This window comes from Hypanus sabinus, chromosome 17 (genome assembly GCF_030144855.1).
Source record: "Hypanus sabinus isolate sHypSab1 chromosome 17, sHypSab1.hap1, whole genome shotgun sequence".
NCBI lineage: Eukaryota > Metazoa > Chordata > Chondrichthyes > Myliobatiformes > Dasyatidae > Hypanus > Hypanus sabinus.
Window position 1 is genome coordinate 77410474 of NC_082722.1, and position 288358 is coordinate 77698831.

A 288358-nucleotide genomic window follows, 5' to 3' on the forward strand; every position below is an offset into this window, starting at 1 on the left:
AGCCAGCGCAGTCTGCGTTGTCTAAAAGCATGAACACTGTGGGAAGTCCAGCACGGGAGAGGGCCTCAGAGTTTGGGACTTTGTCTCTCCAGATGATGCCAAGGATGCAGTGAAGGCTGCGCAGGTGAAAACCATTGAGTTTCCTCTCCTATTTGGAGTAGATGGTCCAAGTCTCGCTACCCTACAGGAGGGTGCTGATAATGCATGCATTGTACACAGCAGTCTTGGTCTTTGTAGCGAGTTTCAGATTCTCCCAGACCCGCGAGGAGAGTCGAGCAAGGATCGATGCTTTGCCGATGCTTTGCCGATACCCCTATTGATTTCAGTATCAAGGGAGAGACTGTCGCTAATTGTCGGCCCCATGAATGTGAACTCGTGGACCACTTCTAGGATGTATTTGTTGATGGTAATATCTGGTGTCTCCACTACGTTCTGGGCAAGGACATTTGTTTTCTTTAGGCTGATGGTAAGCCCAAAGTCCTTGCATGCCTTAAAGAAGCAGTCCATGAGAGTTTGTAGTTGCTGTTTAGTGTGCGAGGTTATAGCAGCATCAACGGCGAAGAGCATGTCACGTATTAAGATCTTTCACACCTTTGTTCTTGCTCCCAGGCACGCAGGGTTGAACAGCCGTCCATCAGACCTGGTACTGCTCCCGATTAGGCTAGGGATAAATCAAGGGCTGCGTGGATCAAAGGGCGGAGGGGCTTAATCTGCACTGTATCTCCATAAAATAAATAAACACGGGAGATTCTGCAGATATTGGAAGTCCAGAGGAAAACACACAAAATAATTCTTATTCAGCAGGTCAGTCAGCATCTGTGGAGAGAAATGAGTAGTCAACGTTTCTGGAGGATTGGTGAAGGGTTTCATCCTAAAGTGTCAACTGGGATTAATGAAGGATTGGAGTAAAATGGTGGCTGTTGGTTGGTGCAGCACAGGGTCAGTGGCTGAAAACCACGTTACCCTGCTAAATGATTGTATTCCACTCCGACAACAAATGACACCACACCTACTCCTCCTGAATGAAGGTAATTTCTTCTTCTCTATCCGTGCAGGACAGAATCATCTCATTCAACTGATGCCCACCCTGAAGACTGAAGTTAGCGAGTGCAGAAGTCAAGGCCAAATGGTTGAAGCCCAGTGTCGATGTGTCCGAAAGTCAGATGTCTGTGAGTGCACTGGAGGCTGGAGACCCAGAAGAGTCTGCTCTGGGCTTGGAGACCTGTCTGTGTGTGTGTGTGAGTGTGTGAGTGGGATGCAAGGCTGCTGTCTTGTTTGGTGTTCTGTTGTTAGCTGAACACTGTGGAAATGCTACGTTGGCACCCGTACATCTGATGACATTTGTGGGCTGCCCCCAGCACATCCCTGGGTTGTGATGATTGTTAATGCATTTCACTCTATGTTTCAATGTACATGCGATAAAAATCATGGATTATTACTACCCCTCAACTATCAGGCACTTGAACCAAAGGGGATAACATCACTGAATTTCACTTCATCATTGAAATGTTCCACAAATCTATGGCCTCACCTTCAAGGACTTTTCATCTTATGTTCTCAATATCTACTGCTTATTTATTATTATTATTATAATTATTATTATTATTATTATTATTATTATTATTATTATTCCTTTCTTTTTGTATTTGCACAGTTTGTTGTCTTTTGCACATTGGTTGATTGCCCAAGTTGGTGCAGACTTTCATTGATTCTGTGCTGGTTGCTATTATTTTATGGATTTATTGAGTATGCCTGCAAGAAAATGAATCTCAGGGTTGTACATGGTGACATATCTGTAGTTTAAGAATAAATTTACATAGGGCTTTAAATGAATCTGAATCTGCTCATTCCTTCATTCCCTGCACATTCACATGCCTCTTCCTCAGTTTCTGAAACCCTTCTATTGTAACTGTTTCCACCCCACCCCGGCAGCACATTCCAGACACTCACCACTCTCTGTAAATGTCTTGCCCGGCATATCCTTAATCATTCCCCTTCTCAATTTAAATGTGCGTCCTCCATCAGCATTTCTCTCATCTCTCCTTCAGACTACACAACAATCTCACGGATCAAGAAGCAAGGATTAACTTCATTTGCCATATTCAGTATATAAACATGTACTAGGAATTTACTGTGGTGTGTTGGTCAGGGCACAACATGCAACAAAAAAACAACAGCATTCAACAATTATAAAGCATAAAGAATTATATACAAAAAAAACTTTGGAGCTTTCTGCAATTTTATGCTCTTCATTATATTTATTGTCTCCATCACTGTGTACTCTGCTTACTCAAACAAGGAATTTCATTGCACTCTGGTGTATATGACAACAAGATCATCTCGTCAATTTAACAATTGAAAAGTGCTTGTACCAGTGGAAACATGGCAACATTTTCAAAACTTAGAGATCAGTTTTATTTGTCAAGTACATGGATGGGACAGTAGTGTAGTGGTTAGCATAATGTTTTACAGTACAGGCGACCAGGGTTCAGTTCCCTTCATTGCCTGTAAGGAGTTTGTACGTTCTCCCTGTAATTGTGTGGGTTTCCTCCAAGTGCTCTGGTTTCCTCCCACAGTCCATTGACCCAAATTTGTAATTAGTCATTTCATGATTAGGTGAGCATTAAATTGGGGCTTCTACTCTGCACTGAATCTCAATAAATAAATAACACACAAAATGCTGGAGGAACTCTGCTAGAAATGAATAAACGGTCAATGTTTCGGGCCAAGTTCCTTCTTCATGACTGGAAAGGTAGGGGAAAAGATGCCAGATGGAGGGAGGGAATGGAAGACAAGCTAAAAGGTGATAGGTGAATCGAGGTGGGGGGGGGAGGTAAAGGGCTGGAGAGGAAGGAATCTGATAGGAGAGGAGAGTAGAGAATGGCAGCTGGGTATGGAGGAGAATGTGCCGTTTGCTTCAATGACCAGCACAGCATGATGGTGAGCTGGGAGCAGTTCACAAGTGTCACCACATTTCCAGTGCCAACATAGTATACCCACAGCTCACTAACTAAAACGTAGTTTTTTCTATTAAACAAAATATACTTTATTCAAAAATAAAATTATGTACAATAAATCATTCAATGACTCTCAATCCTTTACAAATGTTTCCATTACAGTCTTTACATTTCCACACTGTTTGCCACCCAGGTGGCACTCTGTTACTTCATATTTACATTCCTTTTTTCAGGGGTATACACCCCGCCCCCCCCCCCCCCACCCCTCAACTCCCGCGGGAGAAGAGCCCTAGACTGTGGTTCTTCCCCACCGGGCCCTTGTGGTGGCTGCACCAAGTTTGAGTGCGTCCCTCAGCACGTACTCCTGCAGCCGAGAATGTGCCAGTCGGCAGCATTCCCCCACGGACATCTCCATGTGCTGGTAGACCATCAAGTTTCGGGCCGACCAAAGAGCGTCTTTCACTGAGTTGATGATCTGCCAGCTGCACCAGATGTTGGTCTCTGTGTGCATCCCTGGGAACAGCCCGTACATCAGAGAGTCCTCTGTTACGCAGCTGCTGGGGATGAACCTCGACACTGCCCCTTCCATCCTCCTCCACACCTTCTCGGCGAACCCACAGTGTGCAAAGAGGTGGGTCACCGACTCCTCCTGACTGCAGTCCTCCCGAGGGCAGAGGGGTGTGGAGACGACGTACCGGGCATACAGGAGGGATCGGACTGGGAGGGCCCCTCTCACCGCCAGCCAGACGAGGTCTTGGTGCCTGTTGGTGAGGTCTGGCGATGAGGCATTTTGCCAGATGAACAAGATGGTCTGCTCAGGGAACCACCCCACTGTGTCCATCACGTCCTTCTCCTGCAGTGCCTGCAGGACCTTACGTGCTGACCACTGCCTGATGGCCCTGTGGTCAAAGGTGTTGACCTGAAAGAACTTCTCGACGAAGGACAGGTATGGCGGCAACAACCAGCTGACAGGGATGTTGCGCGGGAAAGGGGCCAGACCCATCCTTCGTAGCCAGGGCGACAGGTAGAACCTGGGCACATACTGGTACTTGGTGCCCATGGACCTGGGATCCACACACGAAGCTGGCCATAGTTAACTAACCAAATCTTTTTCGGATGTGGGAGGTAACTGGAGCAGCCAAGAAAATACACACAGGCACGAGGAGAATGTACATGATCCTTAAAATAACGGCCGGGAAGTCAAAGTTCAAAGCAAATTTATCATGAAAGTACATATACAGTATGGTGCAAAAGTCTTAGGACACGAGTGCCTCAGACTTTTGCACAATACTGTATACCACCATAAACAACCCTAAGATTCATTTTCTTGTAAGCATTGCAGACTAGAATCGAATCCTACTGGTGCTGTAAAGTGTTATGCTAAACACAATGCCACTCTAACACTCCCAGAATATCTGATTCCAGTTGTTAGAATTTTGAAAACTGAGCTGGAGTGTGGTGATTTGAATTTAAATTCTCTGTATTAGTAGTCTAGTGACTTGGTTTTACCCCTGCCTAACTCTGTGACAACATGACAGGCATGAGAGGGCATCAGGTATTCCAGGAGTGAAGGGATGTCTTCTGGAGCCATTGTCACAGCAGGGGGAAGCTTGTATGATCAGTATCTGATCACAGGATCTCTAACAAAAGTGATTAATAGGAGCCTGAAGCCAAAGTATGTGTTAATTTGCCTGGCGGCCGCTCCGTACATTAGCATATCTATACCCCTCATAAGGGTGGGGGATGGGAAAATCACTTGACATTAGTGACATTTGCATGTCAGCAGGTTTTAGCCAGCCAAGACAATTGTAAAGCCAAGGCAGTGACTGGGTGAATTGTTTCTCCATTGGGCAGTGACTACACCCGTCGGCCTACAGATCTGACACGGCTGACAGGCCGGCCAAGCCGACTGTGGTGATGTGTCAAGGGAGGAGGCATAGGATAGTCACAGACACAAGGAAGATGAGCTGTATTTGTCACACGTACATCGAAACATACAGTGAAATACATTGTTTGTGTCAATGACCCACACAGTTCGAGGACATGCTGGGGGACAGCCAATGTCGTCAAGCTTCCAGCGCCAACGCAGCATGCCCACAACTTACTGACCCTAACCCGTACTGCAGACTGTTGCAATGTGGGAGGAAACTGAAGCACCTGGAGGTCCTGGGAAGAATGTACAAAATCCTTACGGACAGGAGTGGGAATTGAACCCGAGTCTCTGGGGCTGTAAAGTGTGGCTGCACAGGTTATTCGGGTGGTTAAAGGGCACATGACATGCTTGCCTTTATTAATCAAAGTGTTGAGTTCAAGAGTCAGGAAGTTACGTTTTAAAGTTGACACTTTATAAAAGTCTAGCTGGGCCAGATCTGGTTGCCTCATTATTAGAAGAATGTGGAAGCTTTGGAAACAGTGTAGAAAAGGTTCTCCAGGATATTAGAAGCATAGAGTTATAGAGCACTGCAGTGCAGAAAGAGGCCTTTCTGTACCAAACCCTTATTCTACCTTGGAAATGAACAGTCAACGTTTCGGGCCGAGACCCTTCATCAGCATGTCCAGATGAAGGGTCTCGGCCCGAAATATTGACTGTTCATTTCCACAGATGCTGCCCGGCCTGCTGAGTTCCTCCAGTGTATTGTGCATGTTGCTTTGATCCCAGCATCTGCAGAGCGTTTTGTGTTCCTTATTCTACCTTGTCCCATCAACCCACACTTAGACCTTGGCCCTCCATATTCAATGGAGTTACCCAAACTTCTCTGAAAGGTTGATATCAGGCTCACATCCACCACCTCCTCTGGAAGCTCATTCCACATTCGGACCATCCTCTGAGTGAATCCAGATCCCCCTCAGGTTCTCAGCTTCCCCTTCATGCAGGATGCTGCCTGGATTAGAGTGCATGTGCTGGAAGGAGCTGTGGGACATTCTGAGCTTGTTTTCTCCGGTGGCGGGAGAGGAGCACTTGGAGGAAACCCACATGGCCGGTCGCTGGGTGAGCACAAATATTTATTACAGGTGGAAACAAGCACCTATCGCTGATGCTGTAAAGCTTCTCACTAATCCCTCTGCCTTTGTACAGCCCCCATTACCATGCCAGTACTATTCATGCAGGGCTGATAAAGTCAAGTCAAGTCAAGTCACTTTTATTGTCATTTCGACCATAACTGCTGGTACAGTACATAGCAAAAATGAGACAACGTTTTTAAGGACTATGGTGTTACATGACACAGTACAAAAACTGGACTGAACTATGTAAAAAACAACACAGAGAAAGCTACACTAGACTACAGACCTACACTGGACTGCATAAAGTGCACAGAACAGTGCAGGCATTACAATAAATAATAAACAGGACTGTAGGGCAAGGTGTCAGTCCAGGCTTCGGGTATTGAGGAGTCTGATAGCTTGGGGGAAGAAACTTATATAGTCTGATCGTGAGAGCCCGAATGCTTCGGAGCCTTTTTCCCAGACGGCAGGAGGGAGAAGAGATTGTATGAGGGGTGCATGGGGTCCTTCATAATGCTGCTTCCTTTTTGGATGCAGCTTGTAGTGTAAATGTCCGTGATGGCGGGAAGAGAGACCCCGATGATCTTCTCAGCTGACCTCACTATCCGCTGTAGGGTCTTGCGATCCGAGATGGTGCAATTTTCGAACCAGGCAGTGATGCAGCTGTTCAGGATGCTCTCAATACAACCCCTGTAGAATGTGAAGAGGATGAGGGTGTGGGATATGGCAGGCTGAGAAGGTTGGGATGGTGTGGCAAGAGAGAAGGCAGCTGAGATTGGTGGGTGTATAATGTTGGGACACAGGACATAAGAAAGATGGGGAGGTGGGGTGAAAAGCAGTAGACATAATTTTACGCAGACAAGTGTGAGGTGTTGCACTTTGATAGGGCACTGACAAGTGCGGTAGAATACAAATCCATAATTGTGTCACGGATAGACAGGCTCATAAAGAAAGTTTCTGTCACATTGGCCTTCCTAGATCAAAGTACAGGAGATCGTATGTTATGTTGAAGTTGTATAAGACATTGGTGAGGCCTAATTTGTAGTACTGTGCAGTTTTGTTTACCTACCTACAGGAAAAATGTAAACAGTTTGAAAGAGTACAGAGAAAATTTACAAGTTTGATGCCGAGGCTGGAGGACCTGAGTTATAAAGAAATATTGAATAGGTTAGGACTTCCTTCCCTAGAACATTGAAGGTTGACGGGAGATTTGATAGTGGCATACAAAATTATGAAGGGTATTGATAGGGTTGATGCAAGCAGGCTTTTTCCACTGAAGTTGGATGGGACTATAACCAGAGGTCATGGGTTAAGGGTGAAAGGTGAAATGTTTAAGGGGAATGGGAGGGGAAAATTCTTCACTCAGATCAGAGGGTAGAGGGAGTGTGGAATGAGCTGTCAGCACAAGTGGTGGATGCAATTTCAATTTCAATGTTTAAGAGAAGTGTGGATAGGTACATGGATGGGAGGGGAATGGATGGCTGTGGTCAGGGTGCAGGTAGATGGGGCTAGGCAAGTTAAATGGTTCAGCACGGACTAGATGGGCTGAAGGGCCTGTTTCTGTACTGTCCTTCTCAATGACTCTATGACTTTGAAGATTAGTTTTACTTTTAACGTCTACTTCAAAACATCAAAACACAGTGAAATGCATAATTTATATCAACAAACAACACAGTCCGAGGATGTGCTGGGGGCAGCCCGCAAGTGTCGCTGTGCTTCTGCCGCCTGCGTAGTGTGCCTGTACCTTCCTAACCCTGACCTGTACATCTTTGCAACGTGGAAGGAGCCCACATAGTCGTGGGGAGAATGTACAAACTCCTTCCAGACATCCACAGGAATTGAACCCAGGCTACTGGCCTTGTAAAGTTACAGCAGCCACTTCACAACTATCGTGCCTGAGAGGCTCTGCAGCACACAAAATGCTGGGGGACCTCAGCAGGTCAGGCAGCAGCTATGGAAGAGAATAAACATACAGACACCCCAGCATTTGAATTAGAGGGTGTCGAAGGCTACAGCCTCCATCTCCCAGGACATGCCCTCTGCTCGGTGCTATCGTCAAGGAGGCGGTACAGAAACCTAAAGACAAACATTCAATGATTCTTCCCCTCCGCCATCCAATTTCTGAATAGATAACGAACCCATGAACATTACCTCACTACCTTCTTTTTCCTTTTTGCACTGCATATTTAATTTAATTTTTATATCAATATCTCTTATTGTAATTTTTTTGCTATGTGTTGCATTGTATTGCTGGCGCAAAACAAATTTCCTGACATACGCCAGTGATATTAAAGCACAGTGGATATAAATATAAAAGCAATCCTATAATAGAAAATGTACAAGATCTCTTTGAATGTGACCATAGATTGGTTTACATAGATAGATACCTTATACACATCTATAAACAAAGATGGCTTCTTCTTGCCTGTCCCACAAGAGGAAACATCGTCTCCACACTCACATTGCCAAGACTGCTCCTGACCTTGCATGCTTTCAGTTGGGTTTGACCTGGGGATTGAGGTATGTAAAGTTCTGGCGCTCACACTCAATAGCTTTCAACACCACCACTTCACATGTGCTGACTCAGTATGTGTGTGTGTGGGAGAACTATGCTGAGTCCAGAACCCTCCCCTGAACGGGGCCATATGGTTCAGAGTCTGTTAACCATCAGGGGATGGAAGTTGGTGTGGGGGTGGTGGGAGCCTGTCTTTGCACTTCCTGCAGCTGCACCTTCCTTGGAGTTGCATTTTCTCAGGGAAGTGAAATACAAAATATTTCCGTAGCTCCGGCAATCCGATAGCAGCTTGCAATTCAGTTCTGCGTCGATGTAAGAGGTTGTGGGAAGCACATGTCATGCCGGTTGCAAAGCCCAGACGTGGCACCAGGTTTCAGAAACTCCTCAGAAGTTGCTATTGTCGCCGCTGCTTGTGTTGCTCTGTCGAGCATTCTGGGCATGCTATGTTGGTGCCAGAACGTGTGTCCCCAGCTATTTAACAAAAAATAGCACAACTGATAAATTAATCTAAATCTGAAGAAATTGCCAATAAATTTGTCATTGACAGAACCTCAGATGGCGACAAGGAGGTGTACACAAGTGAGATAGATCAGCTGGTTGAGTGGTGTTGCAACAACAACCTTGCACTCAGCATCAGTAAGATCAAGAAGTTGATTCTGGACTTCAGGAAAGGGAAGTCAGGGGAAGACACACCAGTCCTCATCAGGGGTGGGGGGAGTGCTACCATTGAAAGGATGATTCTGGATGTCAACTACTCTGAAGATCTATCCTAGCTAATATATATCTCTTGATACAATTACAAAGAAGGCACAACAGTGGCTATATTTCATTAGAAGCTTGAGGAGATTTGGTATGCCATCAGCAACCCTCACAAAGTTTTGCAAATGTACTGTGGAGGAGGGTTTTCCAATTGGCTGCATCACATCTGGTAAGGGTGGGCCAACACCTAGGATCGGAGAAAACTCTGCAGAGGGTGTAAATTCACGGGCGCTAATATCCCCACCATCAAGTTGGATCTTGGTGGCTGTGGAGGCCAGGTCACTGGTGCATTTAAAGGAGTGGTTGATAGGTTCTGGATTAGTCAAGGCATGAAAAGCCATGGAGAGAAGGCAGGAGAATGGAGTTGAGAGGGAAATGGATCAGCATGATGAAATGGCGGAGTAGACTCAATGGTCTAATCATGTTTTATGGTCTTATGGACACAGGAAGTATCTGGTTAGGAAACCTTTAGAGTGATATGGGTCAAGTATGGCTTGTTTAGACATCTTGATTGACATGGACAGGTTGGGCTGAGAGATTGTTTCTGTGTTGTGTGAATCTATGACTCTAAATCTCCCTCCAGACTCTACCACTTACCCACACACTCAGAGCCATTTTTAACCTCCCACCCACCCACCGTAGGGACACAGAAGGAAAGCAGAGTGCCTGGGGAAAAGCCCACACAGTCACAGAGAGAGCATGCAAACTCCACATAGACAGCAGCGGCAGCTGGGATCGAACCTGGGTCTCTGGAGCTGTGATACAGTGGCCCTACCAGCTGCACCACCAATCTTCACTCTTCATATTGTGGCATTATGGGCAAGGGCAGAATTTAATTGCCACCCCCCTGAGAAGATGGTAGTGAGTCACCTGCTTATGATTCCTTACCCCTCATCTGCACCAAACACAGATAATCTGAATATCAAGGTCTCTGGGATCTTGCTGAGTGCAATAAAGAAGCAGGGCATTCAGGCAGGCATTACTTGATTGACCTGATTTGCAGCAAGTCAAGTCAAGTCACTTTTATTGTCATTTTGACCATAACTGCTGGTACAGTACATAGTAAAAATGAGACAATGTTTTTTCAGACCCATGGTGTTACATGACACAGTACAAAAACTAGACTGAACTACGTAAAAAACAACACAGAAGAAAACTACCCAGGACTGCATAAAGTGCACAAAACAGTACCGGCATTACAATAAATAATAAACAGGACAATAGGGCGAGGTGTCAGTCCAGGCTTCGGGTATTGAGGAGTCTGATAGCTTGGGGGAAGAAACTGTTACATAGTCTGTTTGTGAGAGCCGGAATACTTCGGAGCCTTTTCCCAGACGGCAGGAGGGAGAAGAGTTTGTATGAGGGGTGTGTGGGGTCCTTCATAATGCTGTTTGCTTTGTGGATGCAGCGTGTAGTGTAAATGTCCATGATGGCGGGAAGAGAGACCCCGATGATCTTCTCGGCTGACCTCACTATCCGTTGCAGGGTCTTGCGATCTGAGATGGTACAATTTCCAAACCAGGCAGTGATGCAGCTGCTCAGGATGCTCTCAATACAACCCCTGTAAAATGTGATGAGGTTGGGGGGTGGGAGATGGACTTTCCCCAACCTTCGCAGAAAGTAGAGACGCTGCTGGGCTTTCTTTGCTATGGAGCTGGTGTTGAGGGACCAGGTGAGATTCTCCGCCAGGTGGACACCAAGAAATTTGATGCTCTTAACGATCTCTACCGAGGAGCCATTGATGTTCAGCGGGGAGTGGTTGCTCCGTGCCCTCCTGAAGTCAACAAACCATCTCTTTTGTTTTGTTCATATCACTTTCTGCAAAACGCTTACTAAAACAGTGAAGTCTTGTAGGCATATGAGAGTTATGCAACATAGAAATTGGCCCTTCGGCCCATCTGGCCTTAAGCTGCCCTCTAGGCTAGTCCCATTTGCCCGCATTTAGCCCATATCCATTTAACCCTTTCCTACCCATCTATCTGTCTAAGTGTCTTTTAAATGTTGTAATTGTACCCACCTCAATCACATCCTCTAGCACAGGGGATTTATGCCACAGATGCCTCCTGGAAACTCAGTTTGCAAACCCCTGCCTGGCAGCTTGTTCCATATACCGACCACTCTCTGGGGGAAGAGGTTACCCTTCAGGTCACTTCTAAATCTTCCCCCTTTCACCTTAAAGCCGTGCCCTCTAGTTTTTGATTCTTTTTCCCTGGGAAAACGACTGTGTGCATTCATCCTGTAAAGTCATAGAGCACTACAGTACAGAAACAGACACTTTGGCCTCTCTAGTCCATGCCAAACTGTTATTCTGGCTTGTTCCACTGACCACCCCCTCCTCCTCCCACCCACGTACTTACGCAAACTTCTCTTTGTGCTGAAATCAAATCCACATCCCCTACTGGCAGTCCATTCCACACTCTCAGGTTTATAATTACTGACATATGTCATTGATGCACCATCAATAACTTACTCTGAGACGTAAGGCGAGATATCGGCTTTTATTGACTGGAAGAAGGAACCAGAAGTGAGTGACCATCATACTACATCCTGGAGACTGAGAGGCCGAGCATCAGGCCTCAGATCGCCTTTATACAGGGGTCTGTGGGAGGAGCCACAGGAGCAGTCAGCGGGGAGCGTGTCCAGACAGGCACACGTAGTTCACCACAGTCATGAAATTTGTTGTTTTGCGGCACGTAAGATATGCATACAAATAAGATATTCAATAAATTACTATAGCAAATGTGTAAAAATTTTAAATAGGTAGTGCAAAAAGAGATTTAAGAAAATAGTGGGGTAGTGTTCATGGGTTCATCGTCCATTCAGAAATGTGATGGCAGAGGGGAAGAAGCTGTCCTTCAGATTCTCCTTAAATATTTTCCCTTTCGCCCTTAGCCAAGGGGTGGTGAATCTGTGGAATTCATTGCCACAATCGGCTGTGTAGGCCTAGTCATTGGGTATATTCAAAGTAGAGGCTGATAGGTTCTTGATTAGCCAGGATGTCAAAGGTTACGGGAGGAAGGCAGAAGAATGGGGTTGAGGGGGATTATAAATCAACCACAACGGAACAGCATTATGGTTGATTTGATGGGCTGAATGGCATAATTATGCTCCTATGTCTAATGCTCTTAACCTATCTCACCCCTCATGAATGTATACACCTCTAAAGGCCACCCCCCCCCTCCCCCCCAATCATCCTACACTGCAAAAAGTAAAGCCCTAACCAGTCTGTGTAACTCAGGCCAATGAGTCCTGGTAATTTTCTCATAAATCTATTTTGCACTCTTTCTGGTTTAGAGTTTGCTGTTTGCTGATTTGGAGATGGAAGAGATTCCAGAAGGTGAAAAATTACCTTTAAGCGCTGTTTACTGTAGCAGGCAATAAAGTGCATCTGGAATTACATCCGCAGAAGCCGAGGATGAACAGACAGTTACTTTGGAGCCGAGCCGAGCCGATCACGCTTCAAAATTGCTCTAGAGCACATTCTCACAGGCAGCTAGCCTCAATTTATGGCAATTATTGAAGCTAAAAATGTTTCTCATGTCTCTAAGCTACATGCGAGTGAATACTATTAATCATAAAACTTCCCTAACTGCCTGTCTGCCTTGCGAGGAAGGAGAAAAATGTCAGAGAAAACCGTCACTAGACTCGTCAATACCTCAGCTTCAAGGCCCAACTACAGGGCGTACACTGAAGGGTGTAGCAGTTAGCATAACGCAGTAAGCGTTGGGTTCAATTGCCACCGCTTTCTGTAAAGAGTTTGTACTTTTGTCCTGTAACTACGTGGATTTCCTCTGGGTGAGTCGGTTTCCCCCACATTCCAAGGGGGTAGGGTTAGGGTTAGTGAATTTTGGGCATGCTACGTTGGCATCAGAAGCGTGGAGACACTTGAGAGCTGCCCAGCACAATCCTCGCTGATTTGACAGAAACAACACATTTCACTGTATGTTATGATGTACATGTGACAACCCCTCAACCATCAGGCTCTTGAACCAGACGGGGTTAACTTCACTCACCCCAACACTGAACTGATCCCGCAATCTATGGACTCTCTTTCAAGGACTCTTCATCTCATGTTCTCAATATTTATTGCTTATTTATTAATTATTATTATTATTATCTGTTTTCTCTTTTTGAATTTTCACAGTTTGTTGCCTTTTGCACATTGATTGATTGTCCATCTTGTTGGGTGTGGTCTTTCATTGCTTCTGTTGTGGTTCTTTGCATTTATTGTGTATGCCTGCAAGAAAATGAATCTCTGGCTAGTATATGGTGACATATATATACTTTGATAATAAATTCACTTTGAACTTTGAAATTAACCTAACCTTTTCTGGTCCATTATGTTTTTTGGAGACACTTTGGTTCACAGATTTAGATTCAGGTTAACTTGTCATCAAACACACCAGAATGCAATGAAAGTCCTTGCTTTTGTGAAATGTACATGGTAACTACAGGTATAACAATAACACACACAGAATGCTGGAGGAACTCCCCTGGTTGGGCAGCATCTATGGAAATGAATAAACAGTTGGCGTTTTGAGCCAAAACCCTTCTTCAGGATCAGAAAGGAAGAGGAAAGATGCCAGAACAAAAAGATGGGAGGATGGGAAGGAGGATAGCAGGAAGGTGAAAGGTGAAGCCAAGTGAATGGGAAAGGTAAAGGGCTAGAGAAGAGGAATCTGATGATAGGGGAGAGTGGACCTCAGCAGAAAGGGAAGAGAAGGGGCACCAGGGGAAGGTGATAACAGGTGAGGAGAAGAGGTAAGAGGGCCAGGGTGGGGAACAGAAGAAGAGGGGAGGGAGAGGGAAAAAATACTGGAAGTGGCAATCAATGTTCATGCCATTAGGTTGGAGGCTACCAAGACAGAAGATGAGATAGTTCTCCTCCACCCTGAGAGACACCTCATCATGGTCAATAAACTTGATAATCTGGTTTGCTATTGTCAAATTTGCATGAACAACCTGTTTTGTGTGCAGTACATTGAGGTCATTCATGGTTTGAAAGGGCCTTTACAAGTTTTCAACATAATTGAAAGAGATGCCATGGTTGTGTAGCGGTTAGCACAACACTATTACAGTTCATGTCATCGGAGTTCAGAGTTCAATTCTAGCTCCGTCTGTAAAAAGATTGTATGCCCTACCCTGGAGAGCGTGGGTTTCCTCCATGTAGGTTGGTTTCCGCCCATAGTCCAAAGACCTACTGGACAGTAGGTTAATCAATCATTGTAAATTGTAAAGGTTAAATAGGTGCATTGCTGGGCAGTGCAGCTCATTGGAACAGAAGGGTCCCATCAGGGAGGAGTAAGCAGCATCCACACCAGGAGCACCAGACTAAAACAGTTACAATCCCCCCCAGCAGTAAGGCTAATCAAAATCCCCACCCACTAACCCACCCGTCCACACCCCCAAAAAAAAATCCAAACTCAGGTTGGAGGAACAACACCTTATATACCGGCTGGGTGGCCTCCAACCCAATGGCATGAACATTGACTTCTCTAACTTCTGTTAATGCCCCTCCTCCCCTTTCTACCCCATCCCTGGCATATTTAGTTGTTTTTTTCTCTCTCTCTACCCATCACTCTGCCTGTTCTCCATCTCCCTCTAGTGCTCCCCCCCACCTTTCTTTCTCCAGAGGCCTCCCATCCCATGATCCTTTCCCTTCTCCAGCTCTGTATCACTTTCGCCAATCACCTTTCCAGCTCTTAGCTTCATCCCATCCCCTCCGGTCTTCTGCTATCATTTCGCATTTCCCCCTCCCCCCATAAATGCCTTAATTCATGGCAGCAGTACAGTGCAATACATAAAATATACTATACATTCCAATAAGAATATATATATATATAAATATATTTACAGTATATTTTATACAGTATACATACTGCATGATACATTCGAAGAGCTTGAGAGACTGTTAGACAGGGCACAGCCCCTCAGTGTACGGCGCAGCAGACCCCGAGGGTGTGCTCCTTCTCCACAGAAACAATGCAGTGGTTGCACTGAGCCTCAGTAGTATAGATGTGCCTAGTTCAGCTCTCTTCAGCCTCCTCAGAAAGTAAAGGCATTGGAGAGCTTTCCCGATTGTGATCTGATAGAAAATATATGAAATTATCAGATGCATAGATTTTCCTGGTTACAAAATGCCTAACAGTAGAGGGCATGCACTTAAAGTGAAATGGTGGAAGTTCAAAGGAGGTGTGCGAGGCCGTCCTTTCACAGAAAAGCAGCGGGTGCCTGGAATGTGCTGCCTGCAGTGGTGATGGAGGCAGATATGATAAAGGCATTTAAGAGGCTCCTAGAGAGGCCCATGAACATGCAGAGATTGGAAAGATATGTACCACGTGCAGGCAGAAGTCATTAGGCAGCATAAACATAAGAGGTTCTGCAGATGCTGGAAATCCAGAGCAACACACGCAAAATGCTGGAGAAACTCAGCAGGTCAGGTAGCACCGACGGAGGGGAATAAACAGTCGATGTTTCAAGCTGAGGACTGGAAAGAAGGGGGCAGAAGCCACAATAAGAAGGTGGGTGGGAGAGGAGGGGAAGGAATACTATAGGTTTAATTAATCTTGCACAATACTGGAAGTCGGTAGGCCTGTCCTCGTCCTATGTTCTGACTAGAATGTATTATGATTGCATATAATGTTTATAAGCAAACATAGAACAATATGGACAGTGCAGGCCCTTTGGCTCACAATGTTATGCCAACCTTTTACCCTGCTCCAACATCAACTTCAAGTTCAAATTCAGAATATTATTTTTCAACCAAAAACAAAGGAGCTAGTTGTGGATTACAGGAGGAATGGAGATGGGCTAACACCTATTGACATCAACGGATCTGGGGTTGAGAGGGTAAACAGCTTCAAGTTCCTTGGCATCCACATCACCGAGGACCTCAGGTGGGGTCTGTGCACAACAGCTGTGTGGTGAAAAAGGAACAATAGCGCCTCTTTCACCTCAGATGGTAGAGGAAATTTGGTATGGGCTCCCAAACCCTAAGAACTTTCTACAGGGACACAATTGAGAGCATCCTGACTGGCTGCATCACTGCCTGGTATGGGAACTGTACCTCACTTAATCGCAGGATTCTGCAGAGAGTGGTGCAGACAGCCCAGCGCATCTGGAGTTGTGAACTTCCCATGATTCAGGACGTTTACAAGGATAGGTGTGTAAAAAGGGCCCGTAGGATCATGGGGGACCCGAGTCACCCTGATCACAATCTATTCCAGCTGCTACCATCCGGGAAACGCAGCATAAGAGCCAGGACCAACAGGCTCCGGGACAGCTTCTTCCATCAGACCATCAGACTGATGAACTCACGCTGATTTGAGTGTACTCTATATTACATTGACTGTTCTATTTATTATAAATTATTATAAATTACTGTGATTGCACATTGCACATTTAGATGGAAACATAATGTAAACATTTTTACTCCTAATGTATGTGAAGGATGTAAGAAATAAAATCAATTCATTTTAATGTATACTACCCAAGGAAACAATGTTCCTCCAGACCAAGGTGCACAACACAGTACATATAACTCAAACACATAACACATGAAGTAATATTACCACAAACAAATTAACAATAAGGTGCATTTAGAACACAAATTACTAAGTAAACAGTATAATGCTACTGCTGCTTAATACATGATGAGACCTGGATGGTGGCAGGGAGTTCAGTAGTCTTCTGGTCTGGGGGAAGAAGCTGTTTCCCATCCAAACACTCCTTGTCCTAATGCTCTGGCACCTCCTGCCTGATGGTAGGGGGTCAAAGATTGTTGGACGGATGGGAGAGATCATTGACAATGCCAAGAGCCCTGCATACACAACACTCTGGATAAGAATCTCTGATGGGTGGAAGGGAGATTCTGATGGTCCTCTCAGCAATCCTCACAAACCTTTGTAGGGACTTGCGATCAACACTTCCCTCCCCATAGCCCTCCATTTTTCTTTCAGCCATGTGCTTATCTAAGTCTTTTAAATGTTCCTAATCTATCTGCCTCTATCCCCACCCTTGGCAGTGTGTTCCACACATCCACCACTCTAAAATAAAAACTGCCTCAGACACCTCCAGCACGTTCCTCCCTCACCTTAATCACGTGCTTTCTTGTGTTAGGTGCTGGGTCCACCTTTGTTTGTCATCTAGATTAACAAACTGGATGATAAATGTGGTAAAATGGATCAAACAAATTTGAAGATGGCATCAAGATGACACAAATATTGGGGGTGTAATGGACAGCGAAAAAGACTTTCAAAGTTTGCAACAAGATCTGGACCAGCTGGAAAAATGCGCTGAAAAATGGCAGAAGGAATTTAACACAGACGGGTGCAAGATTTTGCACTTTGGGAGGACCAACTCAGGTAGGTCTTGCACAGTGAACAGTACAGCATGGAAAAATGTGGTAGAACAGTGGAATATGGAAATACAGATTCCTAATTCCTTGAAAGTAGCGTCTCATGGAGACAGATCTGCAAAGAGGGCTTTTGGTATGCTGGCCTTCATAAATATGTTATGTTGAAGTTGATTAAGATAATGAGACCTTACTTAGAGTATTGTGTGCAGTTCTGGGTGCCTGTCTACAGGAAAGATAGCAATAAGGTTGAAAGAATACAGGAAAAAATTAAAAGGATGGTGCCAGGTCTCAAGAATCTGAGTTATAGGGAAAGGTTAGGAATTTATTCCCCAGAAGAGGAGAATAAAGATATTTGATAGATGTATACAAAATTATGGGGGGTTATAGATAGGTAAATGCAATCAGGCTTTTTCCATTGAAGTTTGGTGGGACTGGGCCTAGAGGTCATAGGTTAAGGCAAAAGGTAAAATGTGAAGGGGAACACAAAGAGAAACCTCTTCACTCAGTGGGTAGTGAGAGTGTGCAATGAGGTGAGAGTGCAAGAGGTCCATGCAGCCTCGATTTCACCATTCAGAAGTTAAGTACATGGATAGTGGGTATGGAGTGCTATGGTCCAGGTGCAGGTCGATGAGACTAGTAGAATATGGTTCAGCATGGACTACATGGGCCAAAGAGCCTGTTTCTGCTCTGTAGTTTTCTATGAATCTATTATCCACCACTCCCTGTATTAAAAAAAAACTACACCTGACATCCCCACTATACTTTCCTCCCACCATCTTCAAAATTATGCCCCGTCACATCAGTTATTTCAACCCTGGGAAAAATTCTCTGACTGTCCACGCTATCTAAGCTTTTTATCATCTTATTCGCCTTTGATCCACTCATTTTGAGGCAAAATAAATGTTTTGTGTAAGGAAATCTACTTTGGTGTTCCTTAAACTTGGTCATACGGTATATAGAGATGACTTTGCAGTCAAATGCTGCCAATTGGCATGTTCAAAGATGCAGGGGGCAGTGAACATCTCCCCAGAGTTCGAAGTAAAGTTATTATCGAAGAACCTATTCAGTATGTCACCATCATATACTATCCTGAGACAGATTTTCTTCCAGTCATTCTCAGAACAAAGAAGTCCGATTGAATCAATGAAAAACTGCACACAGAGACAACCGATGTGCAAAAGAAGATAAACTGATAAGCAAAGGAGCAAATAAATAATGATGAGAACATGAGTTAAAGAATCCTTGAAAGTCTGCTGTTGTGCCTTTTTCACCACACAGCTGATGTGTGTCCACAGTTTGTAGAATCAGTTCAGAGTTGAGGTGAGTGAAGTTATCCATGCTGGTTCAGGAGCCTGATTTTTCCTGAACCTCGTGTAGTGGGACCTAGGGCTCCTGGACCCCTTTCCTGATGGTAGCAGTGAGGCTAGAGCATGGCCTGGGTGGTGGGGGTCTTTGATGATAGATCTTGCTCCCAACCTTGATGATGTAGTTCAAGCCCGGCTGCCACGACGTGAAGTTGTGTCCTGGCTTCTCCTGCCCCTCTGCTCTCTTTGTCACCTCAGAGAGAACTGCAAAGTGAAGCAGGGAACATCAGGATCTCTCCAGAATTCATGCTCAGCCGACTGAGCATGCGAGCAAAATAGCTGTTCCTCTCACGTCTGCAGTGTTTTGCTATAGATAATTGTACTAATGTCAGAATTGGTCCCAGTGGAAATGCAGTCGCATTCCTGCATTAGCATCGCATGTGCTGCAGAGATTTAATGTAGCCGCTGTTTATACTCAGCCTCCTGTCACCAGTGATGTAGAAAGACCTTCCATTTCCTTCTGTAAGTACCTTCCACAGGAGACCCGTCCCCAATTTCAAACATTTGCCGACTGTCAAGGCTTAAAGTAAAACACAGCATGTACACACTATCGCTGGAAAACAATTATAAATCATAATTACTTCAGTGCTTTGACAGAACGCACATGTCTCCTTTGCATTCAGTGGCCACTTTATTAGGTACCCTGTACACCTACTCACTAATGCAAGTATCTAATCAGCCAATCATGTGGTGGCAACTCAATGCAAAAAGCATGCAGACATGGTCAAGAGCAGGGGTTCCCAACCGTTTTTTATGCCAGGGACCAAGAGCATTAAGCAAGGGGCCTGTGGACCCCAGGATGGGAACCCTTGGTCAAGAGGTTCAGTTGTTGTTCAGACGAAATATCAGAGTGGGGAAGAAACGTGACCTATGTGACTTTGACTGTGGAATGATTGTCGGTACCAGACAGGGTTGTTTGAGTGTCTCGGAAACTACTCATCTGTTGGGATTTTTCACACACAATAGCCTGTAGAGTTTACAGAGAATGGTGCAATAAACAAACAAAACATCCAGTGGGTAGCATCTTGTTAATGAGAAAGGTCAGAGGAGAATGGCCAGACTGGTTCCAGGTGACAGTAACTCAAATAACCACACGTTACAAAGGTGGTGTACAGAAGAGCATCTCTGAACACAAAATTTGTAACCTTGAAGTGGAATGGATACAGCAACAGAAGAGCATAATCATACACTCAGTGACCACTGTATTAGACACAGGAGCCCAGTACTGCAGGACTAATATTAGCATGGATGGAAGATTGGCTGATTGACAGGGCAAAGTGTGGGAATAGAGGGGCCCTCTGTGCACGGCTGCCAGTGACTAGTGGCATTCTAGAGGGGTCCGTGTTGGGACCACTTCTTTTCATGTTATTTGTCAATGATCTGGAAGATAAAATTAAAGGCTTTGTTTGTGGATGGTACAAAGATAGGTGGAGGGGCAGGTAATGTTGAGGAAGCAGGAAATCTGCAGAACAACTTGGACAGACCAGGAGAATGTGCAAAGCACTGGCCGATTGAATATGATTCAGGGTAGTGTATGGTAATGCTCTTTGCTAGAAGGAATAAAGGTGTAGACTATTTTCTAAATGGAGAGTATTCAGCAATCAGAGGTGCAAAGGGACCTGGGAGACCTCATGCAGGATTCCCTAAAGGTTCATTTGCAGGTTCAGTAAGTGGTTAATTGGCAAGTGCAATGTCAGCATTCATTTTGAGAGGACTAGAATATAAAAGCAAAGATGTAATGCTGAGGCTTTATAAAGCATTGGTCAGACCTCACCTGGAGTATGGTGAGCAGCTTTGGGCTTCTTATCTCAAAAAGATGTAGGAGAGGGTGCAGAGAAGGTTCACAAGATTGATCCCAGGAATGAAAGGGTTAACCTATGAGAACCATTGATGGCTGGGAGCCTGTGCTTGCTGGAATTTAGAAGAATGAGGGAGGATCTGATTGAAAACGATTGAATATTGAAAGACCTAGATGGAATGGAGCTGGGGGTGGATAGGATGCTTCCATCTGGGAGAGAGTCTACGAACAGAGGGCATAGGCACAAAATACAAGGATGTCCTTTTAACACAGAGATAAGGAGAAATTTTTTAGCCAAAGGGTGCTGAGTCTGTAGAAATTATTACCATATGCAGCTGCAGAGACAAGTCATTGAGTACATTTAACACAGAGGTTGATAGCTTCTTGATTAGTAAGGATGTCAAAGATTATGAGAAGAAGGCAGGAGAATGTGCTTCAGAAGGATAATAAATCAGCCATGATGGAATGGCAGAGCAGACTTAATGGGCCAAATTGCCCAATACTGCTCTTATGTCTTCATGATCTTATGGACTGTTTACAAGCCAGAGAAACATGCACCATGTCCTAAAGCTAGTCTTTAGACTTGTAGTAATGGGGCTTAGATAAGGTGAATGGCCGTCATGTTTTCTCTGGGGCAGGGGACTCTAAATCTAAAGAACATAGATTTAAGATACAACAGGAAAGATTAAAAGGGACACAAGGGCAAGATATTTCCGCAGAGGGTGGTGGGTATATGGAATAAGCTGAGAGCGGAAGTGGTAAAAGCGTGTGCATAGAAGTAGAATTAGGCGTTCGGCCCATTGCATCTGCTACAACATTTCATCATGGCTGATTTGTTATCTCTTTCAGCCACCTTCTCCCCATAACCTTTGATACCATGACTAATCAAGAACCTATCACCCTCAGCTTTAAACAACGACTTGATCTCCACAGCTACCTGTGGCAATGAATTCTGCAGATTCACCACCTTCAGGATAAAAGAGATTCCGCCTCATCTCCAAAGTATTTAAAAGACATTTGGACAGGTACATGGATAGGAAATGCTTAAAGTTCAAAGTTCAAAGTAATATTTATTATCAAAATATATATCCTATATACAACTTTGAGGTTTGTCTGCTTACAGGCAGTCACAAAACAAGGAAACCCAAAAGATCCCAACAATAAAGACTGTCAAACAGCCAATGTGCAAAACAATGAACAAATCATCCAAACTATAAAAAGTACCCGGTAAACAAAGAACGTTCAGAAGCTCTCGAAAGTGAGGTCATAGCCATGAAGTCAGTCATCACTGCAGCTGATCCAGGAGCCTGTCAGAGTAAACCTCACCAAGCAACAAGCTGAATACTGGCCCATCCTTCGCCTCTGGCCCCGACACCCTGACCTTAGCAATCTGGCCCTCAGACGAATGATTGCTTTTGTAACATTAATGGCCAGAAGGTCTATATTACAAAATTGGAAAGAAGTAAATCCTCCTACCACGTCTCAGTGGCTTTTTCAAACTATTTCTTATCTGAGTTTGGAAAAAATTAGAAGCACTATTTTTGACTCGTCAATTAAATTTGAAGAAACTTGGGGACCGTTCATTCGACATTTTCATATAAATTAATTTGGCCTTTCCCAGACCTTCTCTCTGTTTATTCTTGTTCAGGTATGGAGTTCCGGAGTTCTTTGACACTATCATATACTTATAAACTGTTATTATTGCCCATGTTAGTTTTAGTTTAGTGTTTGTTTCATATATATATTTTCTTTCACACATTTTTAATTTTTTTTTCTTTTTCTTTTGATGATTATTTTTGTTTTTTTTCATATATAATTATATAGACTCGATTGATTAATGTACTTTTTTTTGTTGATGTTTAATAGGATATTATTATCCTATTATCAATGTAATCTCAAGTCTATTGTATTCATAACCTATTCATTATTATGTTATGGTTTTTTTTATATTTATATGAAACTCAATAAAAAGATTGAAAAAGAAAAGAAAAGCAATCTGGCCCAGCACGTATATCAGCCAAACCTTGGCTCACTCCTCACCCTCAAGCCGGGGCCCCACCTCCCCGACTCTACCTCACCTCAGATCTGCCGCTTCAAATTGGCTCCAAGTCTATTCTAGCAAAGGCCAAACATTGGCTTGTTCCTCTCTCTCGGACCTGGACCACGCCGCCTCGACTCGGCGCATACACGCTATGCAGTAAGTGTCCTACATCTTCAAGAATTCAGTTCACACTACAAAGAAACCAAGTCGTACAAGGGGTTCAAAAGCTCAACTCTGAAGGAGAAGTTACAGGCAGTGATTGTTTTCCAAAAAATGTGTGATTAATAAAATGGTTGGTAGTTTTGTTTGCTGCCAGTAAGGCGCCACTTTCTCTCACCAGCACCATCTTAAACAGGCCCTTTAGAGGTATAGGGGCAGAAAGCAAGCAAATGGGACTGGCCCAGGTAGGCACCCAGGTCAGCATGGATGGGTTGGGCCAAAGGGCCTGCTTCTGTGCTGTTTAATTCTATGACTGGCAGAGGCGGAGCAAAGTTAAGATGGCGACTCCTGCGTTTGCATCTTCGGAAACAACTCTATTTCCATCCTTAATATTTTTATTTTTCCCTTTCAGGGTTACTTTGAAGTCCCTGACCTGGAGTTATACGCTGACCGGTTCCCTGCGGGGATGGGACCCATTCTCGGAGTTTCAGGACTGGCCGTTGCTCGGCACACCAAGTGTTCTGCCTGAGAACCCGGCTCAGATTTGGAAGCTTAAGATCTTGGGGCTCTGGAGACAGGCAAATCGAGGGTCGGTGTCACGGCAGGAGACCCGTGTGTTGTCAGGGGAGTTGGAAAATCTACTGCTGTGTGCCCAAGGACCTGGGATCTTCGCGATCTTTGAGAACAGAGCTTAAAAAACCGACATAATGGACTTCTAACATTGTAAACTAGTGAGTTGTTTGTTATGTCTCCCCACTCCTGGGAAAAATGGAGGCACCTCACTGTCCCTTATTAGGGAGAGACAGGCCTGTGGTGGGTCGAATGCCGGGTGAAACGCGAAGTCTTTGGGGTAACTGCAATTCTGTGTCTTTGCTATTGTTTTGCTCACACTTCAGTGCTTGGTGGCGGTGCCGATACTTTTTTTGCCGGTGGGGAGGGGGGTTTGTTATTTGCTGCCGCTTACGTGCAGGAGGGAGGGGAGCTGGGGGGGACTTTGGGGTTCAAATATTTAACTGCTGTTCATTCTTTGGGGCACTCCTCTGTTTTTGTAGATGGTTGCGAAGAAAAAGCATTTCAGGATGTATATTGTATACATTTCTCTGACATGAAATGTACCTTTGGACCTTTGACTCTATTTTTTCTGAACAATTGTGGTGTGACATTTGGGGGAGATGTATGCATCATATTAAAACAAGTGGATTAAATTTCTCCAAAGCTTTCATTATTTCCCATGGGAGAAGGACTTAATAACAAAAGTAAATCATTAAGAATGCCTGCAACAATAACATAAGTTACTAAGTGAAGCAGAATTTTTTTTAAATACACTACCTACCACTGGTTCCTAAGGTTTGCAGAGCCAGGAACGGCAGAGGGGTTAAGCTCCCACTACCTATTAAATGCTCCTAATAGCGTGTGCCTCAAGTTCTGGACAACCAAATCCAGCTCCTGGCTTTTACACGTTGCTTAGCTTCTAAGCCCAGACGGAACCGTTTCTGCCCACAGGAGAAGGGGCAGAGGCGAGTTACTGGTGCCCTAAAACCAGTCACTTTGAGCAGTTGGGGCTCATAGCTGTGGCTGGCATCTCATCAAGGAGAGGAAAAGCTCTGATCTCAACCCTCCGCTGAATTGTGGCTATAACCACTCATGGGAAAGGCTTCGGGAGTAAGCAGTCCGATGTTGATTTCAGTGCTGACTGGCAACTCCAACAACGCCACTGGTGCCAAATTGTATCAGTCTCTGCCGTTCCTTTGGATTCATCAGCTGCATGGAGTGGGGAAGCCTGCTGCAGGGGCAACAGCTTGCTCTCCATATTCTACTGCCCTGTCTTGCATATTGGTTTGTATATCACGTAGACTGCTAGGATGGAGAGCAAGAAGGAGTATAGATGCTCGGGGCAATTCCTCCATCTCCACCACATCTGTTTTCAGGGTGAGGCTTTTCATTCCTAAACAAAAGAGATGTCCTCCTTCTGCAAAGAAAGTGGCTTTCCTTCCTCCACCATCAATGCTGCCCTCAACCGCATCTCTTCCATTTCATGCACCATTCTCCTGCCACCCTACCAGGGATAGGGTTCCTCTTGTCCTCACCTACCACTCCACCAGCTTCTGCATCCAGCACATAATTCTCCATAAATTCCACCATCTCCAACAAGGATCCCACCACCGTACATCTTTCCCTCACCCCCCCCCCCCCCACTTTCTGCTTTCCATAGGGGTCGCTCCCTATGCAACTCCCTTATTCATCCTTTCCCCCTTATCTCCCTCCTGGCACTTATCCTTGCAAGCAGAACAAGTGGTACACCTCCCCCCCCCCCACACCTCCTTCCTCATTACCATTCAGGGCCCTAAACAGTCCTTCCAGGTGAGGCGATACTTCACCTATGAGTCTAATATGCCCTGTGCTCCCAGTGTGCCCTCCTGTATATCGATGAGACCCGACAAAGATTGGGAGACCACTTCCACCAGAATAAGTGTAATCTCCCAGTGGCCACCCATTTTAATTCCACTTCCCAGCTCCATTCCAATGTGTCTATCCATGGCCTCCTCTACCGTCACGATGAGGCCACACTCAGGTTGGAGGAACAACATCTTATATTCTGTCTGGGTAGCTTCCAACCTAATGGCATGAACATTGATTTCTCAAACTTCTGGTAATGCCCCACCCTCCTTCACCATTCCCCATGCCCTGTTCTCTCTCTCACCACCTGCCGATCACCTCCCTCTGCTGTTCCTTCACCATTCCCCATGCCCTGTTCCCTCTCTCACCACCTGCCGATCACCTCCCTCTGCTGTTCCTTCACCATTCCCCATGCCCTGTTCCCTCTCTCACCACCTGCCGATCACCTCCCTCTGCTGTTCCTTCTCCATTCTCCTTCACCATTCCCCATGCCCTGTTCCCTCTCACACCACCTGCCGATCACCTCCCTCTGCTGTTCCTCCCTGCTTTCCTTTCTTCCACAGCCTTCTGAACTCTTCCATTAGATTCCCCCTCTCCAGCCCTGTATCTCCTTCACCAATCAACTTTCCAGCTCTTCTCTTCACTTCACCCCACCCCCTCCCAGTTTCACCGACCACCTTGTGTTTCTCCCTCCCCTCCGCCACTTAACTCTGACTCCCCTTGGGGAAGTCATGTCCTTCCTTCCATTTCACAAGAGCATTATCAAAAGAAGTTGGTGCCACATCAGGTCAGGTAGGTGGTCAGAAGTTCAGTCAATGATGTGCTGACACTGGAAAGGTTCAAAGGTGGTTCAAGAAAATGATTCCAGGATTGAACAACTTGTCATATGAAGAGTGTTTGATGGCTCGGGGCCTGTAAGCACTAGAATGACAGATGACCTAATTGAAACCTATTGAATGTTGAAAGGACTGGATAAAGTGGATGTGGAGAGAATGTTTCCTATGGTGGGAGAGTCTAAGACCAGAGGACAGCGCCTCAGAATAGAGGAGCATCCTTTTAGAATAAAGAAGAGCAGGAATTTCTTTAGACAAAGAATGGTGAATCTGTGGAATTTGTTGCCACAAGCGGCTGTGGAGGTCAAGTCTTTACATGTATTTAAGACAGAGGTTGAAAGATTCTTGTTTGGTCAGGACAGGAAGGATATGAAGAGAAGGCAGGAGACTGAGGCTGAGAGGAAAATTGGATCAACCACAATGAATGAAATGGTGGAACAGACTTGATGGGTTAAATGGCCCAATTCTGCTCCTATATCTTATGGTCAAGAGGGATTAGCTGGACAACATATGAGAAGTCAAAATCCAAGGAATGCAGTTCCAGGGTTCGGTTCTGATGCTACCTGTAAGGAGTTTGTCCATTTACCCCATGACCAGACTTCTTCTAGCTGTTCTGGTTTCCTCCCACATTCCAAAGGCATGTGGTTTGGTTTATTGAGTTGCAGGCATGCTACATTGGCACTGGAAGCATAGCTCACAAGCACAATCCTGGCTGATTTGATGTAGACCATAAGACCTAGGAGGGGAATTGGGCTATTTGGCCCATTGAATCTGCTCTGTCGTTCCATCATGGCTGATTTATTATCCCTCATTCTCTTGTCTGCTCCCCATAACCTCAACACCATTACTAATCAAAAATCTCTGCTTGAAATATACCCTATGACTTGGCCCGCATAGTGGAAGTGAATTTCACAGATTCACCAACTTCTGTTTAAGGTACCTTTGGTGGTACGCCTCATTATGTTAACCCTTTAATTCCCAGGATCATTCCCATGAACCTCCTCAGGATGCTCTCCATTGGAGAGTCTTCCTTTACTTTACTCTGGCTGCTTCACATGGAGCTTTCTCCTTGTGACTTGCACAGCTACTGAGAGAGGAATGGATGGAGATGTTTCGCAATATGAACAGTGTAGACAGAATGAAGCATATCACGTGCACTCTTCGATTTCAAGGACCATCTGACACATGCAAAGACTGGGCAGATAGATATTAATCAAGAAACCCTCTTCTTGGTAAAATGACCACATGGCCTTTGAGCCACAAACCTCAGGATCAGAACGAGAATCAGTTTTTTGTCACTGTCCTACATGTTGTGAAATTTAATAAAAACACGAAATGCTGGCAAAACTCAGCAGGCCAGACAGCATCTATGGGAGGAGGTAGTGACGACGATTCGGGCCGAAACCCTTCGTCAGGAGCAGATTCACTCACATTGTGAAATTTGTTGTTTTGTGGCAGCCATACAATGGAAAGGTGTCACATTACTGACGCCCTCCATTGGTCAGGGTCCATCGTGGATGTTGTGTGCTAGCTGTTATATGCAAGCCAGTACAAAGGCCAGGGCAGTACAATGTGGAGAGAAAGCTATTGCCCATGTAGCAGGCTCCCCCTCTCCACATTCTGTCCATTCCAATATCTCACTACTGCCACCTTCCACCCAGTCCTTTGAAATTGACCAGAATAGCTAAATTTCCAGACCAAACAAACAATGTGAACGTTCTATTATTCTGGCCCAGGTTTGAATGTGGACTCCTGTTAAACTTTGATGATACATTAATGAATCACGTCATGACACTCGTGGCCTCATTAAAAGATTTTGAAGCAAATACAGGCTATGTGAAAATTTTTCAGGGTACTGTGGTCTGCATGGAATTTAAAATCAGAATGAAAGGCACAGGAACAACTCAAACTGCTGCACAAAACATAAAAAGCTGCAAGGAATAGTGGACTCTGCTCAATGCACCACAAGCACATCCCTCCCCAGTATCGATACAATCCACAGGAGGTACAGTACTACCTCAAGAAGGCACCATCAGCAAAGATGTCCACCACCCAGACTACACCATCTTCTCACAGATCCCACCGGGCAGGAGGTACAGACACCTGAAGTCCCACACCACCAGGTTCAGGAACAGCTACTTCCTTTTAACACCTCCCACCATCCATCAATCTCTTCGACCCTCCTCCATCAGGCAGGAGGTACATTAGTTATAACGTTCTCCTTCGGGTGTACTAATAACGCCGAATTCAACGTCGAGATAAACCACAGTCAATGAAACCAGATCGCAGTAAGATTAACCATTTACTGTTCACTCTTCACATTAACATATGGTGAAAAAGCATTGCTCTCACTGTGATTTCTAATGCCTGCAAAACAACTTCGGCTCAGGTGTGCCTCGTGGTGAGCTCCCCCCACCCTCGCGTTGATCTCAAACCGGTATTTTCCCACAAGATGCGGCGAAACCGGATGTTACGTCATTGCATGCCAATATATTTTACATGCAATGAATATACTTTAAACACTTCTAATTCTAACTAGAAAATACTAACAAATGAATTACTAAGCGAAAATATTATAAACTAAATAACTGTCATAAAGACAGCACACTCCCCGCTTGACCTTCGTAAGGTCATAATGAACAGAGTACAAAACTTAGTCTCTTAATCAGTCATTAGGTAGAAGTAGAATAACTTCTGTAACTGGCCTTTGGTAAATTTTCACATCGCCTTGGTCGGTAGTCTTCAATTCGATCTTCTTGACATGTCCATCCCCACTAGGGAATGTAGCAGTGATTCTGGCCGTTGGCCAGCTGTTGCGGGCGATTTGCTTGTCCCTGAGCAGGACTAAGTCTCCAACTTGAAGATTCCTGCGGGGTTCTGTCCACTTTTGTCTCTGTTGCAACAAAGGTAGATATTTTTGTCTCCAGTGAGACCAGAACTGATTTGCCAGAGCCTGGACTTGTCTCCATTGCTTTGTGTACAAATCCTTGTCTGAGAAGTCTCCTGGTGGAGGAGGTGTTCCTGCCTTCTGTGTAGGGAGCATTGATGGCGAAAGGATGAAGGGGTTTTCTGGGTCAGAGGACACAGGTAGGAGTGATTGTGCGTTTATAATGGCTGTGACCTCTGCCATTAGGTTGCACAGTACCTCGTGGATCAATCGGGTGCGTTGCTGCATCTCAGGTTTCCTTTTCCGGGTTTTCCGTAAGGACGTGAACCGTTTGACTGCCTGCTCTTTGTTATCTGGTGAGCGCTGGCGTGGTTCTCTGAAAGGCAATGGGGCAACCCCATTATTTGCTTCATCTCTGAAGACCTTGGTGTCCTTTGTTTTTAAAGAAATGGCATCTTGAGCTGATTGTGCAAGTTTATTTCCGTGCTCAGTTTGAATGAAAACTGACTGACCTAGCGTCTCGTCGGTTACTTTACGCTTGTTAACGTCTTGTTGTGCTTCCTTAATGCACGGGACACTGGGGCAGGGTTGAAAGATTGAATGGCGGCCACTCTCTAGCACATTGGTCTTGAGTGAGCTAACCGTTGGTTTGTGTTCATTGCCAGGGCACACCTCTTCTATCACCACCCAGCCTAGATCCAGGCGTTGCACAAAGGGGGCGTCGTGTGGTCCATTGACCTGCTGTCTAACCTTGTGCACCCGGATAACATCTCTTCCTAATAGCAGGACTATTTCCGCTTTTGGATCCAGTTCTGGGATGTGTTTTGCAATGTGGTGGAGATGTGGCTGGTGTAGCGCCGCACTTGGTGTCGGGATCTCAGTGCGGTTATTCATGATTCCATCGCACTCTAAGAGCGGAGGGAGACAGATGACAACTTTACCATCCATGGACTCGATCTGGATGCCTTCTGCCTTCCTTCCTTGGGTTTCCATGTTGCCTGAGCAAGTTCTAAGGTAGTATGGGAACCGCTCACTCTCAATGTTGAACAATTCAAAGAACTCTGGACTGACTAGTGAACGATTGCTCTGATCGTCCAGAATCACATAGGCTTTGATGGCCTTGTCTTTGGCTCCTTTAGGGTACACCTTAGTGAGGCAGATCTTGGAACAAGAACGGCTTGACAGAGCTTGACCGCAAACTTCTGTACAGTTCGAGCTGACAATTGTTGTCCTGGAGTGAGCCTCTCCCTCCCCGCCGTCCTGTTGTGGGGGTGAAGGAGCGTTGTCGGTTTGCGGTGGACAATCCTTGCTAGGGTCGTTGTTAGTTGTAAGGGCTTCAGTCTTGAGCACTGAGGCGGGTTTATCAATGTTGAAAACATTCGAAGAGGATCTACCTGGCTTGGTTTAATCGTACTGCTTCCTGGACCCGCGAGGCTAGGGTCGTTTCGCTTCTTCGCCTCCCTGCACACAAACCTAGTGAGGAGCTCAAAGGGAGGAAATCGATCATTGTGGTCTTCCTTGTATTCTAAAGCAACGGACAGCCACCTGTCCTGCAGCCCAAAAGGAAGTTTGTCCACGACTTGTCTAATCCCAGATGGAGTATCTAGGTATACTAGACCAGCTGAGTAGCCATCTTCTTTGGCGCCTTGGATCTCCATGAGTAAATCTCCGAATTCTCTTAACTTAATGTGATCTTTGGCTGACACCTTAGGAAAGTTTTCCAGACGTCGATATTGCGCCGCCTCAATAATTTCGGGGGCCCCATAGCCCTCCCGAAGTCTCTCCCACGCTTTGCTTAAGGCTAGTTCGGGTTTGTTGATGTACACTGAACGTATGCGTCTCACCTGGTCGCGTGATTCTTTCCCCAGCCATTTCGCCATAAGGTCCAACTTTTGGGTTGCACTGAGCTGGACTCCGTCGATCGCGTTGGTGAATGTGGAGTACCATGCACGGTAATTTTCAGGTTTATCGTCAAACTGGTACAGTCCCAAAGTGGCGAGATCCCGTCGTGCTAAATACTGCATCGTGGGATCGGCTGTAAGCGGCATGCGGGCTGGAGAAGTACGTTGGCGCCTATATGACTGAGGAGCGTACGTTTCTCATGGAATTTGCCGTCCTGGATTCGACCTCTGCATCTCTTCGCATCAAACTTTGTAAGTTTGGTGTCGAGAAGTAACGGTTGTCAGCTCTTTCATTCTTGACTTCATCACGGAGTCGCGAGGGTAAATTTTCTTCCTCGTATGGATGTGATGCAATCGTGCCTCTCTGAGGTTCCTCATAGCTGGGGAAGTTATCGAATACATATGGAGAGGAGAGACGAGCCTGCCTGTCTATTTGAGATGGTACATAGTCGCTTGTGCGTTCCAGTCTGGTCCTTTCTAAAGTAGATCTTACTTCGGTCAGATCGCGCGTCCCTTCAGCTTCTTCTATGTATTCTGCTTCCACCTTGGCAGCTTCTTCTTCTCTTTCTAGCTGCAGCACTTGCAACTCTGTCGATATTTTTGCCATTTCCAACTGGGTTTCGGCTTCTCTGGCGGCCGCTTCACTTTGTCTGGCGGCCGCTTCACTTTGTCTGGCGGCCTCTTCACTTTGTCTGGCGACCTCTTCTCTTTGTCTGGCGGCCCTTTCCTTCTGGATTTTGGCTTCTCTGGTGGCCTGTTCCATTTTCAAAACTGCTTCTTGTCTGGTGTAACGCAGTCGCACCTTGGCGGCTTCTGCCTTGGCTCTTGCCTGGGTGGACTTACTTGATGTCGCTCTACTGCCCTTGTCACTGGGCGCCATCGACTTGATCCTGGATCGAGCTGACATTGCAGCACTTGAAACACCTGATAACGCCTGGGTGGGCTTACTTGATGTCGGTTTACCGCCCTTGTCGCTGGGCGGCGTCGACTTGATGCTGGATCGAGCTGACATTGCAGCACTTGAAACACCTGATAATGCTGCTTTTTCACTGTAACGTTCTCCTTCGGGTGTACTAATAACGTCGAATTCAACGTTGAGATAAACCGCAGTCAATGAAACCAGATCGCAGTAAGATTAACCATTTACTGTTCACTCTTCACATTAACATATGGTGAAAAAGCGTTGCTCTCACTGTGATTTCTAATGCCTGCAAAACAACTTCTGCTCAGGAGTGCCTCGTGGTGAGCTCCCCCCACCCTCGCGTTGATCTCAAACCGGTATTTTCCCACAAGACGCGGCGAAACCAGATGTTACGTCATCGCATGCCGATATATTTTACATGCAATGAATATACTTTAAACACTTCTAATTCTAACTAGAAAATACTAACAAATGAATTACTAAGCGAAAATATTATAAACTAAATAACTGTCGTAAAGACAGCACATTAGTATTGGGACAAAGATGGTTAAGATGGGGAAGAGCCATGAGTCTACTGAACTTGCAACGGCCCTGGACTCATCACGTATGAACCACCAGTAGAGTTATACTGTTAACCATGACGTGTCATGAATGCATTTTATTACTTTATTTGTGGCAATGTTACTCTGTATGTTGTGCAGTTTGGTCCAGAGGAATGTTGTTTTGTTTGGTGGTACGGATGTGTATGGTTAAATAATAATAAACTGAAGTTGAACCGTTCAGTTAACCAACCTACACAATCCTAATCACTTCCTCAGTACAGCAGCATGGCGGCCACTCCCCACTACTTTGTTTTCTTTAGCTTAGTTCTAAAAATGTTCTTTCTTGTATCATTTTACATAACTTATGCCTCTCTCGTGAAAGCTAATGATATGAGCCTTTAATGGTACCTCAGGTAAGATTTTCATTGCTCCAGTTTCTTTTACTTCCTACTTCAAAGTAAATATATTATCAACATATGCATATGTCATCGTATGCTATACTACACCAAGGTTAATTTTCTCGTGGGCATTTCAAACACTCAAAGTATATTTCTTATCAAGGTATGTATACAGAATACAACTCTGAGATTCATCCTCCAGCAGGCAGCCAGGAAACAAAGAAACACCGTGGAACCCATTCAAGAAAACATCAAACACCCAACATGCAGAATATAAAGAACAAATTGCTCAATGCAAAAAGCAAGCAGACAAAACATAGAATATCAAACATCAAACAGCAATGCTCAGTTTAGTTCAGTTCAGCGTCGTGCAGCTGACCTAATGCAGGGTATCCCACACAGCATCGATCGCCCGATCAAACAACTCAAAACCTGCAAAAACACAGAGTAACCAGAATCCAGAAATACTGTACATGCAACGTGAGCTCCGAAATTGCTCTTTCTTAGTACTCAGCATGTCATCTTAAACTTTGAAAAACTTTTATAAAAGCAACTGCGCCTTTATTTCCTGCGGAGCATCAAGAAAGCTCACCTCTGTCCCAGGATACTGATGGACTTTTACCGCTGTACCACGGAGAGCATACTCACCAACTGCATCTCAGTGTGGGATGGCAATTGTCCCGTATCAGACCGCGAAGCACTCCAGCGGGTGGTGAAAACTGCCCAGCGGATTATCAGCACCCAATTACCCACCATTGAGAAGATCTACCATAATCGCTGCCTGGGCAGGGCGAAAAGCATTTTCAAGGATGCATCTCACCCTAACCATGGACTTTTTACTCTCCTCCTATCCGGTAGGCGCTACAGGAGCCTCCACTCCTGCACCAGCAGGCACAGGAAGAGCTTCTTCCCTGTGACTGTGACCCTGCTGAACCTCACATCACAGCGCTAAAGGCTGATTTATACCTCTGCGTAGTAGCCGACACTGCAGCCTTCGAAAGTGGCCTGCGCCATTGTGAGCATTTATACCTGTGCGTTGGTGTGCCTGCATTGCTCTGCAATTCACCACCAAAACGCTAGTTGGCAGTGGGGTTTCTGTGCCACTGTGTAGAGTTTCTTTGTGTACTTCACACAATGGCAACTGAGCGCATCATGTTGGAGTTGGAGCTAGTAAATGTTGAACCAAGGGTTACTTTTATTGAATTTACTGCAACGCAGAGAAGAGAGAAGACATCAGAGGAGATGCTATGTATGACCATTGAACAGATTGAGGCAGAAGGAGGGAGAATTTTCTGTGCTTGTCCGGACACTGAGAGACCTGGAAGAGGAAATGTATTTCAAATATTTTTGGATGTTGGCAGGTAGATTTGACGATTTGGTTCATCGTCCCCAACCATTTATTTTGCATCAGTGTGTGCACAGTAGGCCCTATAGACAGGAGGAAATGCGATGCTGCCAATCACAGTTGTTGTGATCTGCATCGCTGCAACGTGCAGTTACATTTTTGGAGAGGCGTGCGTCAGGCTATGGCGTAGGGTAGGGTACAGTGTAGGTTACGTGGCTACAGTATTCATTTGACACAGAAGTATAAATCGGCCTTAAGCAGTATTGCACCCATATTGTACTGCCTCAGTACTTTTATATTTGTGTGCTGTAGCACTTACATTTTATTCAGTTATTTTGTAAATAACACTATTCTTTGCATTTCTGGTTAGATGCTAACTGCATTTCATTTGGCTTTGTATCTGTACTCGACGTAATGACAGTAAAGTTGAATCTAATCTAATCTAAATAGATGCACAGTGGAGAGCATCCTAACCCATTGCCTCAAGGACTGATATAAAAACATCAATGCCTTGAAATGACACTTATGCACTGGTTGTAGGACAAATCCTCTGATATGATATGTGACAAGCAATTTAAAGTTGCTGACTCTCTTCACCTCCAATCCCCTGATGAGGACTGGATCATGGACCACCGGGTTTCTTTCGCCTGTAGTCAATAATTGGCTCTTTAGTTTTGCTGGTGTTGAGGAAGAGATTGTTGTGGTAGCACTCAACCAGGGTTTGGATAACCAGACAGAGAGCAGATTGCCGTGCATACCCTATATACCCCACTAGATTTTATTCCTCCTCCATGGAGCTGTGAACACCACCATGCATGGTCCGTAGCCCAACTGCAAAAGGAAGAGGGTTGGTCATGGGGCTAGCAGACATACCCCGTAAAAACCGAGCTACAGAAACACCAACAAAAAGTCTAAAGACCTCATCCCTGGGAGAGGAAGAATACACCAAGAAGACAGACTCCACCTGGAGACTGGCACAGGACAGAGGACTCTGGTGAGCTACTGTCAGTACCTATGTCCCAACAGGGGTGATCGGGCTTAAGAAGATATTGTTTGTAAAGTTCATGGATATGTCTGATGATAATTTTACACCACTCAGTTCCTCTTATTGACAGATACTCTTGGCATAAATGCACAGAGTACTCTCCTGGAGGTGAACAGGAAACCTTCACAGCATCCAATCCATATCTTCAGACGCCAGGTCTCCGAGAGCTTTGCCGGTGATACGAGAGCTGGCAATGCATCACTCACTGTCGGTGTCAGGCAGCCTAACCTGACTGCAGTCAAGTTGATCCCATCACTCAATAACCTGCCACCATTAAAAAGCAAAGTATTAAAAGTGCACTTTGTGATCTATATATTGAAAGGAAGGCTTGCATCTCTTGAGTACCTTTACAGACTCAGGATGTCCCAAAGTGCTTCAGAAACGATTTGTCTGACAGCTTCACTAACGTGAGTTTGATCCTCTCGTGCAGTTTGTCCAGGGTTTGTTCATTTTCCCAGTAAATCTGTGAATTTCGAGATTCAAATGTACTTATCCCGTCCTCAAGGTTATCTTCCACCCTGGCCAATCCCTTTTCTCATTTCTACGTTCTGGGAGAAGATACAGGAGATTGAAAGCCTGGATGGTCGGATTCAAGAACAGTTTCTAGCCCACTACTATCAGACACCTGAACCAATCACTTCTCTCGCATCCCATTCTTGGTGGTACTGATATGTTTTCAGACTCTTAATTCCGCCTCTTCTCTTATCGTCACTTCAACATTTCCTTTCGTGTCACCTCACTTACTGCCCATTACACTGGTGGCATTTCAGGCAGCAATAAAGTTCCTCCAACTCTGATGGTGTTCTGGGCTTCCTTCATCATGTCTGTAGTTTCCTCTTGGTTTCCACTACCATCAGTCACATGAATCCCAGGTGGAGACTCAGGGATACCATCACACTCTGATGTAAAAGGAATCTTCATTGTTGCTTCCGTAAGTATTTTGTTTGACCAGTCAGGGTTGTTAGCCCTGAGCTGAACCCTCAAATCTGGAGGACCAGAGGACCACTCTTAGTCTGGCATCTCCCCTTTGACCTGTTCAGCATGGGTGACCCTACCAAAAGCCAAAGCATAAAGCCCTGACTCCAGCCAACATAGCTCTCCGGGTCATTGAGGCACCAAGCCTCAAAACCCTCCAACAGGATTGTGGTCCTCTTGGAGGCTGTGTTACCTCAGTTACAGACAATATAGACAATGGACAGCTAACTAATGCTGCCGCAAAGTTAACAAATTTCACAACATATGCTGGTAATACTAAACCTGGTTCTGAGGACCACCAGACTCTTTCTGATTACTTTCTGCAAGCAATAAGGCTAATCAAAATCCATCAATTAATCCACCTCTTCATATCCCCGACCACCACTACTTCATCATTTCCCGTCAGTTACCTCCTGTACCTCGTGTCACTTTATGGACAGACAAATCAATTATGTAGTTATACGGTACCGTGCAAAAGTCTTGGGCACGTATAAGTGTATATATAACCCAGCCAACACACTTTGTGTCCCACTTCCCTCTGGGAGAAAGTCCAGGAGCATGAAGATTCATTCGGCCAGATTTGGGAACAGCTTCTTTCCAACTGTGATAAGCTACCTTACTTTCCCTTTTCTATTTTCTAATTATGATTTATAATTTAAATTTTTATTATATTTACTTTGATTTGTACTTCAGGGAGCGCGAAGCGCAGAAACAAATATCGCTGTGATGATTGTACGCTCTAGTATCAATTGTTTGGTGACAATAAAGTATATATAGAGCTAAGGTGCCAAAGACTTTTGCACAAATTGTAAGTAATAATCAGAATGCAGTAGTAATTGTATGCATTGCACTTTACTGCTGTTGCATCAAAATAAACAAATTTTATGACCTACGTTAGTGATGAGAAACCTGATTCTAATATGTAAACATAAAGTACTCTGCAGATGCTGTGGTCAAATCAAGAGGTACAAATAAGTTGGATGAACTCAGCAGGTCAGACGAAGGGTCCTGACGAAGGGTCTCAACCCGAAATGTTGACTGCTTTTTTCAACGGATGCTGCCCGACCTGCTGAGTTCATCCAGCCTCTTTGTACCTCTTGATTCTAATATGGGTGCCTATTGTGGACTGAGAGTGGGAAGGGGGCAAGAAGAGGGAAATTGTGGTTGGGAAAGGGAGATGGGAGGGAGTGGAAAGCACCAAAGTGATCAATAAACCAATTGTTTGGAATCAAATGACCGTGCCTGGTGTCTGAGGACTCCTTCTCTGCCACCTGTCCCACACCCCTCCCACAGCACTCCACCCTCATCATTCCCAACACCCTTTGCTTCTGCCAGATATACAAACAGGCCCTCTGCTCTAAGTTGACAAATACATTACTGTGTAAACATCTCAGGTACTTTGTGTATATATCACTAAGGCCATAAGATGTAGGAATATAGGAGCAGAATTAGACCCATTTGGCTGATTGAGTCTATTCTGCCATTTTATCATGGCTGATCCAATTTTCCTCGGCCCCAATCTCCTGCCTTTTCACTTCATGCCCTGGCCAATCAAGAATCTATCAACCTTTGTCTTCAATATATATAAACACTTGGCCTCCACAGCTGTCTGTGGCAAAGATTCACCACTCTCTAGCTAAACAAATCCCTCCTCACCTCTGTTCCAAATGGACACACCTCTATTCTGAGGCTGTGTCCACTGGTCTTTGACTCTCCAACCACAGAAAGCATCCTTTCCACTTCCACTCTATCAAGGCCTTTCACCATTTGATAGGTTTCAATGAGGTCACCCCCCCCCCCCATTCTTCTGAACTCTAGTGAATACAGGCCCAGAGGCATCAGATGCTCTTCGTATGACAAGCCATTCAATCCTGGAATCATTTTGTAAACCTCCTTTGAACCCTCTCCAGTTTCAGCACATCCTTTCTAAGATATGGAGCCAAAAACTGCTCACATACTCGAAGTGAAGCCTCAGCAGTGCTTTATAAAGTCTCAACATTTCATCCTGGCTTTTGTATTCCAGTCCTCTTGAAATGAATGCTAACATTGTATTTGCCCTCCTCACCACAGGCTCAACCTGCAAGTTAACCTTTAGGGAATCCTGCACAAGGACTCCCAAATCCCTTTGCACTTCAGTTTTTTGTATATATTCTCCATTTAGAAAATAGTCATGCCTTTCATTTCTTTTTCCAAAGTGCATGACCATACACTTCCTAATACCTTATTTCATCTGCCATTTCTTTGTTCATTCTCCCAATCTGTCTAGCCTGTGGAACACCACTAGACACTGACAGCCAACCAGACAAGACTCCCTTTATTCCCACTCTTTGTCTCCTGCCAATCAGCCATTGCTTTATCCACACTGATACCTTTCTTGTAATATCATGGGCTCATAACTTGTTAAGCAGCTTCATGTGTGTCACCTTGTTAAAGGCCTTCTAAAAGCCTAAGTACATAACATCAACCGATTCTCCATTGTCTATCCTGCTTGTTACCTCTTCAAAGAATTCCAACAGATTGGTCAGGCATGAGTAAGCTGTGCTGACTACAGCCTATTTCATCACATGCCTCCAAGCACCCTGAAACCTCATCTTTTATAATCAACATCTTCCCAACCACTGAGGTCAGACTAACTGACCTATGGTTTCCTTTCTTCTATCTCGCTCCCTTCTTGAAGAGCGGAGTAAGATTTGCAATTTTCCATTCTTCCAGACCCACTCTAGAACCTAGTGATTCCTGAAAGACCATGCCTAAGATTCTTGCACAGTACTGTATTTATTCTGTTTTTTATTATTATTGTGTTCTTATTTTTCTGTGCTGCAGCAGATCCGGAGCAAAAATTATTTTGTTCTCCTTTACACTTGTACACTGGAAATGACATTAAATAATCTCGAATCTTGAACCTCGAGCTCTGCTGTTTTTGTAGCTGTATCGATTGCTCCCACATACTCTGGTGTCTATGACGCTAAACTAAACTAATGAAGCCGTTGCTTGGGATTGTGCATTCCTTACTGTGCATTAATGTGGAAATAGGGCATGTGAAGGAGGAGCGATGTGGGTAGATGTAGGTCTCTTCCTCCACCCCTGGACTCGGCTCTGAGCCCAGTGGCAGCTTCATAACAAACATGCGGCTGGCCAGACACTGCTCGGTGTTGGACCAGTCACAGCTACACACCAAGGCCAAACAACAAATCTCTGGTTAGTATATGTGACATATACATACTTTGATGATAAATTCACTTTCAACCTTGGATGTGTTCCCAGCCTGAATAAAAAAAGGAAGTTAAAATAGCGTATGTTTCTTTAATTTAGTGATTCATTCTTTTAACAATTTCTATAAGTGAAATATGGTTTCAAACACATTTATTATTTTTATTTAATGAAATATCTCTGATTAGAAACACTACATAAGGTCTCCTTCGCTGATGAAGTAGCAGCTCATGAAGACGAGGGCTGGTGACCCCCCCCCCCCCCAGGTAAATGAGTCCCCAGGGGGAGGTTGAGGCCCAAGGGTCAAAGTCGCATGACAGAAAAATCCTGAGGTAATTGGAGGTCCAAAGTCTGTGATTCTGGAGGTTGGAAGTCCAGTGTGTGTGAGTTTGGGGCCAAGGACTGGAGGCCTGTCCGTGTATGTGAGGCTGGGAAAGGGTTTTGTTTTATTATTATTTTTGTTGTTCTTGCTTGTGTTGCTCTGCTGAAATTATTATGTTGATGATCGATTGTATGACAAAACCAGTACATACAGTCATAGAGACATCGAAAAGCACAGCACAAAACAGGCCCTTCGGCCCATCGTAGTCGTGCTAAGACATTTAAACTGCCTACTCCTACCAACGTGTTCTGGAGTCATAGTCCTCCATGTACCTATCTAAAAATTAAAATCGAGCTTGCATGCACCAAATGTGCTGGCCGCTCATTCCACAATCTCACAACCCTCTGAGTGAAGAATGTTCCCCTCTTATTCCCCTTAAACTTTTCACCTTTCACTATTAACCCATAACCTTTATCTGTAATCCCTATCTATACCCCTCATAACTTTGAAACCCCTCTATCAATCTCCTATATTGGAATCAAGGAATGAAGCCCTAACCTACTGATATTCACTCTTTCTATATAACTCGGGTCCTCCAGACCTGGCAACATCCTTGTAAATTGTCCCTCTACTCTTTCAAGCTTGTTAACATCATCTCCGTAGGTAGGTGACCAAAACTGCACACAACACTCCAAGCTGGGCTTCACTAATGTCTTATACAACTTCAACATAACATAACATCCCATCTCCTGTACTCGATACTTTGATTTATGAAGGCCAATGTGCTAAAAGATTCTTTATGACCCTATCAACATCCTTAAATTGTTTTGGTTGTTAACACAAACAATGCTCTCCACTGTGTGCTTCGACGTACGTGTGATGAATAAATCTGAAACTGAATCATTGAAGGGTGGGAGAGTATTGCATCTCCAGATTCACCTCCTTGGGCTTCGGTGGTCCACGAGAGCTCTCGTGGTCTGTTCTGCAAGATGATCGTGAGATATTGGAACGTTGGAGATGACACAGCACGACTGAAGCCATGATAGAGTATAATCTGATGCAATGAATCAGAATCAGATTTATTATCACTGGTTTATAAGACATTAAGTGTGGCGTGTTGTGTTGTCATAGCAGTACAATGGAAAGGCATAAAATTGCTATAAATCACTAAAGTAAATAGTGTTTAAAAAAGGAATAGTGAGGTAGTGTTCATGGGTTGTGTGTGTATTTAATATTTCAATGATATTTGAGTGATCTGGTATACACATTGGTTGATTAAAGATTCTTGTCTACTTAAATAACTAACTACGAGTTATTTATAAAAATACATTAAAATATGTCCTCATGCTACCATGTGATATGTGCACACCTCTCTAAACGCAAAGACAAAGTTACACCCGCATTTCAGATTCTCACGTCTTCCTTTGAATTAATATTATGCTTTGAAGTTGCAAAACATAACCGGTCCATTCAGAAACCTGATGGCAGAGGGGAAGAAGCTTTTCCTGAATTGCGGACTGTATGTCCTCAGGCTCCTGTACCCTCGTCCTGATGGCAGTAATGAGAAGAGGGAATGTCCCAGATGGGGAGAGTCCTTGCTGATGGATACCACAACCCTACTTATGGCATCCTATCTCACTACATTAAGCGGGCTCAACACCAGTTATGATTTGTCTAACAACAGTGGAGCCATCGGCAATCTTCAGGTTCAGGTGCAAGTTTAATTATCAATCAGACGAGTGTCCTCCAAAAGGACCCCAACCATGTTGTGGTTTGGAGGCTTGAGTGCTTCAATGACCCGGAGAGCTATGCTGGCTGGAGTCAATGCTTTATGCTTTACCTCTTGATAAGGTCAACCATGCCAAAAAGATCAAAGGATAGAGGCCAGGCTAAGAGCGGTCCACTGGTCCTGTAGGTTTGGGCGTTCAGCTCAGGGCTTGCAACACTGACTGGCAAAGCAAAATTGTTACAGAAACAGCAATGAAGAATCCTTCCACATCTGTGTGTGATGGTATTCCTGAGTCTCCACCTGGAACTTGCATGACTGACAGTGGTGGAAACAAGTTACTATAACGATGAAGGATGCCCTGAATGCTGTCAGGGAGGGAGGACAAGCATTGCTTCCCTGTGAGTATGGCCAAACGGAACAGTGTTTCTCTGGGTCCAAGGTGCAAAATACAGTAACAACAGCACACAACATAAAGCACACATAAAACTATGATTATGATAGTAGGAAAACATACATTCACAAAAAGTTTAGAAAAATGGGAAAAACTTGCATTTGGCATTGACACAAGAGATGCTGCAGATGCTGGAAATCCGGAGCAACACACACAATGTTTGAGGAACTCACCAGTCGGCCAAGATCCTTCAGCAAGTATCTGGTGAATGGTTACACTTCATTGCTTTCCATTGATGCTGCCTGGCCTGCTGAGTTTCTCCAGCATTTTGTGTGTGTTGCTTGGGAGTGGTATTGATCTGTGATTCGTCTGTTACAAGGTCTCAATTGCATGAACCTGCGCAGTGAGCAATAATGAAGACAGGCACTCTGCTTTGTTGTTCTGTCAAACACGTCAGGCTGAAGTGAGCTGACAATCAACATTCATCTCCATCCTTATAAATAAATCCCAAATTATATCCCAGCCTGTATTCACTGGAGTTCAGAAAAAAGAACAGGGATTCCTTGAACCCCATTGAAAGGCCTAATAGTGTGATTTGGGGTGGAGATACATCTCTACCAAAGGAGACATAAGGAGTTCCTTCCCTCTGCTAGCCTGTAGGTCACCCTTGGGTAGCACCTGTAGCACCTGCTTAGCCACTGATCAGGGTCACATGAAGCCATGGGAGCAGGTGGTGGACGGTCGTACGAGCGGTTGGTGCGTATCACAAGTCCTGGTTATGTGACCACTGACGCCAGGCAGACAATCTCTGGAGAGTGTTAATCATGGCTGGGATCACCCATCCAGTACCCAAAAGAAGACAATGGCAATCCACTTCTGGAGAAAAATTTGCCAAGAACAATCACGATCATGAAAAGACCCTGCTTTCCCACGTCTTATGAAACAAGTAGTGGATCTATGGAATTCATTGCCACAGGTGGCTGTGGAAGCCAAGTCATTGGGTATACTTAAAGGCAGAGGTTAATTCTTGATTAGTCAGGGCATCAAAGGTTATGGGGAGAAGGCAGGAGAATGGGGTTGAGAGGGAAAGTACTTGAATGGAATGGTAGAGCAGACTCAATGGACCAGATGGTTTAATTCTGCTCCTGTGTCTATGGTCTTATGATCTTATTATCAACCATCTGCATGTCCGGTCTATGCTGACACATCTGTCACTCCCCTCCATGGCAGGTTGCCATGTAGAGACCAACACAGCTGTAGCTATACTGAGTGTTATCCTCCACATCTGCCTTCTTAACCCTCACAAACCAGACCAGCATAGGATCAGAACCACCACTCCATTTCATGAATATTTCCAACTTGAAAATTAGGAAAGGGAAAATCTAAGTTTGTTGAATTATTTTATTTTACTTCATTATTTTAATGTTTTTAAATTAAATTTGTTTTTGTTCTGCGCTAATGTGTTTCTGATTCATTTTACTTTTTAGAATATTTCTCTTTTGTAATTGTTTGAATCAATCTTAATGGATTTTAAGTTTCACTGAATATCAAATTGCTGATCTGCCATGGACGCCCCAAGGCCTAGCTGTGAAAGTAGGAGTGTTGAGCATGGGTTAGAGACCCATCACCTAAAATCCCAGTGCTACAGAAGTGCTGACGGAAGCTCTAGACCTCATCCCTGTAAGAGGAAGGATCTTCACCTAGATAAATGAAGTTGTGCGGTGAAAGCAGAAGGCACAGGGGCATTGTCCTTCAGCCCAGTACAAAGGACTCTGGTCAGCTGCTGTTGACCTATGCCCCAGTCAGGCTGATGGGCTTAAGAAGATATAGAATCTAATACTTAAAAGCTGTTAAGAAACCTTAGGAGAGATGACAGGGGTTAAAGATCTGACTCAGCAACGTCCTTCCTATCTGCTGCCACCTACGGTAACACCCATGTCACTGGACAAGATGGCAGACCCTGGCCCAAAATGTCAACTGCCCATCTCCATCCATAGATACTGCCCGACCCAGCCAGTTCCTCCAGAGACTTTGTGTGATTCTCCAGATTCCAGCATCTGTAGTCTTCCGATACGAGGGCAACAGTTGGGAGTTAGGATGATGGATGAACTGTCCTGGTGCATGTTCTCTGAGAACATGGAAGATAGAACACTACAACACAGAACAAGCCCTTCAACCATGACCTCATGCTGACCTTTTAACCTGGAGCTGGAGGAACTCAGCAGATTAGGGATCATCTGTGGAGGGAAATTGACACTCCATATTTTGGGTCGAACGCCTTCATCAGGTGGAGGTGAAGAGTCTTGAGTTAAGGATTTCCACTCATTTGTGTAATTACAAATTTTCCATTAACTCCAGCAATCAGGCAACATTTTTGGCAGTAATTTTTTTTTGTTTTCCACATGTAAAGGGGGTTTCTTCTTTTTCTTTGTTATTGTGTTCCTTTGTAAACCAATTGGGATTAATGTTGTTCTTTCTTCTGAGTCTGTAAACTATCGTTGGCAAGCTTTTGGGGAGATTGGCACAAGGGAGTGAGAGAGAGAGGACGTGATGCTGTAAACTGGGCCAGGAACGGACCCCAAGCGGGGGTCCAAGGTCAGGAGGTACCCCGAGGAGAGGAGACGAAGATAGATGTGCTGGGTTGACCACTTTGGGAGGTCCTGAGCTGCGAGTCGAGGAGCTCGGAGGAGATCGAATGGTGGCCAGAAGACTTCAGTAATTGAGTTCCAACGGCTGTGCACAAAGTGGTTTGGACTTTGATAAGTTGGTGCCTTTTCTTTATTTTATTTTCCTTCATATATACTGTATTGTTATTAATCACTTAGTTATAGTAACCTTTATAAATTCTACTCATTTAATCGCATATGGTGTACTGTCTGTTTTTGGGCGAGGCGGGGACATCACACAGCATCCACACCAGCTGATTACCCAGTTTGGCGGGGCCGAAGGCTGCTCCCCCTAGACGAGAATGAGCTGAGCGAGCCTGAGGCGACCCAGGGGGTTACACACAGTATTAAGGATAAAGGGGAAGCCTTTTAGGACCGAGATGAGGAAAAACTTCTTCACACAGAGAGTGGTGAGTCTGTGGAATTCACTGCTACAGGAAACAGTTGAGGCCGGTTCATTGGCTATATTTGAGAGGAAGTTAGATATGGTCCTTGTGGCTAAAGGGATCAGGGGGTATGGAGAGAAATCAGGTACAGGGTTCTGAGTTGGATGATCAGCCATGATCATACTGAATGGCGGTGCAGGCTTGAAGGGCCAAATAGCCTACTCCTGCACCTATTTTCTATGTTTCTAATCACAAGAGATTCTGTAGTTGCCAGAAATTTTGAAAACAGCACAGACAAAATGCTGGAGGAAGTCTGCAGGTCAGGCAGCATCTGTCGAGGGGAATAATCAGTCAACATTTCAGGCTACGACCCTTACTCCTCACCTGATCAGAACCATTCCCACTGCTACAAGGTGCTACCCCTGTATATGTGAATCCAGATCTACCAATTGTGTTGACTCTAGGTTAACTCAGTAAGCAAGCTGATACAATGATTTTTAGGGATGGTCGATAAATACTAGCCTTCCCATAGTGGTGTTGGTATTGGTACTGGGGCTGGTGGGTGATAAGGTACATCTCTACCAAAGGAGGTGTAAGGCGCTCGTTCCTTCTGTGAAAAATAAATTATTAAATTAATTGTTTAATTTAATAAAAATCTTAGTGTTTGGAAGAATAATAGTTGTGGTCGGTAGGTTAATTGGCTATTGTAAATTGTCCTGTGAGTAGGCTAGGGCTAAATAGATGGGTTGCTGGGTGGTGTGGATCGAAGGGCCAGAAGGGCCTGTTCCACACTGTATCACTAAATAAATAAGTTAATTTCCATCCAAATTATGAAGAGGAATTGAGCTGAAGCAAGCACCAACCACACCTCAGTGCAAGGGTGAAAACAAAAAAAAAATTACTGTCAAAAATGTTGCCTGATTGCTCGAGTTAATGGAAAATTTGTAATTACACAAATGAGTAGAAATCTGATCTCTTAATTATCTTGAGAAAGTGAACCTGATTTGCCACCAGGTTTCTGATTGTGTTCCAAGTGGAAAACTCTGGTACAAGGGATTCAGTGTAGGAACTGTTCTTGTCCCCAGTAATGAAGCGACCGCCTTGTAGCAACCAGTGTGGGAGATACTTCAAACAATTCACCAAGCAACGTGTACAGAGCTAATGAGATCTGATTCTGCATGAACTACCTACAGTTGTATACATCGAGGGAAGGAAAAATTATCCCTCAGGGTCCTGGCAAATAGCAGATTAAATGGCAAAATGGTTAAAGTGAGAGGAGAAAGATTTAATAGGTATTTAAGGAGCAGCATAGTTTTTTTTTCAGAGGGAGCGGTACCTGTATGAAACAAGCTTCCAGCAAAAAGTGGTTGAGGCAAGTCAATACCAACTTTGAAAAGACAGTTGGACAGGTGCATGGATAGGGTAATGCACAAAACTACCATAAGTTAGCAAGGGTTAAATTTTGGTCGCCTCATTAGAGAAGGATGTGGAAGCTTTAGAACGGGTGCAGAGGAGGTTTACCAGGATGCTGCCTGGTCAAGAGAACATGTCTTTTGAGGAAAGGTTGAGTGAGCCAGGGCTTTTCTCTTTGGAGCGAAGGCCAATGAGAGGTGACTTGATAAAGAGGATAAGAAGCATAGATCAGTTGCATAGCCAGAGAGTTAATCCCTGGACAGAAATGGAATATACGAGGGGCATCATTTTAAGGTGATTGTGGGAAACCATCGGATGGTTGTCAGAGGTAAATTTTTTTACACAGAGAATGGTGGGTGCATGGGACACAGTGCTGGGTGTGTGGTAGAGGCAGATACATTGGGGCATTTAAGAAATTACTAGATAGGCACATGAAGGAAAGAAAAATGGAGGGTTATGTAGGAGGGAAAAGTTAGACCGATCTTGGAGTACAGTAGGTTAAAAAGTCATGGGCAAAAGGGCCTGCACTGTGATGTAGTATTCTATGAGCTATATTCTATGATTTAGCTCAATCAAAATGCAATGTCTTCTGTGCCTATGGATGAAATATTTGCCCATCATTTCGTCAGTTGTTGGATATCGATGGAAATGAAAATAGGAGCTGGTTTATGTTATATTTGTACACACATCCTTCCAAAGCAGGGGCTGTCTCTGTCTCGTAAACACTTCAAGACAGTAATGTCTGGTATTCATTTCCCAGCACAGCCGCTTTCAGGGCTTTGTTACAGATACATGAACATTGTCTCCCTTCCTTTGTCCCCTCACACCAGGGCACAGCACTGATGAATACACTTGAAGCCCCAGAGGGAAGAGGATCTATTAACTTAACCAAGGAGGGAGTGTTTGACAGAATGAAACTGTCAATTAATGAGCAATTCAGTCACCCCTCCCCATTGGGTTTATGACCAATGGAGTAGCTTTGAAGCCTAGTCACAATAATCCACAAAACCCAGAGTCTAAACCAGCCACAGCAGTGGATTGAATGGTACTGGTTTGCATAACACTTGATCAGGGTTCAATTCCTGCTGCTGTCTGGACATTCTCACCGTGACCGGGTACATTTTCTCTGCTCTTTCCAGTTTCCTTCGACATTCCATAGATGTACGGATTAAGGTTAGTAAACCGGGCGTGCTGTTTTGGCCTTAGAAGCATGTGACACTTGCAGGCTGCCCCCCCACCACCACCACCACCACCACACCCTCAGACAATGTTGGCCGTTGACACAAACGATGTACTTCGCTGTATGTTTCAATGCACAAGTGACAAACAAAACTAACCTTCAGTAAACTCTCACAACCACAGCACCACGGTGATCAGATCTTCTGTCTTCTGGTGAGGTGAGTGAGGAATAGGTCACTAGGGTACTCCCCCAGTCAGATAATGTGACAGAAAAAATCATATCCATCTGGAAGAGTGATCAGGCGCAAAGTCCAGAAGGCTGAAGTCCAACACCACCAAGTTCAGGGACAGACAGTCCAACAGATATCAAGTTTTTGAACCAGTTTGCACCAACCCCACCTCAGCAACGGAACACTAGAGTCACAGAATCATAGAAAAGTACAGCACAGAAACAGGCCCTTTGGCCCATCTAGTGCATGCAAAGCCATTTCAACTGCCTATTCCCATCAACCTGCACTTGGACCATGGATCTCCGTGCCCCTACTATCCACATACCTATCCAAACTTCCCCTAAAAATTGAAATGAAGCTCACATACACCACCTGTGCTGGCAGCTCATTCCACACTCGCACAACCCAGAGAGTGAAGAAGTTGCTCCTCATGTTCCCCTTAAACTTCTCACCTATCACCTTTAACCCATGACCTCTAGTTGTAGTCCCACCCAACCTCAGTGGAAAAAGCCTGCTTGCTTTCACCCTAAGTATACCCCTCATAATTTTGAATACTTCTATCAAATCTCCTCTCAATTTTTTACATTCCAAGGAATAAAGACCTAATCTATTCGATCTTCCCATGGGCCATGTTTTACACTGTCAAGGAGCTAGATTAGATTAGCTTCGATTTTATTGGATTTATTGGTCATGTGCTCAGTACATCGAAACATGCAGAGCAACGTGTAACTTGTTTTAACTGTCAACACAGCCCAAGGATGAGTTGGGGGCATCCCATAAGAGTTACCGTGCTTCCGTGCCAACATAGCATGTCCATTTGATTCTGATTGTGGCGTTCTTGCACCAATGCCCTGTTTTGAATTCTTGTTCTTCTCTGCTTTGTATAAGTTATGTATAACATGGCCTGTTGTTTAAACCTGTTACAGCAATGACGCTGTAACTAAGCTTTTCATCGCACTGTACCACACCATACATGGTTTTAGACATTATTAATCATGGAAGTATATAAAGGAAGAAACGGTCAACTCCACCCTGGATGGTCCCAATTCCGGCTGTGAAAGTCGGAGGGTTGGGCATGAGGCTAGGAACCCCATCACACACAAACTCAGAACTAGAGAAATGCAAAGAGAAGCTCCAAAGACCTCATCCCTGGGAGAGGAAAGATCTTCAAGCAAGGGCTACGCTTGGAGACAACTTGAAAGACTGGCCCAGGACAGAGGGCCCTGCAGAGCTGCTGGCTTTGCCCCTGAGGGGGGTGATGGTCTAAGAAAAAGGAACAGTGAAAACTCTTACCTTCATGGTCATTATATTCAGTGATGTAAACATTATTGTTGAAGAACTATAAAATATCTTGTTGGGTTAGTGAGATTCTCTAGGATTCTCCCAGTCTTGCTCTCACCGAGAGGTTTGTTCAACAAAGACTTTAATATTTCCCAATGACGTCTTCCGTGTGGCTGCGTTTTATGCGATCATAACAGAGTAAAGAGGTTTGGTAGTGTACTTAATGTTTCAGTAATATTGCAAATATATTGTTTGATACAGCATTCTTTCTTTGTTTATAAAATTCATTATGGGTTTTATGCAAGAACGATGTGACTGGCCTGTGTCATTATGCCACCACATTAGAAGTGAGCACTTCACTAAAAGAAAAGCTAAGTAGACCCTTTTCCCAGCTCCCATGTTGTCCTTCCGATTATTTTCCAGAGTTACAGTTTAAGATGGTGCTGGTGAAATGCGGCGAAGCCTTGCAAACGCCAAAAAAAAACTTCTCTATTAATCACACAGTTTCTGGAAACTGATCACTACAATCAATAGCCTGGAACTCTCTTTCAGAGCTGAGCTTTTGAACTGCCTGCACGACCTGGTATTTTTGTGCTGTGAACTGAAGTCGTAAAGGCACAGAACAGTCTCAATGCGGCACTTACGGGCTGAATCAAGACGGTGGGGCTTGGGCCCGAGAACAGGAAATAAGCCGATGGTTGGCCATTGCTGGAGCTGATTTGAAGCAGCAGATCTGAGGCGAGGCAAGCCGAGGCAGCAAGGCTCGGACTCCAGAACGCATTAAGGAGTTTGGACCCGGGTTCGGGAGCAAGGAACGAGCTGATGTTTGGCCAATTTAAGTGCTAAACCAGATTGAGAAGGTCAGGCTGTCAGGGATGGAGGCAAGGGACTGGCCAGAGTTGAGGTTTACTTGTCTCTGTGCAGAATTGAGGCTGTTGCCTACAACTACAGGCTACTGGGCTGGCTATAGTGATGACTGGCTTTGTAGCTGTGAACTCACTTTTGTGAACTTTAATTCCGAATGTTGCATACTTTTTCATACTTTTATTGTTTGCTCAATTTGTTCTTTTCTTTGCACATTGGGTGTTTGATGATCTTCTTTATTCAAAGGTACATTTATCTATCAGAGCATGAATCAGAATCAGGTTTATTATCGCCAGCATGTGTTGTGAAATTTGTTAACTTAGCAGCATCAGTTCAATACAATACATGATAATCGTAGCTATCCCTTGAAGCTGAGAATGATGGTCTTCATTTAGTTTCCACAGAGCGAAGACAACTGTATGTGTATTTGTTTAACGTGTACTTGATGCTGCACTCCAAGAAGCACACAATACTTCACAAATCAACCAACTGATTCCATTGGCATGGAAACCACGACGATTGGAGCTGATGGATTTGTTGCAGCCTTCATCCAACTTCACAGCCGTTGAGTTCGAAGTAACTTCATCTGCATTTTCTGCCGTTGAGGTCTTGGTTGGATTGTTCTTTATCAGGGACCTCACCCTCGACCTTACCGCCAAGGGTGACCCTACCAGGAGCATAGCTCCAGGCGGCATCGCTCTCGGGATCTCAGGACCTCACAAGCTTCTCCACCACGACAAGCTGTCAAACCACGGAGAAGACATGATAATATAGAAAAAAAAATTGTAAATCAATTTCAGTAAGTATATATAAAGATGGAATAAATTTTAAATAGTGCAAAAACAGAAATAATATATACATTAAAAAGTGAGGTAGTGTTCATGGGTTCAATGTCCAGTTATGAATTGTACAGCAGAGGGGAAGATGTTCCTAAATCGCTGAGTGTGTGCCTTCAGGCTTCTGTAGCTCCTACCTGATGGTAACAGTGAGAAGAGAGCATATCCTGAGTGATGGGGTTCCTTAATAATACACATTGCCTTTCTGAGGCACCGCTCCTTGAAGATGTCTTGGATCCATATACAACACCGAGATTCATCTTTTCCACAGACAAAAAAAGAACATGAAAGTCAATCAGAACGAAGCATCAAACCCTCTCCCACATAAAAATGAATGGCATCGTGATCTCAAACCCCCAAAAAACCCCTCCCCCACACAAAACAGAACAGGTACATCAACCCCTCCAAAAAAAAACCCTCCCAGTGCGAAAAAGCTAACAGAACACAATAGAACATCAACCCTCAGGCACTCCCCCCTCACACAACAAAACAAAAAGAACAGGCGATAAAACTAACACAGAAAACAAAAATAAAGTCAGAAAATGCCCACAGTCCATAAGCACAAAACCATGATACTGCGGCGACCCACTTTCTGCGCAGGCGAACGGGCTCACAAATAGCCCGCGCGTGGGGGCAGACTTTGGTAATGCACCCCTGACGTTATTTCTGCCCGGAGAGGGCGGGCGCTAGGGATTAAATGCCAGCGCCGCGAAGTTTGAATCAACTAGTCTCGAAATGACTTACCGACTGCGTGTCGTTATTTCAGCGCTGTGTGTAGCGCATTGCTACAATACCATCGTATGATATCACGGACTTTTATTGAAAGAGAGGCAAAGCTCCCCAAACGGTACTCGGCTGTGGCAGTGGGTCTGGGTGAGCACATGTTCAAAGAGTTGGAAGGCAGCAGAGATCACGGGGGTGGGGGGGGGGGGGGGGAGGAGCAGTGAAAGAATGTTTTACTGAAAGGAAAATCTGACCTTCTCCAATGTAGCCATTCCTCGAAGTGACTTTACAGTGGAGCAGTAAGTCATAAATATGAGAAGGATGCTGGAAATGGAAAACAACACACACTAAATGTTGGAGGAACTCAGCAGGTCAGGCAGTATATATGGAAAAGAGCAAATATTCAGTGTTTCGGGCCACTACACCTTGCCCACGTGTGACCTGTAGGCTAGCAGAGGGAAGGAACTCCTTACACATCCTTTACATATCTCCACCCCACTACCCGACAACCCCAGTACCAAAACCAATACCACTATGTTTGCACCTCTGGAAAGGCTTGATTAACCATGCCTAAATGTCTTTGTACCAGGCTGTTACTGTGTTAATCTGACATCAACACGATTAGTGGATCCAGATTCACATATAGAGAGAGTAGCACCTTGTAGAGATGGGAATGGTTCTGACCAGCTGAGGAGGCTGAAAAGCTAACTGCTTATTCCCTTCATAGATGGTGCCTGACCTGCTGAGTTCCTCCAGCTCCAGGTTAATTGGTCAGTCCAACATCATGGGCTGAAGGGCCTGTACTGTTCTAGTGGAGCGAAGGAGTGTTGTACACCTCCTTTGTTAAAAACTTATTGTCGCCCATTCATATTCCTATCCAAAAGTCTCTTAAATATTGAAATTGAACCCACAGCTACTGGCAGCACGTTCCACACTTGCATCACCCTCTGAGTGAAGAAGTCCCCCTCATGCTCCCCTTAAATATGGTCAATCAATTGTCAATTTGAGGTGGGGCAATTTCCTGACACTGGCATTACATTACCTTATGAATCACAATATACTGCTCTAATATACCCAACATCTGGCCGGTGTTCAGAACCAGGTGTATTATCTCTGATTTACATGATGTGACATTTGTTGTTTTCAGCAGCAGCAAATTGCAAATGCACAAAACTACCATAACTTACAAAATAAATTAGCAGTTCGGTAAAGAGGAATAATGAGGTAGTGTTCATGGGTTCGTGAAATCTGATGGCTGGGGGTGGGGGGGGGGGTGGTAGAAGCCGTTCCTGAGTTGTTGAGTGAGAATAGGACATGTCCGGTGAGGGTTCTCAGAGCTGTTTTCCACATTCTTGACTCACTCTTGAAGATGTGCTGGATTGTGGGGAGGGTTGTGCCCATGATGAAGCTGGCTAAGTCTACAACGGTGTGCAATCTTTTGTGATCTTGTGCATTGGAGCCTCCATATGTAGTGGTGATGCAGCCAATCAGAATGCTCTCCACCGTGGATCTGCAGAAATTTATAAGTCTTTGGTGATGTACTGAACCTTGTCAAACTCCTGACATAGTAGAGCCATTAGCATTTCTTCTTCATGCCGGGCCCAGGATAGACCCTCTGAGACATTGACTGCCAGGAACACGAAGATGCTCGCACTTCCCGTGGCTGACACATTGTCGTTTTGGGGATCTTGCTATCCCATGTTTAACAGTGACTACACTTCAAAAGTGCCACAGAGGACAATGGAAACAGAGTAAATTATCTTTCAAACATCTGTTGTATGCTCAACCAAGGCTGGTATAAACTGATTTCAGCCTTTGATTAATTATATAGACTCTATGCTGAGTGCAACATAAATAGTGGCTGCATTATTTCTTACCTCACCTGCGGACTCACAGACTGTTCAAATTCATTATCAAATTACATCATAAACAACCGAGATTAGCTTATGTGGGGGCATTCTCAGTAGATACACGAAACACAATAGAATCAATGAAAGTCCACACCTAATATGACAAACAACCAATGTCAAAAGACAACAATCTGTGCAAATACAAAAGAACAAGAAATAATAATAATAAATAACCAATAAATAGAGCATGAGATGATGAGTCCTTGAAAGTGAGTCCACAGGTAGTTGTAACAATTTCGTGATGGTGTGGTGAAGTGAAGGCAAATCTGAAAACGTAACTCAGCGATATCTGACCTCTCTCCACTTCCATTTTCTGCTGTGTTATTGCTTGGAGAAAGAAAGACTTCCATTACGTTGTGTCTATCAGTTCTTTGTGGCAACCCAGGGCGTTTTGTAACCAATGATGTTCTTCTGAAGTTATAAGACGGAGGAGCAGAATTAGTCTACTTAGCTCATTGAGTCTACTTGGCCGTTCTATCACGGCTGATTGGTTATTCCCTCTCAGCCTCATTCAGCTGCCAAACCCCCAAAAAACTCTTAACTCACACTAATCAAGAACCTTGTCAAGTTTGTAACCTTGTGGCAATAGCACAGTGTAAGATATAGAAATAACTATAAATAGCAACATAAATCCTCTTTTTTTTGTTGCTATTTTGGGTGATTTTGTTTGTGACATCCTGCAGATAATGAACAACTCAGCACTAAATTGAACTCGAACCGAGCTGCAATGAATACACCTGGATTCTTTCCATCGTGTGTTTGATATTCTGTCTCTTTTGTTCTTTTTTGCTGTTTGCACAATTTGTTTTCTTTTTTATATGTGATGGGGGGGTTGATGTTTTTTTTGAACGGGTTCTATGGCTTTTTTTTGCTTCACTGCTGTCTGTGGGAAGATGAATATCAGGGTTGTATATTGCATACTGTTGTGATGGAAATAACTGGTTCTTTGAGTCTCAACAGTAGAGGCCTAGACACACACAGTTTTAATAATAAGGAATTTATTTACATGGGGAAGTCGGGTCAACGCAAGCAACTACAATATTCTAACAAAAACGTTTAGGGTTAACACGTGTGGGGAAGGTCGGGTCGGCTGTACAGAAAGCGGTGTGGGGACAGGGTACAGTTACACAAACAAAGAACAATGGAAAAGCACTACAACACCTATCCCCCTTGACCTTGGATAGCCGCGGCTCCCTTACCAGGACAAACGATAGACCTTCCCAAACATAAATCAATGCACTTACCTTCAATGAGGTGGTCTGTAAGAGAGACCGAGCCAGGGACATGTCTCACCTTTTATAGCATGGGGCTGGGCAAGATAATCCAATTAAGGTGACCAATAATTTAGGAGTGCATTGATTCGTTGGGAGGGACCAAATGTTGATTGGCATGTGGTGTGTCATCCGACCAGCCAGGTGGCAGTGCGTCTGTCATGTGGCCGGTATCTCTGGATACACATACATATTTTGACAATAAATGGACTTTGAACTTGATTCTTTGAATATATAAAATATATATAAATAATTCAAAAAGAGAGTGGAACAGTGAGACAGTGTTCATGGCTTCTTGGGCTGCTCAGAAATCTGATAGCAGAGGGGAAGAAGCTCTTCCTAAAACATTGAGTATGCATCTTCGGTTTCCTGTACCTCCTCCTTGATGGTAGTAATGAGAAGAGGACATGTCCTGGATGGTGATGGCCCTTCATGAAGCATGCTGCCTTCTTGAGACGTTGCCTCTTGAAGATGCCTTTGAAGGTGCCCATGATGGAACTGGCTGAGCTTATAACTTTCTGCAGCTTTATCTGATCCTGTACAGAGGCCCCTCAAAACCAGGCAGTGATGCAGCCCATTAGAATGCTCTCCACACTGCATGTGTAAAAAGGAATAAGAGCTCGTGTCCATGGATTCACGGACCATTCAGAAATTGGGGGATGGTGGTGCCAGAAGCTGTTCCTGAGTCATCGTGTGGATTTTAGACTCTAGTACCTCTTCTGCGATGGTAGTAGTGAAAAGAGGACACATGCCCGGATGCTGAGAGTCCTTAGTGATGGATGCCACCTTCCTGAGGCATTGTCTCGTGAAGTTAAACACACAAAATGCCGGAGCAACTCAGCAGGTCGGACAGCATCTACGGAAATGATAGATAGTTGACACTTTGGGCCAAGACCCTTCCTCAGGACTGAGTTGGAAGGGGAAAGATGCCAGAATAAAAGGTTGGAGAGGAGTGGAAGGAGGATAGCTGGAAAGTGATTGGTGAAGCTAGGTGAGTGGGAAAGGTCAAGGGCTGGAGACGAAGGGATCTGATAGGAATTGAAGATGACCTCGATAGTGAGGAGGTTGTGTCTACATGTTAGAGGGCTTCTGGAACTGACATAAATAAATAAAAATAACCAATTTCCTCACTTGTCACTTCTAACCCTGCAGGTCCCTTCAGTGATTGAGAATGACATGTCAGCCACCGGCTGAATTCTGCACTGCTCTGACTGTATTGATGCTGATATACATTCAGCTCCCTTCAAGGTACTTAATCAACAGGGCAATAACTACCTTTGATGGGAGTCTATTCAGCATATTCAGTAATCTGCAAATTGCTCAAACACCTCGTTTAGCCCAAGGCTTACCAATGTTATACTGCTGTTCTCTGGACTGGCAGTCTCGTGTTAACTTAAGTAATCTGCTTATATTTGCATTATCCATCCATTCCAGCATTTTAAACATTTTGGATTATGTTTCCACTCAATCAACCTGCCATCAAACGTAATAGTGAGCGTTGGACTTAACTTATCACTTCCCTCCTGATTCAGTCAAGCATTTGAACTGACAGACAGAAGTGGGCCATTCAGTTCCTTAGGCATGTTCTGTCGTTCGATAGTAGGACAGTCCTACACAATACAGGCCCTTCGGCCCATGACATGGTGCTGACCTTTTAACCTACACTCAGTGGCCACTTTATTAGGCACCTCCGATACTTATTAAAGTGGCCTCTGGGTATACGTTTGTGGTCTTCCTCTGCTGTATCTTGTCCACTTCAAGTTTCAACATGCTGTGTGTTCAGAGATGTTCTTCTGCACACCAGAACCAGTCTGGCCATTTTCCTCCAACTTGTCTCATTAACAAGGCATCTTTGCCCACAACTACCACGCAGTGGATTTTTTTGTTGTTTGTTTTTTTCACAACACTTGCTGTAACCTCGAGAGAACTGTGTGTTGTGTGTGAAGATCCCAGGAGATCAGCGGTTTCTGAAATAAGCCACTCCGTCTGGCTTCAGAGGTCAGTCCACCGTCAAAATAGACCACTCTCCTTCCGCATTCTGATGGTTGGTCTGAACAACATGTTGACCATGTCTGCATACTCTTATGCATTAAGTTGCTGCCACATGATTGGTGAATGGGCATCTGCATTAATGAGCAGGTACACAGGTTTACCTAATGAAGTGGAGACTGAGGGTTCTCCAAGCTAAGTACAGTCCTTCTGTAACGTTCTCCTTCGCGTGTAACGATAACGTCGAATTTAACGTCGATGAAACCACAGTCAATGAAACCAGATCGCAGTAAGATTAACCATTTACTGTTCACTCTTCACATTAACATATGGTGAAAACTGTTGATAAAACGATACAAGATTGATACAGTATTTGTTCCTTCCTTAATATCACATTTCAAGTGTAAATACTTGCAAAGGTGACTATAACTACATTACACTAAGGTGCAGTATACAGGGAGAGTTTACCTGCTCCATTGACTACTTTAAATACACTTCCATGCAAACTATCCGCGACTCTTTAACTAACGAAAGCATAAACATTATCTACCGTCGTTACTTCTAACAGGATCGGCATTAACATCGATTATCTATTAACTTACAGCGTTGCTCTCACTGTGATTTCTCATGCCTGCAAAACTACTTCTGCTCAGGTGAGCCTCGTGGAGAGCCCCCACCCTCGCGCTAATTTCAAACTGGTGTTTTCCCACAAGACGCGGCGAAACCGGATGTGACGTCATCGCATGCCGATATATTTTACATGCAATGAATATACTTTAAACACTTCTAATTCTAACTAGAAAATACTATTGAATGAATTACTAAGCAAAAATATTATAAACTAAATAACTGTCGTAAAGACAGCACACTCCCCGCTTGACCTTCGTAAGGTCACAATGAGCAGAGTACAAAACTTAGTCTCTTAATCAGTCATTGGGTAGAAGTAGAATAACTTCTGTAACTGGCCCTTGGTAAATTTTCACATCGCCTTGGTCGGTAGTCTTCAATTCGATCTTCCTGACATGTCCATCCTCATTAGGGAATGTAACAGTGGCTCTGGCCATTGGCCAGCTGTTGCGGGTGATCTGCTTGTCCCTGAGCAGGACTAAGTCTCCAACTTGAAGATTCCTGCGGGGTTCTGTCCACTTTCGTCTCTGTTGCAACGAGGGTAGATATTTTTGTCTCCAGCGAGGCCAGAACTGATTTGCCAGAGCCTGGACTTGTCTCCATTGCTTTGTGTACAAATCCTTGTCTGAAAAGTCTCCTGGTGGAGGAGGTGCTCCTGCCTTCTGCGTAAGGAGCGTTGATGGCGAAAGTATTAAGGGGTTTTCTGGGTCAGAAGACACAGGTAGGAATGATTGTGCGTTTATAATGGCTGTGACCTCTGCCATTAGGGTGCACAGTACCTCGTGGGCCAATCGGGTGCGTTGCTGCATCTCAGGTTTCCTTTTCTGGGTTTTCCGTAAGGACGTGAACCGTTTGACTGCCTGCTCTTTGTTATCTGGTGAGCGCTGGCGTGGTTCTCTGAAAGGCAACGGGGCAACCCCATTATTTGCTTCATCTCTGACGACCTTGGTGTCTTTGGGTTTTAAAGAAATGGTATCCTGAGCTGATTGTGCAAGTTTGTTTCCGTGCTCGGTTTGAACGAAAACTGACTGACCTAGCATCTCGTCGGTTACTTTACGCTTGGTAATGTCTTGTTGTGCTTCTTTAGGGTACACCTCAGTGAGGCAGATCTCGGAACAAGAACGGCTTGACTGAGTTTGACCGCAAACTTCTGTACAGTTCGAGCTGACAATTGTTGTCCTGGAGTGAACCTCTCCCTCCCCGCCGTCCTGTTGTGGGGGTGAAGGAGCGTTGTCGGTTCTTTCATTCTTGACTTCATCACGGAGCTGTGAGGGTAAATTTCCTTCCTCGTATGGATGTGATGCAATCGTGACTCTCTGAGGTTCCTCGTAGCTGGGGAAGTTATCGAATACGTATGGAGAGGGGAGACGAGCCTGCCTGTCTATTTGAGATTGTACATAGTCGCTTGTGCGCTCCAGTCTGGTCCTTTCTAAAGTAGATCTTGCTTCGGTCAGATCACGCGACCCTTCAGCTTCTTTTATGTACTTTGCTTCCGCCATGGCAGCTTCTTCTTCTCTTTCTAGCTGCAGCATTTGCAACTCTGTCGATATTTTTGCCATTTCCAACTGGGTTTCGGCTTCTCTGGCGGCCTCTTCTCTTTGTCTGGCAGCCTCTTCGGCTTCTCTGGCGCCCCTTTCTTTCTGGATTTCGGCTTCTCTGGCGGCCCTTTCTTTCTGGATTTCGGCTTCTCTGGCAGCCTCTTCTCTCTGGATTTCGGCTTCTCTGGCAGCCTCTTCTCTTTGTCTGGCGGCCCTTTCTTTCTGGATTTCGGCTTCTCTGGCGGCCCTTTCTTTCTGGATTTCGGCTTCTCTGGCAGCCTCTTCTCTTTGTCTGGCGGCCCTTTCGGCTTCTCTGGCGGCCTTTTCTTTCTGGATTTCGACTTCTCTGGTGGCCTGTTTTATTTTCAAAACTGCTTCTTGTTTGGCGTAATGCAGTCGCACCTTGGCGGCTTCTGCCTTGGCTCTTGCCTGGGTGGACTTACTTGATGTCGTTCTACTGCCCTTGTCGCTGGGCGCCATCGACTTGGTCCCGGATCGAGCTGACATTGCGGCACTTGGAACACCTGATAACGCCCAGGTGGGCTTACTTGATGTCGGTTTACTGCCCCTGTCGCTGGGCGGCGTCGACTTGATGCTGGATCGAGCTGACATTGCAGCACTTGAAACACCTGATAATGCCGCTTTTTCACTGTAACGTTCTCCTTCGGGTGTAACGATAACGTCGAATTTAACGTTGAGATAAACCACAGTCAATGAAACCAGATCGCAGTAAGATTAACCATTTACTGTTCACTCTTCACATTAACATATGGTGAAAACTGTTGATAAAACGATACAAGATTGATACAGTATTTGTTCCTTCCTTAATATCACATTTCAAGTGTAAATACTTGCAAAGGTGACTATAACTACATTACACTAAGGTGCAGTATACAGGGAGAGTTTACCTGCTCCATTGACTACTTTAAATACACTTCCATGCAAACTATCCGCGACTCTTTAACTAACGAAAGCATAAACATTATCTACCGTCGTTACTTCTAACAGGATCGGCATTAACATCGATTATCTATTAACTTACAGCGTTGCTCTCACTGTGATTTCTCATGCCTGCAAAACTACTTCTGCTCAGGTGAGCCTCGTGGAGAGCCCCCACCCTCGTGCTAATTTCAAACCGGTATTTTCCCACAAGATGCGGCGAAACCGGATGTGACGTCATCACATGCCGATATATTTTACATGCAATGAATATACTTTAAACACTTCTAATTCTAACTAGAAAATACTATTGAATGAATTACTAAGCGAAAATATTATAAACTAAATAACTGTCGTAAAGACAGCACACCTTCCATCCTACAGTGCTTTTCAATGTATTTCAGTGCATGTGACAATAATAAACCCAGTAGTATTATCATTGATTGGTAGAAAGATTACAAAAGAGTTTACCTGTCAGTAAGGAGTAAAGCTTCCTGCCTGAGGGGTGGTAGATCAAGAAGGCCTCCCCACACTTAAAGAGGATGAGCCATAGTTCCTGAGCGTCAGCCTATCTCAGAAACTGTCTTGGGTCCGACACATACAGTAGTTGTAATCACACAGAAGGCACACCAGTGTTCTACTTCATTAGGAGATTGTGGAGGCTTGGTAGGTCACCAATTGTCACAACTTTCCATAGGTGTGCAGTGGCGACGAGCCTGACGGGTTGCATCACCGCCTGGTATGGAGCCTTTAATGCACAGGATTGAAAGTGGCTGCAAATAGTTGTAGACCCAGCCCCCTCTGTCACAGAACACACCCTCCCCACCAGCAAAGTCATCTTCAGGAGGATCTGCCGTGGAAAATGCAGCATCCGTCACTGAAGCAACACACACAAAACACAAGAGGAACTCAGCAGGTCAGGCAGCATCCATGGAAAAGAGTAAACAGCCAACTTCTGAACTTGTGGCATTCTATAAATCACTTTTTAAGAAGATTAGGGAAGATGTGCCTAGTTGGTGGAGTTGTGGATAGTATAGAATAGGGTTCTATGCATGTTGGTACCAACGACATAGGTAGGAAAAAAGAGGAGGTCCTGAAAGCAGAATACAGGGAGTTCGGAGGGCAGCTGAGAAGAAGGACCTCGAGGGTAGTAAACTCAGGATTGCTGCCTGTTCCACGCAACAGTGAGGATAGGGATAGAATGAAGTGGATGATAAATGTGTGGGTGAAGGATTGGAGCAGGGGCAAGGATTCAGTTGTTAAATCATTGGGACCTCTTCTGGGGCAGGTGTGACCTGTACAAAAAGGATGGGTTGCACTTGAATCTGAGGGGGACCAATATCCTGGCAGGCGGATTGCTAATGCTATTGGGGAGGGTTTAAACAAGATTTGCAGGGGGATGGGAACCAAAGTGAAGAGGCAGAGGATGGGGAGGTTGGAGCACAAGTCGAGACAGTTTGTAGGGAGTTTGTGAGGAAGGATAGGCAGACATTAGAAAAAAGAAGCACTCAGCCAGATGGTTTGAGAGGTGTTTATTTTAATGCAAGGAGTAAACAATGTGGATGAGCTTAGAGCGTGGATCAATACGTGGAGCTATGACGTTGTGACCATTACAGAGACTTGGATGTCTCGGGAGCAGGAGTGGCTGCTGAGTGTGCCAGGCTTTAGATATTTCAAAAAGAACAGAGAGGGAGGCAAAAGAGGTGGGAGCATGGCGTTGCTAATTAGGGATAGTGTCACGATTGCAGAAAAGGAGGAAGTCATGGAGGGATGGTCTACTAAGTCAGTGTGGGTGGAAATCAAAAACAGGAAAGGGGCACTCTACTGGGTGTTTTTTATAGACCCCCCCCCCCCCCCAGTACTAACAGGGATATCAAGGAGCAGATAGGGAGGCAGATTCTGGAACAGTACAATAATAATATGGTGTTGTGATGGGAGATTTTAACTTTCCTAATATTGATTGGCATCTCCTTAGAGCAAGGGGTTTAGATGGGGAGGAGTTTGTTAGATGTGTTCAGTAGGGTTTCCTGATATGCAAACAAGAAGAGAGGCTGTACTTGATCTGATATTGGGAAATGAACCTGGTCAAGTGTCAGATCTCTCAGTGGCAGAGCATTTTGGAAGTAGTGACCACAATTCTATCACCTTTACCATAGCGCTGGAGAGGGATAGGAACAGACAATTTGGGAAAACTTGGGAGCATAAGTTGGGAGCAGATGTTCTCAGGGAAATGCATGGCAGAAATGTGGCAAATGGTCAGAGAACATTTGCATAGAGATCTGCATTGAGGAGGGGAAAGGATAGTAGGGTTGAAGAACAATGGTGTACAAAAGATGTAGAAAATCTAGTTAAGAAGAAAAATAGGCTTCAAGAAACCAAGTACTGTTAGAGCTCTAGAAAATTACAAGGTTGCTAGGAAGGACCTTAAGAATGAAATTAGGAGAGCTAGAAGGGGCCATGAGAAGGCCTTGGTGAGCAGAATTAAGGAAAACCCCAAGGCGTTCTACAAGTACATGAAGAGCAAGAGAATGAACTGTGTGAGAATAGGACCAATCAGGTGCGATGGTGAAAACATGTGCATGGAGTCAGAGGAGGTAGTGGAGGTACTTAATGAATACTTTGCTTCAGTATTCACCAGGGAAAAAGACCTTGGCAATTGTGGGGATGACTTACAGTACACTGAAATGCTTGAGCATATAGACATTAAGAGAAAGGACGTGCTGGAGCTTTTGAAGAGCATTAAGTTCACTAAGTCACCGGAATCAGATAAGATATACTCCAGGCTACTGTGGGAAGCAAGAAAGGAGATTACTGAGTGTCTTGCGATTATCTTTGTGTCATCAGTAGGGATGGGAGAAGTACCAGAGGAATGTTGTTCCCTTATTCAAGAAAGGGAGTAGAGATAACCCTGGAAATTATAGACCAGTGAGTCTGACTTCAATGGTGGGCAAGTTGTTGGAGACGATCCTAAGAGGCAGGATTTATAAACATTTGGAGAGACATAATATGATCAGGGATAGTCAGCATGGCTTTGTCAAGGGAAGGTCATGCCTTACAAGCCTGAATGAATTCTATGAGGACGTAACAAAACACATTGATGAAGTTAGAGCAGTGGATGTCGTGTATATAGATTTCAGTAAGACATTTGATAAGGTTCCCCATGCAACGCTCCTTCAGAAAGTAAGGAGGCATGGGATCCAAGGAGACTTTGCTTTGTGGATCTAGAATTGACCTGCCCACAGAAGGCAAAGAAAGGTTGTAGATGGTTTGTATACTGCATGGAGCTTGGTGACCAGTGGTGTTCTGCAGGGATCTGTTTTGGATCCCCTACTCTTTGTGATTTTTATAAATGACCTGGATGAAGAAGTAGAAGAGTGAGTTAGCAAGTTTGCTGATGACACATCAGATAGTTGTGGATAGTCTGGAGGGTTGTCAGAGGTTATAGCAGGATAACCTGCTATGGTCAGCTATGTGTGGAGCCGAGGGAGATGGGAGAGATTTTGAACGATTTCTTCTCTTCGGTATTCACTAAGGAGAAGGATATTGAATTGTGTAAGGTGTGGGAAACAAGTAAGGAAGTTATGGAACCTATGACAATTAAAGAGGTGGAAGTACTGGCGCTTTTAAGAAATTTAAAAGTGGATAAATCTCCGGGTCCTGACAGGATATTCCCCAGGACCTTGAGGGAAGTTTGTGTAGAAATAGCAGGAGCTCTGACGGAGATCTTTAAGATGTCATTAGAAACGGGGATTGTGCCGGAGGATTGGCGTATTGCTCATGTGGTTCCATTGTTTAAAAAGGGTTCTAGAAGTAAGCCTAGCAATTATAGACCTGTCAGTTTGACATCAGTGGTGGGTAAATTAATGGAAAGTATTCTTAGAGATAGTATTTATAATTATCTGGATAGACAGGATCTGATTAGGAGTAGCCAGCATGGATTTGTGCGTGGAAGGTCATGTTTGACAAGCCTTATTGAATTTTTTTGAAGAAGTTACGAGGAATGTTGACGAGGGTAAGGCAGTGGATGTAGTCTATATGGACTTCAGCAAAGCCTTTGACAAAGTTCCACATGGAAGGTTAGTTAAGAAGGTTCAGTCGTTAGGTATTAATGCTGGAGTAATAAAATGGATTCAACAGTGGCTAGATGGGAGATGCCAGAGAGTAGTGGTGGATAATTGTTTATCGGGATGGAGGCCGGTGACTAGCGGGGTGCCTCAGGGATCTGTTTTGGGCCCAATGTTGTTTGTAATATACATAAATGATATGGATGATGGGGTGGTAAATTGGATTAGTAAGTATGCCGATGATACTAAGGTAGGAGGTGTTGTGGATAATGAGGTGGGTTTTCAAAGCTTGCAGGGAGATTTATGCCAGTTAGAAGAATGGGCTGAACGTTGGCAGATGTAGTTTAATGCTGAGAAGTGTGAGGTTCTACATTTTGGCAGGAATAATCCAAATAGAACATACAGGGTAAATGGTAGGGCATTGAGGAATGCAGAGGAACAGAGAGATCTAGGAATAACAGTGCATAGTTCCCTGAAGGTGGAGTCTCATGTAGATAGGGTGGTGAAGAAGGCTTTTGGAACACTGGCCTTTATAAATCAAAGCATTGAGTACAGAAGTTGGGATGTAATGTTAAAATTGTACAAGGCATTGGTAAGGCCAAATTTGGAATATTGTGTACAGTTCTGGTCACCGAATTATAGGAAAGATATCAATAAATTAGAGAGAGTGCAGAGACGATTTACTAGGATGTTACCTGGGTTTCAGCACTTAAGTTACAGAGAAAGGTTGAACAAGTTAGGTCTCTATTCATTGGAGCGTAGAAGGTTGAGGGGGGATTTGATCGAGGTATTTAAAATTTTGAGAGGGATAGATAGAATTGACGTGAATAGGCTGTTTCCATTGAGAGTAGGGGAGATTCAAACGAGAGGGCATGATTTGAGAGTGAGGGGGCAGAAGTTTAAGGGAAACACGAGGGGGTATTTCTTTACTCAGAGAGTGATAGCTGTGTGGAATGAGCTTCCAGTAGAAGTAGTAGAGGCCAGTTCAGTTGTGTCATTTAAGGTAAAATTGGATAGGTATATGGACAGGAAAGAAGTGGAGGGTTATGGGCTGAGTGCGGGTAGGTGGGACTAGGTGAGATTAAGAGTTCGGCACGGACTAGGAGGGCCGAGATGGCCTGTTTCCGTGCTGTGATTGTTATATGGTTATATGATATTGATAGGATGCAGAACTGGGCTGTGAAGTGGCAGATGGACTTCAAGCCAGGTAAGTGTGAAGTGGTTCATTTTGGTAGGTCAAATTTGAAGACAGAATATAATATTAATGGTAAGACTCTTGGCAGTGTGGAGGATCAGGGAGATCTTGTGGTCCGTGTCCATAAGACTCTCAAAGCTGCTGCGCAGGTTGACAGTGTGTTAAGAAGGCGTATGGTATGTTGACATTCATCAACTGTGGGATTGAGTTCAAGATCTGTGAGGTAATGTTACAGCCATATAAGACCTTGGTCAGACCACACTTGGAGTATTGTGTTCAATTCTGGTCACCTCACTACAGAAAAGGAGGTGGATACTATACAGAGAGTGCAGATGAGATTTACAAGGATGTTGCCTGGATTGGAGGGCATACCTTATGAGAATTGGTTGAGTAAATATGGCCTTTTGTCCTTGGAGTGATGGAGGATGAGAGGTGACCTGATAGAGGTGTATAAGATTTTGAGGGGCATTGATTGTGTGGATAGTCAGAGGCTTTTTCCAAGGGCTGAAATGGCTAACATGATAAGGGTATAGTTTTAAGGTGCTTGGAAATAGGTACCAAGGGGATGTCAGGGGTAAGTTTTTCACACAGGGAGTGGTGGGTATGTGGAATGTACTGCTGACAGTGGTGGTGGATACTGATCCAATAGGGTCTTCTAAGAGCCTCTTAGATAGGAACATGGAGCTTAGAAAAATAGAGGGCTATGCACTTTGGAAATTCTAGGCAGTTTCTAAAGTAGATTACATGGTTGGCACAATATTGTGAGCCAAAGGGCCTGTAATGTGTTGTGAAGTTCTATTTTTATGTTCTGTTATCATGTTTTATGAGGAAAACTACAGCTTTTGTCTTTGGAGCGAAGGAGGATGAGAGATGGTATACAAGATGATAAGAGGATAGGTTGAGCAGATAGACAGGTACATTTTCCTCAGGCTGAAATAGCTAATATAAGAGGGCATAAATTTAAGGTAATTGGAGGAAATTATGGGGGGGAGCGGAATGTTACATGTAAATATTTTACACAGAGAGTGGCAGGTGCATGGAATGTGCTGTAGATGTGCGGTGGTAGACGCAGATACATTAGGGGCATTTAAAGGAGCCTGAAATAGACACATGGGTGATAGAAAAATGGAGGGTTATGTGGGAGGAATTGATTTTTGAGTAGATTAAAAGGTCCAGAACAGAAAGGCCTGTTCTATACTGTTCCATTCCATGTTCTATTCCTATGTCCCTCTTGTCCTTAGCTGCTAATAACTCAGCACATCTGAAACAGATTATCTGATCAACTGTTATGTTGCTTCTGGTAGGAACTCTTTCAGAATCAAAGTGCACATTGCAAAAGGAGCAAAAATGTTCTTCAGTTGAAAGTGATTGAGAGGCTCTTCACTGGTCGGTGTTGGCCACGGATGTGTGTCCTGGCCAAGTCAATACACAAGCCAGTACACAAGTGAGGACATTAAGATAAGGAGAGCAAGCTGTTGCCCATGCAGCAGGTTCCCCCTCTCCATACAGATGATGAATCCAAACGAACAGCAGAGACCGATACAGTTTGGTGCCAGCAGCGTTGCAGGAGTTGCCAGCGGATGTTTGAGAATGGAGTTTTCCTTCACCTAGATGACCTGCCAACCACAGTTGATGATCCACATCTGCCTGGAGCATCTGGTTTTAAGGTGCCAGTACACTGTCTTTGCCCCTTCTCCTCCCAGTAGAAATGGTTCCACTGGGGTTAGTAGCTGAGCTACATGTGAAGGCCAATAGCTGGACTTGGTTGTCAAGGCCATTTGAGATGCACACCATTGGGAGTATTTAATAGGTAGCGGGAGCTTATCCCCAATAACACTCCCAGCTGTACTGACCTTAAGGCATCTTAATATCATTAAAGATGCCATATAGATGTCAGTTTGTCATTGATTTGAGTTGAGTTTGGGAAATGGAAGTTTCTTGTGCTGTCCTCTTCCAAATATAGAGGACAGATCCTAGACACCTGCACTTTTCTAGTATTCAGGTTCAGAACGATTGATGATTCCATCTACCTCACATATCATTCAGACAGGAGAATCTCAGTCTATTAGCGTGAGTGTTAGTGGAGTTTGGGTCTCGGGGGTGAGTGGACAACACTCGAACTAACCTTTGCACCTAGCTATTATCTTTTGTTTTATTTCTGTGCTGCAGAGTTAGCTAATTTATCAAACTGTGCTCTATATTTTGTCTGTGCGTGTGCGTGTTCGTGTGTGTGTGTGTGTGTGTGTGTGTGTGTGTGTGTCTCCTCGCTTTCTTATCTTCTTTCTCTTTCTGTCTCTCTTTCTCTTCTCTCTATCTGTCTGTCTCTCTCACTCACTCACTCTTTATCTGTCTGTCTCTATCTGTCAATCTGCCTCAGTGTGTGTGTGTGTGTGTGTGTGTGTGTGTGCACGCATGTATATGTGTCTCTGCCTGTGTCTCTCTTTGTGTAAGTGTATGTGTGTGTGGGTGTGCGTGAGCTTTGAATGTGACAGACCTGAGACCATACCGAGATAATTTGCTCATTTCGGAAATAAAACCTACAATTGGAGCAGACTACAGCTGCAGGGTGCTCAAGGAAGTTCTCAGGTTTGGCTGAGTCAAGTAAGCAGAGTGGAAAAATGAACATTTTATTTTCAGAATCTGAGGTTACAGCAGGTCCTAATTAAAGGATCAGAATTAATCCGCATGGTTTTCAAATGAAAAAGGTTGGCTAATTAGTTGGCTGGGGATGACTCCAGATCACAGGCCCCTCTCTCTACATAGACAGCCTGATCAGAGGAATGCAGGTTACTTACTGCTGAAGATGAATGTTGTTGCTAGATCAATGCTTTCCCATTTTCTTTGAAGTGGTTTTGAGCATCTCCATGGACCTGATGCTCTAGTTAAAGGGACAATGCATTTTTTGGCCTATTGTCTTTCAAATGTCAGGCCTGGATTTAAATCCACTTCCATCTCCACTGTCAGATGCGTGGGTCTGACCGGTAAATCCAAATCCAATTCATTAGGCAGTGCTAAACTAATTCAAGATCAAACCAGGATTCAAGATTCAAGACTGTTTAATGCCACAAGCGCAAAGGAGGACAAAACAATTGTTATCCTGGATCTGATGCAGCACAGAATACACACAATCCGATAAAGAACACAATAATAAAAGGCTCAATAAATATAAATACATTAGGGAGCTTATATACATAGATTGATTGTATGTATGTCCATAAAGTGACACTAGGCACAGGAGTGTCTGTACGTAAGGTGACTAACAGGAAATGATAAAGTAGTGGTGGTTAGGGGTGTGGAGGGGTGGGTTAGTTGGTAGAGGTGTTGATCAGCCTTACTGCTTGGGGTAAATAGCTGTTTGAGTCTGGCCGCCCTGGTGTGAACTCTACGTATCTTCCTCCCTGATGGGAGTGGGAAGTTCATGTTGCATGGGTTCCTGGATTCTGCCTACTCTTTTTTGATGAAGGGTTTCAACCCCAAACACTGACTGTGCATTCCCATCCAGAGGCGCTGCCTGACCTGCTGAGCTCCTCCAGCACTTTCTGTGTACTGCTCTAGATTTCCAGCATCTGCTGTACCTTTTTGCTGTTTCTGAGCGGTTTGATCGGAGCAATCGATGTGGACTGGGACACTTTGGAAAAGAATGGCCCTGGGGCCCGCTGTAGCTCTAATGGCACAGTGCCTGACTGAACTAACTGAACACCCCTGGACTCCTGCTTTGAGTTATGATATCCTATGTGTTCTTTCCATGCTTTTTGCTGTTTGCTCAATGATGCACATCAATAACTCTCGGAGACTGGAAGTGAACGATAGGCTTTTATTAGCAGCAAAACGGAGCACAGCGTCTTGGAGACTGAGGGGGGGAGCAGTGCCTCCAATCGCTTTTATACAGGGGTCTATGGGAGGGGCCACAGGAGCAGTCAGCAGAGGGGCGTGTCCAGACAGGTATACATAGTTTACCACACGCAATTTATTCTTCTATTTGCGTGTTGGGTGTTTGATGTTTTATTGAATGAGTTCCATGGTGTTTCTTTGTTTTATGGCGGCCCGCTGGAAGACAAATATCAGACACAAAATGGTGGAACAGAGCAGGCCAAGCAGCATCTATAGGGAGAAGCGCTGTCGACATTTTGGGCCGAGACCCTTCGTCAGGACTAACCGAAAGGAAAGATAGTAAGATTACTAGATGCTGCCTGGCCGGCTGTGTTCCACCAGCATTTTGTGTGTGTTGTTGTTTGAATTTCCAGCATCTGCGGATTTCCTCATGTTTGCTCGACTAATATCAGAGTTGTATTCTCGATACATACTTTGAATCTTTGAATGAGCAGTATGTGTGGGCCCTTTCATGACGTTACCAGCCCTTTTCAGGCACCTTCCTGTATATATGTCTTCGATGTCGGTAGGCAGGTGCCAGTACTGTGTTGGACAGTTTTGGTTACCTGTTGTAAAGCTTTCCTGTTCGCCCCAGTGTAATTTCTGTACCATGCAGTGATGCAGCTTATTAGAATGCTCTCTGCTGTTATCAAACATTAATCTACTATTACGCATTGTTAAAGGAAATGCTGACTCTGTGTCTAAACCAGGGGTCGGCAACCCGCGGCGCTGGAGCCGCATGCGACTCTTTCATCTCTGTGCTGCGGCTCCCTGTGGCTTTGGAAAATAAATGATGAGTATTTAATTAAAATGTATTTTATGTTAGTTTGTTAGTTTTTGAAATGTACTTATAAATTTGAAGATTATGGTGATCTTGTACAATCTAAATAAAACACGTTTTTTGTCGCTATTAATATACGTCACCACTGCCAATGCCTGACACCCGCCAGTGCACTAATTTTTCGATCCAAGATAGGCTAACTATGGAGAATTCTAAAAAGAGAAAAGTGACTGAAGAAAACAGAACGTTTAATGATACGTGGGCAGATTCATTTGCTTTCACTGATGACGAGACTGGTTTACCGGTATGCTTAATATGCAATGGGAAACTAGCAAACAACAAAAAGTCAAAAGTCGCAAGACATTTCCAGAATAAACACGCAGCCTTTGCTCAAAAATATCCGGATGGAGATGAGAGAAAAAAAAAGCCGTTTCGGAACTGATGCGGAAGGTTGATCTGAGCAAAAATCATTTCAAGAAGTGGATGAAGTCTAGAAAATCAACTACATATGCTAGTTTTGTTGCTGCTCAGGAAATAGTCTGGCACGGGAAGCAGTTTACAGATGATGAATATATAAAGGAATCTTTCATTAAGATTTCAGAACATTTATTCATGGACTTTAAAAACAAGAGTGAAATTGTGCAGAAAATCAGGGATATGCCCCTCTCTGCAAAGACTGTCAAAGACAGAACCATAAAAATGGCAGAAGACATCACAAGACAGTAAATTAAAGACATCAATTAAGCTGTGGCCTACTCGATTGCCTGTGACGATTCTAAAGACAAAGGTGATATTGAACAAATAGCGCTGTTCCGCCGGTATGTAAACTCTGCCGGGCCACAGGAAGAAATGATTGAGTTGATACCTCTAAAGGGCCAAACAGGGGGGAGGATATCTGTGAGGCTGTCTAGAATTGTTTAAGAGCCAAAGGAATAAAGACCACCCACCTGGTGTCAGTAGCTACTGATGGGGCACCAAGTATGACAGGGGTGCACAAGGTATTTGTGGCTTTACTGCAGAAGTCGCTGGACAGAAAGCTGCTGACTTTTCACTGCATCTTGCACCAAGAGGCACTGTGCGCTCAAACATTTCCTCCGGAATGCACAGAAGTAATGGATGTTGTCATTCAGATTGTCAATAAAATAATGGCAAAAAGTTTAAATCAACGTCAATTCCGTTTGATACTGGACGAGCTGGAAAGTGCATATTCTGATCTCCTGCTGCACAACAAAGTCCGGTGGCTGTCAAGAAGGGAGGTGCTGAAACGCTTTGTCGCGTGTCTGGAAGAAGTGAAAACTTTCCTGGGCAGCAAAGGTCTCACCTTTCCTGAGCTGGAACAGCCAGAGTGGCTGGAAAAGCTACTCTTCATGGTAGACATGACAGCGCACCTGAACACGCTGAACACAGCTCTTCAGGGGAAAGGACGCACAGCCCTACACATGTTGGAGGATGTTTTGGCATTTGAGCGCAAGTTGACAGTGCTTGCCAGAGGTTTACAGCAAGGCACATTGTCACACTTCCCCAATTTGAGAGAGTTCAAACAAGCTCACGACATGATAAATTCGGAGTATTTACATTCTGCAATCATCGCAATGCAAACATCGTTTGGGAAACGCTTCTGTGAGTTCAGAGAGGTAAAAAACACATTATCCTTCCCGGTCACTCCCCTAAGCATCGATCCATCCCTACTGAATACGACTGCATTGGCAGGTGTGAGTCAACCTGATCTTGAGATGGAACTGGCCGACATAGCCGACAAAGACATATGGGTGTCCAAGTTTAGATGCTTGACAGCAGACCTTGAAGGTGTTGCCCGTCAGAAGGCCGTTCTTGCTCAGAATAACAAATGGAGTGATATTGAAAACCTCCTAAAACCGGACAAACTTGTGTTCGAAACATGGAATGCTATCCCCGACATTTATGTAAACATTAAAAAGTATGCACTTGCAGTCCTGTCGATCTCTGGATCCACATATGTATGTGAGCAGGTGTTCTCCAACATGAACTTTGTTAAAAACAAACATCGTGCACGCCTCACAGATGACAGCTTGCAATCCTGTGTAAAGATGAAGGTGACGTCATACAGCCCTGATGTGCAGACGCTGTGCGCTGAGGTCCAGGAGCAGAAATCCCATTAACCAAGTATGATAAATATTTTAATTGCCTATTATGTTACGTATATTCATATTTTTTCATTGTTCAGTGAAATAGTCCTTTTATTTTTCAGGTTGACAGCTGGCTGACGTTATTTTTGGTTTGCTGCTGGCGGACAATTTAAGTTTGGCGTTTTTCATAAATACAAGAAGGACTCAAATAGACATTGAGTATTTTACATAAAAGTAACCTTCAACCCAACGTCTTTTTTTCGGAGTTCAAAATGTTTTTATTGCATGCAGAAATGTAATTTCGTTTTCTCTGCAGGAGTTCATCGATTTCATAAATGCAACACATTATAGTTTGTTTATACATAGCATAAAGGCAAAAAAAAAACATTGTATGCAGTGTTATTTCATTTTAAATGTCAAACGGGTTTTGTGGCTCCCGTTTTTCTTTTCTGTGGGAAACGGGTCCAAATGGCTCTTTCAGTGGTAAAGGTTGCCGACCCCTGGTCTAAACCATACTATCACTGTCCTAGAAAATTTTGACAGAACAGTATAGAGGAAGGTTTCCGCTGTGATAACTGTCCCTGTCCTTGGACAGGATAGAGGGAGCGAAACTCCATGTCTAACCCAAGCTGTCTCTATCAAACTGGTGCCAAACTGTGTGTCCATTGATGCCATGGCTCACACTTAGTAAAGACCGTAAGATATAGGAGAAGAATTAGGCAATCTGGCCCATTGAATCTATTCCACCATTTCATCATGGCTTATCCATTTCCCTCTCAGCCCCAATCTCCTGCCTTCTTCCTGTAACTCTTCATGCTCTGACCAGTCATAAATCTATCAATTTCTGCATTAAATATACCCAATGACTTGGCCTCCACAGCCACCTGTGGTAATGAATTCCACAGATTCACCACTCTCTGGCTAAAGAAATTCCTCCTCATCCCCCTTCGAAGAGGATGACCCTCTATTCTGAGGCTTAGTTGTTTTTATTAGGTTTGTCGAGATGGTTTTGAGGACAGCAGAGGGAGTTAGGGGTCAGGTCAGATTTAGGGGACAGTGATGGGGGCAAGTTAGAGCTCAGCGGCAGTAAATGAAGAGCCAGGGGCACGAGATGGTATTTGGAGTCCAGCTAGGAGAGTTCCACTGTCAAAGTCAAGCGAGATCGGGTCAGCACTGAGGAGACCAACATTACCCAGGTCAGCAAGTCCCCGGTCGGAGGTCCATATGGTGGGGGGGGGGGCGATGTCATGAGGGCCGGTGACCCACTCCTAGTTCATAAGGGTGGGAGATCATGAAAGTCCTGAGATTGAAAACCTGCGATCAGTGAATACTGAGGTCAGAGCCTGAAGGTCAAACTCGTGATTAGTGATTCCTGAGATTGATACCAAGAGGTCGGCAAAGTTCAAAGGACAAGCAATAGGTCATCAAATTCAGATGCAGATACTCGTAGATCGAAAGCAGATGTCAGCAAGTCTGCAGGCTGAGGCCTGATGGTTGGCGGTCCAATGAGGAAGGTGTTGCATATGGTAGATGACATCTACGCGGACTTCAGTACGGCCTCTGACAAGGTCCCACATGGTCTGGAAGGTTAGATCACATGGGACCCAGGAGGACTGAGCTAACTGGTACAACATCCAGTTGATACGTGGAAGCCCAAAGTTGGAATCCCCTTGCTTGGTGAGTCCAGTATTTGGTCAGAGAGGTGATATCTGCAAGTACAGGGTCATTGTCTGGAGGCCAAAGGGCAGAGGTGATCTGTCCCCGGGGTTGGAGGCCCATCTGTGTGTGTGGGTGGAGATGGGAAAGGAGTTTGTTTGCTCTTGTTGTATATTGACTGTGTGTGTTCATTGTGGGCATGCATTACTGCTGCCTAAATGTGTGGTGACACTTGTGGGCTGCCCCAGCGCATCCTTGGATTTGACTGGTTATTAATGAAAAGTAAGGCATTCCACTGTGTGTTTTGATCCTAAGTAAACATAAATCTAAATATTTGTTTCCAGGTGAGGAAAGCCTGAAGAGAGAAGGTGAAGAGTTTTGAACTCTTGGGAGTGCGTACCTCGCACAATCTCTCATGATCCCAGCACGTGTTCTGCATAATCAGGAAAGTTCGCCAAGACCTTTACTTTCTGAGGAGGTAGAAGGGAGTAGGTCTGCGCACCTCAATACTCATGGCCTTCTACAGATGCACACAGAACTTCCTAACAAGCTGCACCGCTGCATGGTGTGGAAACTGCACTGTGGTGGGGAGGAAGGCTCTACAACAGGCGGCCAGTGCATCAACGGCACCAGCGTACCCTCTTTCAAGGACATGTACACAGGAAAGTGTTGAAAAAGGGCCAGTGATGTCATGATCAATGGGTCATAGATCAATTGGTCACATGGGTGTAATTGGGCAGCACCGACATGTTGGGCTGGAAGGGCCTGCTACTACATGAATCTGTAAGTAAATACAAAGTTCAAAGTATATTTATTGTCTGAGTACATATATGTTACCATGTTCAACCCTGAGAATCATTTCCTGCTGGCATACTCAATAAACCCACAATAGAGCAATGATCATAATAGAATCAATGAAAGACTGCACTAACTTGACTGCTCAATGAGTGTGTAAAGGACAACAACCTGTGCAAATAGAAAAATAAAGAAATAGTATTAATAAGTAAGCAATAAATATTGAGAAAGTGAGATGAAGAGTATTGGAAAGTGAGTCCATTGTTTGTGGGAATTTTTCAGTGTTGGGGCGAGTGAAGTTATCCTGGTGATGAGGTACCAGCGGCTCCTGTACCTCCACCCTGACAGCAGCGGTAAGAGAGCATGGCCTGGATGGTGGGGGCCTCTGATAGATGCTGCTTTCCTGCATTGTGAGTGAATAAATAATTAAATAAACAATCTTCTTAGCAGCTTCAGGTTCAGATTCATTTATTTATCATATGTACACAGTGAAATAACTCATTTGTGTTAACAGCCAACACATCCTAAACAAAACAGAACGCTGGAAGATCTCAATCTACAGACTGTTAGGATGAGAAACAGTTTCTTCCGCCAGGCTGTTCGACCACTGGACTTCCCACCACCACCCAGGTCTCACCTCGTACAAAGTGCCAGTAGCATTACACGTTTAGTTTTAAATTGTGTCATAAATACACATCATTTGTTAATTTATTTGTGGTAGTATTACATTAAACGCTGTGTGTGAGTTATATGTACTGCGTTGTGCACCTTGGTCCAGACGATTGTTGTTTCGTTTGGAGGTATACAGGTGTATGGTTGAATAACAACAAACTTGAACTTGACTTGAACAAAGGGATGGTCGACATTTTGGGTGGAGATGCAGTGTTTGGATCTGAAATGCTCACTGTCTGATCCGCTGATTTCCTCCAGCAGTTTGCTTTCATGTCTCTGATTAACCAGCTAATGAGATGCAGGCCAATAGCGTCAGCGGCGTAGCTCAAACAGCATCTTTCAATATTTATGTTTAACTCGTGACTGCCCCGGCAACAGGCAACTGCAGAGTTAAGCATGAATAATACAAACTGCTCTCGGCCGCAGAGAATCTGTGCTAAATTCCCGTCTGTGAGTCCAGAACTAAACCTTGCCCGAGGCCATGCCTTGGGACGGTTTACTGCATTAAAGGAGCTACAGCAATGCAGGCCATTGATGTGGGAATGGACTGGTACCGTCCAATTGAGAGGCAGTTATAGCCAGCTAGGCTCTGCCTCCTTCCCACTGTCATCAGCTGAGCTGTGCCACGGCTGAATGAAGTAATCAAACCAAGCATAACACTTCAAAGTGCTGTAAATAGATATAAAAAGGCACGGCTACAAGAAAAGCATTCACTCAAAACCCATTATGTCAAAGCGGCAAAGCAATTAGCAGATGCAAACAAGTCGCTAAACACAAAGTATGATTCCCTCAGCAAGTCGCTCCTAGCTGATAGAGGAGTCAAGGAATTCAGGCAAGAGTGGCTCAGAATCATGTTTAATATCACTGGCATATGTCATAAAATTTGATGTTCTGCAGCTGCTGTACACCACAATGCACGATTATTTTTAAAACCTACAAATTATAATCAGAAATGCGTATTCAAAATTAAGTTAAGTAAGTAATCCATATAGAGAGCAAGAAAAAAATGGAGAGGTAGTGTTCAGGGGTTCATTATCTACTCAGAAATCTGACTGGGGAGGGTGAGGAGCTGCTCTTGAAACATTGAATGTGTGTCTTCAGGCTCCTGCATCTCATTCCTGATGGTAGCAATGAGAAGAGGGTATGCCCTGGGTGATGGGGGTCTTTAATGAAGGATGCAGTCTTCTGCAGGTTCCCTTGATGCTGGTGCGGACGAGTGCCCGTGATGGGGCCGACTGAGCTTATAACTTTCTGCAGCTGTATGCCTGATATTTCCAGAGATTTTGAACTGGGAGGGGTATTTTTTTAGCAGTCACATACTGTCAATAAGAGGAAGGGGAGTTTTTTATCTATCAAAATAAATTTTATTCATAATAAAAATATATTTTTAAGAATAAACCATGCAATGCCTTTTCTTTCTTATTTTCACAGACAATGTGTTAAGTAGTGTTCAATTATATTCCTTAAAACCAATTGGACTGCTTCTGTACACTTGTCATTTTATGTTGAATTGTCACTTAACCACCTGTGAAAACCCATAAACACAACTTTACTCCAGGGATAAGGTGCCCCGCAGTACCCATGGCACAAACACATATAAAATAGCACAACAAATCTAATATAGCCAAGTCCCTGAGTGCCGTGTCCAGCAGAGTGATGGTGCATGGATGTCGTCAGCAAGAGCAAGCCCGCCCACAATCAGTCAGTGGATATAAACTAACCGTTGTACATACGCTCACACTAACTGATATTGTATGTAGTGTTTCATAAGATTACTTCAATATTTATATTTAATGTTTTCCTTGTGTTTATTGTGTTTTCGTGCTGTGTTAGATACAGAGTACCAATCAGTTTGTTCTTCTTTACACTTGTAAACTGAAGCATGACACTAAACAATCTTAAATCTTGTAATATTGCCATTCCAGTGTGTGTGTGTGTGTGTGTGTGTGTAGTATGTGTGTGATCGTGAGTGAGTGTGTGTGTGTGTGAGTGTGAGAGTGTGTGTATGTGTGTGCGAGTGCGTGTGCGAATGCGAGTGTATGTGTTTGTGAGTCTGTTTATGATTCTGCTGGAAAGCATTGCCATGAATTCATTAATGCCAGCATGTGTCAGCCAGAGCTGGTGACCGCACGGAGGGAACGTGGGGAGCCGCTTCCATCCAGACCGAGAATAAATTGAGAGTTGTGGATGGGGAAAACACCAGCAATTGTTATTGAGATTAAAACTGGAAAATATTATATCCATTGCTTGAAGTCCAACGTTGCTGAACAGATGGTGGTGTGTATAAATCAGCTCTGTCCATATGCTGGCATATGGAAGTATTATGTGGTAATAATTACCTCTACAGCAGCCAATCCATCATCATGTCAGGATTTCGGTGTAGAAAATAACAGCACCTGATACATTGCTTCCTGTCAACATAATGTTCCAGAGATCTGGACATCTTTAGTTTGCGGAGCTTTAGCTGACTGTAATGGCTGCGATCTCCCGTTAGCTGAAGGCTCAGGGCAGGCACCTGAGGGATTCGGTGAGAGTGGACCTCGGTGTCAGGCCCTAACTGCACAATGGAGCCACCCAGCATAACCCACTGCCCTCACCACATCTGCACTGCTGTGGCAACCATCATCCACCTCTGCACATTTACTGAGAACATCCAGGAAAACCTGTAGGGTTCCCTATCGAGGTTTACCCTCAGCAGCTACCTAACTGAGGACTCTCTAGACTATGAGCTGTTGCCATGGACGCAGAACATGGTACATTGCAACACAGTACAGGCCCTTTGGCCCACAATGTTGTATTAACTTTTTAACTCACTCCATGATCAACCTAGCCCCTCCCTCCCACAGAACCCTCCATTTATCTTTCATCCATGTGCCTAACTAAGAGTCTCTTAAAAGCCCCTAAAATATCTGCCACCACCACAACCCTGGCAGCATGTTCCACACACATATCACTCTCTCGGTAATGACTGGATAATTGTCTAGTATGCTAGACAAGCATTTCACTGTATCTCAGTGCATGTGACAATTATAAGGATAGGCAAGTGATAGCGAAGGGACATGCTCAGTCTGATGGTTTGAGATGTGTCTATTTTAATGCAAGGAGTATTATGAACAAAGAGGATGAACTTAGAGCGTGGATCAGTACTTGGAGCTATGATGTGGTGGCCATTACAGAGACTTGGATGGCTCAGGGACAGGAATGGTTACTTAGAGTGCCAGGCTTTAGATGTTTCAGGAAGGACAGGGAGGGAGGCAAAAGAGGTGGGGGTATGGCACTTTGATCAGAGATAGTGTCACAGCTGCAGAAAAGGTGGATGTCATGGAGGGACTGTCTACGGAGTCTCGGTGGGTGGAAGTTAGGAACAGCAAGGGGTCAATAACCCTACTGGGTGTTTTTTATAGACCACCCAATAGTAACAGAGACATCGAGGAGCAGATAGGGAGACAGATGCTGAAAAGGTGTAATAATAACACGGTTGTTGTGGTGGGAGATTTTAATTTCAAAAATATCAATTGGCATGATCGAGGGGTTCAGATGGGGTGGAGTTTGTTAGGTGTGTTCAGGAAGGTTTCTTGACACAATATGTAGATAAGCCTACAAGAGGAATGGCTGTACTTGATCTGGTATTGGGAAATGAACCTGGTCAGTTGTCAGATCTCTCAGTGGAAGAGCATTTTGGAGCTATCTCCTTTCCCATAGCTTTGGAGAGGGATAGGAACAGACAAGTTAGGAAAGCATTTAACTGGAGTAAGGTGAAATATGATGCTATCAGGCAGGAACTTGGAAGCATAAATTAGAAACAGATGTTCTTAGGGAAACGTACAGAAGAAATGTGGCAAATGTCATGGGATATTTGCGTGGAGTTCTGTATTGGTATGTTCCAGTGAGACTGGGAAAGGATACAGGAGCTGTGGTGTACAAAGGCTGCTGTAAATCTAGTGAAGAAGAAAAGAAGAGTTTACGAAAGGTTAAAAAAAACTAAGTAATGATAGAGATCTAGAAGATTATAAGGCTAGTAGGAAGGAGTTTAAGAATAAAATTAAAAGAGCCAGAAGGGGCCATGAGAAAGCCTTGGCAGACAGGATTAAGGTAAACCCCAAGGCATTCTACAAGTATGTGAAGAGCAACAGAATAAGACATGAGAGAATAGGACCAATCAAGTGTGACAATGGAAAAGTGTGTATGGAACTGGAGGAGATAGCAGAAGTACTTAATGAATACTTTGTTTCAGTATTCACTACGGAAAAGGATCTTGGTGATTGTAAGAATGACATACAGTGGACTGAAAAGCTTGAGCATGTCGATATTAAGGAAGAGGATGTGCTGGAGCTTTTGGAAAGCATCAAGTTGGATAAGTCATCAGGACTGGACAAGATATACCACCTACTGTGGGAGGTAAGGGAGGACAATGCTAAACCTTTGGCGATGACCTCTGCATCATCAATGGGGACGGGAAACATTCCAGAGGGTTGGAGGGTTGCGGATGTTGTTCCTTTATTCAAGAAAGTGAGTAGAGATAGACCAGGAAATTATAGACCAGTGAGTCTTACCTCAGTGGTTAGTAAATTGATGGAGAATATCCTGAGGGGCAGGATTTATGAACATTTGGAGAGGCATAATATGATTAGGAATAGTCAGCATGGCTTTGTCAAAGGCAGGTCGTGCCTTACAAGCCTAATTGAATTTTTTGAGGATGTGACTAAACACATTGATGAAGGTAGAGCAGTAGATGTAGTGTATATAGAGTTTAGCAAGGCATTTGATAAGGTACCCCATGCAAGGCTTATTGAGAAAGTAAGGAGGCATGGGATCCAAGGGGTCATTGCTTTGTGGATCCAGAACTGGCTTCCCCACAGAAGGCAAAGAGTGGTTGTAGACGGGTCATTTTCTGCATGGAGGTCGGTGACCAGTGGAGTGCCTCAGGGATCTGCTGTGGGACCCCTACTCTTCGTGATTTTTATAAATGGATGAGAAAGTGGAGGGATGGGTTAGTAAGTTTACTGATGACACCAAGGTTGGGGGTGTTGTGGATAGTGTGGAGGGCTTTCAGAGGTTATGGCGGAACATTGATAGGATGCAAAACTGGGCTGAGAAGTGGCAGATGGAGTTCAACCCAGGTAAGTGTGAGGTGGTTAGTTTTGGTAGGTCAAATATGATGGCAGAATATAGTATTAATAGTAAGACTCTTGTGTGGAGGATCAGAGGGATCTTGGGTCTGAGTCCATAAGACACTCAAAGCTGCTGCACAGGTTGACTCGGTGGTTAAGAAGGCGTACAGTGCATTGGCCTTCATCAATCGTGGGATTAAGTTTAGGAGCCAAGAGGTAATGTTGCAGCTATATAGGACCTTGGTCAGACCCCACTTGGAGTACTGTGCTCAGTTCTGTTCACCTCATTACAGGAAGGATGTGGAAACCATAGAAAGGGTGTAGGGGAGATTTAAAAGGATGTTACCTGGATTAAGGAGCATGCCTTATGAGAATAGGATGAGTGAACCTGGCCTTTTCTCCTTGGAATGACTGAGGATGAGAGGTGACCTGATAGAGGTGTATAAGATGATGAGAGGCATTGATCGCGTGGATAGTCAGACACTTTTTCCCAGGAATGAAATGGCTAGCATGAGAGGGCACAATTTTACGGTACTTGAAAGGAGGTACAGAGGAGATGTCAAGGGTAAGTTTTTTACGCAGAGAGTGGTGACTGCGTGGAAGCCGGTGACGGTGGTGGAGGCAGATACAATAGGATCTTTTAAGAGACTCCTGGATAAGTACATGGAGCTTAGAAAATTAGAGGGTTATGGGTAACCCTAGGTAATTTCTAAGGTAAGGACATGTTCAGCGTAGCATTGTGGGCCAAAAGGTCTGTATTGTGCTGTAGGTTTTCTATGTTTCTATGTTCTATTAAACCCATACCAATACCACACCACAGTAAGCTAGGCAGCAAGCTTCTTTCAGGAATAATGTCTGGGAAGTGAATGAATAATGTCTAGGTTACATGTACGAAATACACAAATTGCACAAGTCCTGGCACAACCATGCGCTATATGCACTTTTGACTTAAAGTAAAAATAAAGTTGAGCTTGCAACCTGGGCTCTCGCATTTTTTTTTAATCGGTTTTTATGTTTTGAAGTTTACAATGCTTAACAATTGTCACATGCACAAGTTCAATGAAAAACTTACTTGCAGTAGCATCACACTCGCACGTTAAATAGAAAAACCTAAATTATGCATTAATTATACACAATTCTTACAAGAACAAACACAATTTGAACAAAAGCACACAAAGCCCATTTTAGTAGAGAGTGATCAGAGTGAGACAGGATACAGTAAACAACACTCTGATCTCGTGGCGAGACCCTGCCGCCACCAAGGTCTCGTCACTCAGCCAGCATACTGTTTATCTGTGCTGCATGAATTTTGAATGATACTTTATTAAGTTATTTATGGTAATACTTTGTTTTATGTGCCGTGTATTGTGGCCCAGAGGAATCTTGTTTTATTTAGCTGTCATGTCATCAAATCATCAAAACTTACAGTGAAATGTGTTGTTTGTGTCAGCACACTCCGAGGGTGTGCTGGGGGCAGCCCGCAAGTATTGCCAGTTTTCTGGAGTAAACATCGCGGGCCCATAACTCACTAACCCGTATGTCTCTGGACTGTGAGAAGAAACACAAGCGGTCACAAGGAGAATGTACAAACTCTTTAAAGGCAGTAGTAGGAAATGAACCCCCGTAGCTGGCACTGTAAAGGGTAACACTTCTACCTTGTTTACATTACTCACCGCCCGTTATGCAGCTGGCGTTTAGGGCAACAATGAAGGTCCCCCCATCTCTTGGCGGTGTTCAGGCTTCCTTCATTGTCGCAGGAGCTTCCTCATGGAGATCGTGCAAGTCCCAGGTGGAGGCTCAGGAACACTGTCACATTCAGATGTAGAAGGATTCTTCACTGCTGTTTCCATTACAACTTTGTTTGACTGGTTAGAGTTCTTAGCCCTGAGCTGAACTCTCTGTTCTAATTTGAGCAAGGCTACTGGCGAGACACTGAAGCTGGTGGATACAGAAGTGTTCATTCAACAAAATGAGACACTGTCAGAGGAAAATGCCTAATGACCCAATATTACAGTTCATGTGCTTATATGTTAAAGATCAAATGTGACCGCAGGACAATTCTATAGTTACAATCTATTTACAGTGCTTCCTTTGAATTATTTATATTTTTCACACACCTCCTTCTTTGCACCCACTCTCCAGGTCCCCAAATTGAATGTTAATCAGCATCATCTGGTTTGCAATCAACTCTAGTACACAGCTCCAGGAAACTACTGTCTAGAGCTGCACTTAAAATTTAACCCACAGTCCACATTTTGGTCTAAAGATTGGCTACTGAAGTTAATTGAAGTTAACATTTGCAATATACCCTAACTCTAGAATGCACCCTAATACCCCTAACCCTGGAGGTCTGGTGGACCACTCTTAATCTCTCCTCTACCCTTTGACCTGTTTGGCAAGGGTGACTCCACCATAAAAAATTTTTTAAAAAGACTCCACCAAAAGCCAAAGCTTAAAGCCCTGACTCCAGCCAGCAGAGCTCTCCAGGTCATTGAGGCACACAAGCCTCCCTACCCTACAACAAGGTTGTGGATGTCTTGCAGGAGCTTGCTGCAGCACTTACACTTTAGTTGTCATCTGAAAGCACTTACTCTGTAACGATGGAACTGTTCTGCTATTGCTTGGTCCTTGATGTATGTATGTTTTGGATTGATCTGTATAGAAGACATGCAAAGCATAGCTTTTCACTCTATCCCAGTTCATATGACAATAATAAACCAGCTAACAATTTAATGCTGTGTCAATTGTATCACCCAGGACATGCCCTGTTCTCGCTGCACACTCAGTGATTCAGGAACAGCCTCTTCCTCTCTGCCATCTGATACTTGAATGGACATTGAAGCCATGAACACTACCTCACTACCTTTTTTCTCTCTTTTTTGCAATACTTATTTAACATAGAACCATGGAACCATAGAACATTACAGCATAGAAACAGGCCTTTTGGTCCTTCTTGGCTGTGCTGAACCATTTTTCTGCCTGGTCCCACTGACCCGCACCTGGCCCATATCCCTCCATACACCTCTCATCCATGTAACTGTCCAAGTTTTTCTTAAATGTTAAAAGTGAGCCCGCATTTACCACTTCATCTGGCAGCTCATTCCACACTCCCACCACTCCCTGTGTGAAGAAGCCCCCCTCAATGTTCCTTTTAAACTTTTCCCCCTTGTCCTCTGGTTTTTTTTCTCCCCTAGCCTCAGTGGAAAAAGCCTGCTTGCATTCACTCTATCTATACCCGTCATAATTTTATATACCTCTATCAAATCTCCCCTCATTTTTCTACGCTCCAGGGAATAAAGTCCTAACCTATTCAACCTTTCTCTGTAACTCAGTTTCTCAAGTCCCGGCAACATCCTTGTAAACCTTGTCTGCACTCTTTAAAATATATAAATACTTCGTACTGAAGTTTACAGATTTTTAATTGCTGTGTACTGCTGCTGCAAAACAACAAATTTCACGACATATCCCAGAGATATTGAACCTGATTCCGATTCCGGTTTATCTCTGTACGTGCAGATCTCCCAAAGACCAGGGTGAAATGGGAGGAGCTGACTTTTGGAGGAGGGACCTCACAATAACAATATTCTTTTCTCCCTCATTGTTGCCATGACAAGAACCTACATGAAACAGATCCTCTGGAACTTAATTTCTGCTTAGCAGACAGGAAGCTTTCATTAGCTCTGTACTGTTAGAATAAACCATGAAACAACATTCTGCAATGCTGTTATTACTTGAAGAGCTATTAATCTGTTCAAGCTGAATAAGAGCATAATGACAAACACTCTGATGAAGGGTCTCAGGCGGAAGTATCAATTGTTTATTAATTTCCATAGATGCTGCCTGACCAGCTGAGTTCCTCCAGCATTTTTTGTGTGTTGCTCTGGAATTCCAGCATCTACAGAATCCCTTGTGTTTATGGTGACACATGTAAAGTCTTTGGCAAAGCACAACTGATTTTCACATCTGGCTAGAGGGTGTCTGTGTGTGTAAGTCTCTACATGTTTTTGTCACTAAAAGCAAGGGGTCAGAGTCTGGGGTCCACGGACCCGTTGCTAAATGGTATCGGTTCATGGCATAAAGAGTTTGGAAACCCTGTTATAAAGGACGTTATTGTTACATAACTAACTTACTCCTGGTATCTTCTTCCTGCATGCTATGCATGGTACGGTAGCATAGTGGTCAGCATAATGTTTTAGAGTGCAGGCAAGGACGTTGCTGTCTGCAAGGAGTTTGTTCATTCTCCCTGTGACTGTGTGGGTTTCCTCCTGGTGCGCTGGTTCCTTCCCACATTCCAAAGACATACAGGTTAGGATTAGTAAGTTGTGAACATGCTATGATAGCTCTGGTAACAGGCCAACACTTGTGGGCTGCCCCCAGCACATGCTGGATGTTGACAGAAATGATGTATTCCACTGTATGTTTTGATGTTACAGGTGAAAATAAAGCCATTCGTTTTTAGTTTACAAAGGAGAAAGTGGTTCACCAATTAGTGTGGGGCACTTATTCTGATGCTGTAGCTAAGCAGGTGGTTACTGAATGTGACCAGAAAGTCCCACATCGCCAGGGTGAAGAACAGTGACATCCCTTCAGCCATTCGCTTCTAGAACCACCTGCACAACCCTAATCACCACCTCAGTATAGCAACAATTGACTGCTTTGATCAACTTACGCTACATGGATTTTATTCAAATTATGATCTTTTGTGTAGAAAATATATATATGTTTCATTTTTGTTTTTGCTTGTGAACGTTGCTTATCTGATGCTCCGTGCCTGTGATGCTGCTACAAGTAGGTTTTCATTGCATTTATGCACACGTGTACTTGTGCAGGTGACAATAAACCCGACTTTGCGTCTAAAGACAAAGACAGATGGATGAGAGTCATGCAGAACACCTGCTTTTGGTCTACAGAGTGGCCCCAGGTATCCAGTTACCTGTCACTGAAATCTTCCATCTGACCCTGACTTCTTCATCTTTACTGATGGATGCCACCTTCTTGAAGAACCATCTTTTGAAGATCCTCCAAGAGGACCACAACCTTGTTGGAGGGTTTGGAGGCTTGTGTGCCTCAATGACCCAGAGAGCTACGTTGGCTGGAGTCCGGGCTTTATGGCCTTGGGCCTTGGTAGGGTCACACATGCCAAACAGGTCAAAAGGTAGAAGCCAAACTAAGAGTGGTCCACTGGTCCTGCAGGTTTGCGGGTTCATCTCAAGGCTAACAACCCTGACTGGTAAAACAAAATTGTTAAGGAAACAACAATGAAGAATCTTTCTATATCTGAGTGTGACGATATTCCTGAGTCTCCATCAGGGACTTACATGATTTACAGTAGTGAGAAATGAGAGAAAGCTACTGACATGATGAAGGAAGCCCTGAACACCGCCGGAGATGGAGGACCTTCATTGCTGCCTTAAATGCCATGTGCTTAACCAAACTTCTCTTAAGTGATCCTGGATCCACTACTTCTGCTGGCAGCTCTCACCACCCTCTGAGTGAAGAAGTTTCCCCTCATACTTCCCTTAAACATTTCACTTTTCACCCTTAACTTCATTGGCTGTCTGTGGGAAAACAAATCACAGGGTTATCTACTACAAACATGCTTTGATAATAAATGTACTTTGAATCTTTGAGCCTGTGACCTCTAGTCCTAGTCTCAGCCAGCCTCAGTGGAAAATTAGCCCATTTGGCCGATTACATTTTCTCTGCCATTCAGTCATGGCAGATAGTTTCTCAACCAAGTTCTCTTAACTTCTCCCCATAACCCTTAAACCCTTGCTCAATCAAGAACTTGTCAATCTTTGCTTTAAATATGACCAATGTGATATTTAGCAGTTTGTGCGTTGCTTCAGATTCTGCAGTCTCTCTGATAACCATATAACCATATAACAATCACAGCACGGAAACAGGCCATCTCGGCCCTCCTAGTCCATGCCGAACTCTTAATCTCACCTAGTCCCACCTACCCGCACTCAGCCTATAACCCTCCACTCCTTTCCTGTCCATATACCTATCCAATTTTACCATAAATGACACAACTGAACTGGCCTCTACTACTTCTACAGGAAGCTCATTCCACACAGCTATCACTCTCTGAGTAAAGAAATACCCCCTCATGTTTCCCTTAAACTTCTACCCCCTAACTCTCAAATCATGTCCTCTCGTTTGAATCTCCCCTACTCTCAATGGAAACAGCCTATTCACGTCAACTCTATCTATCCCTCTCAAAATTTTAAATACCTCGATCAAATCCCCCCTCAACCTTCTACGCTCCAATGAATAGAGACCTAACTTATTCAACCTTTCTCTGAAACTTAAGTGCTGAAACCCAGGTAACATCCTAGTAAATCGTCTCTGCACTCTCTCTAATTTATTGATATCTTTCCTATAATTCGGTGACCAGAACTGTACACAATATTCCAAATTTGGCCTTACCAATGCCTTGTACAATTTTAACATTACATCCCAACTTCTGTACTCAATGCTCTGATTTATAAAGGCCAGCGCTCCAAAAGCCTTCTTCACCACCCTATCTACATGAGATTCCACCTTCAGGGAACTATGCACTGTTATTCCTAGATCTCTCTGTTCCACTGCATTCCTCAATGCCCTACCATTTAGCCTGTATGTTCTATTTGGATTATTCCTAGCAAAATGTAGAACCTCACACTTCTCAGCATTAAACTCCATCTGCCAATGTTCAGCCCATTCTTCTAACCGGCATAAATCTCCCTGCAAGCTTTGAAAACCCACCTCATTATCCACAACACCTCCTACCTTAGTATCATCGGCATACTTACTAATCCAATTTACCACCCCATCATCCATATCATTTATTCTGATCAGTCATCAGAATCTAGTAACCTTAAACCAGGAGTACTAACAGTCTATTGAGTTGACATTGTCAACACTTTGAATTTATTTATATTTATTGGTTTAGCAATATAGCACAGAGTAGGCCCTTCAGGCCCTTTGATCCACGTTGCCCCAGCAACCCTAACTTAATCGCAGGATAATTACAATAAGCAATTAGCCTTCCTGGTACATCTTCGGACTCTGGGAGGAAACTGGAACACCCAGAGAAAACTCATGCAGTCCACAGAGATGCCTTACAGAATGACACCGGAATTGAACTCCAAATTCTGGAACTGTAATAGCATCTGTTGTAACGTGAACAAAAACATCGGAGAGACACTGAAGCTAATGGATGTAGAAGTGTTCTATTCAACAAAATGAGGCAATCTCAGTGGAAGATGCCTATTCGACCCAATATTACAGGACATTTTCACATGCTAAAGACCAAAGGCAACACAGGACAATTCTATAGTTACAGTATACCTACAATGCTTCCTTTGAATTACACATCATTTTCACACCTCCTTCCTCACACTCACAATCCAGACACCCAAAATGAATGTTAATCAGTATTGTCTGATTTCCAGTCAACTGGAATCCTCAGCTCCCAGCCCAGGGCTGCTTTTCAAATTTAATCTACATTCCATGTTCAGGTATAAAGATTGATTGCTGAAGTTAATATATACCCTAACTCCAGAATACGCCCTAACAGTGTCACTCTCACCACTAGGCTACCATGGCGCCCAAGTTCCACTTTCAAAAAATGTATATATTTTAGGCATTTTTGATTCGTGTTTGCCTGTTGCTCCATATGTTCCCAGGCACTTAAATAAATTGAGAACAAGGTATTTTAAGCTTTTATTTTAACATCGGTTTCATACGACAGATTCCCAGAACATAACAGTTTTGAAATAATTTTATATTTAGAACTTCATTTAGTACCTCGTCACAAAGGAACTAGAATAAAATATCCATCAGAACTAAATTAAATACTTTAACAGTGCTATAAAACAAAGCAAAATGCTATTCGATGTAACATACTTGTAGCAAATTGCAATATTCTTTTACTGCATATTTTCACGTCCTTTAGCAGATAATTAATGGACCTAAATTTCTGCAGTATTTCACATGGCCTATTTTATATAATTTACTTTATGTTAACAATGATTTCCTGATTTCCCACTAACTAAACCCAGGAAGCCCATAACACAGGGTCTGCTGATTCATACACTGTTGCTACTTTTAAACGGTGAGTATCGCCCAAGAGTGCTGAAGCGTGAATTCTTTAGTATTATAACGAAATGCTGCTGACACATCCTGTGTGTCCTCTCACACTCCTCACATCTCGCGCTTATATTGTTAATCATAGGCAAATGTGTTTCCGGTAATTTTCTTGTCCGCTGTTTCAATTTAATGCCAGTACCATGGGACCTGCAGAAATGAACTGAATTGGTGTATCATTGTCACGTGGACCGAGGCGCAGTAAAGAAATACTTGTCTTGCATACTGTTCATACAGATCAGATCATTACACAGTGCAGTGAGATGGCACAAGCTGAAACAATAACAGAATTATTATTCCTCTTCTTCATCAGGAAGGAGGTACTGAAGCCTGATGACGCATACTCAACCTTTTAAGAACAACTTCTTCCACTCCGCCATCTGATTTCAGTATTCTCCTTGAACCATCTGACTTTTTTGTTCTCTTTTTGCATTACCTTTTTATGTATTTCTTTTGTAACTTACAGAACATTTTTTATACTGTTCTGTACTACAGGTACAAAACAACTTATTTCACAACATTTATCAGTGATATTATGGGGTAGTGTGGGTTTAGTACTTTTTTTTAAGGATTATATGGGTCAGCACAACATGGAGGGCTGAAGGGCCTGTACTGGGCCGTAGTGTTCTATGGTTCTATAATAAACCTGATTCTGATTCTAAATTCAGAATAAAGTTTCAGTGCAGTGCAGGCTCACAATAAGGTGCAAGATCATAACGAGATAGATTGTGAGGTCAAGAGTCCTTCTTACTGTACTAGGGAACCACTTAATAATTAGAGTCATAGAGAAGTTCAACTCAGAAACAGGCCCTTTGGCCTATCTAGTCCATACTGAACCAGTTAACTGCCTACTCCTATTGACCTGCACTCTATACCCCTACCAACCAATAATTGTGCAACAGCAGGGAAGAAGATGACCTTGCACTTAGTGCTACAGGCTTTCAGGCCCTTGTACCTTCTTCCCAATAGGAGATGGGAGAAGAGAGAATGCCCACATGTGTAGGGTCGTTGATTATGCTGGCTGCTTTAATGAGGTAGTGAGTGGCATTGATAGCATCCATGGAGAGGAGGCTAGTTTCCGTCATGCCCACAGCTCTCTCCAGTTTCTTGTGGTCACAGGCAAATAAGATGATTCCAATGGTGCATTGATAAACATTGTAGGTTCACTGGAGAAGGTGCTCAGGAGAGACTGCTCAGCACGCCAAGCAATCAATTTGCCAATGGCTTGTTTCCTCTCCATCCTTTACCCATAGCCATCTATTTGACACAGAAGGAGGCCAATTGGCTCATTAGACACATGCCATCAACCTCATATTCCCTCTCTATATTGGCCTGTATCCCTGTCCATTACTCTTTTTCACAAATGACCATTTAATTTTATAAACCATTAAGTGGCAACATGGAGCTGGCTAGTGGTGTAGTGGCATCAGAATGTGTGGCCCCAGGGTTCATTCCAGCCAGCTCCTTGCACGCTTTCAGTCCATGCTGGGTAAGCATCAAGCTAACAACTTGGCCTTGCAGAACACTGAAGAAACAGCAAGGTTGCTGCCCAGTGCATCAAACAAGCCTCAGGGAGGTTTATATATTTTAACTACATCATCATCATGTGCCATGTCATATAACGTGTGCAAACGTGGTCTTTGACCATAATTGTTCCTGGTAAATGTTTCTATGGACAGAATTTGCCATTGCCTTCTTCTGGACAGTGTCTTTACAGGATGCCTGACCCCAGCCACTATCAATACTCTTCAGAGATTGTCTGCCTGGCATCAGTAGTCGCATAACCAGGACTTTTGATATGGACCAGCTGCTCATATGACCATCCACCACCTGTTCCCATGGCTTCACATGACCCTGATTTGGGGAAGGGGCTAACCAGGTGCTACAGCTTGCCCAAGGGTAACCTGCAGGCTAGTGGAAGTAAAGAGTGCCTCCTTTGGTAGAGATGTATCTCCACTCTGCCACATAAATAAAACTACAGTGAGGGGCAATTTATGAGGCCTCCTTTGGTCAAAGTTGACCATGGACATTGCATCCTAGCTATCTACATAATCGGCAGACAAGATAAGGCATGGGACAGTTTACTTGACTGACCACTGCAATGTGAAATGAAACTGGAGCACTCAGGGGAGTCCTGTACAGACACACAGGGATCCTAAAGATGCAGTGCAGAGGTTGGGATAGAACACAGATCATTGGAGATATGAGGCAGCAGCACTAACCGCCGTACTGGAGCTCTCTGCGAAAATTCTCCTTTCCCTCCATGCCAGGAAGTATTCCCAGATTTCCTCACTTCACTGCCTGTCAAAGTGTTCCGCAAGATCTCCCTGAGTAAGCTGGCTCCAGATCAAACCTACACTCTCCTGATCTGTGCTGCCCTACTCCACTCGCAGCCACAGTTCTCCCTCCATGGAGAAGTGTTGCTTTCTTCCTACCCTAGCAACCTCCCCAGCAAACAGAGGGTCTTGGCAGCACCAGAAGACATGGTGCCATGGTCCCACCTGAACAGTGGCAGGCATCCAAGTTTTGGCGTTCCAGTTCCCCAGAGTATGGTTAGCTGCCGCTGTCCCTTTAAGACTCAGACCACCAATTATTACCTGCCACATTCTTTCTTGGAAAGTCTGCACTTAAAGGCCTTGTGCTGAGGACTCGGTGCCCAATCATAGGAATTCCATTTCTAGTACCAATTGCACCTGTGGATTTCATTAATGTTGGCTTGTTTATTTTGAGTATGGGTCTGAGTTAATTCTAGACCTTACTCTGTACTTGAGTTCACTACCAGCCCTAGTTACCCTTGGTACTGGCTCTGGGAAAGAACAAACCATTGGGTCTCCCTTTCACTTGGTGATAACTCTAAGAACAACATAGTTGATATCATTCTGCCCACATTCTGCCGGAAATACCACAGTTCACTATCTCAATAGCTTATCCATTTCCCTTTCAAACGTCACAGAATATCAGACCCTCTCCGCACTTCTCACCGGCTCTGTGAAGCAACCAGAGTACACAAAGACATGGTTCCTTAACGTTCTGATAGCCAGGGGTGGTAGTGGGGATGAGCTCTCACTTCCTATTAAACTCTCTCAGTGACGTTCATCTCAGATAGCCTCTGATAACCAGGTCCAGCTCCTGGTCTTCAAGTGTAGCATAGTTACTAAGGCCGGCAGAACGGTTTTTACAGACAGGAGAAGGGGCAAAGGCGGGTTACCGGCGCCTTCAAACCAGTTGTCTTGCACAGATGGGACTCATCAGCTGTGGTTGGCAGTTGAACTAGGAGAAGGAAAACTCTGATCTCAAACTTCCACTGCCTTTCAGCTCTACTTAATCATGGGGAATAAACCCTGAGGGAAAATTCTAGAGCTGAAGTCCCAGAGACAGTCCTATGTTGGGTCCAATGCTGACCAGCAACTCTGGTGACGCTGCTGGTGCCGTTCTGTCAGTCTCTGCCATTCCTTTGGATTCCTCAGCTGCGTGGAGAGGGGGAGCCCACTGTGTGGGCAATGGCTTGCTCTCCATATCGTACTGCTCAGGCTCACATACTGGCTTGTTATACATAGACAGCTAGGGCGCAACGTCCATGGCTGTTCCCACCCAACGGAGGCCTCAGCGCTTCACCAACAAGACCCCCAAGTGAGAGAGAGTGTGCAAGGGGCTGGGAGTTGCAACAGTAAGTGCGTCAGTGGAGGCCTCACTGAGAGGAGTTTAGGGTAAAGGGAAACTGGCTGGTAGTGGTGGGGATGACAGACGAGTTTGAATGGTAAATTAGTCCAGCATTGTGGTGAAGGTTAGGAACAATTATTACCCGTCAGTTATCAGGTTCCTGAACCAATGTGGATAACTTCACTCACCTCAACTCTGAACTGATTTCACAACCTATAGATTCACTTTCAAGGCCTCTGCAACTCCTGTTCTCAATATTATTTATTATTTATTTATTTGATTTGCACACTTCGGCTTCTTTTTGCACTTTGGTTGGTTGACAGTACTTGTTTATGTATCCGTCATCAAGGACCTCCACCATCCAGACCGTGCTGTCTTCTCGCTTCTACCATCAGGCAGGAGGTATTGGAGCCTTAAGCCCCACACCACCAGGTCAGGAACAGTTATTACCCTAGCTATATACGTATGCCTAGGACATCTGCACATTACTGTATATACTTTGATAATAAATCTACTTTGAGTTTGATTTTGATTTTGAAGGTAAGAGAGAGCCAGCATTGATTTGATAAGCTGCATCGCCTTCTTCAGCATCAACAAGAATTGACAGTTCTTCAAATTCTTCATTTCTAAACACATAGTTCAACATGTCAGTGAACATCTTAATTGAACCAGTCTTAACTTCCTCAGAGATGACAAATTTGAAATCACAGTGATATTTTTGAGAAAACGCTTTCGTCATATATAAAAGAAAATTCCAGCTGTGTGACAGTAAAGTCTATGTGCGTGGGAGCATTTCAGTTAGTGCGCGGCCGCACACCTGCGCAGCTCGGAGCGAACAGTGGTTACAAGAAAACATTGCCAGTGACAGACAGGAAGAGAGCTAACGGAACATTTATATTAATTTCCTTGAAGAGGTTTCAGTTATTAGTTATAAACTTATCAGAGAGGGTGACAAATGGCTGCTTGGCACAGAATCAAAATGATTCAATAGAGCATGAAAACATAGAAAATAGAATCAGGAATAATTATTTAGCTCTTCAAGCCCAATCCACTATTTGAGGGAAACAAAAGGCTGCTCTTTGTCTCAGTACTGAATAGTGGTGAAATGGATAAATTAATAAATTGGTCATTTGCTTTACTCTTGTCACCTGTCCTGAGGTACAAGGAAGATTTTGTTTTACATGCGGTCCGTACAGAACAATTTGTTACAATAGCATGGTCAGAATCAGAATCACTTTATTGCCAGTCTGTGAAACATACCAGGATTGATTGTGGTTCAGTGCCAAGCAGAAATCACAGGACAATACCCTAACAGACAACACAAAGGTAACTGACAATTTACAAGACAATGGTGTGAACAGCCATGAGCAATCAGCAATTAGCACAAATGTCAATAATCAAACTTAAATAAATGTGAACCTATGAACAGACACAATAAGTATCAACAGAACGAGGACAGCAGGAAAGACTCTTGTGCAGGGACTGTTAGAGTATTACACCTGAGTGAGGATAAGGCTTAGACACACACACACACACACACACACACACACACACACACACAGACACACACACACACACACACACACACACACACACACACAGACACATACACACACACACACACACACACTCACACACACACACACACACACTCTCACACACACACACACACACACACACTCACACACACACACACACACACACACACACACACACACAGACACACACACACACACACACACACACACACACACACACACACACACACACAATGCCTAAGGCTTTTACACAATACTGAAATTGTTGACGTGTAGCAGAGTGTGAGTTTGTAAATCCAGCGGGAGCAAAGGGTTTGGGACAGGTGGCAGAGAAGGAGTGCCCAGGAGTGACTTGGGTGCAGACACACCCAGCCCTGAGTCACCAGGCAAGGTCATTTGATTCCAAACAACTGGTTTATTGATCGTCACAGAATATCTCTCTGGTGCTTCCTGTTCCCTCACCTCTCCCCTCTTTTCCCAGCCATGATTCCCCTCTCCCTCCCCACTTCCATCTCTCAGTCCACAATAGAGACCCGTATCAGAATCAGGTTTATCATCAGTCACATCTGTCAAGATTTATTTTGTGGCAGCAGTACAGTGCAATACATTAAATTACTACAGTACAGTGTAAAGTCTTAGGCACCCTAACTATATATATGTGCCTAAGACTTTTGCAAGGTGCTGTAGAAAGGAAAGGAGTGGGCAAACACAGGCAAATGGGACTGTCTGAGGAAGGCATCTTGGCTAGCATGGACGAGTTTCCATGCTGTATTACTCTGTGCAGGAGGAAACTGGAGCACCCGAAAGAAACCCACACTGTCACAGGGGTAACGTACAAACTCCTTACAAACAGCAGTGGCAATACAACCCCGATCACTGGAGCTGTAAAACATTACACTAACATCATCACCACTGTGCCATATAAATTGGCATCAAGATCAGCATAAGATTGTGGGATAAACTTTTTATTAATATAAAAATAAACTTTATTCATGATAAAAATTACCTACAAGAGTAAGCCATGCAATGCCGTTTCATTCTTTACGTTCGTGGTGATAGTCTACGACTATGGGGAGCCACGGTAGCATAGCGGTTAGCATGACACGATTTCAACTTGGGGCATCCCGGAGTTCAGGGTTCAATGCCTTCACCGTCTGTAAAGAGACTGTAAGCTCATCCCGTGGGAGCGTGGGTTTCCTCCCAGATCCATCAGTGTCCTCCCACAGTCTGCAGACTTACCGGTTAGTAGGTTAATTGGTCATTGTAAATTGTCCTGTGATTAGACTAGTGTTAAGATAGGTGGGTTGCTGAGTGGCGTGGCTCATTGGGTTAAAAAGGGCCTGTTCCATGCTGTATCAAAGTTCAAAGTTTAAAGTAAAATTTAGTATCAAAGTACATACATGTCCTGAGAGTCTTTATCCTGTGGGCATACTTAACAAATCTATAGAATAGTAACTGTAATCAGCATCAATGAACAACAAACTGTGCAAACGCGAATATAAATAAATAGCAATAAATAACGAGTGTGAAGTAACAATACCTCAGTCCTTAAAGTGAGACCACTGATGGTGGGAACAGCAGACATAGAATGAGTGCAGTTATCCCCTTTTACTCAATAGCCTGATGGTTGAAGGGTTGTAACTGTTCCTGAGCTTGGTAATGTGAGTCCTGGGGCTTTTGTACCTTAACCTAATGGCACGGTGAGAAAAAGGCACGGCCTGGGTGATGAGGATCTTTGATGATGGATGTTGCTTTTCTACAGCAACATTTCATGTAGATGTGCTCAATGGTTGAGAGGGCTTTACCCACGATGGACAGGGCTGAGTCCACTACCTCCTGCAGGATGTTCCGCTCAAGGGCATTGGCATTTTCAAAGGCATTATCACCACTAAATAAATAAATAAATACATTAAATTGTCATCACGGCTCGTCCTGTGCCGAAGTGTCCTGTGCTCTAATCTCTTCTCATGCTGTTAAATCAGCTGCAGTATGCTAGTTCAGGCAGCTTTTCATGCAGGCTATGAATTAATACGTGTATTCTTTATGTCTTTGAGCAAGAACATCATTAACAGCTAACTGCAGTACATACTAGGTATGAGCCTCGTGCATATGGCGTTAACATGTCCCAGTATCAATCCAAGCCTAACCCCAGGGCATCGGCTCAGGTACCTGTAGGAAGCAAATTCCTTATCTTCTAATGATCAAAGCCGAGCTCAAAATCCCAGTGTTTCTCGATGCTTTAATGAACGACATCAATCCAAGGCAATTGTTTGCGGCAGAACACTAATGCAATCACCAGTAACAGAGGGTGCTTGGCCTATTAGAAACCAGACACGGGATCACAGCATCAGAAAGGCACAGAAAGAGGCTGTTCGGTCACAGACGTGACAACGACTGCCCTTTAAAGGAGAGATTCAATTCACCACATCTTTCTGGCTCCATTTTCTCAATCCTTATAAAAGATTTTAAAGATTCACTTTATTTGTCAAGTGCACATTGAAACATCAAAGCATACAGTGAAACACTTTAAGGACATAAGATCAATTGATGTATGTAAGATATCTCAATATTTATATTTGTTGTGTTTTTATCTCATTGTGTTTTCTTCGGATCCAGGGTAACAATTATTTCATTCTCTTTTACACTTGTGAACTGGAAATGACATTAAACAATTTCAGGATGCGCTACAGGCAGCCCGCGAGGATCGCCAGCCTCCCGGTGCCAATCTCACATGCCAACAATTTACTAACACTAATCCATACATTTTTTGGACAGTGGGTGGAAACCGGAGCACCCGGAGGAAACCCACGTGGTCACAAGCAGAATGGACAAACTCCCTACAGACAGCGGCAGGAATTGAACCGTGACTTCCAATGGCTGCTCTGTAAAGCATTGTAGTAAATGCTTTGCTGCCATGCCACCCTGGACATTATTATAGACAATAGACAATAGGTGCAGGAGTAGGCTATTTGGCCCTTCGAGCCAGCACCGCCATTCACTGTGATCACGGCTGATCATCCACAATCAGTACCCCGTTCCTGCCCTCTCCCCACATCCCTTGACTCCGCTATCTTTAAGAGCTCTATCTAACTCTTTCTTGAATGCATCCAGAGAATTGGCCTCCACTGCCTTCTGAGGCAGAGCATTCCATAGATCCACAACTCTCTGGGTGAAATTATTCATATACATATGGTAAAGTCATTGACGGTGTTATAGACTTATATATCAGACCCAACTCACCTATGCTCTGTTAGCAATGATTGAGAATCTTTTGCAAAACAAGTTGTGCTTGTTTCAGTCGACACTTTCAGGCTGCTCCCAGCGAATACAAATGGCCCTGAGAATTCGACTTAGCCCCAGCTGATCCACGCAGCCCCAGCAAACCCATGTGGTACAAAGCCAATCACGCAACCCCAGCAAATCCATGTGGTCCTCAGCCAATCCATCCTACCCCATCCCGTCCTCAAGTTGTCCTTTATCTTAACACTAGCAATACACTTCACTGTATGTTTTGATGCAAGTCTGATAAATAAATGAATCTGAATCTTAGATTCTGAAGATGCTGAAAATCCAGAACAAAACACACAAGCTTTAGATTCTCAGCAGGTTATGCTGAATCGATGGAGGGGAACAATTAACGTTTGGGGCTGAGGCCCTTCATCAGGACTGGAAAGGAAAGAGTCAAAGAGGGAATAAGAAACAGACATGGAATGCTGGAGGAACTCAGCTGGTCAGGCAGCGTCTAAGGGAAAGAGTGCTGTTTACGCTTCGGGCCGAGACCCTTCGGTAGGACTCTTTTCCACAGATGCTGCCTGGCCTGCTGAGTTCCTCCACCATTTTGTGTGCGTTACTGGGATTTCCAGCATCTGCAGATTTTCTCTTGTTTCAGCTAGAATAAGGAGGTGGGGTGAGGGAATGGAGTACAAGCTGGGAGGTGATAGTTGAGAAGGGAAGGTGGTTGCTGGGGGAGGGAGGATAATGTGAGAAGCTGGGAGAGGATAAAGTCACAGAGTGATAGAGTAATCACCATCATCATTATGTGCTGTGTCTGGACGACGTGGGTGATCGTGGCCTTTCCATGACCATGATTATTCTTGGCAAATTTTTCTACAGAAGTGGTTTGCCATTGCCTTCTTCTGGGCAGTGACGGGGGACCCAATCATTATCAATACGCTTCAGAGATTGACTGTCTGGTGTCAATGGTTGCATAACCAGGACTTGTGATATGCACCGGCTGCTCATACGACCGTCCACCACCTGCTCCCATGGATTCATGTGACCCTGATCTGGGGGGAGGAGCTAAGCAGGTGCTACACCTTGCCCAAGGGTGGCCTACAGGCGAGCAAAGGAGCATCTTACACCTCCTTTGGTAGAGAGATATCTCCACCCCACCACTCATCATGGAGTAATACTGTACGGAAAGATGTGAAGGGTTGAAAAAGGAATCTGATAGGAGAGAAGAGTGGTCCATGACAGAAAGTGAAGGAGCTGTGGACCAAAGGGAGGTGATAGACAAGCAAGGAGAAGAGAAGGGGAACCAGAATGGGAAATGGAAAAAGGGAGGGGGAGGTGGAGGAGTTACCTGATGTTAGAGAATTTGATGTTCATGTCATCAGGTTGAAGGAGACGGAACATGAGGTGTTGTTCCTCCAACTTGGATTTCCCCTCGTTATTGCAGAGTGGAAATAGAAATTCAAATTGGTAGCTACCGCGAGATGCTGCCTTTTCTTGTCTTGACAATGCAGTCCCCCAACCTACCAATGTAGGGGTGCAGCTGGTGCAGTGATGACCCCGAAAGATTCACAGATGAAGAGTTGCCTCATCTAGAAGGACAGTTTGGAAGAAGCTAAAGATGACACCAAAGGTTTTTGCCAACCTGGGTGACTTCTTTCATGAACAGCTTAGTCTTCTCATGTCTCTTTTTCCCTCTTCAAGGCAGCTGGGGTCCCTTTGGAGTCCGTGATCTACAGCTGCAGCTCAAACTACTGATCTTCACGGCTGGTGGGATCTCGGAACTCACTGAGTGGCATGGTGTGTCGATATCTCCAGGAAGACATGCGGCTTCAGGGTGCAACCTGTGGATGAACCAATTCCTCGCTAAAGCGTCATGGGAGGCTGAACTACCGAGACAGCAGGCAGGCGGTGTGTGCTACTTTCGAAAGAAGGACCCCATACTCGAGTGGCCTTTCCCTCCCTTTTGATGGTGAGAGAGAGTCTGGTGGACCTTAAGTTCAGGGAACTCGGACAAACGACGCGGCAGATTGTAACATAGAAGCCGCGAGCTGCTGGTCTTTCCTCTCATTGAGACAGAGAACCTGTCTGAGATGTTGAAGAGATGGGATGGACAGTTCTTGATCATGGTCTCTCTGAGGGCTTTGCTACTGCTCACATGGTGGGTGGTGGCGAGGATGTTCAGCATAGTAGGAGAGTCGAGGATCAGAGGGCACAGCCTCACAATAGAGGGACGTCCATTTGGAACAGAAATAAGAAATAATTATTCTATCCAAATGGTGGTGAATCTGTGATAATCATTGCTACAGGTGGCTGTGGAGGCCAAGCCACTTAAAGCAGAGGTTGATAGATTGTTGAGTAGTCAGGATGTCGAAGGTTACAAGGAGGAGACTGCAGGAAAATGGGGTTGAGAGGGGAAATAAATCAGCCACGATGGAATGGTGGAACAGACTCGATGGGCTGAATGGCCTAATCCTGCTCCTATATCATATGCTCTTATATTTTATACCCTGTAGGCTCCCTGTAATATTTTTTTATTTAGACATTCATAGGACATATGCTTCCGTAGCAATGCCACCTCTAGTTGCTCCTTAACTGAGAGACAGTTAAACATCAATTACAGAGGCATGCAAAAGTTTGGGCACCCCGGTCAAAATTTCTGTTACTCTTAATAGCTAAATGAGTAAAAGGTGAACTGATTTCCAAAAGGCATAGAGTTAAAAATGACACATCTCTTTAATATTTTAAGCAAGAAAACTTTTTTATTTCCATCTTTTACAGTTTCAAAATAACAAAAAAGGAAAAGGGCCTGAAGCAAAAGTTTGGGCACCCTGCATGGCAGTACTTAGCAACACCCCCTTTGGCAAGTATCACAGCTTGCAAATGCTTTTTGTAGCCAGCTAAGAGTCTTTCTTGTTTGGGGGATTTTCACCCATTCTTCCTTGCAAAGGGCTTCTAGTTCTGTGAGATTCTTGGGCCGTCTTGCATGCAATACTCTTTTGAGGTCTATCCACAGATTCTCGATGATGTTTAGGCCAGGGGACTGTGAGGACCTTCAGCTTGCGCCTCTTGAGGTCATCCATTGTGGATTTTGAGGTGTGTTTAGGTTCATTATCCTGTTGCAGAAACCATCCTCTTTTCATCTTTGGCTTTTTTTTACAGACAGTGTGATGTTTGCTTCCAGAATTTGCTGGTATTTAATTGAATTCATTCTTCCCTCTACCAGTAAATGTTCCCCGTGCCACTGGCTGCAACACAAGCCCAAAGCATGCGCCAACCACCCCCGTGCTTAACAGTTGCAGAGGTGTTCTTTTCATGAAATTCTGCTCCCTTTTTTCTCCAAACATACCTTTGTTCATTGAGGCCAAAAAGTTCTATTCAAACGGTTCAAAGGAACATCTAAACAAGCCCGATGCATTTTGGAAACAAGTCCTGCGGACTGATGAAGTTAAAATAGAACTTTTTGGCCGCAACGAGCAAAGGACAATGAGTACTACCTTCATTCTTTTGTTCTCTTTCTGCAGTGTTTACTTAATTTTTATGTATATTTCTTATTGTAATTGAAAGTATACTTTATGTTTTGCTGCTGCCACAAAACAAATTTCACAGCATATGTCAGCGATGATAAACCGGGTTCTGATTCTGACGGTACCGAAGCACAGTGAAAACTTAGCTTGCAAGTTGTCCATGCAGATCATTTCAAAGCACAAGGTGGTAGAAGAATGCAGAATGAAGGATCACATACACAGGGAAAGTGCAGAGCAGGTAGACAAAGGCCACGACGAGGTAGGTTGTGAAGTCAAGAGCTCTTATTTAATATACAAGAGGTCTGTTCAAGTATGCCCTAACAGCTGCATAGAAGCTGTCCTTGAGCCTGGTGGTACGTGTTTTAAAGCTTATTTTCTTCTGCCCGATGGGAGGGAGGAGAGGAGAGAATGTCCCGGACGGGAGAGGTTTTTGATTAGCTGGCAGCGACAAGTGTAGGCAAGAGACTGTAGAGGGGAGGTTGGTTTCCATGATGGGCGAGCTGTGTCCGCGAATCTCTGCTGCCTTGATGAGGAGGCATTTCTTCAGCCAGAGAGTGGATAATCTGTGGAATTCATTGCCACAGGCAGCTGTGGAGGCCAAGTCTTTGGGTATATTTATGGCAGAGGTTGATAGATTCTTGATTAGTCAGGGCCTGAAGGGATACGGGGAGAAGGCCGGAGATTGGAGCTGAGAGGGAAATGGGTCAGCCGTGGTGAAATGGCGGAGCAGACTTGATGGGCCTAATGGCCTAATTCTGCTCCTATGCCTTATGGTCTTATTGTCCTGGGTAGGACAGTATCAGTTGAACTGAAATTTCCTATTTACCCTGGTGGGTTTCAGCCTCACCTCCATCCCAGTGGCTCAGAGCTCTGGCTGCTGGATCTAATAAATTACATATACCGTTACAACAGGCCCTTTCTTTTACTACAATGGGTTTTTAGCTCTATTGTGTTTGGTTTACATCACGCCTGACAGGCTGCAATGTGTCCGGGTTTTGCATCGGAAATGGTGCCATTTCTCTTCCTCCCACCTCTCCCCACACCATCCAGCCCGGTGATGCATATTCAAAGTTCAAAGTAAATTTATTATCAAAGTACCTGTACGTCATCACGTACAACCTTGAGATTCACTTCCTTGTGAACATTTACAATAAATCCAATTTTACAATAAATAAAACACAACAGACAACCAATGTGCAAAAACACAAGTTGTAAAGCTACAAAATGAAAGTGAAAAAATAATAATAAATAAATAAACAATAACTATCAAGAACATGAGATGAAGAATCTTGGAGGGTGAGTCCATAGGTTGTGAGAACAGTTCAGTGATGGGCTGAGTGTAGTTGAGTGAAGTTACCCCCTCTGGTTCAAGCTCCTGATGGTTGAGGGGTAATTACTGTTCCTGAACCTGGTGATGTGGGTCCTGAGGGCCATGTAGCTTCTTCCTGATGGCAGCATTGAGAAGTGTGGGTGTGACCTGGGTGTGGGTGTCCCTGATAATGGACGCGGTTTTCCTGCAACAACGCTTTGTGTAGATGTGCTCAATATTTTCCCAATCCCAACGCATTTCGTATCTGCGCCTGACCACACCCCTGACCCCGGTCCTGTCCCAGTTCATCTCATATTCCATCAAGCGTGCTCACATCACACCTCTCCGTTTAAATAGTTGGTGCATCAGATTTACATACATTAGCACTCAGTCACAAGGCTTTAGTTAAATCAAACCTTCAACGCGCTAACTAGGCAAAAACCGACAGAAGAAACTGACAGCATGTTACAATCACAGCTCACAAATTTAGCCTCAATTTCTGTCACTAATTGGTAGACTTCCTGGAGGAAGAAAATGTTCACATGATAAGTAAAGCAATGCAGAAGATGAACAGCAGCGGAAAGTAGTAATCAACAGTTTTGTACTAACAACCCAAAGTAGCAGTGCTATTTTGAATCAGAACCAGAATCAGGTTTAATATGTTGTGAAATTAATATGTTTTGTGGCAGCAGCACATTGCAGTATATAATAATAAAAGCTATACATTGCAATAAGAAATATATACTAATAAACTAAACATAAATAAGTACTGAAAAAACAGTGCATAAAACAGGGGGGTATTGTACATGGGTTCATTGTCCATTCAGAAATCTGAAGGTGGAGGGGAAGAAGCTGTTCCTGAAACCTTGAGTGTGTGTCTTCAGGCTCCTGTACCTCCTCCTTGATGGTAGTAGGGAAAAGAGGGCATGTCCTGGGTGCTGGGGCCAAGTTGAAAGTTGTATCTGGAAATCAGGGGTTCCCAACCTGGGATCCATGGACCACTTGCTTAATGGGAAAGGCGAGGAGGCTTTAGGGAGCTAGGTAGAAAGCTGAAAATCAGAACTTCCAGAGTAGTAATCTCTAGATTTGGTGCCTGAAACCACATGCCAGTGAGGGTAAGAATAGAATGCTTTGGCAGATGAATGAGTGGCTGAGAAAGTGGTGCAGGGCACAAGGGTTCAGGTTTATGGATCATTGGGAACTCTTCTGGGGAAGGTATGATCTCTACCAAAGGGATTGGTTAAATCTGAACCCTTCAGAAACCAGTACCCTTTTGGGCAGGTTTGCTAGAGCTGTTTGGAGGGTTTAAACTAATTTGGCAGGGGGATGCAAACCCAAGCAATAGTGCTGAAAATGAGTTAGTTGGTTTACAAACAGAGACAGTGTGCAGTGAGAGTCCAGGCAAGAAGAGGCTGATGACTGGGCAAAATTGCAGTCAAGAGGATGAATTGCAATGTAAAAAGTGGACAAATGGAAATGGATGAATACAGGACTGAAGGTGTTACATCTGAATGCACGCAGTATACAGAATAAGATAAATGAACCTATAGCACAGTTACAGACTGGCATGTATGATGTCGTGGGCATCACTGAATCGTGGCTGAAAGAAGATTTGAGCTTAACATCCAAGGATACACATTGTATCGAAAGGACAGGCAGGCAGGTAAAGAGAGTGGTATTGCTCTGTGTGGTGAACTACACATACCTGTCTGGACACGCCCCCCCTGCTGACTGCTCCTGTGGCTCCTCCCACAGACCCCGGTATAAAGGCAATTGAGGCCTGAGCCCAGCCTCTCAGTCTCCAGGATGTAGTATGGTGGTCAATTACTGCTTGTTCTTTCTTCCAGTCAATAAAAGCCAATATCTCGCCTCACGTCTCGGAGAGTTATTGATGGTGCATCACTCTGTTGGTAAAAAAAATGAAATCAAATCATTACAGAGGTGACAGAGGGTTGAAAGGTGTTAAATCATTGTGGGTAGAACCAAGGAACTGCAAGGGTAAAAAGACCCTGATGTGAGTTATATACTGACCCCCAAATGGTAGTAAAAGTGGAGATAGAAAATGCATGCCAAAAGTGCAATGTTTTAATAGTTACAGAGGATTTCAATAAGTGGGTAGATTGAGACAATCAGATTGGTGCTGGATTCCAAGAAGGGGATTTTCTAGAGTGCCTATGAAATGACTTTTTAGAGCAGCTCATGTTTGAGCCCACTAGAGGATCAGCTATTCTGTATTGGGTGTTGTGCAATGAACCAGAATTGATTAGAGAGCTCAAGGTAAAACCGAATTGACTTTATTTCTTACATCCTTCACATTCATGAGGAGTAAAAATCTTTACGTTATGTCTCCATATAAATGTGCAATGTGCAAACATAGTAATTTATAATAATTTATAATAAATGCAACATAGAAATACACCCAAATCAGCATGAATTAATCATTCTGATGGCCTGGTGGAAGAAGCTGTCCTGGAGCCTGTTGGTCCTGGCTTTTATGCTGCGGTACAACACGTACAACACGCTGGAGGAACTCAGCAGGTCGGGCAGCATCCATGGAAACGACTAGTCAAGGACTCAGTTCTGATGAAGGGTCTTGGCCCAAAACGTTGACTGCTCATTTCCACGGATGCTGCCCGACCTGCTGAGATCCTCCAGTGTGTTGTACGTGTTGCTTTGACCAGAGCATCTGCAGTGTACTTTGTGTATGCTGCGATACTGTTTCCCGGATGGTAGCAGCTGGAATAGATTGTGGTTGGGGTAACTCAGGTCCCCAATGATCCTTTGGGCCTCTTTCTTACATCTGTCTTTGTGAATGTCCTGAATCATGGGAAGTTCACACCTACAGATGCGCTGGGCTGTCTGCACCACTCTCTGCAGAGTGCTGTGATTTAGGGAGGTACAGTGCCCACAAGAGGCAGTGATGCAGCCAGTCAGGATGCTCTCAATTGTGCCCCTGTAGAAAGTTTTTTGGATTTGGGGGCCCATACCAAACTTTCTCTCAACCGTCTGAGGTGAAAGAGGCGCTGTTGTGCCTTTTTCACCACACAGCTGGTATGTACAGGCCATGTGATGTCCTCGGTGATGTGGATGCTTAGGAACTTAAAGCTGTTTACCCTCTCAACCCCAGATCCATTAATGTCAATAAGGGTTAGCCTGTAATCCACAGCCAGCTCCTTTGTTTTTGTGACATTGAAGGAGAGGTTGTTTTCTTGACACCACTGTGTCAGAGAGATGACTTCTCCCCTGTAGGCCATCTCGTTATTGTTTAAGATAAGGCCAATCAATGTAGTGTCATTGGCAGAGCTGTGGGTGATGACACAGTACTGGGTGTACAGGGAGTAAAGGAGGGGACTTAGTACACAGCCCTGAGGGGCTCCTGTGTTGAAAGTCAGAGGGGTGGAGGTGAGGGAGCCCACTCTTATCACCTACCAGTGATCTGACAGGAAGCCAAGGATCCAGCTGCACAAGGCAGTGTCAAGGCCGAGGTCTCTGAGTTTCCTGTCAAACCTGAATGGAATTATGTTGTTGAATGCTGAACTGTAGTCCAGGAACAGCATCTTCACATAAGCATCCTTCTTCTCCAGGTGTGTAAGGATGGTTTGTAGAATAGTGGCTTTTGTGTCATCTGTCAATCAGTTGTGTTGGTACATGAATTGTAGGGGGTCCAGTTTGAGTGGTAACATGCTGCAGATGTAATCCTTGACCAGCCTCTCAAAGCTGAGGCGAGTGCAACAGGATGCCAAAAGAACCCTTAGAGGCAAGTAATCATAATTTGATCAAATTTACCCTGAAATTTGAAGAGAAGCTAAGTCAGGTGTATCAGTATTACAGTGGAGTAAAGGGAATTACAGAGGCATGAGAGAGGAGCTGGCCACAATTAACTGGAAAAGAATCCTGGCAGGGATGATGGCAGAGAAATGATGGCTGGAATTTGTGGGAGCAAATCAGAAGGCGCAGGGTATATATATCCCAAAAAGGAAGAATTAGTCTAAAGGAAGGATGATGCGGTCATGGTTAACCAGAGAATTCAAAGCTAACGTAAAAGCCAAAGGGAGGGTGTACAATAGAGCAAAAATTTGTGTGAAGTTAAAGGATTTTAGAAGGTTGCTTTTAAAATCCAACAGAAAGCAACTAAAAGAAGTCATAAAGAAGGAAAAGATGGAATATGAAGGTCAGCTGGTCAATAATACTAAAGACGATATCAAAGTTCCTTCAGTCACATAAAGTGTAAAAGAGGCAAGAGAGGATATTGGACCATTGGAAAACAATGCTGGAGAGGTAGTAATGGGGAACAAAGGAATGGGAGATAAACTGAATAAGTATTTTGTATCAGTCTTCACTGTGGAATACACTAGTAGTTTACTGGAAGTTCAAGGTGTCCAGGGCCATAGTGTATGAAGTTACCTTAATGAGAGAGAGAGTGCCGGGGGCAGAAGTATCTGAAGTTGACATTACTAGGGGTGAGGTTCTTGGGGAAGTCACCTGGACCAGAAGGTTCTGAAAGAGGTTGCTGAAGAGATTGTGAAGATATTAGCAAAGATCTTTCAAGAATCCCATAGTCACGGTGAGAACATGCAAACAGAACACAGACAGAGCCTGAGGTCAGGATTGAACCAGGATTTCTGGAACTGTGAGTCAGCAGTACGACCAGCTGTACTACTGTGTCACCCTGTGAGAAGGTTAACAGACCCATCAAGATTAACGCACACATCGCCAGTAATCACGGTCTTAAACCAACAGTAAATAAGCCCGTATTTATCTCTTAGCAATGAAGCTTGAGCAGATGTGCTCTCAAGCATTGCAATGAATTATATCCTTTTCTGTTTGCAATAATGAGATAATTTTAGTTTGATTAAGTTCAAAACTGAGATAATTAATAGGAACAAACCATTTTATTGGGGAAAAAAAATCTCCTATTCGCTTGAACTCAAAAGCAAATGGGTGCTTCGGTAGTGTAATGGTTAGTGTGATGCCATTGCAGCTTGGGGCGTTGGATTTCAGAGTTCAATTCCAGGGTCCTCCGTAAGAAGCCTCTGTACATTTGCCCCACGAAGTGCATGAGTTTTTCGAGGCTGCTCCAGTGTCCTTCCACAGTCCAAGATGTTCTGGGTAGATTGATGGGTCATTGTAAATTGTCCTGTGATTAAGTTAGCATTAAATCAGGGTTGTTGGGGGTGGGCAGTGCAGCTCAAAGGACCGGTGTTGTGTATTTAATATTTCAGTAATATTTGAGTAGTCTTATATATATATTTGATTTAGCATTGCTGTTATCTTAAATAATTAATTATGGGTTATATGTATAAATACATGAATCGCATACATTATCACAGATCCACTTGATACTTAATAACTTGAAGTTAGACCCACATTTTCTACTCCCATGTCCTCCTATGAATTAATTTAATGTGTTGAAGTTACAAAATAAAACAACCATAAAGGTCCTACTGCACACTGTATCGCTAAATAAATGAGTAAAAGTGTGAGATGGAAATCTGGCTAACTGACCTGCTAGTAGGATCTATGCCCAACAAGGATTTTATTGACAATCAGAGGGAGCTTTGGTGACTTTTTTAAGGGAAAGAGAGAAGGTGGACTATCAAATGTACAGTCTCAGTGTTGTCCATTAATGTTAAGCGTAAGACTTCAGGCTCCTGTACTTTCGCCCCATTGAGAGTAATGAGAAGGGGGCACGGAATGAGAATCAATCAGGTTTATTATCACAGGTATTTATCATGAAAATTAATGAAGTTCAAAGTAAATTTTATGGTCAAAGTACATATATGTCACCATATACAAACCTGAGATTCATTTTCCTCAGCAAATCTATAAAATAGTAACTATACCAGGTTCAATGAAAGTTCAACCAGAGTGCAGAAAACAACAAACTGCGAAAATGCAAATATAAGTAAGTGGTAATGAATAATGAGAACGTTGAGATAATGAGATGAAGAGTCCTTGAAAGTGAGATCATTGGTTGTGGGAACATTTCATTGCTGGCATGTGAAGTTGATTGTAGTTATCCCCATGGCTGAGGGGTAATAACTGTTTTTGAACCTGGTGGTGCGAGTCCTGAGGCTTCTACACCTTCCACCTGATGACAGCAGTAAGAGAGAATGAGCATACCTCGAAGAAGAATGACCTGGGCAGTGGGGATCTCTGGTGATGGATGCTGCATTCCTCCGACAGCAGTTCATGTAAATGTACTCAGTGGTTGGGAAGGTGCTATTCATGATGGGCTGCCCTGAGTCCACTACTTTTTGTAGGATTTTCCATTCACAGTATGTTTCCATACTGGGCTGGGATGCAGCCAGTCAATATACTCTCACTACACATCTGCAGAAGTTTGTCAAAGTTTTAGATACCATGCAGAATCTCCACAAACTCCTAAGGAAGTACAGGCACTGAGTGCTTTCTTCACAATTCACTTATGTGCTAGGCAGAGGATAGGCTCTCCACTAGCCTCTGTAGTATCCAAGACATCTTCAAGGAGCAGTGCCTTAGAAAGGCAGTGTCCATCGTTAAGGATCTCCATCACCCAGGACATGCCCTCTTGTCATTGTTCCTGTAACATCCTGGTAACAACTTCACTGCTAACGTAATGGTCTTTCTGTAGAAGCAGTGTTTGGATATGGTTAGAGATAACGGGGGCTTTGGAATGTGATCTGTCTAACCAGAGGGCAGGTTTTCTTGTGTGCCTGACTCCAGTGTGAGCTGGGGTCTTCGGTCAGCAGGAGATGAAGGGAGAAGACGCTGGAGAGAACCAGTTGTAGGATTCAAACCAATGGGGACCGTGATTCAATGGAGCAAGGTGCGGGAATCTACTGAGGACTGGTGAATATGACTTTTGGAAGATTTAAGCTCCAACCTGTGTACTTCTGACTGTTTAATTACAAGGGGCCCCTTTTTGTTTTTATATGTTCTTTTCTTTACTAACCCTTCAGTTAAATTAATATTCATAACTATAATTTCTTTAATCGTATGTGGTGTGCTGTCTGTTAATTTCTGGCACCGGGTTGCAACAGGGTAGCAAATTACACAGCATCTACACAAACCAGGGTTTGGGAGGAGATAGACGTCCCAATCTCGCAGATTTGGCAGGACTGAAGTGTGTGCTCCCTAGATTTATGCAGCCTGAGGAAACCAGGGTTGAATTACCATCAGGAAGGAGATACAGAAGCCTGAGGGCACACACTAAGTGATTCAGGAACACCTCTTCCCCTCCACCACCTCATATCTAAATGGACATTGAACCCATGAATTCTACCTCACTACTTTTTATTTCTGTTTTTTTATGCATTCCTTATTTTAAGTTAATTATTTAACAGACACAGATACCTGATGTAATTCAGTTATTTTTCTCTATATTTATTTACCATGTATTCCATTGTACTGCTGCTGTGAATTTAACAAGTTTCACAACATATGCCAGTGATATTAAACCTGATTCTGATTCAGGTTCAGAAATAGTAACACCCAGGAATTTAGATTTGCTATCACTCTCCACCTCTGGTCCTCTACTGAAGACTGGCTCGCAGACCTCTGGTTTCCCTCTCCTGAAGTCGATAATCAGTTCCTTGGTCTAGCTGACATTGAGTGAGATGTTGTTATGACACCACTCAGCCAGATTTTTAATCATCTCCTATATGTTGATTTATCACCACCTTTGATTCAGCCAATAACAATGGTGTTGTCAACAAAGTTCAATGTGACATTGGAGCTGTGCTTAGCCTCACAGTTGTAAGTGTGAAGTGAATAGAGCAGGGGACTAAGCACACAGCCTGATGATGCACCTGTGCTGATGGAGATTGTGGAGGAGATGTTGTTGCCAATTCAAACTGACTGGAGTCTGCAAGTGAGGAAATTGAGGATCCATTTGCACAAGGAGGTACTGACAGCATGGTTTTTTCATGACATACTGTTTTGCAGTAGCTGTAAAGTACAAGACATGACAAGACATGAAAATTACTATAAGTTGCAAACAAAAATAATTTAATGAATAAATAAATTGTTCAAAATAGAAACAGCAAGGAAATGTTCATAAACCAATCAGATATCTGATGGCTGAGGGGAAAAAACATTTTCTAAAATATTGAATCTGGGTCTTCAGGCTCCTGTATGTCCTCCCTAACAGCAATAATGAAAAAAGGGAATGTCTTGGATGGTGAGGGTCCTTAAGGATAGCTGTCCCCTTCTCAAGTTACTGCCTTTTTGAAGACGTCCTTGATGATGGGGATGGTTCTCCCCATGATGGAGTTGGCTGAGTCAGCAAGTGCGAGATTGTTGCTGCAACACCACTCAAACAGCTGATCTATCTCACTCCTGTACACCTCCTCGTCACCATCTGAGATTCCGCCAATAACAGTGGTGTCACCTGCAAATTTATAAATGGCCACACAGTCATGAACGTAGAGAGAATAGGGCAGCGAGCTAAGCATGCATCCTTGAGGTGCACTGGTGTCGATTGTCAGCGAGAAGGAGATACCATCACTGATCCATGCTGACTGTGGTCTTTCAATAAGGACGTCATGGATCCAGTTGCAGACAGAGGAACAGAGGCCCAGGTTTTGAAGATTTTTTGATTAGTACTGAGTGGACAAAGGTGTTGATTGCTGAGCTGTAATCAATAAACAGCAGCCTGACTGAAGTATTTCTGAGGTTCAGCTGGTGCAGATTCTAATGGAGTGCCTGTGAGATGGCATGAGCTGTGGACCTATTGTGGCAGCAGACACATTGGAGCAGGCCCAGCTCAGACCAGGAACTAATTCTAGCTCCTCAAAGCACTTTATTACAGTAGATGTGAATGCTATTGGCTGACAGTCACTGAGGTAACTCACCCTGCACTTCCTGGACATCGATATGACTGATGTCCCTCTGAAGCAGGTGAGAACCTCTGACTGAAGTAGTGAGAGATTGAAGTTGTCCTTGAACACACCCACCAGTTAGTCAGCCCAGGTTTTCAGAACCCTCTCTAGATGGTGAGGCTCCTTAGTGATGAATGCCTTGAGGTACCACCTCTTTAAGAGATTTCTCATCGGTGGGTATGGCTGTGCCTGTGATGGATCTGGCTGTGTCTCCAACTCTCTGTAGCTTCTTCTGATCCTTTGAATTGAGGATAACATCTCAGGCTGTGATGTAATCAGTCAGATGCTCTCAACTGTACGTCTATAGACATTTGCAAGAGTTTTTGGTGACACACCGAATCTCCTCAAACTCCAAATGAAGTAGAGCCCCTGGTCTGACGTCTTTGTGATTGTATCAATGTGTATTGTGTGATGGGACAATACAGAGCGAGATTTACACTAATGCCTAACCCATGAGTTCACTGTAAACTAGCTTTGCTAATAGGAAGCTAAATTTATGTCCTATTTTTGAAATAATTTTATAAGTATACACTCAGTGGCCACTTTATTGGGTACACCAGTACACCTACTTGTTAATGCAAATATCTAATCAGCCAAGCACATGGCAGCAACTGAATACAGAAAAGCATTCAGACATGGTCAAGAGGTTGTTATCAGACCAATCATCTGAATGGAAAAGGAATGTTATCTAAGTGACTAAACCACTGATCTCCTGGGATTTTTGTGCACAACGGTTTCTAGAGTCACAGAGAAAACACTTTGTTAATGAGAGGGGTCAGAGGAGAATGGCCAGACTAGTTCAAGCTGACAGGAAGGTGACAGTAACTCAAATAACCACTCGTTACAAGCGTGGCATGCAGAAGGACACCTCTGAACACACAACATGTCAGACTTCCAAGTCTGTAGGCTACAGCCCCAGAAGACCATGAACATACACATGGTGGCCACAGTGGCTTCCTCGATATTAGGTAAAGGAGGAGCCTAATAAAGAGGCTGTCTAACCCACAAACTCACCACCATAAACAAACATTGCTAATAGGAAGCCACCTAGAAACATAGAAAGGACACAATACAGGCCCTTCGGTCCACAATGCTGTGTCGAACGTGTACTTACTTTAGAAATTACTAGGGTTACCCATAGTCCTCTATTTCTCTATGCTCCATGTACCTATCCAAGAGTCTCTTAAAAGACACTATTGTATCCACCTCCACCACAGTCACCGGCAGCCCATTCCATGCACTCACCACCCTCTGCGTAAAAATCTTACCCCAACAACTCTTCTGTACCTACTTCCAAACACCTTAAAACTGTGCCCTCTCTTGCTAACCGTTTCAGCCCTGGGAAAAAGCCTCTGACTATCCACATGATCAATGCCTCTCATCATCCACACGATCAATGCTTCTCATCATCTCATACACCTCTATCAGGTCAACTCTCAACCTCTGTCACTCCAAGGAGAAAAGGACAAGTACACTCAACCTATTCTCGTAAGGCATGCTCCCCAATCCAGATAACATCCGTGTAAATCTCCTCTGCACTCTTTCTATGGCTTCCACATCCTTCCTGTAGTGAGGTGACCTGTACTGTGTGGGTGAACAATTTTAAGTTCCTGAGCGTCAACATCTCTGAGGATGTATCCTGAATCGAACATAATGGCGCAGTTACTAAGAAGGTATGACAGGGGCTATATTTCATTAGGAGTTTGAGGAGATTTGGTATGTCACCAAAGGCCCGTACAAATTTCTACAGATGTACTGTAGAGAGTGTTCTAAATGGTTGCATCAGCATCTGGATTGGGGTGCGGGCACGGCACAGGATTGAGATAAGCTGTAGGAAGTTGTGAAATCAGTCAGCTCCATCATGGGCACTAGCCTCCCCAGCATCCAGGGCATCTTCAAGAAGTGATGCCTCAAAAAGGAGGCATCTATCATTAAGGACTCCCATCACCCAGGACATGCCCTCTTCCTATTGTTACCATCAAAGAGGAGGTACAAGGGCCTGAAGGCAAACATTCAATGTTTCAGGAATAGCTTTTTCCCCTCTGCCATCAGATTTCTGATTGGACAATGAACCAATGAACAATACCTCACTACATCTTCTTTTATTTCTCTTTTTGCACTACTTACTTAATTTCTCTCTATATATTTATATATATTTCTTATTGCAATTTACAGTTTTCATTATCAAGCATTGTAATGTACTGCTGCTGCATAACAACAAATTTGATGATATATGCCTGAGATATTAAACCCGATTCTGATTCTGATCTATTTTGAAATAAGATTAAAGTATTTACATTGGATTCTGATTAATTGTGCCTTCAGTTAATTGGGGCAGCTGCTTATTTGGGGCAACATTTAAAGAACAAAATCTAATTGAGAAAATAGTCGTGATTCCCTTTGTTTATCTGGGGCACTCTGCCACTCTATTGGGACAGGAGACTGTTGCCAAACAGTTTCTAACTAGCGTCAGGCGCATGCAGTTGTGTGACCAACGGACTCTTGTGTTCAAAAAGCAGTCATTTGTCTCATTGATAGTTAACAAGAAATGAGCTCTGAGAAAATCCAGAACTGTTTTGCTCACTGCAGTTTCAAGCATTCACGCTTGGAGATTAGAGAAGCAGCAGAAGAAACAACTACACTACTTCAATAATTAGGAACCATGAGGAATTGAAGGTATTGACAATCATCTTGAACGTTACAATGAAAATGAAGATTTGCAGGCTGCAATTGCCGAGAGCATTGTATGAAGGCAGTCCATTATCTGCACTGAGTGTTTGTGCTGATTTGATTCATTCACAGACAATGAAAAGAACACAGCAGCATACACTGGATGAATTCCTCCGTGGAGAACAATTAGGAACTAATACACAGTTTTATAGTACCGTAGTAGGGTTGGTACTGTTCTGTAGTAATATTGATCGGTAATTTATTTTTAAACATTTTTTTTACTTAGCTTCTCTTTTTTTATACCTTTCTAACTACTTCCAAGAAACTTTGGCTAATTCGGTCAGCCTCTTAATTCGGCCAAAATGTACTGGTCCCAATTAACTGGAATCCACTGTACTGCCAGTGTATTTGGGGAAAAAGACTATTTTCATTCTTCTGTCAGTTTTGTAGACTGGTCATACCTAACTGCTGGTTCGACTAGTCAACAAAACTGACCAAAGAATAAAAGTAGTCTCTGAAGAATATGCAGTAGGAAGCTTCAGGTTCGGTGCTCAGCTCCCAGTGGGAGTCACAGAGGTGAAGGTCCCTGCAGGGTACAAGGTGCAAAACAGAGACAAGGTAAAGACTGCTTTCTGTTAACACGGTGCTATCAAGCTAATGAGGGCCTGACGGCCCCCTTCGTCTTCTCTCTAACATTTCTAGCTTTGTTGGCGGTTTAAGCTGACAGGGATCAGCACACCCCAAACTGAAATAAGGTTAGAATTCACTGATCTGAAATAATCAGCATTAATTGGCATAATTTTATTCTGCCTTAATGAATTTTTCATCCTGATTTGCCATTGAGTATATGGAAGTCCTGCTGGGAACGTGTTCTGCAGGCATTGACATTTCCCCAGTACCTCTCCACAAGTAGCCACACTTCACAGTGAAGACCGGGCAAGAGAGTGTCAGCAAGCTGTTTGATCCCTTGCAGAACATCACATTGAGAGCAATTTTTTATGTACAGTTTTGATTCACAGAATGCCCCTTTGGCTGTCAGTCACGGCAGCTTAACGAAAACAACAGCAGCGACAGATCCGGCACTTTGTACTACTCAATGGACGTGATATTGAGCTCACCAGCTGAAGGCTTCAGGGTGGAATAATTCCTCTTTGATTGCGCTTTCAACAAAATCGCAATCCACTGACTTTCGAGAGATGACAAAGACAAAACTGTTTGGAGAATGTATGCTTGAGAATTTAAAAAGTTCATAAAGTGAGGTCTTTTACACAGAGAGTGGAAGTTGTGGGGGACGGCCTGCCAGGGGTGGCAGTGGAGGCAGATATATTAGGAGCAATTAAGAGACCCATAGATAGGCATAAGGATGATAACTCCCTGGTGGCCAAATATTTTAATTCCTATCCCCATTCCAACTCCAACAGGATGGTTCATGGTCTTCTCTTCTGCCATGTTGGGGCTATTCTCAGATTAAAGGAGCAACACCTCATTTTCCATCTGGGTAGCCTCCAACCTGATGCCATGAACAATTTCTCCAACTTCTGGTAATTTTTTCCTTCTCCCTCCTCCCTCTTATTCCATACCTCAGTCTGGCCTGTTACCTCTTCTCCTCACCTGCCTATCACCTACCTCTAGTGCCCTCTGTCCCTGCCACTTCCCTTTCTCCCATAGTTCACTCTACTGGCCTATCAGGATTCTTTCTCTCCAGCCCTTTTCCTTTTCCACCTATCCATAAGACCATGTGACATAGGAGCAAAATTAGGCTGTTTGGCCCATTGAGTTTACTCAGCTACTCTATCATGGTTGATCCTTTTTACTTCTCTTCAACTCCATTCCCCAGCCTTCTCCCCGTAACCTTTGATGTCGTGTCCAACCAAGAACCTATCAATTTCTCCCTTAAATACACCCAACAAGCGGACCTCCACAACTGCCAACAAATTCCACAAATTCCTCACCCTCTAGCTGCATCTCTGTTTTAAATGGATGCCCCTCTATCCTGAGGCTGTGCTCCCTTGTCTGAGACTCTCCCACCATGGGAAACATCCTTTCCACATCTACTCTGCCTAGTCCTTTCAGCATTCGAAAGTTTCGACAAGATCCTTCTGAAATCCAGCTAGCACAGACCCAGAGCCATTAAATGTTCCTCATATGATAACCATTTCATTCGAACATCTCTAGACCCTCTCCAATGCCAGCACACCTTTTCTTAGAGATGTGGAACCAAAAACTGTTCACAGTACTCAAAGTGAGGCCCCACCAGTGCCTTATAAAGCTTCAGCATTTCATCCCTGTTCTTGTATTCAAGATCTCTTGAAGTAAATGCTAACATTGCATTTGGCTTCCTCGCTAGTGACTCAACCTGCAAGTTAACCTTTAGGGTGTTCTGCACAAGGACTCCTGTGCATCTCAGATTTTTGGATTTTCTCCCTATTTAGAAAATAGTCTGCACATTTATTTCTACTACCAAAGTGCATGACCATGCATTTTCCAACTTGTATTTCATTTGCCACTTTCTTGCCCATTCTCCTAATTTGTCTAAGTCCTTCTGCAGCCTACCATTTTCTTCAACACTACCTGCCCCTCCACCAATCTTCATATCATCTGCAAACCTGGCAACAAAGCCATCTACTCCATCATCTAAATCATTGATATACAGCATAAAAAGAAGCGGTCCCAACACCAACCCCTGCAGAACATCACTTGACACTGGTAGCCAACCTGAAAAGGATTCTTTTATTCCTACTCGCTGCCCCCTACCAATTAGCCAATGCTCTAACCATGTTAGCAACTTTCCTGTAATACCATGGGCTCTTAACTTGGTAAGCAGCCTCATGTGTGGCACCTTGTCAAAGACCATCTGAAAGTCCAAATACACAACATCCACTGCATCCCGTTTATCTATCCTACTTGTAATCTCATCAAAGAATTCCAATAGGTTCACCAGGCAGGCTTTTCTCTTAAGGAAACCATGCAGACTTTGTCCTATTTTGTCCCATATCATTAAGTACTCCATAATCTCATCCTTAACAATTGACTCCAACAGCTTCCCAACCACTGAGGTCAGGCTAACTGGTCTATAATTTCCTTTCTATTGCATTCCTCCTTTCTTAAATAGTGGAGTGATATTTGCACCATGCCAGAGTCCACCTATCTCCTTCCAGCTTCTTCATCCCTCCTCCTCCATCCACCTGGTTTGACCTATCATCTTCTAGTTTGTCCTTCAGCTCCCCCACCTTCTTATTCTGGCACCTCCCTCCTTTCTTTCCAGTACTGAAGAACGGTCTCAGACTGACACGTCAGCTGTTGATAAATCTGCATAGAAGCTGCCTGACCTGCTGGGTTCCTCCAGTATTTTGTGTGTATTGCAAAAGATAAGAGGTTTGTTCTGGAAGCTTAAAAGCATGCAGTACCTTATGTGATAGGGAAAATTGGTAAGCTGGTAAACTGGTTTATTAGTGTCACACATACCAAGGTACCGTGAGAAACTTGCTTTGCATGCCATCATTTCTTCCCATCAGTGTATTGAGGTGGTACGAGGGACTAAAGTAGGGCAGTGGTTTGGGATTACAGCTCAGGTCATCAGAGTTCAGAGTTCATTTCTGGTGTTATCTGTAAGGAGTTTCTATGTCCTTCCCGTGTGCACATGTGTTTTCTCCAGGTGTTCTGGTTTTCTCCCACAGCCCAAAGTTGTACCACTTAGTAGGTTAGTTGGTCATTGTAAATTGCCCATGATTAGGCTCGGGTTAAATAGGTGGGTTGTTGGATGGTGCAGCTCATTGGGTTGGAAGGGCCTTTTCCTCGCTGTATCACTAAATATACAATAACAGAATTTAGAATAGTGTTGCAGTGTGAACAAAACAAAAGAGATGGTTGTTGACTTCAGGAGGGCATGGAGCAACCACTCCCCATTGAACATCGACGGCTCCTCGGTAGAGATCGTTAAGAGCACCAAATTTCTTGGTGTTCACCTGGCGGAGAATCTCACCCGGTCCCTCAACACCAGCTCCATAGCAAAGAAAGCCCAGAAAGTCCATCTCCCACCACCACCCCCGCATCTGCATCATATTCTACAGGGGTTGTATTGAGAGTATCCTGAGCAGCTGCATTACTGTCTGGTTTGGAAATTGCACCGTCTCGGATCGCAAGACTTTGCAGCGGATAGTGAGGTCAGCTGAGAAGATCATCGGGGTCTCTCTTCCAGCTATCACGGACATTTACACTACATGCTGCATCTGCAAAGGAAACATCATTATGAAGGACCCCATGCATCCCTCATACAATCTCTTCTCCCTCCTGCCGTCTGGGAAAAGGCTCCGAAGCATTCGGGCTCTCACGACCAGACTATGTAACAGTTTCTTCCCCCAAGCTATCAGACTCCTCAATACCCGAAGCCTGGACTGACACCTTGCCCTATTGTCCTGTTTATTATTTATTGTAATGCCTGCACTGTTTTTGTGCACTTTATGCAGTCCTGGGTAGGTCTGTAGTCTAGTGTAGCTTTCTTTGTGTTGTTTTTTTAATTACGTAGTTCAGTCTAGTTTTTTGTACTGTGTTATGTAACACCATGGTCCTGAAAAACGTTGTCTCATTTTTACTATGCACTGTACCAGCAGTTATTGTTGAAATGACAGTAAAAGTGACTTGACTTGACTTGACTTGACAGTGACACAGAGCTGTTGTGCAGGTAGACAATAAGGAGTAAGGGCCATAACAATGTAGGTCAGGAGTCTATCCTATGTGACGTGCTGAGATGTGCCCATGGCTCTCTGCTGGTTCTTGGCAGAACAGTTGCCATACCAACCTGTGATGCGGCCAGATGGTAACTCTTCCCACGCTGCATCAGTAAAAATTGTTGAGGGCTGATAGGGGCACATCAAAATGCATTTGCCTCCTGAAGAAGTGGAGGTATTGGTGAGCTTTCGTGACTTTAACACCACTGTGGTTGGACCAGGACAGACTATTGGTGATGTTCACACCTAGGAACTTGAAGTCACAGTTAGGTCTGAGAAAATGGACCTGGAGTTGGATTGCATCACAGGTAGCATTTGACTGAGCTGCAGTTGCAGAATGGGGCAAATTTCTCCAGACAGCCAAACTTGACGAGAATGCTCCACATTACCTCTGACTGAAGTCAAAGACTTTGGTGGGTCAAAGGAGATGATGAATAGTTCACAGTGTCTCTAATTCCTGAGGAGACTGAGGTGAGTGGGGCCCACTCCCACCTCATTTTAACCAATTTTTACAAGAACACCATTGAGCGTGTCCTAACCAGCTGCATCACTGTCTGGTACAAGAATGACAAGGCATCTGACTGCAAGATGTAGCGTATATGGATTTTAGCAAGGCATTTAATAAGGTACCCCACACAAGGCTTATTGAGAAAGTAAGGAGGCATGGGATCCAAAGGGAAATTGCTTTGTGGATCCAGAACTGGCTTGCTCACAGAAGGCAAAGAGTGGTTGTAGACGGGTCATATTCTGCATGGAGGTCAGTCACCAGTGTGGTGCCTCAGGGATCTGTTCTGGGACCCTCACTCTTTGTGATTTTTATAAATGACCTGGATGAGGAAGTGGAGGATTTGGGTTAGTAAGTTTGCTGATGACACAAAGGTTGGAGGTGTTGTGGATAGTGTGGAGGGCTGTCAGAGGTTACAGTGGGATGCAAAACTGGGCTGAGAAGTGGCAGATGGAGTTCAGCCCAGATAAGTGTGAAGTGGTTCATTTTGGTAGGTCAAATATGATGGCAGACTATAGTATTAATGGTAAGACTCTTGGCAGTGTGGAGGATCAGAAGGATCTTGGGGTCTGAGTCCATAGAACACTCAAAGCAGCTGCACAGGTTGACTCTGTGGTTAAGAAAGCATACAGTGTATTGGCCTTCTTGGAGTACTGTGCTCAGTTCTGGTCTCCTCACTACAGGAAGGATGTGGAAGCCATAGAAAGGGTGCAGAGGAGATTTACAAGGATGTTGCCTGGATTGGGGAGCATGCCTTATGAGAACAGGTTGAGTGAACTCAGCTTTTTCTCCTTGGAGCAACAGAGGATGAGAGGTGACCTGACTGATGAGAGGCATTGATCATGTGGATAGTCAGAGGCTTTTTTCCAGGGCTGAAATGGTTGCCACAAGAGGACACAAGTTTAAGGTGCTGGGGAGTAGGTACAGAGGAAATGTCAGGGGTAAGTTTTTTACGCAGAGAATGGTGAGTGCATGAAAATGGGCTGCGGCGATGGCGGTGGAAATGGATATGATAGGGTCTTTTAAGAGACTCCTGGATAAGTACATGGAGCTTAGTAAAATAGAGAGCTATAGGTAAGCCTAGTAATTTCTAAGGTAGGGACATATTCAGCACAACTTGTGGGCCAAAGGGCCTGTATTGTGCTGTAGGTTTTCTATGTTTCTAAGACCCGACAAAGGATTGTGAGGACTGCTGAGAGGATTATCAGGGTTTCTCTTCCACCCATTAGAGATATTTATCTGGAGTAGTACATATGCAGGGCCCTTTGCATTGTCAGTGATCCCTCCCATCTGTCCAACAATCTCTTTGACCCCCTACCAACAGACAGGAGATACCTTAGAGTTAGGACAAGAACTGTTAAGATGGGAAATGGCTTCTTTTCCCAGAATGTAAGACCACTGAACTCCATGCCACAGCTAGGTCCCATCACGTATGAAGTGCCAGTAGCATTAAACTGTTTACTTTTTAACTTGTGTCATACATGCACCGTTTTATACATTAATTTATTTGTGGTAATATTACTCTATGTGTTGTGTAACTTGATCTGGAGGAACATTGTTTCATTTGGAGGTGTACATGAGTATGGTTGAATGAGAATAAACTGAGCTTGAACTTATCTTCCTAGAAAACTGTTCATAATCACTATCTTCTGTAAGGCAAACCCTTGATAAAAGTTGGTAAAAATATGTTGGCCTTTCACATTTCACATTTGGTTTTGCTTATTTTATACACATACATTCTGTAAATGTGAATTTTTAGAACATAGAATATCACAGTACTGTACACACTCTTCGGACCACAACTTTGCGCCAACACTTTAACCTATTCTACGGTCAATCTAACCCTTACTTCCCGCATAGCCATCCATTTTCTATCATTTTCTAACTACCATATCTGAAATCCTTTGGTATCGAGTTGTGTTGTGAATTCCATTTCTGAACCGCCGATATGAGAGGGTGCAGTGTATGGTGATCCTCTCCTGTAGGATGAGGATCATGAGTTCACACTGTGATCTGGCAAGTGACTCCTCGGTGTTTGTGAGGTGACAGGCAAGGGGAACCCGGACAATGGCCTTGACTCTGGCCAGCAGAAGAAGACATTAGTGGTAGGGTTTGCCTCCATTCTTGGGATCAGCAGTGGAAACTGTGAGCAGCTTCATGTTCCTTGGTGTCAACATCTTGGAAGATCTATCCTGGGTCCAACACGTTGACGCAGTTACAAAGAAGGCATATCAGTGACTGTATTGCATAGGAGCTTAAGGAGATTTGGTACATCATCAAAGACCCCAACAAATTTCCATGGACAGCGCTTTCACCTTCTGGTGTGGAGGGGCCACTACACAGGAATGGAAAAAGCTGCAGAAAATTGCAAGCTGAGCCAGTTCCAACAGGAAAGCGAGCCTCCCCAACATTGAGGGTATCTTCAAAAGGTGATGACACAAAAAGGCAGACTCTATCGGTAAGATCCTCCATCACCCAGGACATGCCCTCTTCTCATTGCTAAAATCAAGGAGGAGGTACAGGAGCCTGAAGACACACATTCAAAGTTTCAGAAACAGTTTCTTCCCCTCTGTCATTAGATTTCTGAATGGGAAATGAAACAACCCTTGAACACTTTTGCTCTCTTTTTGCACTACATATTTAATTAAATTCTTTTAATATATATTTATTATTGTAATTTATAGTAATTTTTATACCTTGCACAGGACTGCTGCCACAAAACAACGAAGTGACATATGTCAGTGATAATAAACCTTCTGATTCGGAGTCTGAATCAGATGATCGGCCATGATCACATTGAGTGGTGATGCCATCTTGGAGAACCTTCTCCTGTTTTTGCTTGGTTGCATCGTGGTCTGGTTGCACAGGAATGTAAGCAGCTGTAGAGCTGCAGAAGCGTGCGTAGTATATGGTAATATATAAATGCTTTGAAAATAAATTTACTTAGAACTTTGTAAGTATTGGACTCAACCCAATATATCAGCGGTGCATCCCTCTGAACATTGATAATGTCCTCAGAAAGGCAACATCCATGATCAAAGGTCCTTACCACCCAGGTCATGCCATCTTCTTGCAACTACCTTTGAGCAGGAGGTACAGAAGCCTGAAGCCTCACACCATCAGGATCAGGAACAGTTACTTCCCTTCAACCATTCAGTTCTTGAACCAAACGGCAGTATCCCAATCACTACCTCAGTAGAGCAACACTATGGCCACTTAAAAGACATAAATGTGACTGCAGATGCTGGAAGACTGCAATAACAGACAGAATGGTGGAGGAACTCAACAGATCAGGCAGCATCAATGAGGGAAATGGACAGTCAATGTTTTGGATTGAGACCCTTCGTCAGGACTGGAAAGAAAGAGCCATCACGACCACTTTGCACTGCAATGGATTTTATTTCATTTCATTCTGATTCAAGGTTGCTTAATGTCATCTCCTGTATACAAATGTAAAGCAGAGGAAAATAATTGTTACTGTGGATCAAATGCAAAACAAAAAACCAGAAAAGATAACGAACACAATAATAATAAACAAACACAATAAATATAAATACTTAAGGCAGTTTACATACATAGATTGATTGTATTCTCATAAAGTGACACGAGGCTGTACATAAGGTGAACTGATAGGAAATAATAAAGTTATAGTGGGTTAGTGGGTGAAGGTGTTGATCAGCCTTGCTGCTTGGGGAAAGTAACTGTTTTTGAGTCTGGTAGTCCTGGTGTAGATGGTACCTAACACCCTCTCTGATGGGAGTGGGACAAACAGTCCATGAGCAGGGTGGGTGGGATCCTTCATGATGCTCCTGGGGCTTTTCCAACACCTTTCTGTACATATGTCCTTGATGGAGGGTACGCTGGTGCCAGTTGGACAGTTTTTGACTACCCATTGTAGAGCCTTCCTGTCTGCTGCAGTGCTGTTCCCATATCAAACAGTGGTGCAACTTGTCAGGATGATCTCTACTGTGCATCTGTAGAATGAAGTGTGTATCGATGTGCAAAGTCAAGCTGTCTTCAGTCTCCTCAGTAAATAGAAACATTGCTGAGCTTTCTTGATTGTGTAGGATGCGTTCTGGGACTATGAGAGGTTCTCCCAGGAGTTTTAAACTGTGTTCTTTTTGTATAATATATGTATAACTTGCTTTGCTTGTGAATGCTGCTACTGTGTATAATGTGTGTGCCTGAGAGGCTGCTGCAATAAAGATTTTCATTGAACCTGTGCGTACATGTACTTATGTCTGTGACAACAAACTCAATTTGATTTTGATTTCTACATCTGCATTAATTGAAGTGTCCTGGCATGTCTTCCTTTTCCAGATGTTTAACATGACATGGCAGTCAATTAACAAACACCTTTCTTAAAACCACACACACTATTTTCACCGGAAGACTTGGTGCTCTTCACACTCCGTAAGACACGTGAGATACTCTTACCCCCTCTCTGTTAATAAATCCATTTCACAGACAACAAGGAACAATAAATACCTGAAACTTAATGTCCCTGAATTATTCCAGGTAATTTAAGTAACTGGATTTTAAAGCATCGTTGATCAAGTGGGGACCTGTTAAAAGACAAAACAAAGTCTCTGGGGGTCTGGGGTGGTTTATGGGCATGTCGTGCATGGCAGCTTGTCAAACCAAACTGAAGTACTTCACAAGGGTCTATTGTCCCTATCAGAATTTCACAAGAAGGTTCAAATGGAAACACAATTACTGACAATCCTCTCAAGTGTTCACAGGTTAATTCACGGGTTGTGACTTCATTGACAGTGATGGCATTTATTGCCTGTTTGTCAATCTGCTGAGGAGCTCGACAATGGGAATCTTCTCAGTGAACAGTTAATGTTATTTGTGTCATACAACCGATTGGGTTTCAAGGGTATTTTGGGAAGAGAAGCTGGAGTCACACAGACCAGATAAAGATGGTCAGTTTTAATAATAATAACAACAACTTATTATCGAGCACTTTACATACAGTTGTTGTAGTTGTGTTACGAAATCCCGTAACTGGATCACTTACCAGCAAAGATAGAGAGGTCCGTTGAAGTCTGATGGTACTATTTTTAAAAGTCTTTATTTATGAAGGGGCACAAAAATAAGATTAATACAAACATTCAGATAATATACATCGTCACTACTCAATCTAAAAGTGCAGTTCTAATAATAACCTTCAATAAGAAACAGCTCGATCGTTTGTCTAGGGGATAATATATTGTCCGATGGAAATATAAAAGTCACTCAGTTCCTGCAGGCCTCAGCCTTTTGGGAGGGGGGGGGACCGCTGGGTTTTCACTTGTTGGAGAGAGAGAGATTGGTGAGAAAAGAAACTTGCCCGGGTCTTTTATGAAGCGGATCTGTTGAGTCAGGGGAGCGGGCTTCCCTGTTGTTAGCTGAAAGCTGTTTTCTGTGGTTCCAGTCACCGATTCCAGCAACGGAATCGAACGCACGTGACTTCCTTCAAATTGCTTCCCGCTACTATGGGATCGTTAGCATTTCTTCTGGTGCGTCTGAAGGGGGTGTTCCCCCAGACCCTCTTTTATACTTCCTTACGGGGTCTCAGATGTCAATCAGGTTGGGATGATGCAATCCTTCTCTCAACCAGCCCACTTTGCCCGAGGGCTTGCACGTAGCATAGTCCCCAATCCACAAACGTGGTCTCCAGGAGACAATGGTCAATGTCGCATTATTTTGCATCGCGGTGGAACGAGGTATTCGGCACGTCTCTCTCTCCCATTTCCTGGGTCTCCTGAACGGACTCAATAGTGATCTTGTGATTCTCACAAAGGAGGGGGCTACCCCGCACCCTTTGGCCCCTCAGAACTGTGGTACATTCATAACAGTTGAAAGTGATTTACAATGGGATAAAATGCAAACATGAAAATAGAAGACAAAAAGATGTTAGTTAAAAGACAAAGTCAGGTTAAACAAATAGGCTTTGAGCAAGTGAATCAAAGGTGGAGACGAATCAGCATATCGGAGGGAGACTGAAAATCTGGCTGACTGGTGCCACAACAACAACCTCTCATTCAATGCTAGCAAGACCAAGGAGATGATTATTACCTTATATAACCATATAACAATTACAGCATGGAAACAGGCCATCTCCGCCCTTCTCATCTATGCCGAACGCTTAATCTCACAAACTTCAGGAGGAGGAAAGCAGTCTGTCAGGGCACTGGAGCAGGGACCCAATCACAGACCAAGCACCGTACACACTGTGATGTTTATTGAGTAACAAATCCTGAGGTGCAAACAAAGTCAGCATCAAAGTTCAGACAGAGATCAAGACATCCAGAGAAATCCAAAAACCAGAATCAGGAAAACACACTGGCACAATCCAGCAACAAAAAGGTGAAAACACAGGACTGAAATACACTGAGCAATAAACAGAGAGGCAGATGATAGGTGGAGCACAATGAGACAGAAGTGGCAGCAAAACAGGTAATAATGGGAAACTGGTGAAACAGGTGAGGGCTGGGGTAGAGTAGGGGTGGGGACAGGAGCACATGGGGCATGAAAACAAACAAGAGCACATGGTAATATAAGAACACAGAATGACAGCTAGGGGGAAACACACAAAGAGGCAGAGTTCAGCTGGAGGTACTGACACCAGTCATCATTGGGGATCAGAGGTGGAGAGGGTCAGCAACTTTAAATCTCTCAGTGTTATCATATCAGAGGATCTGTTATTGGACCTAGCATGCCTAACCTCCTCAAGAATCATAAGACCATAAGATAGAAGGGCAGAAGTAGGCTATTCGGGCCATCGAGTCTGCTCTGCCATTCAATCAGGGGCTGATCCAATTCTTCCAATCATCCCCACTCCCCTGCCTTCACCCCATACCCTTTGATGCCCTGGCTAATCAAGAACCTATCTACCTCTGCCTTAAATTCACCCAATAACTTGGCCTCCACAGCAGCTCGTGGCAACAAATTCTACAGATTTACCACCTTCTGATTAAAGCAATTTCTCTGCATTTCAATTCCAAATGGACGTCTTTCAATCCTAAAGTCATGCCCTCTTGTCCTAGACACCCCTACCATGGGAAATAACTTTGCCATATCTAATCTGTTCAGGCATTTTAACATTCGGAATGTTTCTATGAGATCCCCCCCTCATTCTCCTGAACTCCAGGGAATACAGCCCAAGAGCTGCCAGACATCCCTCATACGATAACCCTTTCATTCCTGGAATCATTCTCATGAATCTTCTCTGAACCCTTTCCAATGTCAGTGTATCCTTTCTAAAATGAGCGGCCCAAAACTACACACAACCCTCCCCAATGCCTGTACATCTTTTCTTAGATCAGAAACCCAAAACTTCACACAATATTCTGAGTGTGGTGTGAGCAATACCTCATAAAGACTCATCCTTGCTCTTGTATTCTAGTCCTCTCAAAATAAATGTTAACATTCCATTTGCCTTCTTTACCACCAATTCAACCTGCAAGTTAACCTTTTGGGAATTCTTCACATGGATTCCCAAGTTCCTCTGCACCTATGATTTTTGAATTTTCTCTCTGTATACAAAATAGTTCTCACCTTTATTCCTTCTACCAAAGTGCTTGACTATGCACTTCCCTACACTATATTCCATTTGCCACTTTGTTTCCCATTCTCCCAATCTCTTAACGTCTTCTGCAGACTCTCTGATTCCTCAGTACTACTTGACTCTCCAATTATTTTTGTATCATCTGAAAATCTGGCCACAAAGCCATCAATTCTGTCATCAACATCATTAACATATAACGTGAAAAGAAGCGGTCAAAATACCCAACCGTGCCGAATACCGCTTGTCACCAACGGCCAACAAGAATTCCCTCCTGCCAGTCAGCTAATCTTCTGTTCATGCTAGTATCTTCCCTGTAAAACCATGCGTGGCACCTCATCAAAGGATTTCTGAAAATCCAAGTAAGAAACATCCACCGACTCTTCTTTGTTTATTCTGCCTGTTATTTCTTCAAAGAATTTGTTAGGCAAAATTTCCCCTGAAGGAAACCCTATCATGTGCCTCCAAGTATCCCAAAACTCATCCTTAACTATAGGCTCCAATATCTTTCAACCACTGAAGTCGGGCTAACTAACCTATAATTTCCTTTCTTCTGCCTGAATCCCATTTGCAATTTTACAGTCCTCTGCAAGCATTCTAGAATCTGGTGATTCTTGAAAGACCCTTACTAATGCCTCCACAATCTCATCAGATGCCTCTTTCAGAACCCTACTGTAATGTTACGACACACACCCTTCCGAGGCTTAGATGGAGTATGGATAGCTGGCATGACTCCTTTAAAGACTTTGGGCAGTCCCGCTAATTGACAATCATGTTTTGGGTACTAAGGTAAGGATTTAAGGAGCCCCTGAACTTGTGTTCAGTGCTCATTTGTAAGCCTACTAATGATTTCATCTAGTGTTTGTTTTGTGCTCAATTTCTCGATCCTGTTTGAAACCATGTCTCAATCCTCACCACTGATACTCCAGCATTTGGGGCCAAGCCATCCTCATCGAGGATCCTCGTCACAGTACAATTGAGCCAGCACAGGCCCAACAGGGTATCAGAGTCTATCAGCCGCTCGCTGTGACCAACCACAGCAAAGATATTTCCTGGCAGATCCTGGAGACAGGTGAGCTCCAGGTAGTCCTGGGTCAACGTTTGCAAGGAAGAAACCAGAGCTGCTTGGGAGAACCAGTCAGTCCTGCTCCGGAGCCAGTACCTGGACATGCCCTTTCACCTCATGTGTGCACCAGCAGTTTTCCAGGCCTTTATGAACAATGCGCTCCAGGATGCTCTCCATATGTATGCCTTTGTCTACTGGGATGGTGTCCTGCTTTTCTCGAAGTCCACAGAGGAGCACCTCGCTCACGTCACAGAGGTTTCTTGATCATGGACTACATAAAGCTGAAGCCCATAACCACTATTTCACTTTTGGGCTTCATGATCTCGAATGTAAATCTCAGGATGGACCCTAGTAAGGCACAGGCAGCTGGAGATTGGCCACCACCATCCAGTGTGAAGCAATCCAACAATACCTGGGATTTGCCAACTCTTATCAAAAGCTTATTAGCAACTTCAGTTCAGTGGCGGCTCCGTTGAAGGCACTCACCAAGAGATCCACAGGCCCTTTCGTTTGGACTGTCGAAGCGGAGGCTGCTTTCTCAGAGCTCAGACAGCAGCTCCCATTTAACCCAGACCTTCCCTTCATCGTGGAGATGGACGCCTCAGATATTGGAGTGTGTGTAGTGTTGTCTCCATGGACATCTTTGGACAACCAAGTGCACCCATGAGAATTCTTTTCCAGGCTACTATCCCCAGCAGAGGCGAATTACGACATAGGAAAGAGTAAGTTAGCTCTAAAGGAATGGCATCACTGACTCGAGGGTTCCAAGAACCCTTTTATCGTATGGATGGACCACAAGAACCTGGTTAGGAGGCAACACGAGGGGGAACTTCTTTACTCAGAGAGTGGTAGCTGTGTGGAACGAGCTTCCAGTAGAAGTGGTAGAGGTAGGTTTGATTTTGTCATTTAAAAGAAAAATTGGATAGGTAGGTATATGGACAGGAAGAGAATGGAGGGTTATGGGCTGAATGCAGGTAGGTGGGATTAGGTGAGAGTAAGCGTTCGGCAAGGACTAGAAGGGCCAAGATGGCCTGTTTCAGTGCTGTAATTGTTATATGGTTATATTCAAGAGGCCAAGAAATTGAATTCCAAGCAGGCTAGGTTTTCTCTTTTCTTTAACCTTTTTAATTTCATCCTGATCTGTCGACTGGGATCAAAGAACCAGAAGCCAGGTGCCTTGTTCCATCAGTTCAAGAAACCCCAATGAGAGGAGCAGCTTACCACCATTTTGCCCCAAGCCAAAGTGATAGCACCCATCAACGGGTGATCGACGTACTTGTTCACAAGGGCCCTCTGGTTCAGCTGTTCATTCCTAGTCCCTTCCAGTCTCAGGTTCTTCAATGGGGACATGCATCGAGTATGACGGCTCACCCGAAACCTCAAGTTCTGAGTGAGAAGGCATTGGTGGTCTGAAATGGTGATGGAGGTCCGACAATACATGTTGACATCAGGGGTGTGTGCCTGAAACAAGGAGCCCCCACACCCAACCTGAAGGGTTCCTTCACCCTCTGCCTGTTCCAGACAGATCATGGGCTCACATCTCCATGGACTTTGCCATGGGTCTTCTTCATTCCAAAGGGAAAACCATTATCATGGTAATTTTGGATCTTTTGTGAAGGCCTGGAAATTCATCACCTTGGACAGCCTTTCATCGGCGGCAGAGACAGGCAAGATCACCCTGCAACACGTCTTCAGGATCCACGGTTTTCCGGTGGACATTGTGTCCATTCGTGATCCGCAATGCGCAACACGTGTCCGGAGGGCACTTTGCAAACTGGGGAAACACGGAATCTTTCCTTTGTGTTTCACCCAGTCCAATGGCCAGATGGAGTGGGTGAGTCAAGAATGATGCCTGGCCTCTGAAAGACCGAACAAGTGGGGCAACCATTTGATGTGGGCAGAGGTCACCAACAACATTCGGCGAACAGGATGTCACCTTTCAAATGCCAGTTTGGGTATTCTCTGCCACTCCCCCCCTGAGCAGGAGAGGTTGGGGCCAAAGATCTCGTCCGATGCTACAGAGAGAGATGGACTAGGGCAAGGAAGATTTTGTTCTCCTCTACCCAGAAGGCTGAAGCAGAGACTAACCGCAAGAGAAGACAGAGAATTTTGCAGCCTGAGTAACAGGTCTGGCTGTCGACTCAGTATTTGTCTCTCCTAGTGGAGTCCAGGAAGCTGGCACCCAAGTTCATTGGATCCTTCAGGATTCCCAGGAAAATAAACCCAGTGTCCTTCACCTTGCAACTCCCCAAGCCCCACGGGATCAGTCCCACTTTCCACGTTTCCAAGTTAAAGCCCGTTAGACTTGTGTACTGCTTAAGGTGTTTGGCAACATCTTGTGGACTGGGAAGTGTTCAGACCAGAGGAGAGGTGCTGAGTGCCTGAAAGCTACGGTCATCATCTCTCTGAGCAGCCAGCAGTTGGCCGTAAGGGAGGGGTCCTGTTACGATGCGCACCCATCCATGCCAGCTTCCAAAGATTTAGACGCTCTAACTCCCCGGAGTATGGATGGCTGGCACAGCCTCTTTAAAGATTCAGGACAATCCTGCCAGTTGACAATCATGTTTTGGGTGCCAAGGATTGAGCATTTAAGGAGCAGCTGAATTGAGGTTCGGTGCTCAATCATAAGCCTTACTAGTGATGTTGTGCTCAGATTCTCAGTCCAGTCTGAAACCAAGACTCTCCAAGCCCTGAGACACCAAGCAGGGTCAATGGATTCCAAACAATTGTTTTAGAGATCATTACAGATTGTCTTTCTGGTGCTTCCTGCTCCCTCCCCTCTCCCTTCCCCTTTTCCCAACCATGATTTCCCTCTCCCTGCCTCCTTCCCATTCTCAGTCCGCAATAGAGACCCACATCAGAATCAGGTTTATCATCACCCACACACACCATGAAGCAACAGCAGCAGCAGTACGTTCAATTCCGACAGTACCATGTAAAAGTCTTAGGCACCCTAGTTGTATGTACTATATGTGCCTGAGATTTTTGCACAGTACTGTATGTCTTTGGTGCCAATATGTACAATGAGCTCTGGCTGCTCGCATCTTGAGAACCTTCTGCAGCTTCTCTAAGACATCCTGGACCCAGCATCTAGGAGGGAACACACCATCCTGGTAAATAACTAAGTAAATAAATAGTTTTAGAACTCTTTGTTTACTTTGCATAGCAATTTATAAATCATGAGTAGTATGGATAATATGGAATGTTGTCGCCTTTTCCCCAGGGCTGAGGAGTCCAAAAACACAGGCCACAGTGTTTACAAAAGGTAACTTCTTTACACGGGGGTGCTGAGCAGCTGGAATGATCCGCCAGAGGAAGATTGCAACATTGAAAAGGCACTTGGATAGGGACATAGAGAGGAAGGGCTTGGGACGTTATAGAACAATTGAGGGCAACTTGGAAAATAACAGAGGATGCTCTGGTTGGCAGGGGCCAGGTGGGGCTGAAGGGCCTGTTTTCATGGTGTATCACTCTGTGACTCTATTCTAATGCAAAATAAATTTGATGGTGGCATGGGAGCAGACTATTTAGTACACCGATCAGAGTTCAGGATGTCTTCAAGGAGTGATGGTCCATCATTAAGGACCCCCATCCCACAGGTCATGCCTTTCTCATTGTTACCATCAGGAAGGAGGTACAGAAGCCTGAAGTCACACACTCATGATTCAGGAACAGTTACTTCCCTTCTGCCATCTGATTTCTGAATGGACATTGAACCCATGAACATTACCTCTCTTGTTCTTTATTTATAACCATATAACCTTATAACAATTACAGCACGGAAACAGGCCATCTCGGCCCTTCTAGTCCATGCCAAAAGCTTACTCTCACCTAGTCCCACTGGCCTGCACTCAGCCCATAACCCTCAATTCCTTTCCTGTCCATATACCTATCCAATTTTTAAAAAAATGAAATAGAAAAATAGAAATTTTATTTCTATTTTTGCACTACTTACTTAATTTAACTATTTAATATACTTGCTGTAATTTACAGTTTCTTTTTTATTATTATGTATTGCATTATATTGCTGTCACAAAGACAACAGATTTCATGACATATACCAGTGATATTAAACTGGCTTCTGAATTCCCATCACTGTCTAAGGAGTTTGTACGTGCTCCCCATGACTGCGTGGGTTTCCTCCGGATGCTCCAGTTTCCTCCAGCATTCAAAATACGTAAAGATTAGAGTTACTCAGTTGTGGACATGCTGTCTGTTTGCACCAGAAGTGTGACCATGCTCGCAGGGCTGGCCCCAGCAGATTCTCAAACTGTGTTGGTCATTGACACATATGGCGCATTTCACTGTATGTATCGATGTTACAATGCACGTGACAAGTAAATCTAATCTTTATACGTACATTTGTCTTTGTCAGCAGTGAGTTCATCTAATTAAATCGCACCAGCCAAGGGTTTTCCGATCAGCAGGCAAACGGTTCCTGTCAGTGACATTTACGTCATATTAATAAATAAATCCCACCATCCACCCAGGGATTTTAAATTTAATTAATCAAATGTTTATAGAATTAAAAAGTCACCATTATTAATAGTGATATGAAACCACTGCACTGTCACAGAGGGCATCATGTGCCTAATTGTGGATATTTGTTCTCCATCTATGATTAATATGTTTGACCTTGAAAAGACCCAGCAAGCCACTTAGTTTGGGGACAATTAGAAATAGTTAATACAAGCTTGCTACCTTAAGATTGTCATAGCCAGGGGTGGTAATGGGGATAAGCTCCCTGTACCTAGTAAATGCTCCCAATGACGTGCTTCTCAAGTAGCCTCTTACGATCAAGTCCAGCTCCTGGCCTTCATCTGTAACTTAGCTACTAAGTTTCTACCGACAGAAGGGGCAAAGGTGCATTACCGGTGCCTTAAAGCCAGTTGCTTCAAGCAGATGGGGATCATCAGCCAAGGTTGACAGCTCATCCAGGAAAAGGAAAACTCTGACCTCAAACCTCTGCTGCCTCATTCATAGGGAAGTTTCAGGAGTAAACTCTATGAAAAAATCCTGAGCTGGAGTCCCTAAGGCAGCCCTACACTGAGCTCAACAATGATTGGCAACTCCTGCGATGCCAAACTGTGCCGGTCTCTGCCATTCCTTTGGATTCATCAGCTGCATGGAGAAGGAGAGCCTCCTGTATGGGCAACAGCTTCTGTCCATATCGTACCGGCTTGCATGACATGTAGGCCACTTGGACAGAACATCCATGGTCGACTTCAACAAATGGAGTTCCTCCAATACAGGCTGGCTCTGTCGGTGATGTCGGGTACCCGTCAATGCTTCTGCCTCTCCAGGATCAGATTCAGATTTAGGATAGTTTCTCAGCAGAACAACACAGACACAACAAAAAAGAACATCCCAAGCAATAGCAACAAGAGCGAAACAAACCCCAGTCCTCCCTTCCATTTCACTTCCACAGGACAGGCCATCTTCAGCCTCCAGCCTCCAGTGGACTTGTGGATTTGCAGACACTGAGCCTTTCACTTCCTCAGCGGACTCACAGAGTATCACTGACCCCGGCTACGGCTGTTGGGCCTTGACCTCAGGACTACTTTGACATCGACTCACTGAGTACAGTGAATTCAGAATCAGAATCAGGTTTATTATCACCAACATGTGTCATGAAATTTTTTTAACTCAGCAGCAGCAGTTCCATGTAATATAATGGTAGAAGAAGAAAAATAAATACAACAACAATAATAATAATAAAAAAAAATAATAATAAAAATGTGAGGTAGTGTCCAAGGATTCAATGTCCATTTAGGAATCGGATGACAGAGGGGAAGAAGCTGTTCCTGAATCACTGAGTGTGTGCCTTCAGGCTTCTGTACCTCCTACCTGATGGTAACAGTGAGAAAGGGGCATGCCTTGGGTGCTGGAGGGCCTTAATAATGGACACTGCCTTTCTGAGACACCACTTCTTGAAGATGTCCTGGATACTTTGTAGGCTAGTGCCCAAGAAGGAGCCGACTAAATTTACAACCCTCCGCAGCTTCTTTCTGTCCTTTGCAGTGGCCCCCTCCATACTAGACAGTGATGCAGCCTGTGAGAATGTTCTCCACAGTACATCTATAGAAGTTTTTGAGTGTATTTGTCGACATACCAAATCTTTTCAAACTACAAGTGAAGTATAGACACTGTCTTGCCTTCTTTATAACTGCATTGATATGTTGGGACCAGGTTAGATCCTCAGAGATCTTGACACCCAGGAACCTGAAGCTGCTCACTCTCTCCACTTCTGATCCCTCTATGAGGATTGGTGTGTGTTCCTTCATCTTACCCTTCCTGAAGACCACAATCAGCTCTTTCGTCTTACTGATGTTGAGAGCCAGGTTGTTGCTGCGACACCATACCAATAGTTGGTATATCTCACTCCTGTACGCCCTCTCAACACCACCCGAGATTCTACTAACAATGGTTGTATCATCAGAAAATTCGTAGATAGTATTTGAGCTATGCCTAACCACACAGTCATGGGTATAGAGAGAGTAGAGCAGTGGGCTAAGCACACATCCCTGAGGTGCACCAGTGTTGATCTCAGTGAGGAGGAGATGTTATCATCAATCCACACAGATTGTGGTCTTCTGGTTAGGAAGTTGAGGATCCAGTTGCAGAAGGAGGTACAGAGGCCCAAGCTCTGCAACTTCTCAATCAGGATTGTGGGTATGATGGTGTTAAATGCTGAGCTATAGTCGATGAACAGCATCTTGACATAGGTATTCATATTGTCCAGGTGGTCTTGAGCCGTGTGAAGAGTCATTGAGGTTGCATCTGCCCTTGAGTTATTGTGGCAGTAGGCAAATTGCAATGGGACCAGGTCCTTGATGATGCAAGAATTCATTCCCGTCATGCCCAACCTCTCAAAGCATTTCATCACTGTAGATGTGAGTGCTACCGGGGAATAGTCATTAAGGCAGCTCACATTATTCTTCTTAGGCACCAGTATAATTGTTGCCTTTTTGAAGCAAGTGGGAACTTCCGCCCATAGCAGTGAGAGGTTGAAAACGTTCTTGAATACTCCCAATAGTTAGTTGGCACAGGTTTTCAGAGCCTTACCAGGTACTCCATCGGGACGTTCTGCCTTGTGAGGACCCTGGATTGGGACCCTGAACACTCTGGTCTCACCGATTCACATACTTGGGAATTCACTGGCCACCGTGTCTCCCCCATAGGTGTAAATCCAATCCAAGAACATGGCAATAACTCACTGACCTGGCTGGCACCACCCTCACCCTCACTGATAAGCCAGCCCCATATCCGATCACATATGTCCTACATCCACGTTTCTGCTCTTTGAATGCAGAGTGGAGACATAGTCTCTGGCCTGTCCTCTAATTCCCCAACATCCCCATTCCTAAACTGTGACTAACCCCTAACTCCCATCTCTGTCCTCAAAACCATCCAACTGTTGTGACTGTGATTGAAGTCGCTGGAGAGGCACTGAAGCAGATGGTATAGAAGACTTTAGTCGTCACAACAAGCTGGCATTCTTCCGGAGACCCTCTTGTTCAGGGCTCACAAACCCAAAAGTACATCATGTTTTAATACCCTTAAGATCAAAGGTCCCACCAGCAGGTGATTCAATATAATTTCAATAGTAACATGTCATCATTCACTTCAATATTTCAGGTTGACAACACGTCCTTTGAATTACACATCTACAGTGGGTGACACCTCTGAATGTTCAAACAGCTTATCTGGAACGAATTAATTGGCACTGAATGTCTAAAGTTTTCTGAAGACTGAGAGCCAGACACTGGCTCTGAGTGCACAAACATCCTGAGTACACAAACCCATCAGTCGCCTAAACCTGAGACCATACTCGATATGGTAAGTGACGACAGCTGTCTGATCTACCACCTTGCACTCAAGTCACAATGGTGCAAATAACTTAGCCCGTGTTGCCTGGCTTGATGCAGGCCAATTAACGCAACCCCATTGTCTTAATGCTTAGTTGATGCATATGCAAACATCTCATTTGCAAACCATATCGCTTAGTCTGTGGGCCAGCTGTGCTTTAAACTTCAATTCACTGCTTGCAATCTACATTAAGAAATGTAGCCTAGTTCTTGTCTGAATTAATATCTGCTATATTTACTTAACTGTGGCGGCTCATTTCCTAGCGTATGCGAACCGACTCACAATTAGATAGCCTACGGGGGTTTGCGAGCACAGAGCTTTGGAGCCTCTTCGCCATGGGGGGCCGGTTGACAGAGGCTTAAAAGTGAGGCTGAAGTTTTCGAATAAAGTTTTTCCTTCGACTGCAGTTACCGACTCCGTGTCGTAATTTTAGCGCTGCTTGTAGCACACCGCTACATAACTTTATTTTAGACCCTAACATCAACAAATATAAAAAATCTTCTTCCCATATAACTTTGAACAATCTCATTTTGCATCACAGCCTGGTATGGCATTGCCAACAGGCAGGAAAGAACAAGAATCATGGGCACAGCCAGGTTCATCATTGACACAGTCTAATAAAGCCATTTCAGATTCTGATTCTAATTCTCATCAAACCTCTCGGAGAGACAGTCCAGCAGAATCAAAGAGAATCTCATTCTCCTGACAGATACTTTGTACTTCTTCAACACAAAGATAAGAGCAAATGATTAACTACAGTATCAATCGCTGTCATCACCTACTTAACTTTAACATGTTGAATATAGTCAAGTAAAATTACAGATTTACGTACAGCATTTGCAATGGGAGCACATCCCAATCAACAGAGCCTCTTTGTATATTCAATTCTGGTGTCAGTTCCAAAAGACTCTGATCCCATACAACCTTGGAAAGGCAGGCAATGGAGAGGGTCCAGAGAATATTCACAAGAATGATCCTGGGAATAAGACCATAAGATAAAGGAAGGTCATTATTATTAAGCTATTTGGCCCATTGAATATGAGAAGCACTTAATGGCTCTGGGTCTGTAATTACTGGGATTTAGAATAATGAGGAAGTATCTCATTGAAGCCTATTAAACATTGAAAGGTTGAGATAGAGTGGATGTGAAGATTATGTTTCCTATGGCGGAGCAGTCTAGGACTTGTCTCTTTAGAACAGAAATGAGGAGAAATTTCTTCAGCCAGAAGGGGGTGAATCTATGGAATTCACTGCCACAGATGGGAGTGGAGGCTAGATCATTGGGTATACTTAAAGCAGAGATTGATAGTTTCTTGATTAGTCAGGTATCAAAGGTTACAGAGAGAAGGCAGGAGAATGGGGTTCAGTGAGAAAAGAAATGAGCCATGATAAAATGGAAGAGCAGACAGGATGTACTGAATGACCTAATTCTACTCTTGTTTTATGGTCTTATGGAGTAACTCCAATGTATTTGATTGCTGATTTACTGATCTAAAAAAATCCAAAATCAGAATCAGGTTTAATATCGCAGACGTATGTTGTGTAATTTGTTGTTTTGCTACAGGAGTATATTGCAGTACTACAAATTACAATAAGACATATATAAAAATATTAAATAAGTAGTGCAAAAAAGGAAGCAAGACAATAAGGTAGTGTTTGTGAGTTCATGACTCATTCAGAAATCTGATAGTGGAAAGGGAGATGTCTTCAGGCTCCTGCACCTCTTTCCTGATGGTAGCAATGAGAAGAGGGCGTGTTCTGGATGGGATAGTCCTTAATGATGGATGGCCCCTTCTTGAGGCATTGCCTTAAAAAGTTGTTTGCATCATCAGAAATGTGTCAATCCTTCAAAACAAAATCAATGACATGGTCAAAATGACCTCTAATTACGTTTCTAACCTGCTTTGAGGGTAGTAAAATTGGTGGCATCCGTTAGTCTCTTGAGACCATGGATCTGCACCTAGAATGGTTTCCAGGGCGCAGACCTGGGCAAGGTTGTATGGAAGACTGGCAGTCGCCCATGCAGCAAGTCTCCCCTCTCCACGCCACCAATGTTGTCCAAGGGAAGGGCAAGGGCTGCTACAACTTGGTACCAGTGACGTCGCAGGAGTTGCTAGAGCAAGGTTGAAGGCAACGTTGGACTGCCTTAGGGACTTCAGCTCCGGATTTGTCCCCAGGGTTTACTCCCGAAGCCTTTCCCATGAGTGGGTATGGCCACAAGGCATCAGAGGTTTGAAATCAGAGTTTTCCCTCTCTTAGATGGACTGCCTTCCCGGGCTGATGAGCTCCATCTACACGAAGTAAAATTAAAGATCATAAAATACTCTGTTCAACAATATGGATAACTTCCCTCACCTCAAGTCTGATCTGAATCTACAATTTTTAGACACTCTTGTAAGGACCCTACAACTCTTGTTCTCAGTATTATTTCCTTACTTTTTATTATTTGCAGATGAATTTTCTTCTGCTAATTGGTTGTTTGCCAGTCCTTGTTATGTAGTACAGCATAGTTGTTCATGTTTTATTGTAATTCTTTATCTTCCTGTAAATGCCTACAAGAAAATGTATCTCAAGATAGTATATGGTGACATGTACTTTAATAATAAATTTGAACTTTGAACAAGATATGGTTAACGTGATCAATGTAAATTCTCCATGAAACTGAAGGCAGACGATTCATCTCCACAATGCTTCTTTGACTTGCCTTCATTTGACCCTTTTTGTTCTGTGATTGTCACAGGTCTGACTGACGTGAGCTCTGAATTAATTTAGTTCCAGTTGCAGCAGGAGCGGAGCTGATAGATGTTTCATGAATGACAATGCTTCATCCAGGCGTAATCAGTCTTACTTACCCCTCAGCGATCCCAGCAGGATTCCCAGGATGCATTCTCCCAGGGCAGCGTTTCAAATCTCATTTCTGTTGACGCAGCATACAATGACTTTCTCTGAGATCCCTACACCGAAACAGCCCTCCTTCATTTTCCCTGAACTTAACTGCTCCACCATTGGCAGTTGTGTCTGCCTAAACTCTGAAAGTGGCCTCGCAGGTCGACAGTGAGGAAAAGGTGTTTGCCAGGCTGGCCTTCAATAGGAGTTGAAAGGCTAAGTCAAAGTAAATTTATTATCCAAGAATGGACATTTCACCATATAGTTCAAAGTTAACAGTAAATTTTATAATTAAAGTACATATATGTCACCATATACAGCCCTGAGATTCAATAAATCTATAGAACAATAACCATAACAGAATCAGGGAAAGACTGGCAAACTTGGGTGTTCAGCCAAAGTGCAAAAGACAACAAACTGTGCAAATACAAAAAGAAAAAAAATTATAAATAAGCAATAAATATTGAGAACATAGAAACATAGAAAACCTACAGCACAATACAAACCCTTCAACCCACAAAGCTGTGCCGACTTGCACTTACTTTAGAAATTATCTATGGTTACCCATAGCCCTCTACTTTTCTAAGCTCCATGTACCTATCCAAGAGTTTCTTGAAAGAGATGAAGAGTCCTTGAAATGAGTCCATACGTCGTGGGAACATTTCAATGATGGGGCAAGTGAAGTTGAGTGAACTTATCCCCTCTGGTTCAAGATCCTGATTCTTAAGGGGTAGTAACTGTTCCTGAACATGGTGGTGTGAGTCTTGAGGCTCCTGTACCTTCTACCTGATGGGAGCTTATCCTGGGTGGTGGGAGTCCCTTACGATGGATACTGCTTTCATGTAGATGTGCTCAATTATGGGAAGGACTGGGCCATATTCACAACATTTTGTAGAATTTTCCATTCAAGGGCATTGGTGTTTCTATACCAGGCTGTCAATATCCTCTCCACTGCACGTTTATCGAAGTTTGTCAAAGTTTTAGATGTCATGCCGAATCTCCGCAAACTCCTAAGGAAGCAGAGGCACTGCCTTGCCTTCTTCATAATTGCACTTACTATCTCAAGATTCATTCTCTTGCAGGCATTTACAGCAAGATAAGGAAATACAATAGAGTCTGTGAAAAACTATACACACACAAATACTGACAAACAACCGATGTGCAAAAAAGATAAATTTTGTAATAAATAAATAAATAAGTAGATAGAAAAACAGAAGATAGATAGATAGATAGATAGATAGTTGGACAGATAGATAGATAGATAGATAGATAGATAGATAGATAGATAGATAGATAGATAGATAGATAGACAAACAGATAGATGGATGGATGGACATATAGATCGATAGATAGATAGACAGATAGATAGATTAATGAATAGATAGACAGATAGACAGACAGATAGGTGGATGGATAGTAGAAGTGAGAAGAGGACATCCTTAATGTTGGGAGTCCTTGATGATTAATAATGCTTACCTGCAATGGCATTCTCTGTAGATGGTCTCAATGGTGTGGAGGGCTTGGCCTGTCATGGACTGGGCTGTAGACTTTGTCAATGTTTCCATTTCTGGGCATTTGTTGTTCTACACCAGGGTGAGGTGCCACCAGTTAGGATTCTCTCTGCTGTGACTGTGTCAAGTCACTGGAGAGACACTAAAGCTGTGATATAGAAATTTTATTTTTCACCACAAGCAAGCATTCTTCTTGGGGTCTCCAGCAAGACCCCTCTTTCTGGAGTCTCACAAGCCCAATAGCACATCATGTTTTTATATCCTTCAGATGAAAGCTAACAGTAGCTGATACAATGCAATTTCAATAGTTACAATGATATAATTTCCTTCAATATTTTGGGTTGACAATGCTTTATTTGAATTACATATCTACAGTGACAGATGCCTCTGAATGTTCAAACACTTTTGTCACAAAGTAATTCACACAAATAGTCTGAAAGCTTTTGGGCACAGAAATCCCAGACACCCAAAATTAATGTTGTCAGGGCTGTCTCTGAGTACACAAAACCATTGACAGCATCAACATGTGAACATGTTTGATATGCTAAGTGACAATATCTATCTGATCTTTCAACTTGTGCTCAAATCACAATGGGGCAAATAACTTAGCTATGTTGCTTGATTTGATGCAAGCCAATTAACACAACCCCATTATTGTCTTAATGTTTGGCAATTGCTATGTAATCCATAAGACCATAAAATATAAGAGCATAATTAGGCCATCAAGTCTTTCTGCCATTACATCATGGCTGATCCATTCCCCTCTCAGCCCCAATCTCTTTCTTTCTTTCACATAACTAAGAGGTTACAGACTAAAAGGTCTCCCCGGATCTCTTAGTCTGTGGAGCACTCTGTTCTTTTAAATTCAATTTACTGCTTGCAAATTACAAAAAAATGAAAGCTAATTGCAAGCTTCCTAATCTTATTTACATTTACAATAAGAACTGAAGCCTGATTCTTGTATGACTTAAAATCTGTTATATTCACAAAAGTCCAAAATACTCCCTCACCTTCTCCATTGTGCATCAAAGTTTCAGATGACATGCCAATTCTATGCAAACTTCTGAGACAAACACAGCATTATGCTTAGCACACATAAGGTTAGATACAGAACTCTAGACTGTCGGAAAAGCAGAGTGCAATGTAATATGGAAAATATAAACACAAGAGGGACTCAGCAGGTCTGGTAGCACCTATGGAGGGGACTAAGCAGTCAGTATTTCAGGCTGATACCCTTAATCAGGAATGGTTTGTTCAATTGTTGGCTCATTTATCTCCTCACTGTGTCCATGGATGAGTCTTTGACATGACATGGATGCCCTCTGGCACTGCCCTCGAACTGAGCCTCAGTTGCTTCAGGGAAGGGACAGTAAGGATCATGCAGGTGGTTCTTCAGCAGCCCCAGATAGATTCACGCTTACTGAGTTTGCCAGACTCTGAGTGTGTAATTCACAGCAGAGAGCTGTGCACCAAGTGTGTGATGTATCACCAGCTGTTCTGCCCCATACCATCTCACAGGTACCAGAGCACATCTCATATTTATTAATCACTGGTACGGTGGAAGCAGTCAATTACGGAGATTATTATCCACATCCTAGCTGAAACTTAGGGATGTCCCTGAGTGTGAATGGTGTGGGTTCCAATCCCATGCAACTGTGGGAGGAGTGGTACTAAGGGAGGGGCAGAACTGAGGGAGGGTCACACTGTGGAAGGGGCAGTACTGAAGGAGTGCCACACTGTGGGAGGGGTGGTACTAAGGGAGGGGCAGAACTGAGGGAGGGTCACACTGTGGAAGGGGCAGTACTGAAGGAGTGCCACACTGTGGGAGAGGTGGTACTAAGGGAGGGGCAGAACTGAGGGAGGGTCACACTGTGGAAGGGGCAGTACTGAAGGAGTGCCACACTGTGGGAGGGGTGGTACTAAGAGATGCAGAAAGTTCTTTCTCAAAGTATCCAAGTGGAGTGGGCAGATGCTCTACGTGCATGTGGTTATATTTATTCCAAGAGTTTCTACTATATTAACAATTTCCTTCTTGAATCTGAGAATATGCTGCTTTAAGTGAATGCAAATTTAACAAGTTCTAATTATACTTTGTTACTTGCATAACAAACATCACAGTGTTTGTCGCAGAAACATGCTGTAAACGTTCAGCTGGTCAGGCAGCATTTGTGAAGTGAATTGACTCAACAGTTCAAGCAAAAGACCTTTTCCCAGAACTGAAGGGCAACACTCCTTAACTTCTGCCCCCTCTGGATGAGCTGTGTTCTTCATGTACCACTGGAAATCCAGTACACAGTACTCCTGATGGAACCACACCAAGGTCCTATTTAGCTAAAGCATGCTCACTTTTGTATTCAATTTCACTTCACAATAATCAATAGAGATGTTTGCTAATTACCTGCTCTACTTTGCACTTTACCTGCATATTAGGTGTTTGTGAATCTTACACTAAGCTATTCTGATCCCTCTGTATCTCAGACTGCTGTGATCACCCACCATAAACATAACATTTCCTCTTTTTTTTCGTCGAGCACCTTCGTACGGCCCACATCAGAAGGTAGGAATTCCCAGTGGCTATCCATTTTAATTCGACTTACTATTCCCGTTACGACATGTCAGTACGTGGCCACCCCTATAGTCACAATGAGGCCACCTTCGAGTTGGAGGACCTCATATACTGTCTAGATAGTCCAAAAGACCATAAGACATAGGAGCAGAATTAGGCCATTTAGCCCAGCGAGTCTGCTCTGCCATTCCATTACAGCTGATCCCAGATCCCACTCAAACCCATACACCAACCTTCTCTCCATATCCTTTGATGCCATGACCAATCAGGAAATTATCAACTTCCGCCTTAAATATACCCACGGACTTGGCCTCCACTGCAGTCTGTGGCAGAGTATTTCACTGATTCATGACTCTCTGGCTAAAAAAATTCCCCCTCACCTCTGTTCTAAAAGAACACCCTTCTATTTTGAGACTGTGCCCTCTAGGTTTGGATACCCCACCATAGGAAACATCCTCTCCACCTCTACCCTATATAGTCCTTTCAACATTCGGTAGGTTTCAATGAAATCCCTAAATTCCAGTGAGTACAGGCCCAAAGCTGCCAAACACTCCTCATATGTTAACCCTTTCATTCCTGGAATCATCCTCATGGACCTCCTCTGGACTCGCTCCAATGACAATACATCCTTTCTGAGATATGGAGCCCAAAACTGTTGCCAATACTCCAAGTGTGGCCTGACTAGTGTCTTATAAAGCCCCAGCATTATCTCTTTGTTTTTATATTCTATTCCCCTTGAAATAAATGCCAACATTGCATTTGCCTTCTTCACCACAGACTTAACCTGAAAATTAACCTTTTGGGAGTCTTGCACGGGGATTCCTAAATCCCTCTGCACCTCTTCTCCCCATTTAGATAATAGACTGTGTGATTGTTCCTTTTACCAAAATGCATTATCCTACATTTCCCAACACTGTATTCCTCCTTCTTCAGTGCTTTACCTCTTCCACCTCTCACCAGCCAGCTTCTCACTTGATTCCGCTACCCCAACCATCCACCTGTTTTCACCTCTCACCTGCAAGTTTGTGCTCATTCCCTTCCTGGCCTTCCTACTCTGGCCTTCTCCACCTTCCCCTCCATTTGTGATGAAGCCAAAGCTGCTGCCTGACCTGCTGAGTCCCCCCTACACTTCGTGTGTGTTGCTCAGGGTTTCCTGCTTCTGCAGAGTCTCCTGTGTTTACCAACCCTCCACAGAAGCACACATGGGTGGTATCCACACGTAAATGCAAACATTAAAGTTTAGCTTTATTTGTCACATGTACATTGAAATGCACCTTTAGCATCAATGGTCGACACTATCTGATGATGCGACAGGGAGAACCCGCAAGTGCCCCCATGCTTCTGGTGCCAACACAGCATGCCCACAGTTGACTAAATCTAGCCCATATGTCTTTGAGACATGGGGGAACTGGAGCACTCGGAGGCAACCCATACAATCATAGGCAGAATGTGCAAACAGACAATGGTGGGAATTGAACACACTTCGCTCGTGCAGTGAAGCTTTACACTAACTGCTTGGCTACCACGCAGATGAAGATGGACCAGTGATTTCTCCTGGCCCCTTCCACCTCACCTCTTAATCTGACCCCCATTCTCTCCCCACTCTCAGTCTAATGCATGGCGACAAAGCGAAATGTTGACAATTCCTTTCCTGGTACAGACATTTCAACACACGGATTCTCTGCAGCAGATTGTGTATTGCTCCAGATTCCAGCTTTCAGTCTCATGTGCTTCCAGCAATATTTATGACAGATTGCATCACAGGCACCAGCCTGCCCACCACCAGGGACATACTGTATACACAGAAAGGAGCTGGAAAAGGGCCAGTAACATCATGAAGGATCCCACCCAGCCTGCGCGTGGACTGTTTGTCCCTCTCCCTTCAGGGAGGAGGCTACGTAGTGTCCACACCAGGACCACCAGACTCTAAAACAGTAACATCCCCCAAGCAGTAAGGCTGATCAACACCTCCACCCACTAACCCACCCCTCCACACCCCCACCACCACTACTTTATCATTTCCTGTCAGTCACCTGATGTACAGACACTCCTGTACCTAGTGTCAGTTTAAGGACATATAATCAATCTATGTATATAAGCTATTTTACAGTACTTTATGGTGCTTTTAAATCATTGTTATGCTCCTTTTCTTATTGAATTTTTAATGCCACTTCAGATCTGCTAACAATTTTATTCTTTCCCTTGACACTTGGGTACAGGGAAGGATATTAAACATTCTTGGATCTTGGATCTTGAACCTTGAATCTTGGACAGAGTTGTGCACAGTTTCTATGACCAACGGACATTCAGTCTGATCTCCTGTAAATCCATCACTCCTTTTGTTCCACCACTACTGGCCATATTTTCAGCTGCCAAAGCCCAGAATTCTGTGGTCCCCTCTCTAAACACCTCCACATCTCCATGTTGAATATGTGACTTCAGGCTCCTCTACCTCCCTCCTGATGGTAATAAGAAGAAGAAGGCATGTCCTGGGTGGTGAGGATCCTTAAGAAAGGATGTCTCCTTCTCGAGGCACTGCCTTTTGAAGGTGTCCTCATGGTGGGGAGGCAAGTGTTCATGATGGAGTGTCTTTGAATTTCCTTTTCTGACCCATGGTCAATATCTGCCACTCCTTGCATGTGTGAACTCACAGAGTGAATGCCTCACATGGTATTAATAATACAACAATAATTACAGTAACAATTGCAAAGTAGCAAAATAGTTCAACTGCCACAGCTCAAACTGAAAGAGTGCAAAAACAAATTCTACTGTGACATTAACAGAGGAGGTGAAATTAATTTTGGCAAATGGCAGCATCGCAGAGAAGGGGATGTGAAAGAGGTGGTCGGTCCAGGTGTCCGGTAACAGTGTGGAAGATGCCGTTATTGAGTCTGTCAGTCCAAGCTCTCAAACTCTTCTATTGAGAAGAGAGAACGGGAATGGTCAGGTATCAGGCATACTTGAAAATAGATCATAAGTAGTTCATAAGCACAAGAGATTCTGCAAATGCTGGAAATCCAGACTCTGGAGTTCATGCTGTGTTGTGTTTCTGGTTTCTGGTTACTCTTTGTTATTGCTACCTTGTGTGATTTTGTTCAGAGCAAACTGGCTCAGTGGCCTGGAGTCAATGAATACAGCGCTAGATTGAACTAAACTGAACCTTCCTGGACTGTTTCAATGACTTTGTGGTTTAATGTTTCATATTCTGTGTTTCACTCGTATTTTGCCATCTGCACATTTTGATCCTTTTTTTTTTGCGAGTTGAGGATTTGATGTTTTACCTCGAATGGGTTCCATGGTTTTCTCTGTTCCATGGCTGCTGTGGGAAGACGAATCTCAGGATAACGTACTTTGATAATAAATGTGCTTTGAATCTTCGAAACTTTGAATCATCACACACAGAAAGCTGGAGGTCCTGATGAAGGTCTCAGCCCGAAACATTGACTGTTTATTCCTCTCCATAAATGCTGCCTGACCCGCTGAGTTCCTCCAGCATTTTCCATGTATTATCCTTGACAATAGCCCTGATGTGGCCTGGGGTAAAATCGCTGCGTTCATGAGTCTGCAGTAAATGTGTCAGTGGTCCTTCAGTAATACTTTCCTCTCTCCTTGTTTGAACGGTAATAGTACAGACATAACGTCGGGCTAAATAAAACACAGTAAAGTGCCTGCAGATTGTCCCTGGTGCCATGGAGACCACCTGCTCTGGCATGTGAGTGGCACTGTGCAAAGAGAGAGAGAGAGAGAGAGAGAGTGATACAAGGATCACAATTCCTCTCTTCCTGATCTACTGGGAGGCACTTTTGCAAGCCTGTCACCTGCTGAGCAGACTGGGAGTGTCAGGGAAGGTCACGGCACTGCACTCTTAGCCCCGGCATACCAATTGACTTTCAGTCACCTGGGAGACACACATCATTCATAACCAGGTACAATGTCACCTCTTCCAGTTTAATAAAGACTCAAAAGGATTCTCACGCATTATCATTTAGAGGGAAGATGAAAAAATACCAATAATATATTGAGTCCAAGGTCACCCAAAGTAAACACCCTCACTAATTACTGACATTTCTTAACTCTGTCTGTCAAAGAGTAAAAGATAATAAGGATCCATTACACTTTCTGAAGTACTGTATTGATCTCGTCAGGTCTAAGTGCAGCTCCACACTGTATGGGGAAGTTGAAGTTAATGCCTGCTTTTCCTCATTACAGCTCATAACTGTATCACTCTCTGCTTTATTCTAGGAGCTGTTCGAATATTTATTACCACAACTTGATTCCATTTGCAGGTGAAGTGTTCAGGCAGTTCTGCTTGACGGAGATTGTTTCATGATTTCCTGATGATGATTTGGGTCATGAGGAAGTAAAGCTATCTCCACAACGGACACCGTTTCTCATCCCCGCACTCTTGCACTGATGTTTCAACAGGTTCACCCTGTTGTAGGAATTTGCTATGGTGCGGTGGTGCGGCCTGCTACAGTAGCAACAAGATTCACAATTATAAAGAATAAAAAAATGACGAATATAGAAAAAGTTAGGCATGAAGTATGGATGGAATAATTGGGGGCGGCACAGTAGCTTAACGGTTAGCACAACAATATTACAGTGCCAGCAACACGGGTTCAGTTCCCACTGCTGTCTGTATGTTTTCTCTGCGACTATGTGGGTTCCCTCTGGGTGTTCCAGCTTCTTCCCACAGTCCAAAGAAGTGTGGGTTTGCAGGTTAATTGATCAGATGGGGGTAATCGGGCAGCACTAGCTCATTGGGGTGAAGGGCCTGTTGATGCGCTGCATCTCTAAATAAAAATTTAAAAATATGGATAAATAATAAGTACCAGAATATATTTACAATGTTAACAGCATTATAAAAAGTGGTTTAAAATGTTGCAGTGCAGTAACCAAGGGTCATAGATAGAGGGGATGGGGAGCTAACTAGAATAGTTGATCAGATTAACTATCTGAGGAAAGAAACTTTTAAAACAGTGTGATTTGTTTTGTTTTAATATCCCTCTAGAGTTTTCCAGAACGGAGCTTTTGGAAAAGGCCGTTTGCTACGAGGGTAGTGTCCGCAATGAATTGTTTCCTGCTCACTTCTTTGGCCTGGACACATACAGTGATGGCACTGATTTTTCCGATCTCATGGCCTTGCCCGTCCCTGGATAACATCTTCCTGCCAGGGGTCTGTCTGCATTTGTGAAGAGTATAGAGATAAAGAGCAGCATGCACGCCCTTACTGTGAAAATATTCACATCATGAAGATATCCAAACACTATCTAACACCAACAGAATTCCTCCAGAACAGTGTTCAGAGAATAGACATCAGATTTTTCTTAATCATTAGAACTGAAATTTTTGTATACTCAAAACTAGTATCCCGCTTCTCATTGCTACCACCATGGAAGAGGTACAGGAACCTGAAGACACACACTCAACAATTCAGAAACAGCTTCTTCCCCTGACAATGGACAATGGACAATGGACCATGGACAATGGACAATGAACAATGGACAATGGACCATGGACAATGGACAATGAACGATGGACCATGGACAATGGACAATGGACCATGAGCGCTACCTCATTATTTTTCCTCTCTTTTTGCACTATTTACTTATTTTATTTCATATTATATATATACCTTACTATAATTTACAGTTTAGTGTCATGGTCTTTCCATGTCCATGATTATTCTTGGCAAATTTTTCTACAGAAGTGGTTTGCCATTGCCTTCTTCAAGGCAGTGATTTACAAGATGGTTAGAGATTGTCTGCCCAACACCAGTGGTTTCATAACCAGGACTGATGAAATGAGCCAACTGCACATACCGACCACCTGCTCCCATGGCGTTGAACCGGGGGCTAAGCAGGTGCCACACTTTGCCCAGGGGTGACCTACAGGCTAGCGGAGGGAAGGAGCACTTTACACCTCCCTTGGTCATGATGTATCTCCATCCCACCATGCATTTTATTATTATTTATTGCAAAGTACTGCTGCCGCAAAACAAAAAAAAATCACTATGTATAACAGGGATATTAAATCTGATTCAGATTCAGATTTAAATTTTATATGTATTTGATATTGTGCTTTACATTGTGTTGTTTATCAGTTGAGTCAGACCGTGAGATCTAACCTATGGCGTAGGGACGCCACAAAGTCTCACCTGCACAGGTACACGTGTGCACAGGTGCAATGAAAAACTTACAGCAGCATCACAGGCACAGAACATCAGATAACAACATTCACAAGAAGAACACATAAATTACATACACAATTCTTTACAAGAAAACACAATTAGGGCAAACAAAAAATAACGTCCATTTTAGTGCAAAGTGAAGTGGTCAAAATGGTCATTGTATTGATGAACTGTAGCGATTCATTCAAGAAGTAGCTGTTCACGAACTTGGCGGTTTGGGTTTTTGGTGGGACCCTGTCTCGATGGTAGCTGTAAGAGCATGGCCTGGCCTGGATGGTGGGGATCCTTAATGCTGGATGTTGTATTGAAATGAGTCCATTGCTCTCTGCATCTTCTTACATTCCTGCATTTAAAACATTCCTGCATCCAGCCAGGATAGTCCTTTCTACTGTCAAGATGAAGCCACACTCAGGTTGGAGGAACAACACTTTATATACCGGCTGGGTAGCCTCCAACCTGATGGTATGAACATTGACTTCTCTAACTTCTGTTAATGCCCCTCCTCCCCTTCTTACCCCATCTCTGATATATTTAGTGTTTTCTCCCCTCCTTTTTTTCCCACTCTCTTTCTGCCCATCACGCTGCCTGTTTTCCATCTCCCTCTGGTGCTCCCCTGCCCCTTTCTATCTCCCTAGGTCTTCCGTCCCATGATCCTTTCCCTTCTCCAGCTCTGTATCCCTTTTGCCAATTACCTTTCCAGCTCTCAGCTTCACCCCACCCCCTCCGGTCTTCTCCTATCATTTCACATTTCCCCTCCCCCCCACTTTCAAATCTCTTACTATCTTTCCTTTCAGTTAGACCTGACAAAGGGTCTCAGCCCGAAACGTCGACAGTGCTTCTCCCTATAGATGCTGCCTGGCCTGCTGTGTTCCACCAGCATTTTGTGTGTGTTGCTTGAATCAGCATCTGCAGATCTCCTCGTGTAGTCCTTTCTTATTAGATTCCTTCTTCTTCAGCCTTTTACCTCTTCCACGATTACCTTTTGCCTCTCTCTTCACCCCCCTCCTCCATCCACCCACCTTTCCCCTTCACATGCCAGCTTGTGCTCCTTCTTATTCTGAACTCTGTCCACTTATTTCCAATCCTGATGAAGGGTCTCAGCCCGAAACATCTACTGTACTATTTATTTTCCTCCAGAGGTGCTGCCTGACTTGTTGAGTTTCTCTGGCATTTTGTGTGTGTATGTGTTGCTCAAGATTTCCAGCATCTGCAGAATCTCTTATTTTCAGGATATGTTCAACAGTACATTAGTAGAAGTTTTTGAGAGTATTCAGTGATGAGCGAACCTGCTTAACCTCCAAAGAAAGATGCTGGCATCGTGATGTCTATGGAGACGGTTGGTTAGACTAATCTGAGCTCTAGGGTTCCTTTCCCACAGATGACAGAAGTGTGAGGATTCTCTATCTTCAGAGATTTTTGATTTGAGATTCTCTTTTCCTCTTTGCTTGCTCCATATCAGTGAACACTGTTTTTCAAAAGGAACGTCAAGCAGGGTGAAGCAATGTTTGTAGTTCCCTGTGGGGGTCTGTCAATGTTGAGACACTACAGGGCTGTTCTAAGTGAATCAGTAGAAATAGATCTATTATCTCTGACATATGTCGTAAAATTTGTTGTTCTGTGGCAGCACTACATAAAATATGCTATAAATTACAGTAAGAAATATATTATATATATTTAAAAATTAAATAGTAGTGGAACAAAGAGAGCAAAGATAATGAGGTCGTGTTCCTGGGTTTATGGATCATTCAGAACTCCAATGACGGAGGGGAAGAAGCTGTTCCTAAAATGTCTTTATACTTCTGTACCTCTGCTCTGATGGTAGTAATGAGATGAGAGCGTATCCTGAAGGGTGAGGGTCCTTAATAATGGATGGCACCTTTCTTTTTGAGGCATCGCTTTTTGAAGATGTCCTTAATGGTTGGAAGCCTAGTGCCATGATGGAGCTGGCTGAGGCTACAACCCTCGGTGGCCTTTCTCGATCCCGTGCACTGGGACCTCCAGACTAGACAGTGATGCAGCCAACCAAAATATTTTCCCAGTACATCGGTAGAAATTTGCAAGTCTTTGCTGACATATCAAATCTCCTCGAACACCTAATGAAATATGGCGGCTGACATGCCTTCCTCATAATTGCATCAATTTTTCAGGCCAGGATATATCCTCTGAGACGTTGACACTCAGGAACTTGAGCTGCTCACTCTTTGCACTACTGACCGCCGATGAAGACTGGAGTATATTTATTCAACTTCCCCTTACTGATCCAATGGTTGTTGTCCCCTGTGGGCTCTGTCAATGTTGAAGTTCTTCAGGTATCTGCTAAGACTATCTTTAAAGCTCCATTTCTGTCCAGTGGTTTGACCTTGGTCAGCTCTCCTGTAGCTGCTTTGGTATCTTTACTTACATCCTTCATATACACGAGGGGTAAAAATCTTTACGTTACGTCTCCATCTAAATGTGCGATGTGCAATTTGTAGCAATTTATAATAGATATTATGTACAACAAAATGGTCAATATAACGTAGAAATACTTTTGTGTCAGCATGAATTAATCAGTCTGGTGGCCTGGTGGAAGAAGCTGTCCCAGAGCCTGTTGTTCCTGGCTTTTATGCTGCGGTACCATTTCCCAGATAGTAGCAGCTGGAACAGTTTGTGGCTCGGGTGACTCGGGTCCCCAATGATCTTTAGAGCCCTTTTTACACACCTGTCCTTGTAAATGTTCACAGCTACAGATGTGCTGGGCTGTCCGCACCACTCTCTGCAGAGTCCTGCGATCTCCCATACCAGGCAGTGATCTTAGGGTCTGGAGGCCCATCTGTCTGAGGTGAAAGAGGCCCGTTGATTTAATAGGTTTTTTTTCACTAATAGCTTGTTTTGCGGTCTTTTTTCTTCTCCGTCTTTTATAATGTATAGATTGAGAGGGTGGATGTGGAGAGGATGGTTCCTGTGGTGGGAGAGTCTAAGACCAGAGGACACAGCCTCAGAGTAGAGGGGCATCCTTTTAGAATGGAGATGAGGAGGAATTTCTTTAGCCAGAGAGGGATGAATCTGTGGAAGTCGTTGCCACAGGCAACTGCGGAAGGCCAAGTCTTTACAAATATTTAAGGCAGAAGTTGATAGATTCTTGATTGGTCAGTGCATGAAGGGGTAATGGAAGAAGGCAGGAGATTGGGGCTGAGAGGAAAATTGGATCAGCCATGATGAAATGGCGGAGTAGACTCGATGGGCCAAATGGCCTAATTCTGCTCCTATGTCTTATAATTTATGGTTTTTTGTGTTGTGTGTACCTATCTGCCTATGGAGCTGCTGCTACAAAGGTTTTTATTGTACCTGTGCCTCACAGTACTGCTGCACATGACCATGAACTTGACTTGGCTTGACTAATATTTAATGAAAACTGTCAGGGTACCCCAGGATTTCCAGACCTTTTTGCCAATAAAGTGATTTTCTACATTTTTAATTGCAATTGATGATAATAATAATATTACAAGCACCAGTGTGTCAAATTGTCAGGATATAAAATTAATATTTTTCCATTTCCACTCTCCTTTTGACTACTTCTTTAATTTAATTTTTACTATCTATTTCTTCTTGTGATTTATAGTTTTTTTTAGCATTCTGTAATTCAATGTAGTCCTGCCACAGAACAACTAATTTCCTGACAGATTAAACCTGATTCTGATTCACACACACACACACACACACACACACACACACACACACACACACACACACACACACACACACAAGTGCTGGAGGAACTCAGCAAGTCAGGCCCAACATGTCGACTGTTTATTCCTCTCCACAGAGGCTGCCTCACTTGCTGAGTTTCTCCAGCACTTCTTCCAAAACAAGAGGGTGGGGGTGGGTGTTAGGGTGTATTCTAGAGTTAGGGTATGTAGCAAATATTAACTTCAGCAATCAATTTTCAGACATGAGCGTGGTTTGTAGACTTCATTGAAAATGCAGCCCTGGACAATAGTTTCCTGGATCTTGGACACCAGTTGATTGAAAACCAGACAATGCTGATTAACATTTGTTTTGGGTCTCTGGAGTGTGGGTGCAAAGAAGGAGGTGTGTGACATCTATATGTGCTTCAAAGGAAGCACTGTAGATACATTGTAACCATAGAAATGTCCTGCTGTTAACTTTGATCTTTAGCATATAAAATGTCATGTACTATTGGGTTGGGAAGGTCCCTTCCTCTGAGAGTGTCTCATTTCTGTACCCACTAGCTTTGGTGTCTCTCTGGTGACTTTGTTCATGATACAAAGCGGGTATCTCATTGAAAGCCAGCAAATATTGTGAGGCTTAGATAGAATGGACGTGGAGAGGATGTTTCCTATAATAGGAGAGTCTAGGACCAGAGGGAACAGACTCAGAATAGAAGGACCACCCTTTAGAACAGAGATGAAGAACAATTTCACTAGCCAGAGAGTGGTGAATCTTGGAATCTATTGTCATGGCTAAGCTATTGAGTATATTTAAAGCAGAGGTTGATAGGCTCTTGATTAGTAGGGATGTCAAAGGTTACGGGGAGAAGGCAGGAGGATGGGGTTGAGAGAGATAATTATATTCAGCCATGATGGAATGGCAGGGCAGACTCAATGGGCGGAATGGTGTCTAATTTTGCTCTTGAGGCTTAGGGTCTATGGTCTTCTGTGCGTGTTGTTCAAGACTTCCAGCACTTGCAGAATCTCTTGTGTTTTTTTATTCTCATTCATATTTTTACCATCCTTGACCACAATAAAAGTCAGAGTGCTGTGTAATCCCTCAGACTTTGAAATTAATCCAGTGTGACCACAAGACAATGCTGATCCATTTCAGGAACTCTGCAGTGTAACACTTGGTTCACTTTCACTTGTCTTCTTTACTTCTGGTCTCTCAGCAGCTTCCTGCATTTTATTTTACAGCTTTGAACCTCCCCAGACATTTCAATCGTCACTTCTTGCAGGATTGAATGAGGGCGGAGGGGGTGGGGGAAGAAATCGATTTTACATTTCTGTTTTAAAGGCCGAAAATTGTAGGTTTCCTTGCACAGCTGCTATAAGAATAAGCTATAATGTTTTCTGATAAGCTTGAAGTTGCCATTGCAACATTAGTGACCGTATTTATTTTTTTATTCAGTGAAACAATGTAGAACAGGCCTTCTAGTCCTTCAAGTCAGACTGCCAGCAACCCCTGATATGATCCTAGCCTAATTACAGGACGCTTTAAAATGACCAACTGACCTGCTAGCTAACCAGTATGCCTTAGGACTGTGGGAGGAAACTGGAGCACCCGGAGAGCCCACACATTGCACAGGAAGGATGCCAAGCTTCTTACAGTGGATGCGGGGATTGAACTCCAAACTCCAATGCCGTGAGCTGGAATGGCTGTAAGAACTTGCAACTTATTCAAGATACTTTTCCTGTGTCTTAGGTTTTTTTTCCAAAGCTTTTAATCCTCAACAGCATTCAATTCTGCACTTTTTGCATAGACAAAATCGAAGCCCCAAATTTTGCAGCCTAAGTTGCTTCCCACTCACCCTTTCAGACAGGCTGTTAACTTATTTGAGAACTCTGACTTAACCTTGCAGGTCCACCAGCAAGAATTTATTGACAGAACAGGGATCTTGTCAGCAAAGCATTGCATTCCACTTAGAAACAACAGTACAATTGCTAAAGAGGGGTTTGGCAGACAGCTTAGCCAGCTGTCAGAACTTTTCAGTGACTCTGAGTGTTTTCTGAATATTTCTACATCTGAAGCAGAAACTATTCAACACAATTAAAAATTACTCCAACTGTTCAAAGTAAAACTGATGAAAAGCACATCGAAACATTTAAAATCATAGAGTGATTGACTTTACTTTATATATTTAGGGATACAGCTCTTCCAGCCCATTGAGTCTGCACTGACCCATTATGCCCATGTGACCAATTAACCTGCTAACTGGTATATCTATGGACTGTGGGAGGAAACCGGAGGACCCATAGGAAACCCAGGTGGTCACGGGCAGAACGTACAAACTCCTTACAGACAGCAGCGGGAATTGAATCTGGGTTGCTAATACAGTAAAAGCATTATGATAACCGCCACGCTACCATAACCACCAAAAATAATTTTATTTCAGTAAGAGATTACTCAAAAATATGCAACAGATTCTGCAGTTGTCTGATTCGCTGCTTTGGCAACAATCAGGCTTCACGGTCTGGTATGGAAACACCAACGCTAAATTCGGAAGAGTTAGATAGAGCTCTGAAAGATAGCGGTGCCAAGGGATATGGGGAGAGGGCAGGAACGGGGTACTGATTATGGATGATCAGCCATGATCACAGTGAATAGCGGTGCTAGCTTGAAGGGCTGAATGGCCTACTCCTGCACCTATTGTCTATTGTCTATTGACCAGGAAAGCCTACAAATGGTCCAGTCCATCACAGAAAAATCCTTCCTTGCCATTGAGAACATCTGCAAGGAACAACGCCCCAAGAAAGGAGCCTCCGCTGTTCACACGATGCTCTCTTCTTGCTGCTACCATCGGGCAGCAAGTATGGGAGCCTTAGATCCCAAATCGCCCGGATCAGGAACCGGCCCTTAAACCAGCATGGATAACTTCACTCACACAGCACTAAACTGACTCCACAATCTGTGGACTCATTTTCAAGGATTCATATCCTTACGTTAGTTATTTATTATTTGTTTTTCATTTTGTAATTGTACAATTTGTCACCTTTTGCACCCTGGTGGTTTCTCCATCTTTGAGTGCAGGTTTTCGTTGATTCTATTGTGTGTTTTACTCTATCAACTCTGAATGCCCACAAGGAAATGAATCTCAGGCAGTATGATATGGTACATGGTGACAGATATGTACTTTGATAATAAACTTACTTTGAAATTTAGAGAAGGCTGGGATTTTTTTCTAGGGATCAAGGGATATGCAAAGGAATTTTCACACAGCGGATGATGAAAGCTCAGAATGAGACAGAGAGATGGTGGGATCGGTACCATTGCAATGGTTAACCCTTACATACTGTTCAGGTCAAATTTGACCCATTTTGACATTTGACAGCAGCAAAAACACCCTAAATGCCATTTTTTAGCCGAAATTTGGTGACTTTTCCTAAAGTGACCCAAATTGTACAAAAATGAAAATATTTAAACATTTTATACTTTTGTAGTCAGAAAAATGGCTCAGAACAGCCGAGGAGGGTCAAAAGACCTGTTTCTGTGCTGTAATGTTCTATGGTTCTATGTACAGGTGCTACAAATTTTTGTACATTGAGGCTGTTCCGGGTCAAATTTGACCCGTATCTATTGAAATGGATTTTAGATCTCTGAAATATTAATTAAGGATTAATCACCCATTTATTAATGTCAGATAGGCTACATTCTAAGTAGATCTGTGGTTCAAAATTTGGTATAGACACTTATTATGAGGGGATTCCTGGGCCGGGTCAAAATTGACTCAGACCATACTGTGAAGGTATAGAATATGAACTGTATGTAAGGGTTAAAAGGCGTTTGGACAGATACTGTCGAATATCTCCACCATGTTTTATGTTATCTCATTTTTAGTTGTCCATCACACTTGTTAGCGTTTAGGGCAGCAAAGAAGGTCCATTGTACCTGTCTGTCCTTTCCGTCTTCTCTGTTGTGCCCCAGGATGGGTTCAGAGTCTTGGGATTGGCAGAATTCAGGGCTTCCTTCACCATGCCAGTAGCTTCTGTCACAACCGTTAGTTATACCAGTCCCCGGTGGAGACCCAGGAATACAGTGGCACAGAGATGTAAAAAGATTCTTCATTGCTGTTTCTCTAACAGTTTTGTTTGACCAGTCAGCATTCAAAGACCTGAACTGAATCCCCAGACCTGGAGGACTGGCAGATAACTCTCAGTCTGGTCTGTACCTTTGACCTGTTTGGCACGGGTGACCCTACCAAGAGACAAAGCATAAAGCCCTGACTCCATCAACATAGCCCTCTGGGTCACTGAGGCACACAGGCTTCCAAACCACAACAAGTTTTGAGGTTTTGTTATCTCACGTCAACCCAAAAAAAGTTGCCACCCAAATTACTATTAACTCTTTTCCCCCCCTCACCTTAAGCCTGTGCCGTGGCAAATTCTATATGTGTGCAGTGGAGAGAATCTGGTTGTTTGCATTCGCAGACTGGTACAGAGCCCCCAAGCTGTATGGGTTAGTGTGAGTGAGTTGTGGGGTTGCTATGTTAGCGCTGGAAGTGTGTTGGCACTCGCAGGCTGCTCAGAATAATCTTCACTGATTTGATTCGACACAAAATGATGCATTTCACTGTGTGTTTTGATGCACAGGTGACAAATAAAGCTAATCTTTTTAAAGCTAACCTTTTCTCATGAGGCTGTTGTGTTCATGCAGTTTTAATCGATTATCATGAGGACCTGTTCCCCTTCCCCCATACACACCCTTGTTTCCTACCAACTGGCTATAAGAACATAAGACAGACAATAGGATTAGGCCATTCAGCACACCAAGTGTGTTCTGACATCTCATCGTGGCTGATTTATTATCCCTCTCAACTCTATTCTCCTGTCTGCTCTCTGTAACCTTTGACTTCCAGACTAATCAAGAACCTATCAATCTCTGCTTTAAATATTCTTAATAATTTGGCCTCTTCAGCCGTCTGTTGCAATGGATTCCTCAGATTCACATTCTGGCTTAATAAATTCTTCCTCACCTCTGTTCTAAAGGGACTTCCTTCTATTCTGGACCCAGAGTCTCCACTATAAGAAACATCCTCTCCACATCGACTCTATATAGCCCTTTCAATATTTGATAGGTTTCAATGAGATCCTCCCTCATTCTTCTAACCTCCAGCAAATACAGGCTCAGACCCATTAAACACTCTTCATATCTTAACTCTTCCTTTGTCGGATTCATTCTCGTGAACCTCCTTTAGATTGTCTCCAATGCCACCACATCGGGCCCAAAACTGCTCACCATATTCTAAGGCTTTATAAGCCTCAATATTACATCCTTGCTTTTATATTTTAGTGCTCTCAAAATAAATACTAACATTGTGTTTGCCTTTCTCAACACTGACTCAACCTGCAAGCTAACCATCTGACCTCTCAGATATCAAATCTTCCCCAAATCCCACAACCTGCTCTTCATCTCTTTATAAGTACTCCTCAGCCCACTGTTGCTTGGCAACACTGTGTCCACCCCACTTTCTCAAGGATGTCGCACATCTCCGAACATGGACCTGCTTTTTGTTCATTTTAATGTTCATGCCGCCATGCTGATTTCACAAGGGAGTCATGCAGTACCATAACATTGACACACACACACACAGTCAGTCTGCCAGCTTAACGTCCCAACATGTAAATAATTTAAATGTACTGCCTTGCAAATAAATCATTATCTGTCTCCTCTCCATCTTTCTCTCTCTCTCTGCATATATTGTACCCGTGTAGTCATGAAGACATAACACCGTATTAATCCAATTCATTTCTAATTTATTCATGAGATGGGGGCAATGGTGGTGAGGCCAATATTTATTGCCCAACCTGAACTCCCTTTCATAAAGTTTCTTTGAAGCTTACTATTGTATCTGCTTCCACTATCCTTAGAGCTTGACCCTTCAAAATCAAGCAAACACTGCAAAAAGCTCCTACTCGCCTCACTTACATGTTGGAAGCTCTCCTGTCACTGTAAATTGTTTCTCCTTTACACTCCTATCAAAACTCTACTTGTTAGAGTGTGCCTCTATTAAATCTCGCAGCAACCTTCTCCAAAAAAATAATCTGATCTCCTTTCAGCTCCCCATACGACACAGAGCACCAAACACTACAGCACAGTACAGGCCCTTCAGCCCACAATGTTGTGCCAGCCTTTTAACCCACTTTAAAATCAACCTTACCATTCTGCCTGACTTAGCTTTTCATTTTTCCATCAAATATGTGCCCATCTAAGATTTTTTAAAAAAGAGTCATAGCACAGAAGTAGTTTATATCAAACCATTATTCTACTTAGTTCCATTGACCTGCACCCAGACAATAATCCTCCATACTCATAATGAGTTCTTCAGGCCTCTGTGGGGTGCTATGGAGTACTGGGCTCCAAGGTTTTTAGAGGAACTGAATTGGTTAATTGTTGTTGAACGGAAGTCCTTAATTATTTCGAGTTCCTTGTGTTTTTCTCAAGCAACCTGCTCTTTGGAATGTGGTCTCCTGGTGCTTTCTATTTAAACTTGTTAAGTTTATTTTGATAGACTTGGGGATTCTGGGATACTTGCATTCTTTACACGGACACCCGATTAGTGCTAATCGCAGGGCCCTAGCTTTGAGAATGTTACTTCTCATGGTGTTGCTCAGCCGAGCTACGGATGTTCTTTTGGAATTACTATGAATAATCTCCCATTGTTGTCTTTACATTGGAGTCTGTCGTTCCTCAACACTTGGGTTCCTATATAGTCACTGCACATCGTGACAATACCCCTCCCATCTGTGTATTTATCCAAACTTCTCTTAAACATTGACGTTTAACCTGCATTCACCAATTCCACACTCACACCACTCTGTGTAAAGACATTTCCCCTCACGTTCCCCTTAAACATTTCACCTGTCATCCTTAACTTCGAGTTCTAGTCTCACTCAACCTCAGTGGAAAAAGCCTGCTATTTACCCTGTCTATACCCCTCGTAATTTTGTATACCCAATGTCCCCACCTGCCTTTACCGCCACTGTGGCATTATGTTCTGCACACCCACCAATCTGCATTAAAAAATTACCTCTGACATCTTCCCTATACAGTACTTTCATCCAATCACCTTAGAAGTATGTCCTCTCTTATTAGCTACTGCTGCCCTGGAATGAAGATGCTGGCTCTCCACTCTACCAATGCCTCTTGTACTCTCCTTAAGTCCTGAAGAAGTGTCTCAGCCCCAAGCATTGACTGCTTATTCCTCTCCATAGATGCTGCCTGACCTGCTGAGTTCCTCCAGCATTTTGTGCGTGTTGCTCTTCGATAGGCACATGGATAAAAGAAAAGTGAGTGCCATGTGGGAAGGAAGGGTGATAATAACCTTGAGTAGGTTAAAAGATTAAAAAGTTAGGACAAGACCATAAGAGCATAAGGTATAGGAGCCGAATTAGACCATGTGGCTCATTGTGTCTACTCCACCACTTCATCTTGGCTGATCCATTTCCCTCTGAGCCCCAATAACCCCATAACCCCCTTCGTGCCCTGACTAATCAGGAACCTATCAACCTCTGCCTTACAGCCATCTCCAGAAATGAATTCCACAGAGCCATCACTCTCTGGCTGAAGAAATTCCTCCTCATAGCTGTTCTAAAAGGACACCTCTCTATTCTGAGTCCGTGTCCTCTGATCTTAGATTCTCCCACCATTGGAAGCATCCTGTCCACATCCACTCTGTTGAGGCCTTTCAACATTCGATTGATTTCAGTAAGTAGGCTAAGGGCTTGTACTGTGCTGTAATGTTTTAGGCTCTGTGATAAGAGAGGTTTAGGTGACTGAGCCACATACACCATCAGATGCGACTAGCAACACAAGTTGCCTTTGACAAGTCCTGTTCAAGATGGCACCAGTGAACAACACGACTAACAGTGACGTCCTGCAAACAGATCACAAAACAACTTCTTTTACTTCTTCTTTCAAACGTGATTCCACTGCAAAGCTGCGTGCGATAGGAACTGTGGTTTACATTTTGGCGGTGTGTATTTTGGGCTGACTGAACGACCTGGCGCTTTGCTGTCTCTGAGGGAGTTGAGTAAGGTTGGGAGCAGGGTGTGAGGCCTGGTGGCTTAACAGCCTGGAGTCAGGACGTGAGCCAGCCCATAATCAACTCCATTGCTTCTCTCCAATTGAGGTGTCGGGCAAGCAAGGTTGAAACCGACGCAGCTGACAGCAGTGAGGGGTGTTTGGTGCCGTCTGCCTGTGTTTGACCAGTCTTCCTTTCCCTTTTGCTAGCTGCTGTCAGGAGTCTTGGGTTCCATGTTGACCGGCTTTGGGGGACTTTGAGGTTCATGATGCACATGTTTGTGCATTCTGGTTTCTCTTTCTTTGGCTGCTTTTGAGCAGTTCGATCTAGGTAATCAGGCAGGCTGGGGCGCATCGGCAGGGGTCTAGCTCTGCGGCCTGCAGAGGGCTAGTGGCACTGGATTGAACTAAACTGAACAATCCTGGACTTCTGGTTTGGTGCTTGATATTTTATGTGCTGATTGCTCGCTCACTTTTTTCCGTTTGCGCTATTTGTTATTTTTTTGTACATTGGGTGTTTGATGTCTTCTTTGAACGGGTTCCATGGTGTTTCTTTGCTTTGTGGCTGCCCATGGGAGGACAAGTATCAGAGTTGTATTCTCTATACATACTTTGATACTAAATGTACTTTGAAAACTTTTAAATTGGGCCCAAGGGACTTTTCTCTGTGTTGTTGGACTATATGATTAATATGCATGGCTTGCTGCAACACAAGTTAGAAGTGATTAAATAATTATCTTCAAACTCTTTGGGTAACACTCACCAAATGCTGGAGGAACTTAGCAAGCCAGGCAGCATCTATGGAGGGGAATATACATTCAGAGAGCCTCCATCAGGACCGGAACTGAAGAAGGCTCTTTGGGTGTCGTTCCATGTTCAGCCACATGATGGTGCAATGGAGCAAATGGGAGGACAACAGTTCCCCAAAACCAGTCATCCAGGACCATGGAAAACAAGGGATAATTCCTAATCTGCTTGTCCAAGCACAGCTCAAATACTTCTTCACCCTGGAGCCAAGCAGTGAAGTAGGTTGTCTCCAGGAATAATCTAGAGAGATCGGTACTGGTGACTCAAAAGATCACAGATGCTAGAAATCTGGAGGAAGACACAAAATGCTGGAGGGACTCAGCATGCCAGGCAGCACTTACTGAGGAAAATGCACAGTCGAAGCTTGGGAGCCGTGCAGGCCCATGTCCGTGACCGCTGGAGGATGGGTGCTTGTTTCAGGGTTAAAGGACTGTGTATGTGAGAAGGGTGAGAGGGAAGAAAGGGGCTTGTTTCTGCCGTTGTTTGTTGCTTGCTGTGTTCGGTGTTGTTCTGCTGAGCGTTGGGAGCATGTTGCGTTTGTGCTGAACCTGTGGGGACTCACGTGGGCTTCCACCAGCACCTCCTTAGGTTGTGCTGGTTGTTAATGCGAATGACACATTTCACTGTGTTTCGATTACACGGGCTAAGTTAATAAATCCGAATCTGTATCACTGCAATTGTACACGCCTCTACCACGCAAATGACACATTTCACGTGTTTCAATTACACGTGTAAAATAATTGAACCTGAATCTGAATCACTGCAATTCTACACGCCTCTAACACGCAAACGACACACTTCACGTGTTTCAATTACACGTGTAAAATAATTGAACCTGAATCTGAATCACTGCAATTCTACACGCCTCTAACACGCAAACGACACATTTCACTCTACGTTTCGATGTATCATGATAAATAAATCTGAATCTTGAATCTTGATGACCCAGGACATGCCCTCATCTCACTGTTACCGTCAAGGAGGAGGGACAGGAGCCTGAAAACTCACAACCTCAACAGCTTCTTCCCCTCCACCATCAGATTTCTGAAGGCTTCATGAACCCATTAATGCTGCCTCACTTTTGTTCACTCTTTGCACTGCTTTTTATTCTACACTTTTCTTACTGTAACTGATTGTAATTTTTGTGTACTGCTACCACTAAACAACAAATTTCACAAAACATGATCCCGATTCTGTCATGGTCCGGTCCGTGAAGTCCCCATTCCGGTTCACAGTCCGGTCCGTTACTCCTTATTCCAGGTTTTCTGGTTTTCCCTGAGGCACCTGATTCTCACTTTGCACTGGCTACATAAACAGCTCCTGGGTTCAGCTTCATTTGCTGGCCTGTTCCCTTCCCTTCACCTTCCTCCTGAAGCCTCGAAGAATCCAAGCCTTGTCTAGTCCTGTAGCCACGTCATGTCCTCGCCCAGTTCCGGGGTTCTGAGTCCTAGTCAAAACCCAGGTTCTGGGTCCTTGTCCAGTCTCTGGCTCGGAGTCCAAGCCCAGGCTCCTAGTTCCCAGTTCCTTGTCCTGGTCTCGCTTTCCTAGCTGAAGTCCTAGCCCAAGTCTGTGTTCCTGTTCCAGCTCCTAGTCTGTGTCCAGTCCTGTCCCTAACTCTAGCCCAGTCCAGTTCCCAGTACTTCAGTGTCTGTGTCTTGCATTTGGATCTGCTCCCAGCACCCACCTTATGACAGATTCAGGTTAAGGCTGGGATTGGCATAGGGTACTGGGATTGGTGTAGGGTACTGGGAGTGGTATAGGGTACTGGGATTGGTATAGGGTACTGGGATTGGTGTAGGGTACTGGGAGTGGTATAGGGTACTGGGAGTGGTATAGGGTACTGGGATTGGTGTAGGGTACTGGGATTGGTGTAGGGTACTGGGATTGGTATAGGGTACTGGGAGTGGTATAGGGTACTGGGAGTGGTATAGGGTACTGGGATTGGTGTAGGGTACTGAGATTGGTATAGGTTACTGGGATTGGTGTAGGGTACTGGGATTGGTATAGGGTACTGGGAGTGGTGTAGGGTACTGGGATTGGTGTAGGGTACTGGGATTAGTATAGGGTGCTGGGATTGGTATAGGGTACTGGGAGTGGTATAAGGTACTGGGAGTGGTGTAGGGTACTGGGAGTGGTATAAGGTACTGGGATTGGTGTAGGGTACTGGAATCGGTATAGGGTACTGGAATCGGTATAGGGTACTGGAATCGGTATAGGGTACTGAGATTGGTTTATTTAATCCATGTGCAGCAGTTTCTCATGATAAAACTTTGCAAGCCACCCAAACAAATCATTTCATTACCACAGTCCATCGAGGTAACAGAAGGGGAAGGCAGCAAAAGAGTATAGAATAAGACCTTATAGTTACAGAGGAAGTCCAGGCAGGCAGATAGTAATGAGCAAGGGCCAGGACATAGAACAGAGAATATTACAGCACAGTGCAGGCCCTTCATCCCACAATGTTATGCCAATCTTTTAACATTTTACGCAGGATCAATCTAACCCATCGATCCTACATTGCCTGTCATCTGTCATCTATGTGCCAACCCAACAGCTTTTTAAATGTACCCAATGTATCTGCCTCTACCACCACCCTTGGCATCAAGTTCCACACACCCACCCTTCTCACTAGACATGTTCTCTAATCTAGGCAGCATCCTGGTGAATCTCCTCTGCATCCTCTCTAAAACATCCTGGTGAATCTTCTCTGTACCCTCTGTAAAACATCTTGGTAAATCTTCTCTGCACTCTCTCTAGAACATCCCAGTCAATCTCCTCTGCAGTCTCTCTAAAACATCTGGTAAATCTCCTCTGCACTCTCTAAAGCATCCTGGTAAATCTCCTCTGCACTCTCTCGAAGGCATCCCAGTACTTCACTGCATCCTCTCTAAAACCATTGTAAATCTCCTCTGTACCCTCTCTAAAACATCGTAATAAATCTCCTCTGCACTCTCTCTAAGGCATCCTAGTAAACCTGCTCTGTACCCTCTCTAAAACATCCTAGGAAATCTCCTCAGCACCGTCTCTAAGGCAACCTGGTGAATCCTCTCTGCACCCTCTCTGAAGCATCCACAGTCTTCCTATAATGAGGTGACCAGAACTAAACACAATATTCCAGGTGTAGCCTAACTAGAGTTTTACAGAGCTACAAAATTACCTTGTGGTCCTTGAACTCAATCCCTTGATTAAAGGCCAACACACCATTACCATCTTACCTATCCTGTCAACTTGCACGGAAACTTTGAGGATCTACAGTACTGTTCAAAAGTCTGAGGCACATGCAAAAACATTATGTCAATTGAAGATGCTTTCAAAATAATGAAGCAAAAAGTTTCTAAATATCAAAAAATTACTATAAAGAGCAGTAAACTGTAAAAAAAAACTAAATCTTACCAATATTTGATGTGAACACCCTTTGCCTTTGAAACTGCAACAGTTGTGCAGTTTTATAAGAAAATTGCCTAGTAGGTTGTTCCAAACATCTTGGAGAATTTGTCGCAGTTCTTCTGCAGTCCTTGGCTGTCTCACTTGCTTCTGTCCCTCCAAGTATTCACAGATGTCGAGGTTCGAGCCTTGTGGAGGCCATATAAAAGATCTAGAGTGCCCAAGAATTTTGAACAGTATGGACATGGACATCAAGGCCCTCATGTTCTTCCACATGGCAAGGAATCATGCCTTTAACCCTTACTCAACCTACCCTCGAACAGTTTGTGTCTTGATTCAGTGGAAGTGTCCTCACTTATTTTGAGGATAACCTGGCTCCAATCAACACTCAGAGACGTTAGGACAGGAAACCAAAAGCTCTGTGCAAAGGCGGCTTAGAGGTTGGGAAAGGTTCACGGAATGAAAGGATAAATGAACCAGGAGTGTTTGATGGGCTCTGGGCCTGAACTTGCTGGAGCTTAGAAGAATGGGGGGGGGGGGAGGGGAGGGATGTCATTGAAAGCTATTGAATATTGAAAGGCCTAATTGAGTGGATGTGGAGAGAATATTTCCAATGGTGGGGTAGTATGGTCCAGAGGACACAGCCTCAGAATAGAGGGATCTCCAGTGAGAACAGAGATGAGAAGGAACTCCTTTAGCCAGAGGGCAGTGAAACTGTGGAATTTATTGCCACGGATGACTGCAGAGGCCATCATTGAATATATTCAAAGCGATGTTGATAGGATCTTGATTAGTCGGTGTGTCAAAGGTTATGGGGAGAAGGCAGGAGAATGGGATTGAGAGGAAGAGTAAATCAGCCATGATGGAATGCCAGAGTAGACTCAATGGGCTGAATGGCCTATTTCTGCTCCTATGTCTTATGGTATCTTCACCTCCGCGGACACCCTTTAGAGGTGCTGTCTCGGTAAGGACCTTCACCATCCTCCTGTGGTCCTTGTGGAGTCAGTTTCTGCCACATTCAAATGGCAAGCATTGCTGACATTTAACCAACTCTCAGCTGATGTTAAGCTATCAAACCTTTCCCCTGGTTATTACACATCTCCGCATGCATTCTGTGTACACAAACATCAGGACATAATGAAACAGTTTGCAATCCCTCTCCTGGCAAAATGTCACCTTTTCTGACATTCAAAAAGAGAAATCACTGATTAGAAATATTTCTTCCGTTGGACCAGGATGCTGGGTAATATGTTCAGTGCTGGCAGGTAGGTCGCAGGAAACTGGACCCCAGCTCTCCCACCCATCCACCTTCCCCTCACCTGGCTTCACCCTTCACCCTCCAGTTACCCTCCTCTTCCCCTCCCTCCACCTTGTATTCGGGCTTCCTTTCCAGTCCTGATGAAGGGTCTCAGCTCAAAATGCCTGCCATATTGCTGCCTCACCTGCTGAGAGACTTCAGCATTTTGTGCATGCTGCTCTGGACACAGATGTTCTGGGTTTGAGGTGAGTTTGTTAACAGGAAGGTAATTAATCCCCATTACTCAAAGCAATTTATACCAGGACCAATGATCGTTAGCGACATACTCCCTTTGGGATTAGTTTAAGATGGGGCTGGTGAAGCCCAGTGACTACTGATCAGCGGCAAACAAAACAAAGAATACAACTAAATATTTTATTATTAACACTTTTTTCCTAGTAAAATTACTGGAAAACAATCACTGCAAACAAAGGAAAGGTAAGCGGAGACAAGGCAGAGTCGAGGGTCAAGGCGAGCGGAGGTGAAGAGGAGGCTGAACGAGTGGAAGTGAGGCAGAGCTGAGATGAGCAAAGGCACCTAAACCGAGAGTGAGGAAAGACCCGAGGTTTGACCGCTGGAAGCAGCAGGCCGATTTGGAAAGGTCGGGTACGGGCCAAAACAAGGCGGTGGGGTCCAAGATCAGAGCGTATCGAAGCAACCGGGCCCAAGTGCTAGAGCAAGGAATGATCTGATTTAAACATCAGGACAGATTGGAAAGGTGGTGTGCTGGGACCAGAGGCAAGGTTTGGGCTGGTTTTGCTCACTGCTCCATGGTGTTTACTCGGCTCTGCACAGAGCTGAGGCTGTGGCCTGCTCTGGCTGCACCGATGCCTGGCTTGACGTCTGCGGACTCACTATCATTCTGAATGCTGTTTGTTTACTTTTGTTGTTTGCACGATTTGTTTACCTCTGGGAGTTTGACAATCTTTCTTTATGAGTTCTTTAGTGTTTCTTTGTTTTGTGACTGCTTGTAAGGAGATGAATCTCAAGGTGGTATACTGTAAATGTATTTTGATCTGTGAATTTTGAGTACTCAGAAACTCACACAGAAACAATTATTCTGTGGGGTTGTGTCAGTTGTGAAGAATGGGAACTTGGTGGCAACACAGCATTATGTACTTTAGTCATTTAGTACTGAAATGGATGTTTACATTATATGCCATTGCTACATGGCATTGGTGAGATTACACGTGAGGTACTGTCTACAGCTGTGTTCGTCCCCCTATTGCAAAGAGATAGAACATAGAACTGAGAACATTACAGCACAGTACAGGCCCTTCAGCCTAGAACGTCGAACCAACAGTTTCACCTACTCCAACATCAATATAACCCTTCTCTACCACATGGCCCTCCAGGGGAGGGGTATGGAGGGCTTCGGTACAAGTGTGAGTCCTAGGCAGAATAACAATCTAGCACGGATTAGAAGGGCCAAAGGGCCTATAGTGCTCAATCACTCGATGACTCTAATGGAGATTGAGGCAAAAATCATCCTCGTGTTTAAAAATGCCTCAAAGAGCACTCAAGGCAGGTCTGTGGATCAGGAGCTGTGGGGATGGGCGGGAGCACTGATCTCACCAGCTCTCCTTCGGTTGCTCAGGATGTCATCAGGATATACCTCCAACGCCTCCTGATTCTCACAAGAGTTCTGGCCTAGGGCCCAGGGAAAGTGGGGCGAGGCAGCCACCATACGAGAAAGCCAGAAGAAGCAATCTTTTTTGAGTTTAGATTTAGAGATCCAGCAGGGTAGCAGACTCTTCCAGCCAAACGAACACATGTCTCCCAATTACACAGCCATATTCAATTAGAGGATGAGAGGGTTGGATCTCAAACAAGCGTACTGAGCTTAAATAAAGGAGACTATGATGGTATGAGAGCGGAATTGCTTAAGATGGATTGGGAAAATAGATTAAAGGGTAGATCGGTACTTGATCAGTGGTGTATATTTAAGGAGTTATTTTACAACTATCAAGAAAAATATATTCCACTGAAGAAAAAAGGGTGTAAAAGAAAAAAATAGTTATCCGTGGCTAAGTAAAGAAATAAAGCAAAGTATACGACTAAAAAGAAAGTTATATAAGGTAGCTAAATCTAGTGGGAAGATTGAAGATCCAGAAGCTTTTAAAGATCAACCGCAAATAACAAAAAGATTGATTAAGAAGGGGAAGATAGATTATGAAAGTAAATTGGCGAAAAACATAAAAGCAGATAGTAAGAGTTTTTATAGTTACATAAAAAGAAAAAGGGTGGCTAAAGTAAATGTTGGTCCCCTAGAAGATGAGACCGGGAAATTAATGGTAGGAGACATGGAGATGGCGGAAACGCTGAACAAGTATTTTGTATCAGTTTTTACAGTAGAGGACACTCAAAATATCCCAACACTGGATAAACAGGGGGCTCTAGGGGGAGAGAAGCTAACTACGATTCAAATCACCAAGGAAATGGTACTTGATAAATTAATGGGACTGAAGGTGGATAAATCCCCTGGACCGGATGGCTTGCATCCTAGGGTCTTAAGGGAAGAGGCGGTCGGGATTGTGGATGCATTAGTGATAATTTTTCAAAACTCGCAGGACTTGGCAATGGTCCCGGCAGATTGGAAAAATGCTAATGTAACTCCTTTATTTTAAAAGGGCAATAGACAGAAGGCTGGAAATTATAGGCCAGTTAGCCTAACATCTGTGGTTAGCAAAATGTTGGAATCGATAATTAAGGAAACAGTAACAAGGCACTTGGATAAACATAGCTTAATAGGACAAAGTCAGCATGGCTTTACAAAAGGGAAGTCATGTTTGACAAATTTGTTGGAGTTCTTTGAGGACATAACATACAGGGTAGATAAAGGGGAACCAGTGGATGTGCTGTATTTGGACTTCCAAAAGTCATTTGACAAGGTGCCACACCAAAGGTTATTACTTAAAGTAAAAAATCATGGGATTGGGGATAATCTGGCATGGATGGAGGATTGGCTTTCTAACAGAAAACAGTGAGTTGGGATAAATGGTTTATTCGCAGACTGGCAGTTGGTGACTAGTGGTGTTCCGCAGGGGTCGGTGTTGGGACCCCAACTCTTTACAATCTATATTAATGATTTGGAGAAAGGGACTAAGTGCAACGTATTGAAGTTTGCTGATGACACAAAGATGGGAGGGAGTGTGCGGAGGACATTGAAACCCTGCAGGGGGACATAGATAGGCTGAGTGATTGGGCAGACATTTGGCAGATGAAATATAATACTGACAAGTGTGAGGTCTTGCACTTTGGCAAGAAAAATAATAGAGCAAGTTATTATCTAAATGGAGAGAAACTGGAAAGTGCTTCTGTGCAAAGGGATCTGGGGGTCCTGGTGCAGGAAACACAAAAAGTTAGTATGCAAGTGCAGCAGGTGGTCAAGAAAGCCAATGGAATGCTGGCTTTTATTGCTAGGGGGATGGAGTATAAGAACAGGGAGGTCTTACTGCAGTTGTACCGTGTATTGGTGAGACCACATCTGGAGGACTGCGTGCAGTTCTGGTGTCCATATTTAAGAAAGGACATACTGGCTCTCGAGGCAGTGCAGAGAAGGTTCACTAGGTTAATTCCGGGGATGGGTGGGTTGATGTATGATGAGAGGTTGAGTAGATTGGGACTCTACTCATTGGAGTTCTGAAGAATGAGAGGTGATCTTATTGAAACATATAAGATTGTGAAGGGGCTTGATCGGGTGGATGCGGGGAGAATGTTCCCAATGATGGGTGAAACTAGGACCTGGGGGCATAATCTTAAAATAAGGGGATGCCGTTCCAGGACTGAGATGAGGAGAAATTTCTTCACTCAGAGGGTAGTAGGGCTGTGGAATTTACTGCCCCAGAGAGCTGTGGAAGCTACTACACTCAATAAATTCAAAACGGAGATAGACATTTTCCTGGATAAAAATGGCATTAGGGGATACGGTGAGCGAGCAGGTAAGTGGACATGAGGCTAGGTTTAGATCAGCCATGTGATCTCCTGGACCAGTTTTCGATAGCCTGGATGGGTCGGAGAGGAATTTTCCAGATTTTTTCTCCTCAATTGGCAAATCACTTTTTTTTTCCCCGGGTGATCACATGGGTTTGGACAGGCTGAATAATAAAATAAAATGGGCGGCATGGTGCCCTGTTGGTTGGCACTGTTGCCTTGTGGGATTCGGTGATAACTAGAGTTAAGATTGGATCAGCCATGATCTTGTTGAATGGCGGAGCAGTCTTGAGGGGCCGATTGGCCTACTCCTGCTCCTATCTCTTATGTTCTTATGTTATGTGACCAACTAGACTACTAACCCGTACGTCTTTGACATGTGGGAGGAAACTGAAGCACCCGGAAGAAACCATACGGTCATGGGCAGAATGTACAAACTCTTTTCAGACCATGGTGGGATTGATCTCTGGTCACTGGTCTGTAATACTGTTATGCTAACAACGATTGAGCCATTGTCCATTTACACCCATGTGACCAATAAATCTACCAACCCGTCCGTCTTTGGACTGTGTGTGAAAAGCAGAGCACGTGGAAGAAACCACAAAGCAATGGGGAGAACAGCTTACAGACAGCAGAAGGAATTGAACCTGGGTCACTGGCTCTACAAAGTGTTGTACTAACCATGCCGTCCCACATTTATCCGTCCTCTCATCCATCAGATTCAACGTGATTTTTGTTCAACAGACAATTCCGATGATGGCATTAAGCTGCATCCTTTTGTTGGATCTGACGGCTTATTTTTCAGTTTAGACTGTTTAATTGGTATTTCTTTTGCAGTTTAACGATTAATCATTTGTTTGTCTATTAAGTAATTACTTGCAGTGGTGCTAGAAGGTTTGTGAACCCCATCGAATTTTCTCTATTTCTGCATAAATACAACCTAAAATGTGATCAAATCTTCACACGTCCTAAAATTAGATAAAGAGAACCCACTTAAATAAATAACAATATTATACTTGTTCATTTATTTATTGAGAAAAATGATCCAATATTACATGTATTTGTTGGAAAAAATATGTGAACCTCAGGGGTAATGCCTTCCACAAAAGCTATTTGGAGTCGGGTGTTCCAATCAATTTGATGAGATTGGAGGTGTGGGTTGATAAGGTGCCCTGCCCTATTAAACTGCTCCATGTGGGCACCACCTTCTTGGCATCTTAGATTTTTGTCTTTCTCTATCACTGTTTCAATTTTACTTCATTCTATCAATGCTTAATGAAATGATTATGAAGTGATGCACCATCAATAACTCACACTGAGACGTAAGGCGAGATATCGGCTTTTATTGACTGGAAGAAGGAACCAGGAGCGAGTGTCCATCATACTACATCCTGGAGACTGAGGCCGAGCGTCAGGCCTCAGATCGCCTTTATACAGGGGCCTGTGGGAGGAGCCACAGGAGCAGTCAGCAGGGGGCGTGTCCAGAGAGGCACATAGTTCACCACATGAAGCAACAAGTTTTGTGCCTCTTTCCTGACTTCTGAAAGAACCTCGGATTAAAACATCAGAATCTAACACTCTCTACTTTAATGGAATCCTTCCTGCAGCTGTGAAACCGAAGTGCACACAATGCTCGTAAGCGCAGTCTCATCAACATCTTGTTACATGATGTCCCTGACCTTACACTAAACACCCTGACCCATGAAAGCAAGCACTGGAATTGAATCCAGTTTACTATTGTCAGAATACAGAGATTTTTAAAATTGCTTGTCGGTTAGACAGATCACTCATACATACGCTCAGAGGCCACTTTATTAAGTACCTAATAAAGTGGCCACTGAGTGTACATTCGTGGTCTCCTGCTGCTTTAGCCCATCTACTTCTTCAAGGTTTAACGTGTTCAGAGATTTTCTTCTGCACACCATTGTTGTAATGCATGGTTATTAGAGTTACTGTCATCTTGCTGTCAGCTTGAACCAATCTGCCCATTCTCCTCTGACCTCTCATTAACAAGGCATTTTCACCCACAGAACTGCTGCTCAGTGGATGTGTTTTTGTTTCTTACAGTATTTTCTGTGAACTCTAGAGACTGAAAATCCCAGGAAATTAGTAGTTTCTGTGATATTCAAATCACCCCATCTGGCACCAACAATTATTCCATTGTCAAAGTCACTTAGATCACATTTCTGATGTTCGGTCGGAACAACAACTGAACCTCTTGACCATGTCAGCATACATTGCGTTGCTGTCACTTGACTGGCTGATTAGATATTTGCATGAACGAGCAGATAGACGGGTGAATCAAAGGTAGTTTGAGCCATTGTGGGGGGGGGGGGGGAACTTGCCTTGTGTGGTGTCAAAAACCTTCTCCACCACCCTGTCCAGACAGCTCAGAATCAGGGCTATTATCACTGACAGTTATCACAAAATGTATTGTTTTGGAGCAGAAGGCCAGTGCAATACATGCACATTTGTTGTGTTAGAATGAAAATAATGTAAATGAATAATGCAAAAGAGGAATAGCTAGGCAGTGGTCACGAGTTCATGGCCAAGACGTTGTAGGGTAAGAAGCTGTTCCTAAAACATTACGTGTCTTCAGGCTCCTCTACCTCCTTCCTGATAGTAGCAACATGAAGAGAGCATGTCCTGAATGGTGAATGTCCTTCATGATGGATGCTGCCTTCTCCTGGTACCATCTTTTGATGATGGCCTCATTGTTAGGGAGGGTTGTATCCGTGATAGAGCTGGCTGTGTCTGCATCCTCTTACGATCCTGTGCAGAGGTCCCTCCACACCAGGCAGCGATGCAACCATTCTGAATGCTCTCCGTGGTACATCTGTAGAAACTTGCCACAGTCCTTGGTGACATAACAAATCTCCTCAAACTCCGAATGAAGCAGAGCTTCTGCCGTGCCCTCTCCCTGATTGCATCAATACATTGAGTCCAGGATACTCTGAGATGTTGACATCCAGGAGCTTGACGTTCGAACCCCAACTCTAGCCACACTCTAACCATTCAACACATTTGCACTTGGGATCACCAACTCACATTCTGTACTAACTTTAAATTCCTCAGCATTATGATTTCAGAAGATCTGTCCTGGTGCAGCACGTAACTCCCATTACAGAGAAGGCACACAGTGACTTTACTTTCTTAGAAGTCTGAGCAGATTCAGCATGTCACCTAAAATTTTGTAGATATGTGGTAGATACTAGATGCCTGGAATGAAAACATTGGTGTTGAATGGAAAATTCTACAAAATGCAGTGGGTACAGCCCAGTCCATACAGGCAAAACCCTCCCCACCAATGAGCATACCTGCATGAAGTGCTGTTGCAGGAAATCATCAAGGACCACCACAATCCAGGCCATGCCCCTCTGCTCATTATTGCCATCAGGAAGGAGGTACAGGAGCCTCAAGTCCCACACCACTAGGTTCAGGAACAGTTATTACCCCTCAACCATCAGGAAGGAGGTACAGGAGCCTCAAGTCCCACACCACCAGGTTCAGCAACAGTTATTACCCCTCAACCATCAGGAAGGAGGTACAGGAGCCTCAAGTCCCACACCACCAGGTTCAGCAACAGTTATTACCCCTCAACCATCAGGAAGGAGGTACAGGAGCCTCAAGTCCCACACCACCAGGTTCAGCAACAGTTATTACCCCTCAACCATCAGGAAGGAGGTACAGGAGCCTCAAGTCCCACACCACCAGGTTCAGGAACAGCTATTACCCCTCAACCATCAGGAAGGAGATACAGGAGCCTTAAGTCCCACACCACTAGGTTCAGGAACAGTTATTACCCCTCAACCATCAGGAAGGAGGTACAGGAGCCTCAGGACCCACTCCACCAGGTTCAGGAACAGTTATCACACCTCAACCATCAGGCTCTTGAACCAAAAAGGATAATTTAACTCACACCACCACTGAACAAACTCCACAATCTATAGACTTTAGGACTCTACAACTCATGTTCTTGATGTTTATCGTTTATTTATTTATTAATATATTTTTTTCTTTTGTTTTGTACAGTTTGCATAGCTTGTTGTGTTTTGCACATTAGTTGTTTGTCTGTCCCTGTTGTATGTTTTTTACATTGATTCTTTAGTTTATTTCTCCTCACTGTGAATGCCCACAAGAAAATAAATCTCAGGGTTGTATATGGTGACAAATATGTACTTTGATAATAAATTTACTTTGAATTTTGAACTTTAATGAGTGAGTGAGATGCCAGGTTATCGGTGTTTGTCGGCCGATCGAAAATTCAGAGTCAAAGTACATTTATTATCAAAGTATGGATGCAGTATACAATCCTGAGATTTGTCTTCACACAGACAGCCACAAAGCAAAGGAACACCATGGAATCAGTTAGAAAAAACATCTACACCCAATGCGTAAAAAAAAAAGAACAAATCACACAAACACCAGTCAAGTGAAAAACACAGAATATAAAACATCGAACCACAGAGTCATTGAAACAGACCAGGAATGTTCTGTTCAGTTCAGTTTAATTTAGCGTAATGTTGTTCATTGTCTGCAGGCCTCAGAGTGAGTCCACCCTGATCAAAATCACACTAAAAGGAGCAACCAGAAGCAACAAACATGTCAGAATGCGACCTACAGTCCAATCCACCAACTGTGTCAATTGAACCTTGCCCAAGACCCAAGACCCTGGCATCATCCTCAGGCACTTTGAAGCTGAATGGTGACTGAGAGAACGTTTAACTCCACTGGGACTATCTGTAGCCTCATTTGTTTTACACATACTACATTGACAGTTTTCTGACAGATTCACAGCCTGGCATTGTACAAGCCTTTGTATCTGCTGTTCCTTAGTAAGCAACCTGAACAGTAGCGGATTATTTACTCTGGGTTAGAAGACACCTCCCCTCCAAAAAAGCCTTCATTATGTCCATATAACCATATAACAATTACAGCACGGAAACAGGCCACCTCGGCCCTTCTAATCCGTGCCAAACGCTTACTCTCACCTAATCCCACCGACCTGCATTCAGCCCATAACCCTCCATTCCCTTCCTGTCCATATACCTATCCAATTTTTTTTTTAAATGACAAAATCGAACCTGCCTCTACCACTTCTACTGGAAGCTCATTCCACACAGCTACCACTCTCTGAGTAAAGAAGTTCCCCCTCGTGTTACCCTGAAACTTTTGTCCCTTAACTCTCAACTCATGTCCTCTTGTTTGAATCTCCCCTACTCCCAATGGAAAAAGCCTAACCATGTCAACTCTATCTACCCCTCTCATAATTTTAAATACCTCTATCAAGTCCCCCCTCAACCTTCTATGCTCCAAAGAATAAAGACCTAACTTGTTCAACCTTTCTCTGTAATTTAGGTACTGAATCCCAGGTAACATTCTAGTAAATCTCCTCTGTACTCTCTCTATTTTGTTGACATCTTTCCTATAACTTGGCGACCAGAACTGTACACAATACTCTAAATTTGACCTTACCAATGCCTTGTACAATTTTAACATTACATCCCAACTCCTATACTCAATGCTTTGATTTATAAAGGCCAGCATACCAAAAGCTTTCTTCACCACCCTATCCACATGAGAATCCACCTTCAGGGAACTATGCACCATTATTCCTAGATCACTCTGTTCAACTGCATTTTTCAATGCTCTACCATTTACCATGTACCATGTCAGCCCCTTCCTTCTTCTTTAGTCCCCCCTCACCCACTTCCTGCTCCCATCCTGCACCATTCAGGCTCCCCCTCACTTCACTTACCCCATGGCAACTGTTCCTCCCTCTTTCACTTTTCTCTCTGCTTGACTCCAACCAGAGTTTGTGAGTTCAAATCCCACCAGGGGCTGTCTGAGAATCTGTATTCAGTTATAATAAATAAATGTGTAGGAAAAACATTGGTCTATGTAAAAGTGACAGTGTAACTGTGGAACTGCTGTTTTCATTAAAAAAAACAAAAGTTTCCTTTGTGAAAGGAACCTAGGCAGTTCTTATTATAAGACCATAAGACATAGGAGCAGAATTAGGCCATTTGGCCCATCAACTCTGTTCCGCCATTTCATTATGCTGATCCATTTCCCCTCTCAATCCCATTCTTCTGCCTTCTCCCCATAACCTTTCATGCTCTGACTAATCAAGAACCTATCAACCTCCACCTTAAATGTACTCAGTGTTCTGGCCTCCAGAACAACAAATTCCACAAATTCACCACTCTCTGCCTCATGAAATTCCTCCTCAACTCCATTTTGAAAGGATCCCTCTATTCTGAGACTGTGTCCTCTGGTCTTAGACTCCCTCACCATAGGAAATATCTCTATCAAGGCCTTTCACCATTTGATAGGCTTCAATGTGATCCCTCCATTCTTGTAAATTCCAGCGAGTACAGGACCAGAGCTTTCAATCAATTCTCACACAGTGTGATAAACCTTTCATTCCCAGAATAATTTGAGTCAAGTTCCTCTGAACCCTGTCCAGTCGTACACCAGCTGACTCTCTGCTGCCCTCTGAATTGCCCTCCAGTGGACACAGAGATTCAGGACGTTCATGAGGAAAGGGTCAGCATGGTCAGATGGTCACCTGACGTTGACTACTAATTGAGGCATTCAGCAATACCCATTTCCTGGGCAATTGAAACTTAATTTAGTTCTCTTTTCTAATCTATCTGCTCAGAATCAGAATCAAAATCAGGTTAATTATCATTGGCATGGCATCAGTACAAAAAAAGACCCAGGAAGTTTCAAAAAGAATATGTTAGAATCCTTAATGATGGATCCTGCCTTACTAAGACATCGCCTTCTAAACGGCTGGTGCTCGTGATGGAATTGGCTGAGTTTACAACCCTCTGCAGCTTTTTCTGATCTGGTATGTTGGAGCCTTCATGCCAGAGGGTGATGCAACAAGTCAGAACGTACCCCACGGTACATCTGCAGAAATTTGCTAAAGTCTTTGGTGACATAACCAATCTCTTCAAACTCTGAATGATCTATAGTTGTTGACACGATTTCTTCTCAATTGCATCAGTATGTTGGGCCCAGAATAGACCTTCAGAGCTGTTGACTCCCAGGAGCTTGAAGCTGCTCATCTCTTCAGCTGCGGACACCGCTACGAGGGCTGGTGTGTGGCGGTCTCTGTTATGAGAGGGGGATCTGAAGTTCATTGCCCTGACCCATTAAAGCAAGCACTGGAATTGGAATTGTTTTATAACTGTCACATGCACTGAGATGCAGAGGAAAACTTTGCGTGCTGTTTTGATTGATCTATCCATACACAAGTACAGTACTGCGCATAAGTATTAGTTTTATATATATCACTAGGGTGCCTAAGACTGCTCAGTACTCTATTTGTCAACATGGAGCAGACAGCGCGTTTGTAATTCTGGCGGGACCAAAGGATGTTGAGAATGGCAAAGGCAGCATGCCATGGGAGGGGTGTAGGTGGGTGTGGTGCGGGTGCAGACACACCCAGCCCTGAGACAATAGGCAAGGACATTTGATTCCGATCGAAAGGTTTATTTTTCTTTACAGAATGTCTCTCTGGTGCTTCCCACTCCCTCCCCTCTCCTTTCCCCTTTTCCCAATCATGATTCCACTCTCCTTTCCCCTTTTCCCAATCATGATTCCCCTCTCCCTTCCCCTGCACCCTTCCCACTCTCAGTCCACAATAGAGACCCATTTCAGAATCGGGTTTATCATCACTGACATATTTTTTACAACAGCAATACGGTGCAATACGTAACATTATCATTAATTTACTGTGCAAAATTCTTTGGCATAGCCCTAGATATACATGTGCCTAAGACTTTTGCACAAGACTGTACATTGAAGTAACAGACAGGAAAAATAAAATCCAGAATATAGTGTTACACTTATAGGACAAGAGCAAAACAGATGACAGGTAAACTTCAAGGGCCATTTCGAGGAAGACCGGGGAATCCAGTGTTCATGCTGCAGTGTATGAGGGATTCATTCCTGGTCCTAGACTCTTCCACTAAGGGAAACATCTTCTCCATGTCCACTCTGTCTAGTCTATCCATATACTTCCAATATTCAGTAGATTTCAATGAGATTCCCCTTCATTCTACTAAACTCCAGTGAGTACAGGCTCAGAGTCATCAAACATGGTCATCTTTGGAACATCTTCAGCTTTCTGAGCCACAGAGTGAAGATGGAGGGGGTGCAGAAAACGTTCCATCATGTCATAAGAGATAGGAACAGAATTAGGCTTTTCGACCCACTGAGTCTGCTCTGCCATTCTAACATGGCTGATTTATTTTCCCTCTCAACTCCATTCTCCTGCCTTGTCCCTGTAATATTTTATGCCCTGACTATCAATTTCAACTTTAAATGAACCAAATGAAAGCATCCACAGACATGAGACAACTTCCACCAAAGAAACCATCGTCAGACTAAAGGAATGCTTCCTTTTCTCTGTTTTAAAAGGAAATTTTATTGAGGCTGTGCTTTCTGGCTCTACACCACCCCACCATAGGAAATATCCTCCCTATGTCCATTTTATCTCAGACTTTTAATATTCCATAGGTGTCAATGAGATTCCCCCGATTCTTCTAAACTCCAGTGAGTACAAACACTCCTCACGCATTAAGCCTACATTGCACAGAGGGAGAGAGGTGGGAAGGGCAAATTGAATCACTGGGTGGGAGGGTTCCCAGTCCCAGTGGGAGGGTTCTGTGGGTGATGGGCATAAGGAGAGAACCAGGGTGGTGGGGGCTGGGATGGGTGTAGGAGGAACCGGGGAGATCAGGAGGGGAGGGAAAAGGGACAGAAGGGGAGCAAGTTACCTGAAATTAGAGAATTCATTGTTCATGTCATCATTCGTAGATGATCCAGGGGAATATGAGCTGCCATGCAGCCTCACTGTGGCAGTGGTGGAGGCCAAGGGCAGACAGGTTGGAGCAGAGATGCGGAGGGGGCAGATCTACAGTGGAGAGCTTTCTCACTACTTGCATCACCAGCTGGGATGAAGGCGTCCAATGCACAGGATTGAAAGGAATTGCGGAGAGTTGGAGACTCAGCCAGCTCCACCATGGTCATTAACCTTCCAACCCTCAAGGACGTCTTTATGAGGTGGTGCCTCAGGAAAGAGGCACGCATCACTAAGGACCCTCACCATTCAGGAGATGCCCTCTTCTCATCAGGGAGAAGAGATAGGAGACTGAAGGCTCGCCCTCAATGACTTAGGCAAAACAACAAATGTCACAATACATACCTGTGATATTAACCCCGATTTCAATTCAGATTCTTCCTGTTTGCCATCAGATTTCTGAATGGTCCATAAACTCATGCACACCATCTCATTGATCCCCTTTTGCCCTGTATGTTTTGTGTAACATAGTAACTTCTATGCCTTGCACTGTGCTGCTGCCATGAAACAACAATTTCAGGACGTCTGTTAGTAGTAGTAAACTGGATTCTGATTGTCCATCTGATTCTCCCAGCGAATGGGAGATCCAGGCAGCCAGGGTGGATGGAGTGGACGAAGGTAACTGCTGAAGTCATCACTTAATCTGGTTTAATTGACATTTAGTACAGAGTTGGCAGCAGAACTGCCCTCTACCATCCTATACTCATTCCATTGAGGCCCCCCATTGGTTGGGGTCGACCGTGCATCTTAGCTGTGTAAGTGAATATACAAACGTGTTTGTACAAGCCAGTGTGGAAGCCAGGGCAGTACAATATGGAGGAGCAGCTGTTGCCATGAAGCAGGTTCCCCCTCCCCCGCCCCACACAGCCGATAAATCCAAAGGAACAGCAGGGATGGATTCAATTTGGCACTGAAGGCACAACAGGAGTTGCCAGTCAGCATTGACATTTGGGACTCCGGCTCTAGATTTTTCCTCAGGATTTACTCCTGAAACCTTCCCCATCAGAGAGTATAGTCACACAGTTTAAGATCAGAGTTTTCCTTCTCCTAAATGAACTGCCAACTACGGCTGACAAGACCCATCTTCCAGAAGCGACTGGTTTTAAGAGACCAGTAACCCACCTTTGCCTCTTCTTCTTCTTAGCCCATCACCCCTACTAGGGCAAAGGCCAGCAACAGCGGCTCGCCAGAGCCCTCTGTCCTTGGCCAGTCTTTGAAATTGCCCCCAGGTGTAGCCCATCTTTGAAGATCTTTCCTCTCCCAGGGATAAGATCTTTGGAACTTCAGTTGGCATTTCTGTAGCTCTGGGTTTTTGTGGGATGGGTTTGCTATTCCCACGCCCAGTTGTGTTGCTTTCACAGCCGGGCTTGGGGCTATCCGTGGCAGATTTCATCGCCCCTTCTCCTGTCAGTAAAAATGGTTCCACTGGAATTAGTAGCTACACTATATGTGAAGGCTAGGAGCTGGACTTGATTGTCAGAGGCTATTTGAGGCACGTTGCCATTAGGACCACTACCCCCCCCCCACCCTCAGCTATGACAACCAAATAACAAGCAGAGTTATTTCCAAATGGACCTCCATTCCTCTCACTATGTTCCCTGCCAAACAGCAGAGGATCATATAAAATCTATTTGCAGGGTGCTATTTCCGTCCCAATTCACTCCATACGATGAATTAAAAAGGTTCAATCAAAACTAAATAGTGGGTGTAAAAATTACTACTTGCATTTGAACATTGTTTGCCAGTCATCGATTTGTCCAAACAAGGTCTCATTTTTTCCCCTCAGGAACATGGATTGAAAAACAGAAAATAAATAGCAGGTTGCTAAGGGCACTGACTCTGGGCTTGTTGTGTTTTGATAGACTCCTCAGGGAACTTTCCTACTGAATAAAAGAATATATTTGAGATGTCAAACCTTAAAGAAACTTTTCAAACACTATATTATTGTGAAGAAAGAATGATAGAAAACCTCGCAAAGTAGTTGCAAAGTACAGCGGTGCAGGGCTTAGAGCAGGGGTCGGCAACGTTTACCACTGAAAGAGCCAATATGGACCCATTTCCCACAGAAAAGAAAACACTGGGAGCCACAAAACCCGTTTGACATTTAAAATGAAATAACACTGCATACAACGGTTTTTTTGTCTTTATGCTATGTATAAACAAACTATAATGTGTTGCATTTATGAAATTGATGAACTCCTGCAGAGAAAACGAAATTACATTTCTGCATGCAACAAAAACATTTTGAACTCCGAAAAAAAGACGTTGGGTTGAAGGTTACTCCATAGTTAGCCTACCTTGGATCGAAGAATTAAAAGAAAGCGCGCACTGGTGGGTGTCAGGCATTGGCAGTGGTGATGTGTATTAATAGCGATAAAAAACACGTTGTAGCGGTGTAGCGCTACACGCAGCGCTAAAATAAAGACACTGTAGTCAAAGGTAACTTTATTCGAACTAAACAGCCTTGCTTTAAAGCCTCCCTCAACCCGTCCCCGTGGGCGCGGATGCTCCAAAAGACACGTACTCACAAACCCCCATAGGCTATCTCCCTTAGCCGGAACGGTGGCTAATTGTGAGCCGGTTCGGATGTGCCAGGAAATGGGGTCTCCACAATGTTTTTAGATCGTACAAGATCACCATAATCTTCAAATTTCAAATTACATTTCAAAAACTAACAAACTACGGGGAGCCGCAGCACAGAGATCAAAGAGTCGCATGCGGCTCCAGAGCCGTGAGTTGCCGACCCTTGGCCTAGAGAGAAGCTGCAGAATGGTTCAAGTCCATGGATTCAAGATTCAAGGTTTAATATTGTTTATTGTCATTCTTCAGCACACAAGTGGGACAAACGGTCCATAATTGGTGGGGGGGGGGGGCAGGGAATCCTCCATGATATTGCCACCAGTGATAAGTTGGGCTATTTTAACTAGCTCTTGTTGGCTGCAGTCCTCCAATAGGACCAAAACTTTGTCCTGCTTTGGAGGCTTACATACCTCAGCGCTGACTGGAGTTAGGGCCTTATGCTTTGGCTCTTGGTAGGGTCACCCATGCCAAACAGATCAAAGGGTAGAGGGCAGACTAAAGGCTGATTTATACTTGTGTGTATGGGCTACGCAACAGCCTGTGCCATAGCCCTGATTTTCACTTCTGCGTCACTCTACACTGTTCCAGAACCAGAGGCCAGAGTTTAAGAATAAGGGGTAGGCCATTTAGAACTGAGTTGAGGAAAAACTTTTTCACCCAGAGAGTTGTGGATCTATGGAATGCTCTGCCTCAGAAGGCAGCGGAGGCCAATTCTCTGGATGCATTCGAAAAAGAGTTAGATAGAGCTCTTAAAGATAGCGGAGTCAAGGGATGTGGGGAGAGAACAGGAACAGGGTACTGATTGTGGATGATCAGCCGTGATCACAGTGAATGGCAGTGCTGGCTTGAAGGGCCGAATGGCCTACTCCTGCACCTATTGTCTATTGTAGCAAGCATGTGTTGGTGTGCGCCAAAACATGAGTTGGCGGTGAGGTTTCTATGCCACTGCGTTGAGTTTCTTCGTGAGAGACATGGATGAGGAAATGCATTTCAAACATTTTCACATGTTGACAGGTAGATTTAGCGATTTAGTTAATCTATTTCGCAACGGTGTACAGACATGGCGGAGAAGAAGCAACCGGAAATGCGTAGGAGGAAACGCGATGCTACCAAGCAGACCAATCACAGTTGTTGCAGTCTGCATCGCTGCAACAAGTAAGTTACTTTTTTGGGAAGGTGCATATGACCCTACAGCATAGGGTACACGGTACCTACGGCATAGATGCGACGCACAAGTATAAATCAGCCTTAAGCGTGGTCCACTGATCCTTCAGGTTTGGGGCTTCAGCTCAGAGCTAACAACCTTAACTGGTCAAACTAAACTGTTGTGGAAATAGCAATGAAGAATCTTTCTACATCTGAGTGTGATGATTTTCCTGAACCTCCAACAGGTACTTGCATGGCTGACCCTGAACCACACTTGGGGCTCAACAGAGAAGATGGCCAAGGGCAGACAGAGATGGAGGACCTTCATTGCTGCCCAAAATGCCAGCAGAAGTAACCAAAAGACCATAAGACATAGGAGCAGAATTAGGCCATTTGGCCCATTCAGTCTGCTCCATCATTACATTACCATTGATCCATTTCACTCTCAACCCCATTCTCCTGCCTTCTCCCTGTAACTTTTCATTCCCTGACTAATCAAGAAGCTATCAACCTCTGCCTTGAATACACCCAATGACTTGTCCTCTGGCAATGAACTCCAGAGATTCACACCCTCTGACTACCTTTTCACTACTCGCTACTCTAAGGCTCTGCCTTCTGGTCGTGGAATATCCCACAATGAGAAACATCTGCCGAACATCCACTCTATCGAGGCCTTTCAACATTGGAAATGGGCAGCAAGTAAGTCCGCCATAGTGCTGTTTCCATAACGCACAGTGATGCAGCGAGTTGGGATATTCTCAGCCAGCTCCCTGAAAGTAGAGAGGGTGGAGAAGAAGGCCTAGTGCATGCTTGTCTTCATTGGTCAGGCCATTGAGTATGAGAACCAGGAAGTCATGCTGCAGCTATGTAGAACTTTGATTAGGCTGCAATTGGAGAAATGTAAACACAAGACATTCTGCAGATGCAGGAAATCCAGAGCAACACACGCACACAAAATGCTGGAGGAACTCAGCAGGCCAGGCAGCGTCTGTGGAAGAGCATAAACATTCAGTGCTTTGGGTGAGATCCTTCCTCAGGACTTGGTAATTTGTATATGGTTCTGGCTGCCCATTCATGGAAGGATGTGAGGGCTTGGAATGGTGCAGAAAAGGTTTACCAGGATGCTGCCTGGATTAGAAGGCAGGAGCTATATGGAGAGGTTGGACAAACTTGGTTTGTTTTCTGTGGAGCATCAGATGCTGAGGGGAGATCTGATAAAGGTTTTTAATACAGTATCTTTCCTAAGGCATGAATTTTAGCTATCACAGACCATGTATTCAAGGTGAACAGTGGGAAAGTTTAAAGGAGATGTGCTGGGTTGGTTCTTTACACAGAGAATGGTAGGTGTCAGGCTACTGGTGGAGGTGGATATGATAGTGATGTTAAAGAGGCTGTTAGCCATTTGAATATACAGGGATAGAGAGATATGTATCGTGTACAGGTAAAATTAACTTAGTCTTACTTATTTATTTATCTATCTATCTATTGGGATACAGCACGGAATAGGGCCTTCAAGTCTCACTGTCTGGTAATCCAACGCTATAACCCTAAGCTAATCACAGGTAAATTTATAATGACCAATTAGTGTACCAACCAGTACATCTTCGGACTGTGGGAGGAAACTGGAGAAAACCCACGACGTCATGGAGAGAACGTATAAACTCTTTACAGACTGCGGTGGTGATTCAGCATCATGTTTGCCACCAACACCAAAGGTTAGGTTCAGATTCTCATTCATTTATTTACCACACGGACATCGAAACATGCAGTGAATGCAGCTCCTGTAGTTTATTTACCACACGGACATCGAAACATGCAGAGAATGCAGCTCCTGTAGTTCATTTACCACATGGATATCAAAACATACAGTGAAATGTGTCATTTGCGTTAACAACCTACACGACCTAAGGATGTGCTGGGGGCAGCCCACAAGTGTCAGCACACATTCCGGGTCAAAGTTCCTCTTCCCGTTCTAAGTTCTAAGTACTTTTTTTTAACAACTTCACTCAGGCTATTGTGTCCTTCCCCAGGAAACTGAAACAACAGCAACATAAGTAGGTGTACTTAGACAAAATGGCAAGCCACTGTGAGGCTCGAGGGTGGACGATTAGATTGGCACCTCAGTGGGCTCTTTGCTGCCCCTGGGTTGGTACACATTGGTACTCACCCAACCTCAGTGAAAAATCCTGCTTGCATTTACCCTAAGTATACCCTTCATAACTTCTTGAGTTTGTGAAAAATGACTAACATACACATTCTTTCTGTGAACTGACACACCTACTATTAAATATTGATGGTTGACAAAAATAAGTTATTCAAATTTATTCTTTTCTTAGGAGGTCACAGAGTAACGCTGAGACGCTGTTCTCACTTGTAGGAGTGTTTCAAGCTGTTATTTTGAAACAGCTTGGGGACACAATTTCACAATAAATGATCGCCCATCTAAATTTGATGCAAAGAGGATAGCACAGTGGTAAAGATGCTGCCTCCACGATAGCAGGAACCCAGGTTCAATCCGGATCCCCCGCACTGCCTGTGGGGAATTTGTGGGTTTTTCCTTGTGTCCACAAGTGCTCCGATCTCCTCCAACATCCCAAAGACTTGATACTAAAGGTGAAGATCCAAGAAGAAGTCATGACCTGGACGGTGGAGATCTTTGGTGATGTGTGTTGCTTTCTTGAGGCAGCACCTCTTGTAGATGCTACCAGTGGTGGGGAGGGATGTACCCATTGTAGAATCGGGAGTGGGTTGATGGGTATGAGGGAGAATACAAAAAAATGGGATTGTCGTTGTTATTGCATATGTCTTCTCAGTACTATTAACAGACAAGAGGTACAGAAGCCTTCGGTTCCACACCACCAGGTTCAGGACCAGTTATTACCCCACAATCTTCAGGCTCCTGAAGCAGCATGGATAACTTCACTCAACCCAGCCCTGAACTGATTCTACAACCTACAGACCCACCTTCAAGGCATTTTACATCTCTTATTCTCAGTATTTTATTATTGGCACTGTTAGTCTTCTTTTGTACATTTGTTGTTAGTCAGTCTTTGTCTGTTTACATATTGGTTTTTGTAAATTCTGTTGCATTTGTTTTTTCCTATAAAAGCTTGTAAGAAAACAAATCTCCAGCTAGCACAGTATATGATAGTATATATGTACTTTGAGAATAAAATTACTCTGAACTTTGAATTCTGAACTAAAATCAGTGGCTGATTGTCCGTAAGGACTTGATGGGCCAAAGGGCTGGTTTCCATTCTGTATTTCCCTATGATTCTATATCTTCTTCACTCCAGACTAAGGAAATCTTCTCAGGGAGTCCTTTGGGACTGAGGATGACTGGCTCCACTTCATTTTCATGGGTCCTGAGTGACTGACAAAGCGATTGCAGGAACTGCAGACTCTCACCAATCGGGCAGTCTGATTGAAACTCTCTGCTGTGGAATTCAAATGACACAAACTCGTTGAATACACTGAAGGCAGTGACAGATTATTGGATTATTCTAGAGTTGAAGGGAATGGAAAGTGGTGATGAGACCAAGATCAAAGCAGCCACAATCTTATTGAAAGGCAGAACAAAGTGAAAATCCAGTTTAGTGTCATCTGCACAAGTGTACGTATTCACAGTTAGCAAGAAAAACCTATTTAGAGCATCATCACAGGCACAGAGCATCAGATAAACAAGAAAAGCATAAATTATACACAATTTTAAAAGGTAATATCACAATTACAACAAAAAAATCCAAGTAGCTGCCCCATCTCTCTTTTGCCATTCCCCATTCTGGTTCCTCTCTCACCTGCCAATTGCCTCCCTCTGGTTCCCCTCCACCTTCTCTTTCTCCCATGGTCCACTCTCCTCACCTATCAGATTCCTTCTTCTTCAGCTCTTTACCTTTTCCACCTAACACCTGCCAGCTTCTTGACTTATCCCACCCTGCCCCACCTCCCCCCTCGCCTGGTCTCACTTGTCACCTGCCAGCTTGAACTCCTTTCCTTCCCCCACCTTCTTTTTCTGGCATCTTCCCCCTTCCTTTCCAGTCCTGAAGAAGGGTCACAGCCCAAAATATCGATGGCTTATTCCTTTTGATAGATGCTGCCTGACCTGCTGAATTTCTCCAGCTTTTTCTGAGTGTTGCTCAAGATTTCCAGCATCTGCAGACTCTATAGTGTTTAATATCAAAGTGGATTTTAATGTAAGGTGATCAAAGTGGTCATAGTGTTGCTAAACTGTAGTGATTATGATTCTGAAGCTCGATTCAAGAGCTGGAGGGTAGAAGGGAAGAAGCAGTTCTTGAACCTGTGATGTGGGACTTCAGGTTTCTGTACCTCCTGCCCAGTGGAAGCTGTGAGAAGCCGGCATGGCCTGAATGGTGGGGATCTTTGATGACGCACGTTGCCTTCTTGATGCGGCATCTCCTGTAGATGGTGGGGAGGGACGTGCCCATGATCTACTGGGCAGAGCCCATTACTCTCTGCAGCTCCATTCGTTCCTGTGCATCTGGAATGCCATACCAGACCGTGATGCAAACAAGCCAGGAAAATACCAGCAAGCAACCCTTGCTCTGAAAACACTTTCAGGTGCCATCATCAGGTGGCAAGAAAGGATGAGGCTGAGGAAGCAGACAAACACTGGAAATAAATAAAGTTCTGCCATCCAATCCCCAGGTCGGCTGCCTTTTGCCAAGAGAGTTCAGACTTCCCATCTGCCTCTACTGGCAAGTTGTACTGACAGACCATATGCCTGACTATTGTTCACAGCTGCTGTAGGCTCTCCCACGCTCTTCAATAATTATACGTTTTATCTATTTTTGGCCTTTCTTCCGTACAAGCACACTCCCATGTCAATCTCACTGTTTTTTTACGATGATTCATGAAATACGCAGTTTTTTTTTAAAAAAAAGGTCCTGTTTCGGAAGGAAGGGTTGGCGACCGGAGCCCAGATCACATTTGCAAGTGATGCTCTTTGGTCCGGCACTGTATGGGTTAATTTGTACATTTGTAACAACAACAACAACAACAACAAGCATTTCCATAGAGCCCTGCGCTACATCTTGGGACACCACGGTAGCGAAGCAACTTGCACGATGATATTACAGTTCAGAGCTTGCCGGAGTTCAGAGTTCAATTCCAGTGCCATCCTGTAAGGAGCCTCTGTACACCCTTCCAGTGGAACACATGGGTTTTCCCCCACTGTCCAGATTCGTACCGGGTATGTAAATTAGTCATTGTAAATAGTCCCATGATCAGGTTAGGGTTAAATTGGGGTTGCCGGGGGTTACAGGGCAGTGTAGCTCAAACGGCTAGAAGGTCCTATTCTGTGTAACATCTTTAAGATAGTTAAATAAATCCTAAGGTCCTTCAATGAAACATCAAATAGACTTTGCCGCCAGATTGCATGTGGAGTCACGGGAGCAGGTGACCAGATGTATACAAAAAGATAGGGAGTATCTATGGAGAGGAATAAACTCCCCTCTTCCTTCCCTTTCTCCAATGGTCTACTGTCCTATCAGATTCCTTCTTCTTCAGCCCTTGATCTCGTCCACCTATCGCCTCTCAGTTTCTTCCTTTATCTAACCACCCCACCACCCATATTCCCCCTCACCTGGTCCCACCTATCACCTGCCAGCTTGCACACCTCCCTCCCGCCACCTTCTAATTCTGGCTTCATCCCCCTTCCTTTCCAGTCCTGAGGAAGGGTCTCAGCTAGTTATTCCTCTCCATCGATTCTGCCTGAGTTCCTCCAGCCCTTTGTGAGCATTCCTCAAGGTTTCCAGCATCTTCAGAACCCTTTGTGTTTATGATACAAGAAACGTGGTCCTGTGACAAAAGAACTATATCGAGTCCTCTTTTCAACATCATTCCGTCTCCCAGCTACAGTCAGCCATCAGGTGTGGACTCCAGTGGAGAAGAGGGAGGGAGTCTGGACTCCAGTGGAGAAGAGGGAGGGATTTTCTGCCGTTACATGAAGAACTGACTGCACGTCCTCCTTCCCCTTCCCCCACCTTCGTACTCTGCCAGCTCCCTTCCTCCTCAGTCCCGGTGAAGAGTCTCAGCCCAAATCATTGACTATTTATTCTTTAGCATAGAAGCTGTCTGGGCTGCTGAGCTCCTCCAGTGTTTTGTTTGTGTTGATCTGGAACAGGCAGCTCTGAATCTGAGCATGCAGTGTTAAGAACCATGTCATAAGGAAGGGCTACTGCTCAAGGTTAAGCCAAAGTTTACCAGATCCCTAAAGGCTGGATCACAAGAAGATACTGCTTAATTGATGCAAAGAATTTGGATTTCATCTCTAGCAGAGTGCAATACATATTGGGTACAGTCTCCATCAACGTTCACAAAATTTTCAAAATTGCATAATAAACAGTCCCTTGACATTTTGGTAAATTGTTAAATTGATCACAATGGATCCTGTGAATGGAAGGAATCTCTGTTAACGAACTTGGGAGAGACAGACGACCTGAGGCGATGTTTGTAGGTGCCTAGTCGCCTAATGAGGAGTTCAGGAGAAAGCTGTTTATCCAGAGATTATTGTGGAAGTGGATTTTGAGGTAAATTGTTAACTTGGTAAATTGGTTCACATGTACAGAGATACAGGTAAAAATGATTTGAGATCATTCATTCATCATGTGCCCTATCATATGACGTGGGCAACCAGGGTCTTTCCATGACTATAATTGTTCTTGACAAATTTTTCTACAAAAATGGTTTACCATTGCCGCCTTCTGGGCAGTGTCTTTCAAGATGGGTGACCCCAGCCGTTATCAATATTAATCAGAGATTGTCTGCCTAGTATCAGTGGTTGCATAAGCAGGACTTGTGATCTACACCGGCTGCTCATATGACCATCCACCACCTGCTCCCATGGCTTCACGTGACCCTGATCAGTTGGGGGGGTGGGGTTAAGCACGTGCTGCACCCTGCCCAAAGGTGACCTGCAGGCTAGCGCAGCACACCTCCTTCGGAGGAGATGTATTCACACCTCACCACCCAAGAAAGTACAAGGTAAAACAATAACAGAGCACAGAATAAGATGTACAGTGAGGGTAGACAGTATAGTAAGGGAGCCAAGAGTCCACCTTATCATACACGAGGTTCGTACAAGAACACGATACCAGTGGGGCAGAACCTGTCTTTCAGCCTGGACACAAGTTTTCAGGCGTCTGCATCTTCTGCCCGATGGGTGGGGAGAGAAGACAGAATGTCGGGGTTGATCTGGTCTTTGGTTATGCTGGCTACTTTACTGAGGCAGTGAGAAGCAGAGACAGATCCATGGAACGGAGACTGGCTTCTGTGATCTGCTGAGCTGTGTACACAACTCTGCAGTTCCTTGTGCTCTTAGACATAGAATGTCAGAATAGGACCTGCATAGTTCCACTTGAGAGGAACTCAGCTGCATGCAGCAGCTATTGTGTCTTTGGCTGCACTCTCCATTGGCAAAGATCAATATGTAAAGGACTATCAATTCAGATTAAGATTAATTTCAGATTCAGATTAATTTATTATTTATCACATGTATCAATGAAATGCAGTGTTTGCATTAACAACCAACAAAACCTAAGGATGTGGTGACGGCAGCCCACAAGTGATGCCATACATTCCAATGGTGACACAGCATGCCCATAAATGTTCAGCAGAATAATGCAAATAGCAACAACAACAGTAACAGAAACCCTTTTTTTTCACCCACACACACACACACACACACACACACACACACACACACACAAACAGTTCTCCAACCCCAGGCCTGCAACCTCCAGTCCTTGACCGCAGGCTCTCAGATCAGGCCTTAACCCTCTAGGCTATAGGGTCAAACTCAAGGCCCGCAGGCCATATCCGGCCCAGCGTACAATTATATCCAGCCCGCGAGATCATTTTAGATAGATCTATTATTTTAATTATTAATGGCCCAGCGATATGAAGCCTATGGTTGTAAGTTAATACCAATCATAAAAATAATGCTTTCAGCAGTCTTCTTCATAAGAAACGGAATTTGTGAAGTGAAACACTTTGTAGTTACAGTAGAGACAGAGACACATGAGAACAGGCTGAGAAAACAGAGGCAATGAAAGCTGCGTTCGCACGCGCCTGACTGATCCAGCCCGCATGAAGCTGCATTTTGCCCAATACGGCCCGTGACCTAAAATGAGTTTGACACCCCTGCCCTAGGCCCTGGCCTGGACCCACAGACACTGGGCCTCTGACTTCCAGACACGTCAATCCAGGGGCTTCAACATTCAAGCCTCAACCTCCAGAATCGCCAGCTTCAGCCTATGACCTCTGGTATCAACCCCAGGATTCTCCAGTCATGGGGTTTTTACCTCTGGGCCTCGTCCTCTGGACTTGTATGATAATCCAACCCAGGGACTTACTGACCTAGGGTCACCAGCCCTCATCCTCAGGGCCCAGTGACCACAGGATTGTTGGTCTTCGTCTTCAGTGTCTGCTGAACTGACCCCCGGGAATTGGGCTGCTTGACTATGGTGCACTCCAACCTGCCACCGTCTCCTGCCCCTACTCTTCATTTACTGCCCCGACCTCTAACTTCCTCTCACCCCTGCCCTAACCCCTAAAATGATCCCTAACTCCCTGTGCTCTCCACAAATTCATCCCCAAAATCCAAAAAAAAAATGACTACGCCTGAGCCACGACTTTCGCGGACATCACAGCTCTGTGCCAATATAACTGGAAGGCTCGTCTTGATCAGAGGGCCCAGTGCAGATCTTACACTCCTATAGCCCTTGGGCTTTCAAATAATCTGTGTAGTGTTGGATTAGACTGTTTAATTGTTATTTTCTTCACAGCTTAACAAATCACCTGCTAGTATTTTTATAACTACTTATATACATGTAAATGTTTAGTATGTTTCCTAGAGGGCACAGTATGTACAGTACTGTGCAGACATCGTTGGCACACATATATAGCTAGGGAGCTTAAGACTGTTGCAGAGTACTGTAGTAAATTCATGTATTGCACTGTACTGATGCCACAAAAAGACAAATTTATTGGCATAAGTGAGTGATGATAAACGTTTTACAGATATGGGTCTCTATTGTGGACTGAGAGTGGGAAGGGAGAGGGAAATCATGGTTGGAAAAAGGAGAAGGGAGAGGGGAGGGAGTGGGAAGCACCAACGAGACATCCTGTAATTATCAATAAATCAATTGTTTGGAATCAAACGACCTTGCCTGGTGTCTCACCAGCACCACTCTTGGCACTCCTCTGCCACCAGTCCCACACCCCTTCTGCAGTGTTCCACCCTCATCATTCCCAACATCATTTACTCCTGCCAGGTTTACAAACTCGCTCTCCGCTCCACATTGACAAATACAGTCCAGTGTAGGTCTGCAGTCTAGTGTAGCTTTCTCTGTGTTGTTGTTTTTTATTACGTAGTTCAGTCTAGTTTTTGTACTGTGTCATGTAACACCATGGTCCTGAAAAACGTTGTCTCATTTTTACGAAGTACTGTACCAGCAGTTATGGTCGAAATGACAATAAAAGTTGACTTGACTTGACTACAGTACTGTGCAAAAGTCTTAGGCACTTATATATATTTATTTGTATGATTGTGGAAACTTCACTTGGCACTGCATTACTTGAATAGGGCCTATCTGACTGGTTAACTCTTATCTGCAAATTTGAATGGAATAGTTCTTACTTATGGGGTAAAAAGAGTTGACCACAAGTCTTCTCCATCTTTTTGTTGCTTTTTCTCTCCCTTCCACTATTAACCTCTGGCCCTGTTACTGTCCATTTTTTAAAACTCTTTCTCTTCTATTAACACTTGATAAGGTATGAAACAACAAGTTTTGTGCCTCTTTTCTGACTTCCGAAAGAACTTCAAATTAAAAACCAAAGAATCCAACAGAAGTCAACATTGGAACAGTCCTTAGAACAAATGGCCTACAACCAGGGATTGACTATGGAGTTCAGGAACAGGAATTCGAGTGAACGCATATCAGTTTTCCTCAAGGGTTCAGCAGCTTGAAAGGGTGAGTAGTTTCAAGAACCTGGGTATAAACGTCACTGAAAATTAATCCTGGGCCCAACAGATTGATTCAATTACAAAGAAGGCCTACATCCCATTAGGAGTTTCAGGAAAGTTGATATGTCACCAAAGGCACCGACAAATTTCTATTGGTAAACTGTGGAGAGCATTCTAACTGGTTGAGTCATTGTCAGGCACATTGCACAAGGATGGGAGAAAGCTGCAGGAAGTTGTAAACTCAGCCAGCCCCATCATAGACACTAGCCTCCATAGCACCCAGGACATCTTCAAGCAGTGATGCCTCAAAAAGGCAGCATCCATCATTAAGGACCCCAACACCCAGGACATGCCCTCTTCTCATTGCTACCAACAGGGAGGAGGGACAGAAGACACACACTGAATGCTTCAGGTACAGCTTCTTCCCTCCACCATCAGATTTCTGAATGAATAATGAGCCCATGAACACTTTTTCAGTATTTTTCCCCCTCTTTTTGCTCTACTTGTTTAATTTATTTTTAATATATACTTATCGTAATTTATAGTTTTTATTATTATGTATTGTACTGTACTGCTGTTGCAAAACAACAAATTTCATGACATTTGCTGGCGACGTTGAACCTGATTCTGATTCTGAAGCCGAATCATGAGAGTTTTGCAAACCGATGACAAATTTAACTACTTTGCTTTAAAATTAACTTTGATTTTATATGTTATAATTGCATAGTGTTTAGTTCATGTTGTTTCTTGTGAATGCTGTTTATCTGATTTTCTAAGAATTTGATGTTACTGCAAGTGTGTTTCTGACCGTCCTTGCACATGTGTACTTGTGAAGACAATAAACATGACTTTGACTTTACTTGGGAAAGGCAAATTTTTTTTAAAATGAAAGGCTGTCAGATTGTGATGGTTTTGATCCAAGTTTCTTTCTGAACTCAGGACAGAGGCACAAAACTCGTGCTTCACAACCGTTTTATTAAGTGCTAATCTAGCATTGGGGTGGTGGGGTAGAGATACATCTCTACCAAAGGAGGTGTAAGGCGCCCCTTCCCTCCACTAGTCTGTGAGTCACCCTTGGGCAAGGTGTGGCCCCTGCTTAGTCCCCCCATCATCAGGGTCACATGAAACCATGGGAGCAGGTGGTGGATGGTCGTTTGAGCAGCCGGTACATATCATAAGTCCTGGTTAAGTGACCGCTGATGCCAGGCAGACAATTTCTAAGGAGTATTGAGAATGGCTGGGGTCATCCATCTTGTAAAGACGCTACCCAGAAGAAGGCAATGGCAAACCACTTCTGTGGAAAAATTTACCAAGAACAACCATGGTCAAAGACCATGATGGCCCATGTCATATGACACAGCAACTGTGGTAGAGACCAGGCCCTCATTCATGCCTCGCTTGCCTGCTGCAGCCACTGAGGAAGGAGATGCCAGGGCTGGCTGTGTGCCACAGGATTCGGTACTGGGTTGGGGGCTGCTCCATCCATTGGCGCTGCTCTCCAGTGTTTGCTCAGTGGGAGAAAAGCTGGATTGTTGTCTGCAGCTGCACTGAGTGATGTGAAGAACTGCTGTGGACTGCTCTTGGAGAAACATGGCTCTGGAACAACACCCAGAGACCATCCATCCACAGGCTATGCCTGCCAGGGACTTGAGCTATATTATTACCTTTCTAATTTATTTTTTGCAACTATGTTTTTCTGCTATCATAATTATATGGTTGTGTTCCTTAAGGGTGTCATAACCTGGGTCATAATAGGGATGTGTAACTACTATCATGTGCTATCCTGTTTGCTGTTGTGTGCTGGGGCAGCAGGCTGAGGGTAGCAGACACCAACAGAACCAACAAACTCATTCGTAAGGCCAGTGATGTTGTGGGGGTGGAACTGGACTCTCTGATGGTGGTGTCTGAAAAGAGGATACTGTCCAAGTTGCATGCCATCTTGGACAATGACTCCCATCCACTCCATCATGTACTGGTTAGGCACAGGAGTACATTCAGCCAGAGGCTCATTCCACCGAGATGTAACACTGAGCATCATAGGAAGTCATTCCTGCCTGTGGCCATCGAACTTTACAACTCCTCCCTCGGAGTGTCAGGCACCCTCTGCCAATAGGCTGGTCCTGGACTTATTTCCACTTGGCATGATTAACTTATTATTATTTAATTATTTATGGTTTTATGTTGCTGTATTTCTTCACTATTCTTGGTTGGTGCAGCTGTAACAAAATCCAATTTCCCTCGGGATCAATAAAGTATGTCTGTCTGTCTGTCTATTTATTTATTGAAAGCTCTCAACAGTGTGCATCTCAAATAGTCCCTGAAAGCCAAGCCCAGCTCCTGGCTTTCACGTGTGGCTTAGCTACAGAGTCTGGGAGGTCTGTTCTACCGACAGGGGGGAAGAGAAGGGCAGGTTGCAGAAACCTTAAAGCCAGTCACTCCGGGTACTTGGGTCTCATCAGCCGTGGTTGGCAGCCCACCTAGAAGAAGGAAAACTCCGCTGCATTGTGGCTCTACCCACTCATGGGAGTAAACCCCCAAGGGAAAATTCTGGAGCTGGAGACCCTAAGGCAGTCCTTCGTTGAGCTCAATGCTGACTGACAACTCCTGCGAAGCTGCTGGATCCAAACTGTATCGGTCTCTGCGTTCCTTCATGTTTATCAGATGTACAGAAAGGGAGAGCTTGCTACATGGGCAACAGCTCGCTCTCCATACCATACTGCCCAGGCTTGTGTGTCTGGACAGATAGGGCACAATATCCATGGTCAACCCCGACCATTGGAGGTCTCAGAGAGATACGTGTGTGACTGTTGGTAATGTATTTTGTAACTTGGCCCCAGAGGAACACTGTTTCATGTGGCTGTACTCATGTGTAAGGATGAATGACAATTAAACTTGACCTTGAATTTGAACCCAATAATACCATCAACCACTGATGAGTTCTGTGATGCCTCATTCAAAATTAAAACACTGTAACAATAAGATGTAACGGAAGTTCTTACCAGAAAGGAACTTGCCCACAGTGCTCCTTAGAGACGTGGAACACGCCAGTGAGGGGGATACAGTGAGTGTTTTTGTGTGAGGTGGATACACTCCACTGGAACAGTCAGCATGAGCAGATTCCTGTGCTGTGAACGGACTTATCGCCACAGGTGTCAAGGGAATGGCAGTCACACTGAGCACCCTCTAAACGTTCCGCATCCTTGCTATAACAAGGTGACCAGAACTGAAGGCCATACTCCAAGTGTGGTCTGACCAAAGTGTCCCCATCCAGTTGAGGACACTCCTCATCTGTTCGGGCACTGAGGGGTCTGGGGCTGTGTTTTGTCCTGCGTGAGAGATGCGGGAATTCCGGGAAACATCCAGCCTCCCTGATAACCGGTCTGTGGGTGCGCGTGGACGGGAGATATTTAGAGAGGTAAGTACCTTGATTAGCATGGATGAGCTGGGCCACGGAGCCTGACACAGCGATGACTTGCTGGCATCAAACAACACTACTAACTAATCTATTAATCACATCTTTTCTGATAAATGATCGTTGCAGTCAATAGCTTGTACTTTCCCTTTCAGAGTTGAGCTTTTGAGCATTTTTGCAGTGAACTGATGCCTCGAAGGTGCAGGATGGTTGCAGTGTGCCACATACAGGCCAAATCGGGCTCAGGCCAGAGAGAGTATCAAAGCAGCAGGGCCCACGTCTGAGAACAAGGAATGACCTGCTGTTCAACCTATTTAAATGCCGAGACAGATGGATAAGGTCGGGGTGTCAGGGCTGCAGGCAAGAACAGGCCGGTTTTCAGCTCACTGCTCGCGATATTTACTTGTCCCTGTGCTGAACTGAGGCTGTGGCCTGCAACTAACGGGCTCCTGAATCGGCTGCAGTGATGACTGGCTTTGAGGCTGTGGACTCACTTCCATGAATTTCAGTTCTGAATGCTATTTGCTTAGTTTTATTGTTTGCAAAATGTTTCTTTATCTGCACTTTGGGTGTTTGATGTTATTTTTAATAGGTTCTATTGGGTTTCTTTGTTTTGTAGCTGCCTGTAAAGAGACATATCTCAAGGTTGTATAGAGTATACATACTTTGATAATAAATATACTTTGAACTTTTTGAACCTTGGATGTTCTCGTAGCAGAAATTGGGTCTGATGTTCTCCTAGGGGTTGTCTATTGGTGGGTCCTCGGTGATGGAGTTGCAGTTCATGTTGGTCTGCTCCAGTCTGCTGCTGTTAGTATGTCTGTTCTTCCAGCTGATCTGCAATATATTTCAGAAGGATCTTTGGTGGTATTGAATCCCAGGGCGGTCTATGATTCAGTTCCATTGAGTAATGTAGGGCGGACAACTGCCCTCTAAACCTGTAGGTTGCAGTCTTCAAAAACCCTTTTCCTTAATCTTCAATAGGCTCCATTAGAACCACTCAGACAGTAGTTGACCTCTGATTCGATGTCTGCTTTTAAAGAGAGAACACTGCTAAGGCTGGGAAAGTGGTCTAGGAAATTAATAAGAAATATTTAGAGAGATAAGGACCAATTGCAGGTAATGGGACTGGCTTAGATAAGCACTTTGGTTAGTATAAACAAGATGGGCCAAAGGGCCTGTTTTACTGAAGTGTGGCTCTTTGAGTCTATAGCTGGTGAAAGATTGACCATCTGGTCCATTGTTTCATTCTGTGGTAGTTCGAGCCCTGGGTGAATGATCCCAATGACTGATGGCTGGGTGTCCACATTGTATCCATGGCAACTGGGAACCAAAGTTAAACTCAGACCCAGTAATTCACCGTCTGAAGCTTGTTGCTTGGTGGAGCATTCCTGTGAGGTTCAGTTAAATCTCTGTTGTTCATCCATTCATCAGTGAGGGCAAAACAAATGGAAATCCAAAATAAAAGCAGAAAATGCTGGTAAAACCTGTGGTTCACAGTATGTCCTATCTTATTAATCATCCTAACGTGGATTACCTCACACGTTAATCACTAGCTGTGAGACCCGGGTCCATTTCCCACGCTGTCTGTATGGGGTTTCTACGTTCCCCGTAGGTTTCCTGTGGGTGTGCTGGATTCCTCCCACATTCCAAAGACGTATGGGTTAGGGTTAGTGAGTTGTGGGCATGCTATGTTGGTGACTGACATGTCAAATGCTGACCAGCACAGTCCTCGCTGATTTGATTTGATGCAAATGGCACATTTTACTGTATGTTTCAATGTACGTGTGGCAAATAAAGTTAATCTAATCTTTCTTTAACTCCGCCATGGACAGTCCCAAGCCTTGCTGCAAAAAGGAGGAGGCTTGGACATGCCGTAAAAACTCAGCGGTACAGAAACACCAACAGAAGCTCCAAAGACTTCATCCTCAGGAGAGGAAAGATCTTCGCTTAGAAGATGTACAGATGGGCTACAACTGGACTTGAAAGACTGGCACAGAACAGAGGACTCTGCCGAGCTGTTGTCAGCGCCCTATGCCCCAGCAGGGATGACAGGCTTAAGAAGAATAAGAATCTTTCGCAAGATACTATTGCAGTTTCCAGAGCCACTTTAATCTTGTGCCTTTAGAAATTTTTGTTACATTACAGCCAAACACCGGGGAAACAATCAATGAGTTCTTTATTGAATTAAAGAATTGTCGTGTCTCTGAAACTTCAGCTTGTTCCTGGACAAAATCAATCAATGTGAGGGGTTTTCAATGGACACGTTGGCAAAGCTTTCAAGTACAACAGGCCTTACATCTAATGCATGTAAGATTGTAACAGTCTTGAGAAAGGCGAAGAAGATGTGAGAAAATTCCATTCGAATATAGGAGGCAGGTATTCAGTGGGTAGAAAACTCTCGAGCACAGCAATTGCACCTCAGAGACTAGACTCTAGGGGCAGTCCTGATGGGAAGTTTGGGTGGCTACAATCCTACTGGAATGAGCATCGATTTCTCTAACTTCTGGTAATTTCTCCCCCTGGCCCCTTCTCTCTTCCTCCATTCCCCATTCTGGCTCCCATCTTCCCTCTTCTTTTCTCCTCACTTGCCCATCACCACCCTCTGGTACCCCCTCCTCTTTCCCTTTCTCCCATGGTCCACTCTCCAGATTCCTACATCTCCAGCACCTTACCTTTCCCCACCCATCACTTCCCAGTTTCATCCTTCAGCCAGTCAGCCTCCCCCGATCTCACCCATCACTCCCCAGCTTCACCCTTCATCCACCCTCCTCCAGCCAGTCAGCCTCCCCCGGTCTCACCCATCACTCCCCAGCTTCACCCTTCATCCACCCTCCTCCAGCCAGTCAGCCTCCCCCGGTCTCACCCATCACTCCCCAGCTTCACCCTTCATCCACCCTCCTCCAGCCACTCAGCCTCCCCCGGTCTCACCCATCACTCCCCAGCTTCACCCTTCATCCACCCTCCTCCAGCCACTCAGCCTCTCCCGGTCTCACCCATCACTCCCCAGCTTCACCCTTCATCCACCCTCCTCCAGCCAGTCAGCCTCTCCCGGTCTCACCCATCACTCCCCAGCTTCACCCTTCATCCACCCTCCTCCAGCCAGTCAGCCTCTCCCGGTCTCACCCATCACTCCCCAGCTTCACCCTTCATCCACCCTCCTCCAGCCAGTCAGCCTCCCCCGGTCTCACCCATCACTCCCCAGCTTCACCCTTCACCCACCCTCCTCCAGCCAGTCAGCCTCCCCCGGTCTCACCCATCACTCCCCAGCTTCACCCTTCATCCACCCTCCTCCAGCCAGTCAGCCTCCCCCGGTCTCACCCATCACTCCCCAGCTTCACCCTTCATCCACCCTCCTCCAGCCAGTCAGCCTCCCCCGGTCTCACCCATCACTCCCCAGCTTGTATTCCCCTCTGCCGTACGATTCCTAAATGCACTTTGAAGCTTTGGACACTACCTCACTTTTTTTTGATATACAGTATTTCTGTTTTTTGCACATTTTTAAAAATTATCTATTCAATATACGTAATTGATTTAGTTGTTTGTTTATTATGTTTTATTTTATTTGTTATTTTCTCTCTCTCTCTGCTAGATTATGTGTTGCATTGAACTGCTGCTGCTAAGTTAACAAATCTCAGGTCACATGCCAGTGACAATAAACCTGATTCTGATTCTGATAGCACATGTCAACATGCACAACATCGAGATTCATTTTCTTGTGGGCATTCACAGTAAATACAAGAAATATAATAGAATCAATGAAAGATGTACCCAACAGGATGGACAAACAACCAGAATGCAAAAGACAACAAATTGTGCAAGTACAAAAGAAAAAATAATAAATTAATTAATAATATTGAGAACAGGAGGTGTAGACTCCTTGAAAGTGAGTCCATAATTTGTGGAATCAGTTCAGTGTTGGGGTGAGTGAAGTTACCCACACTGATTCAGGAACCTGATGTTTGAAGGGTCATAACTGTTCTTGAACCTGGTGGTGAGGGTCCTGAGGCTCCGGTACCTCCTTCCTGATGGTTGAGGGTTAATAACTGTTCCTGAACCTGGTCGTGTGGGTCCTGAGGCTCCTGTACCTCTTTCCAAAGGGCAGCAGTGAGAAGCCAGCATGACCTGGATGGTAGGGGTCTCTGATGGTGGATGCTGCTTTCCAACGACAACGCTCCATGTAGTTGTACTCAATGGTGGGAAGGGCTTTGCCCGTGATAGACTGGGCCGCATGAAGTACTTTTTGCAGCTTTTCCATTCAAGGACATTGGTGTTCCCATAAGACCATAAGACATAGGAGCAGAATTAGGCCATCTGGCCCATCGAGTCTGTTCCACCATTCAATCATGGCTGATCCTTTTTTTTCTCCTCCTCAACCCCAATTCCTGGCCTTCTCCCCGTAACCCTTGATGCCATGTCCAATCAAGAACTTATCAATCTCTGCCTTAAATATACCCAACGATCTGGCCTCCACAGCTACATGTGGCAACAAATTTTCCACAAATTCACTACCTTTTGGCTGAAGAACTTCCTCCACAGCTCTGTTTTGAAAGGGTGCCCTTCTATCCTAAGGCTGTGCCCTCTTGCCCTAGACTCTACCATCATGGGAAACATCCTTTCCACATCTACTCAGTCTAGGCCTTTCAATATTCAAAAGGTTTCAATGAGAACCCCCCTTATCCTTCTGAATTGCAGTGAGCACAGACCCAGAGCCATCAAACGTTCCTCGTATGATTACCCCTTTATTCCTGGAATCATCCTTGTGAACCTCCTCTGGACCTTCTCCAATACCAGCACACCTTTCCTAAGATGAGGGGCCCAAAACTGTTCACAATACTCAAGGTGAGACATCACCAGTGATGCAACCAGTCTATGTTCTCTCCACTGTGCACTTATTGAAGTTTGTCAAAGTTTTAGATGACATGGTGATTCTTCACAAACTTCTAAGAAAGTACAGGCACTGCCGTGCCTTATTTGTACTTACATGCAGGACCCAGGACAGGTCCTCTGAAATGATAACACCAAGGAATTTAAAGTTGTTGACCCTCTCCACCTCTAAATGGAAAATGACAAAGATGCAACAGAGGAAGCAATCCAGTTAACATCACACCAAGGAATTGCAGAACAGTGTTAAGAAGTTTCCATACAAGATACCACAGGAGACTCTTGAAGAAGTCTTTGAAGATGCTCGTTGCATTAGAATCCCTGAGTCTTGTGATCATCCAGGAACGTGAGACACTGTGTGTATTGAATCGAAAAACAAAGAAGCAGAACAGAAAGAGAAACAGGGCACTGAGAGTGGAGGTTAGGGCACGTTGCTGATTTTATAAGCAAGTGGATGGTGACTGAATGCAAATGAACCAGTGTTTGTGCAGTTAGCCATTCAGCACATCCTGCAGATCGAACATTCTTGAAAAGGATGTCCAACCGTAATATGGGTGCTGTGGTTGCATAGTGGTTAGTGCAATGCTGTTAGAGCTCAGGATGACAAAAGTTCAGAAAACAATTCTGATGTCTTCTGTAAGGAGTCCAATTCCAAAGAAGTACTGGGCAGGTTAATTGGTCATCGTAAATAAGACTATAAGATATAGGAATAGAATTAGGCCACTCGTCCCATCGAGTCTGCTGTGCTATTTCATCATGGCTGATCAATTTTCCCTCTCAGCCCCAATCTCCTGCTTTCTCCCTGCACCTCTTCATGCCCTGAACAATCAAGAATCTGTCAACCTCTGACTCAAAATGTACCTAATATCTTGGCCTCCGCAGCTGCCTGTGGCACAGTTTCACCACTCTCTCGCTAAAGAAAAGCCGCCTCATCTCTGTTCTAAATGGCTGTCCCACTATTCTGAGGCTGTGTCCTCTGGTCTTAGACTCCCCCATCCTCTCCATATTCACTCTACCAAGGCCTTTCAACACTCAATAGGTTTCAATAAATCCCCCCTCATTCTTCCAAATTCCAGTCAGTACAGATCTAGAACCATCAAACACTCCTCATTTGATAAGCTTTTCAATCCCAGAATCCTGAATCTCCTTTGAACTCTCTCCAACATCAGCAGATCCTTTATTGGATAAGGGGCTCAAAACTTCTCTGGTTTGGGTTAAATTGGGGCTGTCAGGGGTTGCTGGGATAGTGTGGCTCAAAAGGGTAAAAGGGCCTATTCCACGTTGTATCTCTAAATAAATACTGTAAATATTCCAAACTAACACGAATACCTCCAAATCATACCACTTACTAGGTGCATCTCAAATAACAATGAACATAGAAAGGCACAGCACAGTACAGGCCCTTCAGCCCACAATGTTGTTCCGACCTTTTAACCTACTCCAAGATCAATCTAACTCTGCCTCCCGCATAGCCCTCCATTTTTCTTTTATCCATGTGCCTATATAGGATGTCCCTAATATATCTGTCTCTAATACCACCCCCCAGCACTGTGTTCCATGTACTTCCCACTCACTGTGTAAAGAACCTATGCCTGACATCCCCAATATACATCCTCCAATCACCTTCAAAGTATACCCTCTCATATTAGCCATTGCTGCTCTGGGAAAAACACGCTGGCTATTCACTTGATCTCGGCCTCCAGCTTGCTCAACCTGTTCTCCTAGGACTAGTGCTCCGATCCAGGCAGCATCCTGGTAAATCTTTTCTAAAGCTTCCACATCCATCCTGTGGTGGTCAGAACCAAGCACAATGTTCCAAGTGTGTCCAACCAGAGTTTTATAGAGCTGTAACTTTACCTCACAGCTCTTGAACTCAAATAGGTTTATGGAGGATTAAGATGAGAGGAGAATGATTCAGGAACTTAAGGGCAATTCTTTTCACACAGAGGGTGGAATAAGCTACCAGAAGAAATGATTGAGGCGGGTACAATAGCAGCTTCAAAAAGGGATTTGGACAGGTGCTTGGATTGGAAAGGTTTAGAAGATTTTGGGCCAAACACATTTGGGACTAGTTTAATAGGACATCTTGGTGATATTGAAACATCTCAGCTGAAGGGCCTGTTTCAAGTTCAAGTTTATTGTCATTCAACTGCACACATGTACACCGCCAAATGAAACAACATTTGTTGGGACCAAAGTGCACAACACAGCACATATAACTCACATACAATTCTGCATATGTATAACCCAAATGAAACAATGTTCCACCAGTCTAAGGTGCACAACACAGTACCTATAACCTACATAAAACATACACATGTATATCACCGAATGAGACAACTTTCCTCCTGACCAAGATGCACTCCACAGTACATATAACTCACACACAACACTTAAAGTAACATTATCACAAATAAATTAACAAATAATAAGATGCGTTTACGACACAAGTTAAAGAGTAAACAGTATATTGCTACTGGCGCTTCATACATGATGAGACCTTAGTGGTGGCAGGAAGTTCAGTAGTGTCAGGTGCTGCTTCCCACCCCAACAGTTCTTGTCCTAATGCTACTCTCCCTCCTACCTGATGAAAGCCTACAAAGTACCCAGGACATCTTCAGGGAACGGTGTCTCAAAAAGGCAGTATCCATTATTAAGGACCTCCAGCACCCAGGGCATGCCCTTTTCTCACTGTTACCATTAGAAAGGAGGTACAGAAGCCTGAAGGCACACACTCAGCAATTCAGCTCCTTCCCTTCTGTCATCTGATTCCTAAATGGACATTGAACTTTGGACACTACCTCACATTTTTTATATATAGTATTTCTGTTTTTTGCATGATTTTTAATCTGTTCAATATATGTATACTATATGAAGTATACTGAATAAGATTTATTTATTTATTATTATTATAATTTTTTTTCAATATTATGTATTGCATGGAACTGCTGCTACTAAGTTAATAAATTTCATGTCACATGCCGGTGATAATAAACCTGATTCTGATTCTGTTGGTAGGGGGGGTCAAAGAGATTGTTGAATGGATGGGAGGGCTCATTGACAATGCTAAGGGCCTTGTATACTTTTCTGTGCTGTTTCTATGCTCAATGACTCTATGAAACCCTCATTTAGTCTAGTTTAAGTGTGACTCCAGACTGACCAATGTGGTTAACCGCCCAGTTCAGGGACAAGCACAGATGATCAATAAATATAGGCAATGTGAAGGATGTTCTGACACTGGGATCAAATTCAAATTTTTCCAAATTAGGGCAGTGTGTTAGTGTAGCAGTTAACAAAATGCTATTACAGTGCTAGCGAGCTGGGTTCAATACTGCCACTGTTGTAAGGAGTTTGTGTGCTCTCCTTATGACTGCGTGGGTTTCCTCCAGGTGCTCCAGTTTCCTTCACATTTCAAAAATGTACAGGTTAGGGTTAGTAAGTCGTGGGCACGCTATTTTGATACCAGAAGCATGGCGATACTTGTGGGCTGCCTGCAGCACATCCTCGGACTCTGCTTGTCGATTGTCATTGATGCAAAACAACAGATTTCACTGATGTTTCGATATAAATGTGATAAATAAAGACAATCTCTTTAATGTTGCCTGCCGACTTTGCTGTGACTATTTTCCTGAATAATTGGGTTTTCAACTTAGATTTATTCAGTTTGGATATGCCACCATTTTGTGAGGTTACTGATTGTTATCCCATTCAGAGGGCAACATGCTGAATTCTGACCCTCATGCTCTTTGACCGATTCCTTTAAAGAGAACTTTCTCATGTTGGATTTGTTTATCTAACTAATCTAACATGACAACCCTCTGCAGATACCAGACATGGGAGAGATTGCTCGGGCTGAATATCTCCAGAGATATCCTCCTTTTGGAAGTTAGTGTATTTTTAGTTCAATCCCACAACCCAATGACCTGACTCAAAATAGGAGGCTCGGGTTCACTGTGAGTCTCAGTGGTATATTTATCTGCATTAAATTCCATCTGGTGAAATCTATGTCATGTATGTAATTGACAGGACAGGATTAACTAATCAGTTTATTACCTGCCCTCATCTCTCTCTCCCTCCCTCTCTCTCTCTCTCCCTCCCTCTCTCTCTCTCTCTCTCCCCCTCTCTCTCTCCCTCCCTCTCTCTCCCTCTCCCCCCTTTCTCTCTTTCTCTCCCTCTCCCTCTCCTCTACCTCTCCCTCCCTCCCTCTCTCTCATAAGGAGCTATAAGGAACAGAATCAGAATCAAGTTTGTTATCACAGACAAATGTCATGAAATTTGTAGTTTTGCAACAGGATTACAGTGCAATATATAAAAATTTAACGAAGTTACAATAAAGAACATTAAGAAAAATAATTAGAATAAAGAGAGCAAAATCGTGTACTGTTCATGAGCCCCCTCAGAAATCTGACTGCTCACAAGAGAAGTACTTACACCGTAAAGGGGCCCCCAGGACAGATCCCTAGGAAACTTCACTGAACATTTTTCTTTTAAGAAGACGTATATCCATTTATTGCAGCCTTCGCTTGTGCTTACAAGTCAGTTCCCAGAACAAGTGAACAATTTGTTCATCATCCCCTGAGATTTCAGCTTCCTTACCGAGCCATTCACAGGAGGATTTTAAGAAACTGTATCAGGGATCTCTCTCTCTCTCTCCCTCGATAATGAAGGAGGTTGTTGCTGTGGTTCTGTGCTATGGTTTGGATTATTGTACTTATGAACTGTGGACTTGTTCATACTTACAGTTTTTATATCTTGTGCTTTTCATGCGTTCCTTTCTGTTTTTTACACGAGGGAAGGGGATTTGGGGTGTTGATGTTCTCATTGCATTCTGTTAGTTTTCTTGTAAGGGGGACGGGAGTGTTTGTGGTCGGTGTTCTTGTTCTGGTTTGTACAGGGGAGGGATGCCATTCTCTTTATTGTGGAGGGGAGCAGGTCTAATGTTTCTCTCTGAACAACTTTTTATTCTTTTTTTGTTCCGTGGCTATCTGGAGAAGACGAATCTCAGAGTTGTATGTGGATACATACTTTGATAATAAATGAACCTTTGATCCTTTGACCCTCAGAAACATCAGGATTGTAGCTTTTCAAACAGCGTTCATCATCAGCAAAGCCATGGCTCACGCTGTGTCTTAACTCCATTTACCTGCCTGATCCTCACGTCTGTTTGTTCATCATTGGTCAAGAGGCTCCTGCACTCAGCTTTGAACATACTCCAGACCTATACTATAACCTCTTGCTGTCTATCTATGCCTCTTATCATCTTAGACACCTCTATTATGTCTCCTGTCATCCTCCTTCACTCCAAAGAGAAAAGACCTAGCTCACTAAATCTATCCTCATAATGATTGGAGATACAGACTTTTTCCTAAGATAAAAATGGCTAATAGAAAGAGACGTAATTTTAAGGTAAGTATAGGGGAAAAGTGTCAGAAGTAAGGTTTTTGTTAACATAGAGGGTGATGGATGAGTGGATTGCTCTGCCAGATGTGGTGATAGGGTCGGGTCCATCAGGAGCATTTAAGAATCTCTTAGATAGGCACATGGATGATAGAAAAATGAAGGGTTATGTAGGAGAGAAGGGTTAGATTAATCTTGGAGTAGGTTAAATGTTGGATACAACATTGTCAGCCATAGGCCCTGTACTATGCTGTAGTGTGCTATGTTCTATGTGTGCACGGGTTCAATGGAAAATTTACTTGCAACAGCATCACAGACAAAGAGCATCAGATAAGCAGTGTTCACAATGAAACCAAATTAAATATTAATTACACACTTTTACAAGAAAGAAAATGATTAGATCAAAACATGCCTGCTTAGTGCAAAGTGGTCACAATGTTGCTGTACTTTAGTGGTCAAGCTGGTTCAAGAACTGAATGGTTGAAGGGAGGTACCTGTTCTCGAACCTGGTTCTGTTCCTCCTCCCTGATGGTGGCTGTGAGAGACAAGTGGTCAGGAGGTGGGATCTTTGATGACGGATGTTAACTTCTTGAAGCAGCACGTCCTGCAGATACTACCAATGGTGGGGAGGGATGCATCCTTGATACACTGGGCAGAGTTCACTCCTCTCTGTGGCTTCTCACGTTCCTGCACATTTAGATTACCATACCAGACCATGATGCAACCAGTTAGGAGACTTTACATCTGCAGAGGTTTCGGTGACAAGCTGAATCTCCTTAACCTCCATAGAAAGAAAAGGCATTGGCACGTATCCTTGCAACTGCATCTATGTGCTGAGTGCAGGACAGTTCTGACAGGCAATCACTTATTTATTATTGCCCATTACACCACTGGAGTTTAAGGCAGAAATGAAGGTCATCCATCTCTGGTGATGTTCAGAGTTTTCTTCTTTGCTTAGTAACTTCCACTCAGTTTTCACTACAGCCGCTACAGGTTTACACGACAGTCCCAGGTGGAGACTCAAGAAAACTGTCACTTTCAGATGTAGAGGGATCCTTCACTGCTGTTTCCATTACAATTTTGTTTTGCCAGTCAGGGTTGTTGGCCCTGAGCTGAACCCCCAAACCCGGAGAACTGGTGAACCGCTCTACCCTTTGACCTGCTTGGCATGAGTGACCGTACCAAGAGCCAAAGGAAAAAAAGCCTTGACTCCACCCAATGTAGCCCTCCAGGTCATGGAGGCAAGCCACGTGCAAATGCCACGACAAAGTTGTGGTCCTCTTGGAGGGACAGGCAATCACATCTTCCCTGTACTGTGATGTCCAGAACTACACTGTCCTTGAGCTATCTGACTCAAGCTGCACACAATAGACAATAGACAGTAGCTGCAGGAGTAGGCCATTCGGCCCTTCTAGCCAGCACCACCATTCACTCTGATCATGGCTGATCATACACAATCAGTACCTCTCCCCATATCCCTTGATCCCGCTATCTATAAGAATTCTATCTAACTCTCTCTTGAATGCATCCAGAGCCTTGGCCTCCACTGCCTTCTGGGGCAGAGCATTCCACATATCCACCACTCTCTGGGTGAAAAAGTTTTTATGCATCTCTGTTCTAAATGGCCTACCCCTTATTCTTAAACTGTGGCCTCTAGTTCTGGACTCACCCATGCTTCCTGCCTCCAATGTGTCCAATCCCTTAATAATCTTATATGTTTCAATCAGATCCCCTCTCATCCTTCTAAATTCCAGTGTATACAAGCCCAGTCGCTCCCATCTTTCAACATATGACAGTCCCGCCATTCCGGGAATTAACCTTGTGAACCTACGCTGCACTCCCTCAATAGCAAGAATGTCCTTCCTCAAATTTGGAGACCAAAACTGCACACAATACTCCAGGTGGGGTCTCACCAGGGCCCTGTACAGCTGCAGAAGGACCTCTTTACTTCTATACTCAATTCCTCTTGTTATAAAAGCCAGCATGCCATTAGCTTTCTTCACTGCCTGCTGTACCTGCGTGCTTGCTTTCATTGACTGATGTACAAGAACACCTAGATCTTGTTGTTTATCTTTGTTTCCTGTCAGCCAGAAAATTTTCAATCCATGTCAGTACTCTGCCCCCAATACTGTGTGCCCTAATTTTGCCCACTAATCTCCTGTGTGGGACTTTATCAAAAGCTTTATGAAAGTCCAGGTACACTACATCCACTGGCTCTCCCTTGTCCATTTTCATAGTTACATCCTCAAAAAATTCCAGATTAGTCAAGCATGATTTTCCCTTCATAAATCTATGCTGACTCGGACTGATCCTTCTACTGCTATCCAAATGTGTCATAATTTCCTCTTTTATAATTGACTCCAGCATCTTTCCCACCACTGACATCAGGCTAACCGGTCTATAGTTCCCTGTTTTCTCTCTCCCTCCTTTCTTGAAAAGTGGGACAACATTAGCCATCCTCCAATCAGCAGGAACTGTTCCTGAATCTATAGAACATTGGAAAATGATTACCAATGCGTCCACGATTTCTAGAGCCACCTCTTTAAGTACCATCTTTAAGGACCTGACCATCAGGTCCTGGGGACTTATCAGCCTTCAGACTCAACAGTCTATCCAACACCATTTCTTGCCTAATATAAATTTCCTTCAGTTCATCCTTTACCCTAGTTCCTTTGGCCACTATTACATCTGGGTGATTGTTTGTGTCTTCCCTAGTGAAGACAGATCCAAAGTACCTGTTCAACTCATCTGTCATTTCCTTGTTCCCCATAATAAATTCACCCGTTTCTGTCTTCAAAGGCCCAATTTTGGTCTTAATTATTTTTTTGCTATTCACATACCTAAAGAAGCTTTTAGTATCCTTCTTTATATTCTTGGCTAGCTTACCTTCGTACCTCATTTTTTCTTGGCATTTTGTCTTTTTTGTTATCTTCTGTTGCTCTTTAAAAGCTTCCCAGTCCTCTGGTTTCCCGCTCATCTTTGCTATGTTATACTTCTTCTCTTTTATTTTTATACTGCCCTTTACTTCCCTCATCAGCCATGGCCGCCCCTTACTCCCCTTAGGATCTTTCTTCCTCTTTGGAATGAACCGATCCTGCACCTTCTGCATTATTCCCAGAAATACCTGCCATTTTTGTTCCACTGTCTTCCCTGCTGGGGTATTGTTCTATTGAACTTTGGCCAGCTGCTCCCTCATAGTTCCATAGTTCCCTTTGTTCATCTGTAATACTGACACATCCGATTTTCCCTTCTCCTTCTCAAATTGTAGGTTGATGCATATCATACTATGGTAAATGTCCCAATGTAGACAAAAGGAATTCATGTATATAGGAAGAAAACATAAATAGGAAGGATATTAATAAGATTGAAAGAGAACAGAGAAAATTTACAAGGATGTTGCTGGGACTTGAGGATCTGAGTTATAGGGAAAGGTTCAATAGGTTAGGACTTTATTCCCTGAAGCGTAGGAGAATGAAGGGAAATTCCAAAGTCCAAAGTTCAATGTAAGTTTATTATCAATGCACGTATATATCATTATATACAATCCTGAGATTCATTTTCTTGCAGGCATACTCAATAAATCCATAAAGGAATAATAAAACCACAATAGAATCAGTGAAAGACTGCACCAACTTGGATGTTCAATTAGTGTGCAAAAGGCAACAAACTGTGCAAACACCAAAAGAAAGAAATAATAATAATAAACAATAAATATTGAGAACATGAGATGAAAGAACTCCTGAGAGTAATTCCATAGGCTGTGAGAATGTTTCAATGTTGGGACAAGTGAAACTGAATGAAGTTATACCCTTTGGTTCAAGAGCCTGATGGTCGAGGGGTAATATCTGTTCCTAAACCTAATGATGAGTGTCTTGAGGCTCCTGTACCTTCTACCTAATGGCAGCAGCGAAAGAGAGCATCACCTGGGTGGCAGGGGTCCCTGACGATCGGATACAGCTATATAAAATTATGAGGGATATAGATAGGGTAAATGCAAGCAAGATTTTTCCACTGATGCTGGGTGGATCTAGAACCGGAGGTCATGGACTAGGCGTAAAAGATGAGGGGAAACTTCTGCACTCAGGGTGTGGTGGAAGTGTGAATGAGCTGCCAGCGGTACTGGTGAATGTGGGTCAGATTTCAACATTTAAGAGAAATTTGGATTGGTACATGAATGGGAGGTGTATGGTCTGGGTGCAGGTCAATGTAACTAGGCAGAATAATAGTTTGACACAGACTAGATAGGCCAAAGGGCCTATAACTGTGATGTAGTGCTCTAAGTTCAGTATGAGCAAGGAGGGCTGAAGGTGCCGTGCATCTCTATGAATTCATGAGTCGATGACATAGAACTTCCAATGCAAGAACCGTATCTTGATTTCGATGACAATTGTAACTGAATTGCAGGGAGGAATAATGATCATTAAAAATCCTTTATTCTATTCAACTTCCTGTAAATATATAGACAGCTGAGCAGACTGTAAAAAATGTTCATAATTCAGCTGGAGCATATGGTGGGAAATATAACCACTTATTAATCCTCTTGCTGCGAGTGATTACACACGATGAAGTCCCCAACTCCCAGAATGTTTGAGGTGCTCTATTTAATTATCCACATCACTGCACCAGAGAGTGAAACACCGGGTCCGTGTCTCAGATCAGTCGTAGAGCAGGCCCCTACCCAGATGCAGCTCTCAAATTGATTTTTAATTGTGCACAGCATTAGAGGCAGCTTAAGCCCGCCTCGAGCCACATGGGGGTGCTGGAAGAGAGCTGGCTTCCGTCTGTTTTCCCTCCTGTCCCAGTACACTGCGGCTGCAATATGTAGCCAGAATAGTAGGTCCTGGTCCCTGTGGAACAATTCAGTGTGGAGAAGCTTCCTCAACAAGAGACTGCCTCAGCAGGCTTATCCAGCTCCTGAGATGGCCCCCGGAGATGAAAGCACAGTGCTGCCACGGGCACGTCTCAGAGAGAGCACAAGTACCATCATCACCTGGCGTGGAGGCACCAACGCACAGGATTGGAAAAACTGCAGAGGGTTGTGGTCTCGGCCAGCTCCATCACGGCACAAACCTCCTCACCATCAAGGGCATCCTCAAAAGGTGATGTCTCAAGAAAGCAGCGTCCATCATGAAGGATCCTTACCATCTGTGACATGGCCTCTTCTCAGTCTTCAGGTACAGGAGCCTGAAGACATGAACTCAAACAGCTTTCTCCCCTCCGCCACCAGGTTGCTGAATGGTCCATGAATGCTACCTCACTATTCCCCTTCTGCATTCTTTATTGATTTATTCCTTCTGGTAACGTAAATAAAGAACCAGTTATTAAAGTTATTAATAAGGATGTGGACTGTCCTGGCGGGGGGGGGGGGGGGGGGGGTAGGGTTGTGTGTGTGTGTGTGTGTGTGTGTGTGTGTGTGTTTGTGCGTATTCTGTGTGTGTCTGTGTGTGTGTGTGTGTGTGTCTGTGTTTTTGTGGATGTGTGTTGTGTGTGTGTTTTTGTGCGTATTCCTCTGTGTGTGTGTCTGTGTTTTTGTGTATGTGTGTGTGTGTTTTTGTGCGTATTTCTGTGTGTGTGTGTGTGTGTGTGTGTTTTTGTGCGTATTTCTGTGTGTGTGTGTGTGTGTCTGTGGTTTTGTGTGTGTGTCTGTGTTTTTGTGCGTATTTCTCTGTGTGTGTGTGTGTGCTTTTGTGCATATTTCTCTGTGTGTGTGTGTTTTTGTGTATGTGTGTGTGTGTGTGTGCTTTTGTGCGTATTTCTGTGTGTGTGTGTGTGTCTGTCTGCGGTTTTGCGCTGTTCTGCTGAACATGGTGGTCACATTCTATGTTGCCGCTAGATTGTGTGGGGATACTCGTGGGCTGCCTCCAGTTCATCTTTAGGTCGTATTGGCTATTAACATAAAAGACACATTTCACCATATGTTTCGATGTACATATGATAAAGCAATCTGCATCTGAATCATCTGTAATTTCACTATTCTTAAACTCCAACATGCTGCATAAACGTCATTTACCTTCCTAACTACATGTTGGACCTGCCTTCTAATTGCCAGTGATTCATGCATTAGAAGAGCAAGATTGCTCTTAACCTCAGTCACTTTCAGCTTCTCTATGTTACTGAAATAATCTGCCTTTCAATTCGTCTTACTGGTATGTGACTCAAACGTCTCGAGCTTAAACTCTGTTGATAAGGATCTTATGCACACACAAACACTGATGCAGAGTCTCAGCCTGAAACTTCGAGTGTTTCTTCCTCTCCTGACCTGAAGAGTTCATCCAGCATTTTATGTGTACTGTTCTGGATTTCCAGCATCTGCAGACTCTCTTGTGTTTCTCCTTGGCAACACACACACGCACACTCACTCACATCAAACCTCACTTGCACACACTCATGGTGGCTACACAGGCAGACAGGTGATGAAGAAGGTATTTGGCATGCTTTCCTTCATCGTTCAGGATACTGCGTGCAGGAGTTGGGGGGCACTATGTAACAGCTGTAGAAGATGGTGGCAAAGTCACAGCTCCATTTACCCTGCTGTAGGAAAGATTTCACTAACCCAGAGCGGGTACAACAAAGATTTATGTGGACGTTACTGAGGATGGTTCAACACCAATTTCAAGAACAACTACTATCCCACAGTCATCAGGGGATAACAACACACACTTGCCCATCCATTGAGATGTTTCCACAGCCACTGGTCTTGCCTTAAAGGCTCTTTATTTTTTATTTCATGTTCTTTTTATTAATTGCTATTTATTTATATTTGCACATGCACAGTTTGTTGTCTTCTGCATTCTGGTTGATCTTTCACTGATCTTGTTACAGTTACTGTTCCATAGATTTGCTGAGTATCCCCACAGGAAAATGAATCTCAGGCTTCTATGTGGTGACATAGATGTACTCAAATAATAAAACTGACTTTGAACTTTGGTGAGCTATAATGCGAGGCTATATAGATTACGACTTTCTTTTTTTGGAGTACGGGAAGTTGAGGGGTGACCTCACACTGGATTATGGAGATACAGTGAGCAAAGTCTTTTACCCAGGGTAGAGGAGCCTAAAGTTCAATTTGAGAGCACAAGGATGTAATGCTGAGGCATTATAAGGCATTGTTCAGACTGTACTTGGAGTATTGTGAGCACCTTATCTAAAACAGGATGGAGACACATCTCTACCAAAGGAGGTATGAGGCATTCCTTCCCTCCACTAGCCTGCAGGTCACCCTTGGGCAAGGTGTAGCACCTGAAAAGCCTTCCGCCCCCTGATCAACATCACATGAAGCCATGGGAGCAGGTGGTGGATGCTCATGTGAGCAGCTGGTGCACATCACAAGTCCTGATGATCACAGACCACTTCTGTAGAAATATTTGCTAATAACAATCGTGTTCATGGATAGACCTTGATACACACGTCATATGACACAGCACATAACAGTGATAATGCTCTAAGAATGGATGTGCTGGCATTGGAGACAGTCCAGAGGAGGTTCATGAGAATAATCCCAGGAATGAAAGGGTTAATGTTTGAGGAGCATTTGCTGGCTCTGGGCCTGTATTTGCCAGAGTTCAGAAGAATGAGGAGGGATCTCATCAAAACTTATTGAATATTGAAAGATTTAGGCGGAGTGTATGTGGAAAGGATGCTTCCTATAGTGGGGTAGTCTATCCTCAGAATAGAAGAATATCCATTTAGAACGAAGATGAGGAGGAATCTCCTTAGCAAGAGGGTGGTAAATCTTTAGAATTAATTGCCACAAATGGCCTCACGTTGGGTATATTTAAAGCAGAGGTTGATAGGTTCTTGATTACTCAAGGTGTCAAAGGTTACAGGGAAAAGGCAGGAGAATGGGGTTGAGAGGGATAATATGTCAGCCATGACGGAATAGCAGAGTAGACTCGATGGGCGAGTTGGTCTAGCTCTGCTCCCACGTCATATGGTCTTATTGTCTTATAAATAAGGGAATAGGTTTAAGGTTGGAGAGGAAGATTTGTCATGGTTTGAAACGGTGGTTGTGTGGTCAGACCGCTGGGCTTAGTTGCTAAGCCACAAGTGAAGATTATCAGCTGGACTTGGTTGTCAAAGTTCGAACTAAGCTTATTATCAAAGTATGTCACCATAAATAACCTTGAGATTCACTTTCTTCTCAATAAATCCATAATAGAATAATGACCATAATTGAATCAATGAAAGACGCACCAATTTGGGCCTTCAATCAGCAGTGCAGTCTTTCATTGATTCTTCTGGTCAGGGTCAGAGGCTATTTGAGACGTACTCCATTGGGAACATTCAATAGTTAGTGGGAGCTTATCAGTCACAATACCTACTTCACTATTCAAGAAGATGCAAGCATGGAGGGGAAAAGAATATAGCCAGGCCCCAGTTTACGCAGTGGGTCCATTCCTGTGTCTTCAATTGAGGCTCACCTGTCAGCCCCAGTACTGACTGTCCATATTTGGACTAGTCTTTTCACTCAAGTTCCAGTTCAAGTTTAATTGTCATTCAACTGTACATAAAGTCAATCGAAACAGTGTTTCTCTGGGGCCAGGGTACAGAACCAACAGTAACTCACAACACACAGCACATATATAATAGCAGAAAAACATACAGGCACAATCAAAAATAATACCACCCAAGTCCCTGATTGTCACAGCCTTCCTCAGTGTGATCCTCCATCAGTACCACCCCTACCTCAGAGTGATTCTCCCTCAATACCACCCCTTCCTCAGTGTGATCCTCCCTCAATACCACCCCTTCCTCAGAGTGATTCTCCCTCAATACCAGCCCTCTCTGTGTGATCCCCCCCAGTACCACCCCTCCTTCAGTGTGATCCTCCCTCAGTGTGATCCTCCCCGATACCACCCCTCCCTCAGTGTGATCCCCCCCCAGCACAAACTCTCCCTCAGTGTGATCCTCCCTCAATACCACCTCTTACTCAGTGTATCCTCCATTAGTACCACCCCTCCCTCAGCACCACCTCTCCCTCAGTGTGATCCTCCATTAGTATCACCCCTCCCTCAGCACCACCTCTCCCTCAGTGTGATCCTCCATTAGTATCACCCCTCCCTCAGCACCACCTCTCCCTCAGTGTGATCCTCCATCAGTATTGCCCCTCTAACAATGTGACCCTCCCTTAGTGCCACCCCTCCCTCAGTATTGCCCCTCCCTCAGTGTGACCCTCCCTCAGTATTGCCCCTCACACAGTGTGACCCTCCCTCAGTACCTCATATCAATGTGGAACTTAGGTCACGTTTTCTCCTGTCTGAGCTTGGATCTTTGATAGAAGGCTGTCTACAAACCTTTCTCCACAGAGGCTATCCCAGACGCTTCTATCCTTGTCCAGCACAGAGCTGCGATTGTTCATTTGCAGGAAACCTTGTATCACTAATAGATCTAATGATCAGCAGGTTAGATGAAATTAGCCTGGGGCTTTCCACAATCTTTTATTTCAGTAGGATTTTAGCCTTTACAAGTGAGTCAGTAGGTGATTCTCAATTTATTCTTTGGCTTTGAAATCTTCTTGTCTCATATTCTTTCTCATAACTGGTATCCCACTGAGCTGAGATCACATTCCTTCTGCAGGCAACACTGGTCCATCATCTCTTCCTTTTATTCTTAACCACTCTGACTGACAACCGGAGGATTGAGCAGTCAACAACCTCTCCTTTTGGTAGAAGGAATAAAGGTGTAGACTATCTTCTAAACTGGCAGATAATTCTGAAATTAGAGGTGCAAAGGGACTTGGGAGTCCGAGTGCAGGACCAGAATATAAAGGCAAGGATGTAATGCTGAGGCATTGGTCAGACTGGACTTGAAGTATTGTGAGCAGTTTTGGGCTTCTTTCAGACATAAGTCAGCGATGGCTACAACATTTTACATGCCGATCTGTAACTGTGCTACAAGTCCATCTACCTTATTCCGTGTACAGTGTGCATTCAAATATAACACCTTTAGTTCTGTATTCTCCTTTTTTTAAAATTTGTCTGCCTTTTACATTGCAGCTCATCCAGCTGACTGTAGTTTTACCTTACCATCCTTGCTGGAATGAAAGGTTGAACATATGAGGAGCCTTTGATTTCTCTGGGACTGCACATGATAAAATTCAGAAGGATGAGGGGGGATGTTATTAAAACAAACTAGATGCTGAAAGGCCTTCTCACCTTAAATGCATGCCCTCTAGAATGAGACATTTCGATACTTGGAAAATGGTACTGGCTGTCTAGACTATCTATGCCCCTCATGACCTTATACGTCACTCCAGAAAAAAAAACAAGTTTGTCTAACCTCTCATTAAAGCTCATGCCCTCTAATCCAGGCAATATCCTGATAAAACTGTTCTTCATCCTTTCCAAAGGTTTACCACCCTTCCTATGATGGGGCAACTAGAACTGAATCCAGTTGTGGCCTAACCAGAGTTTTATAAAGTTGCATCATACAGTAACTTCCATGTTCTTGAATTCAATGCATTGACTAAAGGTAATAAAGATAAGAAAGCCATATGTCTTCTTTACCACCCAAACAACCTGTGTAGCCACTTGCAGAGGTCTGTGGATTTAGATCCCAAGATCATTCTGCTCATCCACTCTGTTATGATTCTGCCACTAACACTGTACTGTCCCTTCATATTTGATCTTCCTAAGTGCCATACATCCCACTTTGCTCCATCTGCTATTTCTCTACTCATATCTGCAACTGATCTACAGTATCCTTCTGTAGCCTTCTACACCAACCACAATGCCATAAATGTTGCCTGACCTTCTACTCTATCCACCAATGCCACTAAAACTCATCATTTTGCAACTCCCCAGCTTACACAAAGGTTCCGTGCCCAAGAACTCTCCATTAGCAGTTTTTCCCTCCGTTGGCAGTAAGCTTTCAGTGTGGCAAAACAAGCAGACAGCAGAAATGTAACAACGTCACTCACTTGCGGTTCATTGCAACAGAGACAGTCAGAGAAGAGCCACCAGTAGAGGCTGTGAAATTAAAGCAAGACTTTTCTTTTTAATCAAACTATAGTTTAAACTCTTGGCTGTTTGCCTGCACAGATATTTTCATCATAAATTATTCAATATTATGTGAAACTCTGAAGGTTCTTCGACAAACATCCATAATCAAATACAACTGACCCGTTTGTTTTCATGGAAATATTGTTTGTTTGTACATATTTAGAATCAATGAGAGGATCTGGATAAAGTTGGAGCTCCAATCACAAATGAGAGAAAATCTGCAGATGCTGGAAATCCGAGCAACACACACAAAATGCTGGAGGAACTCAGCATGCCGGGCAGCATCAATGGGAAAGAGTTCAGTCGACGTTTCGAGACGAGACCCTTCAGCAGGACTGGAGAAAAAAATGAGGAGTCAGAGCTAGAAGGTAGGGGGAGAAGAGGAAGAAACACAAAGTGATCGGTGAAATTGGAGGGGGGAAGGGGTGAACTAAAGAGTTGGGAAGTTGATTGGTGAAAGAGGTACAGAGCTAAAGAAGGGGGAATCTAACAGGAGAGGACAGAAGGCCATGGAAGAAAGAAAAAGGGGGAGGAGCACCAGAGGGAGGCGATGGGCGGGCACGGAGATCAGGTGAGAGAGGGAAAGAGGATGGGAAATAGAGAAGTGGGAGGCATTACTGGGAGTTGGAAAAATCGATGTTCACGTCATCAGGTTGGAGACTACTCAGACAGAATATAAGGTACTCCTCCAAACTGAGTGTGGCCTCATCATGACAACAGAGCAGGTCAGGGATGGACATATCAGAATGGGAAGAGAATTTAAAATGGGTGGTCACTGGGAGATGCTTCTAAAGACCCGCTTTTTCTGGCAACGGTGTAGATGCTCTGCAATGCAGTCTCCCAATTTATGTCAGGTCTCAACGATATACAAGAGGCCACACTGGGAGCACCAGATATAATTGATGACCCCAAAAGAAGTGTCATCTGAGGTCCTGAATGGTAGTAATGAGGAGGTGTAGCACTTGTTCCACTTATGAGGATCAGTGCCAGGAGGGAGATCAATGGGGAGGGACGAATGGACAAGGAAGTCACATAGAGAGCAATCCCTGCAGAAAGCAGAAAGTTGGGGGGCGGAGTGGGGTAAGAAGTGCTTGAAGTGCTTGGTGGTGGGATCCCATTGGAGATGGCGGAAGTTCCAGAGAATTATGTGTTGGATATAGAGGCTGGTGGGGTGGTAGGTGAAGACAAGAGGAACCCTATTTCTGGTAGGGTGGCAGAAGGATGGGTACGAATAGACATGCGTGAAATGGAAGAGATGCAGTAGAGCGCCACATTGATGGTGGAGGAAGGAAAGATGTTTTCTTTGAAAAAGGAGGACATCTTCTTCATTCTAGAATGGAAAGCCTCATCCTGAGAGTGGATGCAGCAGAGACAGAGGAATCGAAGGGATGGCATTTTTATAAGTGACAGTGCGGGAAGAGTGGGAAGCTATCTCCGGAGATAGAGACAGAGAGATCGAGAAAGGGGAGGGAGGTGTCAGAAATGAACCAGGTAAATTTGAGGGGAGGGTGGAAGCTGGAGGCAAAATTGATGAAGTCAACAAGCTCCACATGGGTGCAGGAACCAATACCAATGCAGTTGTCATTGAAACAAAATGGACCGGACAAATTTAGGACCATTCTGGGTGCCAAACTGACCTTCTAGGTGAGGCAACACTTCACTTGTTAGTCTTTTGCTGTCATCTATTGTATCCGGTGCTCCCGTTGTGGCCTCTTGTATATCAGTAGACCCGATGCAGATTGGGAGACCACTTTGCTGATAACATACGCTCCATCCACCAAAATAGTCGGATCTCCCAGTGGCCATCCATTTTAGTTCCATTTCCTATTGCTTTTCCGACATGTCAGTTCATGGCCTCCTCTACTATCGCGATGAGGCCACACTCAGGTTGGAGGAGACACACCATATGTTCCATTTCGGTAGCCTCCAACTTGACGGCATGAACATCGGTTTCCCTAATTCCGTAATGCCCCCTCACTTCTCTATTCCTTATCCCATTTTCCCTCTCTCGCCTCCTCTCCTTGCCTGCCTATCACCTCCATCTGGTGCTCCTTCCCCTTTTTCTTTCTTCCATGGCATTTTGTCCTCTTCTGTTAAATTTCTCCTTCTCCGAGCCCTGTACCTCTTTCACCAAACAACTTCCCAGCTCTTTAATTCACACCTCCCGCTCACATTTTACCTATAACCTCTCCTCCCCTCCCCCCACCTTCCAGCTCTGACTCTTCATTTGATTTTCTCCAGTCCTGCTGAAAGGTCTCCGCCAGAAACGTCAAGGGTACTCTTTTCCTTAGATGCGACCTGGCCTGCTGAGTTCCTCCAGCAATTTGTGTGTCAAAGATGGAGTTCAATAAGACTGAGCGGTGTCAAAGGAAAGCAGCACCCATCATCAGGGACCCCCTGCACCCGGGTTACACCGACATGGAACACAATCACAGGAAGACAGCACCCCTCATCAGGGACCCCAACGACCCGGGTCACACCGACAAAGGACATTGTCACAGGAAGACAGCACCCATCATCAGGGACCCCCATCACCCGGGTCACACTGACATGGAACACAATCACAGGAAGACAGCACCCATCATCAGGGACCCCCACCACCCGGGTCACACCGACATGGAACACAATCACAGGAAGACAGCAACCATCATCAGGGACCCCCATCACCCGGGTCACACCGACATGGAACACAATCACAGGAAGACAGCACCCATCATCATGGACCCCAACGACCCGGGTCACACCGACAAAGGACATTGTCACAGGAAGACAGCACCCATCATCAGGGACCCCCACCACCCGGGTTACACCGACATGGAACACAATCACAGGAAGACAGCACCCCTCATCAGGGACCCCAACGACCCGGGTCACACCGACAAAGGACATTGTCACAGGAAGACAGCACCCATCATCAGGGACCCCCATCACCTGGGTCACACCGACATGGAACACAATCACAGGAAGACAGCACCCATCATCAGGGACACCCTGCACCCGGGTCACACCGACATGGAACACAATCACAGGAAGACAGCACCCATCATCAGGGACCCCAACGACCTGGGTCACACCGACATGGAACACAATCACAGGAAGACAGCACCCATCATCAGGGACTCCCATCACCCGGGTCACACCGACAAAGGACATTGTCACAGGAAGACAGCACCCATCATCAGGGACCCCCATCACCCGGGTCACACCGACGTGGAACACAATCACAGGAAGACAGCAACCATCATCAGGGACCCCCATCACCCGGGTCACACCGACATGGAACACAATTACAGGAAGACAGCACCCATCATCAGGGACCCCAACCACCCGGGTCACACCAACATGGAACACAATCACAGGAAGACAGCACCCATCATCAGGGACACCCTGCACCCGGGTCACACTGACAAAGGACATTGTCACAGGAAGACAGCACCCATCATCAGGGACCCCCACCACCCGGTCACACCGACAAAGGACATTGTCACAGGAAGACAGCACCCATCATCAGGGACCCCCACCACCTGGGTCACACCGACATGGAACACAATCACAGGAAGACAGCACCCATCATCAGGGACCCCAACGACCCGGGTCACACCGACATGGAACACAATCACAGGAAGACAGCACCCATCATCAGGGACCCCCATCACCCGGGTCACACCGACAAAGGATATTGTCACAGGAAGACAGCACCCCTCATCAGGGACACCCTGCACCCGGGTCACACCGACAAAGGACATTGTCACAGGAAGACAGCACCCATCATCAGGGACCCCCATCACCCGGGTCACACCGACATGGAACACAATTACAGGAAGACAGCACCCATCATCAGGGACACCCTGCACCCGGGTCACACCGACAAAGGACATTGTCACAGGAAGACAGCACCCATCATCAGGGACCCCCATCACCCGGGTCACACCGACATGGAACACAATTACAGGAAGACAGCACCCATCATCAGGGACCCCCACCACCCGGGTCACACCGACAAAGGACATTGTCACAGGAAGACAGCACCCCTCATCAGGGACACCCTGCACCCGGGTCACACCGACAAAGGACATTGTCACAGGAAGACAGCACCCATCATCAGGGACCCCCACCACCCGGGTCACACCGACAAAGGACATTGTCACAGGAAGACAGCACCCCTCATCAGGGACACCCTGCACCCGGGTCACACCGACAAAGGACATTGTCACAGGAAGACAGCACCCGTCATCAGGGACCCCCACCACCCGGGTTACACCGACATGGAACACAATCACAGGAAGACAGCACCCCTCATCAGGGACCCCAACGACCCGGGTCACACCGACAAAGGACATTGTCACAGGAAGACAGCACCCATCATCAGGGACCCCCATCACCTGGGTCACACCGACATGGAACACAATCACAGGAAGACAGCACCCATCATCAGGGACACCCTGCACCCGGGTCACACCGACATGGAACACAATCACAGGAAGACAGCACCCATCATCAGGGACACCCTGCACCCGGGTTACACCGACATGGAACACAATCACAGGAAGACAGCACCCCTCATCAGGGACCCCAACGACCCGGGTCACACCGACAAAGGACATTGTCACAGGAAGACAGCACCCATCATCAGGGACCCCCATCACCTGGGTCACACCGACATGGAACACAATCACAGGAAGACAGCACCCATCATCAGGGACACCCTGCACCCGGGTCACACCGACATGGAACACAATCACAGGAAGACAGCACCCATCATCAGGGACACCCTGCACCCGGGTCACACCGACATGGAACACAATCACAGGAAGACAGCACCCATCATCAGGGACACCCTGCACCCGGGTTACACCGACATGGAACACAATCACAGGAAGACAGCACCCCTCATCAGGGACCCCAACGACCCGGGTCACACCGACAAAGGACATTGTCACAGGAAGACAGCACCCATCATCAGGGACCCCCATCACCTGGGTCACACCGACATGGAACACAATCACAGGAAGACAGCACCCATCATCAGGGACCCCAACGACCTGGGTCACACCGACATGGAACACAATCACAGGAAGACAGCACCCATCATCAGGGACACCCTGCACCCGGGTCACACCGACATGGAACACAATCACAGGAAGACAGCACCCATCATCAGGGACCCCAACGACCCGGGTCACACCGACATGGAACACAATTACAGGAAGACAGCACCCATCATCAGGGACCCCCACCACCCGGGTCACACCGACATGGAACACAGTCACATGAAGACAGTACCCATCATCAAGGACCCTCACCACCCGGGTCACACTGACATGGAACACAATCACAGGAAGACAGCACCCATCATCAGGGACACCCTGCACCCGGGTCACACCGACAAAGGACATTGTCACAGGAAGACAGTACCCATCATCAAGGACCCTCACCACCCGGGTCACACTGACATGGAACACAATCACAAGAAGACAGCACCCATCATCAGGGACCCCCATCACCCGGGTCACATGACATGGAACACAATCACAGGAAGACAGCACCCATCATCAGGGACCCCCATCACCCGGGTCACATGACATGGAACACAATCACAGGAAGACAGCACCCATCATCAGGGACCCCCATCACCCGGGTCACATGACATGGAACACAATCACAGGAAGACAGCACCCATCATCAGGGACCCCCATCACCCAGTGAGTCACGGGTAATGCCCTCCCCACCACTGAGCACATTTACATGGAGCATTGTCACAGAAACACAGCATCCAATATCCCGGATCCCCAGCATCCCAGCCATGCTCTGTTCCCACTGCTGCCATCAGGAAGATGGTACAGGAGCCTCAGGACTCACACCACCAGGTTCAGGTACAGTTATTACCCCTCAGCCATTAGGTTCTTGAACCAGAGGGGATAACTACACTCAGCTTTACTCACCCATCACTGAACTGTTTCTTCATGCTGTGGATTCACTTTCAATGACTCTTCATCGCAGGTTCTTGCTCGGCTTATCTATTTATTTATATATTTCCTTTCTTTTTGTATGTACAGTTTGCTGTCTTTGCACATTGGTTGTTTGTCCGTCCTATTGGATATTCTGTCATTGATTCTATTGTGCTTTTTGTTTTTACTGTGAATGCCTGCAAGAAAATTAATCTCTGGGTTATATATGGTAAAGTATATGTATTTTAATAATAAATTTACTTTGAATTTTGAACTTTCTACAATCTTTGGAGCTCTTTTGCACTGATTACCTTATAGAGCTGCTCCCCTTCATTAGCTCTCCTGTAAAGGGAAATAAATCTGTCCTATTTAGTCCATTTTATACACCTTGATTGTCTCCCCACAGCTTTCCAAATTCCAAGGAAATCATGCACAGTCTATGAAATGTTTACTACAATACCTGGAACCATTGTGGTAAGCCTCTGTACTCTCTTCAGTATAAACACCACGAACCTCTGCCTTTGTGCCTTGCAACAAAGGGCGCATCGTGAAATCTCACACTCAATGTTTCAAGTACAGCTTCTTCCCTCCACTATCAGATTCTGAACCATACATGAACCCCTCATTATCCACCTTTCAATTATTTATTCTGTAACCTATAATAATTTTTATCTCTTGCACAAAACAATGAACTTCATGACATTGTTTGGTGATAATGAATCTGATTCTGATTTAAGTATTTTATTGACTTGTCCCACTGCTGTTATGGACCTGCGCGTGTAGTGTACACTCCAATTTTCCTTTGTTCCTCAATAACTCTTGATATGCTCCAATTTATTACCAATTCCCTTGCCTTGTTTCACAGCCACCAAATCCATTACTCACATTTCCCTGAAATAAACACCATTTGCCACTTCTCTGTCCAATTGATTACATCATCTTCATGTAGTCTGAAGATTTCATCCTCGCTTCTAGTATTTGAATCATCTACAGAATTTTGTACGTCTCCTACATTTACATAGACAGTACAGCATATAACAGGCCCTTCAACCCACAACGACGTGGGTTTAACCTACACCAATATCAATCTAACCTCTCCCTCCCACATAGCCCTCTATATTTCTATCATCTATGTGCCAATGTAAGAATCTCCTAAATGTCCCCAATGTATCTCCTTCTCCCATCACCCCCTGCAGAGTCTTCCACATACCCATCAATCTCTTGTAAAATGCTAACCCCTTAAACCCACAAATATTTTTCTCCCAACACCTTAAAATTATGCCCCCTCATAGTAGCCATTTCCACTCTGGGAAAAAGTCTCTGGCTGGCCTCTCAATCTATGCCTCCTATCATATTGTGCATCTCCATCAATTCATCTGTCATCCTCCTTCACTCCAACGAGGAAAATCCTTAGTTCACTCAGCTTACCCTCTTAAGACACAGTCTCTAATCCAGGCAGCATCCCAGTGAATCTCCTCTGTACCCTGTCTAAAGTTTCAACATCCTCCCTATAATAAGGCGACACAGTATTCTAAGTGTGGTCTAACTAGGGTTTTATAGAGCTGCAAAATTTCCACACCGCTCTTGTACTGAATCCCTGACTAATGAAAGTCAACACACCATACACGTTCTCAACAACCCTATCATCTTGCACGATAACTTTGTGGGATCTTCATGCAGTTTGCAGATTTAGACACACTGGCATTTTCTGAATATTCTATAAACTTTTTTAAAATCATGCTTCCAACATTTAATTCTAAATCATTATTTCTCCTAAATTAAATATCACCTGAACTTCTCTTTTACTCCCCACCCCCCCAACCATCTCCTGCCACCAACCTTCAAACCAGAATCAAGTTAGTTACAGGTACTTCAGTTCCTTAAGGTTATTATTGGTAGTGGGGAATAAGCTCCCAACGGCGTGCACCTCAGATAACCTCTGACAACCAAGCCCAGCTCCTGGCCTTCACCTGTGGCTTAGCTACTGAGCCAGGTGGAACATTCTCTACTGACAGGAGAAGGGGCAAAGGTGGGACTGGAGCCTTAAAACCAGTCGCTCCAGGCAGGTGGGGCTTATCAGCAATGTTCCCTCTAATTTGTAATCATCAGTGTGTGCAAAAATCTTGTGCTGTGCAATTTTTTGCCCAGTGAGAACATGTCTTCAGTAAAAATAGTATAAATAAGGCAGTTCTAAAATCTGCAGACAAATCATCATAAGCTCCACGTTGTTAATACCGTCCACATCAGAAACTGGAAAAGGAAATGTGATTGTGTAAAATCGTTAAATAGACAGCACGCCAATGAGGTAGAGGATGGCAACCTTTTGTGTGCAGTTTAAGTATCTTTTGCACTAGTTGCAAAAGCTGTGTACACACACACATACGCCTTGGAGAGAACATTGCTCACCATCCGCGGTTGACAGCTCATCCTGGAGAAGGAGAACCCTGCTGCATTGTGACCGTACCCACTCATACGGAAGGCTTCAGGAGAAAACCGCAAGGAAAGCTCTGGAGCTGGAGACCCTAAGGTAGTCTCACATTGAGCACAATGCTGATTGGCAATTTCTGCAACGCTACTGCTGCCAAACTGTTTGAGTCTCTGTTGTTGCTTTGGGTTCATCAGAGCGAGCCTTCTGGATGGGCAACAGCTTGCTTTCCATATTGCACTGCCCTGGCTTGAGTATCTAGACAGCTAGGATGCAATATCCATGGTCGACTCTGACTGATGGAGGCCTCATGGTCACAACTCCTCACCCTCACAGGGTATTGTTCTGTAACTGAAGGAACACACCTACACCACTCACAACCAGTCTTCAGACCCTACATTTCTGAAGATAAAGCTTTCATCAAATCTATTTAACTGATTTGCTATTTATATATTGTCGATTTATTTTCCAACAGCCAGTATCTTTTCTCTAAGTTTGAAACCTGATGTAAGTCTATAAAATTATGAGAGAGAAATGATAGTCAGCTGGCATTGTTTTCCCCAGAGCAGAAATGTCATAGGGAATACAATTAGGGTGAGAGAGGGGAAACTTCAAAGAAGACATACGGTGCAAGTTTTTTTTTACAGAGTGGTGAGCACCTGAAATGTGCTGCTGTAATGGTGGGGGAGGAGGCTGCTATGACAGAGGCACTAAAGAAATCTGAGAGAGGCACAGGGAATGGGGAGATCTAGACCATGAACTGATTGTTCAATCAGTAGCCATCAGCTTAATTAGCTAAATTTATGGATTTATAGTGAATGCCTGCAGGAAATCTCAGGGTTGTATATGGTGACATATATGTACTTTGATAATGAATTCATTTGAACGTAGAACTTTAATTACTTCAGCACCACGTTGTGGGCTGAAGGGCTGATTCCTTTGTCGTACTGTTCTACAGTGTTTTTTTTCCACTGTCTGGGTGTCAAGATACATTGAAACAGTTGTGTTCGCTGCCTTCCAGCCAGATTATACCATACATAAGTACATCAAGACAGTAAAAAGCAAACAGAATGCAGAATATAGTGATACAGCTACAGAGAAAATGCAATACAGGTTGTCAGAGAGAGTTCAAGATCTACAATGAGGTAGAATGGGAGATCAAGAGTTCACCTTTTAGTGTTTGAGACATCCTTCATGAATCTGATAACAGGGAAAGAGAAGATGCCCTTGAGCCTAGTGGCAGGCACTTTCAAGATATTGTGTCCTCTATTTGATAGGCGAGAGAACAAGAGAGAATTGCCCAGGGTGAGAAGTGTCTTTGATTATATTGGCTGCTTCCCCTTAGTGATGGAAGCCATTTTCTTGAATAACTTCCTGTTTAGATTTAGATTTAGAGACTTACAGAACAGTAACAGGCCCAATTACACCCCATGTAGCCAATTAACCTATTAATCCATTTGTCTTTGGAATGAACATGTCCTCGATGGTAGGAAGGATTGTGTCCATGAAGGAGCTGGCTGGGCCTACAACTCTCTGCAGCCTCTGGTGATCCTGTAAACCTCCATAACCAGCCATGGTGCATCCAGTTAGAATGTTCTCCACTGGAAATTTGTAAGAGTCTTTGGTAACGTACCACAGCTCCTCAAATTCACGGTTATAATGGTAAGCTTGAGATGGCCTCTCATCAGCTCCCCGAAACTTTTGGGTGGTTATGTTTGGTTTTTGCAGTGTAGAGGAGGCCGCGTCACCAGCACTGAATGCAGTGGTGTAGAAGGCAACTACTAACCCGCTTCCCAGTACACTGGAACTGCACAGTACAGGCAGATGCCACAGGAAGTTGTCACCCAGGTCAACAAGGTAGTGCAAAGGTTCGTGTAACACTTTACAGTGATGAGAAGATCAGGGTTCAATTCCTGCTGTTGTCTGTGAAATCAGAATCAGGTTTAATAAAGTTGGTATTTGTCGTGAAAATAGTTGTTTTTGTGGCAGCAATACAATGCATTACATTATAATGAAATATCTGAATTACAGTAATTATATAATTGTCATACTGTCGTAGAAAACTATAGCACAGAAACAGATCCTTCAGCCCATCTAATCCATGCTGAACCATTGAATCTGCCTACTTCCATCAACCTGTAATGGGACTATATCCCTCTATACCCCGACCATCCATGTTCCTATCCAAAGTTCTCTTAAACACTCTTCACCTTTCACTCTTAACCCATAATCTCTGGTTATAGTCCCAGCCAACCTCAGTGGAAAAAGCCTGCTTGTATTTACCCTATCTATACCCCTCAAAATATTGCATACCTCTATCAAATCTCCTCGCATCCCCTACATTCCAAGGAATAAAGTCCTGACCTATACAGTCTTTTAATGTAACTCAGGTCCTCCAGACCCTGCAACTTCCTCGTAAGTTTTCTCTTCCTGATGGTAGCAATGAGAAGAGGGCACGTCCTGGGTGATGGGGGTCTTTAATGATGGATGCTGCCTTTTTGAGGCATCACTCCTTGAAGATGTCCAGGGTGCTATGGAGGCTAGTGCCCATGATGGAACTGACTAAGTTCACAACCTTCTGCAGCTTCTTTTGATCCTGTGCAGTAGCCCCGTCAGACCCTCCCATACCAGACGGTCACGCAGCCAGTCAGAATGCTCACCACGGCACAGCTGGAGAAATTTACTAGTGTCTTTGGTGACCTGCCAAATCTCCTCAAACTTCAAAGAAAGTATAGCTACCTCCTTTGTAACTGTATTGATCTGTTGCGCCCAAGATAGATCCTCAGAGATATTAACTCCCATAAATCGGAAATTGCTCACTCTCTCTCTACTTCTGATCCCCCTAAGAGATGTGTGTGTTCCCTCGTCTTACCCTTTCTGAAGGACTATGAAAGTTCTCCCCATGACAGCATGGGTTTCCTCCGGGTGTTCTGGTTTCCAAATGATGAACAGGTTAGGGCTAATAAGTTATGGGAATGCTCTGTTAGCACCAGAACTGTGGTAATACTTGCAAACTCTCCCCAGCACATCCTCTGACTGGGTTGGTTGTCAATGTAAATGATGCATATCTCTGTATGTTTTGTACATGTGACAAATAAAACTGATCTCTTTAACCTCTTTAAAATAAGATAAATTACACTGGGGCAATCAAAAATAATTATCACAGTGAGAAGATAAACATATCATCCATGGTTTTCATAGTGATGTCTGTGAGGACTTTCTATTTTCCTGTATTGGCGTGTTTGTAGGTTAGGGCAGTAGCCACAATAGTACTGTACTCACCTGAGATGCAATCTGTATAATGTGAAATCAAAAGTTCAAATATGTAAAATCAACTCTATGCTTTGGAACAGTCGAGAATGATATTTATTTTCTCAGTGTTGGATCTCAAAGCACCAGATTTCCCCTTAGGAAGAGTGTTAGGTTGGAGCTTCATGTGTTCAGCACCTGCTTGCTTGGTTTCACTGATCTCCAGTTCACATTCCCATGTCTGAATGAGTTCCTGGCATCAAATGCAGGCAGAAGCTCTCTAAACACACTCCTTACCAGAGTCTCAGACGCTTCTCCACAGACACTAGAATAACTTCAGTTTTCATTGCCTCGGGCTCGAACTCAGAGATTTAATTGCGTATTTCTATTTACTTTGCAGAATTATATATTAAGATTTACTATTATCTGGAATCAAACATAATAAACACCACAAGAGATTCTACAGATGTTGGAGGAACTCAGCAGGTCAGGCAGATCTATGGAGGTGAATAAATAGTAGTTTTTTTGGGTCAAGATGATTGGTCAGGACTCAGTGACCACTTCAGCACTTTAGAAAATTTGTTTAGATGTTTTTTGACCTCAGTAACTGTTCAGATATTGGAATATCAATGAAAAACTTACAATTAATCACACCGAGCAAGCCTTGCCATCTAAATCAAGGAGCCTATTCAAAGTCAAAGTAAATTTATCATCAAAGCATGTATGTACGTTCTTGGAGGATCATCACCTTGTCCCAGTGGAGAGGCTTGTGAGTTCCTGAGATCCGGAAAACGATGCTGTCCGGAGCTTAGCTCCTGGTAGGGTCACCCAGTGTGGTAAGCTCAAGGGGGAGGTCCCAGACAAAGAGCGATCCGAGCAAGACCTCAACAGCGGAGTTGACGGAAGATGATGACACGTCACAATAGCAATGAAGGTAGAGGAAGGCTGCAACGGTGAAGGCTGCCCAATCTTGTACGCCATGTCACTGGACCCTGACCCTGATCTGTCAAGGACTGTGTGGTGGCTGCCCATGCATCAACTTCCCACATTAAACAAAGTCACACACAGGCATTCTCCATTAAGGAAAATAACCCCTTGGGAGAACATCATACCTGACTTGAGCGATCACGCCCATATCATACACAACTTCAAGGTTCATTTTCTTGCAGAAATTTACAGGAAAAATAGAAATACAGAAAACTATACATAAACACATACTGACAAACAATCGATGTACAAAAGAGGACAAATTGTGAAGCGAGAAGAGAACATGGCCTGGATAGCGGGAGATGGCAGTGCTCCATGTAAATGTGTTCAATTATGGGGAGGGCTTTGCCTGTGATGGACTGGGCTGTGTCCACCATTTTCTGCAGACTTTTCCTTCCTGGGCATTGGAGTTTCCACATCAGACCAGTCAGTATACTCTCCACTATGCAGTTATAAAAGTTTATCAAAGTTTTAGGCAACATACCAAATCTAGGCAAGTTTCTAAGAAACTAAAGGCACCATGGTGCCTTCTACGTGGTGGCACTTACATGCTGGTTCCAGGCCGGATCCTCTGATAATGATAATGACCAGGAGTTCAAAGTTACTCACTATCTCCATCTCCACTCCCCTAATGAGAACTGGCTCATGGACTTCCAGATGCAATGTACTATCAAGTTCCAAATTCCACATGGATTCAATATGTGCTTCTGCTGTACAGGCCAGATTATGAAACGTAACTGTCCAACCCCTCTGTTCAGTAACCTCTGCAGAGTCCAAGGGTGGAACAAGATGAGGGAAAGCTAAATCTGATCTCCAGCATCTTCCATACATCTGTGATACTGTCTATAAGCTTGCAAGCCTAGAATTCTTGACAATGGAGTGAATGAGGAGGAGAGGTGACTTGACAGAAGTGTACAAGATGATAAGTAGCATAGAGTGCAGGTCAGACACCTTTTCCCAGGGTAGAAATGGCTAATATGAAGGGGCGTAAATGGAGGAAAGCAGAGAGCAGATGTCAGAGATAAGTTTGTTGCTCAGAGAGTTGTGGGTTTGTGGAATACACTCTCAGGACTGGTGGAAGAGACAGTTACTAACGGGACATTTCAGATTCATGTCCCATGTTCTATGACAATGGTGGGTTATGTGGGAGGGGAGGGTTAGATTGATCTTGGAGTAGGCTAAAGGGACAGCACAACATTGTGGGCTGAAGGGCCACAAGATACTGTACAGATCTATGCTTTAGTTCTCCACAGAATCCATAGTTAAAAGCAGCTCAGCCTAGCCCCAAACCCCCTCAGCTCTATCTGGGAGCAAAGTTGTTTCTGGAGCCTCAGCCAATCCGGATGGTAAAGGTGAGACAAGACTTGAGGGAGATGGTTGTGAAGGAATAAATCTGCCGTGAGTTGTTTTTATTTATTTTGATTAAGTTTCAAGGTTTCAAAGGTACATTTAATGTCAGGGAACTGTATACAATATACATCCTGAAATGCTTTTTCTTCGCAACCATGAAAACAGAAGAGTGCCCCCAAAGAATGAATGACAGATAAATGTTAGAACTGCAAAGTACCCCCTCAGCTCCCCTCCTTCCCGCACGTAAGTGACAGCAAGCAACGATCCCCCTCACCTCACCAGCAAAAAAAGCATCAGCACCCGCCACCAAACACTCAAGCATGTAGCAAGGGCGACAGCAAAGACGTAGACTTGCAGTACTCCAAAAACTACATGTTCACCCAATATTCAACATACCACAGGCTCTCTCTCTCCCTAATAAGGGAGAAAGAGATGTCTCCGTCTCACAGCAAGAGGGGAGACATAACAAACAACTCACCGGTTTACGATGTGAAAAGTCCATTGTGTTGCTTCTTCCAAGCTCAGTACCCAAAGATCTGGATCACTGGGATCTCTTTTGGGCAGAAATGACCTGTATTTAAAGGACGGTTGCACTTGAATCCCAGGGGACCAATATCCTGGTGGTGAGATTTGCTAAGGCTACTGGGGAGAGTTTAAACTAGGATTGTTGGGGGGTGGGAACCAAACTGAAGAGATGGACGAAGAAGCGATTGGCTCACAAATAGAGAAAGCTTGAAGACAGTGTAAGAGGGTGGATAGGCAGGTGATAGAGAAGGAACATGCTCAGACCTATGGATTGAAATGTGTCGATTTTAATGCAAGGAGTATTATGAACAAAGCGGATGAGCTTAGAGTGTGGATCAGTACTTGGAGCTATGACATTGTGGCCATTACAGAGACTTGGATGGTGCAGGGGCAGGAATGTTTACTTTGAGTGCCAGGCTTTAGATGTTTCAAAAAGGACAGGGAAGGAGGCAAAAGAGGTGGGGGTGTTACTGTTGATCGGTGATAGTGTCATGGCCGTAGAAAAGGAGGACGTCATGGAGGGATTGTCTATGGAGTCTCAGTGGGTGGAAGTTAGAAACAGGAAGGCGTCTCCTGAGTGTTTTTTATAGACCACCCAATAGCAACAGGGACATCGAGGAGCAGATAGGGAAACAGATCCCGGAAAGGTGTAATAATAACAGAGTTGTCATGATGGGAGATTTTAATTTCCCAAATATCGATTGGCATCTCCCTAGAGTGAGGGGTTCAGATGGGGTGGAGTTTGTTAGGTGTGTACAGGAAGGTTTCTTGACACAATATATAATATATAATATTGTGTCAATAAACATTTGACACAATTGGGTCCTTGACACAATATATACAAGAGGAGACCCTGTACTTGATTTAGTATTGGGAAATGAGTATTGTCAAATCTCTCAGTGGGAGTGCATTTTGGAGATAGTGATCACAATTCTATCTCCTTTACCATAGCATTGGAGAGGGATAGGAACAGACAATTCAGGGAAATCTTTAATTGGAGTAAGGAGAAATATGAACCTATCAGGCAGGAACTTGGAAGCATAAATTGGGAACAGATGTTCTCAAGGAAATGTACAGAAGAAATGCGGCAAATATTCAGGGGATATTTGTGTGGAGTTCTGCATAGGTACGTTCCAATGAGACAGGGAAAGGTACAGAAATCATGGTGTACAAAGGCCATTGTAAATCTAGTCAAGAAGGAAAGAAGAACTTACGAAAGGTTCAAAAAGCTAGGTAATGATAGAGAGCTAGAAGATTATAAGGCTAGCAGGAAGGAGCTCCAGAAAGAAATTAAGAGAGCCAGAAGGGGCCATGATAAGGCTTTGGCAGACAGAATTAAGGAAAACCCCAAGACATTCTACAAGTATGTTAAAAGCAAGAGGATAAGATGTGAGAGAATAGGACCAATCAAGTGTGGCAGTGCAAAAATGTGTATGGAACCGGAGGAGATAGGAGAGGTACTTAATGAGTACTTTGCTCCAGTATTCACTATGGAAGAGGATCTTGGCGATTTTAGGGATGACTTACAGCAGACTGAAAAGCTTGAGCATGTGGATATTAAGAAAGAGGATGTGCTGGAGCTTTTGGAAAGCATCAAGTTGGTTAAGTCACCAGGACCGGATAAGATATAGCCCAGGCTACTGTGGGAGGCAAGGGAGGAGATTGCTGAGTCTTTGCCGATGACTATTGCATCATCAGTGGGGATGGGAGATGTTCCAGAAGATTGGAGGATTGTGGATGTTGTTCCATTATTCAAGAAAGGGAGTAGAGATAGCCCAGGAAATTAAAGGCCAGTGAGTCTTATTTCAGTGGTTCGTAAGTTGATGGAGAAGATGCTGAGAGGCAGGATTTAGAACATTTGGAGAGGCATAATATGGTTATGAATAGTCAGCATGTCTTTGTGAAAGACAGGTTATGCCTTAGGAGCCTGATTGAATTTTTTGAGGATGCGACTAAACACATTGATGAAGGTAGAATAGCAGATGTAGTGTATATGGATTTCAGCAAGGCATTTGACAAGGTACCCCATGCAAGGCCTATTGAGAAGGTAAGGAGGCATGGGATCCAAGGGGACATTGCTTTGTGGATCCAGAACTGGCTTGCCCACAGAAGGCAAAGAGTGGCTGTAGACGGGTCATGTTCTGCATGGAGGTTGGTGACCAGTGGTGAGCCTCAGGGATCTGTTATGGGACCCCTACACTTTGTGATTTTTATGAGTGATCTGGATGAAGAAGTGATGGGATGGGTTAGCAAATTTGCTGATGACACAAAGGTTGAGGTGTTGTGGATAGCGTGGAGGGCTGTCAGAGGTTACAGAGGGACATTGATAGGATGCAAAAATGGGCTGGGAAGTGGCAGATGGAGTTCAACCCAGATAAGTGTGAGGTGGTTCATTTTGGTAGGTCAAATATGATGACAGAATATAGTATTAATGTTAAGATTCTTGGCAGAGTGGAGGATCAGAGGGATCTTGGGGTCCGAGTCTATAGGACACTCAAAGCTGCTGCGCAGGTTGACTGTATGGTTAAGAAGGGATATGGTGTATTAGCTTCATCAGTCGTGGGATTGAGTTTAGGAGCCAATAGGTAATGTTGCAGCTATATATGACCCTAGTCAGACCCCACTTGGAGTACTGTGCTCAGTTCTGGTCACCTCACTATAGGAAGCATGTGGAAATCATAGAAAGGGTGTAGAGGAGATTTACAAGGATGTTGCCTGGATTGGGGAGCATGCCTTATAAGAATAGGTTGAATGAACTCGGCCTTTTCTCCTTGGAGTGATGGAGGATGAGAGGTGACCTGACAGAGGTATATAAGATGATGAGAGGCATTGATCATGTGGATAGTCAGAGGCTTTTTCCCAGGCTGAAATGGCTAGCACGAGAAGGCACAGTTTTAAGGTGCTGGGGAGTAGGTACAGAGGAGATGTCAGGGGTAAGTTTTTTACTCAGTGTGTGGTGAGAGCGTGGAATGGGCAGCCGGCAGCGGTGGTGGAGGCAGATACGATAGGGTCTTTTAAGAGACTCCTAGACAGGTAGACGAAGCTCAGAAAAATGGAGGGCTATGGGTGACCCTAGATAATTTCTCAGGCAAGGACATGTTCAGCACAGCTTTGTGGGCTGAAGGGCCTATATTGTGCTGTAGGTTTTCTGTGCTTCGATGTTTCTATCTCAGGTCTCTGGGAACACAGCCAAAGATCTTCCAGCTACCACAACACACAGGTCCGGGACACCGTCTCCAGAGCCCCAGGATATGATTAGGAATAGTCAGCACGGCATTCTGTAAGGCAGATCATACCTTACGAGCCTGATTGAACTTTTTGAGGATGTGACTAAACACATTGATGAAGGTAGAGCAGTAGATATAGTGTATATGGATTTCAGCAAGGCATTTGATAAGGACCCCATGCAAGGCTTATTGAGAAAGTAAGGAGGCATTGGGTCCAAGGGGACATTGCTTTGTGGATCCAGAACTGGCTTGCCCACAGAAGGCAAAGTGTGGCTGGAGACCGGTCATGTTCTGCATGGAGGGCCTGGGCCTTTAAAGGCGAGTCGAAGTCTTAGGCCGTAACCTTGGCATGTCAAATAATGGCCAATCATGTCACCCCGAGACCGGGTCCCATTCCCACAAAGAACCGAAGTCACTGTGTAACTCTAAACCCTGAAAGGGGAAAATAGAGATAGTAGTGATGGGAATAGAGCTGTTTCCGAAGGTGCGAGCAAAGGGGTCGCCGCTTAGCGCCAGTGGATGTGGAGACAATGTTTCCTATAGTGAGGGAGTCTAGGAGAGAGAGCACAGCATCAGAATAGAAGTAAGTCCCTTTAAAACAGAGATCAGGAGGATTTTGTTTTAGCCAGAGGGTGATGAATATGTGGAATTCATTGCCACAGACAGCTGTGGAGGCCAAGTTGTTGGGTATATTTAAAGTGAGGTTCTTGATTAATCAGCGCGTCAAAGGTTTTGTGGAGAAAGCAGGAGAATTGGGTTGAGAGGGATAATAAATCAGCCATGATGGAATAGTGGAGCAGGCTCAATGGCTTGAAGGTCTTATTGTCTAACCCACTCTCTGCACTATACCCGAGTTCTACATTTTGAGTTCTGATGAGGCAGGAACCACCTTGCCTGAGAGGGTTGGATTTACCAGGTGCTTTAGGAAGATGAGCTGGAAGAGGAATAATCTACATGGCTGCAGGAAGAGCATAAAGTGACAAATGTCAATGTTTGGAGAGCAAGCACAGGTGGACTGGGCCCAATTACCTCTTCTTGTGCCAACAAATCCTTCAGTACCGTGTATCTGTGAGAGATCATGTCAACAGCAGTGAAAGTCAAAGTGACGTGTTGGCAGAAAAGAGCTCAGATATTTATTTGCATTCCTGTGAGCTCTGGCTTTATTTTCACCCTCTCAAAATCTTCAATTAAGCAGCTCGAAGATAGATTCTCATAGATCAAACATCCCGTCCATCAATCAAGGGATTATCGCAAAACTCTCATGAAGCAATCAAGCGTGGAGATGGGTTCCCAGCCAACTTGCTATTCGAATTGAGCCGAAGGCGATGAAGGTCCATGATAATTGCTCACATCAGTGAGGGTTAATCACTTTTCGAAGCAATGAAGGACAGAAATGTTAGAAGGTTATGAGTAGAGCACTGAGTCCACGGCACATTGGTGTTTGAAACACTGTCTGTTTTTGTATCCTTCTTTTGTAAATTCTATTATATTTCCTTTTTCCTTGTAAATACCTGCAAGAAAATGAATTTCAAGATAGTATATGGTAACATAAATGCATTTTCATAAGAAACACACACAAAATGCTGGAGGGACTCAGCAGGTCAAGCAGCATCTATGGAAATAAATAGATAGTCAATGTTTCAGACCAAGACCTTTCTTCAGGACCGGAAAGGAAGAGGAAAGACACCAGAATAAAAGGTGGCAGGAAGGGAAGAAGAGCTAGAAGGTGATAGGTGAAGCCAAGTGGATGGGTAAAGTCAAGGGCTGGAAAGGGAGAAATCTGATACCAGAAGAGAGCGGACCATAGCAAAAAGGAAATACATATTTTATAATAGTTTACTTTGACTTTGATAAGTAAAGTGCAAATTCAGGCAACATCCTGCTGAATTTGCTCTGCACTGCAATCACTATGTTCCTTTCCCGTGATAACCAGAACTACAACCAATATTCCAAACGTGTCCGAACTGGCAACTTTGACCAGCAATTACTACATCTCTCCCTTGACACCCCACAGGTCAATAGTATTGCAGAAATAAAAAGGGGACTATTTTCAATGCTAAATCACGACAAGAATTTTATTTTAAGCAACACGCACAGAAAGGTGTAGGAACTCGGTAGGTCAGGCAACATCTATGGAAAAGAATAAACAGTTGAAGTTTTGGGCGTATCCTGAAGAAAGGCCTTGGCCCGAATCGCCGATTGTTTACTCTTTTCTATAGATGCTGCCTGACCTGCAGAGTTCCTCCAGTGTTTTCAGTGTGTTGCTTTGGATTTCCAGTATCTGCGGATTTCCATATGTTCTAGAGTTTAATTATTATTTATTTAGAGATACAGCATATCAACAAGTTCCTCCAGCCCAACAGGTTTGTGCTGCCAAATTACACACGTCTCCAGTTGACCTAAGCCATGCATCTTTGCACTGGGAGAAAAACGCACACTACGTGGGGAAAACGTACAAAGAGCAGCTGATTGAACCCAGGTCACTGGCACTGTAATAGCGTTACGCTAACCGTTACACCACTGTGCCGTTTCACCACTTTACACAGAAGAGTTCTTTGGGCAGAATAAAGAAGGGTTCAAACAGGCTCCGCTCACAATGGTATCACAGTGTATGAAGACCAGCCAACACTCAGGGTCTTACTACAAGGAACCAGAGCATCTCAGGGCTTCAGGTTTCTTTAGCTTAATATAAATTTACTTTTACAAATAAAATTAAAATTTAATCCATCTCAGACTTCACAGAGAAAGCTTGCGAGATGGAAGCCTGTGCTACAAGACACTGGGGAGGCCACGTTTGGACTCACCGTGCTCAGTTTTACTCACTCTGATGTAAGAAAAATGCCATTAATTAGGAAAGAGTAGAGAGCAGATTTATGAGGATGTTGTCAGGTCTCGAGAGGCTGAGTTAAGGAGAGAGGTTGAACAGATTGAGAATCTAATTAACCTTACCTGCCTTTTATTAATAAAATGCCCTCCAAGGTGCCAATCTGTGAAAATTGGCTTTTCAAAGATAAAGAAAGATTAACTATTAGCTTTATTTGTCACATGCGCATCAAAACAAAGTGAATGCATCATTCACATCAAATCAAATCAGCAAGACTTGTGCTCAGGGCCACCTCAGGGTCACCATGCTTTCAGTGCCAACTAAGCACACCCACACTTACAAACCCTAACCCTTACATCTTTGGAATGTGGGAGGAACCCAGAGGAACCTCACACAGCTGTGGGGAGAAGATTAGTACTCCGCAGAAATTGAACCCCAGTCACTGGTTCTGAATTAAGCTAAACACCACACTACAACGGTGCCCAAAGCTCCTGCTCTAATCCTCTATGCTTAGACCACTCATTCAGCCTCAGAATACCTCAGCCACTTCATAGCAAAGCTTCCCTCACCAAACCCCTTTCAAAACAGCAAGCCAGCTTCACCCAACCTTCATTTTATTGGCTGCTGATAATGGATTAGCCAATTGCCTATTAACTAACAATTAGTTGACAAGGCTTAATTCATTGCCACAGGCGGCGATGGAGGCGAAGTCTTTGGGTATATTTAAGGCAAAGGTTGATAGATTCTTAATTAGTCAGGGCATGATGGAATACAGGAGAGGTAAATGCTTCAACCATAGAAACATAAGAAATCTACAGCACAATACAGGCCTGTCAGCCCACACTGCTGTGCTGAGCATAGAAACATAGAAAACCTACAATACAGGCCCTTTGGTCCACAATGCTGTGCCGAACTTGTATTTACTATAGAAATTACCTAGGGTTACCCACAGCCTTCTATTTTTCTGAGCTCCATGTACCTGTCCAGGAGTCTCTTAAAAGACCCCATCTTATCTGCCTCCACCACTGTCACCAGCAGACCATTCCACACACTCATCAATCTCTGCGTAAAAAATTTACCCCTGACATCTCCTCTGTACCTGCTTTCAAGCACCTTAAAACTATGCCCCCTTATGTTAGCCATTTAATCCCTGGAGAAAAAGCCTCTGACTATCCACACAATCAACGCCTCTCATCATCTTATACACCTCTATCAGGTCACCTCTTATCCTCCGTCACTCCAAGGAGAAACGGCGGAGTTCACTCAACCTGTTCTCATAAGGTATGCTCTCCAATCCAGGCAACATCCTTGTAAATCTCCTCTACACCCTTTCTATAGTTTCCACATCCTTCCTGTAGTGAGGTGACCAGAACTGAGCAAGTACTCCAAGTGGGGTCTGACCAGGGTCCTATATAGCTGTAACATTACCTCTCGGCTCTTGATCTCAATCCCACGCTTGATGAAGGTCCTTTTCCATAGTGACAATGGAAGCAAAATATTCATTAAGTACCTCCGCTACCTCCTCCAGATCCATACACACTTTTCCACTGTCACACTTGATTGATCCTATTCACTCACGTCTTATCCTCTTGCTCTTCACCATGATGAAAAGATGGAGCAGTCTCGATGGGTGAAATGGTGACTTGATGGGCTGAATGGCCCATTTTTTGCTCTGATATCTTATGGTCTTAAGAGAAGGTCAGTTAATCCTCATAATTGTACCATATTCATCGAGATCATGGCCAGCTTGTTACCTGACTCACCATTTGCAAAGGCTCTTTCATATTCCTCGTTGATATACAAAACATGCAGTACAGTGCAGGATTAGGACCTTTGGCTCATCATGTCTGTGTTGTACATAATCCATATCCCTCCCCACTCCACAATTACAGAACATACCGAGTCTATGGCACTGAGTGAGGCAATATCCACTCCGGAGTTTGAGTTGCACATGAACCTCTCACCCTTCATCTCTTAACATATTCCTCTCTCCCCAGTCTACTTACCCAGCTTTCCCTGAAATCCATCAACCACTTCCTTATTTTTGTATTTTGCATAATTTCAAAAGGGGATTTCTCTCTCTCCCTCCATCTATTTCCATCTATCTATCTATCTCTATCTCTCAATCCCTATCTTTCTCCCTCTCTATCTCTCTCCTTCTATCTCTCCTTTATCTGTCTCTATCACTATCTGCCTCTATCTCCAGCTCTCAATATTTATCTTTCTTACTCTTTATCTATCTCTATATTTATTTATCTATCTCTCTCTGTCTCTTGCTATTCATCTCTCTCTCCATCTCTCCCCCCCCCCCCCTCCCTCTCTCTCTCTTAGGATCAGGGACCAATTCAGACTCTGCTTGTTTTGACTGTACATGGAATCCTCCTTTGGAAAGTCTTTCAGTGGAGAGGCAACACGCTAGAACATTTTAAGATGGAGTCATATGTGTTCTTAAAAAAAATAAAATGGCCTAAAACGGTTCCATTTCCCTACAGTGAGGATAGCCATGATTAAAAAGTTTTTCATTTCATGTTTCTCTTCATTGAGTCAGCATCACTAGTGGTAAATTTGCATATTGCATAAAGATTTCCCTTGTAGTTTTGGCATAAATTATTGGGTCCAGGCTGCATTTTAAATAACTTAAATCTTGCCAGAATGGATTTATGGGTTGCGAGAAAGGCCAAGTGCTAATTGGGTTGTTCGGGGAGATTAGATTTGTACCGATCTCCAGACCACTGTATTGAATCCAAATCACCGCATGCTTAGCAAGAATTCCCTAGAAGTGCATCCCTTTGTTTCTCTATTTGCACAGCCTTTGCTTCAGTATAGTCAAAGGTGAGCCATCTCTAACTAGTTGCATCACCATCTGGTACGGGGAGAAGAGAAGAGGGGGAGTGCACAGATTCGGAAAAAGTTGCAGAAAATTTTAAACAGCCAACTCCATCATGGGCACTAGCCTCCCCAACCTTCAAAAGACAATGCCTCAAAAAGGTTTTGTCCATCATTTAGGACCCCCATCGCCAAGGACGTGTCCTTTTCTCATTGTTGTCAGGGAGGAGGTGCAGGAGCCTGAAGAAACATACTCAACTATTTAGGACAGCTTTTCCTCCTCTGCCATCAGATTTCTGAATGGACAATGATCCATGAACATTACCTCAGTAATTTTTCCCTTTCTTTTTGCATTACTTATTTAATAATATTTTTCTTTTTTTAAGTATTCTTCTTATCGTAATTTATAGTATTTGTTCTTATGTATTGCAATGTACTGCTGCTGCATTACAAATTTCACGACATATGTCAGTGATATTAAACCTGATACTGATTCTGAGCAGAGCACGCAGTTAACTTTATGTTTTCTGTCTGCTTGTCCCATATATAGAAATTAGAGCCTCTTGTAGTTGCACAGAGCTGATGGCTCGATAGCAGCATATGACCCATTTACATATTAACACTGCCTCATTCCTTTGGGAGATGTATGTTAGTGCACTCAGCACTCTGTGACTGAGAATTCATCAGACAACAGGCAGAGATTGCAGGCTGTTTTCCTCGCCCCTCCCTGATCCAGGAGGATGTTTAATGCACTGATGCAACTCAAAGATTCTGTTACATACAAACTAATTGATATATGACTTTTGAACACACGTGATTCTGCAGATGCTGGTAAACTAGCGCAACTCACACAAAATGCTGGAGGAGCTCAGCAGGTCATGCAGCATGTATGGTAATGAATAAACAGTCGACGTTTCGGTCCTGATGAATGGTGTCAGCCCGAAAAAACAACAGTATATTCCTTTGTATAGATGCTGCTTGACCTGCTGTGTTTCTCCAGCATTTTGTGGATGTATACGAAATGAGGTGTATGTGGTGTCCAGGGAGGGATAACACCTCTAGTGAAGGGGCTTGTCGTGTCCATTCCGTAGCAGCTCAGTTACCTTTAGTCTCACTAGACAATAGACAATAGGTGCAGGAGTAGGCCATTTGGCCCTTCGAGCCAGCACCGCCATTCACTGTGATCATGGCTGATCATCCACAATCAGTACCCCGTTCCTGCCTTCTCCCCATATCCCTTAACTCCACTATCTTTAAGAGCTCTAACTAACTCTTTCTTGAAAGCATCCAGAGAATTGGCCTCCACTGTCTTCTGAGGCAGAGCATTCCACAGATCCACAACTCACTGGGTGAAGAAGTTTTTTCACCAGACAAGGTTTCTCCACCAGATAAGCAACTCTCACCTGTCGCTCCAAGTAGACGTTTGCTTCAACAGCAGCCATACCCTGGTGAGATAGGGAAATGCCCATCCTAGCACCTGAAGTCTGCTCCAGCAGACTGAGTGAATTAGATCCACAGTGAGATTTAACAGCCAGAAACACTGCACGGAGAGCAAAGGCCACAACAAGGCACAGGCATCACGGTCATCCACTATGACAAAGGAAGACCCCAGTTGTGACACTTGTTCGTACCACTGGACCCAGATTTCCGAGGTTGAGAGCATGCAACCACCCCAGTGCAAAGGCCTTCCCACTTGAAAACTCCCACACGGTTTTTCTGCCATCATCGGACGCGACGGATGACCACCTCCATGAATCGATGGAGTACAAATCAGTGGGATTATTTATTCAGTCACAGCCTTTTGAAACCCTGGTTCCTCTTGTCAGGTACCTTATTGGACTACACACCAATTAGTTTGGCAGTGTAACTAGATTTAATGAGAGGTATTACTGCACATTTCAATTGACATTTAAATTATAACTTGCAATAGAACTGTCTAGTACATTGCAAATTATAGCCCTGCAGAAGTCAAAGCAGTGATGATATAATCTAACAGGCGTGTCATTAGATTCGTTTGGACTTCAAATACTGATTTTCTTGTGCATTCTCAGGCACATAACCTGTTACACGAAGCATTATTTATAGAGCAGGGTTCTTCGCTCACCGGGGCCAATATTGTACTCATTAACACAGTGCTGGGAATTGGAGGCCTTTTCCAATTTGTTGATGTCAAGGCCAAGATATACACTCAGTGGCCACTTTATTAGGTACACCTGTACTCCTGCTCATTAAGGCAAATATCTAACCATTTAATCATGTGGCAGCAACTCAAGGCAGAAATACATGTAGACGTGGCCAAGAGGTTCAGTTGTTGTTCAAATCAAACATCAGAATAGGGAAGAAATGTGATCTAAGTGACTTTGACCATGGAATGATTGTTGGTGCCAGATGGGGTGGTTTGAGTATCTCAGAAACTGCTGATCTCCTGGGAATTTCACACACAACAGTCTCCAGAATTTGCAGTGAACAGTGCAAGGAACATAACACCCCACCTTGCGAGTGGCAGTTCTGTGGGCGCAAATGCCTTGTTAATGAGAGAGGTCAGAAGAGATTGGCCAGACTGGCTCAAGCTGACTATAACTGAAATGACCAGCTGTTACAACGATGTGGTGCAGAAGAGCATCTCTGAACCTTGAAGTGGACCGACCACTGCAGCAGAAAATCCTGAGCATACACTCAGTGGTTATTTTATTAGGTGTAGGACTATCACCTGTATCGAGATTTTGAGTATTTGATTTAATTCTTCATCAACATTGTCCTTAGAAGCACAACAGCTGTTGATTTGCTGTAAAGCATTGGTCAGACCACACTTGGGGTATTGAGAGTGTTTGGGCCCCTTGCTGTGCCTCTAACGACCAAGTCCAGTTCCTGGCCTTCACGTGTAGCTTAGCGACTAAGCCTGGCAACTGACAAGAAAAGGAGCAAAAACGTGTTACTGGTGCCCTAAAACCAGTCGCTTTGGGCAGATGGGGCTCATCAGCTGTGGTTGGCAGCTCATCAAGGAGAAAAAAACTCTGATCTCAAACCTCTGCTGGCTTGCGGGTCACCCACTTATGGAGAAAGGTTCGGGAGTAAACCCCAAGGAAAAATCAGGAGCAGGAGTCCCTAAGGATATCTTACGTTGACTTCAATGCTGACTGGCAACGCTTGTGATGCCGCTGATGCCAAACTGTATCAGTCCCTGCCATCCCTTTGGATTCATCAGCCGTGTGGAAAAGGGCAACATATCGTACTGCCCTGGCTTGCAAACCTGCTTGCGTATCATGTACACAGCTAAGGTGTAACACCCATCGTCGACCTCGACGGGTGGAGGGCCTCATTACAGAACCAGGGACGTGGGCTCAGTTCCCTCCGCTGTCTGTAAGGAGTTTGTATGTTCTCCCTCTGAGTGCCTATCACTGGCCAGCTGCAGCTCCTCCCTTTCCCACTACCGTTTATCCCACCCCTCTTCACTTTTTATTTTCGGTCCAGATGAGGGATCTCAACCCAAAACGTTGACTGTCCATTTCCCTCCACAAACACTGAGTTTCTCCAGATTCCAGCATCTCCTATGTCACCAGGACACATTGCGAGGCTTTGTTTGTGGTTTACAATGCTCACGAGATCCTTGGATTAATAAGAGGTGTACACTGTACAACCTTAACATCATTACCCAGGAGATGACCTGACTGGATGGCAAACAACCCACCACTGCCTGTGAGGAGTTTGTACTTTCTCCACTTGACCGCGTAGGTTTCCTCCCAGACTGCAGAAACGTATGGGTTAGCATTAGTGATCTGTGGGCATGTTATGTTATCGCTGACACTGTGGGCTGCCCCCGGCACATCTTCAGACTGTGTAGGTCGTTGATGCAAAGGACCCTTTCACGATATGTTTTGATGTACATGTGACAAATAAAGCTCATCTTTAATCTTTGATAGACGGTTAAAAAATTATGAGAGACATAGATGGAGGAGACAGTCAGTCATTTATCCCAGAGTGGATGTGTCAAATATTAGAGGGCTTGGCTTTAAGGTAAGAAGTGGAAAAGTTTAAAGGCAATGTGAGAGGCATATGTTTTTACATGAAGAGTGATAGGTGCCTGCAACTTGCTGCTGGGCTCACGGTGGCTGCAAAGTTCAAAGTAAACTTATTGTCAAAGTGCACAAGTCACTTCATTCAACACTGAAATTCGTTATCTTGTAGGCATAAACAGTAAATCCAAGAAATATAACCTAATCAGTGACAGACCACACCCAACAGGACGGACAAACAACCAGTGTGCAAAAGACAACAAACTGTGCAAATACAAAAGGAAAATCCATAATAAATGATTAAGTAATAAATATCAAGAACATACAAAAAGAAAAATAAATAAACAGATAAATAAATAAATAAGGGAATGAAGGAATACACAAATAAATAAATAGATAATATTGAGAACATAGGTTGTAGACTCCTTGAAAGTGAGTCCATAGATTGTGGGAACAGCTCAGTGATGGGGCAAGTGAAGTTACCCCACTGATGGTTGAGGGGCACTAACTGTTCCTGAACCTGGTGGTATGAGCCCTGAGGCTCCTGTACCTCCTTCCTGACGGCAGCAGCAAGAAGAGAGCATGGTCTGGGTGACGAGGATCCACCATCAGATACAATAGCAGCATTTAAGAGGGATTCAGACAGACAATAAATGTGCAGGGAATGGTGGGATGTACTGCACACCATGTGCGGGTAAATGGGATTAGTTTAAATTGGCGTCGTGGTCAGCACAAGATGGCCTGTTCCTGTGTTGTGCTGTGCTATATTCTGTGTCCTATATAACCCAAATCCTTTCACCCATTGATCACAATTAATCTGTTATTTTGCCTCTCGTAGGATCCGGATGATGTCAGCAGGATTTACAGTTAGAACATAAAACAGTAGCTCACAGTACGAGCACTTCGGCTCATGAAGTTGTACCAACCTTTTCATCTACTCTGTGATCAATCTAACCCATCCATCCTACACAGCCCTCTATTTTTTGTTTATCCATGTACCCATCTAAGAGTCTCTTAAATGTTTCCAAAGTATCTGCCCTTAGCACCACCCCCGGCAGTGTGTTCCATGCACCCACCACTCTCTGTGTAAAAAACCTACCTCTGACATCCCCTCCTATACCTTCCTCCAATCACCTGAAACTTACGTTCTTTTGTATTTGCCCTTTCCCCCTAATTAGAAGTGCTGGCTCTAGCAAGCTACCTATGCCTCTTATAATCTTGCACACCCCTATCAAGACATAGACTAGAGTCATTGAACACTGCATCTCAGAAAAAGACCCTTCGGCCCATCTAGTCCATGTATACCATTAATCTGCCTACTCCTGTCAACCTGCACATGGACCATAGCCCTCTGTATCCCTCCTATCCACACACCTATCCAAATTTCTCTTAAATATTAAAATAGAACCCATATCCACCACTTCCGCTGGCAGCCCATTCCACACTCTCACCACCCTCTGAGTGAAGAAGTTACCCCTCTTTGACAACCTTAATCCCTTCATTGTGGCACCACTATGACCACTTTGACGAAGTTGCATGAAAATAAACCTTATTTTGTTAAAATTCTTCTAAAAATTCTGAATAATTTAAGCAGTTTCTTGTATCTTCAGTGCTATGCGCCTATGACGCTGCAGCAATAAGCTTTTCATTGTGTTTGTGCAGACTTTCTTCTCACTGCTGCCATCAGGAAGTGATTTGTGGGTATGCTATGTTGTCGCTGACATTCGTGGTCTCTCTCAGGAGCCCCACCACCAGCTTCAGCAACAGCTATTACCCCTCAACTATTGAACCAGAGGGGATAACTTCACTTGCTCCATCACTGAACTATTCTCACAATCCATGGATTCGCTTTTAACGACGCTTCATCTCATGTTCTCAATATTTGTTGCTTATTTACTTATTATTATTGTTATTTATTTTTTCTCCGTTGATGCTAGTAAAATCTGACATACAGGCAGCCAAGCACATTCATTTCTCAATTTCTAGAAATTTTTGGAAAAAATAGGAGAAGAATTAGGCTATTTGCCCCATTGACTCCACTCCTCCATTCAATCAGGGCTGGTCATTTTTCCCTCTTCAACCCCACTCTCCGACCTTCTCCCCATAACCTTTGATGCCATGTCCAATCAAGAACCTATCAATCTCTGCTTTAAATACATCCAATGGCCTGGCCTCCACAGCTCCCTGTGGTAACAAATTCCACAAATTCACCACCCTCTGGCTAAAGATATTTCTCTGCATCTTTGTTTTAAATTGATGCCCCTCTATCCTGAGACTGTGCCCTCTTGTCCTAAACTCCCGCACCATGGGAAACATCCTTTCCACATCTATTCTGTCTGGACCTTTCAACATTCAGAAAGTTTCAATGAGATCCCCCCTCGTCCTTCAAAATTCTAGTGACTACGGACCCAGGCACTTCAAGCGATCCTTGTATGGTAACCCTTTCATTCCCGGAATTGTCATTGTGAACCTCCTCTGAACCCTCTCCAATGACAGCACAGCTTTTCTGAGATGAGGAGCCCAAAACTGTTCACAGTACTCAAAGTGAGGTCTCACCAGTGTCTTATAAAGCCTCAGCAACACATCCCTGCTCTTGTATTCTAGACCTCTTGAAATGAATGCTGACATTGCATTTACCTTCCTCACCACCAACTCAACCTGTAAATTAACCTTCACAGAGTTCTGCACAAGTCTCCCAAGTCCCTTTACATCTCAGATTTCTGGATATGCTCACTGTTTAGGAAAGAGTCTGCACACTTATTGCATGACCGTGCAATTTCCAAATTGTATTACAATTGCCACTCCCTTGCCCACTCTCCTAGTCTGTACAAGCCCTTTTACATCCTACCTGTTTCCTCAACACTACCTACCCTTCCACCAATCTTCATATCATCTGCAACAATGCTATCTATTGCATCACCTTAATCATTGATATACAGCATAAAAATTAGCAGTCCTAACATTGATCTCTGTGGAACATCACTAGTCACTGGAAGCCAATGAGAAAAAGATAATTTTATTCTCGCTTGCTGCCTCTTACCAATCAGCCAATACTCTAACAATGCCAGTAAATTTCCTGTAATACCATGAGCTCTTAATTTGCTAAGCAGCCTCATGTGTGGCACTTGTCAAAGGCTTCATGAAAATCCAAACATACAGCATCCACTGCATCCCCTTCATCTATCCGACTTGTAATCTCCTCAAAGAATTCCAGCAGGTTCATCAGGCAAGATTTTCCCTGACAGAAATCATGCTGACTTTGTCCTATCTTGTCCTGTGTCACCAATTATTCCATAATCCCATCCTTAACAATTGACTCCAACACCTTCCTAACCACTGAGTTCAGGCTATTTGGTCTATAATTTCCTTTCTGCTGCCTCCCTCCTTTCTTAAAGAGTGGAGTGGCATTTGCAATTTTCCAGTCCCCTGGCACCATGTCAGAGCCAACTGATTTTTGGAAGATCATTGCTAATGCCTCCACAATCTCTACCACTACCTCTTTCAGAACCCTAGAGTGCAAGTTATCTGATCCGGGTAACTTACGTACCCTTGGGACTTCCAGCTTTTTGAGCACATTCTCCTTTGTAATAGTAACTGCACTCATTTCTCTTCCTCACACCCTTCAACATCTGGCACACTGCTAGTGTCTTCCACAGTGAAGACTGATGCAAAATATTCAATTAACTCATCCGCTATCTCCTTGTCCCCTGTTATTATTTCTCTTGCCTCATTTTTCTAGCAGTCCTCTATCCACTCTCATCTTTCTTTTACATAGTGGATAATAAAAAGTTTTTACTATCCACTTTGATATTGTTTGTTAGCTTGCTTTCATATTTCATCTTTTCCCTCCCAATGAATCTTTTAGTTGCTGTCTGTAGGTTTTTAAAAGCTTTCCAATCCTCTATCTTTCCACTAATTTTTGCTTTGTTGTATGCCCTTTCTTTTGCTTTTACACTAGCTTTGACATCCCTTGTCAGCCATAATTGCACTATTTTGCCATTTGAATATTTCTTCATTTTTGGAATCCTGCCCCCCTCATTTTTCCCAGAAAGTTACACCATTGCTGCTCTGCTGTCATCCCTGACAACATCTCCTTCCAGTTTACTTTGACCAACTCCTCCCTCATGGACCACAGAGCACAGAACACCACAGCAGCATACAGATCCTTTGGCCCACAAAAGGACCTGTACGCCCTTTTACCTTGTACGACATTTTACCCTATCAATCTAAACATTCCCTCCCATGTAATCCTCCATTTTTCTTTCATCCATGTGCCTATCTTAGAGTTTCTTAAGTGTCCCGAATGTACCTGCCTCTGCCACCAACTCTGGTAGAGCGTTCCACCAACTTCTGTGTAAAGAAAATCGTACCTCTGAAACAAGCAGTCATCATTAACACTCATCCCACTGTCATTTCCTTTACTCCACTGAAATACGGCTTCATCAGACTTTACTTACTCCCTGTCAAATTTCAAGTTGAATTTAATCACATTGCGATCACTGTCTCCTCAGGGTTCTTTTACCTAAAGCTCTCTAATTGCCTCTTTTAGTCACACTTAGTATTGTGGCTTTCTGAAGATTTACACAGATATTGCCGTGTAGGCCTTTTTGCTTAGTCTTATTGTGTTGTGACTTTGGGATGATACCAGATGTAGATATTACTTTCGGGACCCTGTCATGTTCCATGGTCTTTCAATTTTCTCTTTTAATTCTGCATTCAGGTGTTTTTCAGTTACTGATTTCCATATGTTGCGTGTGTTTGGAATGGCTATATCTATTAAGGCGTTCTTCCTGCTTATCCTACAATATTATCTCCGGATGGTTATCATGGATTGTTCTATCTGTAATAACAGATCAATCTTAATATAATTTTCAGGACACTGATTCTAAAACTGGATCAGGTTGGTATTTATAGAAAGGAATGCAATCTTTTTCCTTCAAGAGGACCACAACTTTGTAGTGGTTTGGAGGTTTGTGTGCCTCAATGACATGGAGAGCTATGTTCATTAAAGTCAGGCCTTACGCTTTGGCTCTTGGTAGGGCCACCCATGACAAATAGATTAACGGGCAGAGCCCAGTCTAAGAGTGATCCACCAGTCCTCTAGGTTTGGGGATTCAGCTCAGGGCCAAAACCCTGACTAGTAAGATAAAATTGTTATGGAAACAGCAATGAAGAATCCTCTACACCTGAGTATGATGGTGTTCCTGAGACTCCCCCTGGGATTTAGACCATTAGACCAAAAGATATAGGAGCAGAAGTAGGCCATTCAGCCCATCGAGTCTGCTCCAGACTTCAATCATGGGCTGATCCAATTCTTCCAGTCATCCCCACTCCCCTGCCTTCTCCCCACACCTTTATTTGCATGGTTGACAGTAGAGAGAACCGAGAGGAATCTACTGACATGATGAAGAAAGCCCTGAGCACAAGACATGGAGGACCTTCGTTGCTACCCTGAATGCCAGCAGCTAACAGGCGGTAAGGAGTTTGGATTTTACAGCAAGATTTTGGTGAATGATGTTCACCATTTGAAAATGCCTGTGTAAGTAGTCAAATTGAGTTAATTTGCTGCAGGATTCTGCAATGTGTTATATTGTTTTTGGTTTCTCTTGGCATTTTCTACATTTATCATTTTGAATATGTTGCTCTTTTATTATGCCTGTTTGATATATTTTTTGTGTTAACCACTTGGTCGTCTATTGCCGCAGGAACCCCTCTGTTTCTGGGAAGAGGCCTCCAACTCTGGGCCAGGCATTCGATGCTTCCTTGTCAACATCTAGTCTGTTCAGATTGAGGGTGTGCCTTCAACAGATGTTCATGCTGTGCCATTGGTTAACTTTTTCTTCAATAGTGATAATTTCTTCATTTTTCTGTGTTGTGCTTTCATGTAATTTTGGTGGTGCATACTTCTTATCAGAATTGCACACGCTCGCATGATGTGCTGAATCCCTTTTTTCATTGATGAAACTATACCCTTAGAAGTTTTTTCTGACTGTGGTGTAAATTTTTTTATGTCTGTTATTTCTCTTCCTCATTCTGTCCTTGGTAATGTTCATCTGAGTGTGTCCGAGTATATATGGTGTTCTCTAAAATGTGTCATTTCATTTCTTATTTTTCTTTGTAAATTTTCCATATCAGTGTCAGACCAAGATGTTATGCCAAAAGAATATGTTAATATGGGTATCGCAAATCTGTTTATTGCCTTATATTTTTACCATTGAGCTCTATTTGGCAGATAGTCTTAAGCCTTGAAGTAAATTCTGTCAAAAGTTTTCCCTTTATCGCACTGATCTATTTTCTTTGCTTGTTGATATCCCAGATACTTATATGTTTCATATTCATCCATCAGTTGTATTGTATCCTGCTGCTCTGCTTTGTAATCAATTAGCTCTATTGCACCATTATTTATGTTTTACGTTCTGCACTTACCTAGTCCAAAGTTCATGTTTATATATTTAGAAAATAGTTCTACTATTTGAATTAATTTCTTTAAATTTACTGATGAAAGAGTGTACAATTTTAAATTGTCCATGTATAGAAGGTGTGTCAAAGTATAATTTGTTTGGGTGTCTCTGCTTTGAAATCCTACTTTTATCTGATGCAGTAAATTAGAGAGTGGGTTTAAAGCTAGACAAAGCCATGTTGGGCTTAGGGAGTCACTCTGGAAAATGCCTCATTATAGTCTGATAACAGTTGTTGTTCTCTTTTGGTTGTTAATAGATAGGGTGATTATAGTATGTGAATGCTTCATCAGATGCTGTAGGAATTTCACAAGTATTAGGTATAATTTATATATATTATATAAATTATGTAATATATGTCATTTATATATAAAAGTTATATATATTATAGTGTTGGCGCGTAGCCAAGTGGTTAAGGCCTTGGTCTAGTGATCCAAAGGTTGCTAGTTCAAGCCTCAGCTATGGCAGCGTGTTGTGTCCTTGAGCAAGGCACTGAACCACACATTGCTCTGCAATGACACCGGTGCCAAGCTGTATTGGCCCTTGACCTTCCCTTGGACAACATCAGTGGTGTAGAGAGGAAAGACTTGCATCATGGGCAACTGCCGGTCTCCCATACAACCTTGCCCAGGCCTGTGCCCTGGAAACTTTCCAAGGCGCAAATCCATGGTACGCGAGACTAACGGATGCCTATATATATTCATATTTTATATATATTAAGAACTTCTGCTACTCAGGAGATAATACTTATTTATTATTATTTTTATTTATTTTTTTCTCAGTTCAAGCTGATAAAATTTGAGGTAAGGGCACAGCCAAGCACACTCATTTGTCAATGGCGAGGAACTTTCAGACTATTCTAGTGGTGTTCAGCTTTCTGAAGATTTACATAGATATTACCGTGTAGCCTTAATTCTTTAATGCTATTGTGTAGTGCCTTTGGGTTGATACCAGTTGTAGATATTACTATTGGGACAATGTATACCCTGGTCATATTCCAAAGTCTATCAATTTCCTCTTTTAATGCAGCATAATTCTGATGTTTTTCTCTTATTGATTTCTGTAAGTTATGTGTGTTTGGAATGGCAATATCTATTAAATAAGTTGTTCTTGCTTATTTATCCTGTATTATTACATCTGAATGCTTATTATGGATCATCCTATTTGTAATAACTGATCAGTCATAATTTCTGGTATTCTGACTCTAAAACTGGATCAGACATGTATTTATAGTGAGGGATGATTTATTTTATGAGTTTGTATTTTAAAACAAGATTTAGATGAATGATATTTGCCACTTGATTGTGTAAGTAATCAGATTGAGTTAAACCCCTACAAGATCCTGTAATGTATTGGATTGTTTCTGGTTTTCCTTGGCATTTTCTACATTTATGTTCTTGAATTTGTAGGCCTTTTATTATGCATTTTTATAAATTTTTTTTGTGTTACCCACCTGGTCCTATATTGCCACAAGGAACCTTTCTGTTTCTGGGAAGAGGTCTCCTACTCTGATCCAGGGGTTCGACACTTCCTTGGTGACACCTAGCTTACTCAGATCATGGGATGTCTTCTGTGGAGGGTCGTGCTCTTCTATTGGTTAACTTTTTCTTCAATAGTGATGTCTTCATTTCTCTAGGTTGTGCCTTCATTTAAGTTTAGTGGTATATGCTTCTTATCAGAATTACATATGTTTGCATGGAATGCTGACTCCTGTTTTTGTTATGATTGTATATCCTTAGAAGTTTAATCTGACTGCTCTGTAGATTTTTAATGTCTGTTATTCCTCTTCCCTCTTCTCTCCTAGGTAGTGTTAGTCTAAGTGCATTCAAACGTACATATTTTTTTCTGAAATTTGTCATTTAATTTCTTATTTTTCTTTGTAAATTTTCTAAATCAGTTTCGGACCAAGATATTATGCCTAAAGAATATGTTAATATGGGTATAGTGAAAGTGTTTGCTGCCTTTGTTATATTTTTACCATTGAGCTCTGTTTGGCAGATTTTCTTACGCCTTGAAGTAAATTCTGTCAAAAGTTTTCCTTTTATCGCACTATGATCTATTTTCTTCCCTTGTTAATACCCCAGTTATTTATATGTTTCATATTCATCCATCAGCTGTGCTGTCACCTGCTCCTCTGTTTTGTATTCTACCAGCTCTATTGCTCCTTTCTTTATGTTTTACGTTCTGCACTTTTCTAGTCCAAAGTTCATGTTTATATCTTTCAAAAATAGTCCCACTATTTGAATTAATTGCTTTAGCTTAACTGATGAAGGAGCATATAATTTCAAATCATCCGCGTATAGAAGGTGTGATGAGGTATAGCACATTTAGTTGTTTCTGAGTTGATACACAAGTTTCATCCAATTCAGTAAATTAGAGAGTGGATTTAAAGCTAGAAAGAACTATAGTGGACTTAGAAAGTTGCTTTGGAAAATGTCTTGGTTTATCCTGATGACATAAACACAAGGAAATCTGCAGACGCTGGAAATTCAAGCAACACACACAAAATGCTGGTGGAACACAACAGGCCAGGCAGCATCTACAGGAAGAAGCACTGTCGATGTTTCGGGCCCAGACCCTTCGTCAGGATTAACTGAAAGAAAAGATAGTAAGAGATTTGAAAGTAGGATGGGGAGGGGGAAATCTGAAATGATAGGAGAAGGCAGGAGGGGTGGTGTGAAGTTAAGAGCTGGAAAAGTGATTGGCACAGGGGATACAGAGCTGGAGAAGGGAAAGGATCATGGACGGGAGGCCTAGGGAGAAAGAAACGGGGAAAGAAGCACCAGAGGGAGATGGAGAATGGGCAAAGAGTGATGGGCAGAAAGAGGAAAAAAAAGGGAGGGGTGAAATAAAAAAATCAGGGATGGGGTAAGAAGGGGAGGAGGGGCATTAACAGAGAAATCAATGTTCATGCCATCAGGTTGGAGGCTACCCAGACAGAATATGAGGTGTTGTTCCTCCAACCTGAGTGTGGGTTCATCTTGACAGTAGAGGAGGCCATGGATAGACATATCAGAATGGGAATAGGACGTGGAATTAAAAGGTGTGGCCATTGGGAGATCCTGCTTTCTCGGGCGGACAGAGCGTATATGATGATATTTTTGTTTTAACTACCTGGTTCTCCATTGCCACAAGGAACCCCTTTGTTTCTGGGAAGAGGTCTCCAACTGTGAATTCAATACTTCCTTGTCGACATCTGGTCTGCTTATATCGTGGGGGGATATTTATTATTATTATTATTATTATTATTATTATTATTATTATTATTATTATTATTACTACTACTACTACTTTTTAAAAATTTGTACAGTTTGTTGTCTTTTGCACATTGGTTGTCCGTCCTGTTGGTGCAATCTTTTATTGATTCTATTGTGGTTATTGGATTTATTGAGTATGCCCACAAGAAAATGATTCTCAAGGTTGTGTTTGGTGACAAATATATACATTGATAATAAATGTACTTTGAACTTTTGAACTTTAAATATATGCATATGACAATAAACTTGACTTTGATTTAGATTCAGATTTATTTATTACACATACATCAAATCATATAGTTAATGTCTCATTTGTTTCACATTTCTAAGTCCAAGATTGTGTATTACCTGCAGGATGATTGTATTCAGAAGCACGCTGCTGTCCTTGGAGATGGTAGAGGGTAGATGTACCACCATCAAGGACGTATACATATAGAAAGGTGCTGCAAAAGAGTCAGTAACATCATGGAGGATCCCACCCACCCTGTTCATGGACTGTTTGTTCCACTCCCATCAGAGAGGAGGCTACATAGCATCCACGTCAGGACCACCAGACTCAAAAACAGTTACTTTCCCCAAGCAGTGAGGCTGATCAACACCTCCGCCCACTAAGCCACCCCTCCACACCCCCAACCACCACTCCTTTATCATTTCCTACCTCTCACCTTATGTACAGACACTCCTGTGCCTAATGTCACTTACGGACACAATCGATCGATGTATATAAGCTATCTAATGTATTTATATTTATTGCATTTTTATTATTATTTTGTTCTTTATCTTTGTTTATCCGTTCTTTATTCTGTTCTTTATGGGTTTTTTTGTGCTGCATCAGATCTGAAGTAACAATTACTTTGTTTTCCTTTATGCTTGTGAACTGAAAATGCCATGAAACAATCTGGAAACTTGAATATTAAACAATCTTGGGTTTGGGAATATTTGGTTTCTGAGATTTTCTGCTTTAATCAGTGATGCTTAATAGGAACTCTCTAAGCTCTAAATCCTCAGTGAGAATGTCCCCCTCCACTGACGTTTGAAACGACTAAACAGTGCATGTATGACACCGTGTTTGTGCTTCTTCACATCTGCACATTCCCATTCAGAATTAATACGTCTATCAAATCACCCTGTAGTCTCATTGGCCCACTTACAACTTGGCTAAACTCACAATGTTAGTGAAGAAGGTACAAGAGCCTCAGGATTCACACCACCAGGTTCAGGTACAGCTACTACCCCTCAACCATCAGACTCTTGAGCCGAAGAGGAATAACTTCACTCAATTTCACTCGCCCCATCATTGAAGTGTCCTCACAACTGATGGGCTCATTTTCCAGGACTCTGCATCTCATGTTCTCGATATTTATTATTTATTTATTATTATTTCTTCTTTTTGTATTTGTGCTGTTTCTTGACTTCTGCTCTCTGGTTAAACACCCTAATTGGCTGGTCTTTCATTGATTTTGTTAATGGTTATTTTTCTACAGATTTATCGAGCATGACCACATGGTGACATAAATGCACTTCGATAATAAATTTTACGTGGAACTTTGAGTTGCAAAATGCTTTGAAATGTGCTAAGATCAGGACAATCTCTTTCTCTGCCACGATACCTTTTCCGTCACCATTTTTCGGAAAGCCTAACGGTCCATTCAAGTAAGACGACTCTTCAGCTCTGAGTGTGTTGTGGTCGTTTACCCTACCTGCTGCTCTCAGTGCAGTCTCCTCTACATCATGCCGATGTAAGGGCTACTTTGCTGGGTGGCCACCCATTTTAATTCTCTTTCCACTCCCATACCAACTTGTCCATCCATACCCTCCTCTACTGCCATGATGAGGCCACGCTCAATTTGGAGGAGTAAGGCATCATATTCTGAGTAACCTCCAACCTAATGGCATGAGCATTGATTTCTCCAGCTACAGGTAATTTCTTCCCCCCTCACCCCTTTCTCTTTTTAATTCTCCATTCTGGTTACCCTCTCAGCACTTCTCTTCTCCTTGCCTGCCCATCACCTCTCTATATTTACCAGGATGATGGCTGGATTTGAGAGCATGTCTCATGAGGTTAGGTTGAGCAATCTAGGCTTTTCTCTTTGGAGCAGAGGAGCATGCGAGGTTATTTGATAGATGATAACAGACGTAGACAGGGTGATTAGCCAGAGACATTTTCCCAGGGCAAAGTAGTGAATGTAAGAGGGCATTGTTTTATGGTGATTGGAGGGAAGTATGGTGGGGTGTCAGAGGTAGGTTTTTTCACACAGGGAGTGGTGGGTGCGCTAAATGCCTGCCAGACTGATGGTAGAGGCAGCTAGGGACATTTAAGAATCTGATTACTACTTTGCTTCAGACTTTACTAAGAAAAACACTAGCTCTATGCCAGAGGTCCATGCGTGTCAGGGAGTAGGAGTGAATGCTATTGCTGTTACAGACAAAAAAATGTGAGGCAAACTTAAAGGTCTTAAGGTGGATAAGTCACCTGAACCAGATGGACCACATCCCAGAGTCCTGAGAGAGGTTGCTGGAGAGATAGCAGATGCATTGGTCATGATCTTTCAAGCATCACTTGATTCTGGCATGGTCCTGGACGACTGGAAGATCTCAAATGTCACTCCACTCTTTAAGAAGGGAGGAAGACAAAAGAGAGAAAATACTAGTGCAGTTAGCCCAACCACAATGGTTGGAAAAATGTTGGAGTCTATTATTAAGGATGGGGTTTTGAGGTACTTGGACAGCAAAGATAAAATAAGTCAAAGTCAGCATGGTTTCTGTGAAGGGAAATCTTGCCTAATAAATCTGTTAGAGTTCTTCCAGGAATTAACAAGAAGGGTGGACAAAGGAGAGGCAGAGGACGTCATTTACTTAGATTTTCAGAAGGCGTTCGATAAGGTGCTTCACGTGAGTCTGCTTAACAAGATAAGATCCTATGGTGTTACAGGAAAGTTACTGGCATGGATACGGTAATGCAAGACGCAGTGAATGGGAATAAAGGGGGCCTTTTCTGGTTGGCTGCCAGTGACTAGGGGTGTTCCCAGGGATCAATATTGGGATCACTACTTCGCTCGTCAATTATTTAGATAGTGGAATTGATGGTTTTATGGCGACATTTGCAGATTATACAAAGATAGGTGGAGGGGTAAGTAGTGCTGAGGAAGCAATGTGATTGCAGCTGGACTTAGACAAATTGGATGGGCAAAAACGTGGCGGATGGAATATAGTGTTGGAAATGTATGACAAAGTATTTTGGTAAAAGGAACAATAGTGCAGACTGTTAGCTATATAGGGAGAAAATTCAAACATCATTCCTCATTGAGGTAACAATGAACAAGTCCTGACGAAGGGTCTCGGCCCGAAACGTTGACTGCTTCTTTCAACGGATGCTGCCCGACCTGCTGAGTTCATCCAGCTTTTTTATACGTTTTGATCATTCCTCATTGTTTGGGGAATCAAGGGATATGAAGAAAGGGCAGATGTATGGGGTTGAATGGGATCCTGTATCAGCCATGAGGAAATGGTGCAGTGGGCTCAATGGGCTGAATGGCCAAATTCTGCTCCTATATCTTATGGTCTTATGGGCGAAGGACCCATACTGTGTTGTAGTGTTCTATATTCTCTGTTTTGCTGCCCAATGTGTGGATCTACGGATGTCAGATTGGACACTTGGTCCTATGTTAATGGCACAGATGCAAAGACAAAGGGTGTTGTATCGAAATTGGCTGCAGTTCTAGATAGTGGGAAATGTGAGCTTTGGAGCATGTGTGGGTGTAGATGAGTTTAACGTAGCTTCATTGCAATTCATGGTAAATTGAACAGTGTTTGGTAGGAAGGAAGGGGCTGGGGGTGGGAGAAAGAGCAAGGAGGTGACACTTGGAGTTTTAGATGAGAAAGGAAAGACATCAGGATGCTTTTCAAGTGGTAAGAAATGTGTGCATGCATTTGTGTCGGGTGGGTGCTATATTTTGAGAGCAGAAATAAAGAAGGATAGTATGTCTGTGTGACAGCAAAGCACTTGTTAGTCCCTTTGGCTGGGGATTAGTAAACGTCTTGCTGAGATTGTACAGAGTGACCAGAGTGATGGTGAGACCTCAGTCTGTCAGTTTTCTCTCAGAAAGGTGGACAAATGGGTGGATAACTAGTGAATGAATATTTGAATGGATGGATGGGGGATGGAATGGACGGGCTGATGTATGAGTGAACAGCTGAATAATGGATGGATGGACAATGAATAGATGGGCGAATGAAAGGTTCAAAGATGAATAGATGGATGATCAATAGGTGTTATGATACACACCTGACTGTGCCAACTTCTGGGGTTTAAACTCTTTGACTCTCCAGAATAGGGATAGCTGGCATAGCCCCTTTAAAGATTCAGCATATGCCCTGCTAATTGGCACCCAGATTCACCTGAGCTGAAGTTCAGTGCTCAGTCATCAGCTCAGCTCTGGATTCTCATCTAGTGCCTTGTTTAGAATCTGTCCTTGTCTCGGTCTCATATCATGTCTCAATACCAGTCTCTGATCTGGGTCCTTACCGTCCTCGCCCAGGTCTCTGGTTACAATGGGTGGGCGTACAGTATGTAAGAGTATGAATGAATGGGAGAGTGGATGAGTTGACACATGATGGTTCAATGATGAAGAGATGGATGATAAATGGGTGAATAGGTGATTGGCTCAGTGGGTCCGTTTAATATCAGAGAATGCATACAGTATACAACTTGAAATCCTTGCTCATCACAGGCATCCATGAAAATCAAAACAGTGCCTTAAAGAAAGAATGGCAGTAGAACATTAGAGCCCTGAAGACCCCCCCATCTAGCAGCAACAAAGCATCAAACCTCCCCCCTCACCCACCCTCACTTATTTCAGCAGATGAATAGATGAATGGATGGGTAGGTAGAGGGGTGGAAGATTGGATAGACAGTGAGTGAATGTATGAATGGATGAACGAATGGGTGGATGTATGTATGGGTGGTTGATGAATGAGTGAATTGGCGGAATGAATGGATGGATTGACATATGGATAACTTGATCAAGAATGGTTCAATGGATGGATGTATGGGTGGGTGATGAATGAATGCATGGATGGGAAGATGGATGAGTATGCTGAATCTGTTATCAGTGCACCACAGACCCAATGGACTTTTCCAAGGAAGAGAGACTCATTCTCACAGGGGAATAAGCTGAAGTTCAGGTGAATGGGAGATGACCCATAGGGATGTACGACATTGAGAGAGATTGTCAAGATAGATGCACAAAAGGAAGTTTGGTATGGCTCAACTCTGGGCATGGACTTGAAATAGGTGATCTACCATAATATCTGAGATGAGGAGAAATTTCAGCACTTTACCTTGTAAATCTTGGGAAATTTCTCCCTAACATTGCTGATCATTGAGTACAAAGAAGGAAAACAATAACAGAATGCAGAACAAGATGGTAGAGCTATAGAGAGAGTGCAGTACAGGCGCACAGTAAGATGTAAGGTCACAATGAGGAAGATTGTGAGGTCAAGAGTTCATCTTGTCATAATACAGAACCATTCAATAGTCTGATAACAGGAGTGTAAGCTTCACAGTACCAGTGACCCGGGTTCAATTCCTGCCTCTGCCTCTAAGGAGTTTGTACATTCTCCCCGTGACTGCGTGGGTTTCCTCCAGGTGCTCCAGTTACCTCCCACAGTCCAAAGATGTACCAGATGGTAGGTTAATTGGTCACTGTAAATTTTCCCAGATTAGGTGAGGATTGAATCCGGTGATTGCTAGGTGATGTGGCTCAGAGGCCAGCAGGGCCTATTCCATGCTGTACCTCAATAAAATAATGGGGGGGGGGAGAATGAAGCAGTCCTTGAACCTGGTGGTGCACGTTTTTATGTTTTTGCATCTACTGCACAATGGGGGAGGGATAGAGAAGAGAGAATCACCAGAGTGGGAGGGGTTCATGATTATTTTATCTGCATTCCCAAGGCAGCAGCGAGATCAGCTGACTAAGTTGGGGGCAGTCTGAGAGTTTATAAGAGAAAGCAGTGTTACTATTATGTGGGCTCAGTGTGAGTGGGGCTTTGGTAAGGAGTGTTTATTGAGTCTTTGATTATGTTGGCTGCTCCATTTTAATGTCCTTACGAGGGTGGGTTTTTTGTTGTACAATCTCAAGGTCACCATCTGATGCAGCACAGCTGCATTATCCTGCAAATATTGTTAGCGTCAGGGGAGGGCAGAAGTATAACCAGCAAAGCAAGAAAATAGGCCAACAATTCTCAGAAGGGATTCCAAGTAAATGGAATGCTTGGTTAAAGGAAACCCAGGGAGATTACATTCTTCAGGGAATCGTCTTCAGATGCAAGTAACTAAAATGCCTCAGGACTCCAAAACTGATATCCTGTGGGAGGAATATGACTGAGATTGATTGCATACAAGACTAGTGGCCCATGGGTTTCATGGGCAAAATTGAGTTAAAAGTCACTTAGGGGATGAGGAAATCTGGACACATACATTGTTTGTCCATCCTGTTGGGTACAGTCTTTCATTGATTCTATCGTGTTTATTAGATTTACTGAGCATGCCCACAGGAAAATGAATCTCAGGGTTGTATATGATGACATATATGTACCTTTGTAATAAATTTACTATGAACTTAAAGGTTTGAACTTTGAAATCTCCAGATCATCCACTTTCCCCTGCCTTTGCCCCTCTCCCCGAGTCCAAGGAGCCTAGTTGATATCCCGAGCCAAGGCATGGGGTTTGGAAGTGTGACAGAGCTGAAGTTGACGACTGATCATGATGAACCTTGAGAACCTGAAGTCCTTGAGTCCCACACTGTCAGGTTCAGGAACTGGAGTGGATAACTTCACTCACCTCAACCCTGAAGTGAATCCAGAACCTATAGACTAATTTTCAAGATCTCTACAATTCATGTTCTCAATATTTTTTTAACATTTTTATTATTTGCATAATTTACTTTCTTTTGCTAATTGATACTGTGTCAATCTCTGTTGTGGTTCCCTCTAAGCTGCATGTGTGACCGCGCAGGAACTGAAATGCTCCCACTGAAATGCACGTAGCCTTCGTAGCCACGCAGCTGGAATTGGACACAGCTAGAAAAGGTTTACTAAACACGAAAGTTATCATTATTGTACTCCATTTCTTTATACCCTTTCCTTTCAATTAATTTTTTGTAAGAAATCAATAAAAATATTGAAAAAGAATAAATTAAATCAAAAGAATGTGATTTTTCAATAGGATACCTAATACAAAAAAATAACATTTAAAGTCCCGCGCAGTCTTCAGGCAGTGTAAGAAGTTCCAGCTCAGAACAATGGATGGTCTGCGCAGCTGTAAAAAAGATTAGAGGAAACGTTCTTTATTATTTATAATTTTTCATAAGTTCTATTGTTTTTCTTTATTTTCCTTTAAAAGCCTGCAAGACAATAAATGTCAGGATTGTACATATACTGTATGTAGATTGGCTATAACTTTTTGATGCGATTGAACGTCAAATACCTGGGGAGTCTCATGGTGACAAATTCTCATAATTGGGCCAACATGGTAACATAATGTCTCGCAAAACACTAATACAGCACCTGCGACCCAAGTTCAATTCCCGCCGTTGTCTGTAAAGAGTTTATAGGTTGTCCCCATGGCTGTCTAGGTTTCCTCCCACAGGTCAGGGCTGGTGAGTTGTAGGCATGCTATGCTGGTGCTGGAAGCACGCCAGCTCTTGTGGGCCACAATCAGCATATCCTTGGACTGCGTGCAAATGAAATGCAATCAAATCAAGTTTAATTATCATTCAGACCATACATGGCTACAGTCACAAGACAGCGTTCCTCTGGAGAGATATATTTAAAATAGTGAGAGATAGAAAAAAAAACACACATAAGCATTGTTATGCAAGAAAATATGTGTATAGTCCAAGTGCCTGAGTGAGATGCAAGCTGATGGTACAGCTCTGGGCAATCCAGCCTGTCCTTCTGCGGTTCGAACACTGGAGGGCAGCACCGACGGGAGAAGCCAGCTCCCCACTCCATGCTACACAGACTTCAGCATCTTCTCACTTGGACTGCAGCAGCAGGCAAGTCCACTTAAGGCCTAGTCTTCACTACAACCGAGGCCACGCTGCTGCCTCATCGTCCAAACAAGGGAAACAGGCCTCTCACTTTATCAGTGTCCAACCGGGTCTTGTGATCACAAGAGAACTGTCCAAGACAGTCACTCACGGCTGCACTGCAGGCTGCTTTTCCACTCCACCTTCTACCTGATGGTAACAGTGAGAAAAGGGCATGCCCTGGGTGCTGGGGGTCCTTATTAATGGACGCTGCCTTTCTGAGACACCACTCCCTGAAGATGTCCTGGGTACTTTGTAGGCTAGTACCCAAGATGGAGCTGACTAGATTTACAACCGTCTGCAGCTTCAATCAGTGTTGAGGTAAGTGATATTATCCATCCTGGTTCATGAGTCTGGTGGTTGTAGGGTAATAACTGTTCCTAAACGTGGTAGAGTGGGACTTAAAGCTGCTGTACTGCCTGCCTGTTGGCAGCAGTGTGAAGAGAGCATGATCTCGATGGTGGGGTCCTTGGTGATGGATGTTGCTTTCATGTGGTAAATGTGCTTAATGGTGGGGAGGTCTTTGCCTTTGATGGATTGGGTATATCTACCATTTCCCTGAGACTTTTCCATTCCTGGGCATTTGTGTTTCCCTACTAGGCTGTGATGCAATTATTTCAGATACTCTCCACTGTGCATCTATAGCAGTTCATTAAAGTTTTTAGATGGCATGCCAAAGCAATATAAATTCCTGAAAAAGTAGAGGTCCTGCCATGCCTCTACATATAAAGCTCCTTAAATTGCATGTCTCCATGGATAATTAAACAGACAAATGGAAAGAGATTTCATGGCTTCAGTGTGTTTATCAGGACCTACCTTACATTATTCGATCACTTCGTAGGATCGTGTCCATAAGACGTAAGAACATAATTAAGTCTTTCGGCCTATGGAATATGCTCCACCATTCCATTATGGCTGATTTATTATCCCTCTTAATCCCATTCTCCTGCCTTCTCCACATAACCTGACTAATCAAGAACCTATCAACCTCCACTTTAAATATATCTAATGATTTGGCCTTCACAGCCACCTATGGTAATGAACTCCACAGATTCACCACCACCTGACTGAAGAAATTCTAACTCATTGCTGTTCTAAAGTCTGTGCCCTTGGGTCCTAGTCTCTCCCATTACTGGAAACATCCTTTCCATATCCACTCTGTTTAGGCCTTTCAATATTCGATAGGTTTCAATAAGATTCTCCCTCATTCTTCTAAGCTCCAGAGTCATCAAATGCTCCTCGAACATTCATGTTTTTATTCTCTGGGATCCTAGCCTGGTCTCTGTCACACAGTTTCCACGCCTACTGGGTCAGTTTTGAATTTAATCAGCCTGATCTATATCTTTTGCAAGGAATGCAGGATCTCTGGAAGCACATTAACATTTTCCAGACCTGTCACGCTGCGGCAAGACATCTGCTGTGCAGATGTGTGTTTCATTAAAAATTGTTATTTGTGCATTGACCTCTGACCTGTGCCTCAGGGTACCCAATAGCTATTAAACCAATGTTCAGGGTCAAAGGGCAGAAGTCAACAGGATGAGTATATAGCCATGCTTTCTTTAAACTAATGCTTTCCATAAATCCAGGGTTGCTTAAGTACCAGGTTCCCCTCTCCACAATAAGACCACAAGATAAAGGAGTAGAATTAGGCTATTCGATCTATCGAGTCTACTCCACCATTCTATCTCAGTAGAAACATTTTTTAACCACTTTATCCCATGATTTCCTTGAACCTCGTTACCCCTTTACCAACCAAGAGTAAGAACCTATTGATCTCTGCTTTAAATACATCCAAAGTCTTGAAATTTCTGTTGCCATTTTTCTTTGTGAACAGTCGGAATTCTTCTGACGTGTATTGTGGTCCATTGTTTCTCAATTTGTTTGGGTAGGCAACTTCTGCCAAAGACAGAGCGGCAACAGACTTTTCTGAAGTGATTGACTTAATGGGTATGACCTCCGACCACTTTGAATGAGCATCCACAGCAATCAGAAACATGGAGTCCATGAATAGCCCAGCAAAGTCAGTACGTACTCTTTGCCATGGTGATGATGGCCACCCCCATGAGGGGATGCATTTTGGATTAAGATTTTTGGATCATTAGGCTCTCTTCCAGGGAAGGTGGGGCCCGTACAGAAGGGACAGTTTACGCCTGAACTGGAAGGGGACTAATAAGCTAGTGCGAAGGTTTGTTAATGCTGCACGGTGGGGTTTAAACTAGAATTGCAGAGAGGTGGGAAACAGAGTGTCAGAACAGTTAGTGGAGAAAGGTTATGGAGGCAGACCTCAGACAAAGTCAGGGACTAAAAAGATTGAGCATGGTGCGACTCGTGTCGTAAGCTGCATATATTTCATTGCCGGAGGTATCACAGAAAAGGCAGATGAGCTCAGGGCATGAATCAGCACATGGATATTATGATGTTGTAGCCAATAGTGAGACTTGGCTGCAGGGGTGGGAAGGACTAGCAGCTCAATATTCCAGGGTTCTGGTGTTTTAGATGTGACAAGAGGGAAGGGATTAAAGGAGGAGGAGTGGCATTACTAGTCAGAGAAAATGTCACAGCAGTGCTCCATCAGGATAGATTGGAGAACTCGACTAATGATGCATTATAGGCGGAACTGAGAAATAAAAAAAGTGTATGACCACATGACTGGGGCTATATTACAGAGCATGCAAATGTCCTAGAGATTTAGAGGAACAAACTTGTAAAGAGATTGCAGACTATTCTAAGAAACATATGGTTGTTAAAGTTGGTGATCTTAATTTTCAAAATATTGACTGGGAATCCCGTACTAGGGACTAGAAGGGATAGAGCTTGTCAAACATGTTCAGGAAAGTTTCCTTCATCAGTATGTAGAAGTCCTAATGAGAGAGTGTGTGATACTGGATCAGCTATCAGGGAATGAGACAGGTAAGTGACAGAAGTCTGTGTAGAGAAACTCTTTGCATCTGGTAACCACAATGCCATTAGTTTCAAAGTAAATATACAAAAAGATAGGTCTGGTCCGTGAGTCGAGATTCTAATTTGGAAAAAAGGCCAATTTTGATGATACAAGAAATTATCTGACAAGTGTGGATTGGGACAGGCTGTTCTCTGCCAAAGCTGTACTTGGTAAGTGGGAGGCCCTCAAATGCAAAATTTTGACAGTACAAAATTTGTTTGTGTCTGGCAGAATAAAAGGTAAAACTTACAAGTGCAGGGAACCTTGCTTTTCAAGAAATATTCAGGCCCCGGTTAGGAGAAAAAGAAAATGCACAGCAGGTATAGGCAGGTAGGAACAAATGAGATACTGATATAAGGAATGCAAGAAAACATGTAAGGAGGAAATCAGGAGGGCTAAAGGAAGCCATAAATTGCTCAAGCAGACAGGTGAAAGAGAATCTTTAGGGATTCTACAGATATGTTAAGATCAAAAGGATTGCAAGGGATGAAATTGTTCCTCTGGAAGGCCAGTATGGTAATCCACGTGTGGAGCCAAAACAGACGGGGGAGATCTTAAATGAATTCTTTGTATCTGTATTTATTCAGGAGGTGGAGAGGAGTCCATTGGAATGAGGCAAGGTGGCATCCACTTCATGGAGCCCGAATAGATTGCAGTGGAGGGGTTTGGTACCCTGAGGGAAATCAGGGTGGATAAAACCCCAGCAGGAGACAACCTTCAGATGCTGCCAAGCAACACACAGAAAATGCTGGAAGAACTCAGCAGGCCAGGCCGCTGAGCGTGTTTTCCGTAGATACTGCCTGGTCTACTGAGTTCCTCCAGCATTCTGCTTGGATAACTCCCCAGGGCCTCAGAAAGTGTTCCCTCGGACCCTACAGGAGGCGAATGCTGCGGCCCTACCAGAGATGTTTAAACATCAGGAGAGGGACAAGAGAATTGGAGGATAGCCTATGTTGTGAGTGGAGTTAAGATGGTGTGAAGTGGCTGCCTCTTTGAGTTCGTCCGTAGAAACAGCAGTTCTGTCTTTAATGTCTCTCTTTTTTCCCTTTTCAATGTGTCTAGGGTTCTATCGAGGTCCCTGATCATCAACGGCACACAAAACTGCAGTTTTTCATAGCGGGTGAGTAGCTACTCCTGGAGCTGGCTGGCAATCTTCCAACATTCTCCAGGCGCAGATTGGAAGGTGACGCCTCTGGGGTCCAGCCTTGCATGGCCCTGTGGATGACCATTTCCAGGTCGGTGTTGCTGATGGAGGTGTCACGATTTTGCTGCAGTGAATGTATGGATGGAGGTCTCTGTAGCTGAACAATCATTCTCTCTCTCCCTCTCTCCCTCCCTCTTGATGTTCGGGAGAGTTTGCTGCTGATTCCCAAGTCAGAAAATCTGACGTAGCAGACTGACATCATAACAGCGATTGTTAGTCTTCCTTTTCACTGTGGAGATGGGAGACATCTCTCTGTCCCTTGTGAGAGAGAGAGAGAAAGAGAGCGCATGCGGCGTCTATAAGACCATAAAATACAGGAACTAAATTAGGCCATTTGGCCCATCGTCTGCTCCATCATTCCAATCATGGCTGATCCTTTTTTCCCCTCCTCAGTCCCACTCCCCAGCCTTCTCTCCATGACCTTTGATGCCATGGCCAATCAAGAACCTGTCAATCTCTGCCTTAAATACACCCAACAACCTGGCCCTCTACAGTTGCCTATGGTAACAAATTCCACAAATGCACCACCTCTAGCTAAAGAAGTTTCTCTGCATTTCTGTTTTAAATGAATGCCCCCCATCCTGAGGCTGTGCCCTCTTGTCCTAGACTCCCCCATCATGGGAAACATCCTTTCCATATCTACTCTGTCTCGGCCTTTCAATATTTGAAAGGATTCAATGAGATCCCCCCTCCCTCGTCCAGCGAGTATTGACCCAGAGCCATCAAACGTTCCTTTCGTTCCCAGAATCATCTTTGTGAACCTCCTCCCAACCCTCCCCAAATCCAGCACATCTTCTCTTCAATAAGGAGCCCAAAACTGTTCACAATAGGCAAGTGGAAGCTTCAGACACAACTTTCCCTTAAAAAACCATGCTGACTTTGTCCTGTGTCACCAAGTACTCCATAGCCTCATCCTTAACAAGTGGCTCTGACATCTTCCCAACCACTGAGGTCAGCTAAATGGTTTATAATTTTCATTCTGCTTCCTTACTCCTTTCTTAAAAAGTGGAGTGACATTTACAATTTTCCAGTCCTCCGGTACCATGTCAGAGTCCAATGATTTTTGAAAAATCATTACTAATGCCTCCACAATCTCTACTGTTACCTCTTTCAGCTTTTTGAGCACTTTCCCTCTTGTAATAGTAACTGTACTCACTTCTCTTCTCTCTCACCCTTCAACATCTGATGCACTGCTAGTGTCTTCCACAGTGAAGACTGATGCAAAATATTCAATTAGCTCATCTGCCAACTCCTTGTCCCTGGTACTATTTCTTTGGCCTCATTTTCTAGCAGTCCTATATTCACTCTCATCTCTTTTATTTTTTATATAGTTGAAAAAGCTTTTTCTTGATAGTGTTTTCTAACTTGCTTTCATATTTCATCCTTTCCCTCCTAATGATTCTTTTAGTTGCTTTCTGTAGATTTTTAAAAATTTCTCAATCCTCTATCTTCCTGCTAATTTTTGCTTTGATGAATGCCCTCTCTTTAGCTTTTGTTGGCCACAGTAATATTATTTTGGCATTTGAGTATTTCTTTGTTTTTGTAATACATCTATCCTGCATCTACCTCATTTTCTTGGAAATTCAAGCCATTGTTGTTCTGCTTTCATCCCTGCCAGCATCTCATTCTAATTTACTTTGGCCAAGTCCTCTCTCATACCACCGTAATATCCTTTGCTCCACTGGAATAAGCTACATCAGACTTTACTTTCTATCAAATTTCAAGCTGAACTCAATCATATTGTGAGCACTGTCTCCTAACAGTTTCTTTACCTTAAGCTCCCTAATTGCCCCCAGTTCATTACATAACACCCAATCCAAAATAGCTGATCCTCAATGGCAAACTGCTCTAAAAAGTAATCATGTAGGCATTCAACAAACTCACTCCCTTAAGTTGCATTACCAACCTGATTTCCCAATGGATCTACATATTGAAATCTTCCATGACTATCAAAACATTGCTCTTTCGACACGCCTTTTCTATTTCCTGTTGTAATCTGTAGTCCACACCCCAGCTACATTTTGGAGCCTTGTATATAACTGCCATCAGAGTCTTTTTCCCCTTGCAGTTTCTTAACTCAATCCACCAGTATTCAGCATCTTCCGATCCTATGGCACACCTTTCTAATGATTTGATGCAATTCTTTAACATCAGAGCCATGCCACTCCCTATCCTATCCCTCTGATACAAGTGTGCAACCTTGGACCATCAGCTCCCAACTACAACCATCCTCCAGTCACGATTCAATGAAGGCCACAACATCATACCCAACAATCTTTAAAAGTGCAACAAGATCATCCATCTTATTTCTTGTACTCCATGCACTGAGATATAACACTTTGAGTGTTGTATTTGCTACTCTTTTTGATTCTGCATCCATAATGCACTGATACTCAGTCTGTTAGATGCAATTTGTTCTTTCATCTGCCTGCCTTTCCTGACTGCAAGCTATCTTTGCTTTTTTACCATCTGTCCTAGCCTGTGTACCTTCACTCCAGTACCCATCCCCCTGCCAAATTAGTTTAAATCCTCCCCAATAGCTCTAACAAACGTGCCCACAAGAATATTGGTCCCCCGCGGGTTCAGGTGCAATCCGTCACTTTTGAACAGGTCACACCTCCCCCAGAAGAGATCCCAATGATCCAAGAACCTGAAGCCCTGCCCGCGGCACCAGCTTCTTACCCACGCATTAATCTGCAAAATCATGCTGTTTCTACCATCACTGGTGTGTGGCACAAGTAACAATCCAGAAATTACTATCCTGGAGGTCTTGCTTCTCATCTTTCTGCCCATCTCTCTAAATTCTCTCTTCAGAACCTCTTTGCTTTTCCTTCCTATGTCATCAGTACCAATATGTACCAACTGCTCTTCCTCCCCCTCCAAAATGCTGTGAACACAATCTGAGACATCCCTGATTCTGGTACCTGGGAAGCAACATACCATCAGAGTCTCCCATTCATGTCCACAGAATCTCCCATTTGTTCCTTTAACTATCACTTCTACCTCTACCTCTACATGTCCCCTCTTCTCCCTCATTCCCTTCTGCATCAGGGAGCCATGTTCAGAGCCAGTATCCTGGTCTCCGTGGCTTTCCCTTGGGGGGGGGGTCATCCCCACAACAGTATCCAAAATGTATACTTATTATTGAGGGGAATGGCCTGTTCACCTTCCCAGTCCTTCTCCTGACAGTCACCCAGCTACCCACCTCCTACAACTTAGGGATGACTATTTCTCTGTAACTCTGATCGAAGATCTCCTCACTCTCTCGTACACGCCAAAAGTCATCCAGATGTTGCTCCAGAACCCTAATACGGCCTCTCAAGGAGCTGCAGCTGGATAGGTTTCCGAGGACTCCAACATTCGAGATGAAGAACAGACAACAGACAATTAGGCTACTCTAAGTACCCATGACTGCAGTTTTGTTGACTGCAGATCACCGTCTCTCTTTGGGTGCTTTGCTATTTTTAGCTGGGTGATGGACTCTGATGCCTTTTTGCTGAAATGGGCAGGGGGTGGGGGTGATGCTTTGCTGTTGCTTTCACAGAGGAGAGTGGACTTTGGGGTTCGAACATATTTCTGTCATTCATTCTTTAGGGATTCTTCTGTTTTGTGAGGATGTCTGCGAAGACAAGTATTTCAGGTTGGATACTGTATGCATTCTCTGATAATAAACAGAACCATTTAATTTGTTCTGCTGTTTAAAAACGGCTCCAAACATAACCGAGAAGTTATAGGCTAGTGAATCTGACATCTGTTGTGGGAGAGTTATTGGAAGGTATTCTAAGAGACCAGATATGTAAGTCTTTGGATAGACGTGGACTGATTAAAGATAGTCAGCATAGCTTTGTGTGTGGTAGGTAGTAAATTAGAGTAGACATTGGCTTTGTGGGAGAAGCCAGACAGTGGTCGTGGAGGATTGTCTCTCTGACTGGAGATCTATGACTAGTGGTGTGTTGCAGGATCAGTGCTGGGTTCTTTGATGTCTGTTTTCTCTATCAATGATCTGATTGATAATGTGGATAACTGGATCAACGGGTTTGCGGATGACAACAAGAATACAGGTGTGGTGGACAGCGAGGAAGGCTACCACGGCTTGCTGCGCCAGCCACAAACGTGGACTGAAAAATGGCAGATGGAATTTAATGCAGACAATTGCAAAGTTTTGCACTTTGATAAGAGCAACCAGAGTAAATCTTACACAGTGAACGGTAGGGCACTGAGGAATGTGGTAGAACAAAGGGATCTGGGACTACAGGTCCATAATTCATTTTAAGTGGCATCACAGGCAGAACGGGTTGTAAGACCATAAGACATAAGAACAGAATTAGGCCATTCAGCCCATTGAGTCTGCTCTGTCATTCCATCATGACTGATCTCGATCCCACTCAACCTCATCCATCTGCCTTATCACCATATCCTTTCCTGCCCATCGGAAAACAATCAACTTCTGCCTTAAGTATACCCACGGACTTGGCCTCCACCGTAGTCTGCGGTAGAGCATTCCATAGATTTACTACTCTGTGGCTGAAAAAAAATCCTCCTTACTTCTGCTCTAAAAGGTCGTCCCTCAATTTTGAGGCTGTGCCCTCTAGTTCTGGATACCCCCATCATAGAAAACATCCTCCTCACATCTACCCTATCTAGCCCTTTCAGCATTCAGTAGGGTTCAATGAGATCCCCTGCATTCTTCGAAATTCCACGAGTACAGGCCCAAAGCTGCCAAATACTCCTCATTTGTTAACCCTCTGGTGCTCCTCCACCCTTTTTTCTCTTCCATGGGCTTCTGTTCTCTCCTGTCAGACTCCCCCTTCTCCAGCTCTGTATCGCTTTCACCCACCATCTTCCCAGCTCTTTACTTCATCCCTCCCTCTCCAGGTTTCACCTATCACGCATTGTATCTCTCCCCCCCGCCCCCCCCCCCCACCTTTTAAATCTTGTCCTCATCATTTTTCCTCCAGTCCTGCCGAAGGGTCTCAGCCTAAAACGTCAACTGTTCTTTTTCCATAGGTGCTGCCTGGCCTGCTGAGTTCCTCCAGAATTTTGCGTGTGTTGCATGGACTTCCAGCATCTGCAGGTTTTCTCTTATTTGTCATGTGTTAAGCCCTTCATTCCCAGAATCATCCTCGTGAACCTCCGCTGGACTCTCTCCAATGACAAAATATCCTTTCTGAGTTCTGGGGCCCAAAACTGTTGACAATACTCCAAGTAAAGCCTGATCGGTGTCTTATAAAGCCTCAGAATTATCTCCTTTCTTTTATATTCTATTCCTCTTGAAATAAATGCCAACATTGCATTTGCCTTCTTGACTTGTATATTAACCTTCTGGGAGTCTTGCACCAGGACTTCCAAGTCACTCTGTACCTCTGATATTTGAGCCTTCTCCCCATTCAGATAATAGTCCGCACCAATAACATAAGAAATAGGAGCAGGAGTAGACCATCTGGCCCAGCGAGCCTGATCCACCAGTCAATAAGATCATGGCTGTACCAGCCATTGCCTCATCTCCACCTACCTGCCTTTTCCCCATAACCCTTAATTCCCCTACTATGCAAAAATCTATCCAACCTTGTCTTAAGTATATTTACTGTTGTAGCCTCCACTGATTCACTGGGCAGAGAATTCCACAGATTGTTCCTTTTACCAAAATGCATTATCATAGATTTCCCAACACCATTTTCTGTTGTAAAGAAAGCTTTTGGCACATTGGCCTTCATAAATCAGTGTATTGAGTACAGAAGATGGGATGTTATGTTGAAGTTGTATAGGATGTTGGTGAGGTCTAATTTGAAGTATTGTGTGCAGTTTTGGTCACCTACCTACAGGTAAAATGTAAACAAGTTTGAAAGAGTGCAGAGAAAATTTACAAGGATGTTGCCAAATCTAGAGGATCTGAGTTATAAGGAATGATTGAATAGGGTAGGACTGTGGACATTAGGCTTCTGTATCTCCAGTCCAATGGTAGCAGTGAGAAGAGAGCGTGGCTTGGATGATGGGGGTCCTTGATGATGGATGCAGGTTTCTTGTGGCCATGGTCCTTGCAGATGTGCTCAATGGTGGGGAGCACAACATTGCTGTCAGACTGTAGGTTTGAATATCTCTCCGGTTGTGAGCCCTCTCTTCCAATGCCACTCTCTAGAAGAGTCAACATCATTCTCCTATAAAGATATAGGAAAGGGTACAGAGGAGATTTACCAGGATGCTGCCTGGTTTAGAGAGTATGGATTATGATCAGAGATTAAGGGAGCTAGGGCTTTACTGTTTGGAGAGAAGGAGGATGAGAGGAGACATGATAGAGGTGTACAAGATATTAAGAGGAATAGACAGAGTGGACAGCCAGCGCCTCTTCCCCAGGGCACCACTGCTCAGTACAAGAGGACATGGCTTTAAGGTAAGGGGAGGGAAGTTCAAGGGGGATATTAGAGGAAGATTTTTCACTCAGAGAGTGGTTGGTGCATGGAATGCACTGCCTGAGTCAGTGGTGGAGACACACTAGTGAAGTTTAAGAGACTTCTAGACAGGTATATGGAGGAATTTAAGGTGGGGGGTTATATGGGATGCAGGTTTTGAGGGTCGGCACAACATTGTGGGCTGAAGGGCCTGTAATGTGCTGTACTATTCTATGTTCTATAAAGATGAGCTTTACTTGTCACATGTACAGTGAAACATCAAGATATAGAGTGAAATGCGTCATTCACATCGATGACCAACACAGTGCAAAGATGTGCTGGGAGGGGTGGGAGTTTCCACAATGGATACACATATCAGAATCGGGTTTACATGTGTCATGTCTTTTGCAGCAGCAGTAGTACAGTGCAATCATAAAATTAACACAGTACTGTACTCCCTAGCTATATGTATATGCCAAAGACTTTTGCACAGTACCGTACATTGAAGCATACAATGAAATTTATCATTGGAGTCAGCAACCAGCACTGTCCGCAGATGTGCTGGGGCAGTCCACAAGGGTCAGCATGCTCTGGCATCATAATAGACTGCCCACACCTCGCCAACCCTTACCGCACAATAGACAATAGGTGCAGAAGTAGACCATTCGGCCCTTCAAGCCTGCACCGCCATTCTGAGATCATGGCTGATCATCTACTATCAATACCCGGTTCCTGCCTTGTCCCCATATCCCTTGATTCCCCTATCCATAAGATACCTATCTAGCTCCTTCTTGAAAGCATCCAGAGAAATGGCCTCCACCGCCTTCCAAGGCAGTGCATTCCAGACCCCCACAACTCTCTGGGAGAAGAAGTTTTTCCTTAACTCTGTCCTAAATGACCTACCCCTTATTCTCAAACCATGCCCTCTGGTACTGGACTCTCCCAGCAGCTGGAACATATTTCCTGCCTCTATCTTGTCCAATCCCTTAATAATCTTATATGTTGCAATCAAATCCCCTCCCTCGTCTTTAAGTTGATGGGGAAAATTAGATGACACAGAGGAGATCCATACAGTTGCAGGGAGAGCATGCAGACTCCACACAGAGACACGTCACAGCGAATGCCGACGGATGACTGAACCCAGATGCGGTGGAACGACAGTCTCCTGTGTTGACATCGAAAGAATAGTTTATTCACAGGAATACAAACTGAACATCGGTCTGTTGATGTATGGATGAAATCACCAGAGAAAAGCACTGGCAGGTATAAAGCTTCTTTACTCTCCATAATGCAGCAGGCATCTTATGGAGACACTTTTGGTAGAAAGATCTGCCTTTCCCCAGTATTACTCAGAAAGAAAATTCAGTACAAGTCAAACAAATCCATATTTACAATCCTCCCACTATCACACCCGAAACAAGTGTTAGTCACTGTCACATCCACACAAGGGAATGTTGACTGGCCCCAGCTTAGCAATCAGCTAAGTGCCTGTTTCCTGGTCTGCCGGGTCTGTAATCCAATTGCTCAAAGCTGCATTAACATCAAACCCACAATCCATATTCAGATCTGAAGACTGGTGGCCCAAGTTATCTGCTAAATGTGCTAAACCCAAGAATCACTTGAGCGTGTCATTTGGCCAGGTGGCACCGCAGAATGCAGAAGGACCCCACAACATGTGCGAACTGGGAATCCACTTCCAATAAGCGATGAGAACTTGTCCAGTCAAAATAAACTTGGCAAGATTAAACAGAAGCATAACAGATTAAAAACTCCAGAAAAGACAAGTAACTGGAGCAAAGCAGGGCTCATGACAGAAGCAGATTCAGAATTGGAGTCAGGTTTACTATCATTGTCCATTGTCTTAAAATTTGGCGGCAACAGTACAGTGCAATGCTAAACAATTACAATAAATCGCAACAGGAATATATAAAAAGTATTGCGCAAAAAGAGAGCAAAATAGTGAAGTAGTGTTCATGGACTGTTCAGAAATCTGATGGCAGAGAGGACAAAGCTGTTCTTAAAACATAGAATGTGTGTGTTCAGCCACCTGCATCTCCTTCCTGGTGATAGCAATGAGAAGAGCGTGTGTCCTGGATGGTTAGGGTCCTTCTGCATCTCCTTCCTGATGGTAGAAATGAGAAGTGCGTGTGTCCTGGATGGTTAGGGTCCTTCTGCATCTCCTTCCTGATGGTAGAAATGAGAAGTGCGTGTGTCCTGGATGGTTAGGGTCCTTCTGCATCTCCTTCCTGATGGTAGAAATGAGAAGTGCGTGTGTCCTGGATAGTAAAGGTCCTTCATAATACATGCCACTTTCTTCAGGCATCACCTTTTGAAGACATTCTCATTGCTGGGGAGGCTGAGGTCCATGATGGAGGTGACTGAATTTACCACTCTCTGCAGCTCTTTGCAATCCTGAACACTATCCCCTCCATACCAGACAGTTGATGCAACTAGTCAAAATGGTCTGACTCCTAATGAAATTTAGCAGCTGTTGTGTTTTCTTCATGATTCCATCAATGTTTGGCCTAGGATGGATCCTCTAAGATGTTAACACCCGGCAACCTGAAAGTGCTCACCCTTTCTACTGCTGAGCCCCTGGTGACGACTGGTGAGTATTCCCACAAATTCCCCTTCCTGAAGTCCACAATCAATTCTTTTGTCGTACTGATATTGAGTGAAAGGTTGTTGTTGCAACACCACTCAACCTGCTGATCGATCTCACTCCTGTACACCTCCTCGTCACGATCTGAAATTCTGCCAGTAGCAGTGGTGTCACCAGGAAAGCTATGGATGGCATTTGAGTTGTATCGGGCCACACAGTCATGAGTGTGGAGAGAGTAGAGCAGTGGGCTAAGCACACATCCTTGAGGTGCGCCTCTGTTAATTGCCAGTGAGGAGATGTTGTTTGCAATTGGCAGCAAATGAATTCATAAAAACACGCAGGCATGGTCAAGAGGCTCAGTTGCTGTTCAGACCAAACATCAGAATGGGGAAGGAATGTGATCTAAGTGACTTTGACTGTGGAATTATTGTTGCTCCCAGATGGGTAGTTTGTGTAACGCAGAAATTGACGGCCCTAGCAGAGATACTTAAATCATTCTTAGCGACAGGTGAAATACCGGCAGATTCGAAGATAGCCAATATTGTTCACTATTTAAGAAAGGCTTTAAAAATAAACTAGGAAATTATAGGCTGGTGAGCCTAACATTAGCAGTGGGAAAGTTATTGGAAGGTATTCTAAGGGACTGGATATATGAGTATTTGGATAGATCTGGAATGATTAGGGATAGTCAGCATGGCTTTGTGTTTGGCTAACCAATCTTATAAAGCTTGTTGAAGAAATTATCAGGAAAGTTGATGAAGACAAGGCAGTGAATGTTGTTTACATGGATTTTGACAAGGTCCCCACATGGGAGGTTGGTCAAGAAGGCTCAGTCGCTTGACATTCAAGATGAGGTAGTAAATTGGATTAGTCATAGGCTCTGTGGGAAAAGTGAGAAAGTGGTAGTAGATGATTGCTGCTCTTACTGGAGATTTACGACTAGTAGAGTGCCACAGGGATTGGTGCTGGGTAGATTGTTGTTTGGCATCTATGTCATCAGTCTGGATGATAGTGTGTTTAACTGGATCAGCAAATTGGCAAATGACACCAAGCTAGAGGGATTAGTGGACAGTGGGGAAGGTTATCATAGCTTGCAAAGGGATCTGGATCAGCTGGAAAATTGGACTGAAAAATGACAGATGGAATTTAATGCAGTCAAGTGTGAGGTTTTGCCCTAGGGTAGGTCTTACACAGTGAACGGTAGGGCACCGAGGAGTGTGGTAGAACAAAGTCTGCCCATTATTCATTGAAAGTGAATGTCACAGGTAGATAGAGTTATAAAGAAAGCTTTCAGCACATTGGCCTTCATAAATCAATGTATTGAGTATAGGAGATGGGAAGTTATGTTGAATTTATATACGGTGCTGGTGAGGTCTAATTTAAGTATTTTGTGCAGTTTTGGTCACCTAACTACAGGAAAGATGCTAATAAGGTTGATAGATTGCAGAGAACATTTACAAGAATGTTGCACAGTCTGGAGGATCTGAGTTAAGGAATGATTGAATAGGGGAGGACTTCATTTCTTGGAATGCAGAAGGAGGGAAGATTTGATAGAGGTATACAAAATTATGACGGGTACAGATAGGGTAAATGCAAGCTGGCTTTTTCTGCTAAGGTTGAGTGGGAATACAACTAGAGGTTATGGGTTGAGGGTGAAAGGCGTTTAAGGGGAACATGAGGGGAAACTTCTTCATTGAGAGGGTGGTGAGAGTGTGGAATGAGCTGCCAGCACAAGTGTTGCATGCAAGTTCAATTTCAACATTTCAGAAAAGATTGGAAAAGGTGCGATAAAAAACCCCCAGTGAGCTGCTGTTCTGAGGGCAATAAATGCCCTGATTATGAGAGTACAGAGGAGGGTGGCCAGACTAGTTGAAGCTGACAAGAAGATAATAGAAAATCAAATAGCCACACATTACCACAGTTGTACGCAGAAGAAAATCTCCCAATGCACGGTACATACCTAATAAAGTGGCCGGTGAGTGTATAAAAATGTCCTGTCTGTTTTATGCAATGGAGTTATTATAACCTTGGTCAATGCTACAAAATCGAGTTCATTTATACACTGTCTGCTATAGTCTGCCCCTTGATCCACCAGCTCAGAGGAGAGAGTCAAGGTTAGTGAAACAGAATAACGCAAAACTACTACATCAGATGAAAGTGATAACATCTGAATTCTATTTCAACTCCTCCAGCACCCTCTCCTGTTTTTCCTTAATCCCTTCCAGAAATATTCAGATTGAAGTTGCAGTTGTCTGATGCTTTTCCTCAGTGACCTCTCTTTATGTTCTGCATTGGCTGTGAAATGTGGGATTTAGCCAATAATATTATAGCTTCTTCATTATCTCAGTGACATCTGAACCAGCCACCCAAGGGGCCAATTTGGCTGCATCAGTTTTTCAAAATTCCCCTTGTAAATGTGAAGCCTTAAATAGGATCAGGTCATCACATCCCCCTTCTCTGCTGAAATCAAAAGCCCAGTCACTACTCATTATGAATGTAACTTTTTTCAGCTTAAACGTCTGCCTGCTTCTCAGCACCTCCTTTAAAAGGAAGAAAAATAAAAATGATTTATACACAAAGCAAGGACATACTAGGCTTACCACTACGACAGCTTGTCGTGGTGGAGAAGCTTGTGTGGTCCTGAGATCCCGAGAGCGATGCTGTCTGGAGATATGCTCCTGGTAGGGTCACCCATGGCGGTAAGGTCGAAGGTGAGGTCCCTGACAAAGAACAATCCAACTAAGACCTCAACAGTGGAATAGACAGACGAAGTTACTTCGAACTCAACGGCTGTGAGGGCGGATGAAGGCTGCAACAAATCCATCAACTCCAATCGTCGTGATTTCCATGCCATTGGAATCAGTTGGTTGATTTGTGAAGTATTGTGTGCTTCTTGGACTGCAACCTCAAGTACACGTTAAACAAATACACACACAGGCGTCTTCGGAATGAAGACCATCATCATCACCCTCGAGAGGTCACTATGACAACGACAATTAGGCTTAGGAAAAATCAGAAAGAACATCAATACAATTTTCCTCCAATACATGCCCACTCTATGAACGTGGACCGTGCTTGGATGTCTACACCTGGTGGCCATTTTATTAGCCACCTCCTGTATCTAATAAAGTGGCCACTGAGTGTATGTTCATGGTCTTCTGCTGCGATGGCCCGTCCACTCCAAGGTTCGACACGCTCTGTGTCAAGATCTCTTAGATCACATTTCTTCCCCATTCTGATGTTTGGTCTGATCAACAACTGACCCTCTTGACCATAATTGCTGCCACGTGATTGGCTGATTGGAGCAGGAATATGGCTGTACCTAATAAAGTGGCGCTGAGTGTACACGCACCTATCTGGATGCATCATGGCACCTGCTCTGCCCATGGCCGCATGAGACTGCAGAGAGTTGTGGACACAGCTCTGCACATCACGGAAAACTGCCTCACTTCCATGGACACCAGAGATTCTGCAGATCAACACACACACTGGAGGACTCAACAAGTCAGGCAGTGTCAATGAAAGGAAATAAACAGTCTTGAGGAGGGGTATTGGCCCAAAACATTAAATGTTCACGTTTTAAAAGAAAACAAGGAATTTGTTTTTCAGAAGACTCTTCAATCCCTGCGGCACTAAATGGTCCTTCAAGCCCTTCAACGAACCTCTGGGCACTGAGTATTGCATATCCAGGGAGCCCCAGAAGCAGAGTCCCAGATGGAAGCGTACAGGTGTGAGACCAATCAGGCAGCAGCCTTGCATTCAGCAAAACCAAGGGAGAACCCACACATAGAGGGGTCAACAGTGAAAAGGGTGAGCAGCTTTGAGTTCCTGGGTGAAGATCTATCCTGGATCCAGCTTACTGATACAATGATGAAGAAGGCAAGACAGTGGCTGTGTCTCATTCGAAGTCTGAGGAGATGGGGTGTGTCTCCAAAAACCGTAGTAAATAGATGTGCAGTGGAGAGCATTATGACTGGTTGTTTCACTGTCTGGTAGAAAGACTCCAATTTGCAGGATCCAAAAAGCTCAGACAGCTCCATCACAGAGACTACCCTCCACACCATTGAAGCCACCTTCAGTATGTGATGCCTCACAAAGGGTTCTCACCTTCCGGGATTTGTTCTCTTTTCATTAGTATTATTAGAGAAGTGGTACAGGAGCCTGAAGACCCACACTCAGTGATTCAGGGACAACTTCTTCCCTTCCACCATCAGACTTCTGAACAGTCTGCGAACCCATGAACACTACCTTGCTATTTCGCTTTTGCAGAATTAATTTGTCTTGGAATATACAGTAATTTTTTTATATCTTTACACAGTCCTGCTGCCACAAAATAACAGATTTCACATAATTTTATCAGTAAAAATAAATCTGATTCTGATTAAGGCTTTCAAAAGAGAAATATGCTCTGAGGAGAGAAAAACCTGGCCTTACAATCTCCCTCACTAATGCTCTTGCACTTTGTTGTACCAACTGCCCTGCCCTTTCTCTCGAACTCTGACACAATATTCTGCATTCTGTTATTGTTTTTCCTTTTCTACTGCTTCCATGTACTTATGCCTGCAATGATCCAACTGGACGACAGCACAACGCTTTTCAGTACATGGAATGATAATGAACCAGTTACCAGCTTGCGGGCTGTGTGGCTGAAGTGGTTCTCAGCAAAGGGTCAGCATCAGTACAGTGGGTCAAGTGACCCACATTGTATAATCCTGCAACAAGGCAGCCGGTCCACTAGCCCCTCATCTCTGAAACCACACCGGTCCGAATAAATGGAGAATTTTAAATACCTGAGCTACTACAGAGCCGTGAGAGATTGTGTTGTGTGAATGTGTCTCTGTGTGCCTGTGTGTGTATCCATGTCTATGTGTGTGTGTGTGTGTGTGTGTGTGTGTGTGTGTGTGTGTTTGTGTCATCCTGCTGATTACCTGATCAGATCACCTGTCGAGATTGACTGGACGGCTGTATTGATTCAGAATATTGGAGAGGTCGATGCAGCAATGACCGCAGACCGAAGTCACTCTTCGACCTTGCAAGAGCACAGTCGGGCAGTTGAGCCTGTGTGGCTATGACAATGTTACGTTACTGTACTGTCCTAGACAGGAAAGGGGCCATGGATGAGGGGTGTCAACGGGTACTTAATGCGATCAACTGTTTATTGTTGGCCAACAAAGACCGATTACAAAGCTCAAATCTGCTAAAGAAAGTGAAGTGTTGCCATAACATTGTCAACTGATGCCCCAGAGAGACTCTGAAGAGGCCTGCATTTACCCCGAGACCATTAGCTTTCAACTCTGTTCCTCCAGCTTGAGATAAGTTATTGATAATGAGTGTGTGATAGCTGTGCCGTTGTTAATGGCATAAGCACAACAGATCTCCGGTGTCTGGGTGATGTCGTCTCCTTCCGGAATGTCCCATTAAAGAAAAGAAATGACCTGGGGTAAGGGGTTACAACCTGCTCTTCCTCACAAATTCCCCATGGTCATAAATCCCCTCTGTACTCAAACATTAGGCATGAAACATTTGTGTCATCTCTCTCTCCATCTCTCTCTTTCTTTCTCTCTCTGTAGTGCTCTCTCTCTCTCTCTCTCTCTCTCTCTCAGTTACTCTGTGTGTGTCTCGCACACACACACACAGACACACAGGCATACATATGTTCACATAATGTACACATACTCTCACATTTTGACCACCTACACAGGTATGTGCACACAAACACACATATATTCATGCACATATATGTGGGGCACATATTTTCACACACGCATTAAACAAACTTCCAATGCATGAAGAAGAAATGAATAGGACAATATGCATTCACAAATGCATACAGACGTACACATAGCAAAGGAACATATGTGTCAGCACAATATCTGAACTTGGCCTTTTCTCCTTGGAGCGACGGAGGGTGAGAGGTGACCTGATAGGGGTGTACAAGATGATGAGAGCGTTGATCGTGTGGATAGTCAGATGCCTTTTCCCAATGACTGAAATGGTTGCCTCAAGATGACATAGGTTTAAGGTGCTGGGGAGTAGGTACAGAGGAGGTGTCAGGGATAAGTTTTTTACTCAGAGAGTGGTGAGTGCATGTAATGGGCTGCCGGCAATGGTGGTGGAGGTGGATACGATCGGGTCTTTTAAGAGACTTTTGGATAAGTACATGGAGCTTAGAAAAATAGAGGGCTATGGGTAAACCTAGTAATTTCTAAGGTAGGGACATGTTTAGCACAACTTTGTGGGCTGAAGGGCCTGTATTGTGCTGTTGGTTTTCTAAATAAAAAGTCCAGATGCACAGAGAATAAATAAACCCAGACAAGCCACATTCACCTAATCAAAGTATTGAGTACAGGAGTTGGAATGATATGTTCAGATTCTATGAGGCATTGGTGAGGCCTAATTTGGAGTGCATTGTGTACAGTTTGGGTCACCTATCTATAAGACAGATGTAAATAAGATTAAAAGAATTGAGAGAAAATTTACAAGGATTTTGCCAAGGCTGGGTGACCTGGGTTATAGGGAAAGTTTGAATAGGTGAGGACTTTATTCCCTGGAGTGCAGGAGAATGAGGGGAGATTTGATAGAGGTATACAAAATTCTGAGGGGTATAGATAGGGCAATTGAAAGCAGGCTTTTCCACTGAGGTCGGGTGGGACTAGAGTTATAAGTTTTAGGTGGAAGATGAAAAATTTATGGGGAACATCTTCACACAGAGGGGGATGAGTGTGGAATGATCTGCCAGGGAAATGGGTGAATACAGGTTCATTTGCAACACTTAACAGGAGTTTGGATAAGTACATAAGAGTTTGGGAGGGCTATGGTCCAGGAGCAGGTCAATGAGACTAGGCTGAATAACAGTTCGGCATGGACAAGATGGCCGAAGGACCTGTTTCAATGCTGTCTATGGCTGAGTAATTGATGGTTCTAGACCTGTATTTTCAAGAGTTTAGAAGAATGAGGGGGGAATCTCATTAAAACCTACTAAATGAAAATCCTACACGAGGAAATCTGCAGATGCTGGAAATTAGAGCAACACACACAAAATGCTGGTGGAACGCAGCAGGCCAGGCAGCATCTATAGGAAGAAGCACTGTCGACGTTTCAGGCCGAGACCCTTCGTCAGGACTAACTGAAAGGAAAGATAGGAGAAAATGATAGGAGAAGACTGGAGGGGGTGGGGTGACTTCTCTAACTTCCATTAATGCCCTTCCTCCCCTTCTTACCCCATCCCTGATATATTTATTTTTGTTCTGTTCTCCCCCCCTTTTTTTCTGTCTCTGCCCATCACCCTCTGGTGCTCCCCTCCCCCTTTCTTTCTCCCTAGGCCTCCCGTCCCATGATCCTTTCCATTCTCCAGCTCTGTATCCCTTTTGCCAATCACCTTTCCAGCTCTTAGCTTCACCCCACCCCCTCTGGTCTTCTCCTATCATTTCGTATTTTCCCCTCCCCCTCCTACTTTCAAATCTCTTACTATCTTTCCTTTCAGTTAGTCCTGACGAAGGGTCTCGGCCCAAAACATCGACAGTGCTTCTCCCTATAGATGCTGCCTGGCCTGCTGTGTTCCACCAGCATTTTGTGTGTGTTAAATGAAAGACCTAGATAGAGTGAACGTGGAAAGGATGCTTCAACAGTTGAAGATTTGAGGACCAGAGGGCAGAGCCTCAGAATAGAAGAATGTCCCTTTAGATAAGGGGGAATTTCTTTAGCCAGGCAATGATGAATCTATGGATTCAGGGGCAACACGAGTGAATCTGCAGATGCTGGAAATAAATAAAAACACAAAATGCTGGCAGAACTCAACAGGCCAGACAGCATCTATGGGAGGAGGTTTCTGATGAAGGGTTTCGGCCCGAACCGTCGTCACTACCTCCTCCCATAGATGCTGTCTGGCCTGCTGAGTTCTGCCAGCATTTTGCGTTTTTATGAATCTGTGGAATTTGTTACCACAGACGGCTGTGGGGGCCAAGTCATTCGGTATGTTTAAAGCAGAGGTTGATAGGTTCTTGATTAGTCAGGGCATCAAAGATTATGAGGAGAAGTCAGGAAAATGGGATTGAGAGGGAAAATAAATCAGCCATGATGGAATGGCAGACCAGACATGGATTGAATGGCCTAATTCTTTTCCTATGGTCTCATGGACTCTATGTTGCAATGCGCACATCAATGGTCACGCACACGGACTCCGACACGTCACATACCCACACAGAGTCCAGAGGAGACACAAAGCAGGTTTAACGCTGTGGAGAAAAGAGTAAAGATTAAAAATTCATTTTATTTGTCACATGTAACCACACATGGAAGTAGAGAAACATCCAGTGTTATTTGTGTCAACAACCAACATAGTTTAAATATCAGTTCAATACATTAAACTAATTCAAAGGAAGATACGGAAGTCTGGGAGTGCAGGCCCAACTTTGCATTTACTTTAAGCGAGATGCACACACGTCATGTGGAGATGTGATCGTGTATGCATTTCATGTATTTATACATATATAGTCCCTAATGAAATACTTTAACTTTAACAAACAAGAATGCTTAATCAACCACACAGAATGCTGGAGCAACTCAGCAGGTTAGGCAGCTTCTATGGAAAAGAGTAAGCAGTCAACATTTCGCACCAAGATCCTTCATCAGGATAAGGTTACTCAAACATTACCAAAAGATTAAATACTCAACAGATCCCCAATCACTGATGGCTAGCACTGTAACAAAAGCTCTGTGATAATGTGGGGACCGTGAGAGACAGAGTTATTACAGGAGGGGATGTGAATGGGGAGGAGTTGACAAAGATGGGTGAGTGTGAAAGCCAGAATGTGAGATACATTGAATGATGCAAAATGTCACTGGGACCGAGGGGGAGACACCATCTGGAATTGGGCAGAGCTGACAAATTAAAAGAGTATAAATGTAAGACAGATCACCAGAAATCAGTAGAATTAAAGACACTCATTATCACCTGCCAGCTTGCTCTCTTTCCCCACACCTCACTTCCTTATTCTGTCTTCCCAGTCCTGATGAAGGGTCTTGGCCCAAGATGTCGACTCTTTATTCCTCTCCATACCTGCTGAGTTTCTCCAGCGTTTTGTGTGTGTTCAAGGTCTTTTTCTGTAAAAGGATTTATGTGGAGGAATATTGTCTGCTAAGCATCAGTACAAGTGACTGCTTGACTTATTAAAAAAGGCTCTTACAAGTGCTTGCTTTGTTTTAATTCGTTATTTATTTTTAACTGTAGGAAAATGATCTATTTGATACTACAGCAAGGAGCAGGCTCTCCAGCCCCTCAAGCTGCACAGCACAGCAGACCATCAATTTAACCCTAGCCCAATCACAGGACCAATTAACCTGCTAACTCATACATCTTTGGATTGTGGGAGGAAACCCACGTGCATATAGGAAGGAATGTGCAAACAAAATTGTACTCCGAACTCCGAATTCCAGCACCCTGCGCTGTAATAACATCACACTCACTGCTCCACTACGATGGCAACTTCCTCCACACTCTCTCTAAAGCTTCCACATCCTTCCTATAATGAGGCGACCAGACCTGAACACACTACTCCAAGTGTGATCTAATTATTTTACATAGCTGCAGCTTTACTTTGTGGCTCTTGAACTCAGTTCCCTGACTACTGAAGGCTACCAATCCCTTCAGTGACGGGAGGAAGGTGAAGCAAAGTTCCTGGGTGAGGCGAAGCAGACAGAGCAGGTGTATGGAATAGAATGGATTTAACTGAGGACCCTCCAGCAGAGAGAAATCCCCAGTCATGGAGAGGGGAGATCTCAGATCTGGTACTGATGGGAAGAAGAGAGCAACTAACTGGAAGGGATGGTGTGGAGTCTCCATGAGGGCAAGAGGGTGAAAACATGTTTCCCCTTAGCCCAGGCTTGAGGCAAATGCCGTCCACCAATCAGCCCCCTCCCCCACCCCCGTACCAAAGAGGAGAAAGAGAAGTGGAAACAGGAAAAGTCAGAGGAAGAACAAATGGAAACACTGAGGATGTTGCCTGCAAAAGGAGCTGCTGTACAAAGACAGGAACAAGACACAGAGACCACACTCTATACTTTAAATCTTCATCAGCTTAAGCTCTACCGTAAGCTGACAGGAAATCTAGCTCCTTCTCCTCCACCATCAGATCTCTGAATCATTTGTGAAACCATGAACACAGAACGTAGAACATAGAACAATACAGTACAGAATCTTTGGTCCACAATGTTGTTCCAACATTCAAACCTACTCTAAGATCAATCTAACTCTTCCCTCCCACATAGCCCTCCATTTTTCTTTCACCATGTGCCTATTGAAGAGCCTATTAGATGTCCCTTATCTATCCGCTTCTAAAACTACACCTGGCAGGGCATTACATGCACCCACCATTCCCTGTGCACAAAATATACCTCTGATATCCCCACCCGTACTTTCCTCCAATCATCTTAGCCACTTCTGCCCCAGGGAAAAAAGGAGTTGTACGTCCTCTTTTTCAATGCCTCTAATCATCTTGCACACCTCCATCAAGCAATCTCTCATTCTCCATTGTAACAAGGAGAAAGGCCCTAGCTCGCTTAAACTTTCCTTATAAGACCTGATCTTTAATTCAAGCAGTATCCTGGTGTATCTTCTCTGCACCCTCGCTAAAGCTTCCTTTAATGAGGCAGCCAGAACTGAACACAATATTCCAAGTGTGGTCTAACCTGGGTTTTGTCAAGCTACAACTCCATTCTCCGACTAATGAAGACCAACATACCAGATGTCTTCTGAAGCACCCTATCACCCTATAACAATACCTCATAATGCCTTCTTTTGCACTACTTTGGTTTTCAGATTTATAGTAATTGTATGTTTCTGAATAACACAAAACAACGAATTTTATGTTAGCAACACATGCAAAGTGCAGGCAGGGCAGCATCTGCGGAGTAAAGTAAATAGTTGGCGTTTCAGGCCAAGACCCATAATCAGGACTGGAAAAAAAGATGAGAAGTTAGGAACTTTCTCAAGGTTAGGAATTTTCCCAAAATCTGACGGAATCCATGCGGGTTGCTATAGCAACTCACTTTGTTTGCAGACATGGGCACAAATGATATAGAATTTCATGATGTGTACACAAAGGCAGAAGGATGCATGCACACATCCATGAAAGCAGACAAGCACAAAAGTAATGGCACATGAGGGAGATACAGAGAAAAAAACTTGTGTACAGAAATTTATAGAATCTCAAATTCCTCACCAGAAAAAAAAACAACAAAAAATTAACAAACATCTTAAATAATCCAACAACTTCATCACTCTTGTGGAAACACTGGCTTCCTAATATTGTCAGCTTACAGTGAAGCATATTCCATCACACCATGACTAACAGATTTAGAGTGCAGTCTTGGGAAATAATGGATGAGTCTGATGTGACAGACCTGAGGGGTAGGCAGCTCTACAGCCTGGATCCATTGGCAGAGATTCGCCCCCATCCAGGGCTGTGAGACATGAGCTAGCAAACCTGTTGAGTAGCTGTGAGGGTCCTCCAGACACCAAACTGTTTAGAGCACAGAGGCCATTCGGACCATCTTGTACATGCCCACTGGAAAAGAGTTGCTCATCTTGATGCTCTAAAACTCAAGCGACAGCCAACGCTGGAATCTGGAGCGACAAGCAATCTGCTGGAGGAACTCAGCAGCTGCGCAGCGTTTGTGGGAGAAGAGTCATGCAAGCATACCAACCGAGATTCTCAACTAAGCTCCTCACATATTCCTCTAAACCTTTGCTATCCATTTACTGGTCCATGCACCTTTTATATACAATGGATCCCGGTTTATTGGGACTTTGGTTAATTGGGGTAGCCACCTATTTGGGACAACTGAAGAACAAAAACGAATTGAGAAGTTCGCCGTGATTCCATTTGCTCACTTGGGAAACTATGCCATTTAATTGGGACAGGAGGTTGTTGCTGTACAATTTCTCACTAGGCTCAGTCATGTGCAAAACGTGTGGCCATTAGACTACACTGCGTTTAGAGCGAATAGTTTTCAAATGCTGTCATTTGCCTGCATTTGTTTTCAAAAAAGCAGTGATTTTTGTCACTGATTGTTGGTGAGAAGTCAGCAGTAAGACAATTCAAAACTGCTTCCCTCCCTGCGGTTTCAAGCATTTAGGCCTGGAGACGCCAGAAATGGCCAGATGTGAAAATGAAACGATTTCACTACTTCAACAAGTTAGGGACCACGAAGAATTTGAAGGTTTCGACAATCATCATGAATCGTACAATGAAAATGGAGATTTGGAGAATGCCATCATCGAAAGCATTGTATGAAGGCAGTCCATTATCTACACTAGGTGTCTGCACTGATTTTGTCCATTTACAGTCAATCAAAAGAAGACGGCAGCGTACACCAGATACACCGGCAAGTCATCCCACAGATGCTGGAAATCTGGAGCAACACGCACACAAAATGCTGGAGGAATTAATATACAGATTTAGAGTACTGTAGTAGTATTGGTAGTGTTCTAATTTGTCTTGTATTTCACTTGTGACTCAGTTAAATGGTAGTTTGTCTTTTTTATACCTTTTTAACAATTTCCATGAAACTCAGCTAATGGGGCAGCTGCTTAATTGGGCCAAAATGCACTGGCCCCAATGTGTCACAATTAACCAGAATCCACTGCAATGTAAATTGGTATTTTATTTTATTATTGTCGCTTACAAAGATACAGTGAAAAGCTTGTCTTGCATACAGATCAAATTACAGAGTGCATCAAGGTAGAACAAGGTAAAACAATAACAGAAAGCAGAATAAAGTGTAACAGTCACAGAGAAAGTTTGCAGTACAGGTAAACAACAAGGTGCAAGGTTATAACGAAGTAGATAGTGAGGTCAAGAGTCTGTCTTATCATATGAAGAGACAGGTCAATAGTTCTGTGGTTCTGAGGTGGCTAATGAGACGAGTTTTGGAACCACAGACTCTCATACAGAATAGATTGGAGTTTGTTGACAGGACGAGTTGGTTGGTAGGGACTGGGGGGTGTGGGGGGGGGGGGTGTCCCTTCCATCTTGTAGGGCAGTTGAGTGTGCTTCATATGAACGGGCTTGAGGTTCAGATTAAGATTTAGATTTTACATATCACATGTACATCGAAACACAGAGTGAAATGTTTCATTTGCGTTCACCAACACAACCTAAGGAGGTGCTGGGGACAGCCCACAAGTGTCGCCACACATTCTGATGCCAGCATAGAATACCAACAATGTTCAGAGGAACAGCAACAAAACAAAACAAGACAACAACAGCAAAACAAGCCCTTTTCCACCCTCCCACCCATTTACCCAATCACACACACAGACAGGCCTCCAAACCAGGACAGGCTACCTCTAGGCCTCCAGTCCTTGGCTCTGGACTTCCAGACATCGGGCCTCCAATTTCTGGACACACTAGCTCAGGGGCTTCAACTCTCTGTCTTATATCCAAATTCACAAAGGCCCTGGACTTTGACCTTCAGGTTTGCCCTCTAGGCCTTGCTGACCCCTGGGGATCAACCTTAGGATTCACCAGTCATGGATTTGATCTGCAGGTGCTAACCCATGATTCAGTGATCACAGTTTGACTGTCGGACCTCCACTTCCAGATTTGCACACATCAGGCCTGCTCCCACTGACAACTTCCAGCCTGCACACGCAGGCAACCTCCCCAAACCCCCCAGTGAATAGGATTCACTTGCTGCAGGTTATATTCCAGACTCATCGCCTGCAGCCTTATTTAATCCCTGTTCTCATCGCTCTCAGTTTTCACTCACCTGGCCTGAAGTCGACCTTGCTGCCTGTTGTGTTTAGTTTCTGTTCTCCCTTGTTTTGTTATTTTGTGATCTATTATTAAAGTTATTGTTGT